Source organism: Stenella coeruleoalba (genome assembly GCF_951394435.1).
Source record: "Stenella coeruleoalba genome assembly, chromosome: 6".
Taxonomy (NCBI): Eukaryota; Metazoa; Chordata; class Mammalia; order Artiodactyla; family Delphinidae; genus Stenella; species Stenella coeruleoalba.
In genome coordinates, this window is record NC_137151.1 from 54,737,544 (window position 1) to 54,998,619 (window position 261,076).

At 39.4% G+C, this 261,076-nt stretch overlaps 1 protein-coding gene, 1 long non-coding RNA gene and 1 pseudogene across 7 annotated transcripts; 1 reads left to right on the forward strand and 2 right to left on the reverse strand.

Moving 5' to 3' along the window:
• Nucleotides 1-21,847: 21,847 nt before the first annotated feature.
• Nucleotides 21,848-187,639, forward strand: LOC307188051. 2 transcript variants are annotated; one of them, XR_013828796.1, is made up of 3 exons: nt 21,848-22,000; nt 101,425-101,568; nt 181,406-187,639. It is a non-coding gene; the product is annotated as an uncharacterized lncRNA (long non-coding RNA). The 2 variants fall into 2 exon arrangements; XR_013828797.1 differs by lacking the exon at nt 181,406-187,639 and adding an exon at nt 144,195-145,527.
• On the reverse strand, nt 39,335-42,059 carry LOC307188165 (hsc70-interacting protein-like; annotated as a pseudogene). Its single transcript, XR_013831747.1, has 2 exons — nt 39,711-42,059; nt 39,335-39,481 (listed from the first exon to the last, which is right to left on the reverse strand). The product of XR_013831747.1 is annotated as a hsc70-interacting protein-like (transcript).
• On the reverse strand, nt 152,952-228,258 carry ACVR1 (activin A receptor type 1). 4 transcript variants are annotated; one of them, XM_079924761.1, is made up of 11 exons: nt 228,122-228,258; nt 220,420-220,574; nt 209,388-209,461; nt 190,321-190,584; nt 187,922-188,133; nt 184,308-184,407; nt 180,318-180,464; nt 169,734-170,009; nt 164,876-165,073; nt 154,903-155,033; nt 152,952-154,161 (listed from the first exon to the last, which is right to left on the reverse strand). In XM_079924761.1, the coding sequence occupies exons 3-11, from the start codon at nt 209,452-209,454 to the stop codon at nt 154,027-154,029; spliced, it is 1,530 nt and encodes a 509-aa protein (XP_079780887.1). In that variant the 5' UTR covers nt 209,455-209,461; nt 220,420-220,574; nt 228,122-228,258; the 3' UTR covers nt 152,952-154,026. The 4 variants fall into 4 exon arrangements, with proteins under 4 accessions (XP_079780887.1, XP_079780885.1, XP_079780886.1 ...); XM_079924759.1 differs by lacking the exon at nt 220,420-220,574; XM_079924760.1 differs by lacking the exon at nt 228,122-228,258 and having other exon boundaries at nt 220,420-220,822.
• Between the last annotated feature and the right edge of the window lie 32,818 nt (nt 228,259-261,076).

The window sequence follows — 261,076 nt, forward strand, 5'->3', positions numbered from 1 at the left end:
GTGCAGGAGCAAAGCCACAGAGCAGTGAAACAGAACGACACATATGGGAAGCAACAAATACTTTGTTACTGGAGATTCACATATGAGGCAGGATATAGTAGATGATGAGACCAGAGAAGAAGGTGAGGCCACATCATGGAGCTATTCAAATATTATTTTTAAAAGCACAGATCCTCACCAATTGGTCATGGTCAGCAAAGAAACTGCACATGTACCGCATTTCTCCCTGTCTATGCCCAAGGTAGACATCACTAACAGATCATCAATCTCCCCACTGAACCTGGTCACACTCAAGACAGTTCTCCTCAAATCAGTGCCCTGGGCAACTACCATTAATAGATTGCGATTTGCATTCAAGATGGGTTTCATCTGCTATTCCAATTGTAGCTGATAGGCAGCTATTCAAAAGCTCTTGTTGGGCAAGCTGTATACAGTTAATAGAGGAACTTGTTAAAAATGTAATTACAAGTTTAGTACACTGAATGGGGCCTGATAGTCTGGACTTTTAATAACTTCCATAGAGAATCCTTTTGCACTGCCATGTTTGGGAACCCATGATGCAGAGCATTCAGGACAAAAAGAATGACCTGAATCCAGAGTTGCAAAGTGGTGGCCCACAAGCTAAATTTGGTTTTCATATGTTTTACAGGGCTGGCTAAGTGATTTTTACACATTATATTTTGTATTTATAGTTTATATTTCCCAATATTTAATAACCACATAAACTCAGAATTTTTTTTTTTTGGCTTCTCCTTAAAAACTAGAAAATCTGCAGCACTGGACTTCCATTCCAACATGATAATAACCAGCTGGAACTGAACGAAGCTGCCTCTTTGGATGGGGCGTGCACTTACTATTTTGTCACAGTCCTCTTCATTCCCTGCTGCTACAGATGAATATCACTGCTGTTTACCATGGTGTTTTCACTCTTGCTTTGCTTATGCAGATAGTGTGTACAGACAAGAGGAAAGTGAAATATTTTTTGGACCTCTGTCTTTGTCAAAAGCAGGAAAACAAATGACAGACCAAAAAGGCCATTCTTAGAGGGAGAAAATTCATGAATATGAGGGCATCAAGCTTTTTCTCATGAAATTTCAAGAAAAATTATGTTCTTATGTAATGGCTTTGCCAAACAACTGTAAGTCAGTTTCACAATTTTAATGATACCAGGGAAATTTCATCCTGCCACCGTTTTTCTTATATGTTAAAGAGCAAAAGTTCAGTAGGATTGCAGCAGAGAAAGAAAGCCCATCCCAGAATGTGACACTACTTGCTGCAGTGCAGAATTTAGTATGATGGGGCTGGGTTCAGTTTGTCAGCAAAATCACCTCATTATAACCGGCACCAGCTCTAACAAGGACTTCGGCCTTATCTTAAAACATGTGCTGCTGGCAAACCAGTCCTAAATTTAGTGGTTTGTGAGCAATCCTGCTATACACCCTGCTTATTTGTGATCTCATAATTGGTTTTCCAACTGTATTCTGAAACTATAAATCATCTTAGGTGAGATTTTAGAAGAAACTATTCCATTAAACTTTGCAGCAAGCAGTACTGTATAAGGATAACCATGATGTCATTTTTGTTAAGTTTCAGATACACAAGTACTTGAATACATTCTAGTCATAAACCTTTAAACCACAGAGAGATATAGAGAATAAAAAGTGAAAATCTCCCATACTCTCTCCCCTACCTCTCCACCTCCCTCTCCTCAGAGGATCCCACTTTCCTTAACAGAAGCACTCTAAACTAACCTTTACGTATGACTTTTCCAGACATTCTTCTACATAGCTATATACACTATATATACTTTTGTCTGGAGGATTTCTTATCACTTCTGGAATCACACTATACATTTTGTTCTGCAACTTGCATTTTCATACAGCAGTATATTTGGGAAACCGTTCCTTATTAGAATTTACCACATGATTTTTAACCATTGTATAGCATTCCATATCAACCATTCTTCTGTTGATGGATATTTAAATTGTTTCTATATTTTTTATGATGTGGCAATTAATTCTCTTAATCCTATATCTTAGTACACACATGTATGTACAAAAGATGTCTAGAAGTGGCATTTGCCAATTCAAAGTGAATGTATAATTTTTTAGGTACTCCCAAACTATATTCTACCTGCAATATACCTATATGCTCTTGGCTATTACAAATATTTTAAATGTTTGTCTATCTAAGGGCAAAAATATATCTCTGTTTGAATTTGCATTTGAACATTTTTCACATGTTTATTAATCATTTGTAATTTCTTGAATTTCTATTAGGTTGTTTTTTCCCATCTTAACTGGCATGAAATTTTTAGATATTAAGGCTGATATCATTTTATGCCCATATGTTGCAAAAAATTTCTGTCAGGTTGACAATTGTCTTTTGACTTTAATTTTGACATCTATTGCACAGAAATTCTGAACTTTTAAATACTAAAATCAGTTGATGCTTTCCTTTATAACTTCTGAATTTTGTGAATCCCAGGAAAGTTTTACCTCTTTCAGGGTTATAAATATACTATTCTTCTCTATTTTCTCTTTTTTTTTTTGGTTGCCCTGGGTCTTCATTGTGACATGAGGGCTTCTGTCTAGTTTCAGCATGAGGGCTTCTCTAGTTGTGGTGCACGGGCTCAGTAGTTGTGGCGCATGGGCTTCTCTCTAGTTGCAGTGTGCAGGCTTAGTTGCCCCACTGCATGTGGGATCTTAGTTCCCTGACCAGGAGTCGAACCCATGTCCCCTGCATTGGAGGGCGATTCTTAACCACTGGACCAGCAGGGAAGTCCCTCTTCTCTATTTTCTATACCGGTTACTCACCAGGCCTACTGGCCTGGGTTTGAATCTCATAATTAGATGAATGTGGGTCTTCAGCCTTCTTGAAAAGCTTGGTGGGCAGGCCAGGTTCTTCAGGGCCCATGTGGCAATGTGCAGTCAACAATTTTCCATATAATCCAGCTCTAAAATCGTGTGGCTCTGGGAGTGTGGCACGTTTAGAGACACTACCTTAAACAATGACATTCCCACTATGTTTACCTTTGGCATCACTTGGGCTCTCTCTAGATCAGCAGAGGAAGCTATCACAATTGGGGTTCTACCCAGCAAACTGACTTTAATGATAATAACAATAATAACATTATTATTAATTATTAATAATCACATTAATATGTTGATGATGATAATCATTCCAAATATTGCCAGTTAGGTGTATCAGGATGACATGTATCATCTCATTTAATATTCCCAGTAATCTTATGATGTAAGTCTTATTACTGCTATGACCTTCAGCAACTACTCACATTTTCTGGAGATGCCACAGCTAGTAAATAGCAGAACCAGATTTCAAATCAAAACCTGTCTGATTCCAGAAGCTATAATTATAGCCAAGAAATTATCCTGCCTCCTATCAGATGGTTCATGAAATAACCCCTATGAGAATATCCAGAAAACAACTGAAGGACACTAACACAGTGGCTGAGGTCCTCAAATCTAGTTAAGTAGGGGTTTGTGTCATGTACGTTGGGCATTAAATCAGTATGAGTAAATTTGAAACTTGATATGGATTTCTGGATGGACATAAGATCTAAATGTGAAAAAATATTAATCTGTAGAAGTGCTAAAAAGATCAAGTGATTTTGTTAAACAACTTGGAACATGACATGAACTTTCTAATTATCAAACAAAACTCAGGCAGTCACTGTGCAGTCTCTCGGGCCATAGGGGCAGGAACATGTCTCCACCCTGGCTGACCAAAGATGGACAACGGGAGTGGCTGGGAAGTCCAAGATCAAGGTGCTGGCAGATGGCAGATTCGGTGTCTGGCCGCGCCACGCAGCATGCGGGATCTTAGTTCCCCAACCAGGGATCGAATCCGTGCCCCCTGCACTGGGAGCACCCAGTCTTAACCACTGGACTGCCAGGGAAGTCCCTATTTTAGCTTATTAAAAAATATATCTTGGATGCTACACCAGCTCGCCAGACGCACGAAATTCGAATTTCGGCATGCCGTGCTGCCAGCCGCAGGTGAAGGGCCGTATGCCTGTTACGCTGGAACTACGCTACAGGATTTGTGGACTTCTACAAAGGCACTCTCATCCTTCGGTCTAACTCTGTGTTCTCCAGGGACTCCCAGACCACGCTGAAGGATGAGAGCCAGTTTACCAGGCACTGCAGGGTCCACAGCCAGGACCAAGGACAGAAAGGCTGGAGAAAAGAAAGATTCCCAAAGATATCCATCCTCTGTGTCCTCTGTTAGGTCTGAGATATGTTCCTTTCAGTCAACACCAGTGTGGATGTATCTTGTCACTACAGAAACCATTTGCTTTCAGATCTTAGTTCCCTAACGGGGGATTGAACCTGGGCCATGGTGGTGAAAGAGCTGAGTCTTGACCACCAGACTAACATGAAGTTCCCAAGCTGTGTGGCTGATAGGGACTTAGTGCTCTGGGCAGGTGTCACGCCAGTGCCTCTGAAGTGGGAGAGCCAAGTTTAGGCCGTTGGTCCACCAGAGACCTCACGACTCAACATAATATCAAACAGTAAAAGCTCTCCCAGAGATCTCCATCTCAACACTAAGACCCAGCTCCACTCAACGACCAACAAGCTACAGTGCTGGACACCCTATGCTAAACAACTAGCAAAACAGGAACACAGCCCCACCCATTAGCAGAGAGGCTGCCTGAAATCATAAAAAGGTCACAGACACCCCAAAACACACCACAGGATGCAGTCCTGGCCACCAGAAAAACAAGATCCAACGTCATCCACCAGAACACAGGCATTAGTCCCCTCCAACAGGAAGCTTACACAACCCACTGAACCAAACTTAGCCACTGGAGACAGACACCAAAACAATGGGAATTACGAACCTGCAGCCAGCGAAAAGGAGACCCCCAAACACAGTAAGTTAAGCAAAATGAGAAGACAGAGAAGCACACAGCAGATGAAGGAGCAAGGTAAAAACCCACCAGACCAAACAAATAAAGAGGAAATAGGCAGTCTACCTGAAAAAGAATTCAGAGTAATGATAGTAAAGATGATCCACAATCTTGGAAATAGAACAGACAAAATGCAAGAAATGATTAACAAGGGCCTAGAAGAACTAAAGAGCAAACAAACAATAATGAACAACACAATAAATGAAATTTAAAATTCTCTACAAGGAATCAATAGCAGAATAATTGAGAAAGAAGAATGGATAAGTGACTTGCAAGATAAAATAGTAGAAATAACTACTACAGAGCAGAATAAAGAAAAAAGAATGAAAAGAACTGAGGACAGTCTCAGAGAACCTGGAACAACATTAAATGCCCAAACATTCGAATTATAGGGGTCCCAGAAGAGAAAGAGAAATGAAAAGGGAGTAAGAAAATATTTGAAGAGATTATACTTGAAAACTTCCCTAATATGGGAAAGGAAACAGTTAATCAAGTCCAGGAGGCACAGAGAGTCCCATACAGGATAAATCCAAAGAGAAACATACCAAGACACATATTAATCAAACTACCAAAAATTAAATACAAAGAAAAAATATTAAAAGCAGCAACAGAAAAACAACAAATAACACACAAGAGAATCCCCATAAGGTTAACAGCTGATCTTTCAGCAGAAACTCTGCAAGCCAGAAGGAAGTGACAGGACATATTTAAAATGATGAAAGGGAAAAATCTACAATGAAGATTACTCTACCCAGCAAGGATCTCACTCAGATCAATGGAGAAATTAAAACCTTTACAGAGAAGCAAAACCTAAAAGAATTCAGCACCACCAAACCAGCTTTACAACAAATGCTAAAGGAACTTCTCTAGGCAGCAAACACAAGAGATGGAAAAGACCTACAATAACAAACCCAAAACAATTAAGAAAATGGTAATAGGAACATATATATCAATAACTATCTTATATATAAATGGATTAAGTGCTCTAACCAAAAGACATAGACTGGCTGAATGGATACAAAAACAAGACATGTATATATGCTGTCTACAAGACACCCACTTCAGACCTAGGGACATATACAGACTGAAAGTGAGGGGATGGAAAAAGATATTCCATGCAAATGGAAATCAAAAAAAAGCTGGAGTAGCAATTCTCATATCAGACACAATAGACTTTAAAATAAAGACTATTACAAGAGACACAGAAGGACACTACATAATGATCAAGCGATCAATCCAAGAGGAAGATATAACAATTGTAAATATTTATGTACCCATAGGAGCACCTCAATACATAAAGCAAATGCTAACAGCCATAAGAGGGGAAATTGACAGTAACACAATCATAGTAGGGGACTTTAACACCCCACTATCACCAATGGAGAGATCATCCAAAATGAAAATAAATAAGGAAACACAAGCTTTAAATGATACATTAAACAAGATGGATTTAATTGATATTTATAGGACATTCCAACCAAAAACGACAGAATACAATTTCTTCTCAAGTGCTCATGGAACATTCTCCAGGATAGATCATATCTTGGGTCACAAATCAATCCTTAGCAAATTTAAGAAAATTGAAATCATATCAAGTATCTTTTCTGAACACAATGCTATGAGACTATATATCAATTACAGGAAAAAATCTGTAGAAAACACAACCACATGGAGGCTAAACAATACACTACTAAAAAACCAAGAGATCACTGAAGAAATCAAAGAGGAAATCAAAAAATACCTAGAAACAAACGACAATGAAAACACACGACCCAAAACCTATAGGATGCAGCAAAAGCAGTTCTAAGAGGGAAGTTTATAGCAATACAATCTTACCTCAAGACACAAGAAACATCTCAAATAAACAACCTAACCTTACACTTAAAGCAATTAGAGAATGAAGAACAATAAAAGCCAAAGTTAGCAGAAGGAAAGAAATCGTAATGATCAGATGAGAAATAAATGGAAAAGAAATGAAGGAAACAATACCAAAGGTCAATAAAACTAAACGTTGGTTCTTTGAGAAGACAAACAAAATTGACAAACCATTAGCCAGACTCATCAAGAAAAAAAGGGAGAAGACTCAAATCAACAGAATTAGGAATGAAAAAGGAAATGTAACAACTGACACTGCAGAAATACAAGGATCATGAGAGATTACTACGAGCAACTATATGCCAATAAAATGGACAACCTGGAAGAAATGGACAAATTCTTAGAAATGCACAACCTTCCGAGACTGAACCAAGAAGAAATAGAAAATATGAACAGACCAATCACAAGCACTGAAATTGAAACTGTGATTAAAAATCTTCCAACAAACAAAAGCCCAGGACCAGATGGCTTCACAGGCAAATCCTATCAAACATTTAGAGAAGAGCTAGCACCTATCCTTCTCAAACTCTTCCAAAATATAGCAGAGGAAGTACCACTCCCAAACTCATTCTACGAGGCCACCATCACCCTGATACCAAAACCAGACAAAGATGTCACAAAGAAAGAAAACTACAGGCCAATAACACTTATGAACATAGACGTAAAAATCCTCAACAAAATACTAGCTAACAGAATCCAACAGCACATTAAAAGGATCATACACTGTGATCAAGTGGGGTTTATCCCAGGAATGCAAGGATTTTTCAATATATGCAGATCAATCAATTTGATACACCATATTAATAAATTGAAGGAAAAAAACCATACGATTCTCTCAATAGATGTAGAAAAAGCTTTCAACAAAATTCAACACCCATTTATGATAAAAACCCTCCAGAAAGTAAGCATAGAGGGAACTTACCTCAACATAATAAAGGCCATATATGACAAACCCACAGCCAACATTGTTCTCAATGGTGAAAAACTGAAATCATTTTCACTAAGATCAGGAACAAGACAAGGTTGCCCACTCTCACCACTATTATTCAACAATTCAACAGAGTTTTGGAATTTTTAACCACAGCCATCAAAGAAGAAAAAGAAATAAAAGGAATCCAAATTGGAAAAGAAGTAGTAAAGCTGTCACTGTTTGCAGATGACATGATACTATATATACAGAGTCCTAAAGATGTTACTAGGAAACTACTAGAGCTAATCAATGAATTTGGTAAAGTAACAGGATAAAAAATTAATGCACAGAAATCTCTTGCATTCCTATAACTAATGTTGAAAAATCTGAAAGAGAAATTAAGGAAACACTCCCATTTACCACTGCAACAAAAGGAATAAAATACCTAGGAATAAACCTACCTAAGGACACAAAAGACCTGTATGCAGAAAACTATAAGTCACTGATGAAAGAAATGAAAGATGATACAAACAGATGGAGAGATATACCACATTCTTGGATTGGAAGAATCAACATTGTGAAAATGATTATACTACCCAAAGCAATCTACAGATTCAGTGCAATCCCTATCAAACTACCAATGGCATTTTTCACAGAACTAGAACAAAAAATTTCACAATTTGTATGGAAGCACAAAATACCCCGAATAGCCAAAGCCATCTTGAGAAAGAAAAACGGAGCTGGAGGAATCAGGCTCCCTGACTTCAGACTATACTACAAAGCTATAGTAATCAAGACAGTATGGTACTGGCACAAAAACAGAAATATAGATCAATGGAACAGGATAGAAAGCCCAGAGATAAACCCACACACATATGGTCACCTTATTTTTGATAAAGGAAGCAAGAATATACAATGGAAAAAGACAGCCTCTTCAATAAGTGATGCTGGGAAAACTGGACAGCTACATGTAAAAGAATGAAATTAGAACATTCCCTAACACCATATACAAAAATAGACTCAAAACAGATTGAAGACCTAAATGTTAGGCCAGACACTATAAAACTCTTAGAGGAAAACATAGGCAGAACACTCCATGACATAAATCACAGCAAGATGCTTTTTGACCCACCTCCCTAGAGAAATGGAAATAAAAACAAAAATAAACAAATGGGACCTAATGAAACTTAAAAGCTTTGCACAGCAAAGGAAACCATAAACAAGACGAAAAGACAACCCTCAGAATGGGAGAAAATATTTGCAGATGAAGCAACTGACAAAGAATTAATCTCCAAACTTTACAAGCAGCTCATGCAGCTCAATATCAAAGACAAACAACCCAATCCAAAAACGGGCAGAAGATCTAAATAGACATTTCGCCAAAGAAGATATACAAATTGCCAACAAACACGTGAAAGGATGCTCAACATCACTAGCCATTAGAGAAATACAAATCAAAACTACAATGAGGTAATACCTCATACCAGTCAGAATAGCCATCACCAAAAAATTTACAACCAATAAATGCTGGTGAGGGTGTGGAGCAAAGGGAACCCTCTTGCACTGTTGGTAGGAATGTAAATTGATACAGTCACTATGGAGAACAGTATGGAAGTTCCTTAGAAAACTAAAAATAGAACTACCATATGACCCAGCAATCCCACTACTGGGCATATACCCTGAGAAAAACATAGAAAGAGTCATGTACCAAAATGTTCACTGCAGCCCTATTTACAATAGCCAGGACATGGAAGCAACCTAAGTGTCCTCTGACAGATGAATGGATAAAGAAGATGTGGCACATATATACAAGGGAATATTACTCATCCATAAAAAGAAACAAATTGAGTTATTTGTAGTGAGGTGAATCGACCTAGAGTCTGTCATACAGAGTGATGTAAGTCAGAAAGAGAAAAACAAACACTGTGTGCTAACACATATATATGGAATCTAAAAAAATGGTTTGGACGAAACTAGGGGCAGGACGGGAATAAAGACGCAGACATAGAGAATGGACTTGAGGACAGGGGGAGGGGAAAGGGTAAGCTGGGGCGAAGTGAGAGAGTGGCATGGACTTACATATACTACCAAATGTAAAATAGATAGCTAGTGGGAAGCAGCCGCATAGCGTAGGGAGATCAGCTCAGTGCTTTGTGACCACCTAGAAGGGTGGGATAGGAAGGGTGGGAGGGAGACGCAAGAGGGAGGAAATATGGGGATATATGTATATGTATAGCTTATTCACTTTGTTATAAAGCAGAAACTGGCACACCATTGTAAAGCAATTATTCTCCAAAAAAGATGTTAAAGAAAACACTCAGAAACCACTAAAAATAGATGATAAATTCTACTACATAAAAATAAAAACTTTCTGCATTGCAATAATGACCAAAAGTCAAATGACAAATGATAATTTTGGGGAGGAGAGGGTGGGAATTTGCAACCAACACCACTATTAGACAACCAATAGCCTTAAATGTAACGCGTTCATGTAACTCAATAAGAAAAATCTAAGAATCAGATTGGGGGAAATGGAAGATAAATATTAATAGAAAAGATAATACAAATGATTATTAAATATATGAATTATTGTTCACCCTCACTGATACTTTTTAAAAATAGTAAACAGGGAATTCCCTGGTAGTCCAGTGGTTAGGACTCTGCACTCTCATTACCACCGGCCCAAGTTCGATCCCTGGTCAGGGAACTACAATCCCACAAGCTGCATGGCTGGCAAAAAAAAAAAAAAGTAGTAAACAAAATCATAATGAGGTTACATTTTCATCTACCATTTTGGCCATGATGAGAAAGAGAGAAAGAGAAACTATGTTGGACAGAGTTGAAGGGAAAATACATTATGTAAAATGAATTATGAAAATGTATATTTCTTATACATTGTTGGTTGAAAAGTATGTTGATACAATCTCTCTACAAAAGAGGCTTGCAATTTTAACTTTTTCAAAATAAAATTGCTCATATTGGCCCTTTGATCCAACAATTCTGTATTTAAGTATGATGGTACAGATATACAATCACCTGGGTGAAAATTGTATACATATAAAGATATTCACTTTATTGTAATAGCAAAGATAGGAAACAACTTAATAAGGGACTACTTAACATTTAATAAGATGAATAAATTACACTAATCCATATAAGGGAACACTTCAGCATCAATAAAAAGAAATAAGCAGCTTAAACAGACCAATCTATTATGAATTTAAAAATCAAGATAATGAGAACCTACTGTATCGCACAGGGAACTCTACTCAATGGTCTGTAGTGACCTAAATGGGAAGGAAATCCAAAAAGGAGGGGATATAAGTATATGTACAGCTGATTCACTTTCCTGTACAACAGAAACCAATACAACATTGTAAAGCAACTATACTCCAATAAAATTTTTTTAAGCAAGGTATAGAAGAGTATATAGATTATGATAGCATATATGGAGGAAAATTTTGTACACACACATACACACACACACACACACACACACACACACACACACACACACATACACAGAAAATCTCTGGAAGGATTCACAAGAAAAGAAAGGAAACTGAGTAGTTGGGAAATAGTAGTAGGAATGAGATTGATTTTTCATCATATACTCATGTGTGCCTTTTGAACTTTGAATCAAGAATAAATTTTACTTATTAAAATTGTAATGATTAATGTTATTGGGACATTTACAAGGATATCTTCAACAGGAAGCTTTTTTATAGAAAAAAAATGTTGAAGGTAACCTCAATATCTATCAACAAGGAAATAATTTTTTAAAAGGCAATGCATGGTATAATGCACTGCTGTTAAAAAACTTAAATTAATCTTTATACATAGTTGTTCACTTTTAAGATTAAAAAACATTACCATACAATAAGTCCCAGTATCTATAAAACAAAGACTACATATGTGTATGTATATGCACATATTTAGATGTGTTTGTGAAGGAGAGCCTCGAATTTTACACTCTATAAATACCTGAAAAACAGAGGTTAGTGGTAGGTAATCACTCTCATTTTTTATTCATCTCTGTGTTGTTTGAATTGTACAGGGTCATGTGTTACATTTATCATAAATATATACTCTTTACATTTAGATAATTAAACAATTATCCATATAATTAAAGTCATTGAGACCTTATTTGTATTTAGAAAATGGAGAAGTCAGGGACCTGGTGGTTATATATATATTATTATTTTATAATATATATTATTGTTTTATTATTTTAATTTTATTATTACTTTATTATTTTTCTGGGTTTCCTGGACATGCATATTTTCTCCTTTTTTGTTAATTTTTAGACAATTTTTTAAATGACATGCATATTTTTTACTTAATATATGCAATATACGCAAACCTTAGGAAGAGTATGTAAAATAAATATTTACTTGTTTACCATATGTTAAGGCTTATATGCTGAAATTAACCTACAGTCAACATTTAGACCTCAATGAAAAGGAAAAGTACTTGATTAGGTTAAAAACAGCAACAACTGGGATTTCACATTAAGAAAACAGCCTCAATTCTAACTCTGAATTTTTTACTGTCTATTTATTCCTTTGAAGCTCTGTGTCAGGCCAATTTACAGATGGTCTGGTGAGCCATAGGAAAATAACCCCGCTTAGCTCATGAATCATAAACAGTTACTGCAAATAGTTATTAATGCAGCTTCTGAAGGCATCTGCTTTACCTCAAGGGAATATTTTACCCATAAGTTTGAGTCTTGCTCAAAAGCAAAATAGGTAGATTGATGTCCTGCTTATAAATGAAGCTGCCTCATAATGAAGTCCTTTGGGTACTTCATAATCCAAATTCCTTACCACAAAGAAGGTTTAAAATTAATTCAATTTCATACAGAAATCTGTTCTGTAATTAATACAGTTTATAAGAAGAATCATGTTCTATAGTTTTCATAATTAAATACAATTGAGTACCCCAAAATACTAGAAGACCTTCACTTTCAGATTTTTTAGAATGCCAGCTATTAACTGGCAGAAAGCATGCTTTCCATTTTTCTTTGGTGTATTTGAATCTTTAGTTGTATTTAACAGATATTAACCAACAATGAGTTTTGCATTTTCAGAAGAAGTCACTTATCTTGCATATGCCTAAAGAACTACTCCTGGATAGTTATGAAATTCTCCAAGGACAGAAGAAGGCAAATCAAATCCCGTTCAAACCTACTCAAGTATTGTTCAACTTTATTCTAGGGATGTGGTTATTTAACTTCATTGTTTTAGATATGAGAAATGTATACTATGTGTTTTTACGATATAACTCAACGTGACTCATTTGTGAATGATATTACAGAGAAGGGGTATAAGAAAACTGGACTTTACAACCCTTCATAATTAAGGACACTGGTGATAAAAATCGCTTCCCTAAAAGGCTAAAGATGGTTAATATTCTATGCCTTCCATGAAATATCCAGGTTACCAGGACCTCACAGGTAGCAATGAGTATAAAAATATTCCAAGAATCCTATTTTAATCAATAGGCTAAGTCTCCATTCCTACCAAACATTTTATTTATGGAAGAGCAAAGTGCTTTTGTTTCTATATTTTTCCCCTTATGAAGTGGACATTCTGGTGAAGATTGTAGTACCTCGAAGATAAGGGCAAAGTACAGTATTAGAAAGATCCCTGTACCGGAAATCAGGAAATGTGAGTACTAATCAAAGCTCTGCCAAGAATTGCCCAAAGGAAAGTCAGTTCACAGTGGTCTTAGCTTCTCAGTTTGCAAAATAAGGGGCTAAATTAAAATTTCCCTAAGGTCTCACTAGGCCTAAAGCATTATAGAATAACGTTTAAAAGACTGTCCTCAATGATATATACTAGTTGTATAAATTTGGGCCAATTACTTTTTGTGCCTTGGAAATCAGGAGAGTAATAATATCTACTTCATTGGATTAGTGGGAGATATCAATGAGTTAATATGTGTCAAGAGCTTAACATCTTCTCAATAATAATAAGGGCAGTGATGAAGATGCTGATGGTGGTGGTGGTGGTGGTGGTGATGATGATTTTATGAACTGAACATTATGAAAGAAAAAGGTAAGGGAAAAATATTTGGATCATCTGTAAACTGTATAAAATTCTAGAAAATACAAATGTGATTATACAGAGTGGTCAAAGAGAAATTCAGCTGAGGAACTTTGTAATGTAAGTCTCATCTATGTTTATCACTTTTAAGGCCACTTGTGTCTTAGACACTTAATCACTGGATAAATAAACCCCCAATTCTATTAATTGTTTTAAATACAAAATTACATTAAATTTAAATATCTGATTTCAAGAAGAAGCACTGAAAAAGAATCAAATATAAGTTTTTTCATTAGACATAGAGATTCTTTGAGAGTGATACCAAGTCTATTATTCCTTGCCTTGTTCTTATCTAGTGGTATCCCTCATACTGTGCTTCTCTTACCATCCTGACTCAGAGACAGATGTTTCTCAGTCATTTGGTCATAAAATGTTAACCTTTAAAGAGTGGGCAACTTATCAAAACGAGTTATAAAACCATGAGACTAGCCTGTAGAACATGTAAACACAAGTCAAGAGATCTGCGTTGTATTTCTGGCTCTTCCCATTTTTGTCTTACTCTGCTACCCTTGGTCAAGATTCTGCATTGCTCTGTGTTCAGCTACGTAATTCTTAAAAGTGACAAGAACACTACACACCCCTTTCCTACACTATTCAAAGAAAAACAAGAATTTATATTTGATATCTCACCTTCAGTTTCAAAGATCCACTTTTCCTTAGGTAACTAACATATTATAATTCTTCAAAATGACAAAATGAAGTCCTCCTGGTACCCTTTTTCACTTCTTCTTTTTCCCTCTCAAGAACAGAGTCATCATCAGATACTATTTATAAATCCACTCTCAGAAATATTTAGCCACATACTCAAAAAAAAAAAAAAAGACTTCACAAGTCTACAAAGTAACTCATGTACCACCTGGAAATGGAAGTTCTTAAGCCAACATCCGTAATCACATTGCCAAGATGGCTAGCAATTTTGTCCCTGAACGTAGTGTGGCCATTGGTTTCCTTTTGCCTCGTAGGGCCTCCTTTCTTATTAGAGTAGCTGTTCCCTGGAGAAGCCTAGTCTAGTGACTGACAACATGAAGCAACTTAGGCAAGACTCCAGGAAATACTGTTTTGCCAAAAGATGGTGAAACTCTAGCTTGATGTTTTCCACTTCAAGTCCATGGGAAACTGTGTGGGGGTGTAAGACTAAAAGCCACTCTCATTGAGTTTGCAGAAACTCGGCAGTTAATGATTGACTGGGGCTATCAACACACAAGAGCCATGCACACCAACCAATGAAAAATGAGAGGGAATGGAGCAAAAGGGTAAAGGATGAAGTTACTCTCAGTAAAAGGTATGGTGGTTTTGAAAACAGACAAACTCAGTCATGTGCTTCATGGGAAAGCCAAATCAAATGTGTTTGTTTTAAACTCTTTTAAATACATTTTCTGCACTATCTCCCGGTTCCAGTGGATAAAATCAGCCTTCAGCAAAATTATTAATACGCTTTTTGGGGGTAATCTAATCTCTTCTTTTGTTCAGCCAATGCCCAAAGATAAACAAGTTTCTTTTTTAATGTACTATAAGCTGCAAACAGATATCCAATTGTGTTAAAATTCTGTGTGAGATAAGAATAAACTGGTTGAAAGTGAGGGCCTGGATTGTTTTCTTGCAAATAAAGCACATGAGCTTTAGTAAATAGACTTGGTGGCTTCTATTTTGGATACTCAAAGGTTTATTTTTATGTATTGGATAAATGGTATTTTGCAAAATTTGAGATTCTTCAGTTAGCTGTCATTACTAATGAGCACATTTGTCATTGCCTTACAGTTGTGCAGCCATCTCCATGTCTGTTATGTCTGTCATGAGGTGTAAACATTCAGGGCAAAGGCTCTGCCTAAGCCAGTTCACACAGGTCCTACTCAGCACGAGCCATATAGCAACTACACTCTTAAAGCCAAGCAAAAGCAATAAAAGAGATTCAAAACAACAAAAACAACAACTCAAATTTGTTGAAAAATGAAATCCATATCTTCCCATTCGGTATGGGTCCCCTCGAGGGCAAAAACAGTGACTCATTTACCTTTGTATCGCCGACACTGCGTACAGTGCCTAGCACATTGTATATTAGTCACCTTAGTCATTACTTATGGACAATGAATTAATAAAGGAGGACTTTTTACCCACTTATAACCCAATGCAGCATGGTGCAGTGGTTAGGATACTCACCCTCTGAGACTCTGTTTCCTCATCAGTAAATGGAGTAAATATATTTAATCCCACAAGGTAACTGGAAGGAGTAACTGAAAAAACATGTGCTGACGTAGGACCTGGCCCAGAGCAGGTACCATTTGCTGAACTAGAACCTTAGAAACTTTTAAAATCAATTGATAAACAAGGAAAGACATGAATTCTACTTATTCAAAGAGTCTATTTGGATCAGAACAGCCTGTCTCAAGAAGAGGAGGTGGGCTTTCCCTTGACATGGGGAATATTTAGTCCTCATTCCCTAGATATGGAGACTGCATTTATAACAGCAAAGGATTTGATGAGAAAAACTTGCCATAGTTCAGAATCTTAAATCCATTTGTATGGTCTCTGGGCTCCAGGGTCACTGAGTCTTTCAAGGGTACTGGGAGCACAACTGACATTTAGGTCTGTAAACCCTCTTGGACCAGCATCCTCAACCCTGCCCAGCTGAAAGCCTGCTTCAATGAATCCATACAACCAGCAATATTGGAGTATCCAAATCTCTTCTGTTTCTCTTTTTTTCTTTTAGACACAATTTTTGTTTTAACTGACTCATTTGAATCTGCATCAGGGAAATGGTAAAGTCAGATAAAGAAAACAATATCAAAATCAATCAAATTTATTAATGACTAGCTATCGAAATGAGTGCAGTAAGGTCAGAAATAGATGACGTTAAAAGCATGGTTTCTAAACCAACCCTGTCCCATGCTACAGTGCTGAATTGAGAGTGATTAGGACTATTCTTCTCAGATTCCAAAATATACAAAGTGTACTTTTTCCAAATTAATCAGCTAATAAATTTAGAGTGTTCTTTTCTCTTCGACCAAAGGATCTGAATCCAAGGTTAGTGAAATAAAAATCTTGGGCAAAGCAACAGCCACAAAAACAGGCAAACCAAACAAACTTCTTGTGTGTTCCTCACTGTGACAAAATGTTACACTGATGAAGTTGATGAAGAGATTTATTAAATTTCCCAGGTTGACACTAGAACCGCCCAGTTACCACAACAAAAGAGCACTCTCTGTCCGTGACTCCAGATTTTATTTTGAATTGTTTGGGGAGGGAAAACACATCTTTTGCTCTAAAGAGGAACACCATGTGCTATCGGAGACATTCATTGCCTTGCCACTAAATAACTCACAGAATATTCTACAGCTTTCACTGGTATTCACATAAAAGCACTGTTTGATAGCAATCAACCTATTTCTCTTGTTGGAACAGGCACTGCCACGCTGTCTCACAGCTCAATATGATTCTTACAGGGTTCCAGGAATTATCCCCAGCGTGAGGTCTCAAGAGCAACAGAAAAATAGCCGTTTTTCACGTGACATTTTTTTTCATTTTAGAGCCACCAAAACACATTTTGGATAACAAATAACTTAAAAAAAAATTCACCTTGCCTCTCTCCCTCAAAGCTATTAGTACCAACTACAGACACGGGGGAAAAGAAATCAGAAACAGTGAGAGAGACGTAGAGAGAGTGGGTATTTTTGTCATTGCAATAAAATGGAGCACTGAGGCGTGTAATAAAACAGCAGCTGCTTCTCACCAGCACCACTAATCCCCCAGAGCCGCTCTTGGATTCAAAAACTGCTCAGGGTTGGCCTCCTTCAAAGTCAAAATATGTGGCTACTGAATAGTGTGACTTGAGAAGTGCTTGGAGTTTCTCTGGCTCCAAAATATTCACCTTATCAGTTTCCATAGTTTTAAGATTCCATTGTTGAGGTTTTATTCCTTGAGGTTCTGAAGTACGGCATGTTAGCATAAGGATACTCCTGAAACCTGTAAACGTTAGGCCACCATCTAAACTTTCTGCATATCTTAGAGGCAATGTCTTCTCAAGAGTGAGTTCTTTGAGGGTTCTCCTCAGTCTCCAGAGGAACCTAGATAAGTGCTCTCCAAATCTGATGTACACATAAATCACCTGGAAATCATGTTAAAATACAGTTTCTGATTCAATGGGTCTGGGGTTGGGCCCAAGATTTCTATATTCATAGTAAGTTTTTGGATGCAATTGTCTCTGATTCACAGACCACACTTGGAAGTAGCAAGCTCCTAGATTCTTCCCAAGGTGTCCCAGATTGGGGCACAAGGCCAGGGGTCAGCAAGGTTTTATTGTAAAGGGCCAAATTGTAAATAGTTTAAGTTTTGTGGGCTACAGGGTCTTTGTTGGAACCATTCAAGTCTGCCATCATAGCAAGAAAGTATCCACAGACAGAATTTAAGTGAATAGGCATGACTGTGTTCCAATAAAACTTTATTTACAAAAACAGGCCGCAGGCCAGATTTGGCCTACTGGCCATGGTTTCCAGACCCTGCTCTACCCATGCTTAATCAAGGAAAAGAAAAATGTGTTCAGAATACAACCAAGAGAGCAAACAGTTAGCAAAACTCTGAATATCCTCATGGAAAATTTAGAATCCCTTTCAGAAGCTTAGCCTCGTGCCCTAGATGGACAGGACCTGAGAAGCGGATGTGCAAGAACACCAAGTCACCTACCACTTTACAATTGTACATAAAACATGCCTTGTGCTCATTTTGAGTTTTCCCTAGCAGAATAAGGGACCTAGGTGTGGAAAAGGAGCAAGGCAAGTTTATATCCTGTGAGCTCATGCCTCAACCACCAGTCTTTTGTTGACACAGGTGAAATCACACTTAAATTTTTTTTGGCAGCCAGAAAGAGAAAAAATATTCCTGAAGGGCACTGTGAAGTCCATTGTACCTCACTTCACAGTGACACAGATGGCCCTGCCCCTTGTTTTGCTGACTATTAAACCCCTTATACATCCCCACTCCACACTTGAGAGCCTAGAGGTGTTGATTCTCTCCTAGGCATTCTCATATATCCAAATTCACTCATTTACTCATCAAATATTTATAAGGCATCTATTTTGTAAATGGGATAGCTGTAATTCCTGGGGAAAACGTGAACAAAACAGACATGATCCCAACCATAGAGTTTATGGTATAGTGGTGGCTTCGGACATATATATACATAATTGAGCTTCAATGTGCTAAGGACCATGAGGGCAACAACACTGGTGCTCCGAGTGATGGCAAGACAGACATGCAACTGAACTAAGCTGCAACCTAAAGAATGAACAGTGTTGAAAGAAGATGAAAAGGGGCCCAGGAGAAGAGAAGTATGGGCAATAGTCTGGAAGATAAAGAGTGTGTGTCAGGAGAATGGAAAGGCATTTAATGAGACAGACAGAGAATTTAAGGAGGAAATGGTGAGAGATAAGACTAGAGATATATGCAAAACCCAAATAATGAAAAGTCTTATAAATAGGATGAACTTACAATCTATCAACCAACCAGGACACATTTGTGAGTGAAAGACTGTTAATAATTATGCTGAAATAGCAAGCGAAAACTGAAGCTATTCCAGGAAAGTGGGTCATATGGTCAGCCTACTTATAAACCATATGAAGGAGATAGATGTGTATACAGAAAGCAATGAGAAGCTGTTAAATATTGAGGGCAAGTGGTGATATGACCAGATTTGTGTCTCACAACAATCGTTCTGGCTGCATTATAGCAAGGAGAGAGGAGCCTGGCACTGAAAGTGATTGGATTAATTTTAATGCACCCTTGTGTTAGGAGAACATTCTAAGATTCCAGAATCTCAGTCCTGACTAAGAGAGAGCTACCACTTTGTAAAGATCAGTCCTGACACTCAGATGCAGGAGTCTCCAACAGACTTGTATTTTAGTCCCATTTTTGCTAATTACTAACTATAGTATGGTTCATCAATTACATTCAGATGTGTGGGGGGTTTTCCCCATCACCAAGCAATTCCAAACACCAGCTGGGTGTCCTACAATTCAACTCAATTCTGACACTATCTACTGGAGATAGCATCAGATCCCACAGGTTAAGGGCTCAGTTCTACAAGACTGCCACCCCTCTTCAAATGTCAATCCTAAATCCAGGTTGTCACCTGTGCTTCTGACCCACTGGCTGTAGATTGGTGGTTCCAATGATCCCTACCTTGGGTTTGATTAATTTGCTACGAAGGCTCACAGAACTCAGAAAAACATTTTACTCACTAGATTACTGGCTTATTATAAAAGGATATACATCAGGACAGCCATATGGAAGACAAGGTACAAGGAAAAGGTGTAGAGATTCCATGCTCTCTCTGGGCCTGCATCTTCATGTCTTCCCCCACTTAGCTCTCCAAACCTGTACTTTTGGGTTTTTATGGAAGCTTCACTACATCCGCATGATTGATTAAATCACTGTACATTGGTGACAGAATTCAATCTCCAGCCCCTCTCTCCTTCCAGGTGACAGAACGTGTGTGGGCAGGTGGGAGGTGGACTGAAATTTTCAAACTTCTAACCACATGGTTAACTCCACTGGCAACCTGCCCCATCCTCAGGTGCTTTCCAAAAGTCACCACTTTCACATAACAAAAGTCACTTTTATTGCTCTCATCACAGGAAATTCAAAAGATTTTGGGAGCTCTGTATCAGGAGTGGGGATGAAGACCAAATATATATTTCTTATTGTAAATCAAAATATAACACTGTGTGTGACCTCAAGAAAGTTGATTAACTTAATTGCGCCATTTGTTAATGGGTATAATAGGACCTATCTTCTAGGATTGTGTGAACATTAGAAATTGTTCATATAAAGTGCTTAACACAAAGACACACTATACGATGGTAACAGTAGTTGTAGGAGCAGTAATACTTGTTGTAGTGGTACTTGTAGTGTACTGTAGTGGTTACTGCTAATGGTAGTAGTCGTAGCAGAAATAGAAATAGTTGTGAAGCATTAGAAAGGAGCACCAGAGTAACAGAGAACACTGGCATCTGTGGGAGCTCCATAAGGGAAAAGCAATACGGGAATGAGGGAGCAAGGTAGCTGAACACAAACTCTACTTATTTGTCAGTGGTGTCAAAGATGTGGTTGATTGACAACTCCTTAAAGGTGGTATTTGGCTTTGTCCCATTTGTATATCTACCCTTTTCATGGTGCTTAGCTCAGAGCCTTCCATACGGTGAATGCTTGGTAAATGTGCCTGTTGAATTCAATTGAACTATATTTGCCCTTGGAAAACCACACTTTAACTTCTACACCAGCACTTCTGGAAATGGAGCAAAGGTAGGGCAGCTAGAAAGAATATCATGGGCTTTCTGATGCAGACCTCTGTCCCACAGTTCAGGGAAGAATGGCAAGCTGGCAGGCATAGGCTGATGGTTCACAGATGCGTCTTATTTGGTTGTCAACGTGAAAAGAATGAACTCGTATTTAAAAATGGAAAGGCTTTACATAAAAATACAAATTTCCAACTTTGCTTGAAAAATTGGAAGATGTGGCATCACTGAACCATCACATGGTTACATACCTGGGAAAAAGTAGCAGCTGCCTCACTTTACGGGATCTTTACATCCCTCACCGCAGGGCTCTAGGCTCCGGGCCAGGCGTTTGCAAACTGAGGTGCCTAGAGGAAGCAGGCAGGTACAGAAATGAGAGAAGTGAGCCAAAATGGAGCCCTGGTGCCTAGTGGAATGAAGGGAGGGTGCCCCACCCAAACCCGGCAGCCTATACTCAGATCCAGTCAATTAATGTCATCTGAGAATAAGGGCCCAGAGTATCAATATTCTGTTTTCCAAGAGAAGTTTAAAATCCAAATTTTATATTGAAATCTTCACAGTTTTAATTTTAATTGTTTTTTATTTGCTACTAGCCCCAAGATCTGCACCTGCGGTGGCTTCACCTGTGGCCCATGCCCCAGGCTTCAAGGCTCACTGCCGCAGCCCTCCTACTAGTGGCAGCCTAGCGTCCGTGGGGCTTCCGGAAGCAGCGGCGGCGGTGGGAGGGGCACGCAGCGAGGAGCACGCACGCACGAGGACGCCTACGCCCCGCGCGCGTTAACTGCGTCGCAGCCCGCGACCGTCTCCTGTACTTCCGGACTGCCAGCAATGGTGAATGTGGGTCCGACGCTCCAGCGCCATCCAATTTCAGGGCTACTTCATTCAGCAGGTGAGTTGTTACACACCCTTGGCGGATTCTGACTTCCGTGGCCACTGTCCTGCCACGTTTTTAAAATATGGTGATCACGTTTTTTGAAAAATGCTGTGCAGGTGAAATAAAACACATGTGAGAGTCAGTTCTAACTTATTGCTGACCGGACTGCAGCCTCCGAGTGGTCCCGCTGTTAATTACTACCTAGTGGAATGGGCAGGAGACATTTTGATGCAGCCATTTTAACAGTGTGGCGTTTTGGATGTTCACATCTACCTATTTTGTAGTCCTCCAAACGAAACACTGCATTTTCAGCTTTTAAAAAATGATCGAGGGGCTTCCCTGGTGGCGCAGTGGTTGAGAGTCCGCCTGCCGATGCAGGGGACACGGGTTCGTGCCCCGGTCCAGGAAGATCCCACATGCCGCGGAGGGGCTGGGCCCGTGAGCCATGGCCGCTGAGCCTGCACATCCGGAGCCTGTGCTCCGCAGCGGGAGAGGCCACAGCGGTGAGAGGCCCGCGTACCGCAAAAAAAAAAAAAAAAAGAGAGAAATGTACTCCACAGCCCATCCTATCCCGTCCCTCAGTCTTGCACCATCCTAGCCCCAGCCCATCCTGGACTGCTGTAACCCCATCATTTCTTCCATTCCGTCCTTGAGGCCCATCACAGGCAGTGCACAAGCACTGGATGCAGTTGTGATAGATCTCTCCCTAAATACATTTTATTTTAAAAAATTGTCTTGGTTGGTATTTCTCAGATGGATTGTTTTTAAGAGAAAATTTTCAAAATTTTGCATAAACTTTTAAATCTGATGTCAATTAAGTAACATAGCTCATTGTTTTTCTTTCTATTTTTCATCTTGATGAACAAACAAAAGAAAATATGTGAGTTTTACCTGTAGTGGAAAAATAGGTCATTGACTTACATTTTATAACCTGTTTGCAATTTTTTTAATTGATGTATAGTTAATTTACAATATTATATTAAGTTCGGGTGCACAGCATACTGATTCAATATTTTTATAGATTATACTCCATTTAAAGTTATTACAAAATAATGGCTATATTTCCCTGTACTGTACAATATATCCTGTTGCTTATTTATTTTATATATAGTAGTTTGTGTCTCTTAATCCCATACCACTATCTTGCCCCTCCCCCTTCCCTCTTCACCCTGGTAACTACTAGTTTTTTCTCTATAGCTGTGAGTCTTCTGTTTTGTTATGTACATTTTTTGTTTTATTTTTTGATTCCATGTATGTAATAATATACAGTATTTGTCTTTCTCTAATTCCACTAAGCATAGTGATCCCTAGGTCCATCTACATTGTTGAAAAGGGCAGAATTTCATTCCTTTTATGGCTGAGTAATATTCCATTGTATATATATCCATCGGCATTTAAAGTAATTATTGATAGTGATGTACTTATTACCATTTTATTATTTGGTTTCTGGGGGGTTTTTTTGGTTCTTCTCTGTTATTCTTCTTTTTGTTTCCTACCTTGTGGTTTGATGATTTTCTTTAGTGGTATGCTTGTATTCCTTTCTGTCTAGTTTTTGTGTATCTATTGTAGGTTTTTCATTTGTGGTTACCAGTTTATATATATTGACCATAACTATATCTACTTGTTTTAAACAGGTAGTCCTTTAAATTCAGACATTCTAAAATTTCTACAATTTTTTTCTGCCCTCCCCCACATTTGTGTTTTTAACGTCATATTTTCTATGTTTATCCCTTTACTAATTATTATAGTCATAGCTGATTTTACAATTTTTTGTCTTTTAATCTTCGTACTAGCTTATTTAAAGGGTTGATTCTCAGCCTTTACTATATATTTGCCGTTACCAATGGGATTTTTCCTTTCCTATAAATTCTTACTTCTTGTTATAGTCTTTTCTTTTCCACTTAGAGAAGACGCTTTAACATTTCCTTTAGGGTAGGTTTAATATTGATGAACACTTAATTTTTGCCTGTCTGAGAAATTCTCTCTCCTTCAATTCTATTTTTTATTTTTTTATTGAAGTATAGTTGATATATTGTGTTAGTTTCAGGGGTACAGCAAAGTGATTCAGTTATGTATTTTTTCAGATTATTTTCCATTATAGGTTATTGCAAGGTATTGAATATAATTCCCTGTCCTATACAGTAAATCCTTGTTGCTTATATATTTTATGAATAGTCCTTTGTATCTGTTAATCCCATATTCCTAATTTATCCCTCCCCCCTTTCCCCTTCGGTAACCATAAGTTTGTTTTCTGTGTCTGAGAATCTGTTTCTGTTTTGTATATAGATTCATTTGTATTATATTTTAGATTCCACATATAAGTGATATCATATAATAGTTGTCTTTCTCTATCTGACTTACTTCACTTAGTAGGATAGTCTCTAGGTCCATCCATGTTGCTGCAAATGGCAATATTTCATTCTGTTTTATGGCTGAGTAATATTGCATTGTGTATCTATCACATCATCTTAAATCAGTTGTCTGTTGATGGACACTTGGGTTGTTTCCAAGTGTAGCTATTGTAAATAGTGGTGCTATGAACACTGAGGTGCATATATCTTTTCAAATTACAGTTTTCATCTTTTCTGGATATATGCCAAGGAGTGGGATTGCTGGATCATGTGGTACTTTTCTTTCAATTCTAAATGGTACTCTTGCTGGGTAGAGTATCCTAGGTTGCAGGATTTTCCCTTTCAGCACTTTGGATATATTCATGCCACTCTCTTCTGGCCTACAGTTTCTGCAGAGAAATCAGCTGATAGCCTTATGGGAATTTCCTTGTATATGCCTCTTTGTTTTTCTCTTGCTGCCTTTAGACTTCTCTCTTTCCTTTGACTAAATTTTGCCATTTTAATTATGATATGTCTTGGTGTGAGTCTGTTTGGATTCATCTTGTTTGGGATCCTCTGTGTTTCCTGTACCTGGATATCTGTTTCCCTTTTTAGGTTTGGGAAGTTTTCAACCATAATTTTATCAAATATATTTTTGATTGCCTTCTCTCTCTCTTCTCTTTCTGGGACCCCTTTAGTGTGAATATTGGTATAGTTGCTGTTGTCCCATATATCCCTTAAACTATTTTCATTTTTTAAATTTGTTTTTCTTTTGGCTGTTCTGATTGGTTGATTTCCATTATCCTTTCTTCCAGATCACTTACAAGTTCTTCTGTATCCCCTAGTCTGCTGTTAATTCCTTCCAGTGTGTTTTTCATTTCAGTTATTGTATTCTTCAGTTCTAACTGGTTCGTTTTTATATTTTCTAGTTCTTTGTCAAAATTCTCACCATATTAAGCTATTATTTTCCCTAATTAAGTTAGCATTCTTATTACAAATGTTTTGAATTTTTTATCTGGTAAATTGTTTATTTGTTTCATTATTTGTTCTTTCAGGATTTTTTGCCCTTTTGCTCTTTCAGTTGAGACAAACTCCTCATTCTTCTCATTTTGCTTAACTTTCCCTGTCTCCATGAAATTAGGTGAAACAGTTACCATTGCAGTGTTGAAGTTGTGTCCTTATGTGAATGTGTCCCTATTCAGTCTGTGTGTGCCCAGTGACTTTGGTAGGAGAGCTGGATTTGACACAAGTCACATCTTTCCTCAGGGTGTGCTGGCATCTATCACCTTGGTAGGAGGTAGGGCTGGAGATGGAGGGACTAAGGCCAGAACCAGGTGTGAGGTGAGGCTTCGCCTCTGCTCAGTGGCCATCACTGCCCTACTGAGGGTGGGATTGGGTCCCAGGTTGCTGGGGCAGAAGCCCTGAGGGTCAGTTCTGAACTGGCTCAGTTCCCTTTAAATGTGTGTTGTCCTCACTCCCAGCACCGACACCATCGCCCCAGAGCAAGAGGGGCCAGTGTGTGTGCTTAGCATGGGTTGGGGTGCAGACTGGTGGTCCAGCTGGGGTCAGAGACCCACAGTGGTTCTAATGTGCTGCCTGTGTAAGCACCAGTAAAGGCCGCCCCTGCCTTGCTCAGACGTTGCTTTGGGTCCAAGCCTTCTTTGTCACTCACAGCTGAGCTCTCCTTTCAGCCTCTGCCACCCCTGCCCTGGTTTGGAGCTGCACTATAGGGCAGGCAAGGCCTGTGTGGGCTCTCAGGGTAAGCTGGAGTGCAAGCTGTGGTGGTCTGGCCACAGACGGAGATCAGGGCTGCTTGTGGCCTGCTACCTGTGTAAGCACCAGTAAAGACTGCCTCTCCCTACTCAGACACTGCTTTGGGTTTGAGCTGCCTCTGCGTCTCACAGCTGAGCCTTCACACCAGCGTGGAGCTGCATCGTGAAGCAAGTGAGGCTGGAGCATTTGCTCGGCTCAGGCTGGCGTGCACACCAGGGCAGTCCCAGGAAAGTGGCCAGCCTCCCGGACAGTCTTCAATCCGTCCTCTCTGCTCTGCTTCGGGAGCAAGTAAGTGTGCTCCTCAGGAGTGGAGTCCAGGTTTCCCACAGCCTGCTGTTAGTCCCACCAGCCAAGGGGGCTTGTCTTCCCTGTGTCAGACCCCAGGACTGGGATGCCCAGTATGTGGCTTGAACCACTCACTCCTCAGGGAGGATCTCCACCTGTGTAATTTCCCTTTTCCTCGGAGTCTCCACCCAGGGTCACAGGTCCTGCCTGACCTGATCACTTCTCTTCCCTTCCTCCCAGATTGCATGTGGATCTTTCTCACAACCTTGGTTGTACAGGAATCTATCTGCCAATTTCCAGTCAGTTTTCAGTGAGAATTGTTCCATATGTAGATGTAATTTTTAGGTGCTTGTCGGGGGAGGTCAGGTCCACGTCTTTCTGCTCCAGCATCTTGATCTTCTCTCTGTATGCAATTTCTTATATTCTGCTGGGCTCTATTATGTTTCTGTCAGCCACACGTTTTTTCCTTTTGAGATTTTTGGGGAGAAGAGAGAAAGTGGTCATAGCAGAGGAGGATAAGGTAGTGTTAGGGATGAGGTGAGGGAATCTAGTACAATGCTTTATAGCGTTTTTTTAAGCAAAAATATCAAAAGATTGCTTCATCTGGGAATAGACTTCTCAATTTGATATGATTTCCCTTACTCATACAGTGTGGAAATTCGAACAGTGATTTTTTGTGAAGTCTTCTGATATTTTTCAATGTTTGCAAATAACTTTTATTTTGATAAAATTTCTCTTTTACAATAATTTCTTTGAAACCTCATCACTGATTTCTTTCTACGGTTCTCTCATTCTTTCTTCTTCCTAAATGGAATTACTGTGGCATCGTCTCTTAATTTCTCTCTCAACCAATGTTGGCTTACTTCTGTCTGTTAGACTCATTTTTTTTTTTTTTACTGGTTTTGTAAGCTAGTTCAAAGCCATGTGAATCCTCTATCCCCAAACTGGACAACTTAGAACTTTCTTTTTGTTGGAATGATGAGTTTGGATACAGGAACTCCAGGAGTTCCCTAGGTGGTTCTTTATTCTAAAGAAAAAGCTTCTATCCTCTGTTTCTAAATTGTGGAAATAGCCGTTAGGTATAACACTTTGGTAGCAAGTATGAAAAATTATTGAAAGAGCTAAATTTAAAAGTTGTACTTATTATCACTGTAAAAGAATGTCTCAGGCATCCAATACAGAAAGGCTGCCGGGCCTCAGGAGAAGACAAGAATGAGATACTGAAAATCTTTCAGTCCTCTCTGTCTCTTATCTCACCATCTCTATATATCTGCTTCCTTCTTATTTCTCTTTGTGGCCAGCTTCCTTTGCCTCTCCAGACCACAGAACAGACAACAACCACCCCCAGCTCCTGGGTTTACAGATTCTCATTCAGTGTATCCACAGAAACTAGCTTGCTGTCATTATCATAAATCTGAATTCCAGAAGAGAGCATCTCATTGGTTCCTTCCTGGTCCCGTTTGCCATACCCAGGTGACTGAGTCACACCGAATAAGCATGGCTGCAGTTCAAGTAAAGGAAATTTCCCAAGACAGTGTGGGATGATTTAGCTTATGTGCTGGTTGTATACCCCAAAGTATGACTCACTCCAAAAAAACCTCACTTAACCAGTGAGGCTTATCAAACTGGCAGTGTAATATAGTCTATTTTCCTCAAACTTTAGTGTCTGAATACCGCTATCACATTTTTTTTCCATTTCCAAGTACCAACTATCCCATTATTTACTAAATCTATTTCTTAGATCAAACTTAAGGTACTATATTTCTCTGTTCCTAGCAATTTTCTGAAGTCACAGGGTTGGTGTGTTTTATTTTTTCTAGTATTCGTAAGTTTACATCTATAACTACTAAATTAAGCTGTTAAAATAGCAAAAAAATTTCATGGACGGTCCACTAATGACTCTCTTGTCTGCACTACCTATTTAGCCTCCTGTCTAGGTGCCTCAGATCCACCCTTGGTCATCTCCAACGCATTCTCTGTACTGCAGCCTGAGTGATCTTTGGGACCCACAAGTGTGATCAGGCTGTTCCCCCCTCCCCAACTTAAAATGCCTGGTGGCCTCCCCTTCTTCAGTGAATGGCAACTCCATTCAGCCTGTGGTTCAGGTCAAGCCCTTGGAGTTATCCTTGACTCATTTTCTTTGTCTAACACCCTTCATCCAATTTACTTGTATATCACGTAGTCTCCATCTTTGAAACACATCCAGAATCTGACCTCTCCTCGCCATTCCTACTACCACCCCCATCAAAGCCACCATCATGTTTAACCTGGATTATTAATCTAGATTGCCAACTGTTCTCTCTCTTTTTTACCCTTACACTCTTACAGTCTATGTCCACAGAGCTGCCAGGGTGATCCTTCTAAAACATAAGTCGTATCATATTATTATGTTCAAAATGCTCCAAGGACTTCCCATTCCATTTAGAGTCAAAGTCAAGCAGTTTACTTCAGTTCCAAGACCCTATAACCTGCTCCTCTAAGATCTCTTCTCAGATCCTCACTCTTCCCTTTCCTGTCTGTGTTCCAGGAACACTGGCTTCTCTGCTGTTTTAAATATTCTAAGTATGTTCTCACCTCAGGACCTTTGCCTGAGCCATTTCCTCTACTTGGAACGCTCTTTCTTCTTAGAGCTAAATGGTTCTCTCCTTTACTTCTACCTTTTGCTAAAAATTTATCTTAACAAAAAAAGAAATCTTCCCTTGTCACCGTTTGTCAAATAACACTTCACACCACCATTATTTGTTCCCTGCTTCATTTATTCTCATGGCACCTGTTACCACCTGACACATTATATTTTAATTTATGTATTTATTATCTTTGTCTCTCTCCCCATGTAACCCACATGATGGCAGGGACTTTATTATGTTCATTGTTCAAACTTCGGTGCTCAGAACAATACTTGATTCTTGATGGATGCTCAAAAATATTGTTGAATGAATAAATCAGTGATATAAGAATGAATAAGTGAATGAATGAATAAATGAACATGACCTTCATAGCTTCATGGTCTACCTTCAAAGTCCCCCTCCAGTCTTCTCTCTTGCCATCCTTCCCACCCTTCTCTGTGCTTCAGCTTTTTGTTTTTCTAAACTTCTAAAGCATGCCATGTTTCCTTCTGCACCAGGGCCTTTTATTCATGCTATTGTGTCTATTAGGAATACACTTTCCTTTCCTCCCTCTTTGCCTGCTTAAACCTCAAAGAAGAGTTTCTTGGGTCTGTGGGCAGGCCAGATTCTATTACATGTTCTCATAGCATTGTGTGCCTCATTTTGGGTCACTTGTCACAGTTCTAATCCTACATTTATGTATGAGATTTTTGATTGCCTCCCCACAAGAGTGGGATAGGGTCTTTCCCATCTAGGGGCCAATAAATATTTGCTGAATAAGTAAATGAATGTAGATTCATGTCCTAGTAATAGACCTGTAGCTAATTTTCTGCATAAATCTGTACAAGTCACTTTCTCTCTCTGGCCATCAATTTCCCTAACAGTAAAATGGGGAAGCTGGTCTATAGAAGACCCGGTCCAGTTTTCCCTTTTATCCCTTTAATTTTCTTTGGAGTTGAAGGTAGCCATGCTCTATACATTCCTTCTGTTTAGGTGAACGAAACCTAGTGAATTCAAAATACATCCTACACACTTATTGAAGCAAACACTTTTTTCTTTGTTCTTGAGCTCAAATCATTTTATAGGCAAAATTTACTCCCTAAGAGTTCTTTTTTTCCTTCTTTCTTTTTGTTCTCTGATCCTTTCTACTGGGAGGACACAGTTATCGTGAAGCCTGTCTAACAATGAGGAAGGTAAGATAAGTTATGGCAGAGCTCTGCTAGAATGCTCTACCAATTCTCACTCTTCCCACAAATCATGCTGCTTCTTGACAATGTGTCGACTCCTCTATAGGGCTTGTCTGTTACCTCATTTATCTCAACATAAGAATGTTGAGGACTCTGCTTGCTTTAAGAGGCTTATTGTGGGGTAAAAGAAGGGACTGTGCCCCTATAGTTATGAAGCGAGCCCCAGATAAATGTTTTATGGAAAGACAGTTTTCCAATTAAAGCCTTTTAGCTCCTATACTCAAGCCTTCTTTAAGTTCCCTGTTTGATCTCTGAGAATTGCAGAATTAACAATTATTCAATCCAAGCCCCAAAGTCTGTGGATGAAGGAATTGAAACCCAAAAACCTGAGTGAGTTGTCTAAGGTCACAGAGCTACTTAAATGCAGAACTAGGAATAAAATCTAAATCTGATTTCTGGTCTAGTGTGTTCCTAGGAACCTAAGCGTTCCTAGGAAACTCTAGGGACCTAACATCAGTTACCTAAGTTGATGAGGTGGGCATGACTAAGTTAATGCAAATCAGCACTCCCACCACTGAATTCAGCACTGAATTTAAAGGCCTCACATCACAGCGTGGGGCGTTCAATTATCTCTATTTTTAAGTATTCAAGAGTCAGATTGTATTGCAGACCAATCTGGGCCTGGTGGAGGCAGAGTATCAGCACCCAAAACCCCTTCATTTCAAATTAAAAGTAAATTCACTCTGGTTTTCCTCAAGGTGGCTCTTTGCTTTAGTTAGAACTTTTCCCTCACTTTTGAAAGCCTTTCTGTAGGAGGCTCCTATGTGCAAAGATGTTGGCTTCAAGGCCAAGTGGCTCAGAGCCAATTGCCTGAGGAGAAAGATGTATTTAATTAGAAGGTTCTTGTTTCAGATGGAAGAGCAACCTGAGGCTATCGATAAGAGGCTTTTCCTTGAGGAGCTGTGAGACTCCAGGTAGCACTTGATCAAGTATATCTAGAGTATGTCGCTGAAAAGGGCTGGGTGTCTTTTTGACTCTGGGAGAGCACAGTCTGAGGACAGACTATGGAACCCTGTCCTCGTATCTCTACTTTCTACTGTATAGCCTGAGACTAGACACTAAATCTCTCTCTGCCTCAGTTTTTAAATATCAAGTGGAGATTAAAAATGGTATGTACCTGGGAGGGTTGTTGTGAGTTTTAAATGAGTTAAAACATGCTTTGGACCATGCCTAGCACATAAAACATATTCACTACTGTTTTTGTTATTATAGTCATTAATATAATTCCTTTTACCTTCCTTTCTTGTTTTGGAATCACTTCAGTGAAAGGTCGGTGTCCTCCCACAGACCTGCATGACAGCGAACGCCACATGGCAGACTCTGAGGGTCCATATACTCTTCAGTGTTCCCCCAGTGCTGGCAGAGGCTTTGTTGAGCCTGCACTATAGTTTGACTTCTCCCTCTGCCCAGTCCTACTTCTTCCTCTTGCCTCTCACAGAGGATGATCCCTGATAAATACTCTGTATGCAAACTCCATCTCGGCATCTGGAGAACCCACCCAATGAAAACTGACTTCCAAAGGATGTTAGTATCATACAGTAGACACAGTTTGGGAGCCAATGTGAAAATATGGAAAAACATTTGAACTATCAGGGTCTCAGTTTCCATATCAATGAAATGAGGGTAATTATCTTTAACATGCAAGGTGTTATGAGGATTTAGGGAAGAGTAAAGGGCCAAGCCCATAGAAGTGAATGCTATAAGAGTTAATTTGAGACCACCTCCATTTTACCCCTTTGTTTTCTTCAATTTACTTTTTCCTCTTCCTTTTCCTAACCCAGTCATATTTTTTCCTCTTATTTCACACATTGCTTTTCATCTTCCTTTTCTGTCTCTCCACTTGTCACACCCTTTCAATTTTAACTTAGTCCTTTAATCAATGTTGTTGAGGTCCATTTTACATACAATGAAATGCATACATTTTAACTGTGCTGGTGATGAGTTTTGAAAAGTGTATATACATGTGGATCCACCATCACAGTGAAGTTATAGAGCATTTCCATCATCAGAAAAGGTAGCCTTGTACCTTTTCCTAGTCAACCCTTACCTCACAATCCCAGCATAGGTAACCATTGATCTACTTTCTGTCACCGTAGATTGGATTTGTCTTTTCTGGAGTTTCATATGAATGTAATCCTACAGTGTGTATTCTTTTCTGGTTTTTTTTTTCCTCTCAACATAATGTCTCTGAGACTATCCATGTTGTGTGTGCACCATAGTTTCATCCTTTTCATTGCTGTGCAGTAGTCTATTTATGAAGGTATTACAATTTGTTTCTCCATTTACCAGATGTTGGGCATTTGGTTGTTGGCCATTATGAATAAATCTACCGTAAACACTTATGTACAAGTCTGTGTGTGGATATATGTCGTCATTTCTTCTGCAGTAGAATTGCTGAATCATGTTAAGTGTATCATATGTTAAGTGTACCTTTATAAGAAAATGCCAATATCATGTTGCATTCCACCTAAAAAAAGTATGCAAGTTTCAGTTGCCCCACATTCTCTCCTGCACTTGCCATTCTCAGTCCTTTTTAATTTACCTATCCTAGTAGGTGTGAAGTGAAAGTGTCTTGTTGTGATTTAATTTGCATTTCCCTGGTGACTAATAATGTTTCACCCTTTAATGGCTCTTGTATGTTTTTTGTGATGGTTTTGTTAAAGTATTTTGCCAGTTTTAATTGGTTTTTTCTTATTACTGAGTTCTATAATTTTGGCATGTATTTTCAATGTAAATTATTTCTTAGATATATGTATTGTAAATATTTTCTCCCAATTTTTGTCATCTTATCATTTTTCTTTAGATCATTTTTTCAAAGAGAAGTTTTAAATTTTGATGAAGACCAATTTATTAATTTTTTTATCATGCTTTTTGTGGCCGAGTTATAAAATCTTTGTCTACTTCAAGATGGCAAAGACTTTCTCATATATATTCCCCTAGAAGTGGTATAGGTTTTACATTTTTTAGGTTTCACATTTAGGCCGATAGTCCATTTCAATTTACTTTATTTTACTGTGATATAAGGTACAAGTCTCATTTTTTTTTTTTGCATATAGATACCCAGATGTAGTACCATTTGTTGAAACTTTTTTCTCCATTGAATTACTTGTCACCTTTGTCCAAAATTGTATGACTGTATATATATATATACATATATATATATATACACACACACACATATATATAAATATAGTCTATTTCTGTAGTCTATTTCTGTTCCATAATCTATATGTCTATCTGTATGCCAGCAGCAAACTCTCTTATCATGGCTTTTTAATGTCTTAAAATAAGATGTGTGTATGACCTCAAACTGTTTTCCTTTTTACAGTATAGTCTTTTGGCTACTTTAGGTCCCTCACATTTCCACGTGAGTTTTAGAATCTGCTTGTCAGTGTCTACAAAAATGCCTGCTCTGATTTTCACTGGGATTTCATTGAATCTATTTTGGGAAAACTGGCAGCTTAAAAATACTGTCTTCCTGTCAGTGCATATGTATCTGTTCATTTAGTTAGATCTTATTAATTTCTTTTAGTGAGATAATTTAGTTTTTAGTTTAGATATCTTGTATATCTTTTGAAAAATTTATTCCTCAATGTTTTGTATGTTATTTTAAATGTTTAATTTTTTTTAGAATTTCACATCCTAATTGTTTATTGCTAGAATAAAGAAATATAGTTGATTTTGTATATTAATACTGTTTCCTGAGACCTTGCTAAACTCACTTATTACTTGTAGGAGATTTTTTTTATGTGGATTTCTTAGTATGTGTACATAGACAATGATATTATCTGTAAATAAAGACAGTTTTACTTTTTCTTTTCTTATATGTATGCTCTTGTTTATTTGTTTGTTTTATTGCACTAGCTAGGACCTCTCATACAACGATTGAAGAGAACTAGTAAGAGTGATATCCTGTCCTATTCCCCATCTTAGAGGAAAAACAGTTAATCTCTTACCATTAAGTTAGCTGTAGGTTGTTTGCAAATGCCTTTCATTTGGCTTAAAAGTTTCTATTCCTAGATTGCTGAAATTTTATTGGTATTAATATTTTTCAAATGCTTGTTTTTACATCTACTGATACGATTATATGGTTTTTTTCTTTTATTCTGTTAATATGATTTATATCAATTGATGTTTAAAATGTTATGCATTTCTAAAATGAGTTTGTGCAGTAATACCACTTGGTCATGGTATGTTACCCCATTGATATATTGCTGGATTCAATTTGATAATATTTTCTGTTTGGAGAGGTTTTAAATTGGAATTCAATTTTTTAAACTGATATAAGGCTATTTAAAGTTTTTTCTATTTCTTCTTGAGTTGGTTTTGGAAATTTGTGCCTTTCAAGGAATTTTTTCATTTCCTCTAATTTGTCAAATCTATTGGCATAAATTTGTTCATAATGTTCCCTTTTAAAGAATCTATAGTAAAATCCCCTTTCATTTCTGATGTTGGTAAGCTGTGTCTGCTCTCCTTTTACTTGTTCTGTTTACCCTCAAGTTTATCAATTTTATTGATTATTTCAAAGTACCAGCTTTTCATTTCATTGAGATTTTTTGTTGTTTGTTTTCTATTTCATTGATTTCCACTCTATTATTTCCTTCTTTCTGCTTACCTTGGGTTTCCTTTGCTGTACTTTTTCTAGTTTCTTAAAGGATAAGTTTAGATAATTGATTTCAGACATTTTTTCCTCCAAAATAATCGTTTAATGATTGATTATTTTCTCTAAGACAGTGCTGGCCAATAGACATTTCTGTGTTGGTGGTACTGTTCTCTGTACTATTTAATAAGATGGTCACGAGCCTCATGTGGTTATTTAGTGCTTGAAATGTGGCTAGTGTGACCAAGAAAATGAATTTTTATTTTATTGATTTTAAATAATTAAAATGTAAATGGTTATATGTAGCCAGTGGCAACCATATTGGACAGCATACCTCTAAATACTACTGCATCCCACAAATATTGATATGTGTATTTTTATTCATTCAAAATATTTTCTAATTTCTCTTATGATTTCTCCTTAAACTTATAAATGGATTGTGTGATTTCCAAATATTTGGGAATTTTAATTATTGATTTCTAATTTAATACCATTTTGTTCAGAGAACATACGTTGTATGATTTCAATCATTTTTAAATGTATTGAAATTCATTCTATTGCCCAGCATATGGTCTACAATGGTGAATCAACTATGTGCACATAAGAAGAATGTGTATTCTGTAGTTTTTGGTAAAGTGTTTTATTCATGTCAATTGGTTAATTTGCTTGATGGTGTTTTTGAAATATTTTATATCTGCATATTCTCAGTTACTGAGAGAGGAGTTTTTAGTTTCTAATTGTAATTGTGAGTTTTTTAATTTCTCCTTTCATTTCTTTCAGTTTTTGCTTCATATATTCTGAAGCTTTGTGTATGCACATTTAAGATTATTCTATATCCTTGAAATATTGATCCCTTTATCATTTTGAAAGAAACCTCTTTACCCGTTGCAATGATCCTTGTCTTGAAGTCTACATTATCTGGTTTTAATTTAGCCATTCCAGCTTTGTTTTGGTTACTATTTGCAATATATACCTTTTCCATGCTTTTTTTTTAAACCCACTGATGTCTTTATATTTAAGATAATTTGTTGAGAACTGCCTATAGTTGAATATTGCTTTATTTTATCCAGCCCAACAATCTCTGACATTTAATCGTAGAGTTTAAACTATTTACATTTAGTGTATTTATTGATACATTTGAGGTTAAATCTAATATTTTGCAATTTGATTTTTTGTCCTCTCTGTTCTTTATTTCTCATTTTCTACCTTCTTTTCAATTAATTCCTTATTATTTGTCTTTCATCTTATTTCCCACTACTGATTAATTAGCTATACCCATGTGTTTTATCTCTTAAAGTGTTTGCTCTAAGCTTTACAATATGCATTTTAAACTTAACACAGCCTGTCTTCAAACTAAATCACAAAACTTCACATATAACATAAGAACTTTAGAACTGTATAACTTATCTCCTTTCTTCTCTCTTTTGTGGCATAATTGTTAAACATTTTTCATTGTAAGCCTTCAAATGCATTGTTTTCATTATTACTTTAAACAGTTAGCTATCTTTAAAACTTTTTTAGTGAGAAAATAATATTTTTTCTATTTATCCATTTACCATTTTTGGTCCTCCTTATTTAAGTGGTCAGCTGATATAATTTTTTTCTTGTTCTTCTGGAATGCCTTCACACAGCTTTTACTTATATGAAAGTGTTTCATTTTTGAAAGATGCTTTCTCTGGGTATCGAAGTTTAGATTGACATTTTCCCCCAGAACTTAAATATTGTTATATTGTTTTCTCAATTTCATAGGTTTTGATAAAAAACTTGCTGTAATTTTTATCTTTGTTCCTCTTTACATAATCACTTTTTTCTCTGGGTAATGGTTTCCCCTTTATCACTGTTCTTTTTTAAGCAATTTGATTATGATGTGCTGTGGTTTTCCTTATACTTGTCCTGCTTGGGGATCATCAAGCTTCTTGAGTCTTGGTTTATAGTCTTCTTCACATTTGGAAAAACGTTTGGCCATTACATATTCACATGTCTCTGCCCCCACCCCGACCCCCTTATATTTGTTTTTGTTTTTTTTGCGGTACGTGGGCCTCTCACCGTTGTGGCCTCTCCTGTTGTGGAGCACAGGCTCTGGACGCAGAGGCTCAGCAGCCATGGCCCACGTGCCCAGCCGCTCCCCGGCACGTGGAATCCTCCCGGACCGGGGCACGAACCCGCCTTCCCTGCATCGGCAGGCGGACTCTTAACCACTGTGCCACCAGTGAAGCCCCACCCCCTTGTTTTTTGTTTTCTCTCTTCCTGGGATTCCAATCACATGTATGTCATGTTAGACCCTTCTTCTTCTTCTTCTTCTTGTCTTCCTCTCTATGCTTCATTTTGGAGAATTTATATTGCATTTTCTTTAAGTCCACTATATTTTCTTTTTTTTTCCAGTTTCTAATCTGCCATTAATTCTATCCAGCAAAGTTTTTATTTTAGATGTTATAGTGTGTGTTTTTTTTAGCAGTAAAAACGTCCTTTACTTTTCCTTCTTGTAGCATTATTGGCACAAGAAAAGAACATGTCTGGTTTAGAAATGATGTTAAGTTTCTACAAAAATGAAGATGTACTTTGTATTTGTATTAACTTAAAAGTATAAAAAGCACAGGATACATTTTCAGACCAGTTTTACTTTTACCCACTTACGGTAATATGTGCAATGTTAGAACGTACTTAGGTAATGTGTAAATCAAATGAAAAATCCAGAAGCAGCTGGTTCTGAATTACAGCACACACTGAAAATTTTGAGAAAGGAGAACACATATTAACAAAAAGAACACCAGCAAGCTCAAACTCAAGTTTATATGCTGAGTATTTTTAAAGAGTTTAAAAAGCATGCTCAATCAGCATACAGCTTTTTCTCACTTAACAGATGCATTTCTATCTGCTTGTGTACAGCAAAGGGTAAAAACTTGAATCAACTTACTTATGATTTCAGAAATGTATTCCATGGAATTTATTTCACTGCTCCTACCATTGATTCTTCAAATAAGCAAAGTACAGAGGGTCTCATCCCTTGAAATTGCTTTTAAACTAGCACTTTACATTGAAAGATAATAAGTAGAAACCTAGCAATTTCTGGTACAGTGCCTAGACTTAGCCTCGTTTAATAGAAGAATTGGATGTACAACAGAAAATTTATCATTTTCTTTATCCTTGGAGGAGAGGGAAGGAATGACGAGAGGTGGGGACATGGCTGCAGTATTTAAGAGCTGAATGGAACAATGCATCTTTCACAATGCTGACAACTCCACAATGAAGAACCACCATGAATCTCATCAATTTTTTTAGTTCATGCTGGATTAGGAATTTAGGTTCCCCTCTTTGTGTATCAATTAATTCAAACTTCTCCAAAAATTAATACTACAAGATAAACTCTAACTGCAATAGGTATTTCCTAAATAGGAGACCAAACACCAAAGGGAATCCCTTCTTCCAACATCTATTGGTATGTTTTAAGATTTCACCAAAGAGGAAATCTAACACTTAAATATGAAGTTTCTTGGCCAAGTAAGAAACTACAGCTATTATGGGTATTACCCTACATAGCCACTATTTGTATTACATATTAAATTAAGCCCATCATTAAATATGCTTGCATAATTATGCTGTGAGTGATGATAGCAGTGATGATGCTAGTGAAAAAGGACCATCTTCAGCCCAAGAAGAGTAAGAGGGAAAAAATGTGAAAACAGGTAGAAAGCAGACAAAGAGTTGGGCATTTTCTGATCTGAAAAGAACATTTTAAACATAGAAATACAAAAAGAAAAGTATTCCCTTATTTCCCCTATGTGGAAATATGAAACATTTATTTTAGATATCGGACAAGAACAGAGCTAAATAATCCAATTTTACTGCAGCAGTATAAAAATCATCCCGTCACCACAGTGTAAGATTTAAATGCATCTGCACAAGGGTACACATTATATAAAATGTAGTTAAGATTACTGCAGCCCTGACAAGTATTTCCAGTCCCTAACCCAGATCCTACTGCAATACTGGTGGTTCCAGTAGTTTCATGGAAGTAAATCATTAATAATAATAAAGCAATTAAAAAGACAAATCAAAATACCTCAGTGACCATATATTCAACTCAAACTTTATTTAAATGTTACCTTTGCCTCCCACTAATCTTTATTTCACTCAAACTTGAACAGTAAATCTTCCATACTGAAGTATCTTCCTTGCCTAATTAATTCAAAGGAAGAAACCAAAATGATTAGTAAAGAAAAATGTAGGGATTAACACACCCTTTTAATTTGTTTTAAATATTTTTAAGGTTTAAAAATTGTTTAAAATTTTTAATTTCCAGTAAGAAAACATTATCTGAATGAATACCCTAATGGCAAACCACTGTAAAATGTTTCAGCTGCATCTGGGGCAGAGGGGTAGGGTTTATCTTCATAGCACCCCCGCTTTCTTCATGACAAAGTCAGAGGTACACTGGTTTGTATTGCGACATCCATTAGGTGATCTAAGTTGCGTTTCCTTCAGCAGGGGCTTTATTTGTCAGAAGGGCATTATGCTTGACCTCCAAATTTGGCCAACAATTTACTGATGAGATTCATAACCTTTGGGTTGCTCTGATGTTTTGACATACTTGCCGGGTTCTGAGCCACATCCTGGAAGGCCACCATAACTTCTGGATCCTGCATGGCTCTAAGAACCTCTGGATTGGGCTTCCCTGGTGGCGCAGTGGTTGAGAGTCTGCCTGCTGATGCAGGGGACACGGGTTCGTGCCCCGGTCCGGGAAGATCCCACATGCCGTGGAAAGGCTGGGCCTATGAGCCATGGCCACTGGGTCTGCGCGTCCGGAGCCTGTGCTCCGCAACGGGAGAGGCCACAGCAGTGAGAGGCCCGTGTACTGCAAAAACAAACAAACAAACAAAAAAGAACCTCTGGATCACTAAGAATTTCCCTGAGCCCAGGCATTCCTGCCATTCCAGGCATGCCCCCTCCCATTCCAGGCATTCCTCCAGGAAAATTACCAGGCATTCCGCCAGGAAAGCCACCTGGAAAAGAGCCATACTGAGCCCCTGACTGTCGTCTGGCTTCTTCCTCCTTCTGGGCTCTCGCGTGTTCTTCCTGAGCCTTCTTGACCCTTTCTGTTCTTTCTTTGATCTCTTTCTCTCTTCACGTTTTCGCTCATACTTTCTCCGATGTTCAGCAATTTTCTGGGCCCTTGGTTGAACTTCTTTCGGCATTGCACTAGCATCTTCATCATAATCCAGCTTACAGGCAAGGGCAAGATCATGGGCAGCTTCTTCCCAATGGCCCAAAAGTCTGTGTGCTTTCCTTTGCTACTCGTATGGCTGAGCAGAATCGGGATCTATTTCAGTAGCTCTGTCACAGTCTCGGATGGCAGCATTTGGCGTCTGTAATTTGAGGAAGACACTTGCTCTCTTGGCATACAGAATGGCCAAACGAGGATTTAACTTGATGGCATCTGTGAACAAGTCAGTGGCTTTCTGTAGTTCACCATCATTTAGGGCATCAATGGCAGCCACTTTTTTATCATTTGCCTCATCAGTCATCTCCTCAGTTATCTCTACATTTTCATCTCCCGTTTCTTGAGGGGCATCAGTGTCTGGTTCAATCACACCTTCATTGTCAATTTCTAGATCACTTTCCTCACTTGATGGTTCCTCTATCTTTATGTTTTCCTCCGCCTTCTTACTATCTGTTTTTTCTTCCTTGGTATTTTTTTCCAATTTAGTTTTAAGAGTAGCAGGTGGTATTTTACCCCCCATGCTCACCACCCACTCCTTCAGGAAGCCCATTTCTTCGGTGTGCAGAACGCTTGGGTCCTGCTTGCACATTTTCACGAAGGCTCGAAGCTCGCTCACTTTGCGGGGGTCCATGGTCCGGAGGCGGCAGGTGGCAGCGGAGGCTGTGGCCGGATCCCTGGCCCCGGCACTAGCTTAGTGTGACCGCGTAAGGGAGGCGGGTGCTGCGAGGCAGAACAGACTAGAACCTCCTATAGTTTTCATTTATTGAAGTTCCTTTTTTTTTTTAAATATCTTCTATTTCCCTCCTCTTTGTATTCATTTTTCTCTGAATTCTCAAGCATAATGATCATAGTTGTCTTAAAGGTTTCTGTCTACTAATTCCACATCTCTGTAATTTCTAGATTTGTTACTATAGACTGATTTTCCTCCTGGTTATTGGTTATATTTCCTCTTCTTTATACATGTGTAGTGATTTTTTTTTTTTTGGATTCTGAACATTGTAAATTTTATGTTATTTGAGTGCTGAATTTTGTTGTAGTCCTTCAAAACATGTTTATTGAGCTTTGTTCTGGTAATCATTTAGGTTATTGGTAGATAAATTTCTTTCAAGGATTATTTTTTAAAGACTTTATTAAGGCATGTCTAGAGTAGTCTTCACTTGATGGCTAGCTAAGACCACACCTGAGGGTTGAGTCTTCCGTGGTCTCTACTGAATGCTTTTTCTGTTTACTAAGGACTTCTTACCCTGGCTATTGTGAACTCAAAATATTTCCAGTGATGTGTGAACTCTGGAGTTGTTCTGCTTGCAGCTCCCTGACAGTTGTTCTCCCCTAAGAAGCTGTTCTTTGCACACTTGTAGAATTTCACCCTATGAATGTACAGACTGATATTTAGCCAAACGATAAAGGGGACCCTGTGAATATTTCCGAAGCCTTTTATCTTTCTGTCTCCATTACTCTTGCCCGCATGCTCAGGCTCCCTCAGACTCCAATGGTCTCCTCTACCCAGTGAGATTGCTAGAGTCTTTGGGGCTCCCTCTTTCTGCATTGAGTTTGGGAAAGTACCTCCAGGCAGAACTCCTAGGACTCATAGGATTCACCTTTATTAGTTTCCCATACCTCAGCTGTCACAGTCCTGTGCTTCCTGTTGTTTAATATCTGAGTATTGTTTTATATATTTTGCTCAACTATCTAGTTGATTATGGCCTGACAGTAAGTCCAAACTTTGTTTCTTCCTAATGGCTAAAAACAGAAGTCCAAATTTTCATGTTTATCCAAGGTTATACACGCACAGAGATTAGAGAGTCAATTTTCCAATGTTTTTATAGAGCAGAACAAAACAATAGCCGTCCCCTGTCCTTGACCCCAGTGCTCACTCCCAAAGGCAATCACTTCCAAATCTTTCTGTTGATTGTTTTCATATTTACTTCCATTTTGCTTATGTTGCTGTTTCTTGAGACTTTTTTTTATGTTGAATTTTTACTGGAGAATACAGAGATTGGCTCTTTATTAACATTCTTCAGCTTTACTCCATACATAAAACTTTCCCATCTTCCCAAGATCATTATACCATAATTTTGGTTGGATAAATATTGTGTTTATACTACTTTGGCTTGTGAGTGTTTTTTATAGCTGGACCATATAACATACTATGATTATTTTTATTTATTGCACACATTTTTGGTTCCCTGGAGTTGATAACTTACTTGTTTTTTTATCTCCAAAACCTCCTTTAGTTGTATATTTACACTCTTATTATGTTTGAACACTTCAGGTATTCTAGCTCTATCTTATTGAAGAAGTTTCTAGACCCTAGAGCCTTGTGACCTGCTTTTACTTGGTCTTGTTGTCATCTGAGTCCTTTGTACATTTTTCCTGACATCTCCCTTTACCATCATCCTAGAGATTACATTTCCCTGTCTATTGGTTTAGATTCCCTCTTTCCTGTATCCCGTGTTCTCTTTCTTCTTGGTTTACTACCTCATTTTTGGTGGATCAAATCCTCTGGTAACTACTTGAGAAAAGATATGTGAGAAATTTTCTTGTTTTGTTTTGTTATATGTTCGCTTTTTGTGAAGTTGTATGCCCTTATTTTACCTGCGTATTTGATCAGTAGTTTTGCAGGTTATATTTTTATAAATACTTTTTATTTGACTAAGAATATTTCTTCACTTCCTTGTTTGTTAAGAATTTTTTCATAAATAGGTATTGAATTGTATCAAATGCCTTTTCTGCTTCTGGTTATAGGAAATTTTTTTCCTCAGAACTTGGAAAGTTTTGCTTCATTTTCTTCTAGCTTTCTAGTGTTGTTGTGATATTTGATCTTCTGCATGTGATCTAACTCTTTTTCTCTCCAGAAGCTTTTAGGATTTTTTCAAATCCCTAATGTTCTAAAATTTCATGATGATATATCTTCATATGTTTTAGCACTGGTTTTCCAGGTAAGAAAAAGTTGAGGTTGTGTGAGCTTCAAACAGGGTTCTGGAACATCCCACTCTTTAGTGCAAATAGAAAAGCCTCAGCGAAGAAGTCAAGAGGCATGCAGTACTGGCTTGAGGTGAACCACATGTGAACCTTGTTGGAGCCTGGCAGATCTGGTTGCCATAACAGTAATTGAAACAAGAGGCCAGGAGGATCTGATGTGTTACGTAAGAGGTATCTGATACAGTGTGGGTCTTTTTGCTTCCATCATGCTGAGCTTTTCATGAGCCCTTTTAGTCTAGAAAATGATGCTGAGTTTAGGAGAAATTTCTCAGATTACTTCTTGACGATTCCCTCTCCTCGTTTTCTCTGTTCTCCCTTTTCTGTAACACCTGTTCAGCAGATTTTGGATTATCCGGATTCTTCCTGAAGTCTCATGTTTTCTCCGTTATTTCCATACAGTGTCGTATTGCCTGACTTTTTGGAGAGATTTTCTCAGCCCCACCTTCTGAGTCTTTCTATTTCTCCATTTCTACTCGCATCTAAATTTCCAAAGAAATTTTATTGTTGTTGTTTCTGAATATATGTATGTATGTATGTATACATACACACACACACACACATTCATGATCTTATTCAATGCTCGCAGCATTTGTCTTCAAATCCTCTGGATATCAATTATAGCTCGTGTTGTTTTCTAGGTTTTCTTCTTCATAAAAATAGTCTTTGTTTCCTCTATGTTTATCCTTTTCTTGTTAGTTTTGACCTCTGTATTTGTATTGGCATTGCTCTCCAGCTGTTTGCTAATTATATGTAAGAATGGTACTCTGAAAAGCTGATTGAAAGCTCTCTGTGCATGGGTGAAATATTTAATTAAAAGAGCTTTCAACATCATCTCAAAGACTTTTCTTCTTGGCTGGTCAGATTCCTTAGAGAAAACTCTTAATCTTTGACCTGAAGGGTATATGACAGGCTGCCAGTGCTCAGGAATCCAAATGGGACAAAAGGCTGAGAGCAGGACATTTAATATGCAGACTTTTACACATCTTTTTTTTTGGGTTAAGTATAAAGTAGAAGAGTACGTGCCATGTTAGTGATGGGGATGTTGTTGGCTTTAGACATAAAGGACGTAGGAAGGCTTCATTCAAGAGGCAGGTGGATCTACCTTACCAGAATAGGAATTAATTAAGGTGGTTCTTGCTTTTGCTTCTTAGCTCATCTTTAGGTCTTTGGTAGTAGGAACTCCGGGGAGTGTTTAGACGCAGTAAGTTGGAATATAGCGGCAGCTCCAATGAGCATATTTTAGGGTATAACTTGGGTTTCCCAAATTTCAAGATCATATTTCATACATAATATATATTTCAAATATGTGTATATATTAATCAGGTTTCTTGTGACAGAAACACATTGCAAACTAAGCCAAAAAAAATTCTATTGACCAATGTAATTGACAAGTTCAGTGATAGAATGGATCAGGTATGATAAGATCTAGATGCTCAGGTAATGTCATCAGGAATTTCTTTATCTCTTGGTTCTGCTTTACTCTGTATATTGGTTTGATTTTTTGGTGGGTTTCTCCACATGGTGGACATTATGAGCATCAATTCAAGTTTTATGTGGCTGGTACAACTTTCCATATCAGATTAGAGAAACTTCCTTCTTAGCACCCATGTTTAGGAAGTGTCTGGGAGGAACTCTGCTGGCCTGCTTTGCGGGCCAGTCATGATGGACAGAGAATGATTGACTGCATGTTAATCACAAGGGAAGAAAGGCTTGAGTCTGGTGCCTTAGATCACTCAGTCAATCTGATACGCTTAATCACCTGGGATAAGAGAAGAGCAGTTTCTCAGTGAAAAGGAGCACTGGGAAGGGAGAGTCAAGAAGTGTTATTACAGTCCTGAAATTACTCATTTTAGCTTAATTCATGCCAGTCAGCAGTTAAACATGGCTATTCCTTGAGTTTCAGGTTGTACATAGAGTCACCACAGACTTTAGATATGGGTAAAAGAATGGAGAGTTGCAGTTGGGGATGTTACCCATCACATCTTAAGATATGAGTTAGTCCATCTTTTAGGTATTTTCCATCATCAGAGACCCCACTCTTGAGAATACTTTATTTCCTTGGGGACCCAGCTCCTATCATGACCACCAACAAATCTGGAACTCATAATAATAATGTGCTAATGAAGAGGGTGATTCTTTCTAGGTACTTCTGTTAATGGTTCCTAAGGAGTCTTCACAATTTTTTTTTTTTTTTTTTTTTTTTGCTATAGATTCAGAAGCATAGGGAATTGTACTTACTAACGTTCAATCTGTAAGACCTAGGTAGCCTGAGAGGAAGAACCAAATCTTCTGAATCCTGTGTCATGTTGGGAGGTAAATATAATACTCAGGGAGAGAGGAATGCAAGTGGCCCAAAGTCCAGGCAAAAGACCGAGGCCTTGAGACCTCTAAGAGTTGAAAGGGTAGGGAAAACTTCAAGGCCCCAGGACAATGAAAACCTTGATAACTGTTGTAGCTTTTCAGATTGAGGGTTTTTAGGTGGTTCAGGTACATGTGAAAGAATGAAAGTGAGAGAGAGAGAGAGGCGCAGTGGTTGTGAAAACATGGCTTGGAAGGTAGCCCAGTGGTATGGACAGTTAAATCTTGGGTATTTAAGTGGGTATTGAACACTGCCTAGGCATCATCTGTTTATTTAGTAGTGACCGTCTTGAGCAATGTGTTGAAAAAGGATTCAGAAGCTTCAGGAAAGAGGGCTGTAATTAGTTCAAAAGATCAGCCAGTGGTTTGAGAATGGTAGCAGATGTACAAGCCCAGTAATTCTTTCAATGGCATTTGGTAGAATGGTCTAAGGAAATGTCCAGAACTCAAACCTAAACACAAATATTTAGACTGATGCATGGAACAGGAAATCAGAATTATAAAATGCTTTAATCTGTCAAGTACTATAGGAATTAAACTGAGAAACACATTGGTGGATTCCTCATGACTGTTGGTGGAGGTGGAGTTTGGGGGAATCCATGGATAAATACATTGAAAAAATTATGTCGATGACTTCAAAAATCACTTGTGAGTTTTTTGGGGAGGAATTTGTGCTTAGTAACCAAACAAATGCAAGGACTATTAGAGCAGACTGCTAATTAGCAATCAGCCATTGCCTAATCTTAGTGTACTTGTCAGTTTCCGTTGCCACTCAATCAATTTAAGGATGCTACTTTGTATACAAAATAACACAAAGTTTCCAAGCGCCTCTGAAAGTGTTTTCCTTCATTCAGAAATCAAATATTTATTGAGCATCCACTACATGCCAGATGTGCTAGGCTCTGGGATATGACTGGTTATGATACACTTCCTCTCTATGTGGAGTTACAAATGTAATAAATGCCAACATAAGTCAGTAGCCACAGAGCTGAAAGAACAGAGAGGAAGGAGAGATTCATCCTGCCTAAAGATTTGGGGAATACTTCACAAAGGAGGTAACATTTGAGATAGGCTTTTAAGGGCTGACTAAACGCTGTTGGCTCCGTAATTCCCCAGATTCACCTGTGTGCTTTAGTTTTAAATTTTTTTCTAAAAATTTGAGATCCTTTATAGATAAGGTATAACAAGGAGCTAAACAAAGGAAGACTGGGATAAAAAAAAGAGAGAGAGAGAGAGAGAATTTCCCTATTGTAGTTGAGAGGAATGTTGAACATCAAAGGAAGAGCTATAAAGCTTTGAGTAAATGGAATGATCTAATTATATATTGAGTAGTGACAGATCCTCTTTTTTTTTTATTATTGTAGTAAGAACACAATATGAGATCTACCCTCTTGACACATTTTTAAGTGTACAGTACAGTTTTGTTACCTATAAGCACAATGTTGTACAGCAGATCTCTAGAATTTACTCATTTGGCATATCTAAAACTTTATACCCTTTGTAAAGCAACTCTCCCTTTTCCCCTCCCACCACCCAGACCTTGGCAACCACCATTCTACTCTCTGTTTCTATGAGTTTAACTATTTTTAGGTACCTCATAAAAGGGGAATCATGTGATATTTGTTTTTCTGTGACTGATTTATTTCACTTAGCATACTGTCCTCCAGGTTCACCCATGTTGTTGCATATGGCTTGACTGCCTTCTTTTTTTTAAGGCTGAATGATATTCTATTTTACAAATATACCACATTTCCTTTATCCATTCACCCATTAATGAACTTTTAAGATGTTTTCATAGCTTGGCTATTGTGACTAATGGGACAACAAACATGGAGTATATATATCTCTTAGAGATCCTGATTTCAATTCTTTAGAATATGTACTCAGAAATGAGATTGCTGGATCACATGATTGTTCTATTCTTAATATCTTGAGAAACCTCCATACTACTTTCCAAAGTGGCTGCACCATTTTGCCTTCCCACCAACAATGTACAAGGGTTTCAATTTTTCCACATCGTCACCAACACTTATCTTTTTTTTTTTTATAATGGCCATCCTAATGGGTGTTAAGTGATATCTCACTATGGTTTTGATCTTCATTTCTCTGTTGATTAGTGGTGCTGAGAATCTTTTCATATCCCTGTTGGCCATTTATATGTCTTTGGAGAAATGTCTATTTAAGTTTTTTGCCTATTTTTTGATTGGGATATTTGTTTTTTGTTTTTTTGTTTTGCTCTTGAGGTATAGGAGTTCCTTATAAATCTTGGATATTAACTCTTTATGAAATATATGGTTTGCAAATATTTTCTCCCATTCTATCAGTTGCCTTTTCACTCTGTTGATTATTTCCTTTAATTACAAAGGCTTTTTAATTTAATGTAGTCCCACCTGTCATTTTATGTTTGTTGCTTGCGCTTTTGATGTCACGTCCTACATGCACTTTAATTTAATTGCCAAATATTTATTGCATATTTACTAAGTACAATCCAGAGACCAAATGAAGACCTGGAGGTGGTAGAAGCAAACCCATGTTTCTCAATAAAAAGATAATCTTATAGTCCTTATGTAAATTTGGATTCCAAAGGAAATGACCATTTTTGTTGAGAGGCTATATAGCAAAGTGATAAAAAGTGCAATTCTGGAGCCAATATGCCTAGATTTAGTATATCTTAGACAATTTACTGTCTCAATTTTTTCATCTATAATATGGGATAATAATAGTATCTATATTCCAGGGTTATTGTGAGGATGAAATGAGTTAATGCATGCTAAATTCTATATTCCTGGGCACATAACTTAATAAATGTTGGCTAATATTATTCTTTTTTGAAGACCAATAACTAAACTGTATTAATATATTTATTCAGGCTCTGTTTATCAGGTGTGATAAATCGCCAGACCCTTGTAACTTCAGGCATTCTGGTTAATGGGGTGTGAGGCCTGAGTGGGGGCATATGGTATCTCACAGATGATGAGGCTTGCTTAGTTATCAGTAAAGAAAATCTAACTTAAATGTTTTCTTAATGCACCAGATGCTTTCTTTGACCACCAATGGCAATCTTCTCTCATTTGTATTCTTTTTTAAAAAAAAAATATTGAGGTCTAGTTAACATATAGCAAAATGCACAGCTCTTAAGTATACAGCTTAACGATTGGTTTTTCTAACATATATATATATATATATATATATATATATATATATACACACCCATGTAACCATAATCCAGGTCAAGATACAGAATATTTCTATAACCCTAGAAGGTTCCAAGGCCATGCTTAACTCATGTTTTTATAAACACTGATTGTTGGGCCACCAAGGAGCTTGCTTTCTCTTGGTTTTCATCTCAAGACTCGCACCATGCTGCTTTAGATGACATCCCCTGTCCCACCAAAACTTTCCATCTCATGGCCCATTCACTTAGGACATACCTGCCTCTTGGTTAATAAATTAATTAATTAAGTTTATTTCATAGAATGTTAAAAACTAACACTGAAGTTACTATTTTCCCTAGATAATATTTTAAATAAAACCTTCCATGCTTTAATTCCCAGAAGTGATTGATGGTAGGAATTTTAGCTATTACTGTGGTATTGTTTTGGTATTGTTTTTACACCAGAGGTCTGTAATACTCCTAAAATTATGTCAAGTTTGTGGTCCTCTACACTACTGGCATCAATCAGACTGACTCAGCTGGCACAGTGGGATCTGGGATCTAAAGGTGGGGGTCAGCAGATTTTCCTGTGAAGGGCCAGATTGCAGAGCTTTTTTTGGTTTTGTGTGCTATACAGTTCCTGTCAAGACTTCTCTGTCATAACTAATCAACTGCTGTTATAGGGCAAAAAGGAACCACAGGCAAGAGTATAGAGTTGGGAATGGCTGTGTTCCAATAAAACTTTATTCAACAAAACAGACAGTAGGCCATATTGGGCCTGAAGACTGTAGTTTGCCCACTCCTTGTCTGAGCATGGCTTCATACCAGGTCTGTGACTTAAACTTTGTTTTTTTCATCAGTAAATAAGGATACTGCTGCCATCTCAACTAACTTGTAAATATCAGAAGAAAGGATCAAATTAGATAATTTTCATAAAACTGCCTAGTACCAGAGTAATTGGTTAATAATAATACACAAACGTTGAGGCTTAACCAACTAATACTAGGCCTCCTGGAAAACTATCACCTTTGTTTCTTCTATCCCTCCACCCCATTCCCTACATGTTAATCCCTGTTCACAATCCTTCCCCCAACACACACAAATACCACATCCTTGGGACTCTATTTTTACCTGCTCCAGCTACACCCTAGGGCCCCCTTTTCCCATGCACACCCAACTGGCTTAATTTTTGCATGCTCTCTCTCAGCTGTTCCTCTTCAGATTAGACCACTAGTGGCAGAAAAAAATAACATGACTGGCCCAACTTTCTTTCCAAAAGGAGTAATTTGTAGATAAATGACTTGTTCCAAGATGCCTTGGAGCATCTCACAAGAAAAGTCTAAAAAAAAAAAGTCTAAAAATTCAAGTGAAGTTTGTGATTCTAAGTATGTTAAATTACTTCTAAGAAATTCACTTCTAGCCCAAATAACAACTCAGCTCTGGGAAACTAGGAGAAGTTTGGACTTAGAGGATGCCATGTGAAGCTACTTGCACACATAGGGTTGCATTTACAGGGCGCACAGGCAGGTAGACTAGGGAGAAAGGCTAAGTCTAGACCCAATGTATCACCTGCCATTGCTAAAATGTACAAATTAAAAGAAATAGTGGGTTTGTGGCAGTGGTATGCTGGTAAACCAGCTCCCTTCGGGAAAGCAAGAAAGCAAGCCAGCACTGTTTGTAGCACTTATCAATTTCCATGGTGTAAATACTCCCACCAGGGATCCATCTACCAATCTATCAAGCTACCAGTGGATTCACAACCAGCTCACAAAATTGCTGACTATTTCACAATCAGTTGTTCCTGCCAGTGCTGGCACATCACTGGCTCCACAGCTTCAAATATCAGGTAGGTTAGGTAAGATAAAAGTGTTTACCTCTAATAGTCTTTAGAGGAATGAAATCTTCCCAGTTTTCTAACTCAGATGAGGTAAGTTCACAGGAAGAAACTTTTCTCCATTTTTTGATCCTTGGTCCTCAGAAACTGCATGGATATTAAGCTCTTCCTCCGAATGAAATAGTATAACTAGTTTACAATTTATTTCATCTACACACAAACACACACACCTTACTGTATTCCTCATGAGCTAATGACTGTTTTCTCTCCCAAGTTATGAACTCCACACTCTTTGTGCATGTTAGGAGGATTTTTGACAGAAATCTCAGTCCTTGCTTTTTTCAAAGTGTAGTCCTCAGAGAAGCAGCATCACATCACCTGAGAGCATAATGGAAAGCAAAATTTCAAGTTGCACTCCTGATATAATGAATCAGCTTTTAAACGAGATTTGAAAATGCATTAAAGTTTGGAAAGTGCTCTGTGCTATATTCAGTTTACACTTAGGAGCTAGACAAAAACCCTGATGAAATTTGCTGTTTACCAGACCACAACAATTAGGCTTGTTTCTTTGTAGTGACGATTTGAAAAATTCTATATAGATTTATTTTCATTTAAGATATAAAAATATTCAGAATAGGTCTGATTTAAAACATGAAAGGAAACTGTCCTTTGCAGAATCATGGCAGTGTACTCTTAGGTAACTACCAAAAATAAGGCAAATTGGAGAGATGGTCTTGTCTTGGTTCAACCTTCCCTGTCAGCCTTTTGTTCATCACTTAATTACATGCTGTGATAGAAAGTATAGTGCCCCTCCCCCAAGATGGCCGTGAACTAATCCCCAAAACCTGTGAGTATGTAACCTTGCATGGCAAAGGAACTTTACAGGTGGAATTAATAAAGGATTTTGAGACACAAGAGTATCCGGGTGTGCCCAGTGAGGTCACAAGGTTCTTAAAAGGGAAAGAGGAAGGCAGGAGAGTCAGAAGAGCTGTGACCACGGAAGCAGAGGTCAGAGTTGCCCAACCACAAACCAAGGAATGTAGTCTCTAGAAGTTGGACAATGGAAAAATAATAACAGTTCTCCCCTAGAACCTCCAGAACGTCCATGAGGCTGCCAACATCTTGATTTCAGCCCAGTTAAATCCATTTCAGAGTTCCGACCTCCAGGACGGTAAGACAACAAATTATGTTAAATCCTAAATGTGTGGTAATTTTTTACAGCTGCAATAAAACCCCCAAACCCATGCCCGTCTCCCCAGTTAGACTGTGAGCATTTCAAGAGCATGATTATATTCTCTACATTTTGGTTAACTGCAGTACCTAACCAGTAGGTTCTTCATAATGGTTTGGAGAAAATGAGTGAACGGGGTAGTAATGAGTCTCCTATAGTGCAGCTAAACCTAATCTCACTCTTTCACTACTTTCAGTGGTTTTCCACTACTCTTAGGATAAACAAAACCCTTACCATGACTCCAAGGCCTGCATGCCCACTGGGCTAGCCTGGTCCCGGTCCCAGCACTCATTCCCAGCTACGCTGGCTATTTTTCACGCTTAAATCCCTCCCCTCCCCCTCCAACTCCCCATGTATGTGATTAAACTCTATTTCTTCAGAACTCCCTCAAACATCACTTCCTCCAGGGAGCTCATCCTTTACTTTATATATTGAATTCCTTTTTTTTTTTTTAGCACTTCCATTTGTAAATATAAAAAGGTATCTTTCCAACACGAGATTCTAAGCTCTATGAGAGCAGAGACCATTTCCATTGTATACTTCAGTGCCTGGCATAGAGCAGGGACCCAGTAATTATATGTTGAGTGAAATTTTTGAATAAAAATTAGTCACTGCATGTGTAAAAGAGAAAATGCTGTAGTGATGAGTCTCTCACTGTGTTAAGAGAAACAAATTCCGAAGTCTCTATACTACACAGCACTGTTGTTAGATTTCAGTCTCTGACCCCAATTTAGAATCTTCTACATTGAGCTGCCCACATTTAATGGTAGTTGATATTTGTCTGATAGAGATGTTAAATCACCACCACCACCACCCGCCTCCGTGCCCTTCCTCCCCTCCCTCTCCTGCTTGCCCCTCCTCCCCTGTACCTATACCTACACACCACTACCTGGAGTCTTTTCTTTCAGAGGCTTATCAAGGGTACAGAGCCTGATATATACCTTGAGACATTACCAGGAAGTTCTACCATGGGGGCATGAACTCTAAAGTCACTGTGTCAGGTGAGGCACTGAGAAAGTCATGTTCCCTCAAACTTCAGTCTATCAAGGAGCTCTAACTTCTCAGTCAAAATCAATTATGTTGGAGTGACCTTCAGTTCCCCTTAATATTAAGTGTTCTTCAAATTCAAATGTAGCACTTTTCCTTGAGGAAGCTGGATATCAGGTCCTCCTGGGCTGTCAGGAGGAAGAAAGGGTATGCAAAGACTTACACAGGTTGTGAACATAAAGTAGTATTTCCATCATTTAATGCTGTAATCTAATAGATGCATGAGTATGGGCTCAAAGAGTTTAGACTATATAATAAAAACTGTGCTTGAGTATCCCAACCTACATTCCAAGCAGCCTTATGGCTTTGGTCAAGCAAAAGCAAATATTCATCTGCTACCCCATAAAGGTCTTGAACCCTCAAAAGTAGATAGACAAGACTCCTGCATTGACCACCTGCTGAGCAATAGCTTTAAGTAGTTACCTTCTCTTAAGGTGAAAGAGCTCATGTAAGTGATTTTTTTTTTATGTAGGGCTTCAGTCTACTAAAGATTCTGATCTCATTTACCAAATGCTTAATTGGGTGATAAAGTACACAGTCTGTTTAAAGTCTATCAGTGTTCTGCACACAGTAGGGAAATGGAGAGTGGTTTTAACCAATTTCTTATCATTATAAGTGCCCATTAGCACCCATTAATACAAGTTAATTTGTTTTTATACCATTCCCACCTGGTTGAAAATCTTACTCTTCCAGCCAGGATCTTTTGAATGGTGCTTTAGCTCTTAGCAGTGGTTAGATATAGAAAAGAGAATTCCATTCTTAGTGAACTAAGTGCATAAAGGAAAGATTGCACTAGTCTGAAGTTAAGAGAACAAATCTTAAACAATAAGGATAAAATTAAAATCAAGAAAATGAATTCTTCTAGTCTTAAACTTGAATTTCACCTTTAAAAGAATGGGCCCCCAGGTGTTTCTGAATATTTGGAACAAGAAATGCTCAATAAGTAACACCTACAAATGATATTTAGTTTTCTAAGACTGGGATCTTGAACTTGAAGCTTCAAAGAAGCTGATTGTGTGTGCCATTAGCCTTCCCGAACTAACCCAGCTGTAAGCAAAAGAGAGAAACTTTCTCAAAGTTGAGCAGTGAAGAAAAATAAATACATTTGTTTGTGCATTATAATAATGCTATTCATAGGTGTGTACTTAGCAAAATATTGAAGGGCAATTTGCCAGTAGCTATTAGAATTTAAAGTTTCTAAGATATCTAAAGAATGATTTGCACAACTATATAAAAATATACAAGCATGTTTGGCTTTGTAAAACACTAATAACCTAATTGTCTAATAAGAAATCTGTTAACTGCTCAACATCACTAATCATCAGGGAAATGCAAATCAAAACCACAATGAGGGCTTCCCTGGTGGCGCAGTGGTTCAGAGTCCGCCTGCCGATGCAGGGGACACAGGTTCGTGCCCCGGTCTGGGAAGATCCCACATGCCGCGGAGCGGCTGGGCCCGTGAGCCATGGCCGTTGAGCCTGCGTGTCCAGAGCCTGTGCTCCGCAGCGGGAGAGGCCACAACAGTGAGAGGCTGGCGTACCGCAAAAAAAAAAAAAAAAAAAAAAACACAATGAGATGTCACCTCACACCTGTCAGAATGGCTATCATCAAAAAGAAAACAACAAATAACAAATGTCGGTGAGGGTGTGGAGAAAAGGAAAATAGAAACCCTTGTACACTGCTGGTGGGAATGTAAATGGGTGCACAGCCACTGTGAAAAACAGTACAGAGTTTTCTCAAACTAAAAATAGAACTACCATGTGACCAGCAGTTCCACTCCTAGGTATATATCCACAAGTAACAAAAACACTAATTCAAAAAGATACATGCACCCCAGTGTTCACAGCAGCACTATTTACAATTCCCAAGATATGGAATCAAACTGTCCATCAACAGATGAATGGATAAAGAACATGTGGTTTATATACACACATTGTATGTAATATACGTACACACAATAGATTACTACTCAGCCATAAAAAAGAACAAAATTCTACCATTTGCAGCAACATGGATGGACTTGGAGGGCATTATGTCAAGTGAAATAAGTCAGACGTAGAAAGACAAATACTGTGTGATGTCACTTATGTGCGGAATCTGAAAGATACAACAAACTACTGAATATAACAAAAAAAAGCGGACACAGATATAGAGAACAAACTAGTGGTTACCAGTGGGGAGAGAGGGGAGGGGCAATATATGAGTCGGGGAGTAGGAGATACAAAATACTGGATGTAAGATAGGCTCAAGGATGTATTGTATTACACAACACAGGGAATATAGTCAATAATTTGGAAATGACTGTAAATGGAAAGTAATCTTTAAAAATTATATAAAAAATAGCTACTGTTAAAAATTTTGGCATCTATCCTTCCAGCAAATTATATATATAGCATCATATTACATACATATGCAAATTATATATATAACATTTGAAAAAAATTTTTGAATCTATTAAGTAAATTGCAGTACATCAAGAGCTGTTTGGAAAGAAAGTTATTAACACAAATAATATCCATGCTGTATTGTGCTCTGATAAAACAGGTTATATAACAGTATTATGTATGTGTTTATGCATTAAAGTCTAGAATGACTTTTCTAGATATACCCACTGGATATATCTAGAAAATGAAATTGGGGAGAGAAGCAATATTTTCACTTTCTATTTTTATATACTTCTATATCCCTTAGGTTTATTTTTAATTTTATTTTACTGCCAGTATAAGTATAAATACCTTTCATACTATTTGCATATGGGCATATGTTTTCAATTCTTTTGTGCAGATACCTGGGAGTAGAATTGGGGGGGTATTACATTCCCATCAGTAATATTCAAATGTGGTGCTATTTGATGCTATTGCTAGTGGTACATACTGTTTTCACTTCTATGTCCAACTGTGGGCTGCTAGTATGTAAAAATACAATTGATTATTGTAAATTGGTCTGGCTAAACTCATTTATTATAGTGGCTATTTGTATGTTCCTTAGAATTTTCTGTCTACATGATCGTGTTGTCTAGGAATAAATACAGTTTTACTACTTCCTTTCTAATCTCTGTGCCTTTTATTTTTTCTTGCCTTATTGCCTGGCTGGGACCATTTATACAATGTTAAATATAAGAGATAGAAAGGTATGTTCCTGTCTGGTTTCCAGTTGTAGGGGGAAAGCAACTTAGTATTTTGCCATTAAGTATGATATTAACTGTAGGCTCTTTATGGATGCTATTTATCAGGTTGAGGAAATTCCCTTCTATTCCCACCTCTGAGAGTTTTTATTATGCGTGGGTGTTAAGTTTGGTCGAATACGTTTTCCATACCTACTAAAATTATCATATGGTGTTTTATTACCCTTTTAATATAACGAAATGCATTGATTTTTGAATGATAAACCAAACTTGCATTCTTGAAATGCACCTTAATTTTTATATATTGCTGGATTCAGAACATATGTTGCTGGATTCAAGCTTTTTATCTCCCCCCCAAGTTTCATTAAAATATAATTGACATATAACATCATATTTAAGGTATACAAAATGATATGTACATATTATGAAATGGTTACCACAATTTAGTTAAAATCCATCATCTCACATTTTTATATTTTTTTGGTGATGAGAACTTTTAAGATTTACTCTCCTAGCAACTTTCAAATATATGATACAGTACTGGTTACTAGTCATCATGCTGCACATTACATCCCCAGAACTTGTTTTTCTGATTATACTCCATTATAGATTATTACAAGATACTGAATATAAATCCTTGTGCTATACAGTAAATCCTTGTTGCTTATCTATTTGATGTATAGTAGTTTGTGTCTGTTAATACCATACTCCACCCCTCTCTCACCCCTTTGGTAACCACAGGGTTCTTTTTTATATCTGTGTGTCTGTTTCTGTTTATTTGTATAGATTCATTTGTATTTTTTAGATTCCACCTTTAAGTGATATCATATAATATTTGTCTTTCCTGTCTGAATTACTTCACTTCTTATGATATTCTCTAGTCCATCCATGTTGCTGCAAATGGCAATATTTCATTCCTTTTTTATGGCTGGGGAATATTCTATTGTGTGTGTGGAATCTTCTTAAGGAAATTGTCTGTTGATGGGCACTTGGGTTGTTTCCATGTCTTGGCTATTGTAAATAGTGATGCTGTGAACATTGGGGTGCATCTTTTCGAATTAGAGTTTTAATTTTTTTCTGGATATGTACCCAGGAGTGGGATTGTTGGATCATATGGTAGCTCTAGTTTTTTAAGGGACCTCCATACTGTTTTCCATAGTGACTGCACCAATTTACATTCCCACCAACAGTGTAGGAGGGTTCCCTTTCCTCCATGCCCTCTCTAGCATTTATTATTTATAGACTTTTTGATAATCATTCTGACAGGTGTGAAGTGAGAATTCATTGTGGTTTTGATTGGCATTTCTCGAATAATTAGTGATGTTTCACATCTTTTCATATGCCTGTTGGCCATCTGTAGGTCTTCTATGGAAAAAATGTTTATTTAGGTCTTCTGCCCATCTTTTGATTGGGTTGTTTGTTTTTTCAATATTGAGCTATATGAGCTGTTTTCCTATTTTGGAGATTAATCCCTTGTCGCATCATTTGCAAATATTTTCTCCCATTTAATAATAAGTCGTCTTTTCATTTTGTTGATGGTTTCCTTCGCTGTGCAAAAGCTTTTAAGTTTGATTAGGGCACAATTTATTTATTTTTGCTTTTATTTCTTATACCTTGGGAGACTGATCTAAGAAAATATTGGTATGAATTATGTCAGAGAATGTTTTGCCTATGTTCTAGGAGTTTTAGGCTATCATATCTTATATGTCTTATATTTAGGTCTTTAAACCATGTTGAGTTTATTTTTGTATATGGTGTGAGCATATGAGGGAATATTCTACTTTTACTGATTTAAATGTAGCTGTCCAGCTTTCCCAGCACCACTTGTTGAAGAGACTGTCTTTTCTCCTTGTATTTTCTTGCCTCCTTTGTCATAGATTAATTGACTGTAGGTACGTGGGTTTATTTCTGGGCTCTCTATTCTGTTCCGTTGATCTATATAACTGTTTTGCGCCAATATTGCACTGTTTTGATTAATTTCCTTCATCAGTGTTCAATAGTTTTCAGAGAATAGGTCTTTCACCTACTTGGTTAAGGTTATTCCTAGGCATTTTATCTTTTTAATGCAATTTAAACAGGATTTTTTTTTTTTACTTTCTGATATTTCATTATTAGTGTAAAGAAATGCAACAGATTTCTGTATATTAATCTTGTACCCTGCTACCTTGCTGATCATTTATTAGTTCTAATAGCTTTTATGTGGAGACTTTAGGGTTCTCTATATACAGTATCATGTCATTTTCAAACAGTGACAGTTTTACTTCTTCCTTTCCAATTGGGATTCCTTTATTTCTTGTCTGATTGCTGTGGCTAGGACTTCCAATAGTATGTTGAATAGAAATGGTGAGTGGACATCCTTGTTCCTGAACTTAGCAGGAAGGCTTTCAGCTTTTCACCATTGAGTATTATATTGGCTATAGATCTGTCATAAATGGTTTTTATTATGTTGAGATATGTTCCCCTATACCCATTTTTATCATGAATGGTTGTTGAATTTTGTCAAATGCCTTTTCTGCATTGAGATGATCATGTGGTTTTTGTCTTTCCTATTGTTAATGTGGTGTTATCACATTGATTTTTTATTGCATATATTGAGCCATACCGGTCACTGTGGAATGAATCCAACTTGGTCATGGTGTATGATCCTTTTTATGTACTGTTGGATTTGGTTTGCTAATATTTTGTTGAGGATTTTTACATCCATATTCATCAAAGATATTGGCCTGTAATTTTCTTTTTTTGTAGTGTCTTTGTCTGCTTTTGGTATCAGGGTGATGGTGGCCTCACACAATGAGTTTAGCACTGTTTCTCCTCTTCAATCACTTGGAATAATTTGAGAAGAATAGGTATAATTTCTTCTTTGTATGTTCGGTAAATTCCCCAGTGAAACCATCTAGTTCTGGACTTTTGTTCGCAGGGAGCTCTTTAATTACAGATTTTTTTCACTTCTAGGGATCAGTCTGTGCAAATTGTCTGTTTCTTCTTGACCCAGTCTTGACAGGCTGTATGTTTCTAGAAGGTTGTCCATTTCTTCTAGGTTGTCCAATTTGTTGGCATATAACTGTTCATAATATTCTCACAATTTTTCTGTGGTATCTGTTTTAACTTCTCTTTTATTTCTCATTTTGTTTATTTGTGTCCTCTCTCCTTTCTTGGTGAGCCTGGCTAGAGATCTGTCAATTTTATTTATCTTTTCAGAAAACCGGCTCTTGGTTTTTATTGATCTTTTCTATTGGTTTTTATCTCTATTTTATTTATTTCCTCTCTGATCATTATTTCCTTACTTCTACTGACTTTTGGTTTTGGTTGTTATTCTTTTTCTGATTCTTTTAGATGGCAGGTTAGATTGTTTATTTGTAATTTTTCTTGCTTCTTGAGGAAGGCATGTATCACTATGAACCTCCTTCTTAGAATTGCTTTTGCTGCATCCCATAGATTTTGGAAATTTGTGTTTTCATTTTCATTCGTCTTTTTTTTCTTTCTTTTTTTTTTTTTTTTTTGGCGGTACTTGGGCCTCTCACTGTTGTGGCCTCTCCTGTTGCGGAGCACAGGCTCTGGACGCGCAGGCCCAGCATCCATGGCCCACGGGCCCAGCCACTCCGCGGCATGTGGGATCCTCCCAGACCGGGGCACAAACCCGTGTCCCCTGCATCGGCAGGCAGACTCTCAACCACTGTGCCACTAGGGAGGCCCTTGTCTTTATTTTCTGATTTCTTCTTTGGTTTTGTCATTTCTAGTAGCATGTTGTTTAGTCTCCATGTGTTCTTATTTTTCTTTGGTTAATTTCTAGTTTCAAACCATTGTGGTCAGAAAAGATGCTTGAAATAATTTTTATCCTCTTAAATTTCTTGAGGTTTGTTTTGTCACCTAGTACGTGATCTATTCTAATGAATGTTCCAATGAGCGCTTGAAAAGAATTTGTATTCTTTGGGGGTGGGGAGGAATGTACTGTCCTATAGATGTCAATTAAGTCCAACTAGTCTCATGTGTTATTGAAGATTTCTGTTGACTTATTGATTTTCTGTCTTGATAATCTGTCCATTGTTGTCAGTGGGATGTTAAAGTGTCCTATTATTATATCAATAGTATTGTTAATTTTTCCCTTTATGTCTGTTAGTATTTTATGTATTTAGATGTTCCTATCATGGGTGCATGTGTTAATAACTGTAATCCTTTTATCACTATATAATGCCCTTCTTTATCTGTCTTTATGGCCTTTGTTTTAAAGTCTATTTTGTCTGAGATAAGTAAGCTATCCCTGCTTTCCTTGTCATTTCCGTTTGCATGAAATATCATTTTCCATGCCCTCAATTTCAGGTTGTGTCTTTCACCCTGAAGGGAGTCACCTGTAGGCAGCATATTGCAGGCTTTTGGTTTTTTGAATCCAGTATGCCACTCTGTTCTTTTTTTTTTTTTTTTTTTGCGGTACGCGGGCCTCTCACTGCCGTGGCCTCTCCCGTTGCGGAGCACAGGCTCCAGACGCGCAGGCCCAGCGGCCATGGCCCACCAGCCCAGCCGCTCCGCAGCATGCGGGATCTTCCCAGGCCGGGGCACGAACCCGTGTCCCCTGCACCGGCAGGTGGACCCCCAACCACTGCGCCACCAGGGAAGCCCGCCACTCTGTCTTTTGATCAGAGCATTTAGTCCATTGACATTTAAAGTAATTATTTATAGGTTTGTACGTATTGCCATTTTAATCCTTGTTTTCTAGTTGTTTTTGTAGTTCATTGTTCATTACTCTTTATGTTTTTCCCATTATGGTTTGATTTTCTTTTGTAGTATGCTTGGGTGCCTTTCTTTTTGATTTTTGTGAATCTATTGTGTTTTTGATTTCTGGTTACCATGTAGGTCAAGTATGTTAACCCATAACTATACCTACTTGCTTTAAACTGATAGTCATACAAGTTCAAACACATTCTAAAAGATCTACATTCTTATATCCCCTTTCCCCACATTTTGTGATTTTGATATCTTATTTTGCAACTTCATGTTTACCTTTTTACTGTTTATTGTAGTTATAGTTATTTATACAATTTGTAAAATCTATGTACTGGCTTATTCACGTGATCTTCAATCCTCTCTTATATTTTCCTTTGCTGTTGTGTTTTTCTCTTTCCTATAGATTCTTGCCTCTTTTCCATTTAGAGAAGACCCTTCAATATTTCTTTTAGGGTAGGTGTAGTGTTGCTGAATTCTTTCAGTTTTTGCTTGTATGAGAAGTTCTTTCTCTCCTAAGTGATAATCTTGCTGGGTAGAGTATGCTAGGTTGCAGGTTTTCTTTTTCAGAACTGTGCATATATCATGCCACTCCCTTCTGACCTGCAAGGTTTCTGCAGAGAAATCAGCTGATAATCTTATGGAAGTTCCCTTGTAACTGACTCTGTTTATCTCTTGCTGCCATTAGAATCCTTTGTCTTAAAATTTTTCCATTACAATTATGATATGACTTGGTATTGGTCTGTTTGGGTCCATCATGTTTGGGACCCTCTGTGCTTCCTGTATCTGGATATCTGTTTCCTTCTTTAGGTTTGGGAAGTTTTCAGCCATAATTTCTTGAAATACATTTTTTGATCCCCCTCCTCCTCCCTTCAGAAACCCTGTTATGGGCAGGTTGGTGCTTTTTATGTTATCCCATAGATCTTGTATGTTGCTTTCATTATTTTAATTTGTTCTTCTGTCTGCTGTTCTGATTAGATGATTTCCATTATCCTGTCTTCCAGATCACTTATTCTTCTGTGTCATTTATTCTGTTATAATTGAATTATCTATTTTTGAGTTCATCTTTATGGTTTCTAGTTCCTTGTTACAGTGATCTGCATTTATATTGATAATCTTAATTCAGTTAGTGTTTTTAATACCTCCTTTTTGAACTCGTGGTCTAATAGACTGGTGAGCTATGTTTCATTATTTTTTCTTTTAGGAGATTTCTCTTGTTCTCTTAATTGGGAGTAGGTCCTCTGCCTTTTCATTTCACTTAAGTTTCTCTGTCTCTGTAAACTTTAGGAGAAACAGTTATCTATTGTGGTTTTGAAGGGGTGTTTTTTATGTGGGAGTATACCTGTGTAGACTGTGCATGTCCAATGTTTTTGGTGCGAGGGCTGGTTTTGGCATGAATGCCAGCCACTGCTTTCCTCAGGGTGTGCTGGCTGTTATCCCTTTGATAGGGAGTGTAGTTTGTGTTGTACTATCTAGAGCCTGTGCAGGATGTGAGGTGGGGCTTCCTCTCCTCTGTTGCTATCACTGTCCTGTCATGGGTGGGATCTGCTCCCCAATTATTGGATTAGAAGCCCTCATGGTCAGATTCAATCATGCTCCATTGCCCTTGAGTGTGTGCCCTGGCCCAAAGGAGGTGATTGCTGAAGCAAGTGAGGCCCATGTGTTCACAGAGGACCTATGTGCCACCTGTGTATACATGTGCGGTTCTGCTCAGAAGCAGCCCAAGGTCATGTCCTTTTCTCTGTGTGTGACCCATATCTAGGGCAAGGCTGCTGTGAAGTAGGCTGTGACTGGGGGTTAGGGCGTTGTGGGTGGAGGTATTGTTATAGCTGTGCTGCCACCTGAGTCTTCTCCCAGGATCTGCCTGCACCAGATCTAGCACTAAGCCGCTGTGTGTAATGGGCAGGGCCAGGGTGCTCTTGCTGGGAGAGTAACTGCTGTATACTTTTTGTTGTTGTTGTTGAATGTCTTTTTTTATTGAAGTGTAGTTGCTGTACAATATTATATAAGTTACAGGTATATAATATAGTGATCCATAATTTTTAAAGGTTGTATGCCATTTAGTTATTATAAAATATTGGCTATATTCCCTGTGTTGTACAATATATACTTGTAGCTTATTTTATAACTAGTAGTTTGTACCTCTCACTTTCCTACCCCTATATTTCCCCTCCCCCTATATTTCCCCTCCCCCTATATTTCCCCTCCCCCTTCCCTCTTCCCACTGGCAACCACTAGTTTGTTCTCTGTATCTGTGAGTCTGCTTCTTTTTTGTTATATTCACTAGTTTGTTGTATGTTTTAGATTCCACATATAAGTGATATCATATAGTATCCTGAATGGGAGAAAATATTTGTAAATGATTAGACAGATAAGGGATTAATAGCCAACATATATGAACAGCTCATAAAACTCAAAAAATCAAACAACCAATTAAAAATGGTCAGAAGAACTGAATAGACAATTCCCCAGAAAGAAAATGCAGATAGCCAACAGGCACATGAGAAGATACTCAACATCACTAATCATCAGGGAAATGCAAATCAAAACCACAATGAGATATTACCTCACACGTGTCAGAATGGCTATCATCAAAAAACACAAATAACAAATGTTGGTGAGGTTGTGGAAAAAGGAAAAAAATCCTTGTACACTGCTGCTGAGAATGTAAACTGGTGCACAGCCACGGTAGAAAACAGTATGGAGATTGCTCAAAAAACTAAAAATAGAAGTACTGTGTGACCCAGCAATTCCACCCCTGGGTACATATCAAAAAAACACAAAAACACTATTCAAAAAGATACATGCACCCCAATGTTTATAGCAGCATAATTTACAGTTGCCAAGATATGGAAGCAACCTAAGTATCTATCAACAGATGAGTAGATAAAGAAGATGTGGTATGTGTATATATACACAATGGAATGCTGGTCAGCTTTAAAGTGAAATTTTGCCATTTGCAGCAGCATGGATGGACTTGGAAGCGTTAAGTGAAATAAGTCTGACAGAGAAAGACCGCTGTGTACTTCTGAGTGCACTGACAATGGCCCCACCCAGACCACACCCCAGTCCCTCCCGGCTATCTCTGAATAGATAGATGAGTCCTCCTCCAGGACCTGTCTGCTTGAGATTCGGTGCTTAGCTGCTGTGCACATTTTTGGTGCTGCCCATGCATGCGTTGACAGTGGTTGCTGTGGCCCCATCCATCACGTGGTTTGTGCTGACAGTGGCCTCAATGGCTCCACCTGGTTCACGTCCCAGGTGCCCCAGTCTGTCTCTGTGTTGCTAAACCAAGTCTTTGCCCATATATTACATTTCGGTCTGGTGTGGAGTGAGCAGGGCCAGGGTGTTTGCCCCTCTGGATTGGGAAGTGTGGCAAGGTGGCAGTTGCCAGTGCAAGGTGCTCTCTGCCCTGATTGTCAGGAAGCCAGCATGCATACACTCTTTGTGAGTAGAGTCCTGGCTTTTCCTGCCCTTCTTTCTGTCCCAGTGGGTTTCCCAGTAGGCAAGGGGGCTTGGCTCCTCCACACAGGACCTCAGGACTGGGATGCCCAGATTGTGGCTCAGTCTGCTCACTCCCCAGGGAAAGGGTCCACCAGTGAGGACCTTCTCTTCCTACAAATCACTCCCTGGAGTATAGGTTCTGACCTGATGCCCTTTTTTTCTGTCCTACTTGCAGAACTTTCTTGCAGCTTTAGTTGTATAGGATCTCTTCGGCCAATTTCCAATTTTCCATGAGAATTGTTCCATATGTAGATGTATTTCTGATGCTTTTTTTGGGGGAGGTGGGCTCCATGTCCTCCTCCTCTGCCATCTTGATTATTGCCTTGCATCCCCAGAGCTTATTAATCTTATAACTGGAAGTTTGTACCTTTTGACCACCTTCATCCAATTTCCCCACCTCTGGCAACCACAAATCTGATACCTGTTCGTATGACTTTGGTTTTTTTAAGACTCAATATATCAGATCATACTATATTTGTTTTTCTTTCTCTGACTTATTTCACTTATCATAATGCCCTTGAGAACCATTCATGTTGTTGAAAATGGCAGGATTCCCTTCTTTTATGGCTGAATAGTACTCCATTGTCTATACATGCCGCATTTTCTGTACCTTTTCATCTGTTGATAGCCATTTATGTTGTTGCTGTATCTTGGCTATTGTAAGTAATGCTGCAGTGAACATGGGGATGCAGATATCTCTCTGGGACGGTGATTTTGTTTCCTTCATATGTTTACCCAGAAGGGGAATTTCTGGATCATATGGTACCTCTATTTTTAATTTTTTTGGGAAATCTCTATACAGATTTTTATAGAGGCTGTACCAATTTACATTTCCACAAAGAGTGCACAAGTGTTCCCTTTTCACATCCTCACCAACACTTGTTGTTTCTTGTCTTTTTGATAATACCCATCCTAATAAGTGTGATGATTTCTCATTGTTTTGATTAGCATTTCTCTGATTAGTGATGTTGAACACCTTTTCAAGTACCAGTTAGCCATTCATATATCTTTGGGAAAATGTCTATTCAGATCCTCTGCCCTTTCTTTTTTTACTCAGATTGTTTCTTTGCTATTAAGTTGTGAGTTCTTTATATATTTGGGATATTAACCCCTCTTCAGCTTTCAAAATATTTTCTCCCATTTCATAGATCTTATTTTCATTTTGTTGATGATTTCCTTTGCTGTGCAGAAGATTTTAGTTTGATGTAGTCCCACTCACTTTTGCTTTTGTTGCCTTTGTTTTGGGTGTCAAACCAGATCATTACCAAGACTGATGTCAAAGAGCTGACTCCTGTTTTATCTTCTAGGAGTTTTATGGTTTCATTTGTTACATTCAGGTCTTTAATCTATTTAATGATTTTGTGTGTATGGTGTAAGATAAGGGTCCAGCTTTATTTATTTTTTGCATGTAGCTGTCCAGTGTTCCAAGAATCATTTATTGAAAAGACGATCCTGTCCGCATTGTATATTCTTGGCTCCTTTGTACATTAATTGACCATATATATATGTTTGGTTTTGAGCTCTCTGTTCCATTGCTGTGTCTGTTTTTGTACCAATACCATACTACTTTGATTATTATAGTTTGGTAATATACTTTGAGATCGGGAATTGTGATGCTTCCAGCTTTGGTATTCTTTCTGAATATTGATTTGTCTATTCGGGGTCTCTTGTGGTTCCATACAAATCTTAGAATTGTGTGTTCTGTTTCTGTGAGAAATACTATTGGAATTTTGATAGTGACTGATTAAATCTCTAGATGGTGTCAGGTAGTATGCACATTGGAAGAATTATTATTGTTAAAATCTATGAGCACAGAATAAATATTCCATTTATTTCTATCTTCAATTTTATTCATCAGTGTCTTATAGTTATCAGTGTACAGGTCTCGCACCTCCTTGGTTAAATTTATTCCTAGATATTTGCTTCCTTTTGATGCAACTGTAAATAGGATTATTTCAGTTTCTTGCAGCTTATTGTTAGCATATAGAAAATCAGCTGACATTTGTACATCTTTTCTTGAACCCTCCAACTTTAATGAATTCATTGATTAGCTATAGCAGTTTCTTTGTTTTTGTTTTTGCTTTTGGAATCTTTAGGGTTTTCTAAATATATCTTCTGCAAATAAAGATTATCTTTTTTTCAGTTTGGATGCCAATGATAAACCAAACCTGCATTCTTGGAATGTACCCCACTTTTTATATATAGCTTGATTCAAAATATGTTTTTCAAACCCATTTCTGTTATCACAAGTATTTTTATCTCCACAAAACATTTTGGTTTATAGTTTATTTGTAATGTCTTTGGTTATGGTAACAGGATAATGTTGGCATCACAAAATAGATGGACAATCTTCCTTTATTTTGAAACAGTTTGTGTAGGCATGGTATTTCTTCCTTAAATACCTGATAAAATTTACCAGTGATAACATCTGTGCCCAGATTTTCTTCACAGCAAGCTTTTTAAATGTACTTTCAACTTATTTAATTGATATAAGGTTGTTTAGGTTTTATGTCTTCTTGAGGCAGTTTTCATAATTAGTTTTTCAAATAATTTGTTCATTTCACCCACCCTGATCATCAATTTTATTGGCATAACTTTGTCCATAATATTTTCCTATTATCTTTTGAATGTATGTAGGGTATCTTGTGATATTTCCTTTTATGGTTTTTATACTGATAATTTGTTCCTTTCCCCTTTTTTCTTGACAAGTTGTTTTATACAATTTATTGACCTTTTCAAAGAACTCAAGAAGAGTGAATGAACACAGAAGTTTAACAAAGAATTAGAAAATATAGGGCTTCCCTGGTGGCGCAGTGGTTGGGGGTCCGCCTGCCGATGCAGGGGGCACGGGTTCGTGCCCCTGTCCGGGAGGGTCCCGCGTGCTGCGGAGCGGCTGGGGCCGTGGCCGCTGGGCCTGCACGTCCGGAGCCTTTGCTCCGCGGCGGGAGAGGCCACAACGGTGAGAGGCCCGTGTACCGCAAAAAAAAAAAAAAAACAAAAGAATTAGAAAATATAAACAACTAAATAGAGCTGAAAAATATAATAACTGAAATAATACACTACAAGGAATCAGTAGTAGAATAGATGATACAGAGGAGCAAATCAATGAACTGAAAGACAGAGTAGTGGAAATCACTGAACAGAAAAAAGAAATAATGAGGACAGTTTGAGAGCTCTGGGAAAACATATAGCATATTAACTTTCACATTACAGGGATACAGGAATGAGAAGGTTGAGAGGAAGGGACAGTAAACTTACTGGAAGAAATAAAAGCTGAAAACTTCCCTAACCTAGGAAAGAAAACAGACATCCAGGTCCAGGAAGCACAGAAAGACCCAAACAAGATCAACCCAAAGAGGTCTACAACAAAATACATTGTAATTAAAATGGCAAAAATTAAAGATAAAGAGAGAATCTTGAAAGCAGCAAGGGAAAAGCAACTAGTTATATATAAGGGAATGCCCATAAGAGTGTAAGCTAACTTTTCAGCAGAAACTGCAAGCCAGAGGTTAGTGACATTATATATTCTGAGTTACTAAAGGAAAAATACTTATAACAAAGAACACTCTACCTGACAAGTCTTTCATTCAGATTTGAGGGAGAGATAAAGAGTTCTACAGACAGGCAAAAGCTAAAAGAGTTAAGCAGCATTAAACATGCTCTACAAGTAATGTTAAAAGAACTTCTAAGTGTAAAAGAACAGACCGCAAGTAGAAATATGAAAATTATGAAAGAATATCATTGGTAAAGGCAAATATACATAAAAGGCAGTAGATCAACCATGTATAATGCTAGTAGGAAGGTTAAAAAACAAAAGTATATCAACAACGAGTAGTTAATGGATACACAAAACAAAAAGATGTAAAATATAATGTCAAAACCAGTAAATGTGGAGGAAGGAGTAAAACACAAGGTTTCTAGAATGCATTAGAATTTAAGAGATTATCAGCTTAAAATAATCATATATATGTTGCTGTGTATGAACCTGGTAAGCTCAAACCAAAAATCCATAATAGATACACAAAAAAGAGAAAGGAATCAAACATAACACTAAAGATTGTCATCAAATCATGACAGAAGAGAGCAAAGAAAGAAAGGGGGAAAAACTATTTAAAACAATGATAAAAAACAACCCCCTAAACATTTATCAAAATGGCAGTGTGTACTTACCTACCAATAACTATTCTAAATGTAATCATTTAGAATTAATTGTGTAATTTATCAGAATAAATGCTCCAATCAGAAGACAGTGGCTGACTGAATACAAAAACAAGACTCATACACTGCCTGCAACAAATAGATACACTTCAGATCTAAAGACAGACACAAACTGAACTTGGGGAGATGGAAAAGGGTATTCCATGTAACTGGAAATGATAAGACACCTGGAGAAGTAATATTTTATTGGACAAAATTGACTCTAAAGCAAAGACTTAAAAAAAGACAAAGGACATTACATAATGATAAAGGGAATAATCCAAAGAGAAATAACAATTGTAAATGTACCCAACATAGGAGAACCTAAATACATAAAATAAACATAAGAGGAGAAATTGATAGTAACATGATAATACTAGGGGACTTTGACACCCCACTTACATCAATGGACAGATCATCCAAACAGAAGATCAATAAGGAAACACTGGCTTTAAATGACATATTAGACTGCATGAATTTCTTAAAATTTTATATTAGAGTATATTTGATTTACAATGTTGTGTTAGTTTCAGGTGTACAGCAGAGTGATTTAGTTATGTAATACATATACATATATCTTTTTTTCAGATTCTTTTCCCACATAGGTTATTACAGAGTATTGAATAGAGTTCCTTGTGCTATACAGTAGGTTCTTATTGATTATCTGTTTTATATATAGTAGTGTGTATATGTTAATCCCAACCTTCTAATTTATCCCTCCCCAATCACCTTTCCCCTTTGGTAACCATAAGTTTGTTTTTTAAGTCTGTGAGTCTGTTTCTGTTTTGTAAATAAGTTCCTTTGTATCAGTTTTTCTAGAATCCACATATAAATGATATTTGTCTTTCTCTGTCTGGCTTACTTCACTTAGTATGATAATCTATAGATCTATTCATGTTGCTGCAAATGGCATGATTTCATTCTTTTTTATGGCTGAGTAATATTCCATTGAATATATATACCACTTCTTTTTTATCCATTCCCCTGTCGATGGACATTTAGGTTGCTTCCATATCTTGGCTATTGTAAATAGTGCTGCAGTGAACATTGTGGTGCATGTATCTTTTTGAAGTATGGTTTTCTCTGGATATATGCCCAGGAGGGGGATTGCTGGATCATATGGTAAAATAGTTCTATTTTTAGTTTTTCAGGGAACTGCCATACTGTTCTCCATAGTGGCTGTATCAATTTACATTCCCACCAACAGTGCAAGAGGGTTCCCTTTTCTCCACACCCTCTCCAGCATTTGTTGTTTGTAGATTTTCTGATGATGCCCATTCTAACTGGTGTGAGGTGATACCTCATTGTAGTTTTGATTTGCATTTCTCTAATAATTAGTGATGTTGAGCAGCTTTTCAATTGCTTCTTGGCCATCTGTATGTCATCTTTGGAGAAATGTCAATTTAAGTCTTGTGCCCATTTTTTGATTGGGTTATATTTTTTGATATTGAGCTGCATGAGCTGTTTGTATATTTTGGAGATTAATCCCTCATCGGTTGCCTCATTTCCCATTCTGTGTGTTGTCTTTTCATTTTGTTTATGGTTTCCTTTGGTGTGAAAAAGCTTTTAAGTTTAATCAGGTTCCATTTATTTTTTTTTTAATTTTCATAACTCTTTGAGTTGAATCCAAAAAGATATTGCTGCAATTTTTGTCACAGTTCTGCTTATGTTTTCCTCTAAGAGCTTTATAGTATCCAGTCTTACATTTAGGTCTGTAATCCATTTTGAGTTTATTTTTGTGTATGGTGTTAATGCTCTAATTTCATTCTTTTACATGTATCTGTCCAGTTTTCCCAAAACCACTTATTGAAGAGACTGTCTTTTCTTCATTGTATATTCTTGCCTCCTTTGTCATAGATTAATTGACCATAGGTGCATGGGTGTATTTCTGGGCTTTCTATCCTGTTCCATTGACCCATAATTCTGTCTTTGTACCATACTGTTTTGATTACTGTGGCTTTTAGTATAGTCTGAAGTCAGGGAGTCTGATTCCTCCAGCTTTGTTTTAATTTCTCAAGATTGCTTTGGGCATTTGGGGTCTTTTGTGTTTATATACAAATTTTAAGATTTTTTGTCTTAGATCTGAAAAGAATGCCATTGGTAATTTGATAGGGATTGCATTGACTCTGTAGATTACCTTGGGTAGTATAGTCATTTTGACAATATTGATTCTTCCAATCCAAGAACATGGTATACCTTTCCATCTGTTTGTCATCTTCAATTTCTTTCATCAGCTAGACCACATGAACTTGATATATATATAAAACAATCCATCCAAAAGCAGCAAAACACTCATTCTTTTCAAGTGTGCATAGAACATTCTCCAGGATAGATCACATGATAGGCCACAAAAAGAATCTCATTACGTTTTAAAAGATTGAAATTATATCAAGCATCATTTCTGACACCTTCCTTTCCATGAGACTGGAAACCAATAACAGGAAAAAAATGCAAAAAAATACAAACAAGGGGGTACTTAAAACTATGCTACTAAACAAGCAACAGACCACTAAGGACATTTTTAAAATACATCAGAAATAATGTAGAAAGAAAAGAAAGTGGAACACAACAATTCAAAATCTAAGGCACATAGCAAAAGCACTTCTAAGAGGGAAGTTTATAACCATCTAAGCCTACTGCAAGAAAAAAGAAAAATTCTCAAAAAACCTAACGTTATACCAAAAAGGAACTAGAAGAGAAACAAAAAAATCCCAAAGTTAGTAGAAGGAAAGAAATGATAAAAATCAGAGCAGAAACAAATGAAATAGAGAATTTAAAAAATAGACAAGATCAATTAAACTAAATATAAACAAACTAAATAAACCTATAACCAGACTTCTCAAGAAAAAGACCCAAATCAATAAAATCAGAAATTAAAAAGTAACCACACAAATACAGTAACCACATAAATACAAAGGATCTTAAGACATGACAACAAACAATTATATACCAATAAAATTGAAATCCTAGAAGAAATCCTCAAATTCCTAGAAATGTATTATCACCCAGGACTGGATCAGGAAGAAATACAAAATATGAACAGACCAATTACCAGTAATGAAATTGAATCAGTAATTTAAAAATTATCAAACAAAAATCCAAGACCAGATCCTTTCACAGGTGAATTCTACCAACATGTACAGAATAGGTAGTGCCTATTCTTCTCAAACTATTCCAAAAAAGTGAAGAGGAATGAATGAAAACTTCAAAACTTATTCAGCAAGGCATGATATCAAAACCAGACAAAGACAGCACAAAGAAAATTACCAAAATCACTGATTATAAATGCAAAAATCCATAACAAAGTAATAGCAAACCAAATTCAACAGTACAATAAAAGGATCTAATGCCATGATCAAGTAGGATTATCCTGGGGATGCGAGAATGGTTCAATTTCTGTAAATCAACATGATACACCCTACTAATAAACTGAAGAATAAAAATCATGATTATCTCAGCAGATGCATAGAAAGATTTTGACAAAATTCAACATCCATTTATGATAAACTGTCAACAAAAGAGATGTAGAGGAAATGTACCATGGAGGTCAACATGATAAAGGCCATATATTTCAAACCTACAGCCAACAGAATACTTGATGGTGAAAAGTTAAGCATTTTCTCTAAGATCAGGAAAGAGACAAGGATGCACAGCAGCGACACCCTTACTGTGCTCAAAAGCCACTGCAGGACTTCCCTGGTGGTGCAGTGGTTGAGAGCCCGCCTGCTGATGAGGGGACACGGGTTCGTGCCCCGGTCCGGGAAGATCCCACATGCCGTGGAGCGGCTGGGCGCGTGAGCCATGGCTGCTGAGCCTGTGCGTCTGGAGCCTGTGCTCCGCAGCGGGAGAGGCCGCAGCAGTGAGAGGCCCATGTACCGCAAAAACAAAACAAAACAAAAAACAAAAAACAAAACAAAACAAAAAAAAGCCACTGCAAACATAGCAATAAAAACATGTCATTTTCAAAAAAAAAACCACACTTTTATTCAACATTATTTGAAGTCCTAGCCACAGCAATCACACAAGTAAAAGAAATAAAAGGAATCCAAATTGGAAAAGAAGAAGTAAAACCATCTGTGTTTGCAGATAAGATGCTATATATAGAAGATCCTAAAGACATCACCAAAACCTATTAGAGCTAATAATTCATTAAGTTGCAGGATATAAAATCAATATAGAAATTTGTATTTCTATACATAAATAACAAGTGTCCAAAAGGGAAATTAACAATCCCATTTACAATTGAGTCAAAAATGAAACAACTAGAAATAAATATCTGAAGAGTGAAAGACCTCAACTAAGAAAACCATAAGACACTGATGAAAGAAAAGGTGATAGAAATAGATGGAAAGATGGTATTCATGGATTGGAATAATTAATGTTGTTAAAATGACCATACTACACATGGCAATCTACAGATTCACTGCAATCCCCATCAAAATGCCAATGGCAAATACCAGTGTTTTAGTCCTGTTTTTTCACAGGACTAAAATAATTCTAAAATTCGTATGGAAACAAAAACCCGAATATCCAAAACATTCTTGAGGAAGAACAAAGTTGGCAGTATGATGCTCCCTAACTTCAACCTATACTACAAAGCTATAGTCGTCAATTCAGTATGGTGCAGACACAGAAAACAGACACATAAGTGAATGGAACAGGATAGAGAGCCCAGAAATTAACCACTCATAAGCTCATAAGTGGTCAGTCTTAAGCAAGGGATGAAAAAATATACAGTGGGAGAAAAGACAGCCTCTTCAAAAAGTGGTGTTGGGAAAACTGGACAGCTACATGCAAAAGAATCAAACTAGGCTACTTTCTCCACCAGACACAAAAATAAACTCAAAATGAATTAAAGACTTAAATGTAAAAATTGAAACCTTAAAACTTCTATAAGAAAATACATGCAGTATGTCCTTTGACATCTGCCTTGGAAATATTTTTTCGATATGTCTCCTCAGTGAAGAGAAACAAAAGCAAAAATAAACAAATGGGTGTACATCAAACTAAATCTTTTTGCTTAGCAAAAGAAACTATCTAAAAAAATTAGAAGGCTGCCTACTGAATGGAAGAAGATATTTGCTAAAGATATATCTGATTGGGGGTCAATATTCAAAATATACGAAGAACTCATACAACTCAATGTCAAAAACACACAACCAGATTAAAAAATGAGCAGAGGATCTGAATAGATGTTTGTCTGAAGAAGACATAGATGGCCAACAGGCACATGGAAATATGCTCAACATCACTATCAGGGAAATGCAAATCAAAACCACAATGAGATATCACCTCACGCCTCTCAGAATGGCTTTATCAAAAATACAACAAATAAGTGTAGGCAAGGATGTGGAGAATAAGGAACACTTGAGCACTGCTGGTGGAAATGTAAATTGGTGTAGCCACTATGGAAAACACGACAGAAGTTCCTTAAAAAATTAAAACTAACATATAATCCAGCAATTCCATTTCTGGGTATTTTTCTGAGGTAAACAAAAACTAATTAGAAAAGGTATCTGCACCTCCATGTTCACTGCAGCATTATTTACAATAGCCATTGCATAGAGGCAACCTAACTGTCCATTGATAGAATACTGGACAAAAAAGATACGATATGTGTACACACACATTTATATACATACACAATGGAATATCACTCAGCCTTAAAAAATAATGAAATCTTGACATTGGCAACAACATGGTATTATCCTAAATGAAATAATTTTGACAGAGAAAGACAAATACCTTATGACTTCACGTGGAATCTAAAAAACAAATGCATAGAAAGAGATTGGGTTTCCAGTTGCCATATCTGGGGGTCAGGGCCAGGGGTAATTGGATGAAGGTAGTCAAAAGGTATGAACTTCCAATTGTAAAATAAATAAGTACTAGGGATGTAATATACACATGATAAATATAATTAACACTTTTCTATGTTATATATCTGAAAAGAAGAGAGTAAATCCTGAGAGTTCTCATCACAAGAAAAAGTGTTTTTATTTTATTTTGTGTCTGTATGAGATGATGGATGTTCACTAAACTTACTGTGGTAATCACACCATGATGTAAGTCAAGTTATTATGCATATATATGCAATGTACACATTACATACATATATATATGTATATAGTGCTGTATGTCAATCATCTCTCAATAAAACTAGAAAAATGTTTCTTGTAGTCAGTTTAGTTTGGTGTGTTATTTAATTGGGATATTTAGGTCATTTGTTTTAAAGTAGCTATTGATATGATTTGATTTAAATCTACTATATTACTACTTCCTATTTTTCTCCTCTATTTTGCATCTCCTTTTCGGACTGATATTTTTGTAGAGGGAATATTTTTTAAATGTCATGTTAGCTTTACAATTGACTTATAAGCTATATGTGTGTGTGTGTTCAGTGGTTACTCTAGAGTTTAGAGGCAAACGTTCAAACAATACTAATCTCTTCATGTATAGTAAGAACACCTGTAAAAGTTTACTTTTACTTCTCTCCTGGTGTTTGCATACATTTTTTCTCTACATATTATAAGTTATGATGTACATTGGTTTAAATGGTTAATTGCTTTTATGTGTGTATTTCTACAAAACTTTATGGACCTGAAACTAACACAACATTGCTAACCAACTATACTCCAATATAAAATAAAAATTAAAAAAAAAATTCATGGGGGGATCTTCAAGATGGCAGAGGAGGAAGACGTGGAAATCACCTTCCTCCCCACAAACACATCAAAAATACATCTACATGTGGAACAACTCCTACAGAACACCTACTGAACACTGGCAGAAGACCTCAGACTTCGCAAAAGGCAGAAAACACCCATGAACCTAGGTAGGGCAAAAGAAAAAACAGAGACAAAAGAGTAGGGACAAGACCTGCACCTCTCGGAGGGAGCTGTGAAGGAGGAAAAGTTTCTACACACTAGGAAGCCCCTTTGCTGGCAGAGACGGGGATTAGGCAGGGAGGAAGCTTCAGAGCCACAGAGGAGACCACAGCAACAGGGATTCATAAGGCAAAGCGGAGAGATTCCTGCACAGAGGATCAGTGCCAACCAGACTCACCAGCCTGAGAGGCTTGTGTGCCCAACCTCCAGGGCGGGTAGGGGTTGGGAGCTGAGGCTTGGGCTTTGGAGGTTAGATCCCAGAGAGAGGACTGGGGTTGGCTGCATGAGGATAACCTGAAGCGGGCTAGTGTGCCACAGTTAGCTGGGAGGGAGTCAGAGAAAAAGTCTGGAACTGCCTAAGAGGCAAGAGGCCATTGTTTTGGGGTGTGCGAGGAGAGGGGATTCCTTCCTGTCTGCCCACAGAAGGCAGAGCACTGCCTAAATGAACTTCAGAGACGAGCACAAGCCATGGCTTTCAGCTCAGACCACAGAGACAGGCATGAAATGCTAACGCTCCTATTGCAGCCACCAAGAATCCTGTGTGCAAGCACAGGTCACTATCCACACCCCACTCACCTGGGAGCCTGTGCAGCCCGCCACTGCCAGGGTCCCATGATCCAGGGACAACTTCCCCAGGACAACACATGGTGCAACTCAGGCTATTGCAATGTCACATCAGCCCACTGCTGCAGGCTCGCCCCACATTCTAACCATGACTACTGTACCACTTCGTACCCCCGGCCTGAATGACCAAGAGCCCCCTAATCAGCCTCTGCTTTAACCCCCACCTGTCTGGGTGGGAAACAGATGCCTGAGGGCGACCTACACGAAGAAGTGGGGCCAAAACAAAAGCTGAACCCCAGGAGCTGTGTGAACAAAGAAGAAAAAGGGAAATTTTTCCCAGCAGCCTCAGGAGCAGTGGATTAAATCCCCACAATCAACTTAAGGTACCCTGCATCTGTAGAATACCTGAATACACAATGAGTTGTCCCAAAACTGAGGCAGTGGATTTGGGGATCAACTGTAGGCTTGGGGTTTGCTGTCTGTGACTGATTTATTTCTGACTTTTATGTTTACCTTAGTTTAGTTTTTAGCATGTGTTATCATTAGTGGATTTGTTTATTGGTTTGGTTGCTCTCTTCTTTTTTTATTATTTTTCTTATCTTTTAATAATTGTTTTTTTCCTTTTCTTCTGAGCTGTGTGGCTGACAGGGTCTCAGTGCTCTGGCCTAGTGGCAGGCCTGAGTCTCTGAGGTGGGAGGGGCAAATTCAGGACACTGAACCACCAGAGAACTCCCAGCCCCAGGTAATATCAGTCAGCAAGAGCTCTCCCAGAGATCCCCATCTCAATGCTAAGACCCAGCTCCATCCAAAGGCCAGCAAACTCCAGTGCTGGATGCCCCATGACAACAATTAGCAAGACAGGAACACAAACCCACCCATTAGCAGAGAGGCTGCCTAAAATCATAATAAGTTCAGACACCCCAAAACACACCACTGGACATGGTCCTGCCCACCAGAAAGAAATGCCCCATGCAGCAGAACATAGGCACCAGTCCCCTCCACCAGGAAGCCTACACAGCCACTAAACCAATCTTAGCCACTGGGAGCAGACACCAAAAACAATGGGAACTAAGAACCTGCAGCCTGCAAAAAAGGAGCCCCAAACACAGTAAGTTAAACAAAATGAGAAGACAGAAAAATATGCAGCTGATGAAAGAGCCAGGTAAAAACCCACCGGACCAAACAAAGGAAGAGGAAGTAGGCAGTCGACCTGAAAAAGATTCAGAGTAGTGATAGTTAAGATGATCCAAAACCTTGGAAATAGAATGGAGAAGAAACAAGAAATGTTTAACAAGAACCTAGAAAAATGAAAGAGTAAACAAACAATGATGAACAACACAAATGAAATTAAAAATTCTCTAGAAGAAACCAATAGCAGAATAACTGAGGCAGAAGAACGGATAAATGACCTGGAAGATAAAATAGTGGAAATAACTACTGCAGAGCAGAATAAAGAAAAAATAATGAAAAGAATTGAGGACACTCTCAGAGACCTCTGGGACAACATTAAATGCACCAACATTCGAATTATAGGGGTCTCAGAAGAAGAGAAAAAGAAAGTCTCTGAGAAAATATTTGAACAGATTATAGTTGAATACTTCCTTAACATGGGAAAGGAAATGGTCAATCAAGTCCAGGAAGCGCAGGGATTCCCACACAGGATAAATCTAAGGAGAAACACACCGAGACACATATTAATTAAACTATCAAAAATTAAATACAAAGAAAAAATATTAAAAGCAGCGGGGGAAAAACAACAAATAACATACAAGGGAACCCCCCTATAAGGTTAACAGCTGATCTTTCAGCAGAAACTCTGCAAGCCAGAAGGGAGTGGCAGGACATATTTAAAGTGATGAAAGGGAAAAACCTACAACCAAGATTACTCTACCCAGAAAGAATCTCATTCAGATTTGACGGAGAAATTAAAACCTTTACAGATAAGCAAAAGTTAAGGGAATTCAGCACCACCAAACCAGCTTCGACAAAAATGCTAAAGGAACTTCTCTAGGCAAAAAACACAAGAGAAGGAAAAGCCCTACAAAAACAAACCCAAACAATTAAGAAAATGGTAATAGGAACATACATATCGATAATTACCTTAAATGTAAATGAATTAACTGCTCCAACCAAAAGACATAGACTAGCTGAACGGATACAAAAACAAGACCCATATATATGCTGTCTACAAGAGATGCACTTCAGACCTAGGGACACATACAGACTGAAAGTGAGGGGATGGAAAAAGATATTCCATGCAAATGGAAATCAAAAGAAAACTGGAGTAGCAATTCTCATATCAGACAAAATAGACTTTAAAATAAAGATTATTAGAAGAGACAAAGAAGGACACTACATAATGATCAAGGGATCAATCCAAGAGCAAGATATAACAATTGTAAATATTTATGCACCCACAAAGGAGCACCTCAATGCATAAGGCAAATGCTAACAGCCATAAAAGTGGAAATCGACAGTAACACAGTCATAGTAGAGGACTTTAACACCCCACTTTCACCAATGGACAGATCATCAAAATTGAAAGTAAATAAGGAAACAAAACCTTTAAATGATACACTAAACAAGATGGACTTAATTGATATATATAGGACATTCTGTCCAAAAACAGCAGAATACACTTTCTTTTCAAGTGCTCATGGAACATTCTCCAGGATACATCATATCCTGGGACACAAATCAAGCCTTGGTAAAATTAAGAAAATTGAAATTGTATCAAGCATCTTTTTCCAACAGTAACGCCTATGAGACTAGATATCAATTACAGTAAGAAATCTGTATAAAATAGAAACACATGGAGGCTAATCAATACACTACTAAATAACCAAGAGATCACTGAATAAGTCAAAGAGGAAATCAAAAAAATACTTAGAAACAAATGACAATGAAAACACAACCCAAACAAAACCTACGCGGCGCAGCAAAAGCATTTCTAAGAGTGAAGTTTATAGCAATACAGTCCTACATCAAGAAACAAGAAACATCTCAAGTAAACATCCTAACCTTACACCTAAAGCAATTAGAGAAAGAAGAAGAAAAAAAAAAAAACCAAAATTACAGAAGGAAAGAAATCATAAAGATCAGATCAGAAATAAATGAACAAGAAATGAAGGAAACAATAGCAAAGATCAATAAAACTACAAGCTCGTTCTTTGTGAAGATAAACAAAATTGATAAACCATTAGCCAGACCATCAAGAAAAAAAGGGAGAAGACTCAAATCAATAGAATTAGAACTGAAAAAGGAGAAGTAACAGCTAGCACTGCAGAAATCCAAAGGATCATGAGAGATTACTATAAGCAAGTATATGCCAATAAAGTGGACAACCTGGAAGAAATGGACAAATTCTTAGAAATGCACAACCTTCCAAGACTGAACCAGGAAGAAATAGAAAATATGAACAGACCAATCACAAACACTGAAATTGAGACTGTGATTAAAAGTCTTCCAACAAACAGAAGCCCAGGACCAGATGGCTTCACAGACGAATTCTATCAAACATTTAGAGAAGAGCTAACACCTACTTTCTCAAACTCTTCCAAACTATAGCAGAGGGAAGAACACTCCCAAACTCATTTTACGAGACCACCGTCACCCTGATACCAAAACCAGACACAGATGTCACAAAGAAAGGAAACTACAGGCCAGTATCACTGAAGAACATAGATGCAAAAATTCTCAACAAAATAATAGCAAACAGAATCCAACAGCACCTGAAAAGTATCATATAACATCATCACGTAGGGTTTATCCCAGAAATGCAAGCATTTTTCAATATATGCAAATCAGTCAATGTGATACACCATATTACCAAATTGAAGAATTGAAACCATATGATCATCTCAATAGATGCAGAAAAACTTTGGACAGAATTCAACACCCATTTAGGATAAAAACCCTCCAGAAAGTAGGCATAGACGGAACTTACCTCAACATAATAAAAGCCATATATGACAAACCCACAGCCAACATAGTTCTCAATGGTGAAAAACTGAAACCATTTTCGCTAAGATCAGGAACAAGACAAGGTTGCCCACTCTCACCACTTTTATTCGATTTAGTTTTGGAAGTTTTAGCCATGCCAATCAGGGAAGAAAAAGAAATAAAAGGAATCCGAATTGGAAAAGAAAAAGTAAGGCTGTCACTGTTTGCAGATGACATGATACTATACATAGAGAATCCTACAGATGCTACCAGAAAACTACAAGAGTTAATCAATGAATTTGGTAAAGTAGCAGGATACAAAATTAATGCACAGAAATCTCTTGCATTCTTATACACTAATGAAAAACCTGAAAGGGAAATTAAGGAAACACTCCCATTTACCATTGCAACAAAAAGATAAAATACATAGGAATAAACGTACCTAAGGAGACAAAAGACCTGTAGACAAAATACTGTAAGACACTGATGAAAGAAATTAAAGACAATACAAGCAAATGGAGAGAGAAACCATGTTCTTGGATTGGAGGATTCAACATTGTGAAAATGACTATACTACCCAAAGCAATCTACAGATTCAGTGCAATCCCTATCAAACTACCAATGGCATTTTTCACAGAACTAGAACAGAAAATTTCACAATTTGTATTGAAATACAAAAGACCCCGAATAGCCAAAGCAATCTTGAGAAAGAAAAACACAGCTGGAGGAATTGGGCTCCCTGACTTCAGACAATACTACAAAGCTACAGTAATCAAGACACTATGATACTGGCACAAAAACAGAAATATAGATCAATGGAGCAGGATAGAAAGCCCAGAGATAACCCATGCGCATTTCATCACCTTATTTTTGATAAAGGAGGAAAGAATATACAATGGAGAAAGACGGCTTCTTCAATAAGTGGAAAACTGGACAGCTACATATAAAAGAATGAAATTAGAACACTCCCTAACACCATACTCAAAAATAAAATGGGTTAAAGACCTAAATGTAAGGCCAGACACTATAAAACTCTTAGAGGAAAACATAGGCAGAACACTCTGTGACATAAATCTTAGCAAGAACCTCTGACCCACCTCCTAGAGAAATGGAAATAAAAACAAAAATAAACAAATGGGACCTATTGAAACTTAAAAGCTTTTGCACAGCAAAGGAAACCATAAACAGGATGAAAAGACAACACTCAGAATGAGAGAAAATGTTTACAAATGAAACAACTGACAAAGGATTAATCTCCAAAATTTACAAGTAGCTCAATATCAAAAAAAACAAAAACCCAATGCGAAAATGGGCAGAAGACCTAAATAGACATTTCTCCAAAGAAGATATACAGACTGCCAACAACCACATGAAAGAATGCTCAACATCATAATCATTAGAGAAATGCAAATCAAAACTACAATGAGGTATCACCTCACACCAGTCAGAATGGCCATCATCAAAAAATCTACAAACAGTAAATGCTGGAAAGGGTGTGGAGGAAAAGGAACCCTCTTGCACCATTGGTGGGAATGTAAATTGATACAGCCACTATGGAGAACAGTATGGCCGTTCCTTAAAAAACTAAAAAAGAACTACCATACGACCCAGCAGTCCCACTACTGGGCATATACCCTGAGAAAACCATAATTCCAAAAGAGTCATGTACCACAATGTTCATTGCAGCTCTATTTACAATAGCCAGGACATGGAAGCAACCTAAGTGTCCATTGACCGATGAATGGATAAAGAAGATGTGGCACATATATACAATGGAATATTACTCAGCCATAAATAGAAATGAAATTATTTGTAGAGAGGTGGATGGACCTAGAGTCTGTCATGCAGAGTGAAGTAAGTCAGAAAGAGAAAAACAAATAGTGTATGCTAACATATATATATGGAATCTAGAAAAGAAAAAGGTTCTGATGAACCTAGGGGCAGGATGGGAATAAAGACAGCATTATAAACACACCATTGTAAAGCAATTATACTCCAAAAAAGATGTTAAAAAAAAAAAAGACACACACACAGATTGGGAGCACCATTGTAAAGACGGAAGTGGAGACTGTATGGTATAAATGCCAGTTAAGGGATGTCCAGAATTGCCAGCAACCACCAGAAGGCAGGAGAGAAGCATAGAACAGACCCTTCCTCAAAGCTCCCCAGAAGAAACCAACCTTACCGACATCTTGATTTCAGACTTCTGGCTTCCAGGTTTGTGAGAGAATAAATTTCTATTGTTTTGAGCCACCCCAAAAAAATAAAAAATAAATAAATTTAGCTGAATAGTAACCTTAATTCAATATGTGCCCTTTATTCCCCTTTGCCAGGTGTCCTAACGTATTCACAGTTTTGGAGACTAGGATGAGGACATAGTTAGGGGGCTATTAGTCAGCTTACCTCAAAGGACAAATAAACAATCTACAGTAACATCTTCCACTTTTGACAATGGATTTGGCTTAAAACCTAAATCAAAAACCTAAATCAAAAGTTGCATAACTTCTCATGCAACTTCAAAACCCTCTACCATTTACAGTCTTAAAAATGCCATTGACAGTAGACTTTAAAAAGTATTAATTTCCATTTATATTTTGGTGAACCAGAGTATAGATGTGAAAACAAAGAAAATTTTGATTTATAGATTTCTATATTTACTATATTATTTTTCTTATAGTCACACTATATTAACTACATAAATAGATGTAGAGATAATGTCACTATAGTACACCTCATATATAGCACTTGCAAATCTTATATAAAGCCCTGGGCTTATATCAAAGCACAGTTCCTTTTCCTAAGAATGGAATCTTTCTCTGTGTTTATTTCCTGTTTTTATTAATATATAATTTACATACAGCATTGTGTAAGTTTAAGGTGTAAAACATAATGATTTGACTTACATACATTGTGAAAGGATTACAACAATAATTTTAGTGAACATCCATCATCTTATATAGATACAAAAAAAGAAAAAGTTGTTTTTCCTGTGATGAGAACTCTTGGGATCTACTCTCTTACCAACTTTCTAATATACCTATAGCAGTGTTAACTATAATCACTAAGGTTGTACATTACTTAGAGTATCTTATAACTGGAAGTTTCTACCATTTGATCACCTTCATTCAGTTACCCCTCCCTCCACCCTCTGCCTCTTGTAACCATAAATCTGATCTCCTTTTCATGGATAGTGGTTGTGGTAGTGGTGGTGATGGTGCGGTTTTTTAGATTCCACACTGAAGTGAGATCATACTGTATTTGCCTTTCTCTGTCTGGCTAATTTCACTTAGCATAATGCTCTCAAGGTCCATTCATGTCACAAATGTCAACGTTTCATTCATTTTATGGGTGAATAGTAATTCGGTTTGTGTCTGTGTATCATATTTATTCATTCATTGTTCAGTGGACACTTATACTGTTTCCATATTTTGGCTATTACAAATAATGCTGCAGTGAAAATGCAGGTACAGATATCTCTTCAATTTAGTGTTTTCATTTTCTTCAGATAAATGCACAGAAATAAAATTGCTGGATTCTATGGTAGTTCCTTTTTGAATTTTTTAAGGAAACTTCATACTCTTTTCCATAATTATTTTTCCAGTTGACATTCCTACCAACAGTATGCAAGGATCCCCTTTCTCCACATGCTTGCCAACACTTCTTTTTTTTTAAACATCTTTATTGGAGGATAATTGCTTTACAATGGTGTGTTTCTGCTTTATAACAAAGCGAATCAGTTATACATGTACATATGTCCTTCTATCTCTTCCCTCTTGCGTCTCCCTCCCTCCCACCCTCCCTATCCCACCCCTCTAGGTGGTCACAAAGTGCCGAACTGATCTCCCTGTGCTATGCGGCTGCTTCCCACTAGCTATCGGTTTTACATTTGTTAGTGTATATATGTCCATGCCACTCTTTCTTTGTCCCAGGTTACCCTTCCCCCTCCCCGTATCCTCAAGTCCATTCTCTAGTAGGTCTGAGTCTTTATTCCTGTCTTGCCCCTAGGTTCTTCTTGACCTTTTTTTTTTAATATTCCATATATATGTGTTAGCATACAGTATTTGTTTTTCTCTTCCTGACTTGCTTCACTTTGTATGCCAGACTCTAGGTCCATCCACCTCACTACAAATAACTCAATTTCGTTTCTTATTATGGCTGAGTAATATTCCATTGTATATATGTGCCATATCTTCTTTATCCATTCATCTGTTGACACTTAGGTTGCTTCCATGTCCTGGCTATTGTAAATAGTGCTGCAATGAACATTGTGGTACATGACTCTTTTGGAATTATGGTTTTCTCAGGGTATATGCCCAGTAGTGGGATTGCTGAGTCGTATGGTAGATCTATTTTTTGTTTTTTAAGGAACCTCCACACTGTTCTCCATAGTGGCTGGATAAGTTTACATTCCCACCAACAGTGCAAGAGGGTTTCCTTTTCTCCACACCCTCTCCAGCATTTATTGTTTGTAGATTTTTTGATGATGGCCATTCTGACTGGTGTGAGGTGATACCTCATTGTAGTTTTGATTTGCATTTCTCTAATGATTAATGATGTTGAGCATTCTTTCATGTGTTTGTTGGCAGTCTGTATATCTTCTTTGGAGAAATGTCTATTTAGGTCTTCTGCCCATTTTTGGATTGGGTTGTTTGTTTTCCTGATATTGAGCTGCATGAGCTGCTTGTAAAGTTTGGAGATAAATCCTTTGTCAGTTGTTTCATTTGCAAATATTTTCTCCCATTCTGAGGGTTGTCTTTTGGTCTTGTTTATGGTTTCCTTTGCTGTGCAAAAGCTTTTAAGTTTCATTACGTCCCATTTGTTTATTTTTGTTTTTATTTCCATTACTCTAGAAGGTGGATCAAAAAAGATCTTGCTGTGATTTATATCAAAGAGTGTTCTTCCTATGTTTTCCTCTAAGAGTTTTATAGTGTCTGGTCTTACATTTAGATCTCTAATCCATTTTGAGTTTATTTTTGAGTATGGTGTTAGGGAGTGTTCTAATTTCATTCTTTTATGTGTAGCTGTCCAGTTTTCCCAGCACCACTTATTGAAGAAGCCGTCTTTTCTCCATTGTATATTCTTGCCTCCTTTATCAAAAATAAGGTGATGATATGCGCATTGGTTATCTCTGGGCTTTCTATCCTGTTCCATTGATCTATATTTCTGTTTCTGTGCCAGTACCACAGTGTCCTGATTACTGTAGCTATGTAGTATAATCTGAAGTCAGGGAGTCTGATTCCTCCAGCTCCATTTTTTTCCCTCAAGAATGCTTTGGCTATTTGGGGTCTTTTGTGTCTCCATACAAATTTTAAGATTTTTTTGTTCTAGTTCCATAAAAAATGGCATTGGTAATTTGATAGGGATTGCATTGAATGTGTAGATTGCTTTGGGTAATATAGTCATTTTCAGAATATTAATCCTTCCATTCCAAGAACATGGTATATCTGTCCATCTGTTGGTATCATCTTTAATTTTTTTCATCAGTGTCTTATATTTTTCTGCACACAGGTCTTTTTTCTCCCTTGGTAGCTTTATTCCTAGGTATTTTATTCTTTTTGTTGCAGTGGTAAATGGGAGTGTTTCCTTAATTTCTCTTTCAGATTTTTCATCATTAATATACAGGAATGCTGGAGATTTCTGTGCATTAATTTTGTATCCCGCAACTTTACCAAATTCATTGATTAGCTCTAGTAGTTTTCTGGTGGCATCTTTAGGATTCTCTATGTATAGTACCTTGTCATCTGCAAAGAGTGACAGTTTTACTTCTTCATTTCCAATTTGGATTCCTTTTATTTCCTTTTCTTCTCTGATTGCTGTGGCTAGGACTTCCAAAACTATGTTGAATAATGGTGGTGAGAGTGGACATCCTTGTCTTGTTCCTGATCTTAGAGGAGATGCTTTCAGTTTTTCACCATTGAGAATGATGTTTGCTGTGGGTTTGTCGTATATGGCCTTTATTATGTTGAGGTAGGTTCCCTCTATACCCACTTTCTGGAGAGTTTTTATCATAAATAGTGTTGAATTTTGTCAAAAGCTTTTTCTGCATCTATTGAGGTGATCAAATGGTTTTTATTCTTCGGTTTGTTAATATGGTGTATCACATTGATTGATTTGCGTATGTTGAAGAATCCTTGCATCCCTGGGATAAATCCCACTTGATCATGGTGTATGATCCTTTTAATGTGTTGTTGGATTCTGTTTGCTAGTATTTTGTTGACGATTTTTGCATCTATATTCATCAGTGGTATTGGTCTGTAATTTTCTTTTTTTGAGATATCTTTTTCTGGTTTTGGTATCAGGGTGATGGTGGCCTCGTAGAATGAGTTTGGGAGTGTTCCTTCCTCTGCAATTTTTTGGAAGTGTTTGAGGAGGATGGGTGTTAGCTCTTTTCTAAATGTTTGATAGAATTCACCTGTGAAGCCATCTGGTCCTGGACTTTTGTTGGAAGATTTTTAATGGCAGTTTCAATTTCATTACTTGTGATTGGTCTGTTCATATTTTCTATTTCTTCCTGGCTCAGTCTTGGAAGGTTATACCTGCCTAAGAATTTGTCCATTTCTTCCAGATTGTCCATTTTATTGGCATTGAGTTGCTTGTAGTAGTCTCTTAGGATGCTTTGTATTTCTGCAGTGTATGTTGTAATTTCTCCTTTTTCATTTCTAATTTTATTGATTTGAGTACTCTTTCTCTTTTTCTTGATTAGTCTTGCTAATGGTTTTTCAACTTTGTTTATCTTCTCAAAGAACCAGCTTTTAGTTTTGTTGATCCTTGCTATTGTTTTCTTTCTTTCTATTTCACTTATTTCTGCTCTGATCTTTATGATTTCTTTCCTTCTGCTAGGTTTCGGTTTTGTTTGTTTGTCTTTCTCTAGTTCCTTTAGGTGTATGGTTAGATGGTTTGTTTGAGATTTTTCTAGTTTCTTGAGCTAGGGTTGTATGGCTATAAACTTCACTCTTAGAACTGCTTTTGCTGCATCCCATAAGTTTTGGATCATTATATTTTCATTTTCATCTGTCTGTAAGTAGTTTTTGATTTCTTCAGTGATCTCTTGGTTATTTAGTAATGTATTGTTTAGCCTCCATATGTTTGTGTTTTTCACGTTTTTCTTCCCTGTAATTGATTTCTAATCTCATAGCATTGTGGTCAGAATAGATGCTTGATATGATTTCAATTTTCTTAAATTTACTGAGGCTTGATTTGTGACCCAAGATGTGATCTATCCTGGAGAATGTTCTGTGCACACTTGAGAAGAAAGTGTAATCTGCTGTTTTCCAGTGGAATGTCCTGTAAATATCAATTAAAGCTATCTGGTCTATTGTGTCATTTAAAGCTTGTGTTTCCTTATCAGTTTTCTGTTTGGGTGATCTGTCCATTGGTGTAAGTGAGGTGTTAATGTCCCCCACTATTGTGTTACTATTTTCTCTTTTATAGCTGTTAGCAGTTGCCTTATGTATTGAGGTGCTCCTATGTTCGGTGCATATATAGTTACAATTGTTATATCTTCTTCTTGGATTGATCCCTTGATCGTTATGTAGTGTCCATCCTTGTCTCTTGTAACATTCTTTATTTTAAAGTGTATTTTTTCTGATATGAGTATTGCTAGTCCAGCTTTCTTTTAATTTCCATTTTCATGGAATATCTTTTTTCCATCCCCTCACTTTCAGTCTGTATGTGTCCCTAGGTCTGAAGTGCATCTCTTGTCGACAGCATATATATGAGTCTTGTTTTTGTATCCATTTAGCAAGCCTGTGTCTGTTGGTTGGAGCATTTAATCCATTCACGTTTAAGGTAATTGTTGATATGTATGTTCCTATTACCATTTTCTTAATTGTTTTGGGTTTGTTTTTGTAGGACCGTCTCTTCTCTTGTGTTTCCCACTTAGAGAAGTTACTTTAGGGTTTGTTGTAAAGCTGGTTTGGTGGTGCTGAATTCTCTTAGCTTTTGCTTGTCTGTAAAACTTTTGATTTCTCCATCAAATCTGAATGAGATCCTTGCTGCGTAGAGTAGTCTTGGTTGTAGATTCTTTCCTTTCATCACTTTAAGTATATCATGCCACTCCGTTGTGCCTTCTAGAGTTTCTGGTGAGAAATCACCTGTTAACTTTATGGGAGTTCCCTTGTATGTTATTTGTCCTTTTTCCCTTGCTGCTTTCAATAATTTTTCTTTGCCTTTAATTTTTGCCTATTTGATTACTGTGTGCCTCAGCGTGTTTCTCCTTGGGTTTATTCTGTATGGGACACTGCACTTCCTCGACTTGGGTGGCTATTTTGTTTCCCATGTTAGGGAAGTTTTTGACTATAATCTCTTCAAATATTTTCTCAGGTCCTTTCTCTCGGTCTTCTCTTTCTGGGACCCCTATAAAGCTAATGTTGTTGTGTTCAATGTTCCCAGAGTTCTCTTAGGCTGTCTTCATTTCTTTTCATTCTTTTTTCCTTATTCTGTTCTGCAACAGTGAATTCCATCATTCTGTCTTCCAGGTAACTTATCCGTTCTTCTGCCTCAGTTATTCTGCTATTGATTCCTTCTAGTATATTTTTCATTTCAGTTATTGTATTGTTCATCTCTGTTTGTTTGTTCTTTAACTCTTCTAGGTCTCTGTTAAACATTTCTTGCATCTTCTTGATCTTTGCCTCTATTCTCTTTCCGAGGTCCTGGATCATCTTCGCTATCATTTTTCTGAATTCTTCTTCTGGAAGGTTGCGTATCTCCACTTCATTTAGTTGTTTTTCTGGGGTTTTATCTTGTTCCTTCATCTGGTACACAGCCCTCTGCCTTTCGTCTTTTCTCTTTCTGTGAATGTGGTTTTTCTTCCACAGGTTGCAGGATTGTAGTTCTTCTTGCAAAAGATTTCTGTGCATTAATTTTGTATCCTGCTACTTTACCAAATTCATTGATTAGCTCTAGTAGTTTTCTGGTAAGAGTCTTTAGGATTCTCTATGTATAGTATCATGTCATCTGCAAACAGTGACAGCTTTACTTCTTCTTTTCCAATTTGGATTCCTTTTATTTCTTTTTCTTGTCTGATTGCTGTCGCTAAAACTTCCAAAACTATGTTGAATAATAGTGGTGAGAGTGGGTAGCCTTGTCTTGTTCCTGATCTTAGTGGAAATGGTTTCAGTTTTTCACCACTGAGAATGATGTTGGCTATGGGTTTGTCATATATGGCTTTTATTATGTTGAGGTAAGTTCCCTCTATGCCTACTTTCTGGAGGGTTTTTTTCGTAAATGGTGTCGAATTTTGTTGAATGCTTTTTCTGCATCTATGGAGATGATCATATGGTTTGTTTCCTTCAGTTTGTTAATATGGTGTATCACATTGATTGATTTGCATATATTGAAGAATCTTTGCATTCCTGGGATAAACCCCACTTGATCATGGTGTATGATTCTTTTAATGTGCTGTTGGCTTCTATTTGCTAGTATTTTGTTGAGGATTTTTGCATCTATGTTCATTGATGATATTGGCCTGTAGTTTTCTTTCTTTGCGACATCTCTGTCTGGTTTTGGTATCAGGGTGATGGTGACCTTGTAGAATGAGTTTGGGAATGTTCTTCCCTCTGCTATAGTTTGGAAGAGAGAAGGATAGATGTTAGCTCTTCTCTAAATGTTTGATAGAATTCACCTGTGAAGACATCTGGTTCTGGGCTTTTGTTTGTTGGAAGACTTTTAATTACAGTCTCAATTTCAGTGTTTGTGATTGGTCTGTTTATATTTTCTATTTCTTCCTGGTTCAGTCTCAGAACGTTGTGGTTTTCTAAGAATTTGTCCGTTTCTTGTAGCTTGTCCATTTTATTGGCATATAGTTGCCTGTAGTAATGTCTCATGATTGTATTTCTGCAGTGTCAGTTGTTACTTCTTTTTCATTTCTAATTCTATTGATTTGAGTCTTCTCCCTTTTCTTCTTGATGAGTCTGGCTAGTCGTTTATCAATTTTGTTTGTCTTCTCAAAGAAGCAGCTTTTAGTTTTATTGAGTTTTGCTATTGTTTCCTTCATTTCTTTTTCATTTATTACTGATGTGATCTTTATGATTTCTTTCCTTGTGCTAACTTTGGGTTTTTTTTTTTCTTCTTTCTGTAATTACTTTAGTTGTAACGTTAGGTTTTTTATTTGAGATGTTTCTTGTTTCTTGAGGTAGGATTGTATTGCTATAAACTTCCCTCTTAGAACTGCTTTTGCTGCTTCCCATAGGTTTTGTGTCATCATGTTTTCATTGTCATTTGTTTCCAGGTATTTTTTTATTTTCTCTTTGATTTCTTCAGTGATCTCTTGGTTATTTAGTAGTGTACTGTTTAGCCTCCATGTGTTTGTGTTTTTTATAGATTTTTTCATGTCATTGGTATCAGTCTCATAGTGTTATGTTTGGAAAAGATACTTGATACAATTTCAATTTTCTTGAATTTACTAAGGTTTGATTTGTGACCCAAGATATGATCTATCCTGGAGAATGTTCCATGAGCACTTGAGAAGAATGTGTATTCTGTTGTTTTTGGATGGAATGGCCTATAAATATCAATTAAGTCCATCATGTTTAATGTATCATTTAAAGCTTGTGTTTCCTTATTTATTTTCATTTTGAATGATCTGTCCATTGGTGAAAGTGGGGTGTTAAAGTCCCCTACTATGATTGTGTTACTGTCGATTTCCCCTTTTATGGCTGTTAGCATTTGCCTTATGTAGTGAGGTGCTCTTATGTTGGGTGCATAAATATTTACAATTGTTATATCTTGCTCTTGGATTGATACCTTGATCATTATGTAGTGTCCTTCTTCGTCTCTTGTAATAGTCTTTATTTTAAAGTCTATTTTGTCTGATATGAGAATTGCTACTCCAGCTTGTTTTGATTTCAATTTGCATGGAATATATTTTTCCATCCCCTCACTTTCAGTCTGTATGTGTCCCTAGGTCTGAATATGTATATCGTTGCTCCTAATGTCCACCGCCTCAATTTTGGGATGATTCGTTGTGTATTCCGGTATTCCACAGATGCTGGGTACATCAAGGTGATTGTGCAGATTTAATCCGCTGCTCCTGAGGCTCCTGGGAGAGATTTCCCTTTCTCTTCTTTGTTCACACAGCTCCTGGCGTTCAACTTTGGATTTGGCCCTGCCTCTGCATGTAGGTTGCCTGAGGGCGTCTGTTCTTTGCCCAGACAAAGGACTGGCTGATTAGGGGGCCCTGGCTCACTCAGACCAGGGGGAGGGAGGGGTATGGAATGCGGGGAGAGCCTGCGGCGCCTGAGGCTGGCATGGTGTTTCAACAGCCTGAGGCGTGCCATGTGTTCTCCCGGGCAAGTTGTCCCTGGATCGAGGGAGCCTGGCAGCGGCGGGCTGCACAGGCTCCCGGGAGTGGAGGCGTGGATAGTGACCTGTGCTTGCACACAGGCTTCTTGGTGGCTGCAGTAGCAGTCTTAGCGTTTCATGCCAATCTCTGATGTCTGCACTGATAGCCGCGGCTGGCACCCATCTCTGGAGCTCGTTTAAACGGCGCTCTGAATCTCCTCTCCTCATGTACCCCAAAACAATGGTCTCTTGCCTCTTTGGAAGCTCCAGACCTTTTTCCCGACTCCCTCCCAGCTAGCTGTGGCGCACTAGCCCCTTCAGGCTTTCACGCAGCCAATCCCAGTCCTCTACCTGGGGTCTGACCTCCGAAGCCCAAGCCTTAGCTCCCAGCCCCTGCCCACCCCAGCGGGTGAGCAGACAAGCCTCTCGGGCTGGTGAGTGCTGGTCGGCACCGATCCTCTGTGCGAGAGTCTCTCTGCTTTGCCCTCTGTACCCCTGTTGCTGTGCTCTCCTCCGTGGCTCCAAAGCTTCTCCTCCAGCCACCCCCCATCTCCACCAGTGAAGGAGCTTCCTAGTGTGTGGAAACTTTTCCTCCTTCACAGCTCCCTCACAGTGGTGCCGGTTCTGTCCCTATTCTTTTGTCTCTGTTTTTTCTTTTTTCTTTTGTCCTACCCAGGCACGTGCGGAGTTTCTTGCCTTTGGGGAAGTCTGAGGTCTTCTATCAGCATTCAGTAGGTGTTCTGTAGGAGCTGTTCCACATGTAGATGTATTTCTGATGTATTTGTTGGGAGGAAGGTGATCTCCACGTCTTAATCCTCTGCCCTCTTGAAGGTCTCTCCTAGTAATTGGCCTTCTTTCCAGTTTTCTATTTCTTCCTAATTAATCTTGGTTGGTTGTATGTTTATAAGAATTTTTCCATTTTTTTGTAGGTTGTCTAGTTTGTTTCCATATAGTTGTTCATAGTAGCTTCTTATCCTTTGTATTTTTGTGGTGGTGTAATATCCCCTAATTGACTTATAATTTGTTGGGTTTTGTCCTTTTCTTTATTCTTTCATTAGTATAGTTTGCCAATTTTATCTTTTCATAGAAGCAGCCCTTAGCTTTATTAATCTTTTCTATTTTCCTATTCTCTATTTCATTTATATCTGCTGTAATCTTTATTTCCTTTTTCCTGCTAACTTTGGGCTCAGTTTATTGTTCTTTTTCTGGGTCCTTGAGGCAAGGTTATTTGAGATTTTGTTTTGTTTCTTACTGTAGGAGTGTATTGCTTCGTGTGTAAGGACAAATTGGCAAGGAGATTCTCAGTCAAAAGTCAGAATGCATATTTCCTTCTCTGATTTTTCTCCTTTCCTCATTCTTATTTTGCAACTTCCTTGAACGTACTCCTCTACAGATGGCTCCATTGTCTTCCCACCCAAGCCAATTGTACATTTCTGAAAAGATAGACATCACAGCTTTTATTTCTTGTTACCCACCATTGCTCAGTGAAAGTTGCTCACAACCATACGTGGTGCATAATAGGTGTTGAAGAAATATTCACAAAAATTAGCAAATGCTTCTCCATTTCCTGAAGATGGTACCATCTTTCAAGAAATTCTCAACACGTTCCATATGAATCTACGGTATTCTAAAATCATCTTTTTGTGAAAAAGTTATCCTCTCAAGCCCTGTTTCCCATGAGCAGGGCCCAAACACACACATTAATGAAGATTGTGGGTATGGTTGCAGGCAAAAGGAGTTTCTGGAAAACACTTCCATAAAGCAGGGGGTTCCCAAGTAAGCAACCCAGCAAAACATCCCCCCAAACTCCAAAACAGGTGAAGTTGCCACCCTGTCATTTTAACACCACAATAGCAAGGCATTACAACTCCTTAGCTATAGTCTATGAGCTATCACATTATTGAGAGAAGAGATTTAATAAATGCCCTATTAGAGCTAGCAGTTAGATTTTCTTCCCTTTCCCCTTTATCCCAGATCTGTTCTCATTGGTCTTTCCCCAACTTTATTCTCTCTCCTTTTGAAATCTTTGCTTCTATATACTAGCCTCATGATTGATTCATTTGCCCTGGCTCTGTTAGTTCATATTATCATAAACACTATTTTTTGAGTGTTCGTATGTGTGTCTATGTCTCTACGTCTAAACAAATCATCTAAAAAACAACTATTAGCTCTTTAAAAATATGTAGAATGCATATAGAAAATTTGGACTTTAGATTTCCTTGGTTTGGCAATGTTTTTAAGTTTGGAAGATTTTATGTAACAATCCATAGTTCTGAATTATCTTGAAAATTTGGCAGCATGGAGTCATCATTTTTGTAGGGCAGTAATCAGCTGGAAATGAGTAACAGCTGCCTCCTTAAATTGGACACTTTTCAGTATGCCTCATTCCCCACTACTGCCTCTTACACTACCCTCAGCCTAGCTGATTTATTTAAGTGTAAGAGCCCTAGATTAGATAAAGCTGCCAAGTAAGGCAGGTACTACAAGAAGGTCCAGCAGCATTTAAGATACATCCATTCAGCATCTACTACAAAGGGAGGAAAAAAATATTTATTAGATATCAAGTATGTGCCAAGTGATCCCTGCTACCGAATAGTTCACAGTCTAGAAGGAGAGACAGCCAAGGAAACAAATAAGCCAAAATACAATAAGATGCACACTAAGACCCAGGTAAGAAACAGGTTCTTGTTTGCAACCAGAATTCCTCTAGGCAGGCACTGGCAGAGTGATTCCAGAATCAGATATAAACTCAGGCATGGGACTCTGTATTCAGGACAGAGCTCCAAAAACTAGATAAGATTGTCATTGCAAGGCAGGAATGAGGATTATTACCTCATTCCTCCATATCTCAATTTTTTCATCTGTAAGTGGGGATAATAGCCTAACAGCCTCTCATTAAGTTGCTCTAAAAATTAAATGAGGTGATGTATTAGATAATGTTAAGCCTTTAGAGAATGTTTGCATGTATTAAATGGCTTATAAATGCTAGTTATTATAACTAAATAAAGGCTCTAAAGTAGGAACTTGATTATGATGGCAGTGGTGAGGTGAGAGAGTGTGGGTATAGGAGACCAACATTTAGTTACAGGGAACATGCGCAGAGCTCAGTGACTGTATCCAGACAAAAGAGACTATATAAACCTTGCAGCAATAAAGAGCTCCTGGCCCAGGACTCCTATTACCCTGAGAGTACCCTTTGCAATTTTGTATGGCTCTATTCTGTAAAAGCAGGATGGCACTTCCTTTTTGATGTTTTCTAGCACCTGGTACAAGCTTGGCTTTTAGTAAATCACTAGTAAATGGTTATTGAGGAAAGTAATGAACATGTGAGGAAACTTGAAACTAGATTAAGATCAGAATTTTGGGAATGGCAGAGCTGAGCATAGAGATGGGGTTAAAGGGCCCCAGCTGGGTGACCTAACAGTTCTGTGGGCAAAGAATATGTAATACAATTCCTGAGTACTCAAAATTTGGGGGCACTTGTATCACCTGTGTGTATTGTCCAGCAATTAGCAAAGTCAACCCTGTCTTTCATACTGTCTAAGATGTTCCTCAGAATACCAATCTTTCCTTTTCAAATTAGGGTCTATTTAGGAAGAACCTGGTTATTTAAATATGAATCAATTTACTGTTTGGCAAGGAAGAAGCAAACCACTAAAATAAATAGAGCAGTAGCTTCTGTCTCTTCTCTGCCCTTCTTGCCCCATTTTTGACTGGCAGAGAGGAGAGGCAGGGCCATCATGTGGCCAAGAGAGACAGAGTAAGACCTTTTGGACAAACAAACCTTGCCTGCCTGGGAAATTGGCCCACTGCTCTTGAAAGGCCAATTTTTTCATGATAAGTGCTTTTACCCAACATTGTTGCAACCCTTGTCCAATGTACATTGCCCTATGGCATGAACTCCTGTCCCGTTTTTTGCTGCTGCCAGCTTCCCCTCTGGAGTCAGCAGCCTGTTTACCAGACATGGGATTAGGGACTGAGAAATTCCAAAAGCTGGAGACATGGTCCCTGAGCACAGTCCCTTAGCTCATTTCCCTTGAAAGCCTTGGGTACATAATAAGATTAGTTGCTGCAGTGCCCAACTCTCTACAACCCTCTCATCTCCCAAACTCCCTATGCTATAAGAGAAGAGGAAATTTGGAAAGAATTGTTTTAACCAAGAAACTTTGCAAGAAGAAAAACTTTTCTGCTTCTTATATTCTCTTTATCTTGAGTAACTCCTGTCATCTTTAACTCTTTACCTGATTAAGGCCAAATTGTTTGCAAGTGAGACTGGCAGCTGCACAATTATGAGGATTCAGTGGCACTTGAAATATTACCTAAGACTCCTTCCCTCTTTTTTTTTTTTTTTTGCGGTACACGGGCCTCTCACTGTTGTGGCCTCTCCCGTTGCGGAGCACAGGCTCCGGACGCGCAGGCTCAGCGGCCATGGCTCACGGGCTCAGCCGCTCTGCGCATGTGGGATCTTCCCGAACCGGGGCACGAACCCGTGTCCCCTGCATCGGCAGGCGGACTCCCAACCACTGCACCACCAGGGAAGCCCACTCCTTCCCTCTTTACTCAAACTCTGGGTTCTAAGGCATTGGTTCTCAAATTTAGCACCAATCAGAATTGTATGGAGGGCTTGTTAAAACCCAGGTTGCTGGCTCCACAAAATACCTCCCCATCCAGAATTTCCAATTCTATATGTCTGAGATGCAACCTAATAATCTTCATTTTTGATAAGTTGCCAGGTGATACTGATTATCATTGATCTAGGGGCCACATGTTGAGAACCACTGCCCCAAGGTATGACTCAGTCTAAAAATTTAATCACTAAGCACCAGAGAAAATTCATGCTGTGTAAAAGAGTATAAAGATTCCAGATGAAATCTTCTGAAAGCAAAGACCTATGTTATATGAAGAGTATTCAGCTGGATACTGATCAGTGCATGTATGTGAGGAAACTACCCAAAGCTGGAGAAAGAACAACCTGAAAGGATGAGAGGCAGCTGCTCTTGGTCTTCATACAGGGCCAGAAATAATGCCTATTTCTAAGGCTGAAAACTGGTAATTCATGGGGCATTGGATAAAGTACATAGAAGAGTCTTGCCTCAGTATTGGGGAATAATGATCCCCAGGCAGAGCATAGCTCCAGGCCCACCTAACAAATTTTAGCAAGAACCAAAAGGACTAAAGTGTTTCCATGTAACAACTGCAACCTAGAACCAAGTTTAGAAATATTTTAAAGAATACAACAATATCTGGCATTCACTAAGGTAAAATTCAGTGTGTGACATCCAATAAAAAAATTACCAGAATTATAAAGAAGCAAGAAAATATGACCTATAATGAGAAGAAAAATCAGTGAATTGAAACTATCCCAGAATTGACACATATATTTGAATTAGCAGACAATGACATTGAAGCAGTTATTTTAACTGTATTCCATATGGACAAAACCTTGAGACATGGAAGATTTTTGTGAAAAAATATATATGTATACTGGTTTTGAACTAAAATTCTGGAGGTAAAGAAATCTACATGTGAGATGAAAAATACGTTAAATGGGGATAATGGCAGATTGGACATTGCAGAAGAAAAGATTAGTGAACATGAAATAGAAACCCTCGAAAATGTAGAATGAAAAGAGAATTATAAAAAAAAAATACACAGAGCATCAAGGAACTGTGGGACATCAGGTGGCCTAATATATGTGTAATTGAAATCTCCAAAGGAAAGGAGAAGAGCATAGAAAACTAAAAAATTGAAGAAGTAATAAAAAATATCCAAATTTGATGAAAATATTATATTCACAGATTCAAGAGCTCAGCAAATCCCAAGAAAAACAACAACAAAATACATCAAGGTGCATCATAATCAAATGCTTAAAAGCAGTGATAAAAACACAATCTTAAAACCAACCAGAAGGGTAAAAAAAAAAATCATTCTAGACAGAACAAAGGTAAGGATGGCATCAGATTACTCACAGGAAAAATGCAAACAAGATAGTGGAGCAAGAAAAATGTCAACTTAGAATTCTATACTTGGTGAAAACATCTTTCAAAACTGAAGACAAAATACTTTTTCAGACATCGAAAAGCTGAGCGAATTTATCACCAGCAGACCCACAGTAAAAGAATTGTTAAAGAAAGGAAAAAATGTTAAAAGACAGAAGGAAAATAATATCAGATGAAAGTTTGGCTCTACATGATGGAAAGAAAAGCACTGGAAATGGTAACTGCATAGGTAAGTATATAATAGTTTTCAACTATTATTTTCAAATTATAAACTTACCAGCTAGGTTTCTTTGGGTAGCCAGGAATTACCTAAATCAGTTCTTTTTCCTCAATTTCTCACACCAACACGGAAGAAAATAAAGGAGAGGAAGAGGCTGGGGAAGACTCATATGGAACATGAAGCCAACTAGCCCTTATATTTTTACTGAGATATAATTGATATAAAATATTAATTTCAGGTATACAACAAAATGATTCCATATCTGTATAACTGGGAAATGATCACCACAGTAAGTCTAGTCAGCATCTATCATTGTACATATTTACAGTTTTTTTCTTGAGATGAAAATTTTTAAGATCTACTTGCTTAGCAACTTTCAATTATACGACACAGTATTATTAACTATAGTCACCATATTGTACCTACATCCCCAGGACTTGTTTGTCTTATAACTGGAATTTTGTACCTTTTGACCACTTTCACTGATTTTGCCCACCCACTGCCCCTTGCGACAACCAGTCTCTCTGTACATATGAATCTGAGCTTTTTTTGTTTGTTTGTTTTTTAGATTCCACATGTGAGGTCATATGGTATTTGTCTTTCTCTGACTTATGTCACCTAGCATCAATGCCCTCATCCATGTTGTCACAAATGGCAAAATTTCACTCTTTTTTATGGCTGAATAGAATTCCTGTGTGTTGGGTGCATGTGCCTATGTGTGTGTGTATAATCACATCTTCTATATATTACATTCATTGGTCAATGGATGCATTACATTATAAGTATATTAGTATAAGTAATGCTGCAATGAACGTGGAGTTGCAGAATGAACCTTTTTCAAATTAGTGTTTTCATTTTCTTCAGATAAATACCCAGAAGTGGATAAATACCCAGATAAGTACCAGAAGTGGAATAAATACCCCGAAGTGGAATTGCTGAATCCTATGGTAGTTCTGAGGAACCTCCATACTGTTCTGCATAGAGGCTGCACCAGTTTACATTCCCACCAACAGTCAACAAAGGCTCCCTTTTCTCCACATCCTCACCAACAATTATCTCTTGGCTTTTAATAATAGCCATTCTTAAAAGTGTAAGATGATTTCATTGTGGTTTTGATTTCATTTCCCTAATGATTAGTGATATTAAGCACCTGTGCCTGTTGGTCATCTGTATGACTTTTTTGGAAAAATGTCTATTCAGGTTCTCTGCCCATTTTTTACTCAGATTGCTTTTTTGCTATTGAGTTGTATGAGTTCTTTACACATTTTAGATTCCAACCTCTTATCAGATATACGATTTGCAAATATTTTCTCCCATTCATTTGGTTGCCTTTTCAGTTTGTTAATGGTTTCCTTTACTATGCAGAAGCTGTTTAGGTTGATATAGTCCCACTTGTTTATTTTTCTTTTATTGCCTTTTGCTTTTGGAGTCAGATCCAAAAAATCATTACCAAGACCTATGTCAGGTAGCTTACTGCCTATGTTTTCTTCTAGAGTTTTACAGTTTCTGGTCTTACATTCACAACTTTAATCCATTTTGAGTTTATTTTTGTGTATAGTGTAAGATAGGGGTCTAGACCCATTCTCATGCATGTAGCTGTCCAGTTTTCCCAGCCACATTTGTTGATGAGACTGTACTTTTTGTATATTCTGTCCCCATTATATATTCTTGACTCCTTTGTCATAGATTAATTCCCCATGAATGCATGGGTTTATTTCTGGGCTCTCTATTCTGTTGCATTGATCTATGTACCTGTGTTTATGCTAATACCATAATGTTTTGATTACTAAAGCTTTGTGATATACTTTGAAATTGAGAAGCATGATGTCTTTGTTCTTTTCCAAGATTTCATTGGCTATTCAGGGTTTTTGTGGTTTCATACAAATTTTAGGATTGTATATTTATGTGAAAAATGCCATTGCAATTTTGATATGGATTGCATGGATTGAATTTGTAGACTTTTGGTAGTGTGGACATTTTTAAAAATAAGTCTTTCAACATATGAACACGATACCTTTCCATTTATTTGTGTTTTCAATTATTTTCATCAATGAATTATAGTTTTCAGTATAAGTCATTCACTTTCTTGTTAGATTTATTCCTAGGTACTTAATTTCTTTTTGATTGTAAATGGGATTGTTTTCTTAATTTTTCCTTCTGATAGTTTGTTAATGTATATAAATGCAAATGAATTCAGTATTTTGGTGGAGTTCTTAGAGTTTTCTGTATATAATATGTTATCTGCGAATAGTGACAGTTTTGTTTCTTCCTCTCCAATTCAAATGCCTTTTTTAAAAATTGAAATATAGTTGATGTACAATATTATATGTTAGTGTACAGTAGTGATTCACAATTTTTAAAAGTTATACTCTATTTATAGTTATTATAAAATATTGGCTATATTCCTTGTACAATACATCCTTGTAGCTTATTTTATACATAATAGTTTATACCTCATTATCCCCTAACCTATATTGCCCCTCACTTCTTCCCTCTCTCCACAGATAACCACTAGTTTGTTCTCTATATCTTTTGGTCTGTTACTTTTTTGTTATATCCACTAGTTGGTTGTATTTTTTAGATTCCGCGTATAAGTGATACCATAGAGTATTTGTCTTTCTCTGATTTATTTCACTTAGCATAATACCCTCCAAGTCCATCCTGTTGTTGCAAATGGCAATATTTCATTCTTTTCTATGGCTGAGTAGTATTCCATTGTATACATATACCACATCTTCTTTATCCATTCATCTGTTGACGGGAACTTAGGTTGCATCCATATATTGGCTATTGTAAATAATGCTGCTATGACATTGGGGCACATGTATTTTTTCAAATTAGTGTTTCTGTATTTTTGGACATATACCCAGGATTTGGATTGCTGGGTCGTATGGTAGTTCTATTTTTAGCTTTTTGAGAAACCTCCATACAGTTTTCCACAGTGGCTGCACCAATTTACATTCCCACCAACAGTGTACAAGGGTAATAGTTTCTCCCCAGGCTTACCAACATTTGTTATTTGTGTTCTTTTTGATAATATCCATTCTGACAGGTGTGAGATGATCTGTTATTGTGGTTTTTATTTCATTTCTCTGATTAGCGATGAGCATCTTTTCATGTGCCTGTTGGCCATCTGCATGTTCTCTTTGGAAAAAATGTCTCTTCAGATCTTCTGCCCATTTTTTAATCAAGTTTGTTTTTTACTGTTGAGCTCTATGAGCTGTTTATATATCTTGGATATTAACTCCTTATCAGCCATATCACTTGAGAACATTTTCTCCCATTAAGTAGGTTATCTTTTCATTTGGTCAATGATTTCCTTTGCTGTGCAAAAGTTTTTAAGTTTGATTAAGTCCCGTTTGTTTGTTTTCACTTTTATTTCCTTTGCTTTAGGAGACAGATCCAGAAAATATTGCTATGATTTATATCAAAGAGTGTTCTGTCTACATTTTCCTCTGGGAATTTTATGGTTTCTGGTCTTACAGTTAGGTCTTTCTTTAATCAATGTTTAGTTTATTTCTGTAAATGGTGTTACAGAATGTTCTAATTTCATTTTTTTACATGTAGCTGTCCAGTTTTCCCAGCACCACTTATTGAAGAGACTGTCTTTTCTCCATTGTATATTCTTGCCTCCTTTGTCATAGATTAATTGACCATAAGTGTGTGAGTTTATTTCTGGGCTCTCTATTCTGTTCCATTGATCTATGTGTCTGTTTTTGTCCCAGTACCACACTATTTTGATTACTGTAGCTTTGTAGTGTAGTCTGAAGTCAGGGATCATGATTTCTCCAGCTCTGTTGTTTCTCAAGATTGTTTTTGCTATTTGGGGTCTCTTGTATTTCCATACAAACTTTAAAACTATTTTTTTCTAGTTCTGTGAAAAGTGCCATTGGTATGTTGATAGCGGTTGCACTAAACCTGTAGATTGTCTTGGGTAGCATGGTCATATTAACAATATTAATTTTTCCAATCAAAGAACACAGTATACTTTTCCATCTTTTTTTTACCATCTTCAATTTCTTTCGTCTTAGTTTTTCCAAGTACAGGTCATTTACCTCCTTAGGTGGGCTTATTCCAAGGTATATTATTGTTTTTGATTCAATGGTAAGTGGGATTGTTTCCTTAATTTCCCTTTCTCATATTTCATTGTTAGATTATAGAACTGAAACAGATTTCTATATATTTTGTATCCTGCAACTTTAACAAATTCATTGAGTTTTAGTAGTCTTTTGGTAACATCTTTAGGATTTTCAATGTATAGTATCATGTCATCTGCAAACAGTGACAGTTTTACTTATTCCTTCCTTTTATTTTTTTTTCTTCTATGATTGCTGTGGCTAGGACTTCCAGAACTACTTTGAATAAAAGTGGCAAGAGTGGGCATCCTTGTCTTGTTCCTGATCTGAGAGGACATGCTTTCAGCTTTTCACCATTGAGAATGATACTAGCTCTGGGTTTGTCATATATGGACTTCATCATGTTGAGGTATGTTCCCTCTATGCTGACTTTCTGGAGAGTTTTCATCATAAATGGATGTGGAATTTTGTCAAAAGTTTTTCTGCATACATTGAGATGATTGTATGGTTTTTGTTCTTCAATTTGTTAATGTGGTGTATCACACTGATCTGTGGATATTGAAAAATCCTTGCATCCCTGGGATAAATCCCACTTGATCCCTTTAATGTACTGTTGGATTTGATTTGTTAATATTTTGTTGAGGATTTTTGAATATATGTTTATCAGTGATGTTGGACTATAATTTTCTTTTTTGCATGATATCTTTGTCTGGTTTTGATATTAAGTTGATGCTGGCCTCATAGAATGAGTAGGGAAGCGTTCCTTCCTCTGCAGTGTTTTGTAATAGTTGGAGGACGATAGGTGTTAACTCTCCTCTAAATATTTGGTAAAATTCACCTGTGAAGCCATCTGGTCCTGGACTTTTGTTTGTTGGGAGTTTAATTACTGATTCAATTTCATTACTGGTAATTGGTCCATTTATATTTTCTGTTTCTTCCTGGTTCACTCTTGGGAGATTGTATATTTATAGATATTTGTCCATTTCTTCTAGGTTGTCCATTTTATCGGCATATAGTTGTTCATAATAGTCTCTTATGAGTTTTTGTGTTTCTGTGGTGTTGGTTGTAACTTCTCTTTTTTTCATTTCTGATTTTATTGATTTGGGCCCTCTCTTTTTTTTCTCTTGATGAGTCTGGCTAAAGGTTTATTAATTTTATTTAATTTTTCCAAGAACCAGCTTTTAGTTTCATTCATTTTTTCTGGTTTGTTTTTAGTCTCTATTTCATTTATTTTGGCTCTGACATTTATGATTTCTTTCGTTCTACTATCTTTAGGATTTGATTGTTCTTTTCCTAGCTCCTTTAGACATAAGATTAGATTGTTTATTTGAGATATTCCTTGTTTCCTGAGGCAAGCTTGTATCATTATAAACTTCCCTCATAGAAGTATTTTTGCTGCAGCCTATAGATTTTGGATCATTGTGTTCTCATTTTCATTTACATCTTGGTTTTTTTTAATATCTTTGGTTTCTTCAGTGGTCCATTGATTGTTTAGTAGCATATTGTTTAGCCTCCAGGTGTTTGTGTGTTTTTGCAATTTTTTCCAAGAGTTTATTTCTAGTCTCACAACATTATTGTCAGAAAATATGCTTGATATGATTTCAGTTTTCTTAAATTTACCAAGGCTTGTTTTGTGGCCTAGCATGTTATTTATCCTAGAGAATGTTCCATGTGCACTTGAAGAGAATGTGTATTCTTCTGCTTTCAGATGGCAATTAAGTCCATCTGGTCTAATGTGTTATTTAAGGCCAGTGTTTCCTTGTTGATTTTCTTTCTGGGTGATCTGTACATTGATGCAAGTGGGGTGTTAAATTCCCCTACTATTATTGTGTTACTATCAGTTTCTCCCTTTATGTCCATTAATATTTGCTTTATGTATTGAGGTGCTCCAATGTTGGATGCATATATATTTACAATTGAAATCTTTTTCTTGGATTGATCCCTTGATCATTATGTAATATCTTTTTGGCTCTTGTAACAGTATTTTAAAGTCTATTTTATCTAACATAGGTATTCATATCCTGGATTACTTGCGATTTCCTTTTGCATGGAATACTTTTTTCCATCCCCTCACTTTCAGTCTGTGTGTCTTTAGATCTGAAGTGAGTCTCTTATAGGCAGCACATATACGTGTCTTGTTTTTGTATGCATTCAGCCACTCTATGTCTTTTGATTGGGATATTTAGTCCATTTAAATTTAAGATAATTACTGATAGTATGTTTTTATTGCCATTTTGTTCATTGTTTGGGGGTTGTTTTGTAGGTCTGGTTTTTTTTTGCCTTCTTTTGTTCTCTTGTGATTTGATGACTATCTTTAGTGATATGTTTGGATTCCTTTTTCTTTTTTGTGTGTATATCTATTATAGATTTATGGTTTGTGGTTATAATGAGGTTTTTATATAGCAATCTATATACATATGTGATAATTCTAAGTTGCTAATATCTTAATTTCAAATGCATTTTAACAGCACTGTATGTGTACTCTTCTCTCCTCATGATTACTGTTTTTGATGTTATATCTTACATCTAATTGTTTTATGTATCCCTTAACTGGTTATGTGGATATAGATGATTTTACTATTTGTCTTTTAACTTCCATAATAGCTTTGTGTGAGGATGATTTCCTACCTTTACGGTATGTTTGCCTTTACTATTGGGTGTTTTCATTTTGTAATATTCATGTTACCTGTTGTGGAGTTTTCTTTTTCACTTAGAGAAGATCCTTTAACATTTCTTGTTAAGCTGGTTTAGTGTTGCTAAACTGTTTAACTTTTGCTTGTCTGTAAACCTTTTGATCTCTCCATCAGGTCTAATTAGGACCCTTACTGGATAAAGTATCCTTGGTTGTAGACTTTTTCCTTTTATTACTTTAAATACATCATGCCACTCTCATCTGGCCTGCAGATTTTCTGCTGAAAAGTCAGCTGATAACCTTATGGGAGTGCCTTTGTATGTTATTTGTTGTGTTTCCCTTGCTGCTTTTAGTATTCTCTCTTTATCTTTAATTTTTGCCATGTTAATTAAAATCTGTCTTGGTGTGTTCTTCTTTGGGTTAATCTTGTATGGGACTATCTACACTTTCTGGGCTTGGATCACTGTTTCCTTTACTAGGTTAGGGGAGTTTTCAGCTATTATGTCTTCAAATATGTTCTCAGCCCCTTTCTTTCTCTCTCTTCTTCTGGGAATGCAATGCAAATAATGTGTGCAATGCAAATAATGCAAATACCAGTGTGCTTGATGTTGTCACAAAGGTCCCTTAAACTGTCCTCATTTCTTTTCATTCTTTTTTCTTTTCTCTGTTCAGCATCAGCGATTTCCACTACTCTGTCTTCTAGCTCACTGATCCATTCCTCCGTATCATTTAGTCTACTATTGATTCCTTCTAGTGTATTTTTCATTTCAGTTATTGTATGCTTCATTGCTGTTTGGTTGTTCTTTGTATTTTTAACTCTTTGTTAAAAACTTCAAACTTTTCATTCTGTGCATCCAGTCTTCTCCTGAGTAGAATATGTATGCTAAATTGCTGTACTATGTGTATGAGAGGTTGGGTTCTTTTTTTTTCCCCCAACAAATGATCTTACATAGTTTCGACATTTTTAGATATGAATATAGGACACAAATGTACTTGCCAGATATGAACTCGCTTGTTGAAAAAATGCCTAAAAAAACTCAGATTATACTAAAATATTTAACTATTATCTTTGAGTGGTGCTACTCCAGGTTATTTCTTCATATTTGCTCTATTTTCCATCTTTCTATAATGAAAAATGTATTATAGAATGTTGGAATGGCAGTTTTCTGCTGGTTTGGGAAGTCAGGTCAGTCTGCTAATTACCAAGAGACTTAGTGGGCGACTAATAATTCTTTTAGTGAATTCATAATTTCATTTTTTCTAAATTATACATATCATTGTTTAAAAAGATTAATATAATAGTTCTACAAGGTTTATAGTAAAAAGTAGCAGTCCAGAGTACATCACCAAGATGGTGATATAGAACCTGACTTTGCTCCCCTCCCCAGCCAAGAACAATAACTAACAGCTCTTCATGGACAAAACACCACTGAGAAAATCCTAGAACATGGGGTGAGGCTGACACACCCCTGCAACACAGAGACTGAGACAGATTGCATTAGAAGGGTAAGAGGAGTGGCTTATCCTGACTGCATTACCCATCCCCCAGGCTGATGCAGGATCACACAGAGAGGTCTCTCCTGAGCCTACAGTTGCAGCAGGGGGAAAAGAAAGCCCAAGATGGTTATCCAGTGCCCCCAGTGTTGTGGGTTCCTTTTTGGGAGCCCCCACTCTGGTCTCACCCCATGGGAACTGCAGGAGAATCTGAGGGATCTGAACACTGGGAATCTGATTATGATGGAGAAAGGGAAGGAGCTTGCAACAACCAGCAACTGGACCTTGGCAGACTGAATTCCTACCTGCAGCACCCAAGTAGTAGTCCCAACCAGAGGCTTTTTGCTCCTCTTCAGAGCCAAGTCATTGGCACAGACTGACCAGGGTACTTGATGAGGTGCAAGTCTGTTAGATTTGGGTCCTCAAACAAAGACTTGCCAGCCCTCAAGCCTGGTCTGCCTCCACTCAGGCAGGGAGGCTGAGTCATAGCCTGGCCCACTGCTGAATGTATCTCCTGACACTGTATCAACGGAAAGGCGGCCAAGAGCACCTGGAAGCTGTGTAGCTCAGCAATGTTTGAGCAGAGAGTACAGCAGACAGAGCTGATAGGCTGTAGAGCCAAGGCAGTGACCCTATTTGGCCAAGGAGCTTGGGGCATGGGTCAGCTTGAGTCAAGACCACAAAGAGCCTTACCAACCTTGGAGTTGGTTCTCTCACTCTGCCCAGGCAGGTAAATGATTCAGAGCCCTGTCCACTGTTGAATGCATCCTGCAGTCTGCCCAACCAGGAAACCTAACCAGATCACACAGAAAGCTGCATAGCTCATCTAACAGCCTTGCTTATAGGGGTACTTGTACAGGGAGCAAAGCCTGTGGCTTTTCCCATCAGCAAAGAAAAACCAGTGGTCCTATGTGGCCAGGATTCAGTGCATAGTCTTGCCTGATTTAGGTCCCCCAAACAAGCTGCGTAGGCCCTGGGACACATCTTGATGCTCTGTCAAGGCAGGGAAGTTAATCCATAGCTCCAGTTACTGCTGAGGATAATCTAGGAAGTCTGATCAATGAACCCAGGCAATGATGGAGCCCACCCTAAAGCCTTTGCTTGGGCAGGGAACAAAGCCAGCAGTCCTATCCAACTGTTCTTAGTCAGTGGCAGTCCCCCAACCCCCGACCTCAGAGCCTAAGCAGTGGCCTCGCCCATAACAAAACCCTGATAGTGAGCCCTAGGACATTACCAGCAGTAATGTCCAGAAACCCATGTTGAGCTGTAGTGAATAACTGTCTCTGCCAAAGTGAACCTGTAAAGTCTGGAAGCAGAAATTGCTTACTCAAATGCACAGATACCAACGTAAGGAATCAAGGATCATGGAAAATCAGGTAAACATGACACCAAAGAAATTAATAAAGCTCTAATAGCTGACCCTAAAGAAATGGAGATTTATGAACTGTCAGACAAAAAGTTCAGAATAATCATTTTAAAGTAGTGAAGTACAAGAACACACAGACAACTAAACAAAATAAGGAACACAATGCGTTAGCAAAACAAGAAGTTCAAAGAATAGAAACCATCAAAACAAATCTCTTAGCTGAAATACGCAATGACTAAACTGAAGAACTCAATAGAGAGCTTCAAGAGCAGACTCAACCATGCAGAAGAAAGAACTAGTGACCTAGAACATAGGACATCTGAAATTATATTGTAATAGAAGAAAAAAGTATGAAAAAGAATGAAGAAGGCTACAGGACTTATAAGACACAATCAAAAAATGTCCACATTATGAAAGTTCTAGAAAGAGAAAAGAGAAAGGACTAGAAAGCATATTTAAGATAATAATGGCTGAAAATTTCCCAAGCCTGAGGAGAGAAATAGACATCCAGATCCATAAAGCTGAAAGAATCCCAAATGGGTTAAACCTGAATAGAGCCCACCAAAACACATAATAGTTACATTGTCAAAAGTCAAAGACCAAAAAATTTAAGAACAGCAAGAGAAAAAATAGGAATTATACAAGAACCCCCATAAGACTGTCATCAGACTTTCTCAACATAAAGTTTTCAGGCCAGCAGAGAATGTTATGATTTATTTAAAAATATTGAAAGAATGAAAAAAATCAACCACAATTTACCAGTATTAAAATTCAATCAGTAACTTAAAAACTCCCAACAAACAAAAAGTCCAGGGCCAGAACATTTAGTGAAGAGTGTTGACACCTATCCTTCTCAACCTATGACAAAAAAAATTGCAGAGGAAGGAATGCATTTGAACTCATTCTATGAGCCCAGCATCACCCTCATAACAAAACCAAAGATATCACAATAAAATTACAGGCCAATATCACTGATGAACATAGATGCAAAAAATCCTCAATAAGATATTAGCAAATCAAGTCCAATAATACATCAAAAGATTTATAAACCATGATCAAGTGGCCTTTATCCGAGGGATGCAAAGATTATTTTGTTAATATTTGCAGATCAATCAATGTGACACACCACATTTACAAATTGAAGAATAAAAACTGTATGATCATCTTAATAGATGCAGAAAAAGCTTTTGACAAAATTCAACATGAATTTATGATTTAAAAAAAAAAATTCTCCAGAAAATGGGCAAAGAGGGAATATACTGGGTGGGCCGAAAAGTGCCTTCAGTTTTTTAAGTAAAAATAAAAGATACATTTTTCATTTTCACCAAGAACTTTACTGAACAACATACCGCCCTTTTGTTCCACTAACTTCTGCCATTTTTCAGGCAACTTCATAATTCCATCTTCCCAAAACTTTTATCTTTTTGAGCAAAGAATTGTTCCAGGTGCCTTTTACAGTCTTCCAGAGAATTGAAAATTTTTCCATTAAGAGAATTTTGTAAAGACTGAAATAAATGGAAATCCGAAGGTGCAATATTTGATGGATACGGTGGATGAATCAGAACTTCCCAGCCAAGATGTAACAGTTTTTGCCTGGTCATCAAAGAAACATTCTGTCTTGCGTTATCCTGATGGAAGGTTGTGCGTTTTCTGTTTACTAATTCTGGATGGTTTTTGTCGAGTGCTGCTTTCAATTGGTCTAATTGGGAGCAGTACTTGTTGGAATTAATTGTTTGGTTTTCCAGAAGGAGCTCATAATAGAGGACTCCCTTCCAATCACACCATATACACATCACCCTCTTTGGTTGAAGACCGGCGTTTGGTGGTGTTGGTGGTGTTTCATCTCACTTCCCCCATGATCTCTTCCATTCCACATTGTTGTACAGTATCTGCTTTTCATTACCATCAAAATTTGGTTTAAAAATAGAACATTTTCATTACATTTCAGTAGAGAATTACACGTGGAAACATGGTCAAGAAGAGTTTTTTCACTTAACTTATGTGGAACCCAAACATCAAAGCGATTCACATAACCAAGCTGGTGTAAATGATTTTCAGCACTTGATTTGGATATTTTGAGTATGTCAGCTACCTTCTGCATGTTATAACATTGATTGTTCTCAATTATTATTTTGATTTGATCGCTATCAACTTCAACTAGTCTACCCTACAGTGGAGCATTGTCCAGTGAGAAATCTCCAGCATGAAACTTTGCAAACCACTTTTGACACATTCGATCAGTGACAGCACCTTCTCCATACACTGTACAAAACTTTTTTTTTTTGCATTTCAGTTGCGTTTTAACCTTTCTTGAAATAATAAAGCATAATATGCTGAAAATGTTGCTTTTTCTCTTCCATCTTCAATATTAAAATGGCTACACAAAAACTCACCAATTTTGATGTCTTTTTTTAAATGCATGCTGATATGACAGCTGTCAAATACAAACTAACAAAATTGTTTCAAATGAAGTTAAAGACAACTAAGTGCTACTAGAGCCATCTTATGGAAAAAACCAAACTAACCTTTTGGCCTACCTAATATCTCAACATAATGAAAGTCATATATGACAGAACTACAGCTAACATCATAATTGTGAAAAGCTGAAAGCATTTCCTCTAAGATCAGGAACAAGACAAGGATACCCACTTTTGCCACTTTTATTCAAAGTAGTTTTGGAAGTCCTAGCCACAGCAATCAGAGAAGAAAAATAAATAAAAGGAATCCAAATTGGGAGAGAAGAAGTAAAGCTGTCACTGTTTGCATATGATAATATACATTGAAAATCCTAAAGATGCCACCAGAAAACTGCTAGAGTTCATCCATGAATTTGATAAAACTTCAGAATACAAAATTAATGCACAGAAATCTGTTGCATTTCTATACACTAACAACAAAAGATCAGAAAGAGAAATTAAGGAAATAATCCCATTTACCACTGCATCAAAAAGAATAAAATACTCAGGAAAAAACCTACCTAAGGAGGCAAAAGATCTATACTCCAAAAACTATAAGACACTGATGAAAAAAATTCAAGACATCACAAATAGATGGAAAGATATAGACTGTGTTCTTGGATTGGAAGAATCAATATTGTTTAAAGGATCATACTACCCAAGGCAATCTACAGATTCAATGCCATCCCTATCAAAATACCAATGGCCTTTTCTCACAGAGCTAGACCAAATAATCTTAAAATTTGTATGGAAACACAAAAGACACCAAATAGCTAAAACAATTTTGAGAAAGAAGAATGAGGAATGATAGAGGAATGATGCTCCCTGACTTCAGACTATACGACAGACCTACAGTAATCAAAACAGTATGATACTGGGACAAAAACAGTCACATAGATCAATGGAACAGGATAGAGAGCCCAGCAATAAACCTATGCACTTATTGGCAATTAATCTACAACAAAGGAGGCAAGAATATACACTGGAGAAAAGACAGTCTCTTCAACAAGTGGTGCTGGGAAAACTGGACAGCTACATGTAAAAGAATGAAGTAATGACATTCTGTAACACAATTTACAGAAACAAACTCAAAATAGATTAAAGACCTAAATGTAAGATGAGATACTATAAAACTCCTAGAGAAAAGCACAAGCATAACACTCCTTGATATAAATCACAGCAATATTTTTTTGGATCCATCTCCTGAAGTAAAGGAAATAAAAACAAAAATAAACAAATAGACCTAATTAAAATTAAAAGCTTCTGCACAGTAAAGAAAGCCACTGACGATAAAAAGACAACCTACTGGATGGGAGAATACACTTTTAAATGATATGACTGATAAGGAATTAAAACCCAACATACATAAACAGCTCATACAACTCAACATCAAAAAAACAACCCAATCAAAAAAATGGACAGAAGACCTAATAGACATTTTTCCAAAGAAGACATACTGTACAAATGGCAAACAGACACAAGAAAAAATGTTCAACGTCATCAGTCATCAGGGAAATGCAAATAAAAACCACAGTGAGATATCACCTCACACCTGTCAGAATGGCTATCAAAAAGAACACAACAGATGTTGGCAAGGATGTGGAGAAAAGGGATCCTGTCTACACTCTTGGCTGGAATGTAAATTGGTGTAGCCACTGTGGAAAACAGTATGGAGATTCCTCAGAAAACTAGACGTAGAACTTCCATATGTTACAGCAATTCCATTCTTGGGTATATATCTGAAAAAATAAGAAGACACTAATTTGAAAAGATACATGTACCTCAATGTTCATAGCAGCATTATTTATAATTGCCAAGATATAGAAGCAACTTAAGTGTCCTTCGACAGATGAATGGATAAAGGTGTGGTATGTATATATATATAATATATATATATATATATAATATATATATGCAATGGAATATTACTTAACCATGAAAAATGAAATCCTGCCATTTGTAACAACATGGATGGACTTGGAGGGTTTTATGTAAGTAAAATAAATCAGAGAGAGACAAATACAGTATGATATCACTTATATTTATGTGGAATCTAAGAAATACAACAAACTAGTGAATATAACAAAAAAGAAACAGACTCACAGTTATAGAGAATGACTTAGTGGTTACCAGTGGGGAAAGGGAAGTGGGGAGGGGCATGATAGGGGGAAGGTATTAAGAGGCACAAACTACCATGTATAAAATCAACAAGGACTCATTGTACAGCACAAAAAACATAGCCAATATTTTATAATAGCTGTATGTGGAATATAGCCTTTAAAAATTGTGAACCATTATGTTGTATACATGAAACTAATATAATATTATACATCAACTATACCTCAATTAAAAACATGGAAAAAAAATCAAGTTGGTTGCTCATTGCCCCCCACACCCGCAAAAGAATAGGAAAAGTGTGATCTTTGCCATGTTTTTGTTCAGTTTTGCTTGCATTATTACATTTTACCTGAAAGTTTCTTGTATGAATCCTTTCAAGTCAATTGTTATTTTATAACAGTTAATTTGCATAGAAGTAGATACATAATCAATAAATCCACTTAACTGAATAAACCTTAGGAACAAGTCATTTCGATACATTGAAAACAAGCAAATGCTTGGGGGAAGGGGTGCTCTGTCAGCCCTTCTACATGGGGGATCTTCCAGGCTTCTCTGTATTATTTGTAACACAAGTAATGCTGTCAGTGTCCACTCCTCGGTTAGTATTAGTAATGCTTAAAATCGTTTTCTAGGTGTAAAATAAATATATATACATAGAAATTTCTTCCTACATTTCAGTGGATCATCTTATGCATCTCTGCAATATATGGACCCCATAGTCTGCTCTTTGGAAACCTCCTTTTCTCACCATCACTGGGCTAACTAACTCAGATCCCAAGCAGCAGGAGGCAGTAATTAGAAATCTAGCTGCATATCAGGCAGTAATTAGAAATCTAGCTGTATATCAGGCATCTTGGGTGCTAAAAATTAAAAACATGGAGTCTCTGATTATAACACCAGATATGTCATCCTGGCTAGACTCCAGGAGTTTGCATTTTTAACATCACCTTAGTGATTCAAAGACAGTTATTGTCATCCCCATTCACTATGGAACCACTGGTAGGGGAAACACGCTAGACAGGAAATCAGGAGTTCTAAGTTCAGGTATCTCCCTGCCAGGCTACTTATCTGGGTAAGGCACTTGACTTTTCCCCATGCCTATTCAGTAAAACTGAAAGATTGGATGAGAGATGACCTACTTTAAGGTCTTCCTTAGTGCTAACATTCTAATGTTAATCACCTGCAGGGCAGAAGTTTTTTCTTTTTCCCTCAAGCGTGGGTTGAAAATTCTTTCAGAATTAGCATTAACATTTCCATCGCCCAAGATGTTTGTAGGAGCAGCTTATCTCAATTCTTATAGAAACTTAAAAATTGAGGTCCAGAGAAAATAATCCTTAAGAGTTAACCATTGTATCAATCCATAGTCAGAAATTGAACCTAAATTAAGTGACATCAAACTTTTATCACCCCATGGTAGACTTAAAAAAAATTTTTTTTTTAAATTTCAAACATATTTTATTGACTTTTGAACGGGGCGCTAAATGAGCCACCTATATAGCAGAACCCAAAAAGGGGAAAGCGCAAATAAATGTAGAGACTCAGAGTAACAGAAATGAGGGTGGTGGCTTCGGTGAGTTTGAAATGCATATGAGGTGGAGTTAGGAAGAGCCCAGTCTGCAATGGCAGGGAGTTTATGCCTAATGACTGGAAATAAGCTAATTCCTTCTGGGAGGAGGAACTGGGTATGCCCAACTGGGTATTGATATAGTTTTCTGAAGTTCATTTCTGGGCCTATCCTGCAGAAAAGGCTATTTGAGTCTTCATGTGTAGGAAGGGGTCTAAAAAATATAGACATCTAACACACAATCTTTGAGTCTAAAGGATTCTTAACTGCCATGCTTCCCAATGGTAGATTTTTAAATCAAACAGCCATGCAGCAAGATATAATGTCTCTGTAACTAATCCATCTGGTGACTACTGTGGTTGGCAAGAGCATCTAAAGAGAAGAACTGTACTCTTTGAGGACCATCACGACTCTCAAAATCCTATTCTTTCTACTCTCTACCTTGTATTTTTCTTATAGTGTGGCAGTTTTATGAATTTTTGGTTTGGTTCTTAGAAGAACAATGATTGCCCATGGATCTAGGACTCAGTGGTACTTGTTTGGGTCATCAGGGTCAGAGACACTCAGGGGCTATCTCTGCAGGCAGCTGCCTTCAGGAAAGCGGCTCCCTTCTTGGGGTTTGCTGATCATTTTGACCATCTTTTAAATTTTTCTCAGGCTTTGACTTTTCAGCTGTTGCATCTACAGGGGATGAGATCTACTTAATTAACAGGAAAGAAGAGGTTCCATTTCAAGATGGCAGTATAGGAAGATCCTAAATTCACCTCCTCCCACAAGACAACAAATAGACAGCTACATATGGAACAAGTTCCTCTGAAAAAAAAACCTAAAAACTGGCCCAGCAACCCCTTCACATCAGGCAAGGAGAGAAAAACCACACTGAAGCAGGCAGGAAAACCTGAAACACAATCTTGCCATAAACTCCACCTCTTGCATGGTAACCCAGAATTGGGAGGAAACTCAAAACCCAGAGCTTCTCCCTGAGGAATGAATGTTTTGTAAGCCACGTTGGGCACCCCAACTTTGAAGACCTCCACCTGAGAGATGAACTCCCAAAACATCTGGCTTTGAAGACCAAGTAGGCTCCCATTCATGAGACCCATGGGGCTGTGGAAAACTCTGAAACAGCTCTAAAATAGTTCATGGGCAAACTCACCCATCCCAGGGCCCAGACAGAAGCAGCTCTCTGAAAAATGCCCAGATTTTGTGAAAAAGACTCATTTACTCCTTTTAAAGTGTTGGTCTGAGGGGCCAGAACCTACTGGGATACTCTCTGGGGACAGAGGCTGGTGGGTGCCGTCTTCCTGCTCTCCCTCTACCTTCTAAAGCTGGCGGGTGCCATCCTTTTATTCCCCCTCTTATTTCTCTTTTGAAATTTCTTCCTGTTTTTTCCTTTTCTCCTATTCCATTTTTCTTTCTCAGTGGATGCCGTCTTTGTACTCCCCCTCTGCCTTGCTTCAGTTAATGCGTACCATCTTTGCACTCTCCCTCTGCTGTGCTCTAGAGTGCCAATATCTCCTAGGAGGAGCCCCATCTGGTGCCCTGGTTTTTATGTCTAAGGACCCTGTCTTTATGGCTGCCACCCAGGGGATCCCCCTTGGGGTCCCCCTTGTTGCCTGGAGGTCAGGGGGACTTGCATTCCTGGGTCTCAAGGGACTGTAGCAGTTGGAAAGACAGTTTTTGGTGGACTATTACTCCCAGGCACTGCACAGACAGTAGACTTAAACTTACCTTCAGTGTTTCTGAGAAAGAGGCCTATTTGCTTGTCCAGCAGCTTTGGGCAGAGGGACAGGCTTCTGGTTTGACTCACTTATAGAGGCCTACAGATGCTCTCAGGGAATAAAGGTAATTACAAATTTTGTACTCTACCTCTTCCTTGCTCGAGATCATTGATATATTCAAGAAAGGAGGTTATATCTTGCCTGGTGCCATGAATTTTTGTAGCTGCTTCCAAGAGGCACCTCTACATTGCCTGGCTCTGGTGACCAGTGAAGTGAGGCTTACGCTCATGAATCTCACAGGACTGTAACCAATGGAAAAAGTGTAATTTTTTAATTGAAGTACAGTTGATTTACAATACTATGTTAGTTTCAAGTCTACAGCATGGTGATTGAGTATTTTTGCAGATTATACTCCGTGATACATTATTACAAAATACTGAGTGTAATTCCCTGTGCTATACAGTATATCCTTGTTACTTATTTTATATGTAGATACATGTGCCTGTTAGCCAGCTGCTTATATCTTCTTCGAAAAAATGTCTTTTCAGGTCCTCTGCTCATTTTTTGATTGGGTTGTTTTTTTTGATATCGAGTTGTATGAGCTGTGTGTATATTTTGGATATTAACACCTTGTCAGCTGCATCCTTTGCAAATGTTGTCTCCCATTCAATAGGTTTTCTTTTCATTTTGTTGATGGTTTCCTTTGTTGTGCAAGAGCTTTTAAGTTTAGTTAGGTCCCATTTGCTTACTTTTGCTTTTATTTCTTTTGCATTAGAGTCTGATTTATGAAAATATTGTTACAATTTGTGTCAGAGTGTTTGCTTTGTGTTCTCTTCTAGGAGTTTCATGGTTTCAGGTCTTACATTTAGGCCTTTAAACTATTTTGAGTTTTTTTGTATATGGTGTGAAGGAATGTTCTAATCTCATTGTTTTACATGTGGCTGTTTCATTTATCCCAGCACCACTTGTTGAAGAGACTGTCTTTTCTCCACTGTATATTTTTGCTTCCTTTGTTGTAGATTGACCATAGGTGCGTGAGTTTATTTCTGGGCTCTTTATTATGTTCCATTGATCTATGTGTCTGTTTTTGTGCCAATACCTCACTGTTTTTTGATTACTGTAGTTTTGTAGTATAGTCTGAAGTTTGGGAGGGTTATACTTCCAGCTTTATTCTTTTTTCTCAGGATTGCTTTAGCAATTTGCAGTCTTTTGTGGTTCCATATGAATTTTAGGATTATTTGTTCTAGTTCTGTGAAAAATGGCATGGGTGTTTTGACAGTGATTGCATTAAAATTGTAGATTGCTTTGAGTAGTGTGGCCATTTTAACTATTAATTCTTCCAAACCAAAACACAGGATATATTTCCATTTCTTTGAATCAATTTCCTTTATTAATGTTTTATAGTTTTTAGTGTACAGGTCTTTCACCTTCTTAGTTAAACTTATTCCTAGGTTTTTTTGGTTTTTTTTTTTTAAACTTTTCTCATTCTGATATTTCATTAGTGTATAGAAATGCAATAAATTTCTGTGTATTAATCTTGTATCCTGAAACCTTGATGAATTCATTTATTAGTTTTAATAGTTTTGGGGTGGTAACTTTAGGGTTCTCTATATAAAGTAACATGTCATCTGAAAATAGTAATAATTTTACCTCTTCCTTTCCAATTTGAATACATTTTATTTATTTTTTTCTGTTTGACTGCTGTGGCTAGGACTGCCAATACTATGTCAAATAGAAGTGGCAAAAGTGAGCCTCCTTGGGCTATTCCTGAATTTAGTGGGAACACTTTCAGCTTTTCACCATTGAGTGTTATGTTGGCTGTAAGTTTGTCATAAATTGCTTTTATTATGGTGAGATATGTTCCCTCAACACCCACTTTGGTGAGAGTTTTTGTTTTTTTAATCATGAATGGATGGTGAATTTTGTCAAATATTTTTTCTGTGTCAATTGATATTATCATGTGTTTTTTTTCATTACTTTTATGTGGCGGATAACATTGCTTGATTTGCGAATGTTGAACCATTCTTGTGACCCTGGAATGAATCCAAGTAGATCATGGTGTATGATCCTTTATATATACTGTTGGATTCAGTTTGCTAATATTTTGTTGAGGATTTTTGCATCTGTATTCAAAGATATTGGCCTGTAATTTTCTCATTTTTTGTGGTGTCCTTGGCTGGTTTTGGTATCAGGGTGAGGGTGGCCTCAGAGAATCAGTTTGGGAGTGTTCCCTCCTCTTCAATTTTTGGAATAGTTTGCAAAGTATAGGTATTAGTTCTTCTTCATATGTTTGGTAGAAATCCCCTGTGAAGCTGTCTGGTTTTGGACTTTTGTTCGCTAGGCATTTATGTTACTACAAATTCAATTTCACTTCTAGTGATCATTCTGTTCAAATTGTCTGTGTCTTCATCTTGACTCAGTCTTGGCAGGCTCTGTGTTTCTAGAAATTTGTCCATTTCTCCTGAGTTGTTGAATTTGTTGGCATGTAACTCCAGTATTCTCTGTTTATAGTGTGATTTTTTTGTATCTCTGTTGTATCAGTTTTTCTTTCTCCTCTTTCATTTCCTATTTTATTTGGGTCCTCTGTCTTTAATTCTTGGTGAGCATGGCTAAATGTTTATCAATTTTGTTATCTTTTCAAAAAACCAACTCAAGGCTTCATTGATCTTTTCTATTGATTTTTAAATCTCTATTTCATTTATTTCCTTTCCGATCTTTATTATTTCATTCCTTCTCACTTTGGGCTTTGTTTTTCTTTTTCTAATTCTTTTAGGTGATAGGTTAGTTTGAGGTTTTTCTTATTTTTTGAGGAAGGACTGTATCACTGTGAACTTCCACTCAGAACTGCTTTTGTTGAATCCCATAGATTTTGGAGAGTTGTGTTTATTTTCATTTGTCTAGAGATAATTTCTCATTTCCCCTTTGATTTCATTGTTGACCCATTTTTGTTTTTCTGTTTTTTAGTTTTTTATTTGGTAACATGTTATTTAGTCTCCATGTGTTTGTTCTTTTCTCATTTTTCTTTCTGTGGTTGATTTCTAGTTTCTTATCATTGTGGGCAGAGAAAATGCTTGATGTAATTTCTGTTCTCTTAAATTTGTTAAGGCTTGATTTGTGATCTAGTACGTGATGGAGAAAATTCACGTGCACTTGAAATGAATGTGTATTCTGATGCTGTTTATAATGTCCTGTAGATATCAATTAAATCCACTGGTCTATTGTGTCATTTAAGACCACAGTTGCCTTACTGCCTATCTGGATGATCTGTCCATTGATGTCGGTGCAGTGTTAAAGTCTCCTACTGTTAATGTATATTGTCAATTTCTCCATTTATGTCTGTTAGTATTTGCTTTATATATTTAGCTGCTCCTGCACTGGATGCATGTATGTTAAGGAGTGTAATATTCTCTTCTTGTATTGATCCCTTTACCATTACATAATGCCCTTCTTTGTCATTTTGTTATAGCCTTTGTTTTAAAAATAAATTTTGTCTGATATTAATATTGCTATCCCTGCTTTCTTGTTGTTTCCACTTGCACAAAATATCTTTTTCCATTTTGTCACTTTAAGTCTGTGTGTGTTTTTGCTCCAAAGTGCATCTCTTGTAGGCAGCATTTTGAAGGGTCTTGTTTTTCAATCCAATCAGCCACTCTATCTTTTGACTGGAGCATTTAGTCCACTGACATTTAAAATAATTTCTAGTTATGTACTTAAGGCCATTTTTATTGTTTCCTGGTTGTTTTTGAAGTTTTCTGTTCATTTCTTCTTTTTATTTCTCTCATTGTGGTTTGATGATTTTCTTTTGTAGTATGTTTGGGTTCCTTTCTTTTTGGTTTTGGTGTATCTTTTGTAGGTTTTTGATTTGTGGTTACCATGGGGTTCATATGTTGACCCATAATTATATCTACTTGATTTAAACTGATACTCATTTAAGTTCTAAAAGATATACACTTTTATACTCCTCTCCCACATTTTGTGTTTTTGATGTCATATTTTATATCTTCTTATGTCTTTACTGTTTATTGTAGTGCTTTTACAAATTTTTGTCTCTTAATCTATATACTCACTTATTTAAGTGATCTTCAATCCTTACTATATGTTTGCCTTTCCTACTGGAATCCCCTTTCCTACAGATTCTTACCTCTTTTCCATTTAGAGAAAGCTTTAACATTTCTTTTAGGGTAAGTGTAGTATTGCTAAATTCTTTTAATTTTTGCTTGTCTGAGTTCTTTATCTCTATTCTAAATGATAATCTTGCTGGGTAGAATATTCTAGGTTGCAGGTTTTTCCCTTTCATTACTTTGAATAAATTATGCCACTCCCTTCTGGCCTGCAGAATTTCTGCTGAGAAATTAGCTGATGGCCTTATGTGGGTTCCCTTGTATATGACTTTTTTCTCTTCCTGCCTTTAGAATTTTCTATTTAACTTTCACGTTGGCCATTTTAATTATGATATGTCTTGGTGTGCAAGTCTGTTTGGGTTCATCTCATTTGGAACCCTCTGTGCTTCCTGTATCTTGATATCTGTTTCCTTATTCAGGTTTGTGAAATTTTCAGCCATAATTTCTTCAGATACATTTTTGAGAGCCTGGAGAAGAGTTCTTAAACAGGTACCACCACCAGGATACAGCAAGAAGCTACAGACCCAGGAGTTCAGTCTCTGTAAAAAAAAAAAAGGCCTATTAACTAGTAATCATAACTGCAGCCTGACAGTAGGCTTCTAATTAAAACACATATAAGGGATGACTATAAACCTTTCAAAACTTCAGAGGGCAGGCACTGTCTTCACACTCACTCCGCCATGCTTTAGAGTGCCAAATCTCCTGGAGGTGATTTTCTATATGTGTCCAGTGACCCAGTTTTACATCTGATGTCGTTTTTTGCGGCTGCCACTCAGGGATACTCCTTAATTGCCTGGCTCTGGTGGCCAGGGTAGGTTTGCATTCCAGGGTCCCACAGGATTATAACAATCAGAGAAACAGTTCTTGGCAGGTACTGCAGAGACAGCAGACTGAAACACACAACCAGTCTTTCTGTGAAAGAGGCCTACTAGCTTGTCCTGGAACTTCAGCCTTGTGTGCCAAACTGAAGGCTGCCCCTAACTAGAGGCTATGGAAATTCTCTTAGGGAATATAGGCCAGGAGGCACCATCATTGCATTCTCCTTCTACCTTGCTACAGCTCACCAGAATCTCCCAGAAAGGAGCTTGTACACTCACTTGGACTCCAGTTATTCTGACAGCTACTCAGGAGACATCTCCAGATCACCTGGCTCTGGTGGCCAGTGGGGCTTACACTTGGGTCCCACAAAACTGTATATATTTGCACACTTTATGAACCTCTGCCTGAGGACCTGAGTTCTAATCAGCCTGAATCTAGTGGCTGACTGAGATCCTCTCCTTTAAGACACTGACGGTTCTAAACATACCTGCAACTACTGGGAGCTATTGAAAGTAAAATAGGCTGCTTAAAGAATCACAAAGGTTTGAGAGATAGTCATGAGCTAGGGCAAGGTTGAACAATAAGTTTTATGTCATACACAGGACCAACCATTTAAGACTAGGAAAGGTGGCATTTTCATCTAATGCATAGAAAACAACACAGGGAGTCAAGCAAAATGAAGAAACAGAGGACTATGTTTCAAACAAAAGAACAAAACGAAACCTCAGAAAAAACAACTCAATGAGATGGAGATAAGTAACTTACCTAATAAAAGAGTTCTAAGTAATGGTCATAAAGATGCTCACTGGGTACTTCCTTGGTGGTCCATGGTAAAGTATCCACCTTCCAATGCAGGGGACGCAGTTCAATTTTGGGTCAGGGGAACTAAGATCCCACATGCCACAGGGCAACTAAGCCTGCATGCCACAACTACTGAGCTCGCGCGCCTCAACGAGAGAGCCCACATGCCACAAAATACATAGCCCGCACACCCTGGAGCCCGCATGCCAAAACTAGAGAGAGAAAACCAGCATGCCACAACTAGAGAGAAGCCCGCGTGCCACAACTAGAAACCCAAGCAGACTGTGCGCTGTAACAAAAAGATCTCACATGCCTCAAAGATCCCATGTGCCACAACTAAGACCAGATGCAGCCAAAAAAAAAAGATAAGGAAAATAAATAAATATTTTTTAAAAAGATGTTCACTGAACTTGGGAGAAGAATGGATGAACACAGTGAGAACTTCAGAAAACAGAAAATATAAGGAAGGACCAAAGGGAAGTAACAGAGCTGAAGAATCATAACTGAACTAAAAGATACACAAAAGGGATTCAATAGCTCTTCCTAAAGAGATCCACACCAAGACATATTACAATTAAAATGTCAAAAGTTGAAGGATTAAATCCTAAAAGTGGCAAGAGGAAGCAACTTGTTACATGCAAGGGAGCTCCCAAAAGACTATCAGCTGATTTTTCATCAGAAACATTGCATACCAGAATGCAGTGGCATGATATATTCAAAATGCTGAAAGAAAAAAAATCTCCAACCAAAATTCTATGCCCAGCAAAATTATCATTCAGAAATGAAGGAGAAATAAAGAGATAAAGAGTTTTCTAGACAAGCAAAAGCTAAAGGGCTCATTACCATTAAACTGGTTTTGTAAGAAATGTTAAAAAGACATCTTTAAGTTGACAAAAAAGGGTGCTAATTAGTAACAAAAAATGAAAGCATACATCTCACTGGTAAAGGTAAATACACAGTAAAGGTAGTAGATTAATTACTTTTAAAGCTAGTATGAAGGTTAAAAGACAAAATAAAATAACTGAAACTGCAATAATTAGTTAAGTGATGCCCAAGATAAAAAGATGTAAAATGTGACATCAAAACCTGAATGTGGGTGGAAAAAGTTAAAATGCAGAGCTTTAGAATTCCTTCAAACTTAAGTTATCAACTTAAAATAGACAATTATACATGTAAGTTGCTATATGTAAACCTCATGGTAACCACAAAGCAAAAACCTACAGGAGATATATTCCTTTCTAATTATCTTTTGTCTAAGTATGTCACTAAAGAAAGTAAAAAATCAGGGAGAAAAAGAGCAGCAGCAGAAGAAAGAACAGAGGAACTATAAAACAGCCAGAAAACAATTAACAAAATGGCAATAAATACATACCTATCAAAATTTAATGTAAATGGATTAAATTCTCCAATCAAAAGACAGAGTGGCTGAGTGGATTAAAAACAAAAAGACCCATCTATATGCTACCTACAAGAGATTCACTTCAGATGTAAGGACACACACACTGAAAATGAAGTGATGGAAAAAGATATTCTAGGCAAATGGAAACCAAAAGTAAGCTGTGGTAGCTATATTTAATCCCACAAAATACACTTTATTTTTTAAAAAATTTTAAATTATTTACTTATTTTTGGCTGCATTGGGTCTTCATTGCTGCCCGTGGGCTTTCTCTAGTTGCAGCAAGTGGGGGCTACTCTTCATTGTGGTGCACAGGCTTCTCATTGCAGTAGCTTCTTTTGTTGTGGAGCATGGGCTCTAGGCATGTGGGCTTCAGTAGTTGTGGCATGCAGGCTCAGTAGTTGTGGCTCGTGGGCTCTAGAGCACAGGCTCAGTAGTTGTGGCGCATGGGCTTAATTGCTCCTTGGCATGTGGGATCTTCCTGGACCAGGGCTCGAACCCGTGTCCCCTGCATTGGCAGGCGGATTCTTAACCACTGCACCACCAGGGAAGCCCCCAAAATACACTTTAAAACAAAGACTATAATAAGAGACAAGGAAGGATATTACATAATAAAAAAGGAGTCAATCAACCAGAGGATATAACATTTGTAAATACTTTATGCATCCCAACATAGGAGCACTTAAATATACAAAGAAACTATTAACAGACTTAAAGGGAGAAGTAGATAGCAGTTCAATAATAGTAGAGAACTTTAACACCCCACTTACATCAATGGATAGATCATCCAATCAGAAAATCAGTAAGGAAATATCAGCCTTAAAAGACATGTTAGGCCAAATGGCTTTAAAGATACAGACAGAATATTTCATCCAAAAGCAAGAAAATGCACATTCTTCTCAAGTACGCATAGAACATTCTCCAGGATTGCATCACATGTTAAGCCACAAAACAAGTCTTAACAAATTTAAGAAGACTGAAATTATATCAAGCATCTTTTCTGATCAAAATGCTACAAAACTAGAAAAACAGAAAATTCACAAATATGTAAAGATTAAACAACATACTACTGAACAACCAATGGATCAAAGACACCAAAAAGAAATTTTAAAAAAGACCTAGAGACAAATGAAAATAGAAATACAACATATCAAAACTTATGGGATGCAGTAAAAATAATTTTAAGAGGGAAGGTTTTAGTCTTAAATGCTTACCTCAAGAAACAAGGAAAATATCAGATGAACAATCTAAAATTACACCTCAAGGAACTAGAAAAAGAACAAATAAAGCCCAGAGCAAAAGGAGGGAAAAAAAGATCAGAGCAGAAACAAATGAAATAGAGAATAAAAACATAATTGAAAAGATCATTGAAACAAAGAGGTGGTTCTTTGACCAAGATGAAATTGACAAACCTTTAGCTAGACTCACTAAGAAAAACAGAATTCAAATTAGTAAAATCATAAATGAAAGAGGAGACATTACAACTGATACCACAGAAATATGAAGGATCATAGGAGACTACTACAAACAATTATATGCAAACAAATTGGACAAATTAGAAGAAATGGATAAACTCCTAGAAACATACAACCTTCTAAGACTGAATCATGAAGAAATAAAAAATCTGAATAGACCAATTACATGTAAGGAAATTGAATCAGTAATCAAAAACTTCCCAATGAAATAAAGTCCAGGACCAGATGGCTTCACTGATGAATTCTACCAACATACAAAGAAGTAATACCAATCCTTCTCAAACTGTTCCAAGAAATATAAGGGAGGGAAAACTTCCAAACTCATTTTAGGAGGCCAGCATTACCCTGATACCAAAATTAGATAAACACCACAAGGAAAGAAAATTACAGACCAATATACCTGATGAACGTAGTTGCAGAAATACTCACGAAACATTGACAAACCAAACTTAACAATACATTAAAGAGATCATACACCATGATCAAGTGGGATTTATTCCAGGGATGCAAGGATGATTCAACATCCTCTCCTCTCACAAGCACATCAAAATCTCAACTACTTGCAGAACAACCATTGATGAAAAAGACAGGAACCAATCAGAAAACATCTTCTATAACTAAAGATATAAAGAAGGAACCACAATGTGACAGGTAGGAGAGGTGGACTCATGACTTACTCAAGTTCCATACCCAAGGGTAGGTGACCCACAAACTAGAGAATAATTATATTGCAGAGGTTCTCCCACAGGAGTGATTTTTCGGAGCCCCATGTCTGTCTCCCCAGCCTGGGGGTCCTGCACTGGGGAAGTTGAGCCCCCAGAACATTTAGCTTCAAAGGCCAGCAGGGCTTACTTTTAGGAGTCCCAGAGGGATGGGGGAAATAGAGACTTCACTCTTAAAGGGTACACACAAAATCTCACACACTCCAGGACCTAGGGCAAAAGCAGTAATTTTATAGGAGCCTGGGCCAGACCTACCTGCTGGTCTTGGTGACTCTCCTGGGGAGGTGCAGGTGCAGCTATGGCTTACCATAGGGATGTGGACAATGGCAGCAGCTGTGTTGGGGTCTCCTTCTACCGTGTGGATGCTGGTGCTGGTGCTGGTGCTGGTGAGTGCCGTTGTGGAGTCGTCCCTTTAGCTGCTTAGTGCCAAGACCTGGCTCTACCCAACAGCCTGTAAGCACCAGTGCTGAGATACCTCAGGCCAAGGTACTAACTAGACAGGAACATAGCCCTGCCTATCAGCAGACAGGGTGCCTAAAGACCACCTGAGCCCACAGCCACCTCTAGAAATGGCCCTGCCTACCAAAGGGCCCAGGCAGGACCCAACTCTACCCCCCAGTGGGCATGCACTAGCCCCCAAATCCCCTGGGCCCCAGCCCTGCCCTGTAGGAAGTCCGCTCTAGTCCCTGGACCAACCTCATCCACCAGGGGGCAGACCAGATGCAAGAAAACTGCAGTCCCCAGCCTGCAGGCCAGCCTGCCCACAGTAGGCCAAACCCTGCCTGTGGACCAGCTGGGCCCCAGCCTTGCCCACTAGTAGGCCAACACAAGCTTTAGGACACCTCAAACTCCATACCCAACTGTGTCAGGGACTCTCCACCCCCACCCCACCCCCAGCCAGTGATCTGATGCCAGCTCTGTGATCCCTGGGCCCTGCAACCAGACTCCAGGAGAGGGCTCTGCCTCCCAGTAGTCCGGCACTAACCCCAGAACCTGGCTTCTCCCTCCAGGGGGCAGGCAACAGCCTTGGACTCTTCTGGATCCTGACTCTACCCACCAGTGACCAGCACTAGCCCTAGGGCCCCATGGGGTTCTGCAGTCAGCTGCCTCTTGACCCATTCCCACCAACCAGTGGCTGGTAGCCTCTGCACAAGGCAGGGCCTGGCAACTAATCACATCGGGGTCCAACCAAGCCTGCAAGATCACCCACATAGTCCACCACGACAGATGGATCCATGCAGCCCTCAGAGGGGGAATCCCTGAAGCATATAACTTGGATGATGAGAGGGGAGTACACTGTTGGTATGCATAGGACATCTGCTACAAAAGGCTAGTTCTCCCAGGTTGGGAAACATAATTAACCTACCAGATACATGAAAATACAAACAGCAACTTAGGCAAAATGAGGCAACAGAGGAACATGTTTCAGATGAAGGGAAAAGAATGCCGAAAGAAGAACTAAGTCAAGTGAAGATAGGCAGTCTACCTGAGAAAGAGTTCATTCAGGGTAGTGATTGTAAAGCTGATCAAAGTTGAGTATTATGTTGTCTGTGGGTTTGCTATAAATGGCTTTTATTATGTTGAGATATGTTCCCTCCAGACCCATTTTGGTGAGAGTTTTTATCATGAGTGAATGTTGAATTTTGTCAAATACTGTTTCTGTGTCGATTGAGATGATCATGTGGTTTTTGTCTTTCCTTTTGTTAATGTGGTGTATCATGCTGATTATGTTGAATCACCCTTCCAACCCTGGAATGAATCCGACGTGATCCTGATGTATGATTCTTTTTATGTATTGCTGGATTTGGTTTGCTAATATTTTATTGACGATTTTGCATCTATATTCATCATAGATATTGGCCTTTATTTATTTTTTGTAGTGATTTTATCTGGTTTTGTTATCAGGGTGATGAATGCTCCGTAGAATGACTTTGGGACTGTTCCCTCTTCTTCAGTCTTTTGGAATAGTTTGAGAAGATTAGGTATAAGTTCTTCTTGCATGTCTGTTAAAATCCCCCAGTGAAGCCATCAGTTCTGTACTGTTTATTTGCAGGGAACTTTATTATTACAAATTCTATTTCACTTCTAGTGATCAGTCTGTTCAAATTATCTGTTTCTTCTTGATTCTGTCTTGGTGGGCTGTATGTTTCTAGAAACTTGTCCATTGCTTCTAGGTTGTCCAATTCGTTGGCATATAACTGTTCATAGTATTCTCATGATTTTTTTGTATTTCTGTGTATCAGTTGTTATTTTTCCTCTTTCATTTCTTATTTTATTTGGGTCCTCTCTCTTTTCTTCTTGGTGAGCCTGGCTAGAGGTTTGTTGATATTGTTTTGCTTTTGAAAAAGCCAACTCTTGATTTTATTGATCTTTTCTATTTTTTTAATCTCTATTTTATTTGTTTCCTCTGATAGTTATTATTTTTTTTTTAACATCTTTATTGGAGTATAATTGCTTTACAATGTTGTGTTAGTTTCAGCTGTATAACAAAGTGAATCAGCTATATGTATACATATATCCCCATATCCCTTCCCTCTTGCGTCTCCCTCCCACCCTCCCTATCCTACCCCTCTTGATCATCACAAAGCATCAAGCGGATCTCCCTGTGCTATGCAGCAGCTTCCCATTAGCCATCCATTTTACATTTGTTATGTATATATATCAATGCTATGCTCTCACTTCATCCCAGGTTCCCCTTCCCCCACCGTGTCCTCAAGTCAGATCTCTACATCTGCGTCTTTATTCCTGCCCTGCCACTAGGTTCATTAATACCATTTTTCTATATTCCATATATGTGCGTTAGCATACAGTATTTCTTTTTCTCTTTCTGACATACTTCACACTGTATGACAGACTCTAGTTCCACCTACCTCATTACAAATAACTCAGTTTTGTTCCTTTTATGACTGAGTAATATTCCATTGTATATGTGTGCCACATCTTCTTTATCCATTCATCTGCCAATAGACATTTAGGTTGCTTCCATGTCCTGGCTTTAGTAAATAGTGCTGCAATGAACATTGTGGTACATCTGTCCTTTTGAATTCATGGTTTTCTCTGGGTATATGCCCAGTAGTGGGATTGCTGGGTTATATGGTAGTTCTGTTTTTCGTTTTTTAAGTAATCTCCATACTGTTCTCCATCGTGGCTGTATCAAGTTACATCCCACCAACAGTGCAGGAGGGTTCCCTTTTCTCTACACCCTCTCCAGCATTTATTATTTGTAGATTTTTTGATGATGGCCATGCTGACCGGTGAGAGGTGTTACCTCATTGTAGTTTTGATTTGTATTTCTCTAATGATTAGTGATGTTGAGCATCTTCTCATGTGTTTGTTGGCAATCTGTATGTCTACTTTGGAGAAACATCTATTTAGGTGTTCCACCCGTTTTTAGATTGGGTTGTTTGTTTTCTTGATGTTGAGCTGCATGACCTGCTTGTATGTTTTGGAGATCATCCCTTTGTCAGTTGCTTCATTTGCAAATATTTTCTCCCTTTCTGAGAGTTGTCTTTTCGTCTTCTTTATGGTTTCCTTTGCCGTGCAAAAGCTTGTTTCATTAGGTCCCATTTGTTTCTTTTTGTTTTTATTTCCATTTCTCTAGGGAGGTGGGTCAAAAAGGATCTTGCTGTGGTTTATGTCATAGAGTGATCTGCCTATGTTTTCCTCTAAGAGTTTTATAGTGTCTGGCCTTACATTTAGGTTTTTAATCCATTTTTGAGTTTATTTTTGTGTATGGTGTTAGGAAGTGTTCTAATTTCATTCTTTCATGTGTAGCTGTCCAGTTTTCCCAGCACCACTTATTGAAGAGGCTGTCTTTTCTGCATTGTATATTCTTGCCTCCTTTATCAAAAACAAGGTGACCATAAGTGCGTGGGTTTATCTCTGGGCTTTCTATCCTGTTCCATTGATCTATATATCTGTTTTTGTGCCAGTACCATTGTCTTGATTAGTGTAGCTTTGTAGTAGAGTCTGAAGTCAGGCAGCCTGATTCCCCAGCTCTGTTTTTCTTTCTCAAGATTGCTTTGGCTATTTGGGGTCTTTTGTGTTTCCATACAAATTGTAAAATCTTTTGTTCTAGTTCTGTGAAAAATGCCATTGATAACTTGATAGGGATTGCATTGAATGTGTAGATTGCTTTGGGTAGTATAGTCATTTTCACAATGTTGATTCTTCCAATCCAAGAACATGGTATATCTCTTCATCAGTTTGTATCGTCTTTGATTTCTCTCATCAGTGTCTTATAGTTTTCTGCATATAGGTCTTTTGCCTCCTTAGGTAGGTTTATTCCTAGGTATTTTATTCTTTTTGTTGCATTGGGAAATGGAACTGTTTCCTTAATTTCTCTTTCTGATTTTTCATTGTTAGTGTATGAGAATGTAAGAGATTTCTGTGCGTTAATTTTGTATCTTGCAACTTTACCAAATTCATTCATTAGCTCTAGTAGTTTTCTGGTGTCATCTTTAGGATTTTCTATGTATAGTATCATGTCGTCTGCAAACAATGACAGTTTTACTTCTTCTTCTCCAATTTGGATTCCTTTCATTTCTTTTTCTTCCCTGATTGGCGTGGCTAGGACTTCCAAAACTATGTTGAATAATAGTGATGAGAGTGGGTACCCTTGTCTTCTTCCTAATCTTAGATGAAATGATTACAGTTTTTCACCATTGAGAATGATGTTTGCTGTGGGTTTGTCATATATGGCTTTTATTATATTGAAGTAAGTTCCCTCTATGCCCACTTTCTGGAGAGTTTTTATCATAAATGGGTGTTGAATTTTGTCAAAAGCTTTTTCTGCATCTATTTAAACAATCATATGGTTTTTATCCTTCAGTTTGTTAATGTGGTGTATCACATTGATTGATTTGTGTATAGGGAAGAATCCTTGCATTCCTGAGATAAACCCCACTTGATTGTGGTGTATTATTCTTTTAATGTGCTGTTGGATTCTGTTTGCTAGTATTTTGTTGAGGATTTTTACATCTATGTTCATCAGTGATATTGGCCTGTAATTTTCTTTTTTTGTGACATCTTTTGTCTATTTTTGATATCAGGGTGATGGTGGCCTCGTAGAATGAGTTTGGGAGTTTTCCTCCCTCTGCTATATTTTGGAAGAATTTGAGAAGGATAGGTGTTAACTCTTCTCTACGTGTTTGATAGAATTCACCTGTGAAGCCATCTAGCCCTGGGCTTTTGTTTTTTGGAAGTTTTTTAATCACAGTTTCAATTCCAGTGCTTGTGATTGGTGTTTATATTTTCTGTTTCTTCCTGGTTCCGTTTTGGAAGGTTGTACTTTTCTAAGAATTGGTCCATTTCTTCCAGGTTGTCCATTTTATTGGCATATAGTTGCTGGTAGTAATCTCTCATGATCCTTTGTATTTCTGTAGCATCAGTTGTTACTTCTCCTTTTTCATTTCTAATTCTATTGATTTGAGTCTTCTCCCTTTTTCTCTGCTGGGTCTGGCTAATGGTTTATCAGTTTTGTTTATCTTCTCAAAGAATTAGCTTTTAGTTTTATTGATCTGTGCTATTGTTTTGTTCATTTCTTTTTCATTTATTTCTGGTCTGATCTTTATGGTTTCTTTCCTTCTGCTAACTTTGGGTTTTATTGTTCTTCTTTCTCTAATTGCTTTAGATATAAGGTTAGGTTGTTTATTTGAGATTTTTCTTGTTTCTTGAGGTAGGTTTGTATTGCTATAAACTTCCCTCTTAGAACTGCTTTTGCTGCTTCCCATAGGTTTTGGGTCATTGTGTTTTCATTGTCATTTTTTTCTAGGTATTTTTTTTATTTCCTCTTTGATTTCTTCAGTGATCTGTTGGATGTTTAGTCGTGCATTGTTTAGTCTCCACGTATTTGTATATTTACAGTTTTTTTCTCCAGTAATTGATATCTAGTCTCATAGCACTGTGGTTGGAAAAGATGCTTGATACGATTTCAGTTTTTTAAAATTTACCAAGTCTTGATTTGTGACACAAGATGTGATCTATCCTGGAGAATGTTCCATGTGCACTTGAGAAGAAAGTGTGTTCCGTTGGTTTTGGATGGAATGTCCTCTAAATATCAATTAAGTCAATCTTGTTTAATGTGTCATTTAAAGCTTGTGTTTCCTTATTTATTTTCTGTTTGGATGATCTGTCCATTTATGTAAGTGGGGTGTTAAAGTTGCCTAGTATTATTGTGTTACTGTCGATTTTCCCTTTTGTGGCTGTTAGCATTTGCCTTATATATTGAGGGGCTCCTATGTTGGGTACATAGATATTTATAATTGTTATATCTTCTTCTTGGATTGATCCCTTGATCTTTATATAGTGTCCTTCCTTGTCTTGTAATAGTCTTTATTTTATTTTATTTTTAATTAATTAATTTATTTTTTTGGCTGTGTCAAGTCTTCGTTGCTGTGCACAGGCTCCCTCCAGCTGCGGTGAGTGTTGCGGTGCACACGGGCTTCTCACTGCGGCGGCCCCTCCCGTTGCGGAACACGGGCTCCAGGCATGCAGGCCTCAGTAGTTGAGGCACGCAGGCTTCAGTAGTTGTGGAGCACGGGCTCAGTTTCTCCGTGGCATGTGAGATCCTCCTGGACCAGGGCCCAAACCCGTGTCTCCTGCATCAGCAGATGGACCCTCAACCACCGTGCCACCAGGGAAGTCACTAGTCTTTATTTTAAAGTCTATTTTGTCTGATATGAGTATTGTTACTCCAGCTTTCTTTTGATTTCCATTTGCATGGAATATCTTTTTCCATTCCCTCACTTTCATTCTGTATGAGTCCCTAGGTCTGAAGTGGGTCTCTTGTAGACAGCATATATATGGGTCTTATTTTTGTATCCATTCAGCCAGTCTGTGTCTTTTGGTTGGGGCATTCAATCCATTTACATTTAAGGTAATTATTGATACGTATGTGCCTATTACCATTTTCTTAATTGTTTTGTGTTTGTTTTTGTAAGTCTCTTGTGTTCCTGCCTAGAGAAGTTTCTTTAGCATTTGTTGTAAAGCTGGTTTGATTTGCTGAGTTCTCTTAGCTTTTGCTTGTCTGTAAAGCTTTTGATTTCTCTGGCGAATCTGAATGAGAGCCTTCTGGGTAGAGTAATCTTGGTTGTAGGTTTTTCCCTTTCATCACTTTAAATATATTTTGCCACTCTCTTCTGGCTTGCAGAGTTTCTGCTGAAAGATGAGCTGTTAACCTTATGGGTATTCCCTTGTATATTATTTGTTGCTTTTCCCATGCTGCTTTTAATATTTTTTCTTTTTGTTAATTTGATTAATATGTGGTTCAGCGTGTTTTTCCTTGGGTTTATCCTGTATGGGACTCTCTGGGAATCCTGGACTTGATTGACTCTTTCCCATGTTGGGAAATTTTTGACTATAATCTCTTCAAATATTTTCTCAGACTCTTTCTTTTTTTCTTCTTCTGGGACGCCTATAATTTGAATGTTGGTGCACTTAATGTTGTCCCAGAGGTCTCTGAGACTGTCCTCCATTCTTTACCTTGTTTTTTCTTTATTCTGCTCCTCAGCAGTTTTTTCCACCATTTTATCTTCCAGCTCACTTATCCATTCTTCTGCCTCAGTTATTCTGCTATTGATTCCTTCTAGAGTATTTTTAATTTCAGTTATTGTGTTGTTCATTACTGTTTGTTTGCTCTTTAGTTCTTCTAGGTCCTTGTTAAACATTTCTTATATTTTCTCTAGTCTATTTCTAAGATTTTGGTTCATCTTTACTATCATTACTCTGAATTCTTTTTCAGGTCATTTGCCTATTTCCTCTTCATTTATTTGGTCCTGTGGGTTTTTATCCTTTGCCTGTAAGATATCTCTCCATCTTCTCATTCTGTCTTATTTACAGTATTTGAGGTCTCCTTTCCCTAGGCTGCAGGGTCGTAATTCCTCTTGCTTCTGTTCTCTGCCCCAGTGGTGAGGTTTGTCCAGTGGCTTGTGTCGGCTTCCTGATGGGAGTGACTGGGCCTGCATTCTGGTCAGTGGAGCTGTGTCTTTTCCCTCTGATGAGTAGGACTGTGTCAGATGGTGTGTTTTGGGGTGTCTCTGAGCTTAGTATAACTTTAGGTAGTCTTTGTGCTGATGGGTGGGTTTCATTCCTGTCTTCTTTGTTGTTTAGTGTGAGGCGTCCAGTGCTGGGAGCTGCTGGAAGTTGGTTGGAGCTGGGTCTTGGATTCAAATAGAGGCCTCCGTGAGAGCTCTCAGTGATTAATCTTCCCTGAGGCCAGGAATTCTCTAGTGATCCAGCACCCTGGACTTGGTATTCCCACCCCAGAGCCTCAGGCCCGACTTCTGGTCAAGTGACCAAGACCCCACAAGTCACTCATCCCAGCAATAAAGGGGATTTTTAAAAAAAGACTACCAAAACCCCACAGAAATGGAAAAAATAAAATCAAACAAAAGAATCAGAAAGAAGGAAACACGCACACACACAAAAGAAACAAAAACAGAACCAAATAAATCAAGAAGCAAGAGAACAACCAGACAAACAAAAGCACCCAAGAACGAAATCAAACATTTAAAAAGAAAGCTGACAAAAACGCAAAACCAAAGAAGAAAACCAGAGTGCCAACTGAAGAATGAAGTAAAGAAACTGACAAAAATGATAAAAAATAAATAAATTTTAAAAAAGAGAAAGAGGAAAGAAGACAGAACAACAGAAAAGCAACATAGAAATAAAAACGAAAAATAGAAAATAAAAGAAAAAAAAGACAAAACCCCAGAAAAATGGTAAAAACAAATCAAACAAACAAAAGAAAAAAACAGAAACAAGGAAACACACACACACGTAAAAGAAACAAAAACAGAGCCAAATAAAACAAAAAGCAAGAGAACAACAGACAAACAAAAGAACCCAAGAATGAAATCAGTTTTGATTAAAACTAGCAAAATAACCTAAAAACAAAACCAAAGCAGTGTGCCAACTGAAGAATAAAGCAAGGAAACAGAACAAACCGATAAAAATGATTTTAAAAATCATAAAGTAAAATAAAATAAAATGAAATAAAAAGGGAAAAAACACAGGACAACAGAAAAGCAAAGCAGAAATGGAGATATTAAGAAAAGTATAATAAAGAAAAAGGAGAAGAAAAATAAGAGAACACAGAACAACAGAAAAGCAAAGTAAACATAGAAACATATAAGAAAAAATTAAAAATATGTTATAAAACATGGAGATACCAAAAGACTAAATAAAATAAAAACTAGGGGCTTCCCTGGTGGCACAGTGGTTGAGAGTCCACCTACCGATGCAGGGGACACGGGTTTGTGCCCCGGTCCGGGAAGATCCCACATGCTGCAGAGCCTGCGTGTCCGGAGCCTGCGCTCTGCAACAGGAGAGACCACAACAATGAGAGGCCCGCATACCACAAAAAACAAAACAACAACAACAACAAAAAACTAAAGCAACTACAAACGAACAACAAATAAAGAAAAAGAAACCAAAAAAAAAAAAAAGCCAGAACCAACAACAGAATGAATCAAAACATGATAAAGTTAATAGTAATAATTATGTTTCCCTGGGGTCTCTGCTGTAAGTGTCCTTGCACACGCCATGAGCCACAGCCCACCTCTGCTTCCCCAAGAGGCTCTCCTCTGCCTCTGGGCTGGCCTCTGGACCTGCTGTGCGCCCTGTGGGAGGCACTCAGAATCTGATCTGGCCCAGTTTCTGTGTGTGCTGCTCCCAAAGTCCACAGCTGCCTGAGCTAAACTGTTTTCATTTGTGGGAACACTCATTGTCTACTCAGATATTCCATAGACATAGGGTCTACCTAGCAGATCATGGGGGGTTAATCTGCAGCTTGTACAGCTGATGGAAAGATTTTCAATCTTCTTCCGTTGTCACCCCGTCCCTGGGGTTCAGCTTTGGTTTTATCCCCACGTCTGCACGTTGTCCACTCACAAGAGTTTGGTCCTGAAGCTGCCTTGGATCTCTTGGGTCTCCCCCTGTGTGGACCAGGCACAGAGGTGGTATTACTGCTTGGATCATAGGAGCCCTGGCAGCACCAAATGCACAGGGAAGCCAGCGGCCATGGGCACAAAAGATATGGCCCTAGTAAGTGCCTTTTCTGGTACATGAGGGCCAGACCTGGCTGGGGTTTTTCTGGTGCCTGGCAGCAGGCGCGTGAGGGCCAGCCCTGAGAGGGCTTTTTTTTTTTTTTTTGCCCTGTAAGCAACGCATGAGGGCCACCTCTGAGGGGGCTTTTTTTTTATTGCTTGGCAGCGGCATGCAAGAGCCAGTCCTGAGTGGGCTTCTTTTATTGTCATCGGCAGGTGCCGGCATGTGGGGAGAGAGAGGCTACAATAGTGGCTCCTCCTCCTGCGTGTGACTCAGCAATAATGCCCTGCTTCCATAGCAGTCCCATCTTCCTCCAGAGGCATTCCCTGCTGTGGATTTCCTCCCTCCCATCCCCTCGGTCCATCTCCCCACAGCCAACAGCAGTTCTCGCTCTGGGCCTGTTCTCCAATCCCCACACACGAGCTCCCAGCCCCTTGCACACCTGTGAACACGTCCCAGTCCAGAGCACGTAGGGCCGAGGTACAGACTGTCTGTGTATTTCTCACTCTGTCCCGTCTGCCACAGATCAGCCGCTTCACCCTCTTCTGATAGCCTCAAATGCTTCTCTCTGTCCCAATCAATTTCTCTGTTGGAGAGGGGGTTTCCCTGAATTTGGGAATCTCTCTGCTTCAGCTCCCCCGGCCCAGGGTGCAGGTCCCATCCCTCTGTCCTACCCAGTTATGCAGGGATCTTTATAGCACTTTCCAGTGTCCAAGGTCTTCTGCTAGTTTTCAGCCTGTGTTCTGTGAGAATTGATTCATCTATAGATTTATTCCTGCTGCACTCTTGGAGAGAGATGAACTTCACCTCCACCTACTCCACTGCCATCTTCTGATCATTATTATTTCATTCCTTCTGTTGACTTTGGGGTTTTTCTGTGGAGGGGGATTCTTCTCTTTCTAGTTATTTTAGATGGTATGTTAACTTGTTTGAGATTTTTTTGTTTTTTGAGGAAGTCCTGTATCACTTAAGAACTTCCTCTTAGAATTACTTTTGCTGCATCACACAGAGTTTGTAAGGTTGTGTTTTCATCTTTGTTCGTCTCGGTATTTTCTGACTTCTTCTTTGACTTCACCATTGACCCTTTGGGTTTTTAATAGCATGTTGTTTAGTCTCCATGTGTTTGTTCTTTTCCCATTTTTCTTTTCGTTACTGACTTCTAGTTTCATACAGTTGTGATCAGAAAAGATGCTTGAAATAATTTCTATCCTCTTAAATTAGTTGAGGTGTGTTTTGTGACCTAGCATGTTGTCTATCCTAGAGAACATTCCATGTGCACTTGAAAAGAATGTGTATTCTGGTTTGGGGGAGATGTAGTGTCCTTTAGATATCAGTTAATTCCAGCTGGTCTGTTGTGTCATTTAAGACCTCTGTTGCCTTACTGACTTTCTGTCTGGATGATCTGTCCACTGATGTCAGCAGAGGGTTAAAATCGCCTACTATTATTGTATTATTGTCAATTTCTCCCTTTATGCCTGGTAGTATTTGTTTTATATATTTATGTTCTCCTATATTGGATGCATATATATTGATGAGTGTAACATCCTCTTCTGTATTGATCCTTTTATTATTATATAATGCTCCTTCTTTTTCTTTGTGGCCTTTGTTTTATAGTCTATTTTGTTTGAGTATTGCTACCCATTTTCTTGTTGTTTCCATTTGCATGAAATATCATTTTCCATCACCTCCGTTCAGTCTCTGTGTGTCTTTCTCCCTGAGGTGAGTCTCTTGTAGGCAGCATGTAGTAGATTCTTGTATTTTTATCCAGTCTGCCATTCTGCATCTTTTGATTGGAGGATTTAGTCCATTGACATTTAAAGTAATTATTGAAAAGTATGTATTGCCATTTTAAACTTTGTTTTCCAGTTGTTTTTGTAGTTCTTTTTTTAAAATTTCTTTTTCTTTTTGTTCTTCCTTTTGTGGTTTGATGACTTTCTTTTGTATAATGCTTGAGCTCCTTTCTTTTTGGTTTTCGTGACCCTATTGTTCATTTTTGATTTATGGTTACCATGGAAATCAAGTATGTTGACCCATGACTACATCTGCTTGCTTTAAAGTGAGTCATTCAAATTCAAACACCTTCTAGAAGATCTACATTTTTATACTCTCCTCTCCCACATTTTGTGAGTTTTGATGTCCTATTTTCATCTTCATGCTTATCCTTTTACTGTTTATTGTAGTTATAATCACTTCTATAACTTTTTGATTGCTTTTAATCTATGTTCTGGCTTATTTAAGTGATCTTCAATCTCTTTACATAGTTGCCTTTCCTATTGTGATTTTTCCCTTTTCTATGGAGTCTTGCTTCTTTTCTATTTAGAGACCCTTCAGTATTTCTTTTAGGGTAGGTTTGGAATTGCTGAATTCATTTAGTTAACTTGACTGAAAAATTATTTATCTCCCCTTCTATTCTAAATGATAATCTTGATGGGTAGAGTATCCTAGGTTGTAGAGTTTTCCCTTTCAGTACTTTGAATATATTATGCCACTCTCTTCTGGCCTGCAAGGTTTCTGTAGAGAAGTCAGCTGATAGCTTGATGGGGGTTCCCTTGTAACTGACTCTTTGTTTTTCTCTTGCTGTCTTTAGAATCTTCTCTTTAACTTTTTTCATGTGTTTGGTGTGAGTCTGTTTGGAGTCACCTTTTTGGGACCCTCTGTTCTTCCTGTACCTGGATATCTGTTTCCTTCTGTAGGTTTGAGAAGTTTTCAGCCATAATTCCTTCAAATACATTTTCAATTCCCTTCACACTCTGTCTTCTCCTTCTGGGACCTCTATTATGCATTGATTGGTACGTTTTATATTATCTCATATGTTGTTATCTTTTTTTTCATTTGTCTTCCTATCAGCTATTCTGATTGGGTTATTTCCATTACTCTATCTTCCAGATCACTTATTTGTTTTTCTATGTCATTTAGTCTGCTATTCATTGCTTCTAGATTGGTTTTTATCATGACAATTGAGTTACCTAATTTCGATTGGTTCCTCTTCATAGTTTCTAGTTCCTCATTACAGTGATCTGCATTTTTATCAATAATCTTTCTTAATTCCTTTAGCATTTTCATTACCTCCTTTTTGAACTCAGGGTCTAGTAGATTGGTGAGGTCTGTTTCATTATTCTTTTGGGAGATTTCACTTGTTCTTTTTTGATTGAAAATAGTTCCTCTGCTTTTTCATTTTACTTAACGTTCTCCTAAATTCATAGAGACAGAGGTAGTTATCTACTGTGGTCTTGAAGGGGTGTTTTTATGTGGGAGAGTCCTTGTATAGATTATATATGTCCAATATTTGTGATACAGGGCTGGTTTCGTTATGGATGCCAGCCACGTCTTTCCTCAGAGTGTGCTGGCCATTATCTCTTTGATAGGGGGTGTGATTTGTGTTGTAGTATCTAGAGCCTGTGCAGGATGTGACGTGGGGCTTACTCTTTGCTCTGTGGCTGTCACTGCCCTGTTGGGGGCGGGGTTTGCTCCCTAGTTGTTGGAGTAGCAGCACTGAGGCTCAGGTTCAGTCAGGCTCCATTGCCCTCGAGTGTGTGCCCTACCTCAAAGGAGGTTATTGCTGAAGCAAGTCAGGCCTGTTTGGTCACAGACGACCTATGCACCGCCTGTATAGATGTCCATAGTTCTGCTCAGAACAGCCCAGGGTTGCATCTCTTTCTCTGTTTGGTTTGTCCCAAATCTAGTGCAAGATTGTGGTGTGGAATAGGCTGTGGTTGGGAGTTGGGGCATTGTGGCTTCAGGAATTGTTGGGGTGCCACTGCTGCCTGAGATCTAGGCTGCCTCTGGCAGACTTCTCCCAATTGATCTGCCCCAGATCTACTGCTTAGCTGTGGTGTGGAGTGGGCAGAGCTGGGCATTCTCATGGGAAGCAAGCCACTGTGTACTCCTGCCCAGGACCTGTCTACCCAAGACTCAGCACTCAGTTGTTGCATGCTCTTGAGGAGCTGCCCACTGTGTGTGCTGTCAGTGTCCACTGCAGCCCCACCCACTACCCGATGTTTGCACTGACAGTGGGCTCTGGGCCTCGACGCAGATCACACCCCAGGCGCTCCAGTCTGTCTCTGCATAGCTAGACAAAATCTTTGCCCAGATCTTGTGCCAGGCTGTGGTGTGGAGTGAGCAGGGTTGGGGTGTTCACGCTTTCAGATTGGGATGTGCAGTGAGATTGCAGTTACCAGTGCAGGGCTTTTCTCTCCCTTGACTGTGGACTACTCGTGAGTAGAGTCTAGGCTTCTCCAGCCCTTCTATCTGCCTCAGCAGATTTCCCAGCAGGCAAGGGGGCTTATCTCCTCCATGCAGGACCCCAGGACTAGGATGCCCAGATTGTAGCTCACCCTGCTCATTCTTCAAGATGAGGGCCCACCTGTGTGGACCTTCTTTTTCTTATAGATCACTCCAATGCGTGCACGTCCCAAGCTAATGCCATTTTTCCCCCCATCCTACCCAGGTATATGGAGATCTTTTTCACAGGTTTGGTTGTATAGGATTTCCTCTGCCACTATCCAATTAGTGTTCTGTGAGAATTGTTCCACATGTAGATATATTTTTCATGTGTTTGTGGGGGGAGGTGAGTTCTACATCCTTCTACTCTGCCGTCTTGATATCCCCCTCATTTTTCCTTGGTAAATCTATTTTAATTTTTTTTGAGGAATCTCCATATTGTTTTCTGTGGTGGTTGAACAAATTTACATTCTCACCAACAGTGTGCAAGGGTTCTCTCTCCTCCACATCATCACCAGCCCTTATTTCTTGTGTTCTTGTTGATAACCATTGTAACAGGTGTGAGGCGATAGCTCGTGGTTTTGACTTTCATTTTCCTGATTAGTGATATTAAGCATTTTTCATGTACCTGTTGGCCATTTGGATGTCTTCTTTGGAAAACTACTTAGGTCTTCCAAAGTATTTTTAATTGGATTTTATTCTGTTATTGAGTTTTATGAGTTCTTATATATATTTTAGATATTAGCCTTTTGTCTAATGTATGGTTTGTAAAACTTTTCTCCCATTCTCTAGATTGCATTTTCATTTTTTTAATTGTTTCTTTTGCTGTGCAGAAGTTTTAAAGTTTGGTGTAGTCCCATTTGTTGATTTTTGCTTTAGTTGTTTGTGCTTTTTAGTGTCATATCCAAAAAATCATTGCTAAGATCAATGTTGAGGAGATTCTTCCTACATTTTTTCTAGGAGTTTTATAGTATCAGGTCTTAAGTTTAAGTCTTTGATCCATTTCAAGTTAATTTTTGTGAGTGGTATAAGAGAGGGGTCCACTTTTATTGTTCTGCATGTGTTTATCCAGTTTTCCCAACACCATTTGTTAAAGAGACTATCCTTTCCCCATTGGGTTTCTTGGCCTCTTTGTCAAGTTTTAATTGACCATATATCCAGGGGTTTAATTCTGGGCTTTCTGTTCTGTTCAATTGGTCTATGTCTATTTTTGTGCCAATACCATATTGTTTTTATTACTATAGCTTTGTGGTACAGTTTGAAATTAGGAAGTGTGATACCTCTGCCTTTGTTATTCAGTATTGCTTTGGCTATTTAAAGTCTTTTGTGGTTTCATACAAATCTTAGGATTGCTTTTCCTACTTCTGTGAAGAATGCCATTGGTATTTTGATGGGCTTTGCATTAAATCTATAAATGGCTTTGGATAGTGTGGACATTAGAACAATAACTCTTCCGATCCATGAACATAGGATGTCTTGCCATCTGTTTGTGTCCTCTTTGATTTCTTTCAGCAAAGTCTTATAATTTTATTATATAGATCTTTCACTTCCTTAATTAAATTTATTTCTAAGTATTGATTTTGGTGCCAGTGTGACTGAAATCATTTTATTTTTCAGATGCTTCATCATTACTGTATAGAAAAGCAATTGATTTCTGTACGTTGATTTTGTATCCTGCAACTTTAATAAAATTTTTGGTTATTTCCAACACTTTTTTGGTTGAGTCTTTGGCATTTTTATGTACAAAATCAAATAGCATCTGCAAATAGCACCAATTCTACTTATTCCTTTCCAATTTGTATGTCATTTATTTGTCTTACCTAATTGCTCTAGCTAGGACTTCCACTACTATATTGAATAAAAGTGGTGAGAGTGAGCATCCTTCTGCTGTTCCTGATCTTAGAGGGAAACTTTCAACCTTTCACCATTGAGTATGATTTAGCTTCGGGTTTGTTGAATATGGCCTTTATTATGTTGAGGTATATTCCTTCTATACCTCGTTTTTTGAGGGTTTTTACCATGGAATGTTGTTGTATTTTGTCAGACACTTTTTCTCTGCATACTAGATGATCATGCGATTTTTATCTTTCATTATGTTAATGTGATGTATTACATTTATTGATTTGTGTATGGCAAACCATCCTTGTATCCCTGGGATAAATCCTACTTGGTCATTGTATACAAACTTTTTAATGTGTTCTTGAAATAAGTTTGCTAATATTGAGAATTTTTGCATTTATATTTATCAGAAATAGTCTAGTTTTCTTGTGGTGTCCTTATCTTGCTTTTGTATCAGGGTAACACTGGCCTTGTAGAATACATTTGAAAGTGTTCCGTCTTTCCGACTTTTTTGGAAGCTTGAGGAGAATGGGTCTTAATTCTTTTTTAAATGTTTGGTAGAATTCACTAGTGAAACCATCTGATCCTGGGGTTTTCCGTGTTGGGAGGTTTCTTATTCAATCTCTTTATTGTTATTGCTTTGTTCCAATGTTCTATTTCTTCCTGATTCAGTCTTGGTAGGTTGCGTGTTTCTAGAAATTTATCCATTTCTTCGAGTTTATCTAATTTTTTGGCACATAATTATTCATAATAGTCTTTTACGACCCTATTTATTTCTATAGTATCAGATGTAATGTCTCTTCTTTCAATTTTGATTTTACTTGAGTTTTCTCTTTTTTTTTAGTCTAGCTGAAAGTGTGTTTATTTTATCTTTTAGAAGAATTGGCTCTTAATTTCACTGATCTTTTGATTTTCTGGTCTCTATTTCATTTATTTCTGTTCTGATCCTTATTTCCTTCCTTCTGCTAAATTTGGGCTTAATTTGTTCTTCTTTTTCTACTCCCTTGTGTAAATTTAGGTTATTTATTTCAGATCTAATTTTTTAATATATGCATTTTTTCATTATAAACTTTCTCTTATGAACCATTTTTGCTGCATCCCATGAGTTTTGATATGTTGTATTTACATTTTCATTTGTTTTGAGATAATTTATTTCCCCTTTGATTTCTTCTTGACCCATTGGTTGTTCAGAAGTGTGTTGTTTGATTCACATATATGTAGATTTTCCACCTTTCCCCTGTTTTCTAGTTTTATACTGTCGTGGTCAGAAAAGATAGCTGGTTTGATTTCAATCTTCTTAAATTTGCTAAAATTTGTTTTGTGTCCTATTATATGATGTATTCTGGAGATTGTTTTGTGTGCATTCATGAAGAATGTGTATTCTGTTGCTGTTGGATGGAATATTCTATAAATGTCTGTTAAACCCTTTTGTTCTAAAGTATGGTTCAATTCAAATGTTTCCTTGTTTTCTGTCTGGATGGCCTATACATTGCTAACAGTGCAGTATTGAAATCCCCTATTATTATATTGTTGTTTCTTTATCTGTTTAAATATGTTAATATTGATATTTGCTTAATATACTTCAGTACTCTTTTTTTTAATTTTTAAAAAACTTTTTGAAGTATAGTTGATTTCCAATGTTGTGTGTGTTTCAGGTGTACAGCAAAGCAATTCAGTTATATATATATATATATATATATATATATATATATATATATATATATATATATATATATATATATATATATATACACACACACACACACACACACATACATATGTATACACAAACACACATATACATTTAGGTTGCTGCCATGTCTTGGCTATTGTAAATAGCAATGCAATGAACATTGGGGTATCTTTTCGAGTTATGGTTTTCTCCAGATATATGCACAGGAGTAGGATTGCAGGATCATATGTTAACTCTACTTTTAGTTTTTTAAGGAACCTCCATACTGTTCTCCATAGTGGCTGTACCAATTTACATTCCCACCAAGAGTGGAGGGAGGAGGGTTCCCGTTTCTCCACATGCTGTCCAGCATTTATTATTTGTAGATTTTTTGATGATGGCCATTCTGACTGGTGTGAGGTGATACCTCATTGTAGTTTTGATTTGCATTTCTCTAAGAATTACTGATGACGAGCATCTCTTCATGTGCCTTTTGGCCATCTGTATGCCCTCTTTTGAGAAATGTCTATTTAGATCTGTCCATTTTTTGATTGGGTTGTTAGTTTTTTTGAAATGGAGCTGTATGAGCTGTTTGTGTATTTTGGAGATTGATCCCTTGTTGGTTGCATAGTTTGCAAATATTTCCTCCCATTCCATAGGTTGTCTTTTTGTTTATGGTTTTCTTTGCTGTACAAAAAATTTTAAGTTTAATTAGATCCCATTTGTTTATTTTTGTTTTTATTACCATTACTCTAGGAGACAGATCCAAAAAGATACTGCTGCAATTTATGTCAAATTGTGTCCTGCCTATGTTTTCCTTGAGGAGTTCTATTATCCAGTACTACATTTAGGTCTTTAATCCACTTCGAGTTTGGTTCTGTGCATGGTGTTAGAGAATGTTCTAATTTCATTCTTTTAGATGTAGCTGTCCAGTTTTCCAGCATCACTTATTGAAGAGACTGTCTTTTCTCCATTGTATATTCTTGCCTCCTTTGTTGTAGATTAATTGACCATAGGTGCGTGGGTTTATTACTGTGCTCTCTATCCTATTCCATTGATCTATATTTCTGTTTCTGTGCCAGTACCATACTGTTTTGATGATTGTAGCTTTGTAGTATAGTGTGAACTCAGAGAGCCTGATTCCACCAGCTCCTTTTTTTTTTTTTTCCCTCAAGATTGCTTTGACTATTGGGAGTCTTTTGTGTTTCTATACAAATTTTTAAAAATTTTGTTCTAATTCTGTGAAAAATGCCATCGGTAATTTGATAAGGATTGCGTTGAATCTGTAGATTGCTTTGGCAGTATAGTCATTTTGACAATATTGATTCTTCAAATCCCAGATCATGGTATATCTTTCCATGTATTTGTATCATCTTTGATTTCTTACATCAGTGTCTTATAGTTTTCTGAGTATAGGTCTTTACCTTCTTGGGTAGGTTTATTCCTAGGTATTTTATTCTTTTTGATGCAATGGTAAATGGGATTGTTTCCTTAATTTCCCTTTCTGATCTTTTGTTGTAGTGCATAGAAATCTAACAGATTTCTGTGTGTTAATTTTGTATCCTGAAACTTTACCAAATTCAATGATGAGCTCTCGTAGTTTTCTGGTGGCATCTTTAGGATTTTCTATGTATACTATCATGTCATCTGCAAACAGTGACAGTTTTACATCTTCTCTTCCAATTTGGATTCCTTTTTCTTTTTCTTCTGATTATTGACTTTGAATAAAAGTGGCATGAGTGGACATCCTTGTCTTGTTCCTGATCTTAGAGGAAATGCTTTCAGCTTTTCACTGTTGAGTATGATGGTAGCTGTCGGTTTGTCATATATGGCCTTTATTATATTGAGGTATGTTCCCTCTGTGCCCACTTTCTGGAGAGTTTTTTTCATAAATGGATGCTCAATTTTATCCAAAGCTTTTTCTTCATTTATTGAGATGATCATGTTTTTTATTCTTCAATTTGTTAATATGGTGTATCACACTGATTGATTTGCAGATATTGAAAAATCCTTGCATCCCTGGGATAAATCCCACTTGATCATGGTGTATGATTCTTTTAATGTATAGTTGGATTTGCTTTGCTAGTATTTTGATGAAAATTTTTACGTCTATGCTCATCAGTGATACTGGCCTGTAATTTTCTTTTTTTGTGTGGTATGTTTGCCTGGTTTTAGTATCATTGTGATTCTGGCTTAATAGAATGAGTCTGGAAGTATTCCTTCCTCTGTAATTTTTTGGAATAGTTTCAGAAGGATAGTTGTTAACTCTTCTCTAAATGTTTGGTAGAATTTGCCTGTGAAGCCATCTGATCCTGGACTTTTGTTTTTTGAAAGGTTTTTAATCACAGATTCAATTTCAGTACTTGAAATTGGTCTGTTCATATTTTATATTTCTTCCTGGTTCAGACTTGGGAGGCTGTACCTTTCTAAGAATTTGTCCATTTCTTCTACGTTGTCCATTTTATTGACGTATAGTTGCTCATAGTAGTCTCTTACAATCCTTTGTACAGTAAGTCCCCTACATACGAACCTTCAAGTTGTGAACTTTCAAAGATGCAAATATGCTTTCAGATGAGGAGTCCAAAGAGGTCTTCAGCAACTTAGTGACCCTCAGTGAGAAGCTGGAGATAGATGTGCAAGAGAACAACTTCATTGAACTCCTTGCTGTGCAACATAAGGAGCTTACTTACGAAGACCTGATGGAATTGGAGGCCCAAAGAAGGGATGAAGGAGAGACAAGAGGAAGAAGAAATAACTGAAGAACAAAGAGATTCATGAGGCAGGAAATGGCAAGGGGATTTTCTTTATTTGAGGAGGCACTGTTAGTTTTTGAGGCATAGGACCGTGATGTAGAACGGTACACGAAGGTTGCAGCAGCCATTCGGAATGCAATCCAGTGCTACCATGTCATCTATGACAAGAAAAAAAGAGCTACTACCCTGACATCACTGGATTGTTTTTTTCAAGAGGGTAGAGTTAAATCCAGCAAAGAATGAGAACCTGTGCCATCAACGTCAGGCATGAGTGTAACTGCAGCTTGCCCTCTGTCTCCTATTGCTGACGATCCTTCAGCTCTACCATCTCCCACTTCCTCTCCCTCCTCCAGTCAGTAACTCTTCTTGCCTGTTCACTTGATGCCAGCCCCTGTATGCCAGCTGTTGTACTGTGCTACTGTACTTTTCAAGGTACTGTACTGTAAGATTTAAAATGTTTTATTTTTGTTTGTTTTTTATGTATTATTTGTGTGAAAAGTATTATAAACCTATTACAGTACAGTACTCTATAGCCAATTGTGTTAGTTGGGTACCTAGGCTAGCTTTGTTGGACTTATGAACAAATTGGACTTACGGACACGCTCTCGGAACAGCACTCGTTCACATATAGGGGACTTACTGTATTTCTTTGATGTCAATTATAATTTTTCCTTTTTCACTTCTGATTTTATTGATTTGGGCCCTCTCCCTTTTTTTCTTGATGAGTCTGGCTAAACGTTTATCAATTTTGTTTATCTTTTCAAAGAACCAGGTTTTAATTTCATTGATCTTTTCTATTGTTTTCTTAGTCTCTGTTTCATTTATCTCTGCTCTGATCTTTATGATTTCTTTCCTTCTACTAACTTTGGGTTTTGTTTTTCTCTCTCTAGTTGCTTTAGTTGTAAGATTGAGTTGTTTGAGATTTTTCTTCTTTTTTAAGGTAAGCCTGTATCATTATAAATTTCCCTCTTAGAACTGCTTTTGCTGCATCCCATAGGTTTTGGATCATCGTGTTTTCATTTTCACTTGCCTCTAGGTGTATTTTTTTTAATTTCCTCTTTGATTTCTTTAGTGATCCATTGGTTGTTTAGTAGAATATTGTTTAGCCTCCACATGTTTGCGTTTTTGCAGTTATTTTCTTATAGGTGATTTCTAATCTCATAGTATTATGGCTGGAAAAGATGCTTGATATGATTTGAATTTTCTTAAATTTACCGAGGCTTTCTTTGTAGCCTGGCATTTGATCTATCCTGGAGAATGTTCCATGGGCACTTGAGAAGAATGCATATTCTGCTGCTTTAGGATGGAATGCTCTATAGATACCAATTAAGTCCATCTGGTCTAATATGTTACTTAAGGCCTGTGTTTCCTTATTGATTTTCTGTCTGGATGATCTGCCCATTGATGTAAGTGGGTTGTTAAAGTCCCCCACCATTATTGTGTTACTGTCAATTTCTCCTTTTACATCTGTTAACATTTGCCTTATAAATTGAGGTGCTCCTGTGTTGAGGCATATATTGATATATTTATAATTGTTGTGTCTTCTTCTTGGATTGGTCCCTTGATCATTATATAGTGTCCTTCTTTGTCTCTTGTAACAGTCTTTATGTTAAAGTCTATTTTGTCTGATATGAGTATTGCTACTCCAGGTTTCTTTTGATTTCCGTTTTCCATTTCAGTGTGTATATGTCCCTAGATCTGAAGTGGGTCTCTTGAGACAGCATATGTGTCTTATTTCTGTATCAATTCAGCCAGTTTGTGTCTTTTGGTTGGTGCATTTAATCCATTTACATTTAAGATAATTATCAATATGTATGTTTTTATTGCCATTTTGTTAATTGTTTTGGATCTGATTTGTAGATCTTTTTTCTTCCCTTCCTCTTTTGTTCTCTTGTGATTTGATAACTATTTTTAGTGTTGTATTCAAATTCCTTTTTCTTTTTTTGTGTATATCTATTATAGATTTTTGGTTTGCAGTTACCATGAGGTTTTGATATAGCAGTCTATATAAATACATGATTGTTTTAAGTTGCTGATTTCTTAATTTCAAATGCATTTCAAATATCCTCCATTTGTATTCTCTTCTTCTCACGATTACTGGTTTTGATATATTTGTGGATGATTTCCCACCTTTACTATATGCCTTTAATGGTGAGCTTTTCCATTATGTAATTTTCTTGTTTCTAGTTGTGGCCTTTTCTTTTCCACCTAGAGAAGGTCCTTTAACATTTGTTATAAAGCTAGTTTGGTGGTGCTGAATTCTTTTAACTTTTGCTTGTCTGTAAAGCTTTTGATTTCTCCACTGAATCTGAACAACAGTCTTGCTGGGTTGAGTGTTCTTGGTTGTAGGTTGTTTCTTCTCATCACTTTAAATATATTGTGCCACTCCCTTCTGGCCTGCAGAGTTTCTGCTGAAAACTCAGCTGATAACCTTATGGGGATTCCCTTGTATATTATTTGTTGCTTTTCCCTTGTTGCTTTTAATATTTTCTATTTTTCTTTAGTTTTTGTCAGTTTGATTAATATGTGTCTCAGTGTGTTCCTCCTTGGGTTAATCCTGCCTGGGACTCTGCTCTTCCTGGACTTGGGTGACTGTTTCCTTTCCCATGTTAGGAACGTTTTCAGCTATTATCTCTTCAAATATTTTCTCAGGCACTCTCTCTTCTCCTTCTCAGGTCCCTATAATGCGAATGTTTGTGTGTTTAATGTTGTCCCAGAGGTCTCTTAAACTGTTTTCATTTTTCATTCTTTTTTCTTTATTCTGTTCCGTGGTATTGATTTCTCCCATTCTGTCTTCCAGCTCACTTATCTGTTCTTCTGACTCATTTATTCTGCTACTATTGATTCCTTCTGGTGTATTTTTCATTTCAGTTATTGTATTCTTCAACACTGTTTGGTTGTTCTTTATATTTTCTAAATCTTTGTTAAAACTTTCTTGTAACTTCTCACACTGTGCATCCATTCTTTTTCCAAGATCCTGGATCATCTTTATGATCATTATTCCGAAGTTTTTCTCTGGTAGATTGCCTGTTTCCACTTCACTTAGTTGTTCTTCTGGGGTTTTATCTTGTTCCTTTGTCTTGAACATATTCCTCTCCCATCTCATTTTGTCTAAATTTCTGTGTTTGTGGACTCAGTTCTGCAGACTGCTCGACTGTAGTATTCTTGCTTCTGGGTCTGCCCCCCTGGTGGGTGATGCTGGTCTAGAGGCTTGTGCAGGCTTCCTGGTGGGAGGGGCCAGTGCCTGCCCACTGATGGGCAGGACTGTGTCAAGAGGTGGCCATGGGCTCAGGAAGTTTTCAGGCAGCCTGTCTGCTGATGGGTGGGACAGTGTTCCCACCCTCTTGGTTGTTTGGCTTGAGGTATCCCAGCACTGGAGCCTACAGGCTGTTGGGTGGGGCCAGGTCTTGGTGCTAATGACCCAAGCAAGATGTCTGGCTCCTCGAGAGTTCACATAGCTGAGCACTCCCCAAAATCTCCACCACCAGTGTCCATGTCCCCAGGAAAAGCCACAGCCACACCTCCGCTTCCCCAGGAGACCCTCCAAGACCAGCATGTAGGTCCAGCTAAGGCTCCTATGAAGTCACTGCCTTTGCCTTGGGTCCCAGTATGGGTGAGACCTGTGTGCACCCTCCTAGAGTGGAGTCTCCAGTTCCCCCAGTCCTGTGGAGCTCCTGCAATCAAGCCCTGCTGGCAATCAAAGCCAAATACTTTGGGGGCTCCTCCCCCCAATGCCAGACCCCATGCTGGGGAGCCTGACATGGGGCTCAGAACTTTCACTCCTGTGGGAGAACTTCTGTGATATAATTATTCTCCAGTTTGTGGATCGCTTATCCAGGAGGTATGGGATTTGATTATAATGCAAGTTCACCCCTCCTACGGTTTTGTGGTTTCTTCTTTACATCCTTGGATGTAGAATATCTTTTTTGGCAGGTTCCAGTCTTTTTTATCAATGGCTGTTCAGCAGTTAGTTGTGTTTCTGGTGTGCTCAAGAGAGGAGGTGAGCCCAAGGTCCTTCTACTTTGCCATCTTTTTCATCATCTGTTTATTTCAGCGTTCTGATGTTGGGTGCATGTATATTTGGTTGTTGTATCTTCTTGATGTATTATTGTCCCTTTTATCATTATATAATGATCTTTGTTTCTTGTTACCACTTTTGGCTTAAAGTGTGTTTTGTCTGACATAAGTATGGCTGCTTACTTTCTCTTGGTTTCCATTTACATGAACTATCCTCTTCCATCCTTTCACTTTGAGCCTTGTGTGTCTTCAGGGCTGAAATGAGTCTCCTTAGGCAGCATATTGTTGGGTCTTGGTTTTTTTTATCCACCCAGCCACTCTCTGCCTTTCAACTGGTGAATTCAGTCCATTTACATTTAGAGTGATTATGTAAGGACTTATCATTTGCCTTCTGGTTGTTTACTATCTCCCTTGGTTTTTTTCCTCTTCTTCTGCATACCTTAGCAAATTGGTGGTTTTCACTGGTGATTTGCTCAGTCTCCCCCCACCTTTTTTTTTGAATGTTTTATGACTCTATAATAGATTTTTGCTTTGTGGTTACCAGAAACAGAAAAGATCTTATAGATAAAACAGTCCTTTTTATTCTGATAGCAGCTTATCTTTGTTTACCTATAGAGGTTCCACTCTTTTATTCTTCCCCTATTATATTTTTGATATCACAGTTTACTTTTTTATGCCATAAATTCATTAATGTTATAGTAGCTATAGTTTTTTGTTTTATATAAACTTCATACTATAAGTGGTTAACAAACCATTCTAACGTAAAGTTACAGTTTTCTCATTCTAATTTTCACCTTTACCAGAGTATTTATGTACTTCTATATGTTTTTGTGTGACTAACTGGCATCTTTTCATTTCAGCTTGAAGAACTCTTTTAGCATTTCTTGCAAGGCAAGTCTATTTATGAACTCCCTCAGTTTTCATTTGGGAAAGTTTTTATTTCTCCTCATAACTGAAGGATAGCTTTGCTGTATATTTTTGGTTGGCAATTTTTATCCTTCAACACTGAATATGTCATTCCTCTCTCTTCTGGCCTGTAGAGTTTATGCAGAGAAGTCCACTGATAGCTTATTTGGGGGTTCCTTTGTAGGTTACTTTTTTCCCCGGTTGCTTTTAAGATATTTTTTTTAATCAAATGATGCTTTTACATCTTTATTTGCTCCATTCTTTTTAATTGCCTTATTCTTCTCTTTTCTTTTTTTTTTTAATTGGGGTATAGTTGTTTTACAGTGTTGTGTCAGTTTCTACTATACAGTGAAGTGGAGTTCTCTGTGCTATACAGCAGGTTCTTATTAGTTATCTATTTTATACATATTAATGTATATATGTCCAATCCCAATCTCCCCATTCATCCCACCCCCCCCCACCCTAAGATTCTTTATCATTTATTTTTGACAGTTTCATTAGACTGTGTCTTGGAGACAGTCTTTTTGCAGTGGGATAAGAGAGTGTTTTATTAGCTTCGTGGACCTGTATGTCCAATTCCTTCCCCAAGTTTGGGAAGTTCTCAGCTATTATTTCTTTAAATAAACTCTACCCCCTTCCCTCTCTCTTCTCTTTCAAATACAATTCATCTTGTATTTGCTTTTCTGATAGAATCTGATAGCTCTCAGAGTTTCTTCACTTTCTAAAAATCTTAGTTCTCTCTAACTGAATCATTTCTAAACTCCTATCCTTCAAGTCACTTAATTCCTTCTTCCATCAGATCTATTACTTATGCTTGCTAATGCATTCTTCATCTCATTCACTGAATTCTTCTGCTATAGAATTTGATTCTTTTACAAAATTTCAGTCTCTTTGATAAAGAACTTATGGTCATTAAATTCATTCCTGTGTTCATTTATAGCATGTTGAATTTCTTCATAATAACTGTTTTGCATTCTTTATCAGTTAGATCACAATATTTTATGCCTTTGAGTTCAGTTGCTGGAGAATTACCATTTTCTTTTTGTGATACCATATTTGCTTGATTTTTCATAGTGTTTGAGGTTATGCACCTCTCCTTTTGCTTTTGAAATTGCAGACACTTTTCTTAGTGAAGGATTTGTTTACTTTGGCTGTTACAGGTCAGCAGGCTGGCATTTAAAAATCTTCTTTTGTGTTCCAGAAGATGATGCTATAGCTCAAGTTTTTGATTTTTTCTTACCAGGGTTAGTTCTCAAGGCTGCACTCAGGAGTGCACAAAAAAAGCTGGGAAGTGTGGGCTTAGCACTTGGGGCTTTGGGGGGTGCCCATGACCTGACAGGGAGATCCACAAGTGGGATACTCTCAGAGATCCATGAGTGGACCTCTAAATGAAACCCCAAAGCAGACAGCAGGAAACACATTATTTCAATGCCCTTTGATTCTTGTCTGCTTCCTTCCCCTTCCTCTCCTACCTTCCAGTCACAGAAATCCCTCCTCAGAAATGCAAGTGCTGCTGGAGACAAACAGGTACCTCCAGCTACTACCCATGCAGCCAGGCAGTCTGTCACTCACCATTTGTGCTTTCCACTTCCTCTGGCAAAGAGGTAGACACTGACCCCAACAAGAGTGTAGAGCACTGCAGTGTCACCCTGGGGGAAACAGGTGCCTCAGTGGGTTCCTTTCTCTCCTCTGCCTTCAAACTCATCTCTGTCCAGCTCTGATGGTGTCCTGGGATCTCCTGTCAGGTTGGCTGGACCTCCACAAATTCTCCATCTCCCATGAGCATCCACTCAGTTTTGTACTCTCCAGGTTCCCCTTTTCCCGATCATGGCAAGTGGGGGTGGGGCAGGCTCACTGACTCTCTTGTATCCACAGCCCCCTCTGAGGTCCTCTCCACCTACTTTCAGATGCAGAGGAGCATAGTAATCACCTGCTGTCCTGGTATAATGTGCAGAAGCACTTTTGTTCAGTTATGGACGTGTAATTAGTTATACACCAAAGAGGAGAGAAAAAAGGAACAACTCATGCTGCCATGGTCCTGACATCACTCCAGAGAAGTCAGTGTTCTGCTTCTTGATCTAGATGCTGCTTCCATGGGTACAACCAATGTATAAAAATTTATAAGGGACTTCCCTGGTGGTGCAGTGGTTAAGAATCTGCCTGCCAATGCAGGGGACATGGGTTCGAGCCCTGGTCCAGGAAGATCCCACATGCCGCAGAGCAACTAAGCCTGTGTGCCACAACTACTGGGCCTGCACTCTAGAGCCCATGAGCCACAACTACTGAGCCTGCGCACCACAACAACTACTGAAGCCTGCACGCCTAGAGCCCATGCTCTGCAACAAGAGAAGCCACCGCAACGAGAAGCCCTTGCACCGCAATGAAGAGTAGATCCTGCTACCCACAACTAGAGAAAGCCCGTGCGCAGCAACAAAGACCCAATGTAGCCATAAATAAATAAATAAATAAATAAATTTATAAAAAGAATTTTTTTATAAAAATGTATCAAGCTGTACAATTTTATATATGTATATAATACTTCAACAAACTTTAAATGTGACTCCACTCCACTTTTGGTGGGTATATAGCCAAAATAATTGAAAGGAAGGACAAAGAGAAATTTATACACCCAAGTTCATGGCAGCATTACTCACAATAGCCAAAAAGGGGAAGCAACCCAAGTGTCCATCAGCAGATGAATGGATAAACAGAATGTTGTATACACATACAGTGGAGTATTATCAACTATAAAAAGGAAGTAAATTCTGATATATGCTATAACAAAGATGAACCTTGAGGACATTATGCTAAGTGAAATAAGACAGTCTCACAAAAGGACAAATATGAGTGATTCCACTCCTATGAGGTACTTAGAGTAGACAAACTAAAAGGCCTAGAATGATGGTTGCCAGGGATTGAAAATAGTGAGAAATGAAGAGCTATTGTTTGATAGAGTTTCAGTTTTGCAAGATGAAAAGAGTTCTGTGGATGGATGGTGGCAATGGCAGCGTAACAGTGTGAATGTACTTGATACCACTGAACTGTATACCTAAAAATGGGTAAGATGGTAAAATTTATGTGCATTTTACCACAATTTTTTAAAAGTTAAATGTGACTTTAATATATATTAGTAAATATACTAATGAAGTTATTAACTTACCTCTGGTGAAAATTCCAGAATTTTAACACCTCTACTCTTACTGAGATACTTGAAACTCTACATTTTCAATCCCGCTGAATACTTCAAGAAGTGAAAAAAGCCAACAGTGGACTCTCCCAAAGCAGCAAGGTGAGATGCATAAGACCACTTTCCTCTCACACAGGACCTTATACTAAACAAAATGCTTTGACCTCCTTCCTCCACTTATCCCTGTGAAGGAGGCAGCTCAGACAAGTCTGTTACCCTCACTTCAAAGCTGGGGAAACTGAACAAGAAAAAAATAAAATCACAGCCACCCCCCCCCCAAAAAAACCCAAAATCTAAATTTTCTGATACCAAATTCAAACTGGAAGACATCGCCCTAGAACCCTCAGGCTCATTAATAGACTTAAAAAGCAAATTCAACTTACAAGTTAATTTTGTGCTTCAATTGTTCCCACAAGAAAATGCTTTATAATATGTAGATCTTTTTTACATGTTGAAAAAATTCACTTTGACTTGAAAACATTTTATTTAATTTATACAAATAACTACTAAATACAAAAAGTAGATTAAAACAAAATAGTTATTTTTTTCTGGCAGAGTTTAAATGCACATAATGGATAATTCTGAAGAAAATGCATTTTCCCCACAGCGTTCAGGACTAAAATTCTACTGAAATCTTTGCTTCTAAATCAGTAATATATTCGGTGGTGTCACATGGGTAATGGCTAAATACGTTCTGCATATGAACTGAAAAAAAAAGTTACAGTCTACACACATAAATGTGAAGCACTTAAAATGTGAATTTAACGGATAATAAAAGAAAATGTCCATTTCAGAGTATAGTGTTAAAAACATTTCAGTAATAAAATCATAAGACCACATAAAAATAAGCTTTAACATATGCATGAAGCAGTTTTGTAAAAACTGCTACTGCACAAGTAATAAATAATTTGCAAAGTTGTGTATAAACAATTCCTAATGTTCAGCGTCATTGTAAACATCAGCACATGTGTAAAATGCAGCAAAGTCTGACATTATATTTTGTTTTGCCAAATTGAATTCCTATTATCCAAAGACAGACCAGTGGAGTACGGAGCCAATGTTTCCGCAAGTTGGGTCTTTAAAATTAAGAGTAACAGTGCAAGTAAGGAATGCAAAGAATTCCTAGTGCAATAAAGAAGAGAAGCACAGGCAATATTGCTGATTAAAAATTCACCACCTCCTTGAGTTTCCCGTGGGGAGTGTCTAGGAGACCTGTGAAGATATGCAAAGCCACTGTCTTAATGCCCAGATCTCTTTTAGGATTTCTCTGTGTTCCTCCAGTTCCCTACCTTTGCAACAGTGTCTGTCCAACATGAGTCTCTGCAGCGTGAACAGTTTGTGAAATGCCCAGTTCACAGTCATTGAGCGAGGTTAGGGTGGTTTTGGTGTCTCCCCAGCACACAGCCGGGTAAGATGTCGGCCTTGTCAAAGCAGTCATTTGGGGAGGGAGACAGATGGATTCTGTTCTGACAACCAGTCAGGTCAGCATTAGGTCCCAGCTGGACAACGTCAGACCTTCCTTCTTGACACCGTGAAAATGTCAACAGTCAGTTTTCAATTTGTCTAGGGAATTATCAATTTTGGTCAAAGTCTTTTTGATACGCAGGGCTGTGAGTCTGGCAGATGGATTTTGATACCAGCATTCTTTCATCAGCTTGGCCAGGGAGGTTAATGTCTGAGGAGAGAAAGAACCAACACCACAGTGAAAAAGTAGCTGGGCAGATGTTACCTCAACTGTTTCGCAGGGCTCTACAGGTCTTGTGAAGTTCAAGTGATGTTATTACCATTTTCCTTACACAAATAATCAAGGCCTTAGCCACTGATAAACCACTCTTGAGTTTCTTAAACTCTGCCCTTTGGACTCCTAATGCTACCAACTGACCATCAAGTCAGTTACACAACACAGGTTGATGGTTTGATGGCGCTAAAAGCCATAACAGTAACCCAGAGTTAAAACTGAAATATGCAAATAGGGTCATTTCTCAATGCCTTAGATTTGCTACTTACTACTTAACAGCAGCAATAAGGATTGTCAGCATTAAACAGCCTATGTTTGGAAGAGATGCAGAGATAGAAAAGAGGTTAAAAAGCATCACTCAGGTCTCTTGGTTTACATGTGAAATTGCAGTCCTAGGGCCAGTGGCATAGTAATGCGTCTCCCAATTCCTGGAGCTAATCAAGGGTAGAAAATCTTGTGAATGTTGTCATTCATTGGCAAGATCTATCAGAAATGGCTCTTTCAAGAATGAGACCATTTTGTGAACCTGCTCAACTAGGTCTAAAGCTCTTCTACATAAAATAGGGAGAGAAAGAAACAGGGCAGATCACTCAAGAACTCTACCAGCTGAAAAATCAAGAGAATGCAAATAGCAAACAGCTAAGTATAGCTCTAAAACTAAGAAAGCATTGCTCTTACCGGGTCTGAGAACCATCTGTTGGGTATGTTGGGCCTCTGTTGATCTACACAGACCACCTTCCTCATATCTTCAAAACTTGGGTCATTGGGAACCACATCATAGAACGGTGGCTTGTAATCCTCCACAATACCTACACACATGGACAAGAATTGTGTTGGGTTAGCAAAAGAGTAGAGGTTCCCAGGGTTGTACTGAGGGTTGCCGCAGGTTACAGCGTTGACAGAAAAAGTACTGATCACCTTCCTCAAACTTCAGGGTGATTCTGAAAGGTACAGGTAGGTCTTAAAATAAGTGGAAAACAAAGCAATAAATAGAAGCCCTGCAGAGAACTGGAGGAACAATAATTGTTAGAAGAAAACATGACTACCTCTCATGTAATTATAACAAAACGCTCCAAGAGTGCATACAAACAGCTCTGCAGTGCCCGACAGGGCACAGGAGACAGAACAAGAGTCCCTTCAGTGATTAAAAAGGACAAAATACCTAAAGAAGGTACACGAATCTAGTGTTTTCAAACCATAAACTGAAATAAAAAGTTGGCCACAACTAGAGCTGGAGGCAAACAAACAATCCAAGGCCATCATCAAAATACCCCTTTTTTTATGATTAGGGGTAAATGCATTGCTATAAAATAATCCCTCCAACCGGGAGGATGCAAGTAATGTAATATGAAATACTATTTCCTCACTCATTCATTCTGTATGTTCTGAGTACCCTCTGTCATTCACAGCTGTCTGTTTGATGGCTCTATTAATTCCTCTCAGATCAAAGGCACAAAATAAAATGCAGAGGACAGTCTTTTGGAAAGGCAGAAGAATGGCTGAAAAGAATGAACTTTTCCCTTACTCCCAAGCAAATGTGAAAGTCGCTAATTTCAGCTTCTGCCCCTGCATGGTTTCCAATGCCTTAGAAACCTTTTTTCCCAGTAAAATTACATCAGTTCCTTACTTTTCACAAAGAAAGTAGTTCCACAAAGAGAAAAATTTAAAGCAATAATTTAGAATTAGAAAGTTGATTCTTTCCTTTATAGAAGTGAGACCCAGAAAATCCCTTATTTTTCTCTCATCATCAAAGGCCTCAACAGTGAGGACAGTGGATTAGTTTACTGCCCTCTCTCCTTCCTCCATGTAACTTTCTTCTGTTCCTAAATACCTACCAGAGTGATTGTTGGCACAGGTGGGAGGAGGCTGTTTTAATAATTTTTAAGTTTTTCTAGCTCCTGTAAGCTACCTGAAAAGCTTCAATCACCTTTTCATTTATCAAAGAAATTAACAGTGAGAAGTTGCTCTCACAAATCCCGCATAAAGACAAACCATTTATGAAAAAGATTAGTCATGATAAGGAACATCTGTTAAATACTAGAGTTTTGTTAAACTACATAGATTCAAGAGTTTATTTTAAAAATGGAATGTAGTCTAAATTTAAAAATTCTAGTTGATATTAAGACTTACCATTAACTTACCCACATTGCTTGACTGTGTTTGTAATGTGTATTAGTCAGTGGAGTAAAACCTTTCCTGACAAATGGTAAACAGTTCAGATTGGGCATAAACCACTGCTTTCAGAAGTCTTGAGATACCTCATCTCAGAGACCTCACCTACTTCTCTTGTAAGGACCCCAGGAAGCATTCAACAATATTTTAATTCTTTTCAGTACCTGTATTACTAGGAGACATCACATAAAATACAGCTGGACACAGACCAGCAAGATAATTTATACCTTTATAAGGGCCACATGAACTTATAAGAAACAGTAGGATTGTGCCCGTCACCACCTCTCAACTTTTCTGAAGGAGAATATATTTAATAGCCTGGCTTCAGTCTTTAAAAATCTAGCATAACAGCCAGCTATTTCAAGTAATTTGCCTGGCTAGCTTGGGAAGGGTTATGGGAACATCAATTTTTCTATAAATGCAAAAGAAAAAAAGCATGGCTGGATTTTTAAAACATAGGATCTGGGGATACTCAACAATAAAATTCACTATACAAAGATGAAGTTTTCCCTTGGGTTTATATTTCCCATATTTTAATCTTATGAAATACTGCCATGTTTTAACAAAAGGAATCAAGTTTAAAAAGACCATTTAGTTGATCATGCCTGGAACTTAGTCATGCCTTTTTTGTCAACCATTGGTCAAATTGTTGACTGTTTCCATCTGATGTTGGTCGTGCTTTCCCAGCATAAAATAAACCTGGTATTAAACTCCAGCAGTTATATGGAACACCCTCTGGTCAAGGAAAGCAATTATTTCAATCAATATAAAGTATATTACATACTGACCATGTGTGGAACACCATTCTAAATGTTGAGCATATAAAAGTATAAGACACACTCTCAGTTTTCAAGGAACTCAAAGTCTAGTGGAAGATGAGAACAGGTCCCTCTCTTTTCTACTTTAGATAATGGAAATCTTGTTTAAAAAAAAAAAACAAAACCTCAAAAATGTTTTTCACCCCTTTGTATACTTTATATCTTGAAAGGCAAAGATAGATTGGAAATTCTCACTAAGTTTTACTTGCGAGTTCCTAAATTGGCTCAAAAACCATTTTGGTCCCTTAAACTGTATGAGCCAGAAGTTGTCCTTGGCACTAGGGATATAAAAATAAAGATGTGATGTTGGTGATGAGACTAATGGGAAAGGAAGACACGAAAAAAAATTACAAAGTAGGACCAGGGAGAAGAGGTGGGGGGGGCATGGTGTTCAATGGGTTTCAGAGAACTAAACACCTGTGTGGTTTAAATACCAGATATAAACCAGGTGCCATGGAAGCACAAGTAAGCTTTCTGGGAGCTAGGGCCTGGCTGAACATAGAAAGATGAGTTTTCAAGAAAGAGGAGAGGATGGGACAAGAATACGCCAAGGAGAGGGGGCAATCCAGGTTGGGGGCCGGTGATATGGGACAAAGACAAGGGGTTACAAATGATCCTCCCGTGTTGGAGAGGAGGGAAATTCCCTGTAGCTGAAATCAGTGCACACGGTGGTGGAGAGGGTGAGCGGTCAGGGTCGGACTGTGAAATTACCTGTGTTGTCAAGGTAGGAAGTTACTTACAACTGTTCCTCACTCTGCCAGAGAAAAAGTGGACTCTCAGTCCTTTTACAACAGCACCCAACAACTGCCAAATCGTGAGCCAGCGAACAGAACAGCGTGAATTCAGGAAAAGTGACTAAAAATACAAAGGACTTCGAGTGCCAAAGGAGTGGTACAAGCAACAGAGGATCCAGGAATGCAGTGGAAGAGAAGCTCTTAAACAGTGGTCAGGAAGGACGAACCGTGCCAGCCCTCACTTTTCCGCGGTAGGGGCTGCGACTCGAAGGGCCGCGGAAAGAATCAGAGAAACTATTCATAACCTCCTCCCCACAGCTTTGGGCATGTATATCTGATTTATACAATTTTTTTTTTCCTGGACATGTGTCTAACTGAAAGTTTTCTCTTCTCTGGGGCAAATATATCTTTACCAGCAATATCCCTATCATTAATTTGCTGCATGATTCTGAGTAAACCCCTTAATTGCCTGGCCTTAGTTCCAACACCTTTAAAGTACACATCACAAAGCGAATGTGCAGATTAATAAGAACAACCTAGAAACAACCTTCAAACCCCATGAAATGCCAGAGGGTTCTTTCTAAAAATGCAAGTCTCTGGAAACAAGGCCTTCCTCATGACCCTCCCTACCCAAACCAATAGCTTTGGGCTCTCAAAGCTTTGGGGATTTCTCAATTGCAGATAAGGGGCTGTGGACTTGGCCATCATTTGAATAATCTGAAGGTGAGGCAAAGACAGATGCAGGGGATGTCAGAATCATGCAGATCACAGCCTGCCTTTCCTTCAGAAAAAGAAGCTGAGGACCACCCAGGGGAAACGTACTTGTCCAAGTCCACAGCTACCTAATGACAAACATTAACCTGAATCCAATTCCCTGTTTGTATTCTAGAATTCTTCCCAACAAGCCCACAATGGGATAATGCATTGATCTCATCACAAGGGCCTGCTCACTTCATGTCCGCGGTCTCTCTTCACTGCACTGCAGCTTGGGTGGACACCCAGGTAACAGGCAAGGGGGGCAGGATCCCCAGCATCCGCATCCCTGCAGAGAGCTGCTATTAACAGTGAACTCCTACAGGAACTATGAAGCCCTTCAGAGACTGGAACATTACGACTAAAGCCATTTTACAGAGAATGAGAGTGGTTCATGTTGGGCTTCTGATAGTACCCTAAGTTAATACAGTGTTTCCGTCAGGGGTGGCCTGTGAGAAAATTAGATATGGTTCAAGGACAAAACTTTTTTGTCTTATTAAATAACTGCGTATGTATTATTAACGTTACCTTCCATTTAATGCCATGGGATAACTGGTTTTCCCACTTCCAGTAGTGACGTTAATTTCCTTTTAAAAAGAAATGTTTGAAAAAGTTAGCTGACTTAAATGATTAAGAAAATAATGGTACAAGGGGCATTTGGATATGAAAAGAAATCATAAAGGTAGTACGTGTATGAGAGAATCGTGGGAAACACTGTTTTCAGAGAGGCATTTTTTTCCTGGTAGGAAGAGGATTCAAAAAGGTATATCAACTATTTGTGTCTCTTTGCTTAACATTCCTCACAGAAGGATTTCAAACACAGTTTTCAAGCCATGGCCAACATCAAAAACGACGAATATATAAACGGATGGAGCTGTTCACAGCAGAGGGGACGACAGCCCAGGAGGTTCTGGTGGCCCTTGGTGCTGCCTTGCTGCTGGAGGTTTCAGAGAACCAGTATCTCAGGCACTCCTGTAACCAACCAGGCGCACTAGCTGGGAAGCCCTGCCTCTCCCCAAGGCAGGTACTCCTTTCAGAAACAGGAACAGAGCTGGCAGGACAGCTCTGTTCCCTGCTAAGTGAAGTATCTGTGTGGCAGTGATGACCTCATCCTGCTATCCCCCCTACAATTCATGGGCATATGGAACCATGCACATTATTCAAATCAAGACTAAACGCATTATCTGAAATCTGTTAAAAGTAATTTCTGTTACTGGGATTCTCAGCAGTGTGGCATAGCCAAAATAAATGGTTCACAGATTGCTTCACAGGCCCTACTAAAAATATTTATGAATGTGACAGTTGTCAGAAGAAAGGTCAAAGGGCCTAGGTCAAAGGGCCTAGGAGAGATGCACAGCCATGCTCTGAGTTAAGCTTTGACAAGACGCCTTACATCTCACACACCCTCAGACCTAGAGGGAGAAGCTCCAGAAGACTTCCAAGCGTTTGCTATCTGTAGAGGTCTCATGAGAAGAAGAAGGTATCAATCACCGGATGCTGGGGCTGTTCCAAGGTTGACACCACAGATACTTGTCCTGGTGTCCTGGGGACACCTGCTGTTAAAGATGCGTCAGGGAAGCGAGACCAGTAAGCAGTGAACAATACCCAGTAAAGTTCTGCTGGCCTCTGCTTATTTTGTCGTGACGTCAGTTGACTGCCCTCCTTTGGTCTAGATCTTTAAACCAGGGACACAAAATTCCAGGAATCAGTGAGAGAAAAATCCCACCTCCATATTCCTGCCCCCAACCACTCACCTAAAAGCTCAAACGAAATAAAACAAACCTGAAAGAAATTGCTTGAATGAATACTAAAAATTTTCCCTAATATGAGTCTTCCCTTTGTTCAAACCTTAATATACACTAAGGTAGTGAAATGAAATCGTGAAACACACTGGATATTAAGTTGCTGAAGAAAATCAGAGTTGTCATGGTTTCCATATACAAGCCCATTGTGCTCAGGAACTTGAAGCACACGCCATTCCTTATTTAGCAAGCCCAAGGGCTTCTTAGAAGAGGTTTTCCAAAGTATGTGCGCCAAACATAAGCTTATTCTAACAAGTATTCCCTAGTCCCCACCCCATTAAGAGATGCAGCTCAGCCAGCAGGGTTTTTTCAACGAGATACAAGTGCTTTTTGACACATTTCAACACTGGATTCCATCACAAAATGGAATAACCAAAGCCAGTCACTGAAACAAAAATATGTCCACATAGCCCTCCTGTGGGCAGCGAAGAGGAGACACGTGAAGGGTATAGCAGAGGCTCATGCTGCCTGCATGATGCCACAGTCAAAGATGTGCTACAGGAGGATCAGGGAAGATCATTTTCGTTAGCTTTTAAATCCATGAGCAGCTGTGGCCACAGTATTAGTGCAAAACAACTCTGGCGTTTCTGCATACAGGGATCCAACCAAGGTGTGACACCGAAGGCTGAGGTTCCAGAGAGGACTTCTAATCTCAAGAGGGAACTGCTGCAGGATGCTTGGATGGGGCTACTAGAAGTTTCTGATCAGACCAAAGCTAAATGGCACACGTGAAGAGCCATGATGCACCCATTTATCTGTGGAATCCACGTGTCAATTTCTGTCTTCACACCACACTGAACCCAGGTAACCAGAAATCAGTGTGTCTGCAGAACTATAAAAGTATTTTTGCCAGAGAAGTAGCAAAAATCTTGAAAGAAAGGCCAAGGCCTAGCTACAAGACTCAAAGGAGAAAGGGACCCCTCTTCAGCTTGGAAGAGAGAGGAAGCTTCACCTGAAGCATAAGAACACAAATCAGGAAATCCTGCTCAGATGGGCTGTGTCAGCATCCCAGGGACAGTCTTTATTTCCTGGCCTGGGTGAGACCGATATATTCCATTTTAACCTGAGATCCCAAGAGTACGGTCGCTGACCTAGCAGCACAGCATCACCTGGGGCCCTGCTAGAAAGGGAGATCCTGGGTCCAAACCTAGACCTACTAAATCAGAAACTCTTGGGGACGGTTCAGTACTCTGTGTTTCTAGGTGATTCTGCTGCACACTCTCTGGCTTAAGAACTAGTGATTCAAGCAAACCCCTGCCTTAGATTCATATAGAAAATTCACCCGGAAATGGTGAGAAAATGGCTTTCCTTCTGACCAATTCCAAATTCAGTGTCAAACTAAACACAAACAGTAAATTCCAAAAGACACTACTGAGAAATTTTCAGATGTGAAAATGGACTTAACTCTCATTTCCTGTACAGAAACAGCAGGAAGTTTATTATTATTAGCAAAGAAATGTAAAATTCCTATGAAAACACAAAATGCGACATATTTTTATACTCATGGTTCACTTGAGGACTGTATTACTCCAAGAGAACTATCTGGTCATCAATTTTTATAATGGACTCAGAAACTCAAAGATGCATAATTATAATGACCTCCCTAATATATTCATATATTTAAATGAGGTACATTTAGTATGCAATAATTTCAAATATATATATCCTTTAATGTCAGTTCTTAAAGCTAGTAAGAAAGTGAAATAGGTACATCACACCCTGGGGTGAGCGGGATATTATAAATTAGAACAACTCATATGGAAAGCAACTTGGCAGTTACGTGTGAAGCCATAAAAACATCCAAATTCTTTGACCAAATAGGTCTACTTTCCTTCAGATTAAGAAGAATTCCCCAAATGAAAAAGTTGTATGAACAAAGATGTCTACATGGAGGAAAGAGGATGTCTGACAACATAGAAATGGTTAAATTAATGAAATATCATGAGACCATCTAAAATAAAAACAGACTAACATTTAAAAAACAGAAATGAAAAAGATGATACAGAATTATATTTACACTATGATTACAACTAAGTAAAAAAATATGTACATGGTTGCATAGAGAAGAAGGGGAAAGAAACATGAATACTGGAAGGTAAAGGCAAATTTTTCTTTCTACTCATTTTTCTGTTTGGGGTATAGTGATAACGAAGATATTAACAGGTATGCAAGCAGCACTGAACACTTTCAAGTTTGAGTTTGGATAAACTGATTTGTGTGTGTGTGCGTGCATGTGAATATTCATGGAAGAAGGAGGACTAGAGAAAGAGAAGGGGAAATATCAAATTAGTCATTGCCAAGGGACAGTAGCTGATTTAAAATGAGACATGACATACCCTTACCTCCCCCTAAAAATCAAACCACACCATAGAACAGAAGCGCAACCCACAAAATTTTAGGAACAATCTAAACCATGACGTAAGGGGGAGATCAGTAAATCAGAAAGCAACCAAAATAGTCTCTCTTCCTCTACCCTTCACGATATTTTTTCCAAAAATAATGTTAAACACAGGATAGATCAAGAAAACTATTTGTTGAGCTATATTTTAAACTGACGGCTCTATTCTCCAACTGACTCCTATTAATCACAGCTGATCTTTGAAAGCCATTTGGGTTTAAGCCTGCGACACAGGGAACAAATTTGCAACATGAGTTCTTACAAAGCCCAAAGCCCAAGTTTCTGCCAAGTTTGCCTTTCATCACGCAGGCTTGCCTGGCATGGCTCCAGCACCCATAGCTGGACTGGACTATCCTGGCCTTGGAATATTAACTTCCTCTTCGTCTGGGGCAAGTTCCCCCACACACAGTTTATAATGACACCAGTCCTTCTCTAAAGTGTTTAAAATAAACTAATTAGAATCTGATTTTCAACTCTAAGGCACTCAAGAATTATAAGGGATGGGGATGGGGAAATGAAGTCGCTGTGCAATTTCAGGCAAAGTTCAGAACTTGATAAATCAGCAAAACAATCACTCTGTTGCAAACAATTCTCAAGGCACTTGAATGGCACAAAATGCAAGTCAGTAGCTCTCAACAATTGAGAAACAGTTACCCAGAAAATGTTCATGACTCCTTCCAAAAACAAAAAACAAAAAAAACTTTAAAAGCACTGTCTGGTTACAATGCATGTATGTTTATGTTTAATTTAAAACATTGTCTTTGATACCCTTAAGAGTGTTAAAAGCAAACACACTCTGCTGCTGTTAGGGAGGAAAAAAAACTACCACAAAGCCTTGCCAATTTAAATTATTGCACACTAAAACTATGTTACATTACCCCAATTTCACTTAGCTCACAGAACCAGAACTTCCACTCTCTGGCTATTATTCTTAAAAATTGTAAGTTACCCCCAAAATTTCAATCCTTACAAGAAACTATGAGTGGAAGGTGGGATGGAGCACATATGTCAGTGACTTCATGCACTATTTAATACTTCAAATCTAGGATTCCAGTGGGTCCCAGGAGGGTAAAATATCTCCTGAAAATGAATATTAATTTAAGTATATAGCATTTTCTTCTGTTTTCCTGGAACAATTTCAGACACATTCTTTTTGCAATAGGACTTCCAGTTGTGAAGGTATGAAGAGGTCAATTTAGTCGATTCGAGAGATTCTGCTATAATAACCACTTTGTGGGTAGATGGGGCATGTGCTATTTGAATGAGGATATGTAGTGCTTTCAGAATACAGTGAACTTAAAGTTCAACAATATTTGTGGCTGATTTGAAAGATGGAGGTGAAAGTTCACTGTAGGGAATATGGGTAAAAAATTATCGATAGACATATGCTTCCCTAGCTGCTAAGGCAACACCGTTTCATAAAGCTTATTTATAAGAGGACCAGCACGAGCCTCCTATTCAGGGCTTCCCGAATGTAAACTTCACTTACTTTGCAGGTACAGCCTGCTTCTTACAAACGAGTGAATTCTGAGTGTGCAACCTGAATCTTTTCTCAGTAATCCAAACTTAAGAAGTAAAAATATCTATAATAGCAGAATTCACACTTAGATTTCCTTGAAGCTCTCACGATAAAACTCACTTGGGAAAAGAGCAAAGAAGGAGGAAGGGTGGGAAAAAAAGGCAGAATAAGGACGGAGGAAGGAAAAATAAAATATGGACTGATAAAAACAAACCAAGGAATAAGCAGACTCTTGCAGAAATACTTTTTCCACCACGGTTTCCCCTCCTGCAGTTAAAACAGACTGCCATCATGCGCCTTCTACCTACCAGCCATAAAGCAAGTATAAATGCCAACAGCTTCACAAGCATGATTCACGCAACAGTGTGTACTTAAATATTTCCTTTGCCCTTTTAAAGGTAGCAGAACCAAGAGGACTCAGACAAGGGCAATATTATCTGAGATCAGATACCTACCATTGCTCACCATCCGCCGGGCCACTTCCCACAAGACAAGTCCAAAGGCCCAAATATCGACTCTCTTATAAGAATCGAAACAATCCACCTGGATGGTTTCATCTAGAACTTCGGGGGCCATGTAGCGTTTGGTGCCCACACGGGGGTTGTTCCCCACGTCGAGCTGATTGGTGCTCTGGGAATGCATGACTGCCAGGCCTGAAAGGAAGAAGACAACATTGTCAATCTGCTCCCTTCCTTTCTCACAGACGGCTGCTGAAGGATTTTAAACCAAACCCAACGAACAGCGCCCTCTTGTGGCATCCATGGTGACTGCCGCATTACACCCAGAGTCATCTCTGGAGTACCCTTGTGATGACTTCCGTTGAGAGCAGGAAATAGGGCTGATGCCAGAAACATTCTGAGGCTCTTAGGTTAACAGATGAACCTCAGAGACAAAAAGTTTGGGGTAAATAATAAACTAATACACCAAACCAATAGGAGGCCAGTGTTTGAAATGCACAGGAAAACAGACTCACTTGTCAAATGGGAGCCTCCAAGTGGCTTAAATAACAAGGAGCAAATTAAGCTCTCAGGCTCCAGCACAGCTCCCACTAGACTGCAAACACAAACTTCAAACCATGTGAGGCAGGGACTTTGAGGTAATTTATCATTACATAAAGGGCCGACTGCCCCGGGCCCTGCTCCATCCCTGAAAAAGGGCCGCTCATCTGAACAGTAACGTGGACCAAACCCACAGGGCTTTCTCTGCAGCCACATGTACAGAGAACATTAAGCTGGCCCTCAATTCAAAGCACAACTATCACGTTAAATGATTTTGAAGCACTATCTTAAACCATGACTCATGTCCGAATTCCTCAGCCAATTAGAGAGACCCAGCATTCCTCACAGACCAAGGGTAATAGACAGATTCGTGCATGGTTTATTTGAGAATGGAATTACTTTTTGATGCATGTGCAGACCAACTGAAAGTGATTCCTGTAACACTCAAAATAATGAAAATTGCCAAACTGGAGCAAGCAGACCATGTACACCTTTGTAACCCAGCGGGGATCCCTCAAGTCATCTATGGAGAATGCTTCTCCTCCCACTCCGTGGCTTTGCGTGGGTGAGATGATGACTCCATATAAAGCAAGGGAGATAGCACGTATGTTATCTCAGCCTCAATACCAAAGATACTGGCAACTGCGTTTGACTAAATCAGACTGGTTTCTCTTCTCATTTTTATAAGCAACCCTAAGATTCTATGGCCATTACGAACATTTCACAAACCATAATGCCCCTCCACCATTTCCAGAACCACAGAGTAAAGATAACAGAATACAAAAAAGGTGAAGTGTAAATAGAGAATAGAAATACTAGCTGTGGTGGTTTAAAAATACACCCACAAGTGTTTTGAAACTTCTCCCTTCACGAGGGGAAACTCAATTCCTCATGCCTTGAGCGTGGGCTGGACTACCAAACATAATATGGCCGAAGAGTGTGTGTATCTTTAAGATTAGGGCATAGAAGGCATATGGCTTCCTGTTTGCTCTCTCTGGGCTCATTCGTAGTGTTATGAGGACACTCAAGCAGCCCAGTGGACAGGACCACATGACAAGGAACTGAGGCTTCCCATCAACAGCCATGTGAGTGAGCCATCCTAGAAGTTCCTCCAGGCCTGACCAAGCCTTCAGATGCCTGCAGCCCTGACTGATGGTATGACTGTTACCCCTGTCAGATCCTGAGCCAGAACCACAGACCTGAGTTGTTCCAAGACTGCTGACCGACTGTGTGAGATAATAAACTTGTGTTATTTTAAGCTGCTAAGTTTTAGAGGTAATTTGTTTCCCAGTAATCCATAATTATTACACTAACTAAAGAGACAAACCAACCAAATGCAACGTGCCTCAATTCTTGTTTGAAAAAACTGGAAAAATTTGAAAATGGCTATTAAATGATATTAAAGCATAATCAATAACTTTTAGGTGTGATAAACTGTGATTATGCAAGAGAAGTATATTTAGGGGATGCACTTTGAAGTATTTAGTAGTAAAGAGTTGTGACTTTGCAACTTTTCTTTTCTTTTTTTTTTTTTTTTGCGGTACGCGGGCCTGTCACTGCTGTGGCCTCTCCCGTTGCGGAGCACAGGCTCCGGACGCGCAGGCCCAGCGGCCATGGCTCACGGGCCCAGCCGCTCCGCGGTATGTGGGATCTTCCCAGACCAGGGCATGAACCCGTGTCCCCTGCATTGGCAGGCGGACCCTCAACCACTATGCCACCAGGGGAGCCCTGCAACTTATTTTCAAATGAATTTGCAAACATATACACTCAGCCACATACAAATAAAGCAAATTTGGCAACATTTTAATAACTGTTGAATCTAGGTGTTGTGGATATGAATGACCATCATACTACTTTTTCAATCTTTCTTAATGCTTGAATTTTTCTGTGATCAAAAGTGAGGAAAATACAATACTGGTATTTTTGCTAAAATACTGGAAGTTTTACAGTATTAATAATAGAACATAATTTCTAACAAGTGATCCTTAATTTCTAGGTATAAAGTAAAAAATTAATATAAATTGCAGTCTTACAGGAGCTGTCTCCTGTACTACCAATCTACTTCCCTGAATAATGGCCCCTTAACACAGATTTCTGTATGAAACCGTGAATACAGCTGGAAAGCTATAGGTCAAAATAAATGTAATTAAATAATTAATTAGTTGGATTTGCTAATTCCCCCCAAGTCCCATAAACCAAAACCAACAGCTGCCTCAATGTGTCTATCTTCCCTTGGCCTCAGGACTAGAACAGCAGCTACCATTTGAATGACTATTTGCCAAGCATTTATAAAATTTCTGAATCTCACAAGAATTGTGTGAGGTGGGCATAATTGACTTTTAGTAACATGAATAATACATAAACACACTATTATAAAAGTTTCAAACAACAGAGACATTCAAGGCACGGCGTCAAACACTGAAGTCCCCCTTGCTAAGCCCCCCACCCTTGCCCTGAGTGTAAGCAGGTCAGCACTTAGGGCAGGTAAATAGATAGATGAAAAAACCTGTACAAAAATACTGGATCAGGGACTTCTCTGGTGGCGCAGTGGTTAAGAATCTGCCTGCCAATGCAGGGGACGTGGGTTCGAGCCCTGGTCTGGGAAGATCCCACATGCCGTGGAGCAACTAAGCCCATGCGCCACAACTACTGAGCCTGCGCTCTGGAGCCGGCGAACCACAACTACTGAGCCCGCACGCCTAAAGCCCGTGCTCTGCAACAAGAGAAGCCACCACAATGAGAAGCCCGCGCACCGCAACGAAGAGTAGCCCCCGCTCGCCGCAACTAGAGAAAGCCCGCGTGCAGCAACGAAGACCCAATGCAGCCAAACATAAATTTATTAATTAAAAAAATACTGGGTCGGGCTTCCCTGGTGGCACAGTGGTTGAGAGTCCGCCTGCCGATGCAGGGAACGTGGGTTCGTGCCCCGGTCCGGGAAGATCCCACATGCTGCGGAGCGGCTGGGCCGGTGAGCCATGGCCGCTGGGCCTGCGCGTCCGGAGCCTGTGCTCCGCAACGGGAGAGGCCACGACAGTGAGAGGCCCGCATACCGCAAAAAAAAAAAACAAACAAAACTGGGTCAATAATTGGGAAACTCAAATCACCTTAGCTCCATGAGCCATGGCACAGCCATAAGTCTTCTACACCACAACAAAAACGTTAGGGTCATGCCTCCTTATACTTGGAAAACACCGTCAAGTAATTTCTCAACATGAACACAAGGACTTTAAAGGGATAAAGAAAAATTTTATTTGAAAAAAATTTATTTGAAAGAAATTTTCCTGATATGTCAAATCCCTTGTGTTTAAAAACAATTTTATCATCTATGTAATTAGAGCTAACACTGCCTAAACGTTTATCCATGTAACAATAACTATAATGATATGAAAATAAGAGCGACCATTTTTTATTCAAGGAGAGTGAGTATCCTCAGTAGTCCACTGAAATGAATAACCAAAATTACAATTCAGTTCTCGTTAGCATAATTATTCAGCCAATATTCTAGGGGTCTAGGATGAATAGGCTTTATAGAGAATGCCACTATAAATGAAAATAATCTTATTTATAATGCAGTTAAAGCTACATTAAGCATCACCCTAACACCGTAAGAATGAGATATGCCAGCAGGGCAAATGGTAAATTAGTTTGGGGATTTTTTTTTTTCCCCTCTTTCTTTGATTGATAATTTTGCCTTGGTTACAGAACAACGTTATAAACCATTTTTAAGACAAATTCATTCCATAGGTTATTTCATTGTGTACCTACTTTGTGTAAGGCTTGTGAAATCAGAATGCAACAGTACTGGTTGCCTCTCAGGGTGGGCTGGGGCAGGAACGGACTGAACCAGCACGAGGTGACTTTCTAGAGTAATGGGAAGGTCTGTATCTTGACAGCGATTTGGATTTTACAGCATCTGTCAAAAATCTGAGAGTGTGTACTTAAGATCTGTGCATTTCATGTGAAATATAAATTTTACCTGAAAAGAGAAAAAAAGTAAAGAACTCCAGTGAATGATATATTGGTGTGTATGCTGAAGCCACTGGAGGGAAGGGCTCTTTTGTCTGCAGTTTACTTTGAAATGTATCAAAGATTAAGCTGTATTGATAAATGGAGGCTGGATATGTGATAACAGTAAAATGTTCATGGGAGAATCTAGGTGGTAAATATACAGGTGTTCACCGTGAAGCCCTTTCAATTTGCATGCTTGAAATTTTTCATAACAAAGTGTTTGGAGGGAAAAAGATGCAACCTGGCTAAACAAGAGAAGACAACAAAAGTTAAAACAGTAATTTAAAAATATTTTTAAAAAATTTACCCAAATCTGCTATGCAACACTGTCCATTCTTCTTAACCAGGATGTTTTTGCTTTTTAAATCTCGGTGAGCAATGGCTGGTTTCCCTTGGGTCCCAAAGATCTCTATGTGTAAATGTGCGAGACCACTAGCTATGGACAGCACTATTCGCAGGCAGCTCACTGTATCCAGAGTAGTAAGCTGAAGGTAGTCATACAGCGATCCCATTTCATGATAATGTGTGATTAACCACAACTGTGTACTGGAGTGTCTTGATGTCATGTCTGAAGCAATGAAACCTGGAGACAGCAAGAACAAAATTAATAGACATGTGAGAATTTCACATTACAGCTTAATTTACTATACAGAAATAGTGACCCATACAGTAGAGATCACCTATAACAAAAAATACTAAACTTACCAACTGCCATAAAAGGAGGTTTACAGAGGCATCAACAGAGAAAAATAATGTATTTATACCTTAAGAAGACACTGCTAGTGAATAGGAAATTTTCATATTCATTTCCATTGTAAATAATCCTTTGAAATTTTTTTTACATTGCATTAAGATTCAGATAGAAGGGGCTTCCCTGGTGGCACAGTGGTTGAGAGTCCGCCTGCCGATGCAGGGGACACGGGTTTGTGCCCCGGTCCGGGAAGATCCCACATGCCACGGAGCGGCTGGGCCCGTGAGCCATGGCCGCTGAGCCTGCGTGTCCGGAGCCTGTGCTCCACCACGGGAGAGGCCGCAACAGTGAGAGGCCCTCGTACGGCAAAAAAAAAAAAAAAAAAAGATTCAGATAGAAATAATGTCTTTGTGTTTACCCATAATGAGAGTGTTAAACCCTTTATCATGTTGACATTCCAGGCACAGATCGTTCATCAACCACCCAGAAAGAACACAAAGCCTAGAACCTAGACACCTGTGTTCTAGTCTTGATCTGCCTGTGATCTGCTTTATAACATTGGGCAACTCATTTGGGCTCTTTGGATTGTCTCTGCTATAAAATCAAGGAGTGAGTTTATATTAAATGTGACTGATTCATCGATTTAAAAAAGGAACCTATCAAATATAACAGGCACCTAGGATGCTCTTCGTCAGTCACACAGGAAAACCAAGATGATGGTGTTTGTTGGCTAGAAAAGAAGACAGAGTTAAAATGGAAAAAGTATGATATAATTTGAAAAGTCCTGTAATATATATGTGCAAAGGATAACAGGAGCCCAGAGCAGGGAATCATAATAATTCAGACTAGATGTTACAGTAGGCTTCCATCATGAAGTGACAACTGAAGTCGTCTTGAAAAGAAGTGAGATACTGATCCTGTGATAAACTGTAAACACGAAAAAGAATATATATGTATAACTGAGTCACTTTGCTGTACAGCAGAAATTAACACAACACTGTAAATCATCTATACTTCAATAAAATTTTTTTAAAAAGTGAGATATTGAAAGATGTAGATAAAGAGGAAGGAAGAAATTTTTCTAGACATTCTAAGGGGACTTTTCAGCACACTGAAAGAACTCGCAGTCGGAGGTACTTCCTAACCTATGAAGTAAATGGTGATGTGCGTGCCTGTCTTTCCTGCTACAGAGGTGCTTTCCTAGCGTTATAGATCTATACCTTATAGACACTCACATGGACAGTGAAATTTGGAACTTAGAAATACAAGGGGATTTTTTTTTAAAGACAGATATGGCTTGAAGAATTAAATGACTTGTGAAAGTGTAAAGGAAAAGGAGAATACATAAACATGCCGTACTTTATATAAAGTACTTTATATAAAATTTATATCACTTGCACAGATATTTTCTCATGGAATTTTTCTCAGTAGACCAGAAAGATAAATATTATACTCATTTTACACATGATGAAGTTGCTGCTGGGAGGTGCCAAGGATCACACAGCTAATGATCATACAGCTATTAAGTTGCTACCAACTCCAAATTTGCTGCCAGCTGCTCTGATACACCATACCTCGCATAGGAAAGTTCTGGGAACAAAGAAACGTTTCCCTATTTGATCATCATCATCATCGACAACAGAAGCAGCTAATAATTAGTGAGAATCAGCAATGTGCCAGGCACAGTTCTAAAAATCCTACATGCAATCCTCCAACAACCACATGAAGGGGGCAGATTACATCACTGACATTAAGGTCACTAACCGTCCCCAGCAATCTGGCACCAGAACCCATACTCTTACCCACCATATCATCCTGCCCTCAAACAAGCTGGCTTCTACTCGAGAAGGACAATCTGACATTTGTACCTGTGGGATATCTGTAAAGTGAACCGAATAACACTTCCGCACTTTAATCCCCATCTCTTTCTCCCTCTTCCTCTAAGCTGGTCCCCACAGCCAGACTTAGTCTCTCACTCTTCCCTGTTATCCCACCTGCCTCTGTCTCCCCATAGCTGATTCTCTTAGAACCCTTAGCTGGCCATAATATCAAACAAAATGTGCACTTAGACATTTATTTATTCTTGCTAAAGAAACTCTTTCTGCTACAACAAGGTCCTACTGTATAGCACGGGGAATTACATTCAATATACTGAGATAAACCATAATGGAAAAGAATATAAAAAAGAAGGTCTGTATGTATATAATCAGTTATATCACTTTGCTGTACAGCAGAGATGGGCACAACACTGTAAATCAACTGTACTTCAATTAAAAAAAATGTTTCCGGGCTTCCCTGGTGGCGCAGTGGTTGAGAGTCCGCCTGTCGATGCAGGCGACACGGGTTCGTGCCCCGGTCCGGGAGGATCCCACATGCCGCGGACCGGCTGGGCCCATGAGCCATGGCCACTGAGCCTGCGCGTCCGGAGCCTGTGCTCCGCAACGGGAGAGGCCACAACAGTGAGAGGCCCGCGTACCACACACACACACAAAATGTTTCCGCTTTATCACTTTAAACCACATGATATTCATCTTAATTTTATTTTTATTTTTTTAACATCTTTATTGGAGTATAATTGCTTCACAATGTTGTGTTAGTTTCTGCTGTATAACAAAGTGAATCAGCTATAAGTATACATGTATCCCCATATCCCCTCCCTCTTGCATCTTCCTCCCACCCTCCCTATCCCACCCCTCTAGGTGGTCACAAAGCACCGAGCTGATCTCCCTGTGCTATGCAGCAGCTTCCCACTAGCTATCTATTTTACATTTGGTAGTGTATATATGTCAATGCTACTCTCTCACTTCGTCCCAGCTTACCTTTCACCCTCCCCGTGTCCTCAAGTCCATTCTCTACATCTATGTAGGTCTTTATTCCTGTCCTGCCCCTAGGTTCATCAGAACCATTTTTTTTTAGATTCCATATATATGTGTTAGCATACGGTATTTATTTTTCTCTTTCTGACTTACTTCACTCTTTATAACAGACTCTAGGTCCATCCACCTCACTATAAATAACTCAATTTCGTTTCTTTTTATGGCATAATATTCCATCATATATATGTGCCACATCTTCTTTATCCATTCATCTGTTGATGGACACTTAGGTTGCTTCCATGTCCTGGCTATTGTAAATAGTGCTGCAATGAACATTGTGGTACATGACTCTTTTGGAATTATGGTTTTCTCAGGGTATATGCCCAGTAGTGGGATTGCTGGGTCATATGGTAGTTCTATTTTTAGTTTCTTAAGGAACCACCATACTGTTCTCCATAGTGACAGTATCAATTTACATTCCCACCAATAGTGCAAGAGGGTCTCCTTTTCTCCACACCCTCTCCAGCATTTACTGTTTGCACGTCTTTTTTTTTTTTTTTTTTTTTGCGGTACGTGAGCCTCTCACTGTTGTGGCCTCTCCCCTTGCGGAGGGCAGGCTCCGGACGTGCAGGCTCAGCGGCCATAGCTCACGGGCCCAGCCACTCCGCGGCATGTTGGATCTTCCCAGACTAGGGCACGAACCTGTGTCCCCTGCATCAGCAGGTGGACTCTCAACCACTGTGCCACCAGGGAAGCCCTGTTTGCACATTTTTTGATGGCCATTCTAAATGGTGTGAGGTGATACCTCATTGTAGTATTGATTTGCATTTCTCTAATAATTAGTGATGTTGAGCATCCTTTCATGTGTTTGTTGGCAATCTGTATATCTTCTTGGGAGAAATGTCTATTTAGGTCTTCTGCCCATTTTTGGATTGGGTTGTTTGTTTTCTTGATATTGAGCTGCATAAGCTGCTTGTATATTTTGGAGATTAATCCTTTGTCAGTTGCTTCATTTGCAAATATTTTCTCCCATTCTGAGTGTTGTCTTTTCGTCTTGTTTATGGTTTCCTTTGCTTTTTATGGTGCAAAAGCTTGTTTCATTAGGTCCCATTTGTTTCTTTTTATTTCCATTCCTCTAGGAGGTGGGTCAAAAAGGATCTTGCTGTGGTTTTATGTCATAGAGTGTTCTGCCTATGTTTTCCTCTAAGAGTTTGATAGTGTCTGGCCTTACATTTAGGTCTTTAATCCATTTTGAGTTTTTGTATATGGTGTTAGGGACTGTTCTAATTTCATTCTTTGACATGTAGCTGTCCAGTTTTCCCAGCACCACTTACTGAACAGGCTGTCTTTTCTCCACTGTATATTCCTGCCTCCTTTATCAAAAATAAGGTGACCATATGTGCCTGGGTTTATCTCTGGGCTTTCTATCCTGTTCCATTGATCTGTATTTCTGTTTTTGTGCCAGAACCACACTGTTCTGATTACTGTACCTTTATAGTAGAGTCTGAAGTCAGGGAGCCTGATTCCTCCAGCTCCATTTTTCTTTCTCAAGATTGCTTTGGCTATTCAAGGTCTTTTGTGTTTCCATACAAATTGTGACTTTTTTTTGTTCTAGTTCTGTGAAAAATGCCAGTGGTAGTTTGATAGGGATTGCGCTGAATCTGTAGGCTGCTTTGCGTAGTATAGTCATTTTCACAATGTTGATTCTTCCAATCCAAGAACATGGTATATCTCTCCATCTGCTTGTATCATCTTTAATTTCTTTCATCAGTGTCTTATAGTTTTCTGCATACAGGTCTTCTGTGTGTCCTTAGGTAGGTTTATACCTAGGTATTTTACTCTTTTTGTTGCAGTGGTAAATGGGAGTGTTTCCTTAACTTCTCTTTCAGATTTTTCGTCATTAGTGTATAGGAATGCAAGAGATTTCTGTGCATTAATTTTGTATCCTGCTACTTTACCAAATTCATTGATTAGCTCTAGTAGTTTTCTCATAGCATCTTTAGGATTCTGTTTTGTATAGTATCATGTTATCTGCAAACAGTGACAGTTTTACTTCTTCTTTTCCGATCTGGATTCCTTTTACTTCTTTTTCTTCTCTCATGGCTGTGGCTAAAACTTCCAATACTATTTTGAATAATAGTGGTGAGAGTGGGCAACCTTGTCTTGTTCCTGACCTTAGAGGAAATGGCTTCAGTTTTTCACCACTGAGAACGATGTTGGCTGTGGGTTTGTCATATATGGCCTTTACTATGTTGAGGTAGGTTCCCTTTGTGCCTACTTTCTTGAGAGTTTTTATCACAAATTGGTGTTGAATTTTGTCGAAAGCTTTTTCTGCATCTATTGAGATGATCATATGTAAACCACATGATATTCATCTTTAATAACTTTCTCCAAAATGAATATCCCAAACTATAGAAGCACCATTCAAAAGAAACTAAATTACTGCTATGTATTTGCGTAGCCTTCACTGATTCCTCTGGCCAAGGGAGAGCAGCATCTGACTGACTGAGTGATTGATTAAATAAATAAATAAATACAATGTATTCTCTCACCTTCTCTAAGTCCCCAAGTTCTTAGAGAAGGATTTTTGTCTGTCCCGTTAGTTAGGCTCTAGACCTTCAAGAAAACTGACTTTTAAATAAGTAAGATTTTTTATAAAACTATTTACCACTCTAGTGTGAATTGTACAACTACATTTGCTTCAACATGCTAGACCATTTTTATGGGACTTTTGTATTTTGAGTCAAAGCACTCTACTGTTAGTGGAGACTGAACAGGTGCCCATACACTGGAAGCCTGGCCCAGCCATTGGACGTGTTCATAACACTGAGAGAACGTGATAAGGGCAAAAGCCTCTTACATAACAGCCAAAGTCATCCTTCCAGGTGCCTCATAAACTAAAATAAAACCCCAAATCTTAAGTGAGGTAAGCAGTGCCCTTGTAAGCCTCTCACTCCAGCTCTCGTGGGAACCAGGTGCTGGGCAGCTCTGATACCTGAGGAGTGAGGCCACCATGCTGGGGAGCACAGGGCTTGAGAGTGTTGAACCCCAGAGCCAGACTACTGGGCATCCACACGGCTCACCATCCTGAGCTGGGTGATCCCACGTGTGCCACATAAAATCGTCACCTTGGTTTCCTCATTTATAAGATATGGATAGCACCGTCCTGTATCTCAAAGGGTTACTGTGAAAATAAAGAGTTATTGTAGGTAGAATGTTTCATATGATGCCTACCACACAGTAAGTGTTCGAGAGTAGCTGGTTACTATTATAGTTCAAAATCGTCCTGGGTTCAATTACAGCCCCAAAGTTTGTAATTTAATATCTTTTTCAGGTAGTTTCCTTCACTTCCAATTGGTCTCAAGGAATTCTGACTGATTAAATGGTTAAGCAGTACCTTTTAAGAGTATGTGGCAGTTCTGGAGATGGAGGGTGGTGACGGTTGCACAATATGACTGTACTTAAATCTCGCTTATATGATTAAAATGGTCAACTTAATGGATACTGCACCATTTCTTTTAGTGCTATAATCGCTCTTAAAAATTTATTTTATTGAAGTAGAGTTGATTTACAATGTGTTAATTTCTGCTGTACAGCACAGTGATTCAGTTATATATATATATATATATATATATATATATATATATTCTTTTTCATATTCTTTTCCATTACGGTTTATCACAGGATCTTGAATATTCCTGTGCAATACAGTAGGACCTTGTTGTTTATCCATCCTATATATATTAGTTTGCCTCTGCTAATTCTGAACTCCCCTACTCCCCTCTCCCTTGGCAACCACAAGTCTGTTCTCTATGTCTGTGAGTCTGCTCCTGTTTCATAGATAAGTTCATTTATGTCATATTTTAGATATAAGTGATATCATATGTACCATTTTTTTTTTTTTAAAGAGTGTAAGATGAGACTTTGGAGTGAAATTGTCATATTAACTGAAACTCCCTGGTTTCAGTCATGAGGAAAAGGATGCTCAGAAACATACAACTTTGGCCCAGAGTCACAGAGTGGGCCTGTAATGATGCTGAGAATAGAAACTGGCTTCCCAAACTCCCAGACACTGTTCCAACCACCAAACAGAGCCTCCCGTCATTCACTTCTCTGCTGACTTCTACACCAGACACAGCAGAAGGAACAGCTGAAATCCAAACTAGTCATTGGAAAGATATCATTTTGGGGGGGATAAACAATGAGGGCCCATAATTTTATACGTGTGTGTAATTTAATTATGTATTTCGAGGGGGCTAGAGTTAGCAATACTCAAGGGTGGGGGAAATCATGATCTGATATTCAAAACAATCTTTTGATAGAAAAGAAAATGTCACAGAAAACCTTAAAGTCTCTACATCCAAAAAAACTGCTAAGGCAGGGAAAGAAGTTTACCAAAAAAAAAGGTGGTACATTTCTACGAGCTGTCTCAACTAAGAGGACCGACTACACAGTAAAATTAATCCATACAGCTGTAATTATGATGAGAGTAACAAGATCTCATGAATTCACAGCTTCCATGGATCATTATGTAATAAGTGGACAATGTTTTGCCTTCTGTGATCACACTAAGGGAACCTAACTTCTCTCACATGAATCATACTGCAAAGGTGACTTTCAAATTTCCTGTGTGATTAAATCCAATTTAATCAATATTTACTAAGCACCTACCACGTGCAGGGAACTGTCCTCAGGACTGGGTGTGAAAGCAAAAACAATGGAAATAATTCTTGTACTGGGTGTACAGTGGAGTGGTATCACAGGTCATTTAACTCAAGAGCATGGATAAAGTGACTACTTGCATAGCACGGCAACATCTAGAGCATTTTGATCAATGAGCCCATAAGCCCATGAGCCCATGAGAAGAGAGGGGCTGCCTGAACATGCCCTTCCTTCAGTGAGTCTCAGACCCCACGTGCTTCTCAGAGTACGTGCACCTGCCCGTTAAGAGTACTTCTACTAAGATGTGACACATATATACAATGGAAGATTAATCAGCCATGAAAAGAAATGAAATTGAGCTATTTGTAATGAGGTGGATAGACCTAGAGTCTGTCATACAGAGTGAAGTAAGTCAGAAAGAGAAAGACAAATACCGTATGCTAACACATATACATGGAATTTAAGAAAAAAAATGTCATGAAGAACCTAGGGGTAAGACAGGAATAAAGACACAGACCTACTAGAGAACGGACTTGAGGATATGGGAAGGGGGAAGGGTAAGCTGTGACAAAGCGAGAGAGAGGCATGGACATATATACACTACCAAACGTAAGGTAGATAGCTAGTGGGAAGCAGCCGCATAGCACAGGGAGATCAGCTCCGTGCTTTGTGACCGCCTGGAGGGGTGGGATAGGGAGGGTGGGAGGGAGGGAGATGCAAGAGGGAAGAGATATGGGAACATATGCATATGTATAACTGATTCACTTTGTTATAAAGCAGAAACTAACACACCACTGTAAAGCAATTATACCCCAATAAAGATGTTAAAAAAAAAAAAGAGTACTTCTACTGTTTAAAGGTAAGTACTTCTTGTACATCATGACTTTTTTTTTTTTTTCCATCATGACTTTTAATACAGCCAGTGGTTTATCTGTTACCCAACCTCAGTCTGTTCCAGTGGCAGAGGAAATATTGGGACATTTAAAGGTAATTTTGACTGTAGATGAATTTTCACCTCACACTATGACTCTAGAATCTAAGAAGCAATTCCATGAGCTAATAACTACCATGTGGTTAAGAGTTAGACCATCCGGTGTGATTCTCAGCTCCATTATTTAACCTGCTGGGTGATGTTAACCTCTCTGTACCTCCGTTACCTTATCAGTTACAACCAGGAAAATAAGGATATCTGCCCTCTTACAGTCATGGTGAAGATTAAATGAGAAAATGTGCATGACACAAAGCAGTGCTTACTGCATAGTAACTATAGTCATTGTTGTTGTTAACACACATGCATCTAACTGCAATACAAGGCAGTCACGATAAGAGTTATATAGGAGGTAAAAAGTGCAGGAGTGCAGAAAAGCCCAAGTAAATCCCTTGGGAGAGTCTGGAAGGGAACTAAGAAGTTTTGATGAAGGAAGGAGTGGGTAGAGGGTGGAATGGGGATAGTGGGTGGCCAAGAGCAACATGAATGAAGACACAGACAGCTGAATGTTCAAGGGCAATCCCAAGGAGTGACAGATATTGGAACTGACTGCACGTGGGCATATTTGTACAGGAAGTAGCAGAGTCCTCTTGGGACCCCAAAATAGGGAGTCTGGAATGCCAGGCTCAGAAGTCATAAATGTTGCAAGTGATGTGGGAGTCATCAAAGACACTCTGAGCAGAAGTGTCTCAGCTCCCCAGTGGAAGATAATTCAGTGTGGCAAGATGGACTGGAGAGGGGAGACCCATAGCAACGATACTAGTGAGGAGGCCTAGGTGATGGTGAGGGCCCAAGGGGGAAGGGCAGGGGAGAAAATGACAACAGCAACTGAGACAAGTCTGAGATGGAACATTACCACCAAACTGTTAAAGCAAACCTTTGGACAACTGTCAAGCCATGATTTGTAGACAACCTGACTCAGGCTTAATACTGAACTGGCAATCCTGGAATAGAAATGAATTCTGGCAGTGGCCTTCCTATAAGCCAGACCTGATCCCGTAGCCATGCAGTGGCCAACACTATCCTATAAAGAGTCCAGTTCTATAGAAACTTTATAGCCACTATTAAAGAAGCACCCCAGGCAGCATTCATCATATATGTATTAGTATAAACACATGTAGAAAAACTTTTCAAAAACAAAGAAGTCAACAGGCTAAAGGAATATTCTAACCCTTTATACTTCCATAGCAGTATTTCAATGGGCTCTTCACATATTTCACAAATGTTTCCAAGCTTTAGTTTCCAAATTAAAATGTATGCTAAATCCTTCTCGAAATCTGGGCTTTAAAAACGATGCCTTGTTTGAAGGAATGTGCATTTAATTACGATATCCCTGGGAGCTATGAATCTCTAGGAAATCGTCCAAAGATCTTTCTTAGTTTGATTCAAGTAATAAATATTCAAAAAGGGTGGGGTAAGCAGAACTACAGAGGAAGCCTTGAAGTGAACAATATGGGGCAAGTTTTTGTTATTTACGTAACAACCTGCAGAGGAAGACTTAGCAATAACAATTTCCTTTTCATCATCCAGAGAATCTTCAAACTTAGCTTCTTCGCAGACTTACACAAGCAATTCATGTGGAAAGAAAATTAAACAGCGTATAAATGCTGATGGTCCCTATGTCACCATTTAGGAGAGACTTGCGAATTCAGACACACCAAATCTGAGAGGGCAAAGGCAGGCAATTATTTCTTCCTAGAAGAAAATTAATGAGGGGATAATTTTTGTACTTACCTAAAATATTTTCATGCCTCAGCATCACAGTGTTGTACAACTCTGTTTCCCTGAACCACGACTTCTCATCCCGGGAGGAGAAGATCTTCACAGCGACATTCTCCCCCTGCCAACTGCCCCTCCACACCTCACCATACCTGCCTTTCCCTGTGGAAAGCAACACAGAGGTGACATTGGACAGCAGAACAGGGCAGGTAGCCAACGAACTTCATGCTAGCAACTCTTAACCCCTCCCATGGAAAAACACAACTCAGGGGTATAAATACCACTACTTTTTGCCTGTAAAGACATCCAAAAATAAGGTGGAAACTGCCCCTCCCGGCCACCCTACTGTGCTATCAAATGAAACACTCTCAGAATCTGCATCTGTACAATGAGCTGCTAATTACAAAGTTTACCTTTACATTCCTCTGTGAAAAGGTATGAAATGCATATGGTTTGTAAAAGCACATGAAAGTTAGTAAAACTTAGAAATTTCAATGTTGATGAAAGCCAAAAAGCGTGTATGGGGCTTAACTGAGTGACTTACTTGATTCCTTCCCTTAATAAAGGATCAACATCGGCATTTTCTAAGAGTCCACATTTGTGAATTTACATATGCATTTATATTTTTCACCAAAGAGATCACTGAGTTTGAGATATGTGTTCTGAAGGATTAACACACACGCGCACACACACACAGAGCAATGCTGTGTAGGAGATCGACAGACAGCCACTGCCGTCCTTAAAGGATTTCTTGGCGGAGGATATATTTCAAAAGAGGATTTGCAAAGTCTTAAACACATAATCCCAGAACAGTCCCGATTTCTGACACTGGTCATGGGTGTTCGCCTGCAAGACAGTCCCTGTGATGCCACAAGTGGGTGACACTGAAAAGGCCACTCGGAGAAAACATTTTCAAAAAACGGTGACGAGTTGTGATCTGACCTGAGGAGTTCGTGCCCCCTCCTGCAGCCCCAGCACAACTGTCAGCTTGTCAACTACATGCTCTTTTGCATTAGTCACTGGTATTTAGTAGGGACATTGCTTATCGTAAGGGAATCTAGATTGAGCAGTTTTGATGATTTTTTTTTTTTTTTTTTTTGCAGTACGCGGGACTCTCACTGTTGTGGCCTCTCCCGTTGCGGAGCACAGGCTCCGGACGCGCAGGCCCAGCGGCCATGGCTCACGGGCCCAGCCGCTCCGCGGCATGTGGGATCTTCCCGGACCGGGGCACAAACCCGTGTGCCCTGCATCGGCAGGCGGACTCTCAACCACTGAGCCACCAGGGAAGCCCTTGATTATGTTTTGATTATGTCTGCTCCCGTTTTTCTCCTTAATGACAGGTAGGTGATCAGGGAGGTTGGGAGGAGGAGGGAATTACCGCGAGACTGGGGGGATCGACACAGGGTATGATCAAGGTGAAGGCAGACGTGGCACCTGGAAAACGATGCAGCAGGAGATACGAGTTGCAGGGCAGCGGGGCTTTCTACCAAGGCAAGTGGCTGCTGGGAATCCCAGCTGGTAATAAGCTGCTGCAGCACCACCTATATATACAGGAATGCAGCTCTTTGCTGGAAAACTAAGTCGCTGAGAACCCAAACATGGAGAGAGAAAGCATGTCTGTCCAGGAGATTATGTCTGGACATAATCAAAACATAATCAAAACTGCTCAATCTAGATTCCCTTACGATAAGCAATGTCCCTACTAAATACCAGTGACTAATCCAAAAGAGCGTTAAATGAAGCCAGTAAGTGGTCTTTTGTGGGCCACTGTCAAGTCACAAAAATAGTATTTAGTGCAGGATTAACTGGAATAAAGTCATAGTAATTGCCCAGCATTTGTAGTTTAAGATGAAGGCTAGTGCTAAGATCTACAAAATCGACTGCTACAAAAGAGAAGGCTCATCTATTCCTGCCTTTGGTTCCATTCTGTATCTTTATTTGCCCTTTGTCCTCATATTCTCATTAGGAAGGAGAGAAAAATATCCCAGAGCATTGTGGACATTACTATACAGTTGCCTTAAATCCTTTGTTTTAGAGCAAACAGAGATAGATGTCAGCGTAAGTAGACAGAATTGAAACAGAAACCTACTTAAATGGTTTTCAAAGGCTGTTAAGTTGTCAAATGCTTTTTGCAAATGCAACCTTATGCAGAAGTCCCTGAAAACAGAAGCAGAGCTGCCCAAAAGTCCTGGCCATGGAGACCCAAAAGAGGGGGGGGGTCCCCTAAAGCACCTAAAATTTGGAGATTCATTGATCACCATCTGTAACAACGGATCTAGTCCAACTTCTCATGTTTTTCAACCAAAAATGGTAACATCTGAACAGTTCATTACATACATTTTTATGCAAGCCTGTACTACATGAACACCAACTAGATGCTACTGAAAGGCACGGCTCTTTAGCACTGAACCAATAAAATACTGTAACTGAACATAAACTATTTCAAAATATGCTGAAGAATATCTATACAACCGGAAACAATATGCATTTTTAAAGGTGCAGTATTATTTTGCCCTTTGGACTCTGGGGTCCATCTCTGAGGACCGGTCATGAGAGCTGCTGCTCTGTGAATGGTGAGTGGCCATGGGACAGGAGGATGGGGGATAATGTCCCCCTTCACTTCTTACCCCTACCCAGGTACCCTTGTTCAGAATCAAATAGGATGTTAGCTGGTACAAGAGGACAACTCTGGTTGTAAGCAGTGAGCACACTGGGGGCTTTTCCATTTTTAGTTTCTCTACACACAGTCCACCGTGGAGGAGAAGCATGAAGCTGGAGTTCAGAAACAGTTGCAGTAGCTACAGACGTAGAGAAAAGGCAACAGGCTCCTGCTGGCCACCTGTGTGCCTGAAGGTGGCAGTCACTTCTACTACCTCTGCCCGCCACCCCCTTCCACTACTGCATTTGGGGGTGTCCTGGTTTCCATGAAAACAGGAAGAAAAGTCAGAGGATAGCAGCCAAGTGGTGAAGGCAGCCTATGTTGGCCCGTCACCTCCCAAAAGCAAAAGATGATACGGCAAGAGCTGCAAAGCCAGCCCCCCAAAACTGGGAGAACCAGGAGAGTATGGAGATGTTTCTAATCCATCATTGCTCCTGTGGCCATCCCTGCATGCCATCTAAAGGAGAAATTAATGAAAACTGTCATGTGACTTGCAAATGCCCACCTCATAAAACTAAAACTAATAAAAATCAGGACTTTAAAGAAAAAAGCATTTGCACCACCTTCCTAGAGGGCAATCCGGCAATATATAAGACAAGCCATAAAAAGTCACGAATTTTGACCCAGGAACCCCAATTCCTAGAAGTTTATTCTGCGTACTCAAAAGAAGCAACATGTGCAAAACATTTTTCAAACAGTATTGTTAAAGTTATCACGCAATAGACAACTACATAAACTTTAAAATACCTGTGATGTGTACCAATACATGAAAATGTGTGTGAGCTTAAAACTGAAAACAGGGACAAATTATACACACACCATGATTATATCTCTATACAAATATGTTCCAATATGGGAAAAAATGTGAGAGGCCACAGAGAAATGTACACAGCTCTTATTTAAATAAAGCAGTTATGAAGGGTAGCTTTGGTACATTTATTTCATTTTTTTTAAGGCAGGGGAAGAGTGAGGAAGTATAAAATTGCAATAATCAAGTTTACTGTCCAAAAGCCGACTTACCTCAGATTCCCCAATGCCTATGGTCTGGAGCAGCCGTGTTAGTTCATTTTCAAGCATTCCCATCATCCGGAAGGGTCTACTTAAAACTGAAATCTTTTGACTGGGCACTCTGTATCCTGCCTAGTGGATACTAGTTCTTTAATAAGAACTTCACCAAGTTCAAGTGCTCCAACACAAGTCACAGATTAGAGGCATACTACCACATGGCTACCTCACATCTCCTGACGTTTAAGAAGCAAGAGGCAACACGAAGCAGATTTTCCAAGGTCCATCCTACTTCTAGAACCACCGCACATAACCCGCAAAGAAAGGGAAAAAAGAATTACCAACACACTCCAGCAGTGTGATCTGACGGGCTACCGTTCTTTGTACCAGAAAAGGAAGACCAGAGCCGCTTCCCGACGTACACGAATGATCCAATAAATCCTGCGGTTCAAAACAAGGAGAAAGAGAAAGTATTGAGGAACTGCTCCCAGGTTAGAGTATGAGCGCGCACGTGGGTGTAACTGGCATGGAGGCAGTGGTCTTGGACACATGGCCCGTTCGTGTGCATGGAAAGCCCCACTGGAGGAAGAACTGGTTTCACTTCTTAGGAAAACCAGAAGCTAGCCCTTTCCCTAATATGGGATAGGTTTTCCTGAGGGATGAGTAGTCCTTTCTTGTATCCAGAGTCTTAGAAGAAAATATATAAAGAAAGAAGCTGAGTGGACAAAGTCAAAGATGTAAATTAAAAAGTCCAACATGCGGGGCTGAGCCCAAGGGGAAACAGTAGCTAGAAGAGAAAATGGAGCAAAAATCAAAGGCCTTCAAGTCCAAGAGCTGAGCAAAATTGACCATATTCGGCCCTGCTCAGAATATCTATCAAAGGATGCACTTTAGTTGACATGCCAAGGAACTTTAATAAGGAACAAACAAATTAGGAATAAGAACCAAATGACTCTAATGCTGTTTATCTTGTAAAGACCCCAGTGGCCATCTGAGTCCTCAGACTGGTACACTCAAGCAGAGAGGGCTACCTGGATGGAGGTTACTAGGTAGGTGGGGAACAAGAATCACAAAATTAACACCTCTATGTCATTTCTCTTTTTTTTGTTAACAGTTGTCTACTTTTAAAAAAAAAAAAAAATTTTTTTATTGAAAGACTCTTAAATTCTATAGTGCTTTACAATTTTCAAGTTTCTCACACGTGATTTCATATACTGTACGTCATTCTCAATGTCAGTTACCCACAAAGCAGAGAGAAAAAATACGACTTTCATTGAAACATAAAACCATGCCCCAAATCTACTTCTAAAAATGAACACACTGCAAAAAAGATTCCCAATTAGTTCATTCATAAATTTTCCCTTCTTACTCTCAGTGCAAGCCAAGAAGCAGAAGCATTTTTGAATCAGGAATGGATTATCTATAATAAACAATATTGTGCCCATGGTGATCGTGGGAAGGTTGCAGTAATGTTGATCTAACACTCCCCAAAGCTGTCCTTTCCCAAACATTTTAGCTGGCCTGTTACATGAATACATTGCCTTGTTTGAGTTTCATTGTCTTTTACTTACTCTGGGCACCACTGTGAAGTACTGTTGATCAGCAAAATTACCAAAACCTGAACATCTAAAGGAAGAAATTTAGAATCCTTAAAAGCCGCAAAATGGATATTCAACAAGAAACTGAATGTAGATGAAGTAGGGTTTCACATCTCCCTATCTCTTTTGCTGTTCGTTTTTCTCTTTATTCATTCAATTTTTTTGAGAGAATAATTCTGAAATTACTATAGAACTAATGTGTTGTTTTTTCATAATGTACAATCCTGGTTCTAAACCTAGTTCATAGACTTCAGGGCGGGCGGAATCGACCAAAGACTAACAAACATCTACTTCAACTCTTGGATCCCAAGACTTCTTTTTCAGTGTAGGAGAGCTGTTTAGTAAGGTACGCCTTGCTGAGTCATATAAATGAGAATATCACTTAAATAAGCAAGTATGTAGACCAATAATGACAACTTGTTTTTAAACAGTGTTGTTTACTGTGTCATTATATCGTGATATACTGTCATCTAAAACGGTTGAGTTGAGAAGACTATTTTAGCATATTTGAAAGCATTCTGCTTTCAAAATTATAGAAGCCATTTAAATAATAATTTACACTAGAGATTCCTATCAGTGCCCAATGTGATTAGCTATGTTAGCAGTTCTGAGGAACAAAGTTCTGACTACTGCTAAAGTTTTGTCAAGATTCAGCGTTGTATCGTCCTTGCTCCAAACTCAATGAATTCATTTAATTTGCCTTAAAACTTGAAACAAACTTCTAAATACACTTCTAAAGAAAAACTATATTTCTCTACTTTTTGAATGAAATGTCCTTTTCTCCTCTTTTCCCAGTTTCACTGTAGCACAATTAAATAGGTAGGTAAAAGGAAGCTAAACAAGGTTCCTTCCCCTTTTTTTTCATACAAAAAAAGTACACTTGACTGTGGTCCAGCCATGGGGAAGGCAGTAGGATGGGATATTTCCCAGCCTGTATCAGCCACCATCAAATGTTTTAATAACTCGCCAAGGGTAGTAGTCCAGGTGTAGCACCTGAGCTACAATGACTGGTGAGGGCAAGTCTTCTCCAGCAAAAAGGCTTAACTGCAGAACTCCCGGACACTTTTAAGTCTGTCGTCTAGCAGAACAAAGACTTAATACAGATGATCTTACGTGATGGCATTAAATAACACTGAATCACATTAAAAGCTACCACCTTGACCGTCTTTCAATTCATCAGCCAATGACAAGGAGAGTCTCGATTTAGTACTGGCATGACTTTAACATCTTTCTAACACAAATCTTCACCTTTTTTTAAAGGGGGCATCCTACCCAGCACAGTACCCCTGTAGAATGTTATTACTTCTCCTTTCGGCACTCGATGGTAACCTATTCGATAGCACGCAATCCCTTTTCTCACTTAAAGTTTAAAGGTGCTTTAAAATTAACACTTGACAAACAATTTTAAAGAGTGAAAAAAGGAAGACAGTTGCTTTCAATGTGATTTCATCATTTTAAAATGTGCAAAAGAGTAACTTTAAAACATACAAGTACAATGGTTCCAAACCCTGTGCTAGGGTAGCTGCTAGCCACACGCTGACACTGAGACAGTGAAATGTGGCTGATCTGAACCGATATGTGCTGTACGTATAAAATACACAGATTTTTAAAATTTAGTTTAAAAAAAAAGATGCAAAATATCTCATTAATAATTCTTTAATTATATGTTGAAATGATAATAATTATATATGTTAGGTTAAGTATATTCTTAAAATTAATATCACCTGTGAGGTTTTTTTGAACTTTTCTTAAGATGGCTACTAGAACATTTTAAATTAACAGATGTGCCGCACGTATTGCTATTGGACAGCACTGGTTTAACCAAATGAGTGCAGTCCACAAGGGGGCGGCACAGGAGCACGAAAAATTTCATAGCTGCTTTTTTGGATGTCAGGTTTTAAAAGTCTTAAATTACAGGGCGCTGAAATAATCTAGAAGGGAAAGTGATTTTTAATATTAAGCAAAAGGTGCCTTTTTTTGAAAGCACTTTTACTGCTAAAAATAGAGGAACTGAGTACCATAAATTCCAAGCCCTCCCCCACCATCAAAATTATAGGCAACCATTGTCTGTCCCTGTCCCCTTACTCCCCAAAGAAAAATAACTACCAAGGATCGACTAAAATAAATCCACTCCCTCCTTTAATGTAAATGTCTGTCTAAAATAAATGTTCTCAGGTAGAGGAGACTGAACTCACATAGGGGTGCCGGCATATACTTGCTGAAGACATAAGTGACCAGGAGCATGTGTGCACTCACTGTCCAGTCACCAGTTACTGGTCAGCATTTCGTGCTTGAAATAAGAAAGCATCTTCAGCCATCTGCGTTATGCTCGGGGTCCCCTGGGGCCACAAACTCACTGCTAACGTGCTGTCTCCGACATTGGTGGTGATGAGCCCTTCGATGGCGCCATACTCCACATCTCTGGGGTTGAGGCGTTCTTGGTTGCGCCTTTTAAATTTTCGGAGAGCAACTCCCAGCAGGCAGGCTAGAAGGCAGACTGCAAACACTACAGACAGAATGATGAGGCCAACCTCCAAGTGGAAATTCTGGGTTCCAGGAAAGGATTTCCCTGGAGATGGGAGAGAGAAGGGTAACTGGCCGTAAGGCTCATTGTTTACGTATTATTTAGCATAACCAATGCCTGACAAGTAGCTCGCTCCTGACCCTGACCACACAGTCTCACAAGCCACAGAGTGTCGAAACTGAAAGACTTCCTAATACCTGGCCAACGGCCCAGTCATTTAACCATGATTCATTTAGACACAATAGGAGTTTGAAAAAATTCCACTGAGAACCAATTTATTAACGCATCTATGTGAAAAGTGTTTTTAAAATAGAAAGTACTACACAAATCTCTGATACTATCCTTATTAACCTGGATTTGATCTGTAAGGACGTTTTACCATCAAGCCCTTACGGACAGACACTGTGCTGTAATATTCCTATGAGAAAGTGCTATCTGAGTTAAGACCAAATGATCCAATCTGTGGTCTCTCTCTTCAATGTATCTCGGAGGTCTACTGCTGAATTCTCATTGCTATTACGTCATGATTTCTGCCTAGGAACCTATTCATTCACCTGTTCTCTAACTCGCTTATTCAACATTCATTCACTCACTCAAAACGTTCTATCCTTGATTCACTCACGCACCTAATCACTCATTCACTCTCTGGCTCAGACATTATTACATACCCATTCAAACATTTGTGCATTCACTCGAATACTCACATGTCACTCAAGCAAATATTCACTTTTGAGTTAAATCAAAGTTTCTCAGTTGCCTAGTGAAGGTCCATAATTAAAAGATCCCAAGGCGATAATCACCTCTGAATTTCAGACCCTTTCCTGACATCACATCACCAAGCCCTGTTCCCCACGTATGCCTTACTCTTTCCACGTCCCTGGCCTCTTCAGCCATCCAATCTCAAGCCGAACTTCCTTTATAAATTTCTTTTAACTTTCCAAATCCAAATTAATCAACAACTTGGCACATGTCACTTGTATGATAAAGCGTAAAGCTAATTATGTACAGCATTAAGTTATGAATATTGCGCCTCCCTAATTAAATCAGAAATTCCTTAAGAAAATAAATTCTGTGTTACAACTCTAATCTGACAGACTGTTCTGCAGATTAGAAACTTTTCACCCTGCAGATATCATTTCTACATGAATGCAGACATTTCTTCATGGTCTATCCACTCTATTAATAACAAACTCACAAGGTTTAAGAATTTATCCCATCAAGTACCCTTTTAGGTTTAACCATGAAATACCTGACCTCGCTTATAAAAACATCTCTTTTTATTAAAAACTCTCTTTTATTATTGAACCCTATTTGCTTATCAGACTTTAACCTTTTCTATATGGCTTAAGGTCCTCACCATAACTTCAAAACGTATGAATTATGGAACATGATCTTGTATCAGTTTTTTACATTTTTCTGTCTCCTCCCTTTCTGGCTGACATTTCTCGCCGTGGATGCTCTTAGTAGCCTCTTCTACCGTTTATTTCTTCTTTTGTCAGTGCAAAATTGGTTAAGTATGTCTATTAAAAATGTACTATATATTAAGAGAGTAAATTTGGCTTGGAATGAGTCTACAAAGACCAAGGTACATTCATGTTTGTAGGGACTCTGAGAGAGCAATTTAGGGCTCATTTTATGAGGAAACAGTTTCAGAGGAGGACTGAAGTCCATATTGACTATAATACGGAGAAGATTCCACATAAACTACAAGGTTGATGTGAAATCTCACCCAGCTTCAAGTTTCGGTGATAGATTGCTGGGCATCAGATGGGTGATAGATTGCAGGGCATAGAGGTTGTCTCCTTCCTCGTAAAGAAGGGAAGGTATTCCACTCAGACATCAGAGTCTTATGTTCCACTTTCCTCCCTACACACTCAACACAGAGATGAGCATTTACAAAGCAGAACTGTCTCAGAAATTATGACATCATAGCTCCTTTCAGAAAAGGATGTCAGGAGCTGTTCACCTGCTCATGACCACCAAGAGAGATCTGGTCAGCGAAGCCATCCCCAAGGTAGACATCACCATGCTCACTTTCCCAAAAACATCCATCCTCCTTGTAGATTCCAAAAGGCCATGCCTTTCTCCTCCTCACCAGAGGGACTTCCCTTGTCACCCACTGTTGGAAGAGCAGGAGGAAAGCCTTCTGGCTACTTACATCTTTAACCCACACAGAATCAGGACAATACTAACAAAAACCCTTGATATAGAAATAGAAAAGTCCATGGGAACCTTTAGTGGGCAGCTGGGCGGTGATGTTCCTGTTACACCAGTCCCCTTGGCAGCACTCCACAGCTTGGCCGGGTGACGGCGGGGTCTTACAGGTCATCTTCCCCTGCTCATAGACCTGGAAGCAGCCTTTCTGGTAGACGTGGAAGCCATCGTTTATGCTCAGCGAGGAAAAGCACTGCTGGCCTTCACAGTGGTCCTCATTTCCACAGGAGAGGCCTTCACACACACACATGTAAAGTCTAGGGTTAACCTTGGGCTTCTCATCTGCAAAGGGAAGAGAGGAAGGAAAACAAAAAAAAATCACTGCATGGGTTTTAACCCCATTGGGGGAACGATAGAGTCTCTCCAAGACCATTACAAACACGTTAACCAAAGTCAGGTGAAGTATCACCACTGGCCATGATTTCCATATTTCTGCTGTCTTGTAACTCTCAGCTGACCAACCACCAAATAATAATCACATCTCAAGATATGCATGTGCTGATATAAGCTGGGTGCTCTTTTATATCCTATACTAGGCCAAAGAATGATTATGATCTGGCCACAGGTTTCTGAAAATGAACTTCTCCCACTGTGGTTTTCATGGTGTCTTTGGTCTGATGGGCTCTCACATCCCGATTCTTGAACCAAAATAAAATGTTTTACCAGAACGTAACGCTCATCACCTTTATTTTGTGTTTTAAAACAAGGCTCCTAAATACATGGCGTCTGTCAATACCAGTTCCCGTTATCGCCACACAAGCCTCCACCAACTACTAATACAGGCTTGCTGACATTGCTGCCATCACCTGTCTGCTTCAGAAACACATCAGTACAGTAAGAGTTCCCAAGGATGCACGGTCTATACTTACATATCCATATTATCAATATTGTCAGCTAAATGTCGAGTAATTTTTCAGTAGTACAACACTGAAGTTTTCACATTAATTACGAGGCTAAACACTGCTTAAACCTTTTCAACTGGCAGAAAAAAGTTGGCACCAATTATTGAGGATGAGGGCACAAAAAGACAAAGGGAATAAAACAGTGTCTGAACAGTAAGGTAACAAGTGGGACCAAAGGCATAGCCCACACAGGTGGGTCCAAGGTGCAACATGGATCATCAGTGAATCACACCGAACCAGACCTCCTAATCGCCTCTTTCTGAAAACACTCATTTGCAGTTTCACCTTTCAAATCACTCTTTCTTTTCCCCTCTTTTGTTAGAATAATTAGTTCAGACTTGCGGGTCCCAACAGTTTCCACCAGTGGGGAAGGAAAGTGAAGACAGAATGTAAACAGCCAAGTCCCAGAGGCCACTGATTAGCCTGATGAGACCACTTTCACCAAAGCACTGTTCACATAAAGAGAGTCAGCTCTCAAAACTCCCTCCGAAGGTCTACAGCACAGATAGGCTGCCTTCTAATCCCTGAACCCTCTGCAGCAGGTCTGTGAGAGAACTGCTGCTTTCTTAAAATATAACAGGTTGGATGGCTGTGCTTTCAAGAGGAGACCTTAAGGTAAGGTCTTTGAAAATGTCAAGTTCATTTACACAGATCTGTGTGGGTGTGTGTAGAGGTGTGTGGGTTATCTCAGAAAGAGAAAAAGCATTCTTCATCTTTCTTCTTCCCTCTTCAAAGGAGTGAAAAATAGTTCACTGCCCACTGTAATGTGGGTGCCTTGTCCCACAGAGCAAGGGCATGCAGACACACAGACACGAGCCTTCTATTTATAATTGACTTGCTAGGTCTTTTGAAAACCACAAGGGGCTCATCCAAGAGCAAAGACATGCCCGAAAGCAGAAAATCCAAAATAGCCGCTGACAGTATATGTGTGTCACCAGACTCACCCCCGAGGATCAAGAGCCCGCAGACATTTTTAATGAGCAATAACTTTAATGAGCCAAGGGACGGTCTTTCTTTCTCCCTGCCTAGAGAAATCCAAGAGAAATTCCAGCACCAAGCTATTTCTATGAGGATGAGAAACATATATATCTGTTGACATAATCCAGCAAAAAGTTTACACTTGCCAAAAGCAAGTTGAAAGATAATATTTCTAGGGAGTCTAGACATGCTTGCCACTCTCAAATGGCACAAAGCTGGGCTGAGAGTTGCCAGCTATGCTGCCCAACAGGTGATGATTCTTTGGAGGGAAACGGATGGGTGGGGTGAGGGGCAGAGTTAGTGGTGTCATATTGATTTGTGAGCACAGCAGAGAATTAAAAAGACTATATTCAAAAACTGGGCAATAAAGCAATTTATGTGAATTTGACACACAAACATGTACTTCAAAACCCTAAATAATTGTTAAAGGTCACTGATACCCAAAAATACATACTTAACACATTAAGGAGGCTGTACCTATCGATGCTGGGTTGGGGAGGTGAGGTTAGTGTTAGGATGAAGGGGTAAAGTGAGAATAATATAGGAGAGGAGCTGATCACAGGCTGATAATGAATTGAGGAGTATGAATCATTCACTCGCTGCACCTACGGTCCCCCAGGAACAACAGCAAACAATAACTGTAGACCATACAGGGTTCACTCATCACTGATCCTATGGGAATGGATGGTCCAGGGTACCAAAGAATTAATGACACTCTGTGGTTCAAATAAAAAACTGTCAATTAAAAAAAATAACAACAATAATAATTTCTCTGGTGTGCCCTCAGAGTGAACTCTGCTCTTACAGTTCCAGCCCCAACTGAACTCTATGTGCACAGGTGCAAGAGGCCTACTGCCTTTCCAAGGTCTCTAGCTTTTGAAAGGATGTGGGGACTGTCTGACAGATGTTTAAACTGTAGCCTAGAGAATTTTGCCAGAATTGAGCAGCCTCAAGTAAATACCATCTTTAGTAAGATTCAACCCACTACAGGCAACTCTGCAGGGCATCCAGGCTTAATGAGGTATAGATCTTAATCAGATCTTATCCTGTGGGGTCATAAACGAAGTCGAAAACCAAGGTTTTCACATCTTCCCCACCACAATCAGGAAAAAGGGAAAAAGAGGAAGAAAGACAGCTCAGTAATATGTAATAATTAACTCAATCCCTGCTATGGAGGGACCATAAGCCCAGTTCAGCAGTTAGCAAATGGGAAAGTACAAAACCAACAACTTCGCTTCCTATTTTGCTTTTCACCAACATTTAATCTTCTTAATTTGTATATTGCCATATAACTAATTAGCAGAGCCCTTCGTGAATCAATTCTTTTATATTCAGCCAGATATAAATGAAGACCCTAAATTCACGAGAACGACCCCATACACCCATGCACATGTCTGCACGTACGCACACACTTCGGTTAAACGCCACTTTGGCAATTTCATCCGACAGAGTGGATTAGTCGAAGAGATGCCAAAAGGATTTTCTGAGCTAGGATTACTAATTCAACAAAGCAGGTTAAAAGCGAGGTAGTAACATTTTCAGATCTTAATATCCACAAGTCTAAGGAACACGGCAGGCCCCCCAAATGCCTATGACTCACTGTTTGGGTCTTGTTAAAATTTAGGAATAACCATAACGTGTGGGCCTGTGATATCTTATTTGGGGTAGCAGTGGTGGGTCGGGGAGGTGTGAGAATTATCACAAAGCTTTTTTAGGGCCCCAAGCAAGGGTCTGTGGACCTCTAATCTCTCAGGCCAGGATATAAATACTCTGCACGTCAGGGAACGCCGAGGAAGGATAATCACCTTCTGTGACTGATTTTCAACAGTCCAGCCAGGAAGCACCACATCTGATATGAAGCATTTTACACCTGCCTGTGCTAATGACTAGGAGGTGCCCTGGCAGAAGGCAGCCAGTCTACGCTACCTAATTGACACTCATTTAAATAATGCAGTAATGGAAACGTCAAGCCAGAGGTATTCCCTGTGTGCGGTGCTCACCCACACTGTCTGTTCTAAAGGCACCTCCCGGCATTACTCAGTGTCATGGCTGGCACCCTGTGCCCTCTGTAGCCCCAGAACCAGGCCCGTGTGAACACACTCGCAGCCCGCGTCTGGCTGGGAGCAGCAGGGAGTCCTCGGCACCACCGAGAAGGAGCCAGGGCTGGCTCTGCCACCAGAGGTACAGGCTCGGAATCCCAGGGGTTCACCGCAGCCAAAACTTTTAAAAGATTTTTCTTGTTCTGGGCGATACGCTCACCATCTGGACACACCTACTCTCACAGCCTAATCCTAAACTGGCAGAGGAAGAGGCAGAGCAAAGAGCATCAAGGACCTTTTTAAGACTGTCCACAGTTTGGGATAATCTCGTGCCTCGTAGTAAGGGTACCCGCATTTATGTCTTAAGTGGGACTGGAGCAATCTGGGCACAAGCTACAAACGGCTCTCCAGGCTCTCCCGCCCACCTGCCCAGTCATGCACTCCAGAATACGCTAAGGCATTTAAACCGATTATCATTCTAAATGGTGAACAAAACCCCATGTTTCCCACTAAAGTCCTTGACAGAAAAGACAAATGAGAAAATGGTCCAAGTCAACCAGCCTGTAGCCGTGATCCCAGGAGTCAGCAAAAGAAACAGGCTGAATCTCTTGTAGGCTCATCTCAAAGCAGCACAAATAATAGGCAGTTATTAGACTACTGCTATAAGAGTCCAATAGCTCAGAACTTTATAGGCTAAAAAAGGAACCCCAAACATCCCTGGACTCTTTCCAACAGTATAAACGATTCATTCATTTGAAATGACAGCTTATATTAGGCTCATAGATATGGGAGTCCTTCCATCAGCTCCTAATCCGAGAGTGCAGCGTGGCACCTCTCCAGAATCTGAAAGCATCTGAGATCTCTGGCATTAAACAAAGGCTTACGGAAGGATTTTGCAATGCCAGGTATCACTGCCAGCAAGCCTGCTCCTAAGACGGAAACACAAAGGTCTGTCCGGAATGCCTAGTGAAGGGCATTTGATGGCCTGGCAAGAAGGCAGGCTATATGCCCAGAAATAAAAGACACCCAAGTACCTAAATGCTCTCATCATAATAAAACATCCACTTAGAGAAACCAAATCATATTTTTTTTTCCTGATCAGAAAAAATTGATACTTGGTAAAGCTGTAAAAGCCAAGAAGCAAATATGTTCCAGGAGTTGAGAGAGAGAATAGAGGCGTTTGAATAGGATCACATACAAAGTAGAATAATGACAACCAAAAACGATGGTAGGGTTTCCACGGTTTGGAACTCATCATGCCTCCACTCCAAGTGTGTTCTTCCTCCAGTGTTCCCTCACTGAGCTGACCAGACTCACCCCCACTCAGATGAACAAGCTTGATTCCACGACCCTAAAAAAGGAGATGCAGGGAATTTCCTGACAGTCCAGTGGCTAGGACTCGGTGCTTTCACTGCCGTGGCCCAGGTTCAATCCCTGGTCAGGGAAGTAAGATCCCTCAAGCTGCGCAAGCTGCCAAAAAAAAAAGGGAGACACAGTGGTCACCCCGGCCTACAAAAGCCCTGGTTGACCTGCTTTCTGCCTCAGATCCCCTCAGTTCTGGGAAGGGCTCCTCCTGCTTCAGGAGCTCAGGTCCGTTAGGTGTGGAATCCCCTCCACGTGGGATGCTCGGCTCTCTCCCTGCCGACGCCCCCATCCACCCAGTGTGTGCCCATCTTCTCCCGAGATCTCACCTCACCTGTTACCTCCTCAGAGAAGCATTTGTTCACACGCCCAAATGTAAGCATTTGTTCACACACCTGTCTACACTCACATACGTGTGTCTGCGTGGCCGCCGACCGTCCAGGTCTTCCCTGCAGACTGTGAGCCCCATGAGGGAAGGAACGGAGCCTGCTTTGCTCACTGCTACGCTCTCCGCAGCTGCCTCAGCATTTGGCAGGAGGACAAGCCTGATGAATGTTTGTTTCAGAATGAATTTTCTCTTCACAGACAGGATTTAGAGGTGGGAAGAGACATGATGCTGGTTTTCAGAGAAGACTGAGCCTATAAAGTCTTTAAATGTCAGCAGAGATCTTCAGGCAAGGCTTAGTCACCAAGCCAGCGTGTCTGTGCAAACCCCTTCTCCCTACAGGAGCTCGCCACAGCGTCACACCTGCTCACCTCCTCGGGCTGACAAGTGTGGAAAATTAGTACTTTTTGTGGTGCGGTGGGTTTTGTGTTTGCTTGTTTGTGTGTTGGAAGAAAGAGGTACAATGCAAGAGTTCCAAAAACAAGGCATAATTTAACACATCAATAGAACAGCAAGGCTTTTATGGGAGGTCCTTCCTTGGATGACCGATTTGAGGACCTTTGGCTACGATGATGCTACAGTGATGAGGATGACCAAAACACAACGAGTGACTTGGCTTCAGCCAGTTTAGGGACGTCCTGCAGGACTTGCCTGCTCAGCAGGGAAAAAAGATGCCCCTGGTCTCTGCTGCCCTTTTTCTCCTATCAGTGAAAACAATGGCATTTTCAGCAGGGAGTGAGGAAGAGTGAATTACATCATTTTCCCCTTCTTGCTTTGCTGAAGGTGATAAGGATTCCTAAGTCACCCTGCATTTGAACTGCTGAAGCTGAGAGGGGGGGAAAAAAATAAAAAAGAATTCCATCTGTTTATTTTGTGGCCGGGCTGACTCCTGGTCTCTGAAATAATCCGTGTAAGTTAAGCCTATTGCAGCAGTCTCACCTTCTACTTCAAAGCCATAAACTCAGTCTGTGTTTAAATGACTAACAAGTTATAGAGCGCTGTGGGGTATGATCTAAGACGATACCGGTCTGTCTCTTCCATGCTTTTTATGACTCCCTGAACATAGCAAAGACTTAGCTTTAACACATATGCCATGTCTGTGAAGCGACTCCTTCACAAGGGGGGAAATAATGACCCCTTTCTTCATTTTGTCTTCAAACTTCTTGAATCGTCGCTTCAGAGAAACAGATGATTACGAGGCCTAATGGAAAGCACCCCACTGCAGCCCACGCCACATAGTGTTGACAATTCTTGCATCTGAGTGAAGCTCTACTTGTTGGGAGAGTAACAGAGAGGACCACAGACTGAAGAAGGGGAAAAAAGCTGAGGAATTATAAACATTTCAGAGAAGTCATTCCTTGTTCAGATTCAGGAGAGCCAGTGATGTGGTACCATCTACAGCATGTCTTAGGCTAGAAGCTCCGATCACAGTGTGGGCAAAGGTGTTCCTGACTCTTTCTGGTTGTCTCCCCTTCCTCCCGGGATATCTGGGGAGTGCACGGCTGCTCCAGCAAGGTTTTCCTACCCAGGCTCTACACTGAAAATTCTGGTTTTACAGGACACCCTAAACGAGGGCTCTACACGGGAACGGACAGCAGAGAAGGCCCAGCTCCCACTTCTGTTTCTCCTCCACTGCCCTACGCGACCTTTTTCTCTGAGAATCAGGGACAGAGCCTCCAAGACTGCCAACCTTTGCTCTGCTTACCAGCCGCCAGCCGCCACCACATCCCCACACCCTTTCCGGAAGCTTTCAAATCACAGAGATAAACCCTTCAAAAGATGGGCACGGCTCCAATGTGTTAACAACAGTCTTAGAATGCCAGCCTCTAGGCATCGTGGCACCCAGAGCTAAAGGCGAAAATGTCTAGAATTAGTTAATTTCAGCTAAATTCTTCCTCTCTAGCTCCCTACCCTACCCCATCCCAGAGAAAAGCGCAGAGGGAACAAGGTAATTTCCAGACTATTTTCTTTCCAGCCCAAATGAAGCCAAAGAGATCAAGATATCCAAGGGTGAAAAACTGGGGCAGAGCCCAAGCCTCTGATATTGCTGCTTCCCTATCTCCCAATTTCCCAGTCATGTCCCAAGGCCCTACCAGGTCCAGATCTCCATGAAAGGTCAAAGAAAGAAGGAATCCCATGTCTTCAGTCCCATGAGTACATGCCCTGTGCATCTGTATTCCAGCCTTTATAACTTGATCTTTGTCTCGCCTATCTTCTTTACCCCATCAGTCTAACTAATATGGTTCACAAGAATTCATTAACTCCCAAGTTCAACACGCTTAAGATTGGCTTCCTCATCAGAGACGAAAGATCCTACAGTCACCATAAGACAGTTGAGTGTAGGTCATTTTGAGCTTATTCTTTTTCACCCCAGAACCCACAGAAAGGCCCCAGATGCCGACACTCAAGGTAGAAACAGAAAGACTTTCTTCAGAATGCTGTGAACCAGAGCTGGCTTTTTAAACACACATGCCTTCCCCCCACACCCCAGCCTCTGTGGCACAGCACACCGTTCCCAGCTTCCACAATAATCTTGGAGCTTGGCAGAAGAAAGGCAGCTAAATCTGAGATGTGTCACGAGGCCACTGGCTGAGGAGCAACGATATCTAAACACAAACCAAGGCGAGAGCAACAGGCCAGAGTTTCCACAGACTCCCTTTTGGCTCCTGTGGCTGGAGAGCACTGACGGCCTAAAGATAACCCAAGACTCTAAGAAGGGTCACTTTTAAATAGCAGCTTGAGTACCACCAGTCATTTCAGAAGTATTTCCTTCCAGAGCCTGCTTCCATCCACATCGGCGTGCCAAGCCTGCCCAACGATGGCAAGCCCGCGGCAGAGATGAAAGCCCGGAAGGACATGGAAAGAGTCCCAAAGGGAAACAGACAGCTCCCGACATGCTGATTCTATTCTGTGCCCACATTTGGACTGCTGAGAAAGAATCATCTCGCAGAGAGCCACCTTGTAGAAGTGATCTACTGACAATCATTGGGGATTAAAGAGCACGTAGAAAATCAAACAAGATAGTTTTCACTCAGTGCCTCCCCTCTCTAAAACCGAGGCAGGGTTCTCCATGACGGCTACCGTCTAGGAGTGTTTGAGGAAAGCCTTTCCCTCCAGGAGAAAACATACACCTCTCAGTCTGTCTGGCGGACCCCAGTCTGGCTGAGCACGGAGAACTGGCATCGCATCTTCAGCACGTACTGCACGTATGCAAGCACTGCGGCCACCCACTAACCACACAAGTGCCCAGTGGAACTGCTCAGAGGAGCCTGCTGCTTTTTCGTTTCCTTTTAAGCCAGGGCCAAAGTTCCCAGGATCTTCCTAAGAACCCCTGAGATCCGCTCAGCCCCTCACCTATCCACCCAGGGAGCCCACACTGTCCTAAATGGCAGTCGGCCAGGGGCTGGTGTACAAGGGACAGGTGTGCAGTGGGCTATTTTCAGTTGCTATCTGCTCAAACGCGAGCTGCACATGCTCAGGAGGCAGGCAAGTTTGGGTTGCCTTTCAAACTCTGGGCAGCCAAGAGACATACACCTTTCACAGCTGCCCGGGCAACCAGCTGCTCGGTCCTCCTCCCAAGACGGGAGCAATGAAAACAGCGTAACCTGGCCAGCCACCGTGCCAGCGAGCAAGCTGCACCTCTCATGTCACTGCCCGGGTTATTCTGAGCTGGGCTTATTGACACTCCATGGCAACACAGGAACAAAGGACCAGCTAGAGGGATTTAAATGTCTTGCAAAAGTTGCTAAGAAAGTCAGCAGCTCAGCCTTCTGTTTTCATAACGGAAATTAGTGTTAGATTATTGTCGTTCGCTGCTGCTGTTATTATTTGTGAGCTACCTGCAACAGAGGTCTTCTCTTGGAACTAAGGGTTTTGTTTTTGTTTTGTTTTTGTTTTGTTGGCCACCGTCAAGTTGCTATAGTTGGGATGCCTTTGAAAAGGCAGCACGTGGGCCTGTCTGCCCCGACCCTGCAGGGGGAGTAGTTTTTCCCGTCCCTTCACCTCTAATCCTGCTGTGCCTGTGATCCACTTCTACCAGAAAATTCTTTCAAAGCACACAAAGCGCATCTAATGAATCTTTCAATAGTTCTCGCTGCCCTCAGGATCGAAGACAAACGCCTCATGCACAAGGCCCTGCCAGGCTAGTAGGGCCTCAAATCTCAACCCAAACGCCTTCTGGGAGGCTGCTCTGGCCATGCTGGACCACCCGGGTGGTGACCTGTATCCCCCCACTTCTCTGGGCCTGGCCCTTCCCCTGCCTAAAAAGTCCTTCTCAGTCCTTCCTTTGCTGGTCTAATGCCTGTTCATCCTCCCAAACCCTGCCTGTCCCCAATCCCAGCCTGGTAATTTATCAACTGCAAGAATGTAAGATTGTCTTATCACTGATTCTCTTTTCCCAAACTTGGAATACATTCTTTGAAAGGATGATGTCCTTTCTTACCCTGTCCCCAGCCCAGATCAGTTCCTGGGTCTCTTATTACCTTTTCTGTATTATGATAATTATTTATTCATTCATTTGTCAGATATTCACTGAGCACCAAATACATGCCAGGAGCTGTTTTAGACACTAGTGAGAAAACACCACCACCAAGTCCTGGCCTCTCTCACCCTAGGCCTCACTTTGCATGGCTGACTTCTCACCACCACTCTGCTACTGCTAAGCATGGCTCTGCGGTAACGGCTCTTGAGAGCTCAGGTAACCCACGTACAGAAACACAGGAAGAAGGAAGAAGGAGGCTCACGATGGTGTCTGACTCTGCCTCTCTCCTGAGAAAGGCTTGACTCCTATGCATGGCCAAGAGCCTTCCCTTCAGAAGACACTCTGATTAGCAACACCACTGAATTATCAAAAATTACCCTAACCCTCTGCAAAACTGACAGCGTGAAGCATATGAACTAGGACATAATGTTAAAGATAAACACTGCGTAACTCTGCATGGCATCCTGCAGCATATTATACATCACAGGAGCCAAAGGTTAAACTGGACTGTTGGGTTTTTCTTCTTTTCTCTCTCTCTTCCTTATAGCTTTACTGAATGGGTGTGATTTTTTTTTCCATTTATATTGGCTTAGTGTAAATACCAGAATTCAGAAGGTAAACAAATGCAGCAAATAAATAAAAGAGGCTACTCCCTGCTCCAAATCACCGTTTGAATAAAAAATATAAGCAGAGTGGGCTTCCCTGGTGGCGCAGTGGTTGAGAGTCCGCCTGCCGATCCAGCAGACACGGGTTCGTGCCCCGGTCCGGGAAGATTCCACATGCCGCGGAGCAGCGGGGCCCGTGAGCCATGGCCGCTGAGCCTGCGCGTCCGGAGCCTGTGCTCCGCAGCGGGAGAGGCCACAGCAGTGAGAGGCCCGCGTACCGCAAAAAATAAATAAATAAATAAATATATATATATATATATATAAGCAGAGGTTTTTGTTCTTGCTTTAAGGTGAATTTTACCACCCCCTTCCAAGAGGAATTTCTCCTTCTGCCTCCTATCCCTTCTCTCCTTCCCACATGCCCCAAATACACATATCCTCAGAAAGTCCATGTTCCCCTCTAACCCATAACAAAGAATTAGATGCAGCATTACCGTGGATCTAGGAAACACCCAGCTCTGCAGAGCTCAGATTCAGCTGATTAGAATCAGGGAGCAGCTGTTCCAGTGTTATGACCACGGCTGAGAAGGCACATATGTAAACTTCCCTCTTCCTGTAAATCACTGGCTTGCAGAGAGAGGATGGTCAGGCTACATGAAGTCGTAAAAATAAATAAATAAATAAATTTTAAAAAGGTCTGGGCCAGCTCTGCCGGAGACTATCTGGGTTAGCTGTCAGAGTTTTCACCTGAGGGCAGCCAGGACTTCCCGGCAGCGAGCTCTTGGGAGCAGACTGGAGGTGTCTTTCTTAAACTGTGGGTTATGACCCATTTGTGGGTAGCGAAATTGATTTAGTGGTTCAAGACAAGGTTTCTTTCTTTCTTTCTAAATGAAATAAAACTGAATAGAATAAAAAAGAGAAGAAGCAGGAGTACATTAGCATAGTAAGAGTAATCACTCTTTCATGAAATTTTCTTTTCAGATGCATGTGGGTCATACTCCAAAATGTTTCTAAATGTAGATGCACTGGGTCCAACTCTAAAATGTTTCTTACTGTGAGTCACAGTGAAAATTTTGAAGGCTTCCCTGCCCTGTGTCTTACACTATCTTGGAATCGACATGAGCTCTGAGTAATTATGACTATTTCATATAACCATTATCTATGGAAGCTTGCCTGAGGTCATGCTGGGCTACAGAGAGAAGTTCTGGAGGACAGTTGGTAATGTTTGGGAATTACAAATTAATTTTTAAAATTTTTTATTGAAGTATAGTTGATTTACAACGTTGTGTTAGTTTCCAGTACCCAGCAAAGTGATTCAGTTATACATACATTATATTCTTTTTCATATTCTTTTCCATTATGGTTTATTATAGGATATTGAATATATTTCCCTGTGCTATACAGTAGGACCTTGTTGTTTATCTATTTTATATATAGTAATTTGTATCTGCTAATCCCACACTCCTAATTTATCCCTCCCTCACCCCCTTTCCCCTTTGGTAACCATAAGTTTGTTTTCTACTTCCCGAGTCTACAAATTAATTTTTAAATGTTTTGTTTTCCTTGGTGTTTACTTTTCAAGAGCAAAAGTAGCACACATTCCATCCCTACAAATCTCCTGCTTCACCAGTTTTTCCATAAAGAGGAGATGGCATCCACCCTCTCCCCCTTGAGACCCATCTTTATAAAACAGAAGCTTAGAAGCTATTGCACTGCCCACTCACTGTTGACCACAAGGAAACCATTTAATGAGCTAGGGCCTTGGATTTGTTTTCCCATCCATTCAATATTTGACTCTGATTGAAATTTTTTTTTTTTTTTGCGGTACGCGGGCCTCTCACTGTTGTGGCCTCTCCCGCTGCGGAGCACAGGCTCCGGACGCGCAGGCTCAGTAGCCATGGCTCATGGGCCCAGCCGCTCCGCAGCATGTGCGATCTTCCCGGACCAGGGCACGAACCCGTGTCCCCTGCATCGGCAGGCGGACTCTCAACCACTGCGCCACCAGGGAAGCCCCTGATTGAATTTTCAGAGTCCTCTCCACACCCCACCACTAACTCCTCTCATATAAATGCATTGAATATGAACATTTTATAATGTTCACTGGGACAAAAAAAAATTGGATGTGGCTTTAGTTTAACTACCCACAGCTGAAACAAACATTCCCCAGAAACGAAAAGCTGAAAGGAAGCTTTGTCACAGCTCACCTTGCATCAATAATATACTCATTCTGTTAGGTGAGAAAATGTGACAATAAAGAAGCAGTATCTTAAAAGTGTACAGCTTCACCTGATATTTACATTTTAGGTCCTCATAGTGGCCAATAGCTCAGTACATCTCATCTCTCTCCCCAACAAATCTCTCATATGATGATGTGTCAAAGAAAAAGATTTGATTCTGAACAAAAGGGATAAATTAGAGTCATGAGAAATGAGGGCAACAAATTTAATACTGAGACATTTCTCTTACATTCATTCACCCCTTCACGAACTTCCTGAATTCTCAATAATGAGAAATTCAAAGAAAGGCTTATTCTATTCTTCACCCCCAGTGGCAAAGAGGGGCACCTTTGTGGACCCTAACAAAAAGTCTATTGAAGTGATCTCCTTCCTTCTCTCATTGGGTAATTGGGCTGGAAAGTCTGAGTAGTGATGGCTTTGGAAATACTAAAATCAAGTCAACCCAGAAAATAATTTAGTACTTAGCAATCTTCTCTAAGACAGGCCGAAATCTCTTGCAACAAAACTCTGCAAAAGTCCAGCCTTCCTTGCTGCAATAAAATCTAACTACGGCTTGCAAATTTAATAAAATGTGGGTCATCTTAGCTTTGAAATATTTTTGAAGGAGCAGTATTCCACTTTAAGTTATTTGTGTCATGGTCGTCCCTGCAAATGCTCACAGGGACAAAGGTAAAACCAAACAAGCAGGTTCTGGAACAAAAATGGACTTCTCCCGGGTGGCATAATAGCAGTATTAGAGCATGATTAGTCTTATTAATGGGAAGGAAAAGGAAGGATATACGGGTAATTAGGGCTCAAGTGCTCTTCTCTGTGAGAGCAAATAAAAATCTTCCTGCAGCTGGAGTTGTATATATAATGAACATGAAAAATGAATATTGGTATGAGAGAGAAATAAAAAACACAAACCCAGGTAAAAGGGATTCATCATTTGTTATTGGAAGCTCTCACCTCAGCCTCTCAAATGGACTGGACTGAGCTGTATTCTAGCATGTACCAGATGTAATATGAATGTGGATGTAGCTAATTTAGGGTACCAAAAAATACAAAATTCTGAAGACGACCGATAATGACTGAAACTCTTGAATACCAATCCTCAAAGTATAACACACCTTTTGTTGGCTGTATAACCTTAAGCAAGAGTTTTAACCAATTAAAAAGCACATCCCCACTAACGTATCTCATTAGGGTAATGATGAGGATTATGGGAAATAACGAACATAAAACAACATTGGGCACATATTAACCACTCAATATTACCTATAAATCATCAAAGAGATAGTTCTAGCATGCAGTATTTTCCAAACTTACTGGGTCTTTTTGGCCCCAGAGCATTTAGAATTCCACAGAAATTGAGAAATGTTCTAAAGTACACACATACTAGTCAAACTCTGCCAAAAGTACTCTTTGGGACTTCTTATTTGACATGTTGACACTGTATCTAATCAATATTTAAAAGACATCTGGGAGTAACTGGGGAGACGAAAGAAGCTTTCTGTTTTTTTGGTTTGTTTTTAATAGACTAAGAGGAGTACAATACCCAACAAAACATATTAGAACAAAATCTCTATTACTTTCTTATTTATGCACCAAGATTGCCATTAGCTCCACTGAAGCCCAATTAATAAGGTGCCGTAGCTGCTCTGCAAACATCAAACCTGGGTCTGTTTCCTTTTAAACTTGGTAGTCTAGGGCTTCCCTGGTGGCGCAGTGGTTAAGAATCCATCTGCCAATGCAGGGGACACGGGTTCAAGCCCTGGTCCAGGAAGATCCCACATGCCGTGCAACAACTAAACCCGTGCGCCCCAACTACTGAGCCTGAGCTCTAGAGCCCATGTGCCACAACTACTGAAGCCCGTGTACCTAGAGCCCGTGCTCCGCAACAAGAGAAGCCACCACAATGAGAAGCCCGCACACCTCAAGGAAGAGTAGCCCCTGCTCGCCGCAACTAGAGAAAGCCTGTGCACAACGATGAAGACCCAACGTAGCCAAAATAATAAATTAATTAATTAAAACAAAAAAACAAACAAAAAACTTGGTAGTTTAAAGCCCTGCACTAGACAATCTATGAGGCTAACATAAAGTTTTTAGTTATTTGCCCTGTTATTTACCTCTTTCGGTTAAGTATTTTGTACTCGACATTTGCTTTATGACTAATGTTGAGTATATTACAATTAGTTCTCAGTGGTTTTTTTAAAAAAAAAAATTTCTAGTAAATATGCAAAAACAAAGAGTCTTTTCATAGAATATGCTATTGATAGTTAACTAGGAGTTGAGTCATTGAGGGAAGACAAGACTAAGGCCACCGCTATTAAGATCCGAGTACTCTAGGTTGTAGCACTCACTGGATATTGTTTTTTAAAAAAAAAAAGCTATCGCAGCGAAAGGATGATGTGTTCTTTTCCATATCTGTAAACATCCTAGTGCTGGTGTTATATTCAATAGCAAAACCTTAGTGGCATCCATTTCCATTTCAGCCAGACTAACTTGTTTCATTACAGATCTTCACTCTGGCATTAAGAGGTCATTTGCTGGATCCTTTGGGCAGCTTAAGAGCTTAAAGCAGGAAAAAACAACCAATGGCTGGGTTGCTAACACTGTTCCATAAATGCCCTTTTCACCTCCTCTTTCCCCATTCTTTCCCACTTCCCCTTCTCTATCCGTATTACATTTCCACCTCAATTTCTCTTCCACTCTTTTTTTTTTCTATCGTGCCCACACCAAGAGTCCACCAGGACAGCACATGAAACCTGAAGGATTGTCCGACCACACAGAACTGCTACTGTACCTAGGGGAGCACACAGAATTTGGAGGGACTTCATTTCACAACATTCTTTTTTTTTTTTTTTTTAACTGATCATATTATGTAGCAACTAAAAAGAGGAAAAATCCTAGCAACTTGCCTATTACGTCTCCAGACGTTGTCAAGTGTCCCTTGGGGGATAAAATTAACCCCTCAGATGAGAACTACTATTAACCCACCAAATATTCCCAGCCCATTTCTTCTTAGTAATTCTTTCAACCTAGGACCCAACTCTCTTCTGGTTAAACACCTCCTACTCCTTTAAACTTGCCACGCAGGATCCTTATTTCATATCTTTTTGGCACTAATTAAAATGATTGCAATATTATTGGACTGTATCAATCAACACTGCTTAGAGAAGAATATAGACTATGGATACCTAAAGTGGTTGACGATAGCGTTTTTTAACAGAAACTTAATGTAAGCTGCTTTATATAATTGTAAATTTTCATAGTAGTAAAAAGGAACAGATAAAATTCACATTTTTTATTGTCTTCAAAACCCAGTGTGTACTTTACACTTAAGGCATATCTCGGCTTGTATCAGCTGCACTTTGAGTGCTCAACATGTGGCTAGTGGCTCCCTGACTATAATACATGTCAATGAACATGGGAAGGAGGGAGGAACAGATCAAATATTATACACCTAATACATAACAAAATAGATTTCTAGTACATCAAGCACTGATTTTTCCACAGTGTTGGCTACATTAACCTATATTATATGCCTCCGCGGAAACTTATCAAGTGTATAAAACTGATCACTATACCCCCAAGAGCCTGTAAGAGGGGGATTAGTCTTACTGGCCCATCTGATCACAGCAAGGCTGAGATTCACACCGTAAGCACCACTCCTCATGGAGCAACTCTTATAAAATAAAGTGCAAACTGCTCAATGCGCAATAAAATAAGAGTTTGTTTACACATCTAGAAAGATTTACACCAACATGCTAAAAGCAATCACATGTAAGTGCAGGGAATTATAGGCAACTTTTTATTTTCTTTTTCTCTTGATTATCTCTTGTGGACTCCACAGAGGCAGTGCCATCCCTAAGTAGCTTTTTGCAGATGGGGAGAAAGGAGGATAGTGACAATGAGTTAGGCCCTAAAATGCCTGTGTGATCCCACACAACTGAGAGTTACCCTGTGCCCCTTCAGGTTCTCACTGGCCCCCCCACTAAGCATTCATTTACATGAAAACCGCTGTATAATTAATTGAACCTAATACCTAACTCTTTTATACATAAAAATACAAAGTATGTCTTATACTGTCTTAATGTATACAAAATTTTCTCAAAATATAACCACTGTGTAAATCAAGGGACAAACAGTTCTCTGTTTTGTTGGGATTCTACCAAAATTTGTTCACCAAGTCAGAAAATTCAAGCACTGCAGGCAAGATCCCTTGTGATAATTAAGTCACCGATACAACACACTAGTACCAATGTTTTCTGTTTTCTAAGACATCAAAGATTATTATATGTATGTGTGTGTGTGTGTGTATAGGTATATATTTTTATACACACATTTGTTACTTCATTACATCTTCTAGTGTACTCATGCCCAACTACACTAGATTATATTACATTTGTCTATACGTACTATTTTAATTATATGACATATTTAATTACATATTATTTTCAGAGAATTTTCTCTTCATTTCAGATAGCAAATTATATTGAATTTTTTAAATTTATGTTTATAAGAAAGGTATGGTGTATATAGGTTGCACTCCAAGAAAATCAAGGGACATTATCAAATATGTATAAAAAGGGGATGTTCACATGCAAAACAAAAAGAAGTCTAGACACAGACCTTATACCCTTCATAAAAATTATTCAATTAACAGATCACAGACCTAAATGTACAACACAACACTATAAAACTCCTATTAGATAACATAGGAGAAAACCTACATTACCTCACTGAGTATGACAATAACTTTTTTTTTTTTGTCAATAACTTTTTAGAGGCATGATCCATGAAAAAAATAATTAATAAGCTGGACTCCATTAAAATTAAAACTTCTGCTCTGTGAAAGATAATGTCAAAAGAATGACAAGACAAACCACAGACTGGGAGAAAATATATGCAAAAGACATGTCTGATCAAGGACTGTTATCCAAAATATACCAAGAACTCTGAAAACTCAACAATAAGAAAACAAAGAGCCCAAGTAAAAAATGGGCCAAAGACCTTAAAGACACCTCGGTAAAGATATACAGATGGCAAATAAGCACACGAAAAGATGCCCCACATCATACATCATCAGGGAAATGCAAATTAAAACAATGAGACACCACCACATACCTATAAGAATGGCCAAAATCCAGAACACTGCTAACACCACATGCTAGTGAGGATGTGGAGCAACAGGAACTCTCAGACGTTGGTGGTGGGAATGCAAAACGGAACAGCCACTTTGGAAGACAGCTTAGCAGTTTCTAACAAAACTAAACATACTCTACCATACAATCCAGCAATCACAATCCTTGGTGTTTACCCAAAGGAGTTGAAAACTTATATCTACACAAAAACCTGCACATGGATGTTTATAGCAGCTTTATTCATAATTACCAAAACTTGGAAGCAATCAAGATTGCCTTCGGTAGGTGAATGGATAAACTGTGGTCCATCCAGACAATGAAACATTACTCAGCACTAAAAAGAAATGAACTACTGAGCCACGAAGAGACACGAAGGAACCTTAAATGTAAAATACTAAGTGAAAGAAGCCAATATGAAAAGGCTATATATACTGTATGAATCCAACTACATGACATTCTGGAAAAGGCAAAACTATGGAGGCAGTAAAAGAATCAGTGGTTGGCAGGGGTTGCAGAGGTGGAGAGAGAGGAATAGGTGGAGCTCAGAGGATTTTTAGGGCAGTGAAATACTCTGTATGATACTATAATGATGGATACATGTCATTATACATGTCATTATAACCCACAGAATGTACACCACCAAGAGTGAACCCTAATGTAAATTACGGACTGGGGTGATTATGACGTGTCAATGTAGGTTCATCAATTATAACAAATGTACCACTTTGGTTGGGGGGATGTTGATAATGGGGGAGGCTATACATGTGTCGGGGCAGGGGGTATATAAGAAATCTCTGTATCGTCCTCTCAATTTTGCTGTGAACCTAAAAAACAGCTTTAAAAAAATAAAGTCTTAAAAATGGGGGGAGGGGAGGATTGCTAAATCTGATAGGATTAAGAAGAAACTAGTTTACGGTAAGCCAAACAATACACAGTATACTGGTCCTGCCCCAAGTAGTTGAGCCACTTACCTTCCATACTAGGGGAAGGGAAAGCAATCATCATTAGCACAGGAAGAATCATCACTCCATCTACCATTGTACAACTGTGGAGGGAAAAAAAGAGATATCAGTGAAACAACAAAATTTAACTGCAGGATGACAAATTAAATTAAGCATACCATCTTCAAACTGCCGTTCAAGGCCTTTCTTACAAATCCCCCTCACATATGTTGCCTTATTTCTTAGTACATTTAAACATATACCCTTTACATGGATCTAAATAAATCATCTTAAAGAGTTAATCAGATTTACCTCCTCCTGGTGGCCACTCTGAGGCAACGTTCCCTGAGTCTACCCACTAACAAAGAACTCAAAAGGGACGTGAAAAATTCTCAGCTGTAAGGCCAGGCATTCCTAAAGGACTTTAGGTTTGAATTTTATTTTATGCCATGGAATGCAAGGTTGGCACCAAGTTAAAAACTCTAAGAAGCACGAATAGACTGTTCTAACACGATGTTGAAGATTAAATGACTGAATAATCCAAACCAAATTACCATGTTTGAGCCTTCGTTCAAAAGGATTAGAAGTGAAGCAACCTACATCATCATACAGCCCCGAAAAAGAAAACAAAACACAAAACTGTAACTTATCCCTCATCAATGGCAAAGCAATGTATTCTTACATTAACCTCAAATTTAACAGAGCATAGACACAATCAAGACATGAAGAAATCATGTAAAATCTTAATATATGAAACTATAACAGAGAGAAAATAAGATGCTTGCTATAAATTTTAAGTTGATATTGCCCTAAAACTACATTGGCAGAAGCTCAATGTTCTGAGTCAAGGGGTTACAACAAAGAACTTTTCCATCTGAATAATTCCTATAAAATTTTGGAAATATGTTGAGAGTTTGGCTATACTAATTCTTTATTACAAAAAATAATTTTAAAAAATTAAACCTTGAACTAGCTGCAATTTTCTGATGGTAAAATAAAGAGAAAACTGGTGAAGTTCTTTAGTGAATAGGTTCATGTGCTATCTTACTCTTAAAGCTTCAAAGAAAAGAGCAAAAGCCCACTGCTATCTAAGCTGTTTGGAATGGACACCTTCTGACTCATCTTCTTAAAATCAGTTTTTTGGTTAGTAGTCTGACTGTTCATTCCCCGCACCTCTATTCTATCTTACCATCCCTCACTTCCATTTGTCTACAACTGTATTTCAGACTAACCCTTCTCTAACAGCAAGGTGAGGGAAGGGAGTAAAGGAGAGTTTAATGGACCTTCCTTTTACATTTTTAAAAGCACGTGGAACCTGAGTGACTCCCTTTCTACTGTTGCTGTTGTTATTATTACTATTATTTCCATGTTCACATAGATCTTTTCTAGAGCAAGCCCTTGTTTGATATAAATACAAATGCCTCACTTCACCCTGGAACCCTCATAACCAGTACTGACCCCTCCATCACCATCTCATCTCTGTGCCTTTGAACAGAAACGCACTGTTGGTTCCCTCCACCCCAGATGCCTTGAGCCTCCCCCTCCACCTCTCTCCTACCCAACTCCCTCTTCCTGTCATCCACGATCTAGCTCAAAAGGCAAATGCTTGGTGCAACACCTCTCCATCAGCAGTGATTTCAACCCCCCAGCCCCAACACCACTCCAAATCAATCATTTGTCTAACACCACTCCAAATCAATCATCTGTCTATGTCAATCTCCAGCACTAGCTAGCCTACTTGCCCCCAAAAGGGGGTGCATGCATCCAAGGGCCACACAAGACAATGCATTAAATTATGGGATGAAAATACTAAAACTTGTATCTTATAAAAACTGATTTAATCTAACAGAGTGATAAATAACTTGATCCTTTATTTGGTCTCTGTCTCAGTCCCTTAGGACAGTCCACTACAAGAGGTATCTTGCAGAAGAAGTGGGAGTTACACAATGTGAAAGAGTGGACATTGTTTGCTTATAGAATACAGCCATGTGCTATACTCTTGAGAGTTTACTGAAGTGGAATTACAGGTTGTAATGGCTAGATATAATGAAATGAGCCCTCCCCAAATTGCAAGTGTTCTAAATCCATTAAAGAAACTACAGATTGAATATGTTGTTAATGAAAGTACCAGAGAAGACTAAGAAAATGGTGGAACTTATATGGCTATTCCTAGTGGTTCTTTGTTAATCATTTTAAAGAAAATCAATTAACATTCCAGTTCACTGTGACATGAAGCAGGCTCACCAAATTCAGAATTTAAAAATACATTAAAAACTGATTTGCATCCAGTATCATAAACAATAAACATTATCCTGAGTAGCCTGAGATTTTTGTCAATAATACAATGTCATTACCATTAGCCACACCTCAAATAATTCATCTTAAATCTTTTTAAAATTTCTATTTTATGTATGTCTTATAACACATAGTTTTACTTTATATAAAACTTATAAGCTACATATTGAGGGTACACACTCAAAAAACTTTTTTTTTTTTTTTTTTTGCGGTACGCGGGCCTCTCACTGTTGTGGCCTCTGCTGTTGTGGAGCACAGGCTCCAGACGCACAGGCTCAGTGGCCATGGCTCACGGGCCCAGCCGCTCTGCGGCATGTGGGATCCTCCCGGACCGGGGCATGAACCTGTGTCCCCTGCATCGGAAGGCGGACTCTCAACCACTGCGCCACCAGGGAAGCCCTCAAAAAACTGATGGGATATATCATTAAAAGCCTTTGAAAAGTATTGAACTATATCTCAGTCTTATCTTTGAATTCCCGGTCCGTCCGTCCTTCCTTCCTTCCTTCCTTCCTTCCTTCCTTCCTTCCTTCCTTCCTCCCTCCCTCCCTTCCTCCCTCCCTTCCTCCCTCCCTCCCTTCCTCCCTCCCTCCCTTCCTTCCCTCAACAACTACTGAGAGCCTGCTATGTACTAGAAATCAGAAACTTAGAATGATAAAGATATACAAACATGGTCCTTACTATTACAGAACTTACACAATCTATCTATGGTGGTAGTCAAATAATCATCCAAAAGACTGCACAATTAAAAACTGATTTAAGTGTTAGAAGGAAACATGGTTAAATAAGACTGCTAACAAAACAATTTAAGATTTTTTGGCGGGTGGAGGAGATTATATATAAACAGGGTAGATTATATATAAACAGGAACCAGAAAGGTGAGTAGAAGGTACTACAAAAAGGATAAGAGTATGTGAGCTCGTGTGTGTGTGTGTGTGTGTGTGTGTGTGTGTGTGTGTGTGTGTGTGTGTGTGTGTGTTGGGGTGGGGTGGGGAGCACTCTGTGGTGGAGACAGGAGGGCATTTAAGGAAAAAGGCACAGCTTCTCGGCTTCTACACGGGTCCTGTGGCCAGGGGAAGCTTGGTGTTTCCTGAGGACTTAAAACATATATCACATGTGAAAAAAAAACACCAGCCTAGGACATAGGGAGCCTAGAGAGAAGAGTGATAAGGAGAGAAAACCCAAGAAGGCTGGAGAGGTAGCCCCTAGCCAGAACCTGGGTAAAACATGGTAAGCCCTAGTAAGCTCCCTACATTCGTTGTTGTCAAGGCGCCTCTCCACCCCATTCTCCCAGGCACACCAACTAGCCATCTCCCTGCCTATCTCTGGACCTCTGTATATATGAAGCTCCCAGTGATTGAGCCCTTCTTTCAGGACCCAACCTGGCAAATTCCTATTCAACCTTCAAGCCTCAACTTAAATGTTACTTCCTTCTAGAAGTTTGCCTAAACCCTCATATGCTCTCATTACACTCTCATACACCACTGTGTTAATTTTTATTTATAGCACTTATCATAATTAATAATTACATATTCATATTTGAGTGTGTGCTTTTGAACATCTGTCTCCCTCACTGGACTGTAAACTTCATGGTAGTAAAATCTATAGTCTGTTTTGTTCATTGCTACTAGAGCCAAGTAGGTGCACATTTAATACTCCTTGAATTCAAATTCTCCCTGAACTAATCGGCTCAATTTAATTTTAATTTCCAAAGAATTAGAAATTACCCCCCCCCCCGACCACCCGTTAACACAAAAGCACATACACACCTGCAAAGGAATAGCAGGATTAAGACATTTATCATCTCTGTTAACTCTAATCTCTAGAATTTAGTTCAGGTAATAATAAAAGTCAGCAGTTAACAAGTTTCAAGCTTCGAAATCAAGAATTCTTTCACTATTTTAAAAAAGAATTCTAAAACACCATCACCACTGACAATTTTTCCTTGTCACAAAGCCAACAAAAGCCCATGCCCTTAAACACCTTTTAACTGATTATTATTGTGCAAGCAAAATTAAAACAATAATTTAGGCTCCTAAACGGAAAACAGGGGAAAAAAGGAGGTATAAATTCAGTCTTCCAAACTAATCTGCTGTTTATAGACAGATAGCTCAAAATCTGCCAAAAATCTTTGGGAAAAAATGTCAGCAGCATTTACTGGTTGCCATTCTGTTCAGTGTCTGGAGTGTCTCTGCTGACCAGTTAATTCAGCTATTAAAAATGGAACTTTCGAAAGGAAAGGGAAAAGAAATGTAGGGAGGAGAATGCTCTGGAATAAATGTCCCGATCATATTTTACATATAAAGAACATCAATATGCTGAAGTCCCAACTTGAAGCCCCAAGGATCTACTTCGAATTTTTAAATATACTAAAAAGGAAACATTGTCTTTACAAGTAATGTTCAACTCCCTTGCACTCAAGTATTTTTGGCTAAGGAGTTTCAGATGTGGGCTGGCTGGTAGTGGGAAAAGAGAGTGGCAATAATTCAATAGTTCAGGGATGCTTTACTCCAATAGTTTTAAAAATTTTTGGTCTCAGAATCTCTTTATACTCTTGAAAATTACTAAGGACTCTAAGGAACTTGTCTATGTAAGTTATTTCTACCAATATTTACTCTATTAGAAATTAAAATGGAGAATGTTTTCAATACTCTATTTGTTTTAAAATAACAATAAACATATTACTCTATTTTTTCTAAATTAAAAAAAGAACTGTATTTTCCCCCACAGAAAGCTCTAATGAGGAAAAAGTGGCATTACTTTGCATTTTTGCAAATCTCTATAATGTCTGGCTTAGTAGAAGGCAACTGGATTCTCATGTATGATTCTGCATTCAATCTGGAATGACATGCTGTATCAGCTGAAGAAAAGAGAATCCAACTTCGTACATGAAGACGTATATGTGACTGGAAGAAGGAGGACCCTGTGGAACCCCTGAGGAAGTCTTGGAAACTCCAGAGGATCTCGGACCACGCTTTGAGAAGCACTGCCTTACTCTTAAATGATCAGTCCTTCTACCATACCAGGTAACCAGATGGCACCAGACATTTTAGGCTGGGCATTGGCTCGATACCTGACAAAAATGTTACTGCTCCACAGGTTTAGAAATCTCTTTAAACTCTCTAACCTCAAGGAAGTCAACAATAAGTCTAGTGGTCAAGGGAGAAGGCATCAGATATCTATTTCATGTAGGAATAATACTTTATGTGCACAACGAAATACTTTTTAAATGAGACATAAAACTGTGATCAGAAGGTACTCCAGCGTCCATCTCCGTTTGGTCCAACCAAATCCTTATGCAATATTCTAAGGCTAAAATCCCTGACTGCGAAAACTCATAGGCTACTGGGGGTTACAGAATATTATCTGAAGGGTTTGGAGTATAAATTTTTGCCCCAGTATATACCACCTCCTTTCTGTTCCTGGATAAGGCCCTCTAGCCCTGGTAACTGATCTTAATATTTCAGACACATGGCAAAGAGCTATGCAGAAAAAGGTTAGGGACCTCGGGTCTTAAATCAGTGCCATCTTTTACAGTGTCTCAGGACTACTCCCTTGGGAGACAGGACAGTCCCATGATATTGTACTCAAAACAGGCAAACCACCAGGGCAAAACAGAGCTGCTTTCCAAATCCTATGGTACTTTTCGAACTCCATTTATAGATCAGACTGACATCCAGTTAGGGAGCTAGCGTTTAGCTCAATTTTTAACACATGTGGGCTTGAGACCAAGTTTGGTACTTCTTTCGCTCATCACAATTTTACAGCTGGATAAAGCCACAGATATACTGCAGTACATCCCCCCCAAAATCACAAAGCATTCTGATGTCAGTCACAGAATAACCAGGAGTATACTGCACTTCTATATTCAACCTTGAGAACTCATATTAAGCAATCTAGTTGATAATCTACTGTAAGAATAAAAGATATTTCTCAAACCTAAAGTTATGAACAGCAAACAACTTGTTATCTGTGTGCTGAGGATGAAAGCAAAGCTGTAAGATGAACCCTGAGATTCGTTCCCATCAGAAGATTCTACAAAATGTTCATTTGTCTGGCCTGGTGGCCTAGACTCATTTGGTTTGTCCATTTGTTCAACACATAATCTACTGAGCACCTACTCGTTCAATAGGGACTTCCTTGATGCTCTTCTCAATTCAATTTCTAACACTCTCCAAGTTAGAAAGAATCTTGAAAGATGGATTGTACCTTCACCCATCCCTATTTTGAATGACTTTTTCACCATCCACGTGAAGTCGCTCACTCACCGTCGGTGAGGGCTATCACAACTGTTCCATGACAGTTGTTTCTTTACGTCTCTTTTATGTGGCCTATGCTACGCCTTCCATAAGAAAAAACAAATCTTTCTCTTTAATATAAAAGGTAGAGGCAAAGCAGAAAAGAAGTAGAGTGACTCTGCTTTCCCTTAGTCATCTGTCAACAGCACATCATTATTACAGTAACAGCAGTGCCACTTACTCAGCAGCCAGGCGCCGTGCTTAGAGATCCTATGCGTTATCTCTTTCAACCTCTCCCCAAAACACTCGAAAAGAAATACTCCTATTAATCCCAGCCTACAGATGAGAAAATGGGTAGCTAGAAGTACCTTGCTCGAGCACACAAAGTCAAACCCAAAGCCACGTGACCAGAGTCCAGGTCCTAATTAACAAACGCTCACAACCTTCGTTAAACCAGCCAGCCATAGTTTAGCTTCCTAAACTATGGAACTAACCACAGTCCTCCTTAACATTTTATCCAAGCTTCAACACGTTGTGCTCTTTACCCATCTTGATTTTCCTCTCAGAAAACAATCTTTACTCATGGTTATTTGGGCCACCTTTATCATGCCGTCTTTGCATTTCTCTAACCTCAAATTAATTTCATATACCCTGTAACCTCGCATTATCTCCCCTGCCCCTGAGGGGGGGGGAAAAAAAATCTTGATGTGAAAGGAAAGACAAGCCACGTTGCTAGTACACAAGTGGTTGCTACCTCCTCCCTCCCATCCCCATTCTTCAGTTCTCTTGTGACGCATCATAAAATAAAAACAGGCATTAGCGTTAGGTCGGGCACATTTGGGGGGCAAATTAGATCCGGCAAGACAGACTCTAAATATACAATCTTGAGGGAAGGTATACTTACAACCACCACCTCCAAGGGGGACAAAAATCAGCCATTATGTGACAATAGTTATGTCTCTTCTGTGGTCAACAAGCAGAGAGAGAACCCAAGGACAGCTTGCTCCAAACTACCTGGGACTTTGGAAAGTGTGGAGAGAGACATGGGCTGTCAGTTATAGCTGCAAAGAAAGGCTAAACCAAAGCATCATACCATATAAGTTAAGTCAGGGTCTTTTCTCCAGTTCACAAATGACCTGTGAAATATTTTTAACACCACACTCTGTCTGAACTGGCAATGTGCAAGTTGCCAGGGCTTGGTTTTATATAGACTTCACTGCTGCGGGGTGGGGGGGGGGGGGGTTTCTGGTGGGGTGTTACTTTCAGAATATTAGCATGTAATTTGATCTTTCAAGATAGATGAATACAAATAGCTTCTTGGACAAGTCCTATAGTACTGAAATCCAGCCCCTGGATCAGTTCATCCTGTAGTTAGAGGAAATAATTACAGATTATTTCAGGAAAGAAAGGGTTCTGACTGAAAGAGTTACACTACAAACATTCCAGCTGTGACAGATGGACCCAAGATATGGTTTGGAAAGGCCAGGAAAAGAATAATATAATCTGGTTTAAAAAAAAAAAAAAGGCAAGGGTAGGTAAATGAGGTTTAACTGAACGAAAATCAGTAAAAGGATAAGCTACCATGTTAGAACCGAAGAAACCCCATAGACTTACTTTCATTGTACACAGGACGAAACTGACTTTGCTACACCCCTACCAAATATAAAGATAATAACTAAGCTAAGCTTCTGAGATTCCAACGTTTTGATCACCCACGGCATGCCTTACTGGTATCTCAAGTCTCGGTTTTATTTTGACGCGCTTGACTACATGGAAACTGTCCCTCGTCTTCCACTTCATTCCCTCTGTATCAAATAGCCACAGCTCTCCGCTTTGTTTCAACTGATAGTACCCATCATCTCCCAGCTGTTTTGTTCTATTCTCTTAGGCAGCTCAGGGCTCCTCTCCCTCCAGTTTACAAACTGGGACTTTCTTTTATTTTATTTATGTATTTTTTTTACCTACCGGTAGAAAGGACCCTATTATTCCCCCTACCCTCACCCCCAACTCCACCAGTGAAACTCTTAGATGAGTAACTGTGAAGTCCATCTAAAATCCCACCTCCTCCCAAAGCCCTCAGTTAGATGCCTTCTCGGCCCTCTGCGGCATTTCTCACTGCCTGCAGTTTCCCCTTTAGCCTAAGAGTTCAGACCCTTCCTATCCCTCCTGTTACCAGACAAATGGTATCTCAGGCACTGCCATCTGACACAACTGTCCCAATTCTAAGGCTAACATGACCAACGCGTAATAATTTGAAGGGTCGGGGGAAATTAAATAAAAAAAGACGTCAGCACCAAGGAGGTCTATTTCTCTCTCTCTCTTTTTAAAATGGGAAGCACTAGAGCAGATTTCTGTGGAGGTGAGAAAAACCACCCTTTATACACCAGCCTGACCAGACCCCTTCTCCTCCGTACCCCACACACACTCAAGCCCATTCCTGCCTCAGACCTCCCCACACTCAGCCCACAGCGCCCTGCCGTCTTCTTCACAGCACTTAACGCTGCGTGACATCTGTCATTTATGTATTAGTTTATTGGTCTTTATTATGTCTCTCCCTCACCCATCCGTCCTTACTCCACACACCAAAATTTAAGCAGCGTGAGAGTGAGGACTCTGCCTGGATCATGGCTACATCGCCATCCTGGCACATACGAGGCACTCAATGGAAATTAAAACACATTAATTCTAACATCTTAGTCTACGTTACACTTTGGTTTGGGTGGGGAGAGGAGAGGGAGGTTTAAGGAATGTTTTACAGGCTGGCCAGGAAATGACTGGGGGAGAGGGCTGCTCTTCATCCTCAATGTAATATAGCTGCAACCAGGTACTGGAGATAAATTAAAAGATATCATTTGTAACCTGGATTTCAGTTTTCAAGGGTGTCATCCAAGAGAAGCAGCCAAACAAAAAGACGGCTGGCAGACTCTGGGTAGAGCAGACAACTCCCTGGTGGACAGTATCCCATTTGGATAGGACTGCTTGGATCTCTAGTTGCAGACACCAGCTGATCTGCCCAGAGCCATCCCCAGTGACCTCTGAGACAGCTTCTGTAGCTTGAAAATACACCTCCTACGAGTCAGGAATTGACATATCATCTCCCCCCACTCTGCCCCCCACTAGTCTCCTAACAGTTATTGACGCTATTTGGAAAGCCATGCTTCCATGCCTATTAATAACCTTCAGAAAACCATGAGGAAGTGTCAAGAGAAAAATAGATCTGGCTGATGGAAGCCAAAGACTCAATCAGAGGTTATAATTAGCAATTAATAGATTTGAAGAAAAAGAAAGTTGTAACGTTTTCTGTAATGTTATCTGTTCAGGAAGCTTAAAACAAAATATTTAGCCAATGAATTCAAGGAATGCTGAGTCAAGAACACCAGTCTTTACAGAAAGAAACTCTTTTAAAGACCGCTTATCTATTTAAATAAACCAGCTACTAAGTTTATCCCCACATCAACAATTCCAGAGAATTTAGCCTGTCTGATATCATTAAACCTTTACAGTTATTTACATCGTTATAAAGTTTCTTCAGGTGACACCTTAAATAGCAACCAAATCAATCTATTCTAAAATAACTGAACAACTAATTAACATTCATCTTTCAAAAGACTTTTCTTAGTGGTCTTTCTCCTCTCCCCTCCCCCAGTTAGAATGTGATTAACGGAATTCTCTCACAACTTAGCTTGAAATATGCTTTTGCCCCTGGAGCAGCTAAGGCAGAATCAGATAATTGTGGTATGACTCAACAAATGCACAGCTGTTCATTTAAATATATCCATCAAAAGTATAAATATGATCATGAGAAAGAAAACGAGCCGTGTACACAGGGTCAGTGTACAAGTGGAACAAGTTAGCATCGAAGTAACCACAACAGAAAACAAAGAGGAGGGGAAATAAGACAGGGAGAGGCTCTGATACCACACAGAAAGAGACCAGAAAACTTTCATAACCAAAAAACCACCCACCCAAACCAAAACGCTCGGACTTCCCTGGTGGCGCAGTAGTTAAGAATCCGCCTGCCAATGCAGGGGACACGGGTTCAAGTCCTGGTCCGGGAAGATCCCACATGCCGCGGAGCAGCTAAGCCCATGTGCCACAACTACTGAGCCCGCGTGCCACAACTACTGAAGCCTGCGTGCCTAGAGCCCGTGCTCCGCAACAAGAGAAGCCACCGCGGTGAGAAGCCTGCGCACCGCAATGAAGAGTAGTCCCCGCTCGCCACAACTAGAGAAAGCCCGCACGCAGCAACGAAGACCCAACACAGCCAAAAATATAAATAAATAAGATCAATAAATTTATTTTTTAAAAAAAATCAAAATGCTCAATTGACCTAAATTAGAAATTAATGGCATGTTAAAAGTAAAAGTAAATGCACTCTACTAAGTGGGGAGAAAGAAACGAAATCTAGGAGACAGAAGATGCTCCCAAGTATACAGGGGTAGAAAGTCTACAGGGTAGAAATGATGAATCCAACCTATTATGAAGAACAAAGACATGGAGGCAGAGAAAAACAGGAGGAACAGAGTACTCACCTCAGTCCTCTCCCCACAACCTTCGAAGTCAGACATTAGGAAATCCAGAAAATGTAGGGATCCCTCCAACAGTCAGTCCCAAAGCAAATAACTGGAAAGCACCACCCTGTACCAGGCAACCCCTCTCGGAGGTTCTACGCATATAAGAGTGTCACCTGAACACAAAGAAAAGGAAACCAAAAAAGAGAAAACAGAATGTGAAGAAGAGCAGGAGTGCTGAATAAGAAAACAGGGCCAATGTCAGCCGTAAAAACCCCACTCCTTCCTTCTTCCTCGGGGAGGGGCCCAAAGGCCCAGTCAGAACTTGAGAAGCAGAGGTCCCTATGCAAAGACTTGAGTACCTCTCCTTTAATGTGTAATTCAAAACATTAACAAATAGAAAGAACATCTAATTCATGATGACCATTTTCAAGCTTTCCCCCGAACCATCGAAACTCACGTGCTTGGCAAAAAAATAACCTATCGGGCTTCCCTGGTGGCGCAGTGGTTGAGAGTCTGCCTGCCGATGCAGGGGACACGGGTTCGTGCCCCGGTCCAGGAAGATCCCACATGCCGCGGAGGGGCTGGGCCCGTGGGCCATGGCCGCTGAGCCTGCACGTCCGGAGCCTGTGCTCCGCAACGGGAGAGGCCACAGCAGTGAGAGGCCCGCGTACCACAAAAAAGAATAAATAAATAAAAATAAAAATAACCTATCTGGTACTGGGGTGGGGGGTGAGGGGGGGCGCCTAACCTCATGCTTGGCCTGACCACTCAGTCATCATCCTGCATAAGGAACCATTCACATCCTCCACATTTACAGGCAAACCTCTCTTACATTATTATAAGCAACAACTATTTCAGCAACCACCACCTCCCTCGGCCCCAAGTCCTCCCATATCTACCCTCTTCATACCCTCGCAGAAAACTTTCTAGAAAGAGCACTACACAAAGCTCCTTCCACATCTCCCCTCTCCACCCGGTCCATCACCAAAATGCCTCTGGCTAAGGTTCTAACTCTTTGTAACCTTACCTTATCCTTCAGATTCACCGGGGAGCTTCCTCAGAAGTCAGACTCTGAAGCCTCACCCACCGAGATCTGTATTTGATTGACCTGAGGCCTAGGAATCCCCCAGTCCCCCGGCAATTTGGGTGATGCTGAGAACGCTGAGGGTGGCATCAACTGGTCCATTCCCTGGTTCTTCCCTAGCTGGGATTCAGAGGCGCCATCTCTCTGCTATCTTTACTTTTATGGGTTGGATCTGCTCAGTTTCCTTGGATGGGAGTTTCCTCTTCTGCCACTCGTATCTTAAACGCTGGTTTCCCTTGAGGCCTCACATCTCAGCCCTCCCTTCTTCTCATTCAAGATGTTACCCAGCTTCAAGGCCACTGAGCCAAACGGAACCACCAGGTTAGGATTCTTTACTCATTTTTCCACTTCCCTGAATATTCCTTCCTTATCACCTTCCTTCCCTATCGTAGGCCCTTGTCTTTTCACTGTTTATAAGATTAATTGTAAAAAATTTTGCATAACAGGCATTTCAAGTTACATTGAGAAAAAGGATAATAAACCCTATTTTTGACCTCCCAGTTTCAAAAATAAGCCACATCCTACCACTCAGTTCCAAAAATAAGAAATCTTATTTCCTCTATTCTGCCCATTTTCTTCCTGATGTATTTTAATGAGAATCCCAGAACTCACATCATTTCACCCACAAATTCTTTAACAGATAAGGACTTATTCTAAACATAACTATAAAACCAACATCTCATGTAACAAAATTAAAAGTATTCCTCCTCCAAATATCATCTAAAAGCTAATCAGTGTTTAAATTTGCCCAGTTTTCAACAACTATAAACATCCCCCACTCCTCCCCCTGAAAATTGCGAGGAGAATGGGGATAAGCACACAAAAAGAGAACTGTTTTTCTCGCCTTTCAGTTATCATCACTCGTGGTGCGGTGTTGGGATTGTGGTGGTGTGGAGAATACTGTGTGTAATGTGTGGAAGACAGCAGATGCCTAACTATGGCCTATTCAAATACTATTGTTCCCTGCTGTTCTGGAGAACCTAAATTTTCTGCGTGGAATAAGGGAGTTAGAGATGTAATTCAGCTAAGGTTAAGTAAGAACCATATAAACTGAATTTGAATTGGAAGCAACAGTATGAACTCACTGAGTATTTTATACATACATATTTCCTCTGTCCACTAAAAAGGCCTAGAAACGATGACCTACCCAGTAGCAGTGAGCATTCCGGATACCCAGACTGTGGGGTTAAACTACCATTTCCCACTAAAAGAAAGAGAACAAGTTGAACTGAACCATGAGGATGCAATCACCAAATCCAGCCAGTTGGAAATTAGAGGTCAAGTGGCTGAGTTCTTCGACAGATAAACTGTAAGAAAAGGAAAGGGCTGGAGGGGGAACCTGAGCTTTAGACTTCAAAGACGTAAAAAGGTGTGCAAGACTAAACTACAGTGGCTAGACATGCACAGGCAGGTGATAAGACCATACAGAAAGGCAACGAAGCAATTACTATAGAAGTCAGGAGAGTGGTTACCTCTGGAGAGAGAGAGGGACCACGACAGTCATGGGACATGCCAAGGGGCTCTAGGGAGGCCGCTAATACTCTCTTGACCTGTGTGGTGGTCACAAAAAACATTTACCTTGTAAAATTAACTAAGCTATGTATACTTTGTGTGATATCTGTGTTTCACTTTATAATAAAAAGGTAAAAAGGAGAAGACTGAAGAGGAATGTGTGTTGTTCAAAAAAAGATGCAGACTAACACACACACACACACACACACACACACACTCGGAGGAAGTAACAGCACTGCATATCACACATATATGCAAAAAACCAGGTTTGTGTTACAAATAAGTTTATATAATAACCTCCTGAAATGTCAACTGTTTTTTACCTTCAGACAGGAAAATTGTTTTTTCAAGTTACAAGTTTATTAATTTTTAATAGAGAAATAGGCTTCACTTACCTAGTCATTATCAGAAATCAAGTATTAAACTAAAAAAGTAACACAGCATCTTATGATAAGTTGGTCCTTCCTCTCTCCCACTCCAATTACATAAATTTCATGGGTCAAGGATATCAAAAGACTGGAGAGTCCAGATCAATGTTTCCCAAACACTGTGCAACGTTATCACCAAATAAGAAAAATTAACACCATAAAATTGTGAAACCTCCCTCACAAAACTTATCTAGACATTTAACACAATCCCAATAATCATACTAACAGGTTTGCTTCTTAGCAGGGAGGGAGTGGTGACTACATATGATAATTTTAAAGTTCATATATTTTTTTACAAACCACACACACACAAATAAATATGAAAATTCTGTAACATGAAACTTTAAAGTTCTGTAAAAGGGAACTTAAAATAAATATGAAAATTCAATAAAATTCAGTAAAATTCAGTAATTCAGGAATTACCCCTACAAAAGAAAAAAAAAGTATTAAGCTCCAAGAGTTTAAGAAAAACAGTGTGATCCTACTACACACACAGGCAAAGAGCTCAATTAAACTAAATGGATATCCCAGAAATAGACCACAATGTACATGGGAATTTATAATACAAAAGAAATCAAAAGGGAAAATTTGGGACTATTCAGTAAAATTGGAATGACTAGCCAATGGGACAGAGACTGCTTACTTTCCACTAAAATTCCTTCTTCACTTCTTCTTGGCCACATGCTGACCAGCACGGACTGCATTCCCCACACTCCCTCACAGCCAGGTGTGCCCACAAGACTATGTTCTCACCAATGGAAGCAGGAAGTGACATGTGATCACTTGCCCTGAACTTTCTCCTTCGTCCTTCACATGGAGGGAACCCAGCTATGGTAGCAACCCAGCTATGACCATGCAGATAAGTACAGTGACAATTCCTAGAGCCACAGGACAGAAGGAACCTGACTCTCAACGACCAGTGGATACGGGCAGTTCTGCTGACTTGCTTTGCTCACACTGGAACTGTAAAGTGAAGAAAAAAGTCAACTCCTCTGTTCTTTGAACCATAGCATATTTCAGTCCCTTGGTTGCAGCAACTCAGCCTTACCCTAATTAATAGAGCACCCAGAGAAAAATTAAGTTGGATTCATACCTAACATTCCAGATGGATCAAAGATTTAAGCCTAAAAAAAGAACCACAAGACACTACAAGGAAAGATAAGTTTTTAACTCTAAGAATGGAAAAGGTCTTTTAACTGTATTACAAAGTCCTGAAGCCACAAAAAGGCTAAATATATATTTATCTCTATAAATATTATGGGGAGGCGGTGGGAGCCAGTGGGCAGGGGGTGGGGGGGTTGCCGCATGGCTTGTGGGATCTCAGTTCCCCGACCAGGGATCGAACCCGGGCCCCGGCAGTGACAGCGCCAAATCCTAACCACTGGACCATCAGGGAATTCCCTCTATAACTAATATTTTTAAACATCTTTTATCTACTGTCTCTTTCACTAGGACGTAAGCTCCATGGAGCAAGAACTGGGATCTATTTTCTTCACTATTGTATAACCTACTGCCTAGAATAAGTGCTTAATGCATAAGAGGCATTCAATAAATATTTGTTGAATGAATTGGTAAATTTAAGTATACAAAATTTTAAATAATCCACACTGCAAAATAATTATTTTTACACAAATTACCAAGTAAAATATCACATATCACAAGGAGAGAAGGGGGGGCGGTGCTAACCTGTTAATGCATAGGAGCTCCTGTGAACTGATAATAAAAAGATCAATAACCCAATAGGAAAATAGACAAAGGACACTAACATAGAGGGAACAGAACAGGAAATACAAATGGCCTTTAAACTTATGAAAAGATGCTCAATGTCAATCAAAATAAGAAAAAATGCAAATTAAAGCTCCATTAAACTGTCATTTTTCACCTATAGATTTGGCAGAGAAGAAATGATCAGTTTGACAATTATACTGTGATTGGCAAGGGTATGAGGAAGCAGAGTTTTCATCCATTGCTGGTGGAATCTAAAACTTTGCAAGCTCTATGAACAGAGCAATTTGGCAGTATTTCTACCAAAATTAAAATGTGCCTATCTTTGACCCAGCAATTCCACTATTAGAAATGGATCCTATAGATACGTTCACAAACATGTTTAAAATGATATATGTACAAGGTTATCCCCTAAAGCCTTGTTTATGATAATAAAACTGGAAATGATCTATATGGTCATCAATATAGTACTGGTTAAATAAATTCCAGCCCATCTCTAAGTGGAATGCTTTTTCACCTGGGTTAAAAAAAAAAAGAAAGAAATTGCAATAATCTTTAGATTATTGCTGGTATATGCCTGAAATCTCTGAAAGAATATATAAGAAATTGGTAACAATGGTTGTCTCCAGGAAGGGTAACTGGGAGAGAGGGAGGAGGGAGACTTATTTCTCACTCTTTTTGTACCTTTTAAACCTTATAAACATTGATTATATTATTACTTTCCTAGAAATAAATATTTTATAAAATAATAACAATACAAATATTCATATCGGCCCCAGATATCTAAAAACTTGTCTGGCGATTCTCGCTGTCAACCACGCTAGGAAGCTATTGAGCTGAACAATTTTAACCCTGTTTCATAATTAAGAATCGCAGGGTTAGCAATTAACTAACACCATCATCTCCTCCTCCTCCCTCAAATAAATATATGTGCAAAATAAAGTCAGTCTCTTAATTCCACCCCTGTTATTCATTACTTTCTCTTAGAACTCATTGAACCTCATGCCACCTTAAATGGGCATGAAAATATCTCATAGTGCTCCAAGGATGGTAGCCAGAACTAACAACTACGCTAATACATGAACACAGCCTAGTGCCAAGGATGTTCCTTCCAGGCAACCAGAAGATAAAAACCTGACATAAGTGACACCTCGGCAACAGCCCAAAGCTGTGCATCATCTGCCCTGGAAAATAAACACTCACATCCTCAGTGACTAAGAGTTCAAAGTCAACAGTCACGGCTTTTGTCTTTTCCCTAATGTGAAAGGTCTCCACCCCCCCCCATATCCCCCTTTAAATTGTAGGCTAACCCCATCACTTGAGGACTGATTGTTATTATGTTACAGCCATATAAGGAACACTAAGAAGTCATTACTTATATTGAGATTCTGCTTAAAAGGGAAAATATCCAAAGCATATCAAGTGAAAGGAAAAAGCAAGTTGTAGAACCAAATGTGTAGCCACGTTCCATCCATTTTTAAACATAATTAATACACGTAATTTGTGTGTCTATGAAAAGTGTGTACGTGAAAAATTGTGTGTTCCAAATTATTACCTGTGGGTAAAAGAGAAAAGGAAGGGAGAAAATTTTATCTTTAGACTGTTTTGTACTACTTGAAATTAAATAATCAAAAATAAGCTTTTACATAAAAGAATAAAATTTTTGAAAATAATAAATTAGACTTTCCTTAAAAAAGAGAGCACTTGGGCTTCCCTGGCGTTGCAGTGGTTGAGAGTCCGCCTGCCGATGCAGGGGACGTGGGTTCGTGCCCCGGTCTGGGAAGATCCCACATGCCGCGGAGCGGCTGGGCCCGTGAGCCATGGCCGCTGAGCCTGCGCATCCGGAGCCTGTGCTCCGCAACGGGAGAGGCCACAGCAGTGAGAGGCCCGCGTATCGCAAAAAAAAAGAGAGAGCACTTGACAGCTACTAGAGACCTTCCCCCAAAGTTCTGAACCTAAAGAGGCCACAGAGACCTCATGCTTCTGTCTCTATGTACAAGTTTCAAACCATATCCAGGCAATCCCGACTTTTAACTCAGAGACACTCCCACATACAGTTAGCACTTCAGGCCTCCCCTCATAGAAACATCTTACAGACTATTCTAAAGTTGGTATTTGTGTTACCCCCGTAGCTTAACACAACCTTAATAGCATTTCATCCTGAGAGCAAGACTTCTTTACAGAGATTTCAAAGTACTCCAAGGAAGCATATTATGAAAATGTAGTTCCGGGAAAGGTAAAAGTATGGAGACAATAAAAAGATCAGTGGTGGCCAAGGAGTGGGTAGGGGGCAGGGACTAATAGAGCACAGGATTTTTAGGGCGGTAAAACTCTTCTGTAGGGTACTATAATGGGGGATGCATATTACTATACATGTGTCCAGACCCACAGAATGCACAAGGGCAGACCCTAATGTAAATCGTGGGCTCTGGGTGATAATGACGTGTTAGTGCGGATCAACTACTACAGTAAATGGACCACTCTGCTGGGGAGACAGAGTCTGGGGAAGGCCGGGTGTGTGGGGGACAGGGGCGCCTATGAGAACTCTCTGTATTTTCTGCTCAGGTTTGCCGTGAACCTAAAACTGCTCTAAAATGTAGCCTCTTTAGAAGGAAAGAAAAATTTTAGAAAGTGGTCCTATAAGGTGAAAAGAATGGCAGAAGCACTTTATACGTAGGGAAATGGTGGTGGTGTTTGAACAACTTGGCCAGAGTTCAAAGATAACTGAGCAACTCCACCAAAAAAAGCCTACATTCAAGGTAATGCAAAAATCAAGAACCATTGGGTTTGGTCCTATCTCTCTTATGTTGGATTCATACAAAACAACGATATGATCATCGTGGCTAAGAATTGACCGTGTCAATTTGATCTCTGCCAAGGAACAGTAAAAGAGGTGATCTGTTGAAATGTCTCTGCTGCTGGCCCCGGCAAGGCCACTGAGAGCTCCTAGGTAAAAAGCTGGCTTGGCTACCTTAGGGCCGGCTCCGGGGCATCTCCTCCCGCAGTCCTTCCAGCAGTGGCTCTTCCTCAGAGCTCCGCTCACTTGCTCCTGGAGCCTTGGAGGTGGGAGAGGCGCTCCCAGAGTCTCCTGGAATAATGAGAATTCTCCAGTAGCTCTCGCGCTGGCAATGTGACGCTCACAAGCGGCTCGGGGCTGTGGAGGGGAAGAAGAAAGAAAACCAGCTAAGCAGAAGAAAAGTCTGTAGTTGTGAATGTGCAGGCTAAAGGAAGTGCACACTTGACAAGCCTTTCAATTGAGACCACAAAACCAAGGCCGATTTACAATTGCAGCAAGGATGGAAAGGGTTGGAAAACAGACACGCGGTAAGTTGAGGTCATAGGTCCGTACCGATCTTAAATATTTTTCTAAATGACACAAAACCCAGTGGAACCTGCAGTTGGTAAACTTCAAAATCAAGCTCCTTTAAAGTCCATATACCACGTACTCTAGCCATTACAAAAACAAACAAAAAAACAAAGGCTTTGCATATATCAACTATGATATGTACCTGGGAAAAACAAAGTTCAAACCGTCCACAAGTATAGAATGAAAGTCTCTCTCCAGACCCCTGGCTGCTCCTAGAGACACCCCATGTACCACAGTAACCAGTTTCTCGTGTATCCACCCCAAAATAACCTGGTTTGGGTCCATTTTCAACCACCACTCTCAGCTGTAGACAGATCTAGTTCAAAGACCCATAAAACAATGGTGGGGTTAGGATCACACAGAGGAAAGGAAGGGGGCTCTAGATAACTATCAAAAAAAACAAAAAGCCACCCAAGCTCCTTTTTCCTTTAGGAAGACTTTAAAAACATCAACATTTGTCAAAGGAAGAGGAAATTTTTATTAGAACCAAACTTTCCCATTCAAATAGCTGAGCAACACAAAACACTGAAAAACGTACTCCTTTTGGAAAAGAGCACCTTTTTATTTTTTAACCTCAAGGGACACTTTGCCAAGAAAACTTTCATGTAAATAAATCAAAGCAGAAAAGAAATCCAAAATACAGCACTCCTCAATAATTATTTGGAAGTAAAATCACACAATTAAAAAAAAATTCACATCAACCTTGAAATTCAAGGGAAATGCTTTACAAATAATATCAAAACTTGCCTCGCTTCAGTTTAAATTGAGCCTCAGAATCAATTTGAAAAGAGAATCGCGAATGTAAAAATCAGACACACAAAAAATAAGACACTAAAATAAGACAGATAAAAATATCCCCCCGTAGAAAGGTCAACCAGAAGCTTGACATTTCCAGCAATCATTTAGTGAAGTTAAAGAGTAAAAAGCCATTTCTAGAGTGGACATCCTTCAAAACAAACTCTTCAGCTAAGCGGCACCCACAACCCTTGAGTTTCAGAGCAAACCGTGGAAATCCTGGTGTTTTCCTAGATGCCGGGACAGGGGAGTTTGGCAGATTCACGCGGAAGGTGCCTCCCCACCTGCCGAAGACCAACTGCAATTTAGAAGGGGCGAGTGCAAAGGGGCCTTGGCGGCCGCTCTGCCTAGGGCCGGCCACGTCTTCAAGTTACAGGTACTATTCGGAGAGGAGCTTTAGATAAGCAAGAAAAGAAGGAAATACTGGTGCGTATTTTTCTGATTCTTTTTAAAAATCAGAGATTTTTTTTTTTTAATTACAGAAGTACTTCTAATTTCCCTTCCAACTTCCCAGCTCTCTCAGAGAATTCCTTCAAGAACGTGCTCAGGTTCTCCTGCCTCGCTCAGCCTTCCCTAATGATTCTCACGTTTTCCAGATCTTTCCATTCTAATTCCTCTTGTATTAATATTCTATAGGACTCAATTCTGTATGAGCTGGTACTTAATCCTCTTCCTTGAACTGGGTTTGTCTCAAAACAAACAAAAAATAGGCGAGGATCACATTTTCTTCTTCTTCGACTCGCATACAGTTGGTGCTCAAGAGTTACTGGATAAAAATCAAGTCTTCAAATTAAGCATAGTTGAATATTTGTCTTAAAATTATCAGCCTGTCAAATAACCCATGGATTGAAGTCAAAACTGTGGTGTAGGGCTTCCCTGGTGGCGCAGTGGTTGAGAGTCCGCCTGCCGATGCAGGGGACATGGGTTCGTGCCCCAGTCGGGGAAGATCCCACATGCCACGGAGTGGCTAGGCCCATGAGCCATGGCCACTGAGCCTGCGTGTCCGGAGCCTGTGCTCCGCAACGGGAGGGGCAACAACAGTGAGAGGCCCACGTACAGCAAAGAAAAAAAAAAAATCAGTAAGATAAAATAAATATCTATACAGATATCCTTCGACTTACAATGTGGTTACATTCCAATAAACCCATTGTAAGTTGAAAATGCATTCACTATTTCTTACCTACCAATCCTCATAGTTGAGCCCAGCCTAATTTAAACTTGCTCAACACTTACATCAGCCTACGGTTGGGCAAATTCACCTAACACAAAGCCTATTTTATAATAAAGTGTTGAATACCTCATGTACTTTACTGAATACTGTACAGAAAGTGAAGAACAGAATGCCTCTAAGTGTATCAATTGTTTACCCTCGTGCTCACGTGACTGAGTAGGAGCTGCCGCTGCCCTGCCTCATAAGAGAGGGTCGTACTGCATGTCTCATGTCGTTGGCCCGGGAAAAGATCAAAATTCACAATTCAAAGTACACTTTCTACTGAATGCGTATCACTTTCGCACCATCTTAACACTGAAAAATTGTTAAGTCAAACCATCGTAAGTCAGAGACCATGTGCATACAGCAAACTGCAGCAACTTGTCACAAAACTTTCATTGAGCTGAGTTTCTCCGAAACCTTGGCCAATTTATTTGTTTAGCTATGGAGGTTTAATTATTGGCAACTAACCATGCCACGTGAAAATCTGACCCATAAAGGTTAGAGGCACATTCCTGTGAAGTGGTGGAGGGTGGGAGTGAGGAAGGGGGAAAGGAGAAATACAAAAAACATTCTAACTCCAGTGGCAGGCTTAACATAGTAGTACATTTTTCTTTCATCCAATTAAGATAACATGCATAGTTTCTTAAAAGTCATGGTGATATGATGGGACTGATAACAGGCAAGCATAAAAGGTACTTAAAATCTAACATGTTCTTGGCAGTCAATACAGCAGCTAAGCGACAGGGAAATCGGGGCAAGTTTTCTCAACTTTTTAATTATAACTATATCCTTGGCTTCTAGAAACTGTGGCTTTCAAATACTACAAATCCTTGCTCTTTCAAGACATCATCCCTTGTATGGTGATGGATGTTAATGAGACTTACTGTGGTGATCATTTTGCAATATACACAAGTATCGAATCACTGCAATGTATACCTGAAACTAACATAATGTTATATGTCAATTATGCCTCAATTTAAAAAAAGACAAAAGACATCATCTCATACCTTCCCCGTCTATCCACCCAGCCTCATAAACCATGGTGTGTGTATCTTTGATATATAATTACTGTTAACTGAAATTACTTTAAGCAGCGTATGGTAGCAAGAACATGGACTTAGGAAAGAGCCAAACCCAGTTTTCTAACCTAATAAATGTGATCTTATACAAATCATTTAACCCGTGTGTTTCAGTTTCCTCTGCCACAAAACAAGGTTAATATCTCCCATCTTTAAGAGTCAGTAATAATGCCAATTATCATTTAGTTCTAGAACTGTGCTAACCACACAATTGCATTATCTGATTTAATCCTAACACCACAAAAATGGAGAGGAAGGTATTAGTATTCCTACTTGAAAGATAAGAAACCAGTGATAGAGAGGTTAAGTAAAACTGTCCCAAGATCACGCTTTTGAAATATGTGGTAAAACAAATCAACTCAAGTTATGCTGAGTCCAAAATCTGTGTTCTTAATTGCCTGTAAGTTAAACTGTATCTTGACTATTTGTAAGAACTGAAATGAATTCTTGTAGTAAATATTCTTAGGCCCCTTTACTGTTTTCTACCTCTTAAAATAATAAAAGTGCTAAAGCAGCATGGTAGAAAAGCATAAAGTATACCAATCCCAAACAATAACACAAATCATCCACATGATACTACAAATGTCCTCTTGTTCTGGCTCTAAAATAACAACGCTACAACCAAGCATATAAACGTCAAGGATCCTTGAAGAATAATCTACTCCAGATACCTGAATACGTGGGCAAGATAATACTGGGTATTATCTATCAGTAATTCTGAAAAAAGGCAACAGAGATATCAACCAGTTCCCAAGATTCCCAATCTCCCAGTGGGGAAAACAATAGGTCACACACCCTAGACAAGCTTGGGGGACACCACAGAGCTCAAAGAACAAGGAGAGCCACATAAGTTGAGGAAAGATAAATGCTGATTGAATCAGGAAGCAGAGAGGAGCACAAGGATACGGCAAATCTCGTTCTCCAGAAATTTTCCAATTCCCTGTAGACATTATGCTTTGGGATTTGGGAATGAGAAATGGGAATGTCCAGGAAGTTCCCCAGAATTCCCCAAGTGATAAGTTATTGAACAAACACTTCCAAACACCCTTTACTCATTATTATGGATATCTAAAAGAAAGGTTAAATAAATAAGAAATAAACTTAATAGTATTTCCAAAGAATCGTAGTCTGTAACAAATGTTCAAATGCTAGAGAATGTCAGTGAGCATTATTGGAGCATTAATAGCATTCCAATAGCAAGCCAAATCCAGCCCTCAGTTTGTTTTGGTAAATAAAAGTTTTACTGGAACACAGCCCCACTTGTTCATTTCACGTATAGTCTGTGGCTGCTTTCACACGAAACAGCAGAGTTGATAGTTGTGACAGAGTCCATATGGCTTGCAAAGCCTAAAATATTTATGATCTGGCCCTTTAGAGAAAAGGTTTGTTGATCCCTGAAATAACCTTCCTCGCAGATCCAAATGCAGGTTAACAGCACGACACAGAATCACATGTTGAAACTGCCATCTTAAAGGCTTATTTTGCTTTGGAAACGTATTTCTTGGAATACCACTCACAGGATTTGTAAACAACACGCTGTGCATATAAATTTATATTTATTTTATTTGCAAGGATGACTCACCAGTAGCAGCAGACAGGGCCATGAATACCACTTATAACATAGCAACAGCTACAAGCAATCATGACCAATTCTCTCCTCTGCGCTCCTATCCTGACCTGGCTCTGGGAAATGTCAATCTTATCCTTCAGTTCCGTAGGCTAGCTTTCAACTTGACATCAGTGGATTCCTTTCATGTACTTATGTCTCTGTGTTGATTGTTTTAATTCTCACAGGAGAATGTCAACACTTTTTCCCATTTACCTTTTTTCTTAACGGATTTTTCTGGGGATTTGGAAAAATATAAATTTCCCAAGAAATCCTGGGAAGGAATTCTTCCATGAAAGCACTATTCTCTTCAGGTGTATATTTAGATGCTGAGTAGGAATCCAACTCACCAGAAAAAGAGTTGGGGAGAGGAGGCAAGCATGAGCATGAACCAAGTCTCTAGGATGTTTCAAGGGAAAGATTAAGGTCTGTCTCAAAGCCTAGGAAGAAGACCAACCAAAGCGGAGACAGGAAGAAAGCAAGATTTCCTAATGCTTTGGCCCCTGGGATGGATTTAAAGTCCAAATTTCAGAGCACCTTTCTCCTCCAGAATTTAAATTATAATTTGGCTAAGATGAGAGGCATCTACTGTGGACCATGACAGGAGTGAGTGCAATTAAGTACCAGACTGTATTTCTGAAGATAACATGCTTATAAATTATAACTTCAAACATCCTCATCCAAAGTGGTTTGGAACCCTATCAAAATCCCATTTCTCTGTCCAGCCTTTTAAAGGCTTATTTATTTGTGCCAGAAATATAAAGCATGAGGATCATAATAAAACTCAAGGAAACAAAGGCAGTGGGATAGAGTAGCAGCAAGAGGGTTCCAGACTTGAACCACAGAGTCCTGGGCTGAATCCCAGCCCTGTCAGTCACTACACAGGTAGTCTTGGGCCAACTGAGCTGCCGTCTCTCCCAGGCAAAATGGGCATCAGGACGCCCTTGCAGAGTGGCCATATGTGAAGTACGCGGCATGCGGTGGGTGGTAATAGATGATAGCTATTAATAAAAATTTAATATTTAAGGAGCAGGTGTAAAGAAGAGGAAACAGTGAGGAAGAATGAGAATCACAAGGGTTGAATTAATAGGTTGAATCGTAGGAAACTGCCAAAATTTGACCACTTTGACTCATAAAACTAGTAATTTAAAAATAAATATTATAAAAGAAGCCTGAAAGGAGAGAACATGGAAGACTAATACCCCATACTCATTCCTCCACTGGTGGCACCTTAGAAGAAATCCAGACACCAGATGGGAAGGCTACAGACTAAAATAGAAAACACCTTCGTCAACTCCTCACCAGATAGGAGGTGTGACTTCAGGGAAGAGAAGATTCAACAGAGACAGACAGAAAGACAGAAACACACACACACACCCTCGCTCACACGTAGCCCATGTAATTCACTTGTTCTCTCTCTTCCTTCTCCATTCCTGCTCTCTCCTTTTCTTTCCTTATTTCTTTCCCCACACAAGGCCCAAAGGTGACTTTTGTTAACCATTTTGGGAAGGAAACACAGCATTTCTGGTCAGCTGATGTTACCAGCTGCATGGCAAGCCTTTCTGCAGGCCTTGTAGAGCAGCTGGTAGCTCGATAAAGAAATCCAATGGGGCTTCCCTGGTGGTGCAGTGGTTGAGAGTCCGCCTGCCGATGCAGGGGACACGGGTTCGTGCCCCGGTCTGGGAAGATCCCACATGCCGCGGAGCGGCTGGGCCCGTGAGCCATGGCCGCTGAGCCTGTGCGTCCGGAGCCTGTGCTCCGCAACGGGAGAGGCCACGATGGTGAGAGGCCCACTTACCACACACACACAAAAAAAAAACATATAAAGAATTATAGAAGTTACTATTTCATAAAAGCAGTCTTCATTTTAGAATGGCTGTAAGTTTTCCTAGTACATGTATTCACCAAACAACTACTACACATTAAGGTTAAGTTTTTCAGAACCATATCTACAGAAATTTCCAGAAACACTGAAGGGGGTTATTACAAAAGAGGGGCACCAAAATAAAGAACAGAGAACTAATGCTTTTAAAAACCATTCTTCCAATGCCCTCTTGCAAATATTTATGTCAATTACCAACCTAAATAAAATTTTCACCAGATCATTCTCCCTACTTAAGATTCAATGAGAATTTTTAAAAAAAGGCAATCAACATTCTTTTTCTAATTGTTTGGTTTAATTTTCATTTACCCATAGGCACTTCCAAGGCTAGGCAGGAAACCGCTTGCCCCCCGTTCTGTCTTGCGGACAGAACAAGGTAACAAACAGAAAAAGATCCAGTAAAGTTTAAAAAAATTAAGAGTGAACAATATCTTGTATGGCTGTGTTTTCTTGTCGTGTGCTACGTGTGTGTACTAATACCCATAATTATGTCAGACAAGCTATGCATTTTACAAGCAGTTGCCAGACCTGCAGTGAGTTATCTGAAAAACTAACATGCAAGCTTCTTGAAGAGGAAAATAGCTTCTTATTTACTGTTTAGCTTTATAATAATTGGGTACCATCCCTTCAATACTAGACAATCAACAAATACTTGCTGACTGAAGAACAATGATGAGATTAATTTAAAATAAGATTAAAGTCAGGAATCCAGGGGACTCTGGGTCTATCACTCCCCGAGCAGCCTTGAACATTAGGTTTCTTCAAAGTCTGCTCTATCATCTCGATAGGACTATTGCAGGGGGTCATCGGGCACAGTGGAGAAAACATTACATTAATGAGCTAGACACACCCCTGCACCATAGCTGTGTGACACTGGTAAGTCACCTGTGTTCTCCGGCATCCGTTTTTCCTACCTAGAAATTGAGAGTGGTGGCCCAAGTTGCTAAGTTTCCTCCTACCTAAAAGATTCTCTGTTTAGATATTTCTTTTACAATTGCTAGCAGGATTCCGTAAGAATTATGCTAACAGGAAAGGCTACCTCTTTAATTAAAGATGGTTTTCCAATCTACTCCTGTATTGAAATGCGAACCAACCCGCTCATTAAAAAATAATAACATTTTTCATTTAATTTAGCAATTTAGTTCTTAACTCACCGAGGTTTGCTTTTAATTTAATTTGCCTACCAATAATTTGTTTGCCAACTGAAGAATAACTGAGTAAGAAAATGCACAAAAGGGTGCAGAATAACAGTGGCGGGGTGCGGGGAGGGAGGCGGTGTCTATCACGGCCAGTCTCTCAAGGGGTATGGGAATATGTCCAGTTCCCAAGACAAGGAATCTGGATTAACGAAACTCAAGTCAGCATGTCTACATCACCCACCACCCAAAGCTGCTAACCTTCGTTTATGTCCTATCTCATGCAGTGGAACCACCCAGCCCTTCCTGTCTCACACCAGCAGCACTCCAACTCTTTCTCAGTGATTTCTTCTAAGAACCTGCCAACAGTGCCAACAATGGCTCTTCTGAGCATGTGCAAATTCCTGATTTCTAGGACCTGGCCTGAGACTTCTCCCACCTCATCCAGTTACCACTCCCCAGGCACTCTGACCCTAACTGCACCTTACAGCTCCCTGAGGACGCCTCCTTCTTGTTCGCCTTCTGCCTTTGTACTTGTCCGCCTGAAATGTTTTTTCTGTCTGTCAATTCGTATACTTCAGGATCAGCTCAAGAATCACCTCCCTATGGAAATCTTCCCTGAAGCCCCCACGACCAACCACACCCTGTCTAAGATACATGCACCCTCATCTGTTGTTATCACGGCACCTAAAAAGTGCACTTCAATTTTTTTTTTTTATTTCACTGCCTAATGAGCCTGTGAATTCCTCAAAGATAAGTAGTATTTTTTCATTTCTGAATCATCAGGGATAGTCTTATAAACAAAAGGTCCTTAATAAATGTTTATGAATGAATGGGTGAACCCTGATAATGGATTCAAAGCAGAAGAGGAACACTCTAAGGGAAATATGAACAGTAAAAATTGAGAAATAATTATGCTAATGGAAAAAAGGAGGTAGGTCTACCAGAATACACGTTTAGGGTTGTCATGGCTTTTCATTCAAAGCAAAACAACTCCCCCAGATCCTAGGTTAAAGAGACTAAGAGAGAACTAAAGTGTTTATTTCATACAAAAAGACAGTACGTAAACTAAACGTATACACTAAACCACAGCTTCCTACTGACTTACATATGAAAACAAGGAAGTATTCCCTACTCCAACAGTTTAGACCATAATCTTTTTCTAAATTACATATATACAGAAAAATAGCTTGAGAGCTACACTCAAATACCATGCTAACCCTGTAACGTTACTGGAAATTAAGATGTCAATAAAATGTAAGAAGGGAAATGATTCATCTTACAAGAATAATGTTAATTTTTTTTCCGAGAAAATTATTCCCAAGGTGGTCATGTGGAGCCAGGCCTCCACACAATTCCCAAAGCTAGGCTCTCACTCACTGGCCTCCCTCCAGATGTCTTCAGTCAAGGTGCTGGGGGCCAGAGTGGGAAAAAGATGAGTCCTTCTTCCCATGACAATGCTACCTTCTTAATGGTTCTCCCCAGCCAACCCATTTCCCCAACCTCAACCTTTTTACACCGCACGGTGGGAAGAAAAGAATAAATACATGAATTGCTATATAATGCAACTGAACTCAGTAAGCATAAAGAAGGTAAGAGAAAGGAGCCAAGCTTGCCTGTTATTAGCACTGGCTGCCCGGGATCACTTGAAGTTTACACATAAAATTGCTTAAGGCATGAGTCATTTCAAATCATGATGTATTGATTCATTTAATGTGTTCAAGCAAACCTGCGATGAAGGTGACCTAGAAGCCCTGAGACGCAGATGATTATCCAATCAAAATAAGGGGGGTGGCAGACATATTTTGAAAATCAAAACCATAAATAAATGTTCAGAAAATTTTTACATAAAAGAGAATGAAATAATGCCATTTGCAGCAACATGGATGCAACTAGAGATTATCATACTGAGTGAAGTCAGAAAGACAAATACCATAGGATATCACTTACATGTGGAACCTAAAATATGGCACAAATGGACCTATCTACAAAACAGAAACAGACTCACAGACATAGAGAACAGACTTGTGGTTGCCAAGAGGGAAGGGGGAGGGGGAGGGATGGATTGGGAATTTGGGGTTGGTAGATGCAAACTATTACATTTAGAATGGATAAACAACAAGGTATACCACACGGGAACTACATTCAATATCCTGTGATAAACCATAATGGAAAAGAATGTCTATATGTGTGTAACTGAGTCACTTTGCTATACAGCAGAGATTGGCACTACACTGTAAATCAACTATAGGTCAATAAAAAAATTTGAATTAAAAAACAATTTTTTTTAATCTGGTTGCTTTCTCATTACAAACGGGCAGAAGAATTTGAGATCTCTTAGTTTATCAAAATTGAACAGAGGTTTAAAAAACAAAAGATTGAGAAGTTACTGTTCTAGAGGATTCTGTCAACAAAAACTGGTGTCAACCAGGGGGTTGGTCCAGGTACTTGGCTTCTACTCTCACTTAGTTCACAGGACGATTGGGAGCCCAAACTTCAACTTCTACTTCAATGATCTTAGCTTCAAAATCAGTCTTACATGCTGGTGGTTTCTTTTGGGGGATGATGAATATGTTCTAATATTAGATAGTGTTGACAGTTGCACAACTCTGAACACTAAAAGCCACTGAATTGTACATCACAAAAGAGTGAATGTTTTGGTATATGAACTAAGTCAATAAAACTGTTATTTTAAAAAATCACTCTTAAAGCTCTTACGCCTTTTTCTATATAACTTAGACCTTGCATGTATGCTGTGCAGTGCCTGCTAACTGCATGGGCATACGCTGTCTCCCGATTCATTTTGTGGAAAGAGCCGAAACATTGGAATCACACAGCTTGGGAACTGAACCTAGCTCTGTCACTTCCCAGGCTCGGGGATCTTGAGCACATTACTGTCTGAGCCCCAGTCCCCAGCTATAAAACAAGCAGACACTACCTACCTATCAGATGAGAGGACTGTGAATCTGCAAATCACCACCAAGCTCAGACTGATGGTAACTGGCAGAAAATAAAATGGGATGGGCTCTAAGAAAAGATGTATGGCGGGGATGAGACAAAAGGGTAGATGCAAAAGCCGGAAGGATGTGGCAAATGCAGAGTCAGGACCAAAGCCAGCCTTGCCTAGAATTAGGGCAAACCCTTCTGGAATCTTCTTTTTGGTTCCAATGATGCTATGGGATGGTGGTGATGTGAAGTGGGAGGGTGAGGATAGGGCTGTTTGCAGAGCAAGCGCTATTATCAAGACTACCTTATCTATGGATACTTAAATCTCAGGATTCTTACTCAAGTAATTTTATATGAGTAACCACAAAGCAGAGACATTTTCTATACTTTTCATCTCCTCACGTGTCATTAAGCATTCAGTCCACTAATGGAATTATAGCCTCTTGATTTGGGTTGCTATTAATCAGAACACATAGCTTTCCACCAGGATTCATTTTTTATAGATTAATTCTATACAATAAAACATGCCTGAAGTTGAGTGTATTAGCAGTCTTTTCATTGCAAGCCTCAAGATTCCACACCTGTGATTAACTTACATCAGCACAAGCTGAAACTTCAGCTTTTCCATCATTTGTGGTATTGCAACTCTTAAGAAGCAACTTACCTGACAATTAATACAAACAATCTATATTTACCATCAATAACACAAATTCCCAACTGGGCCAGAATTTCTAATGTGAAAGTCTTTAGAGTGGTTTTAATAACATCATTCTCATTTAAAATGTGCACTATTTGCCAAGCAGCAATTAAAAGAAAAAATTATATGTATACATATATATATAGTGTGTATATATGTCCATGTGTATGTACACATACACATATATATATTTTAAAAACATATAAACTTTATGCCACACGTTTCTACCATCGAAAAGCAATTCCAGAAGAGGTAAAAAGATGAGCAAGTTGTCCTGTCCTCCCCGCAAGTAGCGCCTACACCACAGCCAACTAAATTCTCTCACTCCAAGTTGCTCGAGAGACCAACAGGTTAACAAACTAGTCTTCCTCAGCAGCACTTTAAGGCGCCAGGAGATTAGTATGAAAAAAAAACAACCAAACATTAGCAATTGTCTCTGTTTGCCATCCACACTGTCAACAATTCTGAGAAACATTCCACTGAGCTTTTTCAGGTCACTAAACCCTTGTCCGTTTCATAAATATTTGTCTCCTGATTTTGCTTTTTTACTTTTTAAATCCCAGAGGGAAATGATAATGTTCTATAAGTGTTAGAATGGCTTCGTTTCTAAAATTGGAAGGAAGGAAAGGCTAGCTTCTGTTAGTTCTAATTTTGAAAGTGTTAAGTATTAGGGGAGGGACCTCTCAGATAATAACCTTTTTTTTTTTTTTTTTTACATTTTAGTTGTCTCAGGTGCATTTTTGTTGCTTCTACTAGCATTGCTGTGCAGTCAGGTTTATCTTAAGACAACACATTCTAGCATACATTCAACTGAGTCTCCTAGATTTATAGCCAAATTTAGACTGGCTTAACACAACCGGAAGGTGTCCTTCCACAGTTTTTCACGTTGGACATATGAAGAGTGGGTCAGATACATGTCTAGAAGCTATTTTATTTCAAACATAATTTTGTATGGTGAACTTTCCTACAAACACACACACACACACACACACACACCATGCTTTAACTGCTACTTCAGGGTTGCAGTCAACTCCTCATGCCATTAGCAAACACAAGATCCAATATGTAAGATAATTTAGGGGAAAAAAAGGCAAATAAATATAAATATTCCATAGAAATAGGGGCCTGTCAGGTTGGGAAAACCTTCCATAGCTTCTATATGTGAATATATTCTGTCTCTAAAGAGAGGTAAGTGGTTCCCAGCTCTGAGGTTTATTGTACATCAAACATCAAGAATGTTAAGGAGGGCTTCCCTGGTGGCGCAGTGGTTGAGAGTCCGCCTGCCGGATGCAGGGGACACGGGTTCGTGCCCCGGTCCGGGAGGATCTCACATGCCACGGAGCGGCTGGGCCCGTGAGCCATGGCCGCTGAGCCTGCGCGTCCGGAGCCTGTGCTCCGCAACGGGAGAGGCCACAACAGTGAGAGGCCCGCATACGGCATAGAAAAATAAAAGAAAAGAAAAATAAAAAAGACTGTTAAGGAAACTTAGTATCTCATACACATTTACTGTCATTTCTCAAATAACTATGAATTCATGGATATGTATATATATCCACATTTAATACACACTATATGAATATATAATCAATCCATATATAATAAAAATGCAACAACCTTTAGTGAAGGCTCTAATTTTTTTTTTTTTAAGGAAATTACCAGCACTCCATGCCCTACCCCATTCTCAGGTGTCCTCCATCATAATGTTTTTTTCTCTCCTACACTGTGGGTAAAACCTGGAACGGAGGCCGCACTGCCTGAGCTAGATTTCAGGCCCTGCCATTTGCTACGTTTAGCACCTTAGGCACATAACTCATTTCCTTCATCTGTAAAATTAAGATAAAAAGAATTGGACCTGCTTCCCAGAGTGATAATCGTTAAGGGCTAAATGAATGAATATATGCAAAGCACTCAGGGCAGAACCTCAACCAGGAGCACCGTGAAAGGGTAAGCCATCACTATTATTGATGCTGTTCTTATTATCAGAACCAGAATCTTGACTTTTGTGATATTCACTTCCTTGTTTTTCTCAATAGTTCTTACCTTTTAAGGACTAAAAAATAGTGTTACTCTGACTTGGCTGGTAAAGACTTTGACTTGTCTTTGAATTCCCGTCTTCTCTGACTCTGCAAGACATTAATAGAATGCACGGGAGAGGGTGGTACTGAAATGGCTCTAACGGACACCATAACTTCTTGACCTCAAGAACAATCCTGCAATACGCACAATGAACTGCAGTGTAGCTCTGCTGCAAGGCAGGACTGAAAACAAATGGTAAGTCCAAGGATCCCTCAATAGAGTTTATTGGTAGACTAAAGGGAAACCTTCACACTGATAATGAGTATGCAGATTCCATCCCCCAAGGGTTATCTAGTGAGGAGGTCACTAAAAGCAAGTCACCACCAACCAACTAGCCAACTGACATCTTTAATTTAGTACACGTACTACTCAATAGGGGTGCATAGGTGAACATCTATCAAGAACACTATGGAGCCATTTATACTATAAAATCTAAAAATGAAAAGAAAAGTGTCACATCTGGAACTCACCCAAGTCCTTCAAACATATAAAATTAACACAGTGATGCCCCGACATTTAGAAAAACACAAGCTGGCACAGTAGTGGAAGCGTGACATGTTAAATAAAGGCCATTCAATATCTAGCATTAATCACTGAGGAATCATATTTCCTCGAAATGGTCTCTCTAGTTTGCCAGCTAAATAAAAACTATACTAGGAAAGACCACACACTTTTTAAAAAAAAAATGCCTAACAGGAAGGCTTACCTAAAAGAACATAGTCTGCCCTTGGATCTTACTTTAGTCACAGGAGAAGAAACCATACTTGAGATACGATGGCCACCGCCACTTGGTGTGGCCTGGAAGTGGCCTGGACAGAGAGGTCTACAGCCAGGAATCTTGAGACCACTCACAATCCACATGGAGTTTCCAAAAGCGGAACACAGGTGGCACCTAAAGCCAGACTTACTGCTCTTCCCTTTACGTTTTACCCAACATCTTCACTCTGCGATCAAAGCCCTCCATTTCAGGAGGGTAACCTGGGCAAGCTTCACTCCCAGCCAAGCCACCACCAGGTATTTTTGGTCAAGGTTCACTCCCCCCAGGGTGCTTGGACACACGTGCCCTGCCCTGGCTTTGCCCACCAGGAAGCGACAGCCACCCTCTGCCAGCAGGACTTTGCCTTCTTCAGCTCTGAGTCCCCAGGCCCTGGCATGGTGCCTGGCACAGGGCATGCACTCAAGGAAGTGTGCTAAAAAATAACTGTCTCTCCTCCTCCACGGAGCTTTCCTGGATTTAAAAGCACTGTATACCCCTACCCTCCCCCATTCTGACAGGTCTAGATAAAGAACACCCCAGCTCCTCTTCTGGATGCCCACTGCAATACACAATAAATACCAAATCACTGGTTCTTTATAATTTGTTTCATTCCAGCTGCACCAAAGAACAGGAGCAGGCTTAAGGAAGTTAATTCCTCAAGCTTTATGTTTCTTTCACCTGTAAAATGAGGCTACAGATACCAACTTCCTAACATACGTAAAGTCTGTGGCATAAGACTTGGCACAAAAGTAAACACCAAATATCTGTTCCCCTCACCATCATACACCATACATTAAAGAGTCAGAGTAACTTAGATTTCAAACTCACAGGAAACAGAGACAGGACTCGGGCATCGGAACCTTTCTTTTGAATTTTCAGAGCTGCTCTCTACACCACTCACATAGCACTTCTTTCCTTCGCTTCTCTGGAGACCCCAGGGCTTACATGGCTGCGGGATAGTAAGTGCCCCAAAGTCAGGTCTCCTGCTAGCAGCCTTGCCTGGCCCAGGGTCCAAGCAGAGGGCGTGAATCAGAGAATGGGCTCAGAAAGTACAGAGAATGAATGTAAGTAAACCAAGCCTTTGCCACTCTCAAAATGAGATTTTTTTTTTTTACTTTAATTTTTTGCTAAGTTTGAGCATGGAAATTCAAAGATACTTGTGGGGAAACTAGAGCATTACATCTGTGACCAAGGACTTCTCCTGGTTCTTAAGTAGAACTCTCAAACTACAAGGATCATCATACTTAGATGCATTTTATATAAATTAACAAGTTTCTATTGTCACAAACCCAAAACTAGCCCAGACAAACAGGCCTGGAAACTACAGCCAACTTCATTCTGTGAGTAACCATTAAGTTTTAATCAGGTTGCGGTTCAATTTCTGCAACAGCGAGCATTAAGAAGGGCTCCTCAAAGAAAGCGGGCAAAAGTGGGAAGCAAAGGAGGAGGGGTGGGGGGATGGGGGAGGAGGGTGGAGGAGGGGGAGGGGGAGGGGAAGGAGGGGGAGGTGGGAGGGGGGAGGGGGAGGGGGAGGGGGAGGGGGGAGGGGGAGGGGAGGGGGGAGGGGGGAGGAGGGGGAAGGAGGGGGAGGGGGAGGGGAGGAGGGGGAGGGGAGGGGGAGGGGAGGGGCGAGTGAGGACGAGGAGGGTGAGGATGGAGGAGGATGAGGGAGGGGAGGAGGATGAGGGAGGGGAGAGGAGGATGAGGAGGGGAGGAAGATGAGGAGGGGGAGGGAAGATGAGGAGGGGGAGGAGGGGGAGGAGGACGAGGAGGGGGGGAGGAGGGAGGAGGAGGGGGAGGGGAGGAGGGAGGAGGGGGAGGGGGAGGGGGAGGAGGAGGAGAGGGAGGGAGGGGAGGGGGAGGAGGAGGGGGGAGGAGGAGGGGGGAGGAGGGAGGGGGGAGGAACAGAACAAAAGAACTGCCCCCAAGCCAGCCCTGTACACAGACTCCTGACTGAACACTTCTGCCCCTCTTTGCAGCTGTTGTCTCCCGCAGTTGGCATGAAGTGCTGCCAGTCTGGGGACCAGCTTCCAGTGAGGACAGCATTGTTTTATTGGCTACTTAGGCAGTGCACACACCATTAATGGAGTTTTTATCTCTCCATTTTCCTGTCAGTACAGTACCAGCCAGTCTGACCTCTGTTATTATCATTAAGAAAGCTTTTTTTTTTTCTTCTCCACACACACTCTTTAATCCAAACAACATCTGGGAACTCTAGCCTCTATCACATAAAAGGGAAACAGATTTAGAGGGAAAGGGCGGGGGGCAGTACAGTTCCAGCCACACTGAACAACAACCAAATTCCAACAGCCAAGCTTATCTGGAGACACCTATTATCACTGAAACACTGTTCACTTCAAAAGGCAAGGTACTTTCCACCACATTGCTTTAAACCTCCTCTTGACCTGCACTATATGGAAAATATCCCATTTTGACATGTAGCTTTTTAAATTAAAAAAAATTTTTTTTGCCTGCACCTCGAGGCTTGCAGGATCTTAGTTCCCCGACCAGGGATTGAACCCGGACCAAGGCAGTGAAAGTGTCGAGTCCTAACCACTGGACCACCAGGGAATTCCCAACATGTAGCTTTGAAAAAAAAAAAAGGAAAAAGAACATTTTATTGCTGCTTTCCTCAAGTTCACTTGTGAAATAAAGAATCACATTTAGAACATAATTTTTTAAAGAATGAACTTTTTTCCAAAAAGGAAGAAAAAATAAAGACCCTTTTTGAGACACTACTGGTGAGTACATCTCTAGTATACAAACTAATAGGAAAAAACTGGAGCCACTAAAGCCAGAAAACATGTCCTCCTGTAACAGACAGCTGTCTCCTCTGTCCTTTAAGTGCGTTTTTTGCTTAGATCATGCTCCGTGCGTCGTGGAATCAATACAGGAAAATGCACAGAGCCAGCCACACTGCAGATTCACACAATAGAGCAGGTTCAAGCCCCCGCAGCTCCTCTGTCCCTTTCCTGTCCCTGGCACATGCATCTGGGGAAAATGCACACCCGCTTTCTACCTCACGCTTGAACATGCCTCGTGGGGTCTCCAGTGGTGGTCCTTCCAGCATTGCTTCTACATAACCACAACCTAAAAGTTACAGACCTAAATATGCAGATGTCTAGCAACCCGTCATGCACCTCACCCCTACTCCTGAGTTTTCTAGAATGCACCAAGAACAACTCTACTTAGGTTAGAAGGGATTTACTTCCCCAGACTTGCTTATCGCCAAGGAGAAGACACAATCAGAACAGAACATTTAAGGAAAACCAAAATTTGAGTGTCAGCAAAGGTTAATAGTTTATTTTTAATTTATCTTTTCATTCCATTCAGCAAAAAGAGGAGGAAATCACTAAACTGTCTGAGCCGCAGGCTCCCGCTCACTGGAAGCTTTGCCTTAGAGCCCCTGGCAGTCTGCTGTTAATGACAGTCTCAGTAACCTGATCCTCTCACAGTGGGAGACTTGAGTAAGCACTGGCCTCTCTGGGGTCTCGCCTTTCCATTGTCCCACCCTGCAGGGCCAGCTGTTTCTGACAGCCAAATTGCTGCGTGCTAAGCAGTGAATGCTGTCAGAGAAGGAATTTTCATTTCTATAATGCATAGGCCTCTGTGGACAAATTATCCAGCTTATGGTGCTGGCTGCAGGACGCTGCTCCGGGCTTGAAGCACTGCCAAAACGCAGCCTCTCCTCACTTCTCCCCAGCTCTAAGCTGACAAGGCCGTCACCCAAAATGAATGGGAATGGCCAGAGAGAAACAGGACACGTGCTTTCAGGGACAAACAAAACGTATGTCAAGACTGGCTGTCCAGCTACAATCTTTGATGTAATGGCATACAGGGAAAGCTAATCGTGCTAATGTCACACCATAGAGCTACCAAGTGTGGCATCCATTAAGACCTACTGTAATTCGATACCCTGCAGTGAGCATCCCTGGGGCATCAGCAAAATCACTGGCCCTGTGCTTCCAGGGGATGTCAGAGACTTACCTAGAAAACACACCCAGAACTTAGAAGGTGGTAACCATCAAGTAACAATCCAGGAGATGGAAAAACAATACTCTTCCGTGAGGCCCCCAATATGTGATTTACAGAAGCATTTTGTAGGAACCGTTTGCCTCCCCAGTTTCTGTCCACACCACCTCCCGCCTTCCGGCAACAACCCCTGACTTTGGGCTGGGGATATAGCTCCTCCTATTTTGAGAGGATGGTAGAGTAGGGCGACTAGACCGACCAGGACACTGCATTCTACTGAGGGGTGGGATGTGGCTTATGCTGGTCCAATCAGAGTGACTCTTGGGATTTTACGGGAACTGCTGGAAAAGAAAGTTTGATTTTCCCATTACACTTGAACCTCGGAGAATATGCCATAGTCATTTTGCTACCAAGAAGGGAGAGCCTGCCTGAGAATGGAACTGACGAAGAAGAATTAGGGGGGAAATAGCGTCCCAGGGACACTGCTGGAGTCCTGGGTCAACCCAGATCTAAAACCTGCCCTACCCTAGACTCCCCAGGATGGCCACCATTAGATTTTCATCTTACTAAGGCTTAACCTCGGTTGTTTTCTGCCCCTTGCAAATGCAAACTAATAGATGAACCACAATGCCATCCTAAGAACACCCACGAGTGAACACAAAAGCTTATGCTATACCTTACCACATAAACAAGAAAAAAATTTGCATTTTTGGTCATTTCCTATGAGAACTTACTCTTTCACGTCTCCCTTCTAGTCCTTATACCCTAATGTGAGCTAACACATGCAAAGCATCACCTGATTCTGGCCTCCTCTGCAAGGCAAGTCTAAATATCTGACCTGAATTCAAGGAGAGATAAGGAAGATAAAATCACGATCCGCAATTTCTTTTGGTGTCATAAAGCTTTACACAACCTGGCCCGTGTGGCATAGAGAAAGTGGACTCTAGTTAGTGAATGGTCGCATCAGTGCCACGTCAATGAAGCCAACTCAGGGAAAGGCCAGGAACCCCTCGCAGCCCTGACCAGAAGGGGGAGGGGGACACCAGCTCTGCCGCTAAGGGTTCAGGTCGGTCAAAGCACCAGCACCTGCAGGCTGTAAGCCGCCCAGGTCATCCTGCGCGCCACATCCTGCAGCCGTTCGTTTTATCATTAACCACTGTCTGGCCAACAAGGGCAGGGTTCAGCTCAAGAACACCGGGAACTTTAAGGCAGGAGGCGTATCCAGAACCATGGTGGGTCCACAGCCACTCACTGTGACTATAAATATCCTCCTGGCTGTCCGCCCGACAGCAACCACAATGCCTGCTCCCTGTTGGTAAAAGAACTGCAGGCCTTTTCCCCCAAGAAATTCAGCACAACCAACCAGGTATGGCAAAAACGATGAAACGTGCACACGAGCTTACTCAATGCCCTGGGCAAGCCTTGTTTCCCATCCCGCTCTTGTCCATACTTGGCTTCTGATCCCCAGAGATCAAAAAAGGAGACTTTAAAGCTGAAAATCATGTAAGATCTCAGCCTGGTGCTTAGAAAAAACTGTAGAACACACAGGCTCAAAATTGTGATGGGAGGGAGGGCGGGCGGGCATAAGAAGGCCAACTCACTCTCAATCCCTTTTCATCGTAAGCTCATTAAGGAATTCCAGACCCTCACATTCATTCTTTTATCTGAGGATCTAAGGAGGCAGGATAGGGGTGAGGGATGAACCTGCTCTGACTCCCCACCTGGGGCAGGCAGGGGACGGGGCAGGGGGGGTGGGCAGAAAGAAGCACAGAAGGCCACTAAGACAGGGAAATCATGTAAATAAATGACCACAATTACCCAGCTGCTTCTCAGGGACCAAAATTCTCAGGACTGACTTACGCTCAATGGTTAAAGATCTGTCCAATCTCCTGAACCCAGATATCACCCCAGTGCTTTAGGGGCGGTCATTCTAGGGAAATATCTCTTGTTACCTCCACTGCTGTGAAACAGAAACCATAACTATGATGCAAATCCTGAAGAAGATCCTGATAAGGTCTTCTGAACCATTTCCTCCCCAGCTCTGGCACACAGTTGGTGTCCCAACATGTAACTGCCCCCAGCATGGAGGGATTTCTCTTCCAAACAGCTTCTTGACCCCTAGGAAAGGCCAATTTAGAAATAAACTGCATAGAGTAAAAAGGGCATTCTGAACCCTACCAAGTTCACTGCCCTTCCTCCCCGTAGCCATTCGTCTACTTAACCAGCAGGTACTGAGCACCTACAAGGAGCCAGGCACGGTTTTAGGCACTGGAGGTATGACAGCAAATGTAACCAAGTTCCTACCCTCGTGCAGTTTACATTCAGGCAGAAAACTCCACGTAGAAGTTCTTTCATGCATGTAACCATGTATCTCCTGCTATAAGGCCCTAAATCCAAGAAGATTCCCTCCATTATAGGAACACATGCCCCCGGCTTCCCTGGTGGCGCAGTGGTTGAGAGTCCGCCTGCTGATGCAGGGGACATGGGTTCGTGCCCCGGTCCGGGAAGATCCCACATGCCACGGAGCGGCTGGGCCCGTGAGCCATGGCCGCTGAGCCTGCGCGTCTGGAGCCTGTGCTCCGCAACTAGAGGCCACAGCAGTGAGAGGCCCGCGTACCGCAAAAAAAAAAAAAAAGAACACATGCCCCTATATAAGGAGTACTTTAACTCATGAGCCAAATAACTCTGGCAAAAGTCTTTGACCTCTAGTCACAAAACCAATATTCAATGTCAGCTGATGGCCCAATTTACTCTATTTGTAGCACTCTGTGCCCTATCTTCCCCCCACCCCCCACCCACCAGCCCTGAAATTATCTGATACACTGAAGGGCTTAGAGGAAGGAATTTTAATCCAAAATATTGCCTCTGGGCAGGAAACTGTTCTAAGGCTCATCTGCTATGATTTCTTTTCTTCAGTCTGGAAACCAGCAAGGCAGCAGATGAATTCAAGGTTTCCTAGTACAAAGAACAATGTATTGTAATCTCTATGATAAAGTGATACGGAATAAACTTCTCAGACCTTAACAGTCACAAAATTATTGCTAAAAATACAAATTTAATACTAATTAAACCATACTCTAAACTCTATCCTCCCATTGAGTTTGGAGGTAGGAGCCTTAAACTAATGAGAGGTGTAGCTTTACAGAGCAAACATGATCAAAGTGTCAGCTCAGGAATACAGCCACTAAGTATGTTTTTATTCCTGTCATTTTTCTTTCCACAAACCAGCCAAATCAATACCATACAGATTGCAATGACTGACGTATTCAATGCTACACTACCCCCCACTACATGCTGGACTGTTTACTAAATCCTGCGAGTTAGAATCTGACTGTGGGTAACATGGAAACATTCCTCAATACCACTAGTGTCCTGATTTTCCTTGCAAAGTAAATAATAACAGCAGCCACAATTTTCTGAACACTTCTCGGGTACCAGACACTGCTCTGCTAGACATCTGCATGCATATTACCACACTTAATCCTCCCAGCATGCATAACCATACAAAGAGGAACTACTATCTCCATTTTGCAGAGGATAAGACTGAAGCTCAGAGAGGTTAAGTAACTTCCTGAATGTCACAAAGCTGGAAAAGTGGCAGAATGAAATTGAAACCCACACCCGCCTGACACCACCAGCCATTCTTAACCACTACCTTAAAGTCTCTGCGTTCCTTTCCAGGCAGGATATCATGGGAGAAGATTAACATGCACCTTATGAGCAATCCTGCTATGTAACGCTATCACTAAAAGCAATGGCTACATTTCACAGACTCAAGCAGTTTTATTAGGATTCGTGGATATAATAAAACTCCAGATGAAGGTATCACCAGCTTGAAAATACCAAAAAGGCCGAAAAGCAGTCACCTTCAAATGTTTAGTACAAAAAACGTCAGAGCGCCACTCAAACTTTAATAAGGTTAGACTGCCAGCATCCATTCAAGGTAAGACTGAGACTAAAGAGAAAGAAAAAAGAAGATTATTATCAGATAACCTTGAAATTAAGCCAAATGAAGAAAACAGTTGGGAAAACAGCCTAAGACCTGTGCTCACTGCTAAGCTTTAAAACGCAGCTATGCTTACAGGGCAAGGCCAGGGAGGAATGAGCCTGTAGGGCCGATGACCCTGTGAAGGCATCTCCTCAGGGAAAGCAAGGCTGGGGGCTGCCCTCGGCATGGCCCTCCACTGTGCCGAGGAAGATCAAGTTCAGGTGCCTATAAGAACTGTCTTCTAGGTTTATAAAATCCACTGGACAGGATTCCAGTGGAGAGCAACACTTCCAAGAGACCAGGCAGACCCAACCAACAGAGACATATCTGCCACCATCAGCCTCAAAGCTTTCCCTGGCCGACCTCCAAACCCACTGTTGCCCACTAGGTTTGCCCTTGCGTTTCTCTGTTCTGTTTCAGCTCTGCAATTCCACTATCAGCTCTGCTCTCTCCCAGCTACTCACTTAAGGTTCCTGAGAAATAAAAAGCTCCCCCAAAAAGAGTACCAGAAATTAAGAAAAAACTTGAGGTGAGAAAGCACTTTCAAAACAGCATCCCGATAATCACTATGCCAACATTTTTACATGCCGCTTTTTATTTAAAAAAAAAAATCTTTATATCAGTTTCTTAAGCACCCTGCCAGTACCTAAGGGTTGCAGAGCAAAAGAGCATTCTTGCCCTCAAGCGCTTAGAGTCTGGCTGTGCAAAATAAGAGAACAGAGACGAGGGGTTCCAAATTATGTAATTATGACAGTGATGTCACAAGGTCAAAGACATAAACCATGACTGATGACTGAGGTGCTGTACTGGGTTGAATGATACTCCCTCCCCACCCACGAGAGATACTTCCACATCCTAACTCCTAGAACCTGTGAATGTGACTTTATTTGGGAAAAGGATCTCTGCAGATATAATTAAATTAAGGATCTCGAGATGCCGCTGTCCTAGATTATCCCGGTAGCCCCTAAATACAATGACAGGTGTCCCTATAGGAGACACACAAAGGAATCACAGAAAGAAGAGGGAAAGACCATGTGAAGATGGAGGCAGAGACTGGAGTAATACAGGCACAAGCCGGGAAATGCCTGCAGCCAGCAGACTCTGGACCAGAGAGGTAAGGCAGGGCCCTCCCCCAGAGCGCTCTGAGAGGGCCTGGCCAGGCCCGACATCCTGATTTCAGACTCTGGTCCTCACAACCATGAAAGAACACACTTTTGTTGGTTTAAGCCACCATGTTTGTGGTGATTTGTTATGGAAGCCCTAGGAATATAATACAGATGGTGAGGGGAATGCCGCCGGGAAGGCCTTAAAGAGCAGGGGCAAGGAACTACAGGCAGGCAGGCAGGAGGGAGAGACCATACACGGCAAGAGAGACAAGCTGCGGGTGGAGGAACAATGTGAGAGAGGAGCCTGAAACGTACTTGGATGAAACAGCAACTTGAATGCCTATCTAGGTCATATTAATTTTATTAGCTAATAGCGGAGTCACCGAAGACGTCTGAGCAAGGGAATAAAATGTACAACGTGGTGTTTTAGGAAAATTAATCTAATATTGAAAAGCAGGCTGAACTAGAAACAAATATCCAGCAGAGTATCCTTTTGTGAAGAAAGATTCCTGAAGAACAGAAACCAAACACCCACGTTCTAATCCTCAGAATCTATGAATGCTACCTTATATGACAAAGGAACTTCCGCAGATGTGATTAAATTAAAGCTCTTGAGATGGGGAGATTATCCCGGATTATCGGGGGGGGGGGGGCGCGGGTAGGATGTAATCACGAGGGTCCTTTTAAGAAGAGGGCAAAGGGAGGTTTACTGCAGAAAGAAGACAGTGTGAGACAAGGCAATGAAGCCATGTGCTTTGAATCTGGAGGAAGGAGCTACAAGCCAAAGGAAACAGATTCTCCTCAGTGCCTCCAGAACTATGAGGATAAATTTACGTTGTTTCAAGATATTAAAAGTGTATCATGCCTTGTCACAGTGGCAACAGCAAACTAAGCTTTATGTTCCCTCCCATGAAATTCAGATAAACCTTTCTTCCCCTGAGCGCTTCCCCTTTCTTGCTTCTCCCCCCGGCTCACCCAAGCTGGTTCCATTTTATTCTTCCGAAGTTCACGTTCAGCATCCTCTGTTTTAACACCTCCTGAGCTGCTTCAGACTTCTGTGTACTTCAAAGCTCAACATTATTACCAGTATATGCCCTACAAGGGAGGTAGAGAGAACCTAGTAATTTACTTACCCACCCATCTTGTTCCAGAAGGAATTTAAGAATAAGCTGGTTCCTTCTGGGGCAATGAAAATGCTTTCTATCTTCATCCGCGTGATGCTAATATGGATGAACACAGATGAAAAAATGCATTGAGTTGTAGGTTTAGATTTGTGTATTTTACTGTATGTGTGCTATACCTCAATAAAAACATAAAAGAGAGAAAAAAAAAAAAAAAGCTGATTCCACCTCTTTTCCTCTTGAGGGCAGGAGAGTAAGCTTAAAGTCTCCAAATAAGAAGAGGGAAAGTAACATTTATCACACAGAGCCACTGAGGTTTATTTTAAAAAGAGGCTGGATGGGTGAAGAAAAAGTTGAGCATAAAAGAAAGTGTATATATGGTCCCCAGAAGGGACCTACAGATTAGCCCTTAGAAAGGACATCAAAAGGAATAAACTAAAAATATAGAAACAAAAGAAATGAACTAGAAATACCAAGCATTTAGAAAGAATCTACATAGAAGTACCTTCCAAAAATTTTTGACCCCCAACTGTAGTAAAAAATGTTACATTTCAACTCATTGCACCCATACATATATAAAACTGAAATTAAAATTTCATGAAGTACTTCTTACCATTGCAACACATGAGTTTTTATTTAAAACTTTTATTTCTAACGCTGAGTCTGACTCATTAAATTGATCCAGTAATAGACTGCAACCCAGTTTGCAAAAACAATAAGGCCCAGGTAGCAGGAGTTCAACTGGACAGGAAGATGATAACATCAAAAGGCAACTCTCCTCTAATTTTATGCCTACAGGGGAGAAAAGTTTAAAAGTTTTACTTTACAACAGAGAGCCAATTTAAAAAAAAAAAGCTTTGAAACAATTTGTATTAAAAGGAAACAACCTGGGAGTTCCCTGGTGGTCCAGTGGTTAGGATTCGGCACTTCCACTGCTGTGGCCTAGGTTCAATTCCTAGTCAAGGAACTGAGATCCCACAAGCTGCATGGTGTGGCCAAATATAAATAAATAAATAGGGTTGATCCAGGTAAAGAAAAGGGAGGTCAGCTTTAAAAAAAAAAAAAAAAAGGAAACAATCTGTATTAAAAGGAAAGTTTTTAATACGCTCATTAAAATTTTCTTCTTGGGCTTCCCTGGTGGCGCAGTGGTTAAGAATCTGCCTGCCAATGCAGGCGACATGGGTTCAAGCCCTGATCCGGGAAGATCCCACATGCCGTGGAGCAACTAAGCCTGTGTGCCACAACTACTGAAGCCCACGTGCCTAGAGCCCCTGCTCCACTACAAGAGAAGCCACTGCAAGGAGAAGCCCGAGCACCACAACGAAGACAACAGCAACTAGAGAAAAGTCCACGCACAGCAACGAAGACCCAATGCAGCCAAAAAAAATAAAATTAAAAAAAATAATAATTTTCTTCTTGACCACTGCCAAGTCCCAGCCATAAGCATCCCAATTTTGAGACAATTCGATATTGAATCTTCAATTCAATGAACCTATATGTTATGAGATATGAAAAGGTAAACAAGATATAATCCTTACCTTCAAAGAGTTCATAATCTACCAATAAAGAAAGAAAGTGAAAAATACAGAGCAATTACAAACAGTAATGTTGTGGGAACACTAAGGAAGGAGAAACTGTTTTTAGCCAGAAGATGAGGTATGACAAAGGCTGTATGGAGAAAGAAATGGCATTTGAACTGGCGAGAGGGTAGAGAGTAGAGGGGGAAAGCGGTTGACATATTGAGGCATTTAGACACAAAAATGTACAGAGGAAGCTGGCAAATAAATCGTTGGCTGTGGCAGATTCAAAACATGGCCCCCAAATTCTTTGGCTCTCTTGCCATTAAGAGGTGGAATCTATGCTAGTCATTAGAGAAATGCAAATCAAAACTACAATGAGGTATCACCTCACACCGGTCAGAATGGCCATCATCAAAAAGTCTACAAATAATAAATGCTGGAGAGGGTGTGGAAAAAAGGGAACCCTCTTGCACTGTTGGTGGGAATGCAAACTGGTGCAGCCACGTGGAGTTCAGTATGGAGGTTCCTTAAAAAACTAAAAATAGTTACCATATGATCCAGCAATCCTACTCCTGGGCATATATCCAGAAAAGATGAAAACTCTAATTCGATAAGATACATGCACCCCAATGTTCATAGCAGCATTATTTACAATAGCCAAGACATGGAAGCAACCTAAGTGTCCACTGACAGATGAATGAGTGGATAAAGAAGATGTGGCGCGCACACACACACACACACACACGCACACGCACTCACAATGGAATATTACTCAGCCCTAAAAAAGAAGGAAATAATGCCATTTGCAGCTACATGGATGGACCTAGAGATTATCATACAAAGTGAAGTAAGAGAAAGACAAATATCATATGATATCACTTAAATGTGGAATCTAAAAAAATGATACAAATCAACTTACTTACAAAACAGAAACAGACCCACAGGCGTAGAAAACAAACTTATGGTTACCAAAGGGGAAAGTAGGGGAATGATAAATGAGAAGTTTGGGATTAACAGATACATACTACTATATATAAAATAGAGAAACAACAAGGACCTACTGTATAGCACAGGGAACTATATTCAATATCTAGTAATAACCTATAATGGAAAAGAATCTGAAAAAGAATACACACACACACACACACACACACACACACATATACTGAATCACTTTGCTGTGCATCTGAAACTGACACAACATTGTAAATCAATTGTACTTCCATTTAAAAAGAAAAGAGGTGGGATCTGTGTGCCCCTCCCCCCCACCCTTGAATCTGGGCTCTGTGACCGCTTGACCAACAGACTGCAGTAGAAGTGGCACCGTACCAGTCTCCAGGACCAAGCCTTAAGCAACTAGCAACTTCCATTTCCTGTCTCTTGCAACACTTGCTCTTGGAACTCAGCCGCCATGCTCTAAGGAAGCTCAGAATAGCCCATGTAGAGAGACCACATGTAGGTGTTTTAGCTGACAGCCAGCATCACAAGCCAGACATGTGACTGAATGAGCCTCCAGACGATTCCAGCCCCCAACCTTCAAGCATTCCCAGCTGAGGCCCCAGACATTGTGGAACAGAGACAAGCTGTCCTTGCTGTGCACTTTCCAAATCCCTGCTTTGCTAAACTGTGAGTAGAGTAAAATGGGTTTTGTTTTATGCCACTACATTTGAGGCGGTTTACCGTGCAGCAATAGATCGACTGGAACAGTACAGTCAAGGGTATAAGAGGATGTGGTCGAAGATAACCATGGAAAAGAGTCTGAAGGAAGATGCCACATATCTTAAAGTCAATCTAAACAGTTTAAAATTTCTTCTATATGCCTTGGTGAGCAGCTGAAGGGCTGAAGGTCAAGGGAATTATATGACTGGATTAGGAAGTTATATTAGCAGCAGTTTCTCCAGCAAGCTCAGAGAAACGCTTGACATAGATATGATAATCTTAAGTGTAGATCTCCTAATTGTCCCCATTTTACAAATGAAGTGCTTGAGAGGTGAAGATCATCTAGAATAATCTGACATCTAATTCAGTAGCAAAACCCACTGGCTCTGTCTTCAAAATATATCCTGATTCCAACCAACTTCCTCTCATAACTCCAAGCCTGGTCCAAGCCATCACTATCTCTCACCTAGACCAGTGATTATCCAACTAAATTTACCATCCACCATCAAAGAATAATTCTGTAAAACACCACAATCAAAGAATAATTCTGTACAACACCCTGTCCAGTGAGTTGGGTCCACTGATCACATGTTAAATCATGGCAATGTCAAAGTGCCCTAACAGTTTCTGAACACATAAACCCAATTTCTGTACCTATCACATAATAGATCAGATACAAATACCTCTTGGGATAAGCACTATGGGCTATCATTTCCAAATTCCCTACAGATATCAATCTTTGGGATGTGGGAACAAGAAAATAAAATTCCTGAGAATTCTTGAAATCACAAATCATTTTTAAAATATTACCAACATTCTTCACTCTTTACTATTGTGAGTATCTTTTTAATATTGTTTAACTAAGAATGCTTAGTAGTATTTACAAAAACTGAAGCATAGAGAAAACATTCAGACACTGGATAATGGCGGCAAACATTATTGTACAGTATTTGAATAACCTAGCACGGTTAGCAGCACTATGGAGAATCACATGTCACAATAGCCAATTTAAGGACGTATTTTGCTTCCAAAACGTGTTATCTCTTGGCACACTACACACAGGATTTTATTTTAAAAAATACTCTACACAAAAATTTATTAACGTTTATTCGCAAAATGAATCTTTGCTTGCAGTCGTCGGGCCACGAACACACTATACAAGTGTAACCCGGCAATAGCAACACACATGTCCGACTGGTTAAATCGTGACCTCTTCTCTCCGTGTGCTCTTCCCTGGATTCCCAGAATAGTCAACCTTAACCTTCTACTCCATGTGTCAGCGTTTCCTGCTCTGGCTTTCAACTTGAAGTCAGTAGTTTTCTGAGAGCCAATACAATCTCTATGTAGATTGTGGCTAGTGGCTGCCTCCTGGGCAATGCAAGTATCAAGAACCTTAGAGGATGGAAATTGAAAAAGAGATAAACAAGCTATCTCAGAAAATTCCAAAACTGGGAGGAAAAGGAAAGGAAGTCAGCAAAAACCAAGTCAGAAAGGATTAAGTGATCAATAGATGTTTTGGAAAAATAAAAGTGAGGGGAAAATGTCAAGGTCTACAGACATAGACCAAAGTCCCAGGCAAATTTGAGAATGCATTTCAAACACTTAGCAAGAGATAATTCCTGGGGATCTCAATACTAAGAGCAAGTCATGCAAGATGAACCTAACTCCCTTTTTCAATAAGATTCCCAAACTAGAAGTGCAAGGAAACACAGATTTTAGCAAGGCAGCTGACAAAGTATCTCATGAAATATCTGTGGTCAAGATGGTCAAAAAGATAAGCAGATGTACCCATGAGTTACTGCATTCAAAGGGTACAGAAGGAGAACTCATCTCTTCCCAACGTGATAGAAATGGAATCCAACATATTCAACAGGCTAGTGCTATGGGCGAGACCTGACAAACTAGAGATTAATCAAGGTAAATTTAAGGTCCTACATATAGTAAAGGAAATAAAAGACAAGGACACAAGTAGACAAGGAGAATGTGAGGAAAACAGCAGCATCTATGATATGAGATAGATATGATATGAGAAACTTTGAGATTTCTGTGGGTAGTCAACTCAGTAAGTAGGACAGTGTGCTTCTCTGAAATACAGCAGTTTCCATGCGTACAAGCATGGAAGTCAAAAAAAAAATTAAGAGGAGAGAAAACCCACTCAAGAATACTGCAATCAGTTCTAAAAACCAATTTTTAAAGGCTTTCAACCAAACAGAAGCATGAGCAAAAAGGTGGGCAGGATGGCGGTGACCACTGGAAAGCTCTGGAGAGATTTTGCTCAGATAAAAGAATATCAGGATGAACGTGATAGGTCTAATCATGTAAATATAGTATTGTACTCTCTTACTTATAGCTGGAAAAAGAACTATGACCAAAGGATAAACAGACGCTGCACTTATTATAGACCAAAAAACCCAACCTTCTGATAGTCAGCGTTGTCCAAAGGTAGAATGAGCTCGTAGTAGAAACTGCATCCCTCAACTTTGCAGAATTTCTGCAAAGCCTGGGGGTTCACTCAGAGGGTACGATGCAGAGCACTGCAGACCCTGGATGGTTGGATTAAATAACTCCTCCCAACCTTGTGACTCTACCACTAAGAAGAGGCCACTGAGGAAAAGGATTAACACTCCTGAGACACTCATATCTCTTCAGAAACATCTAATGAATGGGAGCAACTTGAGAAGAATACAGAGAGAGAAAGGACATTATATTTCGGAGAAGACAGACAGGGGCTGAAGAGGGAGCAGCAGCAATGAATGCAGACTCGTTTTCTAAAATGCTTCCTCAGGAAACAGCTTATGAAAGTCATAGGGTTCAAAACATTTTGTTTAATGACAGGAAAGACGTAAGCCTATTTCTAAGCTCAAGGGAAAAAGCCAACAAAGAGGATAAATTGAAGGAGCTTGGGGGAAAAGGGCAGAGAAAAAATAAAGAGCAAGACCTTGGGAAAGGAGACTAGACTCAACCTGAAAATTTCTGGCACAGAGTTAAGTGCTGGATAACATGTTTAAGACACATCCTCACACGTACAAACAAAAGCATTTAAAATTATTCTCTTTTAAATAGTTATGCAAACACACCCAAGATTGGTACCAGTTTTACAACAAATATCACAGTCTGCCATAGTTCCATGATCTTCTAAATGATAGAAGATCATGGCATCTTGCATGGAATTCCTAAAACCATACAAACATCAAGATTCCTTTAAAACAGTCTACATGTCATAGTATCAAAATTAGATGAAGCAGGGGAGGACTGTCCAACAGACTTAACCCTGAGGCATTAGGTACTGATAACTGGGCTGTACCAATATGCAAAATAAAAGACAATTTAAAAAAAATTCGAGGCATGAGTGGATTACTTTAATAAAAGGTAGTATGTTGAGATGTTTAAGAAAATTCTCCCATAAGACTTATCACAGAAGTGATGTTCTAACAATAATATCTCAAAACTAGATTCTTTAAGTTTAACATGAATAGTTCCACAGTCAAATATTTTCCAAAACAGACTAAGCCAAATGACTGTTACTTACTTGAATTATTGTAATATCCTTCCTGTTCCTAGTTTCACAATTACCCAAATACATAAAATAGATTGTATTAGTCTGCTCCGAATGTCATAACAAAATACCATATGCTGGCTGGTTTAGACAACAGAAATATATTTTCTCACAATTCTGGAGGCTGGGAAGTCCAAGACCAAGGTGCTGGCCAATTCAGTGCCTGAGGAGGACTCTCTTTCTGGCTTGCAGATGGTTGCCTTCTTGCTGTGTCCTCTTGTGGCAGAGACAGCAAGCTCTCTGGTGTGCCTTCTTAGGGCACTAATCCCATCAGGAAGGCCCCACCCTCATAATCTTATCTAACCCTACTTATCTCCCAAAGACCCCATCTTCAAATACTATCACATTGGGAGTTGGAGCTTCCACATATGAATTTGGGGGAAACACACGTAATTCAGTCCAGAGCACAGATAGATAACATTTTTCAAGATCATCCTCAAAAACTGCTACCAGTGATTGCTCCAAAATCCAAATCTAACCAGATCCTTTCCTCCCTAAAATTCCCTAATACTTAGCATAGTTTGGGAGTAGGATCTGAATTGTTCAGCACAGAATAAGGAGTCCTCACGATGTAGTCTTCACCCACCTCTCCAGCTTTATGTTGTATCAATTCCCACATGTACCCTAAGCTATGGTTAAACTAAACTACCTGCCACTCCCGGCATGCACCACACTCTCCTTTTGCCTTCTACCTTTAGACTGAATGTCCCCTACACTAGAATATTCTGCCTCTACATTGCCAGGCTTAGTTGCACTTATTCTTAAAGTGTGCACTTAATAACCTCCTTGAGTCAGAACCTTCCCTACACCCTTCCCCCCAAAGCGGGTTAGGTGTTCCTCCTCTGGACTCACTGCTGGATCTTCTGCCCACCTCTGTGATAGACAGCACTTGCCAAGCTGTACTTGAACCGCTGATTCATGTGTCTCCCTTACTAAGCTGTGAATTCTCCTGAGGCCAGGAATAGCACCTTTGGTCCCTGTGTCATCAGCACAAGGCCTAACACACAGTCAGTATTCCAAAAAAAAAAAAAAAAAAAGAACAGATTAAAAACATGAATCAAATAGACCATAAAAGAGTTTGAAAACAGAAAATGAAAGAAGATGGAAGCAGTTTTTATTCCCAACATTTCATATTCATCTCCCATAGACATATTTCTAGTTAGTTAGAAATTTGCACAAAGTTTTGGTGATTATCTCAGTCACCAGCAAAATGGAACACAACATAGAAATCACTACAGAGTCAAGAGCAAAGAGACAGGAAGAGAATGAATAGAATAGGCAAACACAGAACACACAGCAGAGTGTTTATCTGTAAAACAAACTTTACACTCTCCCAATGTCACGGGTTAGTTTACTACCTTTTAACATTTTTCATAAACGCCAATGAACAACTGGTGGACCCCTCACCAGACAAAACATCTCATTCAGACTTGCAGAGGGCACTTTTAGG

Bases quoted from the DNA above. Each gene is read 5' to 3' on its own strand.
- ACVR1 (XM_079924758.1), bottom strand. From the start codon at position 190,675: ATGGTCTTGGAGAGACTCTATCGTTCCCCCAATGGGGTTAAAACCCAT. The intron at 184,408-187,921 runs GTGAGTTTGTGG...TTTGAACCGCAG, and splicing joins TCGGAGACAGCACGTTAGCA to GATTTATTGGATCATTCGTG. The intron at 170,010-180,317 runs GTAAGTACAAAA...TGCTGTCTCCAG, and splicing joins GAGGCATGAAAATATTTTAG to GTTTCATTGCTTCAGACATG.